The 288,358-nt window shown below is 42.9% G+C and overlaps 2 protein-coding genes across 7 annotated transcripts in view; one reads left to right on the plus strand and one right to left on the minus strand.

Annotated features, from left to right (window-relative positions):
* The first annotated feature begins 9,041 nt into the window (after positions 1-9,041).
* Positions 9,042-234,765, plus strand: SGCD (sarcoglycan delta). Of its 6 annotated transcripts, none has more exons than XM_072872319.1 (8): positions 9,042-9,184; positions 90,073-90,258; positions 146,428-146,529; positions 169,391-169,478; positions 171,791-171,910; positions 186,883-186,955; positions 223,895-224,018; positions 225,700-234,765. In XM_072872319.1, the coding sequence occupies exons 2-8, from the start codon at positions 90,073-90,075 to the stop codon at positions 225,871-225,873; spliced, it is 867 nt and encodes a 288-aa protein (XP_072728420.1). In that variant the 5' UTR covers positions 9,042-9,184; the 3' UTR covers positions 225,874-234,765. The 6 variants fall into 6 exon arrangements, with proteins under 6 accessions (XP_072728420.1, XP_072728416.1, XP_072728422.1 ...); XM_072872315.1 differs by lacking the exon at positions 9,042-9,184 and adding an exon at positions 79,830-80,012; XM_072872321.1 differs by lacking the exon at positions 9,042-9,184 and adding an exon at positions 79,830-80,012 and having other exon boundaries at positions 229,700-234,765.
* Positions 234,766-286,679: 51,914 nt separating this feature from the next.
* Positions 286,680-288,358, minus strand: part of LOC140656730 (uncharacterized) — a 12,864-nt gene continuing 11,185 nt past the window's right edge. The window contains exons 8-10 of the mRNA XM_072872800.1: positions 288,321-288,358; positions 287,815-287,841; positions 286,680-286,752 (exon numbers count right to left, since the gene is read on the minus strand). The exon at positions 288,321-288,358 is cut by the window's right edge and continues 51 nt beyond it. Coding sequence (XP_072728901.1) covers positions 286,680-286,752; positions 287,815-287,841; positions 288,321-288,358 — 138 coding nt within the window. The remainder of the gene's footprint in view (positions 286,753-287,814; positions 287,842-288,320) is intronic.

Below are 288,358 nucleotides of genomic sequence, written 5' to 3' on the forward strand. Positions count from 1 at the left end.
AGCCCACTGAAGTCAGTGAAGTTACACCAGCGATAAATTCAGGTCAATGAACTTTATTTTAGTGGCGTTCAAAATGTTTGCAGTGCTATGCAGATAGATAGCTGTAGGCTTTTTTGCAGTATCCGATTGTTTAAGGGTGAGCTGACTGAAAAAAACTTACCCTTGAGATGAATTTGTGCTAATTGACTTAAATACTTGCAGAACTGCAGTGTGGTTTTGACGATATTTTTATTCAGGGTTTTGGAAGGACTTTAAAAAGAGGCAAAGCACACTAAACTCTCAGGCATAATTTCTGTGGGATCGTATTTCCAAAGAGATTTTAATGGAACACAGTTACTTGCTGGCGTGATGAAGTGTGGGTGGAAGAGAGGGGATCCAACCACCCGATGGCACAGGCAGTTCTCTTGTAAGCACTGCTAACGCTACCTGTCAATGTGCGTCTGTAGAAGACGAAAATTTTTATCAGTGATAAGGCCAATTTCTGTCTCAAATGCTGCCCTGTTATGAATAGTTTTAATCTGTATTTCATTATTATACTTTGGCCACGTCTAGATTGAAATGGGGTTCAGGTACCTTGTATGGTTTCTTTGCCAACAGTGGCTAAATGAGTCTTTTCATCTCATGCCAAGCTCTGCCTGGACTTAGTGACGTATTTCTGGCTGGGGTCTACTAATCATGGACTTCAAATGGAGTCAGCAGTCTTGAGCTGTGTCTGAAGAGAATTCAGCGTATTTCGTAACAAGGTTATTCTAACTCCCTCACATTTGATAGTCTACTTTTAGCTGCTTTGGTTTTCAGCACGAATCAAAAGATTGCTCTGAGACTACGGAGCATCTAATGAGGTTGAAGGCAGTTCAGATACTTGCTGTTCAGGCTGGCTCTGCCGTGCAGCCTGCCGGGTGCTGTATTTCTGCTCCATTCGTTAGGATTTACAGCGCGCCAAGGAAGCCAGCCTTTACTGACTGAAGCAGTGTGACACTGTCTTATTTTATGGGTGAATGAGAGTATTTCAGATAGTTTGGTGACTTGTTGGAAAAGTCCATCTAACCTTCTCTCTCTGAGAGCAGACAGCAGGAGGTTTTTACATGGGTGAACTCAAGATCTTTCTCACATGGAGTCTGTGGCAGGGATGCCTTCTGCATCAATACTGGATTGCTCAGTGCTTTGCAGTCGTTATTGGCTGTTTTCTGTAGTTCAGCATGTAAGGCTAGGTGGCCTGGTCCAGAAAGCATAGACTGGAGCAGCGTCTGTGCTTGGAAAGGGGAGAAGACATAAAGGGAGCCTTGATTTGCAATTGCAAATGTGTTGATGGCTGTGTACCAAAAGGCCAACTTCTGGGGCTTGCAAGCGCTCCTGTTTCCTTATGGTCCTTTTTAACTTGCCTCAGCTTCTCCAAACTCCTGACGCCTCTCCCAGAAAGCTCGGGCATCCTCCTGCAGCCCCAGATCTGCTCTGGCAGCTTCCTGGCTCTCCAGCGCACTCACCCAGCCCTTACGGTTCTCATAAGCTGCTGCAGGCAGCCATCCACCCTTGTGTCCTCCCTGATGCTCTGCCAGACCTCTGCGTGCCCTCTTCTGTATCCTCCCGGCTCTGTCCTTTTTGTACCAGTGGCTGAAATTAAAGCACTTAAAGGCTCTAGAGATTTACCAGGCTTTTATGCTGGTTTCCATCTCAAGTTCTGTTTATTTTTCTTCAAATATATGGTCCACATAGGAAAAGCTACATTTCAGAAGTTGGGTTGGTGTTTTTCAAGTGTCAGTGAATTTGATATACTTTTCAGGCTAGTGTTTCAGATCTGGGCACTGAGTGAGGCTGCCTTTGTGCATCACTTATGGCCCTGCTTGACTCTTACCTTTCCCCTGGGTTGGAACAGTGTAAAACTACAGCCGTGGGTGGGACTTCAGAATGACAGCACATTGTATACCACTAATTTATCTGACAAAACTTTTCAAAGTTTGGAAAGTGATGAGAAACAATTTTTTTTTACTAATATAACTAAATTGGCTTAAAGCATCATAGGAGAATCACATTTTAGGGTCCCAGGAAATGCATCAGAGTTTGATGCTATGTGTGGCTTTTAAAATCAAAACAATGAGAATAATAATCTGAATTTATAATGGAAAACCCTGCTCAGATTCTGGCTTGACAACTGACTGACAGCTGTGTGTCCTCCAGGTGCTACAGAATCCAATATACTTGTATTTTCTCTAACATTTGGTATACCAGCTTATCCCAATATGTTCCACAGAGATAAACAATAAAGTTAGAGTTAAATAAATAACTTTAGAGATAAGCAACTTTAGCAAAGGACGAAAGGTTTGCTTAGCAATGACATTTAACAGTAGATGGAGATATGCATTTACTTATTCACTTTCCAACAGAAAAAAGGTTAGAAATGGCAGTAACACAAAGCAGAGTATCTCTGAAGAGTGACAGATCAGGGCAGCAAAGACAGTTGTTTCTTATGAGCAATCTCAATGCAAGCCAGTAATAAATCTCACCGATTCCAAAGAGAGCAGAGTGGGGCCAGTGCCAGAACTGTTGGGAAATCTCATCTGAAGTACTCAAAAGAGAGAGTCTCTGAACCAAAATTAAAAAGAATTAAAAAAATAAGGTAAAAGGAAGGTGAAAGCATGTCCGAAGGAGATACAGAGAAGTCAGTTTTGGGTGGCAAAATACAAATGCACTGAGTTCAAATGAGATTAAAGTTAATAGTGGTCAAGCTAATACCTTTGGTACAGCGAAAGAGAAGTACAGTATGTTTATAAAAAGCTTATGCTTTCATGTCCTGATCCTGTAATACGATCCACTTATGTGCTATCAGCTGTGGTAAAGAGAGCCAAAGGTACTTGAACCTTCTAGTAATAAACAGCATTCTTCATCCTGGAATGTACCTGAATTACAGAATATAGAAAATATATCCCAGAAGAGTCTCAGTGCACTAACTTTGCACGTGTAGAAGTTTTATCTTGGAATGGATCAAAAAATAATGTTTTTCCCCAGTTAACATAATTTATTCTGCATTGTTGCCTATATTGACAAATTTAAAGGCTCGCAGTTTAGCTGTGATACTAAGATGAGTGACACGATGGTTTTCTAGTTACATTACCATTTTAAGTTAAAGTAAGAAGAAATCCAGTTAGATACTGCCATATAAGCAAAGGTTGTATCACACAGCTGCCTCTGGTATAAACCTGTCAGCTCTTGTTGGAAAAACTGGGTTTATTTCATTACTCAATTATTTTGAAGATCTGACCAGTTAAGTGCAAGCTGTTTGATACTCATTTTCTCCTAAATCCAGGAAATCAGTTAAGCATTGCTTTTTTTCCACAAATGTGCTTCCAACCCTTTGAAAGCATCGTTTGACAAGGACATATGCATTGCTGTAACTTTATCATCGCTTTCAGTTGAACTGACAGAAGAAACAATAATCTCATGAAAGAGCTTCAGTACAAGGGCAGATGTAAAAGTCTGAATCTAAGGAGCCTGAAAGATCTTATTTTATAGTGTAACCAGACTGTAGTAGTAGCAGTAGTAATAATAATAAAAAAATTTAATAGTATAATGCAGTTTAGCAGCTAGACAATTAGACAGTAACCCGCAACTTAATGCATTTGAACTTGAGAAGCAGCCTTCGTTAATGTAAGTGCCTTTCTTCAGAATGCATGTTTTATTTCAGATTGGAAGGATTTCCAGTGAACTTCTTGGATTCCACTTTCAGAAATTATTTACTCGTACGCGGCAGCAGCAAGACTTGTGCAGTGTCTTAGCATTTTCTAACACGGCAAGATATTAATCATACTTTTGAACCTCGTAATGTAACATTAATATGATTATAATGGGAATAGTTCATACAACAAGCATGGTTAACCACTGCTTGCTCTTCCTTTTTCCTGGGTACCCTTAGTTTGCACTTGGATGACAAAAAGCAATGCTGACGTTCAGCAACATCACAGTATTCCATTATATTCATCTTAGTCAATGTATTCTTCATTTTATTATTGCCTGCATTCTTTAATTGAGTTAATTTCCCAAGGAACTCCGTCACACCACCAGCCTCTACCCAATTTCCTACTCGCGGACATAATCACTTGAATTGCAGTTCTGCTATTTTGCTATTTGTTTTGTTGGCAGGGAAGGAAAAAAAAAAAGCCTCAGAGCAGCTGAGTGCCAGTAGTGCTGGCGACTTCTGTTTTATTTATGTTTTGTACTAAGCCATCGTGAATGACAAAGTATGTCTGGGACAGGGCTGTGGGCAATGCTCTAAGTGTTATAGTTGGAAAGGTGCCAAAGTTGCATTGCTACCGATTTTTTTTCCATTAGCCTCCTGGACGGAGGGATTCAAAGTCTCATTTTATTCTCCTCTTCACCAGTGTCACCTTTACATTAAATTAATGTGAGATCTTTACCAGAGATGGAGCTGACAGGATGAGTTGTTGATCCTACAGTTCCTTGACGCGGCAGGAGCAGAGGAACAAGTCCCATAAAACGTAGAAGCCGGCTTCTCTTCGGATTTGGGCTGTGAGGAGTCAGGAGCATCCTTTGAGATAACTGAATACCCTTGCTTTCGGTTGAAGCTAGTGTGGTGGGATTGCATCGAGCCGTGCTGTTCTGAAGCTCACTAGAAAGCAGTGAGCTCGATCCTGAGGATATGGCAAAATGCAGCAGCTGTTGCCTACTCAGCTGTATGGAGACTAATGTCCAAGGCTGTAATTAGAAGATATACCTGCTAATGAAGTGGTATAATCCCCTGCTGCGTTCAGAGTCTGCTGTGGGATCTTTTTTCCTGCATTTACAGAGGAGGTTGACCTTGTTAAATACTTAGCAATAAAAATGTGTTTTCCCTTGCCTGTTTCACAGCCTTATGTCTGGCTCTACCAGTGGAGCTCCTCTGTATTAGTCAAACATGTTTACCCAAGTTTAGCTATAGGGAAAGAGGGAGTTACGAGACTATATATGAACATGTTACATATACCTGAGTGGTGTACGTGTCTGGATGGGTGCACACATATGGAGTTTTGATTTCTTAATGGTCACACTAGCAGAAAAAATAAAAGAAATTTAATATTTAAGCAAGGAGATATGGTTTCAATTATTTTTAAGTCACCAGACTCTTTAAATATTTAATCTTTTCTATGCCCAACTAATTTCTTCAATTGCAGTTAGGTAGGTTGTAATTAATTTTTGATGAGACAAACTAATACTAATTTGAATATCTACTATACTGTAATATTTGCTTGCAAATATGTCGTTCAGCTTCTAGGTACCTCTTTTTGCCCTATCTAAAGTTGCAAATGCTCACCAATATTGTCATATCTAGCCACAAGGCCCAAGCTGCACCTTAACCTATATGACACCCAAATACAAGGATGACCGTGCTGGGTCAGATAAGGGTCCAGTCGGCTCCTGTCCTCGCCCTGACAGCGATCAATAGCTGATGCCTAAAGAAGAATATGAGAACAGGGCAAAGGTAGAGCAAGGCTTCCTGTGAGAGAGTCTCCCAGCCTTCATTGATTTGTGGTCTGGGAACATCTCAAGGTGTCTTCAGATTTAATATTTGATGTGATTTGTTACATCTAAAGTGTACAGTTATTTGGTATAATTCCTGCTTTCTATCAGTAAAGGACTGAGACTCCTCCAAGGGAAATACTCTCTTTTTATTGGAAAAATGTCTTGTCTGCCTTTTCTGATTAATGAGAACATCTATATGCCTGCTTTTGTGACTTGAAGACTGATCTGATACCACTTAACTATGTTAATTTAGGAATGCACCTGAATATTCAAGCCAGGGCTCCAGAAACTGAATGTAAAAAGCTGAAGTGGTGGGATAATGAAAGTAATTCGTAGTTTGTTGGCAGTTACCTCCACATGTCTGATCAAAGAAGAACGGGGGGAGCACAGAATTTTAGAACCAAAACTAACAGAAATTGTGGGTTTTCTGGTACATGGGGCATTTCTGTAAGTTCAGACTTGGTTTTGTTTCAGATAGGAGCAGTGCTAGCTCCTACAGCAGCTGCAGACTGAAATGAATGTTTTTTTTATCAGGGACGCTGGTGTCTGTCTCGCTCCGCAGCCATGGGACGATCCTGGGGCTCTGGGCTTGGGCAGGGGCTCCGGCAGACCACCACCAGCCTAGGCTTTTCCAGCCCTCTGGGTGACTCCTCACTAGAGCTGCCCAAAGTCAAGGAGGTCCGAGGAGCATCTCAGGAGCTGTGTGATGGGCTCTCCAGGTTCCTCGACTGTGAGAAGGAAACCTGTTGCCTGCTAGGACGCTGACCACCAAGTCAGCAGTGGCTCACTAAATGTGAAGGGGTTTTTCTGCAAAATTGTGCAGGAACTGGACTGGCATACATCCCCCCCCCACCCCCGGAAGGTTCTGAGCCAACACAAATTGTGGCTCATGAGGGTTTCCTTGCATTATTTTTTAGTAGCCTTTTACCTTACTATATTGCTGACTAGGAATGGTCCCTGGTCTGCCTGCCTCCCTCTGTATTTGTGTGATGCACATCATCAGAGTGTGGAGGAAGCATGTTGCATTCAGGCTGGAGCATCTGCACCTTGCTGCTCATGGGAATCCTGGCCACAGATTTCACTTCATTATGTTGCACCATGAGGGCAAGGGATGTCCGCAACGAGTGGCTGTATCAGAGGGATGGGAACGGTGCACAGTCGTTGCATTTTGTCATGATCACAGTTGTTTTCCCCTCCACGTCCATGTCCACACCTCCCGTTACTTCCTATCTGCCCGCGTTACCACATGCTCGTAGTACTCCACGCTTTCAGTCTGGGTCAGGCAACTGCTCAGCAGCAATGTTTTCCAGCTCGTTGCTCTGTGCTCTCGTTCCTGTAATGGTAGTGGTTAGGAGTGAGGGAAGCTTTTTTTTTTTTGTCTTCGCCAAGAGCTGGAAGTGCATGCTTCTGCCTGTACTGCAATTTACCCAGCAGTGCAGGAATTCAGATAGCACAGAAACTCTGTGCGCATGCATAGCAGCATATTAAGGCAACGTGCCAACGTCTTACCAAAGAGATTTGCTTCAGATGAGCATTGGCAAGCTGTACTAAATAGGAACTTTCAAAAACACATCTTTTCCAACCTGAGACCAGGCTCCTGCACTCAGCTTGCAATGATGATCTAGTCCTATTATTGTTACTTCTACTTCTCAACTCAGCTGATGCTATAGTAATGCACAAAAATGTCGCACTGATTTTCTTCGTGACTATTTTGCATTACAATTTACGAGCAAAAATGAAAAAGTAATTGTAACTGTGGTCTCCAGAGATAGAAATCCCTTAAAAGCAGTAGAATTGGGTCTTGCTGCTACCTGCAGATCAAACTACTGCAGCATCAGCCATTTCTATATCCATAAGTCATTCAGCAGCCATTTCAGTTGGCAGTGTGATTTTTCATGGTTAGTCTAGAAGAGGACAGGAACTGTGAAGGTCCACTTTTGTCCTTCATGTGTGAGTTCAAAAGAGGCAGAAGGCCTGTAAATGTGTGCCAGGAAATGCAGGGCTAGGCTCTGCCGCCCTGGCTCCTGTTGTGGGTATCTCACAAACTGTTCCACTTGCAGAGCCTTTAGGTGTGGTATGTAAGATAAACCACTTATACAAGGTCTAGTGAAGTAATTAGTGCTAAATAAAGTGAATAGATTTGATTATCCTGATCTGTGTGACCATGCTTGCTATGTGGACTTTTGGTAAAAATGAAAAAAAGAAAGCAGTATGATGCTAGCTTTCAGTACGGACAGTTTTACACGCTGATTACTGAAATCTTCCTTCTTGCAAGCCTGAAAGCTAATGGGTTTTCCTGATAGCTGTAACCTGTTCATGGGTTCAGGATTTTTTGTGAAGATGTAATGGGATTTTGTGGTATTTGGAGCTGCCACAGGCTTTCTCCTGTGTAGGAGACCTCTAAGAAATAAACATGTCTGCATGTCTTTTTTTTTTTTCTTTGCTCTTTTTGCATTTCTAGGCGAAGTTAGAGTACGTTCATGGCTTCTGTGTTGAGTTAACATTAGACAAAGTGTCTCTAAGCCTGGTTTAAGGATACACATGCACTAGGTGGTTTGCATCTGACCTAGAGAGGTTGGATCCAGCTCTTTGCTCAGTCCTCACCTGCTTTGTGCTGCTCTGCCTGATCTCGCTTTGCAGGCTGTGTTGTCTGGCTGTTGTGCTGTCTGTGGCAATGACAGCAACAAAGGTTTGAACTTCTCGGTGCTTCTCTAAGGTTTTTGGTTGCTGGCGGCGTTGCTGCCAGGCGGTTGTCTCCATCACTCTCTTCTCACTGGTGTCTGCAGTGGTGTCTGCAGTGAGGCTCCCATGTCCATGCTCAATGCCAGGGCCTGACCTCTGGGACACACCGAGCACATCGAGCAGCGATAGTGAACTAGAAAACGTGGCGATGCCGAGCCCCCACCCTTCCAGAAAGGCTCAGGCCATTTACCAGTCTCTGACAGGTGGTTTGGAGACTGAACTTCGGGAGCCCATTGCTGCGTGTTGGGCTGACAGGCACCGCTTCCCATCAGCTGTAAGGTCCTAACGCGATTGCCTGTTTAGGAGCTTTGAATTCCTTGAATAAGAGCCATTTTAACAGTCCAAAGTATTAAGACTGAGGCGATGTCTCTGCTTTTAATATGGAAGTCCTGTTATTCTGCAGAAATGCCATAATGAATTAAAATATTCCCTATGGAGAAGTGTGTATTACTTACTTTCTTATTACAATATCAGACTGGAATAAAAAGCAGCCGGGCTGGCATTCATTTCCTGGTGTAGGGACACTATTAAAGTACTGTAAAGCAAGAGTGGCTTTGCACCACAGTTCTTGAATTCAAAGATTGCCCTCCGAAGGTGCCACACATGATGGATTGTCACAGACTCTTTGTCCTGCCTTGACATTTCATTCCTATCCGATATTGTCTTACGTTCTGCTCTGAATCTGCCAAACAACTGACCCTAGAATTTAATGCCACACCTTCTTCTCTTTCCTTTTTCTGAACAGCATCTTTTGCAGCTGAGGCTCTGAAATACTGGTGGACACTGCATCTTCCTCAGGGACGCGGACAAGGGGGAGCTGGAGCCTCTGGGGAGCTCAGAAAGGAATTGCGGTTGGTGGTCACCTGAGGAACTTACCTTCACACCAATGTTGCTCTGAAACGAGTTGTGTCCAACATTCAGGTTTGGTAAGGTATGTAATTCTTCCCCTGCTCTTGTCTTTTTGCTCTCTTCTCAATATCTACATATGGGGAAAATAGAAAATTAGCAGCCTTCGTGTTTATTGCCATATACGTGCCATGCTCATATTGCCTCCATAAACAACCTTTGCTCTCCCTGAATTTGGAGAGCGTTCATCAAGAGTGAAGTGTGTTTAAAGTCTTGGGCTTGGGGGGGTGCGTGTTTATATCAAGTGCTTTATTGAACAAAATGCTCGCTGATGGTTGTGTTTTGCTGTTGGTGACGTATACTCGGTGATAGACATCCACATTTTGAAAGTCCTACTTGTTGTGTTTCACTAATGTCTGCAGTTCAGAGGGTCAGAGACGAAAAAAATAAATGATGCTGAAGTAGCTCATTTGCAATACAGCCCTGTGCTTTCCTTTGGGCTTTGTATATTCTCATTGTTTGCCAAGGGCAGAAATAATAGCAATTTCTTGCCTAATCATATGTGCACCCTTTGTCGTGTAGCACTTAAAATTTTTGCATGTGTGGAGGTTCTCATATCCTCACAAACATTGCCTTGGTTATGCTGTAACTGTAGCAAGGCAATATGCAACATATCTTTTAACAAGAAATTGAGGGCCAGGACTTGAGGAATGTATTGTGGACAAAGCTATAGAAGCATTTAGGGTAATATAGCCTCTGATAATACAACTGCTTTTATCTATGCCAAGTTATTTCTGTGGAGGCAAAGTTTACTGATAAAAAACCCAAAATTTAAAGTATTGGTTTCCAGACCTCAGTTAGAATGGTATCAGATGATGCTATATCCTTTTTCATTTAACACATGGGTATTGACTTCTCTTTCGTGACTGAACCAGCAGTAGAGTCTTATTGAGAAAAGTACAGCAGCAATGTAACACCCGTACTTGGTGTTAGTGGAAGGAGAAAAAAAAAAAAAAAAAGAAATAAAAAGTCAAGACTTTCTTAAAAGTCTCTAAGAAAACAGGAGGCATCCAGGTGAGTGTGCATTCATTCTTCTGCTTTTGATATGGTTGCACCAGTAGCGTTACCTCTGGAAACTGTAGGCTCAAACTCTCACACTTCAGCAGAGCTCTGCTGGTCTGGAGACTGCCTGTCTTGAGTGATTGCAGAAAAGGTTGGTGGGAATAGCTTAAATTACGTGCTTAACTTTTACATGTTGAGGATCAAGAAAGGTCTGTTCCAACCACAGCATATGCTGTTAATTTGTACAGACGTTTCAAGAACACAACGCTGATGTCAGGGAGGAGAGGTTCCCGTCATTAAAACCGCTGCAGTGCTTGCTCCGTTTGTCTGTCTGCTCCGATGGCACCTGGTTTCTAGAAGAGGAGGTTGTTAAACATTGCTCATGCTTTTGTTATCATCTTCACTTTTGTTTATTTCCAAGCTGCTGCTCTTGTGATTATAATACCTACAAGGGGAAAACCGTAGGAGAGGTATTTCATAATCAAGAGGGCTTCTCGACTCTTGCGGAGAAATATCTTGCACTATTATAATGTAGAAGTCACAGCAGTTTGTTTATTCCCTGTTTCTGTGTGAGATTTGTAGGTGAAAGCGTGTAAATCTTCCTTGCAATGAATGTGTGTGTTTTGCTGGGTACGCAGGGTGCCCCAGGGTGTGTGAGGATCCGCACCAGAGCGGTTGGTAGCTGGTCTGACCGTGATGCTGACCCTGCCTTGGGCAGGATGGTGGTGAGACGAGCTCCCCAGGTCCTTCCCACCCAAGTCAGTCCAACTCTCAGTCTAAGGTTCATGTTCCAGGCTGCAGCATGAGTAGTACTCCAGTGCAGAGATTGTGCAGGACTTTGCAGAACCGCACCGTTTCTGAGGACAAAGAGCATTTTCCATACAATTGACTTATGCAAAACTATTATTTAGGCATTAAACTCTAGGTTGGACTTTGGTTATACTTTTGCATTTTACTTTGAGACTCTCAGATCTAAAAACTTGGTTCTTATTTAAGGAAAGCTCACATTTATGGCAACTTGATCTTTAAGAACATTGCAGATTAAGAAGATTGTGCTAAAGTTTAAAGAGTTGGCAACTCTGCTGCTGTTCATTCAAGTAGCTGAGACCCTTTTTTATCCTTTCTCTTTATCTTGGGGGCTCATGCGAACTTACCAGAGTAATTGATTACCATCACCTTTATCTGTTCCCATGGTAAGACAGAAGTGGTACTTATCCCTATTTTACAGATGGTGAATATGGAACAGAGTCACTTCTAGGTCACTTTTAAGCAGTAAACATCTGTCTCTGATTTGCATGCAGTCACAAGTGCAATAGGTGCATCTGATACCCACAGCTGGAGGCACGAAGATAGCCTTGGCTGAGCAGCTGAGTCTATGGGGCAAAGCATGAGATTTGGATGTGGGTCTGTTTGAGGTCACGACTCTGATCTCAGCCAGTTTCTTCCATGTGTCCTGCTCTCCCAAGTAGAGGGGGTTTTAACTAAGTGATTACAGTAACACCAAATGACATCAGGACCCATATTTGCTCCGTATCTCTGCTGGAAATGGCAACATATATCCAAATAATGTTGGCTGAACTCATTCATCTTTGCAGCAGAATGTTGTTTGCTCATGTGAGACAAGCAGATTCCCTTTTAGCAGCATTTACACAATTGTGGTGATGGCAATCTTACATAGTAAGGAATTATTTTAAATGCATCTGTAGGTAACATGCAGAGTAATATTTTTTTCCTTAAATTGCTCATTTTTTAGATTAGTAGAATCCGGTTAGTAAAATGCTCTATTCTGCTGAAAAAGCACATTTAATAAATATGTAAGAGAAAAATTTTAAGTAGCCATTAAACATATTTAATAAATTTTATCTTGCAAGTAGAACTGGAAAAAATCCTGTTCATTTAATGTGCTTTATGGATCTCGTCGCAATTAATTGTCTTCATTACATGGATATAAATCCTCAATGTAATTCACCTTTTTCAGATGAATTGATTTGGAACTTTTCCCTTTTCTTTGTTTAGGCTGTAATATTATTTCTCTTTTTTAAAAGCTGAATCTCAACATCACATTTTTTACCATTCCCAAATGTTCTGTAAATCAGTTCAGGTTAATAAAATCTCTTTGCGTTACAGGACAGTGCCAGAGGTAGTGTTGCAGCTGTGATGGTCTGACACAGGTGAAGGAGAGAGCTTGCATATTCAAGTTCTTCTTGACCTATAGCAGAGCAGTGGGCAGGTGTCCTTTTCTTACTCCCTATATTATGTGGTCTGATTAAAAAGTTATTATTTCTCCAAATCTATCTTGCTTCTTACGTGATTTCATTTATGAAATCAGAAACAGACATTGATTTTATGTGCCTCTAGGTTTGAATGTCAAAATAAGACCTTAATGCAACTTGCCAATGGCTTGATGAGGGGTACAGGTCTACTGGCTGTGGGTGAAAATGTGTCAGTAAAATCGTCTGCCTACATTATTGAAGGACAAGTTCAGTTGGAGCATCACGGGATGTCTGCTTGAATTCCCAAAGTTAAATTCAAAGCTTTATTTTGAATAAAGTCTCTTATTCTTCTTGACTGAATTTTGCACACCAAATAGGAAAACAGGACAGCATGTAGGATCGCTTTTTACATATGTTTCTTATCAGTGAGCATGCTGAGCTTGTTTGTATGACTAATATTTATGAAAATATTTCCTAGTGTTTCTCTGAACTATTTTGCTAGGGTGAGGAAATGAAATGGCTATTATGTTTGCATGTTTTGTTGCAAGATCCGCAGACTGGCTGTTAACGTATCAATTCCCTTGATGACACCACTTCTGCAGCCCTATTCACTCAGCTTCTCCTGACAGGGCTTTTATTGAATCCATCAACCTGACACATATCAAAGCACAATTTCTGATAACAAATATCTTGGTGTAAAATGAATTAAAACGCAGATATCAGCAGCAGAACTGAGTTGAATTTCTGAAAGAAAATAAGAAACTCTAAAACTAACATGAGATTCTTAAGATACCAGTCACAGAATAGTAATATAATAGTCCTTTACCTGTACTCTTGAAGTACTGAGAAGTCAATGGGTCTGCCCAAAGTCATACAAATGGGCTTGTTCCTGGGCTGTCAGCCTGTGGCTCTGCCTTCTGGACTCTGGATTTTGTAGTGCTGCTTCAGAGAGCATGATGTAGTAGTGGTTTATTTTCTTCTGGAGACCTTTCTCCTGTGAGGACCAATGACCTCCTTGTAATTACTTTGCACTCTGGTCTTTGAGAAATTTGGAGACTGAGTGGTGGAAAATGCTAACCAAGATCTGAATGGAGTAAAGCTTCTTTCTCTCAGAAGATGAAGCAGTTTGGAGCCCCTTGTCTTCTGCAGAGCTGCTGCTTAGCAGCTCATGGGCCATGTCTTGGGCAGAGTCCAACTGGGGTGGAAAAGGGCGTGTGTTTCTTTGGGCTGCAGATGTTTTGAAATTACCTGGCTCAAAACTTTCTTCTGAGAACACGTTTCCATATCTGCTTGCAGCCTTCTCCCATCTATCTTGCTCTCCCCATCCTGCTTTTCCGTCCCCTTCATTTTTGTGTCTCTTAGATGATAGCAGCTTCAGGCAGGGCTGCCTTTGCACTAGTACTGCTCTCACTGTGCCCAGGCTCGCATACCTATTATTTTTGGCTAGCACACACTATAGAGTATTAGCTAATAATAATCACGCTTTTTGCTCTGTGGCATGTCTGCTCTTTGGATAAGTATCCACTGGCAGTTTGCAGCCTAGCAGAGAGGAAGAGGAGGGGAGCCAACAGTTGGTGTGGAAAATTAATTATGAACTACCATCCTCCTGCCACGTGGTTAAGGCACTTCTGCTTTCCAAGCTTTACATCCAACCTCACAGAAACAAGGATGAGAATACCGCATTTCCTTCCTCGAATAGTGGGAATGTTGCCAGAACAAAGCTTGGTGGAGAACATCACGTGTGAGACTGATCATTCAGGATGCTCTAGAGCCTTTACTGCTCTGCCTGCAGCTCTGACACCACCCAGACAGTCATTTTTACCTTTCATTGGACAAATGTTAGCTTAATTGCGAATCTGTGTTGATAAAGGCCTGTGTGTGTGATGGGAAGTCACCCGTGTCCCATATGCAGTCAGGGTGCAACATTTTGTGTTTCTTTATAGTGGTGACTTGGTAACGTTCAGGTTCAGATAAGCTGCAGCTTGTTATATTTTCATCCTTCAGGATGACATATTTATTTCATAATGATCCGCAAAAACTGGCCTGTGATGTAGAGAGGGGAGAGTTTGACAGGCACTGTGTAGCCCTGGGAATGTAATTACCTAAAGGAGCAGTTCTGTTCCTGAACAACCTCTGTCTTAAGGATCACAGAAGTAATTGCTAGAAGCCCTGCACTGTGTGGACTTCAGGAGCTGTTCTGGTCTCATAATTGCATGCTGGGTCCTGCTAGCTCAAGTTGAGCACTGCAGAACCAGCACAGCACAATTTAAGTGCCAAAGATGCTCTTCCTTAGATAGTTCTGTAGGATGCATGAAAGAGCCTGAAAGAGTTAGGATTTTGGAAAGCCCAGACAACTTTTATAAGTGACTATTTGGGGCTTAGCTAAAGAAATGAGCGTTTGTTGTAACTTTTCTCAATGAAGCCTTTGCTTAGTATAAAGGATATTGAAGTGTGCAATGGAAACAGCCTTGCAAAGCCACAATAGTAACTGCTGTGAAGTGGTACGGAGATACTTTGCTGTATTAAATGTCCCTTTAGACCAGAAAAATCCTTTAGGCTGTTCAGGTTTTCAGTTAAGGTACCAGAAGTCTCCACTTGACACATTTTTATCACGAAAAATGCTCACAGCTCCTGACTACTTTGATGGTTAACGGAGGGGTGATGCTCTTAAATACCTAGGATTTTGTAAAGAGCCAAATTGCTGCCTGGTGGAAGTCACTGACTCAAATCATGATGGTGTGGATTCCAGTTTCCTCTTCCTGATCAACGCAAATCTCTTTCTAGTGTTGTCATGCTGAGGTTTTGCAGTCAAGAGCCTGTATTTGGAAGCACAGACCTGTTGTACAAGTTCTTTAGATGTGCTGCAAATAATTATGAATATGTTTAATGAAGGGAAGCTGAAACATACTGAAAACATTTGGAAATAAGAGAGAATGTGTGCAGCCAAGCATTAGCTCTGAATGGAGAGTTCTTGTTGGCATCGTTTAATGGGAACTTTCCAGCTTGTAGTTTCTGGAGTGAATATGTAGAAAACAGCAAAAACTGGAAAGGCAGGGTAGCTGAGGTGAATGGGAGGAGAAATGGCTGCTTTTCACCTCTGGGAGAAAAGGGACAATGAAGTGAGCAGCATTTCTGTTGGTGGGCTAATGGCCTCAGCAGTTTCTGCCTCCCAGTTACTGGGAAGGGGCCAGCAGAGACGTTCCTGGCACTGGCACTCTCTAAGCAAGGTAGCGTCTTATTCCTTCACCACAGCAAACGCTGGCTGTTGTTTTCTCCTGACTAGTCAGTTGATAACAGGGAGATTTTTTTAATCCCCCCCCCCCCCCCCGGTGGGGTAAGTAGCTCCATTTATATCTCACCAGACACGCTTGGTGCCTTTTGACATTAGTGGCCATATGCCTTTTCCCCCACCTTGGGAACTGGCCCCTGTTCTTTTTGGACACTCCCCCGTTCTTTTCTTCCCAATGCTGTTGTGCTTTCCAGTCTTAATGTTGCGTGAGAAGGAACTGTTTAGTTTTGGATCAGATGTCGCATAAAGACTTGGGATGGGGGACCAACAAGTTGATGCGCACTCAAGCTGTGTTGTGATGATGCCATAACCTGCGCAGATGGAGAAGCTGAGAACCAAACCATTTGGAGTAAAGACTGTAAAAGGCAACATGAGGCTTAGGAGCATGCCATTAGCCTGGCAGACCTCATGCCTCTGTCAGGTACTGGAGGCTCTCAGCTTCTCTCCTTCTGCCCAGCAATATTCTGGAAGGTCTGCACCAGCATGCTGGGATAGAGGAAGTATAAATAAAATAAAGGGAATTCAGGAAGTTTTTTACAGATCCCTTTGTGTTTTATTTATGAAATTGGGTGGGAGAAGCGGTGCCAACAGCCACTGCAGCCCAGGGGACCTTCCCAAACGTTACTGAGTTTGTGGCTGAAGTAGGGAGATTGTAAGTCCTTCTCTGCAGAGTTGTGCTGTCCCACGATGACACCAAAACACAGAGGACCACCGTGTTGTGCCTGTGCTTGCATCCCATTCTTTGATGGCTTCTCTCCTGGGATTTTGACTGCCTTTTGTTCTCCGTACCAATGTGGCCCACTGCCCTGTAACTGATGACCACCACTGCAGAGGAAGGCCACTGGGCTGCTCTCCAGCTGGACAAGTCCCAGTGGCCATGGTGGCACCTACCCTGAATTAACTGGTGGGACAGCCCAAGCGGTGGATGCTCAGTTGCATAGTCTGGTATACTAGAACCTGGTGCCACCATTTGGAATGAGTCCCAGTATGAAAGATTGGCAGCAGGAGCAGGCTGGGCACACCGAGTAGCAGTCGCTGTGCCTTGGGCAAGCACCATGCATTTGCTGGGTTGGAGAGCAAGCGTGCTGTGCACTGGGCTGGCCTTTCTTGAGAAGGGGGACCAATTTTGTGTGTATTGCTGGGAATAAGGAAGCACCTTAGCCCCCTCCAAATTGGGATTTGTGTTCGTGTGTGACCCCACATGGTCATACTGTACCACCATCCCTTCTTCCGTGAAGGCCGTGTGCTCCTGTTGGCTGTTCTGGAGCTGACTGGGGAGGGTGGCCAGGGAGGTAGGAGGACATTTAGCCATACATGCACTGCAGTTTGCTGAGACTAATGTGTCTCTCCTCTTTTTAGGTCCACTGAAAGTTTCCCCTGCAATGCTCTTAAAGGAAGCGGGGTGAAACAACAACAAACCAAGTCTTTCTCATTAGGAAGGCTTGTAGGCACCTCTCCTTGGCTCAGGAGCAAGGGAAGGGGGGGGTGGGCAGCCCTGCACACTGCTCGCTTTCTGTCTGGGAGGAATTTCTAGTCGTTAATGATTAATTCAAACGTTTCTTGTCATGAGTACAGTGTGCACAGAGTGATAAATCTGTGGTGGGTTAGAGGTTGAGGTTGCTCAGTGCTGACAATTAGTTTGAGCCACAGGCTTTGCTTTCATTGGCATTTTCACAGCATTAACCCAGACCTTGTCAATTAAAATCCAGACACATTTTGATGAGGGACATCTTCTTCTAATGATAATTGTAATAATATCACTTTTATTCATTTAAAACCTGTCAGACAGGCCATGTTTCCTGGAAAATAACTGCCCAAGTTTCACATTGCCTAAATAACTAGGAAGTATCTTTCAGTTTTTTGAGCTGACGTTTCATCAAAAATAACTAAAAGCAAATGAGGCCATAGCTGTTCATCTTTGAACACTTACCAACTTCAATCAAGGTAATTTGACTTTATCTGCTAAAATAAGCAGGTTTATTAGCCTTCACTTTGGAGGCAAATAAGCAGGTTTATTAGCCTTCACTTTGGAGGCTAATAAACATTTGATAATTGCCTAAAGTCGATGATGGGGATTTATACTATTTATTATTGGCTTTTTTAACCATTTGACAGCATAGCTCCAGAGCATGTCCTAGGCAGTGATCCATTTATGCAGCTCACCTGTTTGTTCATTAGATGGAGGAGGAAGCCTGGGTGTAAGGGTTGATTAAGGAACTTGTCCGAGTTGCACAAGAAGTCTGCAGTAGAATAAAACCAGAAATCCTGTCTCTGTTCTAGTACGTTAACTGCAGTGGTTTTTTATGTGTTTATGTGTCTGTAAAGATTATATTTAGAATCTCTGTCAGGCCATAAAAATGAGTATTTAATAGTTGGAATGGGAGTGATATATCAGATATCAATTGAAAATCCATTGTGGTTTTATTTTAGCATGGCATGAAAAATAACAAAGTGAAAATAATGTTTAGTTTTTCATGGAAAAATATTCATTTTTCTGAGAGGTGGTTCATAAGTGAAATCCTTTACGAAAAGCTAGGGTAGGGGAGCAGAAAGCTGTATCAAGTAAGACTGTATCTGGATCTTGCAATGTGTTCTGTCTGTGCTTGTTCATACGGGTGGAAGGTGCTGCACTTCTTTTTATTTAGGCATTCCGTTGTTTCTTTGCTAAGAAGTGGATCACTGGCCTTTAGCCAGATCACATATATTTATTTCCTTTATTTGTCATCTCATTCCTTTAAAATCTATGTTCTTCAAATAGTCAGCACTTGTGTATTTAAAAACCTCATCAGTATTATAAATGGGCTTCTTCTCTGGTCCTCTGAAAGGTGTAGAAGAAGGAACTCTGATTAATTAAAAGCACCTCTAGGTGATGCCATAATATAAATAACCTGCCTTATTTCTATAGCATAATATAAATAACCTGCCTTATTTCTATAGCAACTGGAATAATGCCACCAGTTGTTAGTAGTTCAAAATTCAAGGCATAGCATGGACTCTGAGTAGGAAATCCAGGCACAAAAAATTGCATTGGAAAAAGGTTGAGGAGTAATAACTGAGAAGTAAATGGACTTGTGCTGCTGTGACTGTATTCTGGAAGTTAATAGTTGCGCTTTTAGTAAATACAAATCCTAATCCACCTCTGCTCTGGTAGGGCTCTTTTTTTCCCTTTCCAGTATGAACTGGCAAGCCTGTAATCTGCATTCTGGTGCGTACAGAGATGGCGCTGACAACAGCATAGCTTGAAGGCTGTAAATATTATCACATGTTTTTCCAGTGAGCCTTTAGCAGCATTAGAGGTGATCAATAAAACCTGACCTACCTTTGCAAGTTAAATAGGCCTGATTTGAAACTACCAGGTTTAAAGAGATTCAGATTTGCTAACAGTGATTTAAGAGCAAGCGAGGTCCATTTACATGCTATTTTTTTTCCACTTTTGAGGTTTGAATTGCATTGGAAAATCTGTCACATTGCACGTTTGAGCATGGAAGTTGCAGCTAATGCTTTACTGAGCGTGCATTTATGTAGCAGCTGCCTTCTTACCTTGCAATTCACTATATCTTACTGAAAAAGTAATAGAATTAATAGATATGGAACACACCTGACTGTGCAGAGTGAAGTCTCCATGAACTTTCACTCTAAGCAGTATTTTCCATCAGTCACTTTTGGTCTTTGGGAGATGCCCAAGGGGGGAAAAAAGAATGTACAGTTTTAAAAAAGACACAAAATAGTCATAAAAAATCCAAAGACTTTGAGAAGAACTGAATCCTAGCTATAAAGATGTATGTTCATGATGTTCCTGGCACAAAGATATAAAATGCTCAATGACAGATTTTTTGTTGTTGTTATGAGGGTGGAGTTATTTTGAAGACTTAGTCTATAGAGACCTCACTGAAAATATTAGTATGTTAAACAGTGTTCAGTATAGGCTTTTGAAAGGGAGACATCTCTTCACAGCACCCAACTGTTCAGCTGGTTGGGTCCCCGCTGCCACTGAGAGCAGCTTTGGAGGGCAGCTCAGTGCTGTGATTTCTCCGGTCTGTCCCACCTGGCTGTACGCACTGCACTGGGGTGCTGCAACCCTTTAAAGGCAACCCTTTACCATTTACTGCTAATTTTCTAGTAGCTAAGTTTGTTGTTTAACCCTTTGATGGCAGTGTGGAAGTGGAGGCTGGTAGGGCAGCGTTCCCCTGGAAATAAAACCTTCCAGCAAGAATGTTGTATCCTGCAGATGTCATCTCTGTTACGGAAAACTGTTTTAGGATGTTTTAAATATTTTTATGGGGCTTGTTTGTCCTAGCCATCCAGCTATCTGTTGGACTAGTCTTTATTATTGTTGTACGTAATGCGGTGCCTCTGGAGGTTGCAGCTGAGGTTGGACATAATACATGCATTTACTGCGAGTGTGTCTCAGTTTCACAAGATAATTTTGTGCCAGCCACTCCTCCTCTCCTCTGCATGGTTCAGACTTAGAGCAAGAGGTGTGTGGACTAAGTAAAAGCCATCAGAAGGCACTATTACTCAAATATTGATGGATGCCAAAACCCTTTACATGGGTTTTGTGTGTGTTCATTTCGACTTTAGACTTGTGTGCATGCATGCTTATAGTCTGTTGGAGTAGTTATTAATAAACGTTATTCTTAAGGAGCCATTTTGTTCATAAATGGTTTTATCTGTCTCTATGACCGGTTTGAGCCCTACTATGCTCGGTGCTGGAGAGCGAGGTCGTACGTGACAGTCCTTGGCCCGAAGAATTTTTGTGTTAAAAAACAAAGTATACTGAGTGAACGAGACACGTTTGCCAGCAAGCATGGAGGCAACAGATGGAGCACAGCGGCGAAGATGAAGGATGTGCAGAGCTCCGTGTGTTGTGGGGCATCGATGATCAAAACTCCTCTTTGTTGTGGTGCCTGTACGAGGCTCACGGCAATCAGGGATTTGGTTTGCTGAGACTAACTCCTGCCTTGTTAACTACTACTTCTTGATTATTTCTGTCTATATCCATCTGCTGCCTTTTTTCTGTTAGGGCTGCAAATTCCTTAGGGTTCAGACAGCTTTTTATTTTTGTGTTTGTGCAGTACCGAATTCAGTGGAGTCCTGGCCCAGGGTTAACGCTAGTAGCTGTTAGCAGTGGCATTTATAAATGAAAATAAGACATTGGGAAAACAATTATTTTCACGTTCTGATTATCTTTATTTGCATTCCAACATCCACTGTATCTGTGAAACTGAAAAATTATTTAAATAAATGATACATGATTAAAATGATTATTATAATGTTCTGTACCACAAATAGTTCCATGCAGGAAATGCAGTTTTTTTAATGTGGTTGTTTATATATACATCTGTATTTGTCTGGCAAATAGATTTTATCCTACAGCCCGCTGGCTGTCACTTTCCTAGGTGCTTATTCCTATTTAATATAGCTCTCCTATGTATTTGCATACATAAATAAACACTTGTTTTTAACACCTGTTGGCATCCTTTAATTATATATTGACCCTGAGGCTGTTGGCTTTGAGGTCTGTGCAGCGGCAGATAGCTGTGTGTTATGTATTGTTCTTCTTTCCCAAGACCTGAGCCCGCTCCGCGCTGACCTGCCAGCTGAAGTTTACCCTTCTGGCACAACGCCACAGCTAAGTGCCTTTCAGCGAGTTCTCGGCTATAATCCTGAGCTGATTTCTGGGATGCAATTCACTGCTACGGTTATCATATCAAAAGGGGAGTGATTTATATTTCCTGCACGTCTCCGTGTTGCCAGCCTCAGAGGACGCTGCAGAGAGAAAGTTAACACAATTTGATAAAATAATGGAAATGAGCCTATTTACAGTCTTGCATCTTAAGCTGTGGAGGAATTTGATGCAGACACAAAGTTGGCACTAAGTACAAATTTAGGCTGTGCACAGAGATTAATTTTGGGGCTTTTTTTGGCTCCTGGGAAAAAATAGGAAGGTTGTCCTTAAAGACTGAATGTGTGGAGAGCTGCATTGTTTGCCTTTGTGCGCCTTTCCTCTTTCTCTTGATTTCTTATTGTGGTGCCCCTTAAAGTCTCTCTGTTCTCTAGATACTCATCCAGAGTAGTGTCCGCATAACACATTATCTTTGTTTTTATCTGACTCCCTCAACCCTCTGCACTTCCCTCTCTGAAAAGGCATTGAGCAGTCACGCCAACATCATTTGTACAAAGTGAAACACTTTACGTTGAGATATTTTAAGCACGTCCATACTGGAAATGCCACAGGAATGGCAGGGCTGCAGCGTTTGATGCTGATTCGCATTCAGCTGCCTGTATTTGTATGCAGAAGCAGACTCGGTGGCGGCCTCGCATTCATTTCCTGTGTATCAATTACTTATCAGTGACACACAAGCCCAATTAAGGAACTGGAGAGAGGTTGTCGTGCTGAGAGCATGGCTGTGCCTCCCCTGTCCGAAGGGCCAAAGTGCTGGGACGTGAGTTGACAGGTCCCTTTTTAGAGTTCGCATGGGTGAGACTGCACACGGTTGAGTTTGGAGAGGCAGAGGATTTATCCGGTGTAGGGGACTGAACTGGTGACGTTACTCGTCTCTGAGCCAGATTCCTGCAGTCTGGTCTAACTTTGGCTTTTTATCTTATTTTTTATGAGCACCTGTCTTGGACATATTCACCGTGCTGCAATGAGGGGCTGTGTGAAAGAGGCACTCAATGAAAACATAGTGGGCAAAGCGCGCTCAAATTTACAGCACCTTGTCTTTCTCATTTGAGGTTTTGATGTGTACTTGCAGCTGCAAATGTAAAAATCTGTACCGATATTGTAAGCCTTCCACGACTGGCAACAGCTCCTCTGCAGGGTTTGTAGTCCCAGGTCGGAGTTCTTTTAGGCATTAGTGAATAGAGATCACCACAATTCACCTCTAGGCTGTTCTGGACAGGGTATTCTTTCCCTCCCATTCCACTTTGCTTTTCTTCCCTGCATCTCAGCAAAGAAATACCTTTGTTCACAATATCTTTGTCTACGTTTTACCCAGCTTTAAAAGATTTGAAGCTTTGCTTAGTTCTCCTTTAACTTTAGCAAATCCTTTAAAGGCAAGCAGACCATAGATGTTGACCGCAGCAGGAAAATACCACTGTGCCACCTTGATTAGTTTGTGTGCCTGGCCTCCTCTTCCTCCTAACTTTGACTACTGCTTCTTGTCATCTTGTATTTCATCTTTTTCTTTTCTGTTTTTCCCCCCTTTTCCTTTACTGTCTATGAAGATTTGCACTGCCTGATACTATCACCTCACCATGCTGTTTGACTCTTAATGCAAGTGCCCTGGGAAGAGATTACACTCACCCTTCAAACTGATACATCTCTTTTAATGTAGGATGTCCAAAGAGAAGACTATTTCTAATTCTGGATCCTGGAAATTAGAACCAACATGTGGACATATTGCTTTATCCAGAATGTAAACTTCAGTGGAAATAAAACCACAGTGTGGGTACTTGGCTAGCATACAGCTAGTCAGGGCACTTTTCTGCATACCTCATCCCTGATAAAAAGGGATGCTCTGCATCTTTCTGTCGCCCTCACTTTTTTTTTTCCCTATTCTGTTTTTTTAAGAACTGATTTCCTTAGGGAGTTGTTAATGTTCAGGGCTTTTTTCCCTGACGTTTTGGACAATGATGTGACAACACAAGTGCATCTATTACTCTTCCGCTGGAAGCTGACTAAAGCAAAGGACTTGATGGATAATGGCCACATTTTCCAGCAGCGCCTGATGTACACGTGAGAAGAATGACTGAGTGACCTGCATATAAAACTAAACTATATCAGGCACGAAGTCGGAGCAGAGAACGAGGTAGCCTTTCGTCATGAATTCCCTATTTTGCTCCCCTTCTCTCTGGTGCTGGGAATTTGGTGCTTTCCGTGTTGCGGCAGTGCAGGTTGTGGTGTGGGAATCTATAATCTCCTTCATGGGAAGGGAAGGCAAAAGGCAGCAGGCTTGTATGGCACGGGGAGCTTTGAGAAAAGGAGTTGTACAAGTGAAAAGAGGGCACCACTTCACCTTTGGCTGCTAAAGCAAGCTGGTTCTCCTTTGCCTTGAGTAGTCAATTTACACCTATGCAAACTGAATGTAAAATAGCAGTGGCTGGAGTTTGCATTTGGTGCTGCTGTGGGTGCCTACAGCCTTCAGGGAGAAGGGGAGAGAGCTGGAAGCTATTGGGGCTGGCCGGGGCTCTGGGCCTGGGAGTCAGATGGCCATTTCAGCATCAAGTTCCACCAGGGCTCCTTGCCCTGGCAGGTGAGACATGCTGGCGGGACGCCGTGCGTTTGGTGCTTTGCTGGGTGCTTCACCTTTGCTGAAGCTGATACTGCTCTACTTTATATTTCTCAGCGTAGACATGCTGAAGTTGATTTTGAACTTGTGTGGCTGGGAGGGCGTGGGGAGGAAGGGGGGTTACAGTGGGGAAGGGATGGGGTGCTCTCCCCTCCCTGTCCCCCAGCACATCGCTTAGGCACAATCCCCCTGACCGCTAAATCGCATCTCCTTCCATTTTCTCTCTCAGCAAGACCACTGTGAGAAATGATTAAGGATTCAAATAGCTTTCATGGAACTGGAGAAGGAAAAGTGTAAGAGTGCTTTTACCAAAAGCATAAGAAAGAGGTAAGACCAGCTGCATTTTGTACCCTGAGCACCAGGGCGCAGGGAGGGGATGGATGGCAGTTCTGCCCTCAGCCCTATCATTCTCATGAGCAGCACATCAGGAGTCTGTGGCAGGGTGGGAATCCCCAAACTTTCGCTTTGCTGAACTGCTCTGGAATATAATGAAAATACATATTTTTTTAATGACTGATTATTAGATGGGCTTTTAGGCTCAGGGAGTAACTGACAGGTGAGATTTCTGTGACATAGTGAAGTCCATTTCATTCTTGATGTTGTAGCAGCCCAAGCTGCTGTCTTTGCATCGGGAGAAGAAGGTGCGCCAAGCAGACCTTGAATGTTCAGTTTCCACAGAGGACACACTCATAAATGTTTGTGAACAAATAGGAAATGGCAGTGTGCCAACAGAAGAAAATAACAGAATGGGAAAACAGAGCCCAGGTTGAGTACCCATTTCTGGAACAAATTTTCTGTGAATAATTCAGCTGGCTTCTCCAAGCTTCAGATTGTCCATCTTTCCGCAGGTGCTCCCTCACCCTTACCTGGGATTTTGGGAAGATGAGTAATTTGCCAGATGTGAGGTAGTCAGGGGCCACACCGGAGAGACCAAAGAACATCCCTACATCAGGCACGGGCGTACCAGAGAAATCAAAGTGCCCTCTGTTGCACTGCCTGCTGTCGTACTTGTTCTTCAGTTTGTATAAGGCATCAATGCCTGCAAAACTTTCTTTCCTCTACCTAATGTAGATTATAACTGTAATAATGTTTACTTCAAGTGAAATAGGGTGCTGTAGCTGTGATTGACATCTGCAAATCTGCAAGTAATTCCTTGCACGGTTTCAACCAAAAAAAAAAGTAAGTCATGAAAATATTCCGCAAAGAAATGATGATATCCCCTGTGCCTTATTATAGAACATTTTGCCAAGAAGCTTGTGGCTGTAACAAGGAGGTTGATATACTTCCCCACTGTCACAGCATTAAAACCTAATTGCCCCCAAGTTTCTTGATTATCTCCAACACAGCTGTCACCTTGCCCCTTTGAAAAAAATGAACTGACATCACATGCACAAACTTCAAAAGACCTTTTTCTGGAAACAGGCAAAATTATTATCAAGCAGTCTCTGGTGTGTTTACTGAACTTGTTGGAATATCGCGCTGAATTGGGCCCCTGTTGCTTCTATATCACAAGATAAGTGATTATTCAGGTTTCCCGTCACACTTGTGCATTACCACGCTATGGCTCCTGCCAATATTTTGTACTTGCTGCCTACATATGTAATATTTAATACTTGTGGCTGGCATAGGGGTTGTGTGTTCCCAGGACGTGTTCCTCTCTCTCGCTGCAGGAAAGGTGTCCTCAGAGCCCTTGCTGCCTCCTGTTGTGTCCCCTGTAAAATGGGAGCGGTAATGCTGTCCTTTTCGTATTGCATGTGCTGAGTGCTTCACCCTGGAACAATGTGTTGCCGCTGTTCAAAATGGGTCCATTTTCCAAGAAAAAGAAAAAAGTAATGTAAGAATAGTGAAAATAGCTCATTTTCTGAGCTTCTAACAAGTATGAACTCTCTTCCCAAATAAATGAATATAGTTTTCCCTTTAATTGGAGATATTTCCAGCCTATCTTGTTCCTTAGAATAGCCCCTGATTGATAAGGAGGATTTTCAAAACAGTAATCACCCGGCTCCCTGTGGCTTTTGGTAGGAGTTTAGCAGCTGATTTCCCTTTGTGACTTTACTATTAATCTCCCATGGACCTAATCTCCCAAGCAGATACATGTGCTACACATGCAGACCCCCCTGGTTCCAGCGTGGTGGCCATGTGAGCTCCTGTGTAGCCCTAGCCATGGCACCAACACTGTTTTATGACTCGATGAACCATGCTGGGCTGAGCAGGAATGCTATGTTTGAGGTTTTTTTAGTGGCTCAGGGGGGGAAATGGCTCTATTTTAGGTTCCAGCTGTCATTCTGTGCTCCTGCGAGGGTTAAAAAGAGATTTTACAATGTTCAAAATGGATGTGAAAGAGAAAGAACACTTCGGAACTTTGGAGAAGCTTCAAAAAGCCATGTATTTGGTCAAATACTTTCTGGACTATCGTGCTCCTTAGCATGTAGGAGGTGTGGTGGTCGGGAGTGAGTTCAGGGCAGGGTTGGGGTTAGTGTCTTTGCAGGACTTTGGCCTCATAGTCTGGTCCAGGGCTGGTGGAGATGAGGGGATGGACAGAGAGACCAAGGATGCTTTCTCACCAAGACCTGTGGTCGCCCAGTTTCTGGAGCCTGCTGAACATGGCCCGAGCCTCTCTCACCCTGGTGCAGTGGAAGATCGCAGATGGCAAGGATTTGGAGAGATTGGTTTAGTTTGAAAACAAGTCCTTCCCTCTCCCCCAAATACTTTATTTTTGAAGGGGGAAAAGCAATCAGCCAGCTAAAAACAGCAGAGCGATGACAAGTTAGTGATGCCTAGCCTCTTCCAGAAGGCTTTGTTGTGCATAGCACTAAGTGTTTTTGTTTGTACAAATGAATTACTAAAAAAGAAAAGAAGCTCATAGCCTTTTGGAAGCCATGCTGAGACTGAAACGGCCAAGGAGGGAGGGAGGAAAATACCCCAAAACCCATGAGCATGGAAATAGCAGTGAGGTGAAAAGTGAGAGAAGAGTTTTGCAGGGCAGTAACTGTAATTCATAGTTATAGGGAGATAAAGGGAGACTCAAGTGATTGGGCCACTGGAACTGGCCACTTGAATTTTGTAGGAAACGCATTGTTCCTTGCCTTGTTTTAAGCCTGAGTTTTACAGCTGCGCAGGTTTGAGGGGAGCAGTTGCCATCTCCCTTCTCAAAACCCTGCGGGGATCCTCGTTGCTGGAAAATTTGCAAAGGGCCTGATTAGAGCTAGATGGCCAACGACGCGCACGAGACTCATTTCCCCTCTTTATGTGGCAAGATTGCCGCGGGCTGAGACGGCGCGTGGTATCACCGGGCGGGAATCAGTCGCCTGCGTGGATCAGCAAGGAGCTGCAAGCTCCACGCAGGAGAGGGGTTTGCTTGGGGCTCGGAGCTGGGATGAGGGCATGCGGTCTTCAACCAACTAACCCACCTGTACTGCAGCTCGAAGGCGGACGGAGGTTTTTTTTATCTTTTCTGAAGGTAGAGAGGGAATTAGTCACTGCTGGAATGAACTAACAACCCCCCGCATGTGTCATGCAGGTGCATGTGCAGGGGGAGAGGGAGGCACTGCTGCGAGCATAAAATGCAGCAGGACGACAGCTGGCAGACGTGCATTAGCATGATGATAATCCTGTAAATGGAAATGCTTGCAAGTGAGAAAAGATGAAAGTGTGTATGTGCTTGTAGGATCCTTGTTATCATGTTATCTGGGATCTTTAGGGACAAAATAGCCACTCATGCATGGAGAGTAAACAGACACGCAGTATGTATAAATAATGTGTGGAAGAGGAGCTTCTGAATGCAATTTCCATCTTTATTTAAAAACCTCCTACTTAGGCAAATTATTATAATTCCAGTGACACTAACTAATCCGTCAGTAATTAGGATGGGAAATGGGAATATATTCCACGGAAATGATCTTGATATTTCACCAGTCCAGTTGTACAGCAGTATTCTTGAAGAATAAGCTGTCATTTACCCAGAGTTTTTTGGAAGGCTGTAATTTAGCTGATTAAAAAAAAAAAAAAAATCAAGAAAATTCCCCTGGAGACCTCCATGTTGGGTTGAGAACACTAAATTTAGAATAATATAATTACTAGTGCTTTCACTGCTTTTACTGTATCTTGTCTTAGCGTTGCTGATTATGTAAATAGCTATAATAATTCCATCTTTTCTCAGCATCAGTGGCATCCCGTGAGCTCAGCCCTTCTCCAGCCTCAATGAAGCCACATGGCCGCTGATTTACCATAGATGCTTTTGGTGCTCCCTTTGGAGAGCTCTTCTCTAGCATGGCGTAGGCACGCCATTCCTGGATTTAAAAGAGAGACTATTTATCAGATGGTTTTCAAGAGTCTAAACTGCAGATGAACTTCTGTGTGCTTGTGGTTATAGCTTTGGTAAATGAAACATGTTGGAGAAATATACTGTTTTTAGAGGGGGAAAAAAAAAAAGTGAATGTTTGTCTAACAAGTCAAACATTTGTCTAACAAGTGCTGGCAACACACTTACCATTGTTTAGGTAATTAAAAATGATACTTAAGCAGTAACTCCACTTATTTCTCATCAAAATAGCCCTTTTGGCCTTATGCTCTTGAGCACGGTGGAACAACTTTAGGGAAGTGCTTTAAATTGCACTTGTGAAAACACTGAGGAGCTGCGGCTTTGGTGTCAAGTCTCCTCTGGCATCCAGCACTGGGTGCACCCCACATAGCCCAGAATACCTGCCTTTAAGTATATACAATTTCCCAGAATAACAATGAAGGAGTGCTAGGAGAAACGGTTCAGAGACAGCCAGCACAACCACGAGAGACGAGGAGTTCCTGATGCTGGGAGCATTAAACCTTGCCCCTTCTGATCTACCAACCCTGTAGCTGTGACTGCTAATTTCTTATCTACTCCTATACATGCTGTAGGGATCAGCTCCTCTGTTCAGGAAAACGTGCTTCGTAATGCCAGGTTCAGTATTTTGCACAGAACATGGTAATCAAGTGAGTTTGTTCCTTGGCTTTGCTCTCTATGGGGAGTAGATTAAGATCACCAGACACATTTCACTCACAGCCCAAAGCAGGTTTAAATATCTGTTTTGGAGGAGTAAGGCAAATACAATTCCTACCTTACATCATGTGCCCCTATTGAAGCAGGTCATTGTCAATGAAAAATTCTCTCACTAACCTTTAAAAATGGGTTTTTCTGTAATTCTAGTTCTGCTGAAGGGTAAAGCTGTATACAGTAATTGAATCAGTGGTGCATGCAGACTGAAATTTTGCAGGATGAAATTATGGGGCTATAATGGATTGTCTCTGTTTTCCTCTCTCTGTTCCCTCTCTTGTATCTTCTTTCTCTTTGCTTTTCCTTCTTCTCTTATTTCTTGGTGTTGGAATGGGTATCTGAAAAAGTTGAGTGGTTTAGTGAGGAAAGCTGAAATTGCAATTAAGGAAAACCCAAAGTTTTGATCTGTTTTGAGCTCTTCACCTCCTAGTGCCCTGGTCATCTCTGCTGGCTAAACTAGGATGAAGCAAGCATCTTGCTTAAAAAAAAATTAAAATTTAAAATAGTAAATGTAAATCCCCAGTAGAGTAGGGCACCTCGTACAGGCGCTGCCAGGGAGCCCCTTAAACATAGGGGGGTGATCCTCAGATCCCGCTGTCATGGGAGGAGAAGGGAGCGCTGGGATGCTGGGGGCCATTCAGATCCCTGGGACGACGGTGCTGAGCTGAAAGGGCTTCTTTTTCAGCAGGCCAGAAATACAGCGCACTCAAACAGCAACACACCTTCACTGGGAGTTAAAGAGAAATCCTAAGGTATCTGCACGTAAATCAGACGCAAGCGTATGGCTGTGCCTGCGGTGCACGCTGCCGACCGGCGTCCCCTCACCCAGGCCAGGGAGTCACGAGTGGCGGTGTCTGCAGCAAGGACAAATTCCCTGTTTGAAAATCAGGAGTGAGAACGTGCACAGCTGCCTCTTCCTCCTCAGATTTCAAAACCATATTGTTTTTTTACCTGCTGTATCGTACAGGTTGTTCGGTCTCTCGTTTTAGGATGTGCTCCTTCCTGATAACATGCCTGATTACAACACATCTCTCAGCAGCCAAAATTGCTTGACAGTTTTAGCTTTAATTCGGGGAAGTTTGCTGGAGCATCCAAGTTGGGCCGGTAGCAGATGTTGTCTCAGTCAGGTTTCCCTTACCCCAGACTATAGGAATGTCTCCCACATCTTTTCAGCTTTAACATGAATTATTTCAAATGAGCTATTCCCCTTGCTAGGATATCAGGGAAATGTAGCATTGAACAAAGCTGTTCTTTCATTTTTATTTTGGTTGTTCTCTCCTTTTTATTTTGGTGGTTCTCTCCTTTTTATTTTGGTTGTTCTCTCATTTTTCTAAAGTTGCAAGCCAAAAGCTCACCTTAGCAGTGCCATACTAGACCTAGGCTGGCACTGCTAGACCTAGACCTAGACCCAGCCCAGAATTAAATACCCATTTATTTACCAACTTCTAAAACAACAGAAACTGCTTTCCAAATGCCGGATCAATTGTGGATGGTGGAACAATAAATTGAGTTTCATCAGGGTTTGTCTGGGTGAAATAGGAACCATGTCTCAGACAACGTGGTGCCTCAAACAGAGCACAGCCCTGTGAGAAAGCCCCCAGGAGACTATTTTTGGCAGAGCTGTGGCCAGAGAGCATGGCTTATGATTGCAAGCAAAGCAACAAGTTTCTGATTAATATTCTTTTTTCGATTTTTGGGGAAAAAAAGTATGCTATGATTAATATTGGAGGGAGAGGTGGCTACACCAACAAATACAACGCCGTGATCAAATTCTCTTAGTACAGTAAATAACCCAGAAAAGCTCTGAATACTGACTAGTCACGTGAAAGAAGAGAGAAAACAATCGCAATTGTTTGTTCCCTACTGATACTCGCTGAACTGCATCTCTCCTGACGCTTTGACTTCTCAAAACCTTCACTTTGCACCTCTCTGAAATCTGTCATCTCCATGCTCTGAGGGATGTCCTGCATCAGTCCTTTTTGCCATCAGTCCACTTGCCATTGCACTACATTGAACCAACCTTTCCAGGGTTCTCCTTTGCTGCCACTAGTAATAAAACCCAGTGTATTGACCAGAAAGGCTTACACAGGGCCTAAATTCAATTCCGTTATGAAAAGCAAATTCAACCATGAAATTTTTTATTTTTTGTTTCCCCCCAGTATGTGCTGGGAGACTGCATTAGGATTTAGAAGTAGGGCTGAAAGTTTTAGATCCAGGCGAGTGGCTCTCCTTTCATTAGCAAATGCCTTTTATTTTAAAATAAATAAATAAATAACAAATCCCTCCTTTTGGTGTTTCTGCCTCATATGCCTGTGTTACAGCCTTTTTTCCTTATAATTAATCAACCCATATCTCTCATGCAGCTCTGCTTGTCAGCAGGGATTAAAGCCTGACAGTACTTAATCATCTTGTATTTCAAGAAGACTAACAATCTCCCTTTGCTTTCTCTTCCCTCCTTTCCCTTTCATTTCCTTGTCGTTGCTGGGTATGTAGCAGAGTGTCTGCTCTGACTGTCTGAAGTTTTTATACAGGGATTGACAGGTATAAAATTCCTTTCTTGGCTTTTTTCTTCTGTGACCCATGTAATTCCCTCATGAGATCATTTGCTGTGACATTTTGGGTGTACCGTGACCTACCCTGTTAGCACAGAGGTCCACCAGACGCTGAGCCTGTAGGAGTATGTATTGAATCATATTTTACCATGACTTTTTTTTCCCCAGCAAATACACTAAAGCTGGCAGCCAAGTGGATTGAATAACTAGGCCAATTGTTATTTCATGTTCTGGGGCTATTTAGCAGTTTAAGTTGTTTTGAATATATGTGACTAACTTGGACACCGACTTGGATTCATTTTATTAATTTAGATATCTCCTGAAATTATGGATCTCAACATTTGACCGACTCGCAGAGATCCCCTTCATAATCAAGGGATGGAAACAGATCCTTCCTTTAGGCACAATACTTCTATTTTAAGGTACACATTTCAGTGGATCAGATGACTCATATCCTAGAAGGGCTTGTCTCCATTGACTGTAAAGGATATTTACATAACTTGTCCAAATAGAGATGTCTTCATTATAGATATAGAGTGAGATGAACCGCATGATGGGTCTTCAGTCATTGCCACATCCAGGGGATGGCTGTCCATTTCTGACCCACTGTGGTGTGGCATGGGAGACCAACAAATGAGCCCTGCACGGTCCCACCCTCCTGGATCTGGAGGAGCTCCAAGAGACCCGCAGCTGAGTGCTATGAAACACAGGTATGAACCTGAAGGGTCGGCTCTCTGCGGGGGAAATGCTTCGTCGTCTTTCATTGTCGTTTTCCCAGAGTATGGATTGCTAATTCTTCAGACTTAAGTCAAAACAGTCACTATCTTAATTTAATTAGACACCCTTTATAGCATGGGTGATGTCAGATATTATAAGGTCTGTAGATTGAATGGATTGAATGTATTCCATTTTCATTTGAATTTGTAGGTTAAGTAGTGTTGACCTCGGCTAGCTTTGATATGGGAGATTGCCAAGAAGTCCTAGGTACTATCAATGCAAACGGTGTTTTGCTCACTATGTACCAAATATCATGCCACTGAAATGCTTTTTCTTTCTCCTGCTTTGCTGCCATGGCTGTACTGATGGATGAAAATTGGAGGAGGAAAGGAAAGGGAGAGGGGAAGAGACTTAAAACAATTTTTTAAAAAAAGGCAAATTATTTTCACATTCTAGATAAATGTTTTCTTCCTGCAGAAGAAAGCCCTATTTATTAACAGGGTTGCAGTGCTGAGAGAGGTCGAAGGAGGTAGCTGTGTAAAAACTTTGGTGGATGCTGTTGAACCCTAGATTATTGTTTTTCCCCATTCAGTTAAGAAGGCTTAACCTTCACTAATTCTTGCTGTAGGAGACGGCTTATTGTCTTTGGCCTCTTTTAAAATCAGATGCTGGATGAAACGTTTGGTTACAGTTTTGGTAACAAAAGTAAAAAAAAAAAATCACAATCATTGGTGAAAACTAGATGTTTTTCTTGGTTGACTTTAAAGTAGTACAGTAGGGCAGGGATAACGAAAAGAACAAACAGATCAAAAGACAGTGAAGAACGTAATATTTGCTGGTTTCTTTTAATTCTAATATGGACAACTTCAGGTCAGCAGACTGAAAATCTATACCTAAAAGCAACCAAGTAGCTCTTAAATGGAATTAGCACATGCAGGAATCCCAGGGACAAATGTTTGTTTTGTGTTGTATGGGCTGTCAAACTAATGATCAGAATAGTACTTTTTGGCCTCAAATCAAACCTTTTTGATCAATACAGTATGCTTCATTTTCCTTCCAGAGCTGAACCGAATGCATGTTTATATTTTATGGGAAATAGCAAAACCAGCAGGTTAAGGTAAAAGCTAACTACGGTACCAGAAGTTGGTGCTTTTTTAAGGGGAGGATTTATGATGTTTAAACCTCAGTTTATAAAATAAAGAGTACGAGCAGTGGTTTTTAAGCATATTTGCCAATAAAAAAGAGCTAGAAAGATGTAAAATAAAAATTAGGAAATGATAAATGGAGACATCACTTAATTAAGAAAATGAATTCTACAAGCAGAGCGATACAGAAAGGAAACATCCGTTACCGAGGAAGGGGCATTGAGGCAAAGGACGTTTGTCATCTCAAGTGACAATTAGATGAGTTTCCAAACACAGCAGGGCAAAGAAGGTAAAAATACGCGAGAGAAGAACACGAGGCAAGAAGAATTGCAGGAATACAGAGCAGGCTTTTGCAGCTCTATTGGCCTGATTTATGCTTTCACGCCCTTCTTAGCATGCAAACATCCCTGAAATGAAGAGCCTGTTTTGCTCTCATTATTGTACAGTCCTGTGAGCACCATGTCAGGTAAATCTGCTCAGCAGGAGAACCTGAAACCAGCTGTGGGACTGGGCAGAAGGTGGTTCAGGGGCCAAAAGGTGAACCACATCAGATATGCGTGCTCCCTGCACGCTTTCCAAAGGGCTGTGGAGGAGGCGGCAGCAGCCGAGCGAGCGGTTTGCTCTGCTCTGAGCTCAGGGTCATGCTCAAATCCATGGTCTGCAGAGTGAAACCGCTTGCAAAGGCTCAAGAACGCAGCGGTCTTGCCCATAGCTCCCCCCGATCCATTTGCCATGACGTGCCCTAAAAAATCAGCCTCCATTTCCTTATGTAGACACCTGAATGCAGATAAGATGCTAGGGCCGATTCCTCTTCCCAAGTTATGTCCTCTCTACTCTGAAGTAATGCGTCTGGAAAACACGAGACCTGCCCTACACCCCATGGGTGTCATTTCCACAGGGGTCTCAGGGCGTTGGGTGCTATAGTTTAGCTTCTGGCTAAATATTCATGTTTAGAGAAAAAGAGCTTTGTTTTTTTGCTCTAATAGTTTACAGTGACATAAGGAATTGGCAGAGTGGTTTGAAATAAGAAATTCTGACAAAATGTGCAAGTTGTCTGTTGTTGATGCAATTCAGATGGTCTTGCTGGCTTCCATCATCGAAGGGCTCTTACAAGCTCCCGCTTCCCATGTGCTTCAGATAAGTATCTCCTGTGTTAACTGCCAGGTCACTTCCATTTCCAGAGCCCTTTTGGACCCATTTCTCTATGGCTAGAAGGCAAAGAGCAACCCACAGCAGAAACTTCCAGCAGTCCCTTTGCACAGAGCTCCTATCCTGGGGATCTTCTCATTTTTGTTCAGGAAGAGTAATTCAAACCCAAGTTTGGTAGGAGGACAGGAGGTGTCAGCCAGGCTCACGTTTCAGCGTGGCTCAGCTCTCTTGGAAGAGCATCTGACTGGTGATCAAACCTGGAACAGGTACTGGGACATGGGGGTTAAGCTGTGTGTGTCACCAGGGGGGATGTCAGTGCTCCCCAGGTGTGCACTCATGCCTTGGGTTACCCCCGTTCCTCAATAGCTACCTGTACCTGAAAATAAGTCTTTAGATACTCTATGGAAAATCAGGCAAGGGCAGCACCCCATCAGGCTGTTTCAGTTTCTAGAAACTTAGTCTGTTTTGAAGATTTTGTTAAGATTTATAAGCAGAAGCAAATTCATTCAAGATTAATGTCAGCTGTTTGGGCGTATTTGGTAGAGCTTGCTTCTTGTTTTTGGTGGTTTTGGGGTGGTTTTTTAAGTGTTGTATGAGTAAACTGTTAATGGTGCATTTGTTTCTAACACCCTTTCACCTGGCAAAGTTTGGCAGAAGTCGAATGTTCTGCAGGACATGAGGCTGTTCAGGCACGGGTCAAGTAGGATTTTAAGCTCCAAAAGCTGAGTGATCTTGTATCAAACACTGTGGCTGTGGTTTTGATCTAGCTTCTAGCAGCTCTGCACCTGTGATTAGTGCAATAAGAGAGACAAGAAATTCAAAACTTTTGTAGTTTTACAAAAAGTCAAATTTGGCCCAACTCAACACAGTTCAGTTACAGCCCTTGGGGCTGGACTCTTACAAACCTTATAAACTTTTCAGGACTGCAAGCCATGGACTTTCCCCTTCTTTTGGGATTAATATACTTATGATTTTTACTTGTGAAATGCTAGAAAACTTAAGTTATTTAAGATTTAGTTCTTTGTCCTTTTCTGTTATTCTACATTATTAAAAAATAACAAAAAAAACCCCAAACAAACCACAGAAACCCCAACAAAACCAGTTGCTTTAGGCATATAAAACAGTAGGATGTGTTCAGTCTTGAAGTCAGCAACTGCAAACTGTGATTGCATTGTATAGAAGGGTTACAGGGAAGACTTGTGTGGTGATGTTAGGCAGGACAGTTTCCATTTTTATGGCATGTGACAACTTCAGGGTCTCTTCTCTGTCTAACAACTCTAATTAAATTAAATTAAATTAAAAAAAACCAAAACAAAACAAAACCTTTTTTAGCTGTTAGGCTGGAGTTGGTCTCCTCTCTGTGATACACACCATAGGTAAAGATTTTATGGTCTGCGGCTCTGCTGTTTCAGTCATGTTTATACATCATTTATTTCAAATTACTGAGACTTAGCAGGAGTCCAGAAATTTGCATCTGCTCCAGCATCAGGGCCAACACAGGTGAAAATGGAGCAAAAGCACAAGGACTACTAAGAATCCAGATGGTATCGGTTAAATGACATTACTGCATTCAGGGAATACCTTTAACTCCTCTTTTCTGTTAACCATACCAACTGTATGGTAAGACATACAGTAAGAGTGTGTTAACATGGAAGCTACCTTAATTTGGGGCAGTACGGAGAGTATGTTCAGCTGCTGTGGGTTATTGTAGCTGCCTGGAGCTGTGCGAGGTTACACCGCCTGGTGATCTGCTTACTGGCATTCTGTGTCATGCCAGGAGCTGCCTGAACAATACGTTAATTATGCGTTCCTGTGCATTTCTGATTCAGATTAACACGCTAGTTTAATCTTTCAGTTTGGTTATGAAATTTGCTAGATAATATATCGCTTGCATTCTTTCTGTTAATGAAAACCCACACATAATCCCCGTGTCCTAAATATCTGTCCTGATTATCTACCACATTCGTAAGCGCTACTTGCAGAATTATTTTGCCTAGTTAAAGTTTAGGGTTGTATTTATTCTAATTGCCAGTGTTGCTATTTTAAAAGTTGCTAGCCCACTGGTGGATATTCTGTTTTAATCCTTTTTGCCATTCCCTAGAAAGTGCCAGGTCGCCTCTTTTACAAACCCATTATGAGTTTCTGTACAGACACAACTGTTCAGTGGGGATGGCCCGTGCTTCCATATGGTGCACATTAATCACAATTTAGCTATGTAAACAAGAACTGGTATTTTATGCTGCATACGGTTGCCCAGCTTAGGTTGAATGAAAGATTTCGTTTTGGTAAGTCGTATAAACACACCTGAGACTCTGAAAACAATGTAACGTGACTCTCCGTTCTATGGAATACATCAGTTTGCTAATTAAAAGTCTGCTCTTATGGTTGGTGATCATTACTTTTTATAAAGCCCTGGCATGCTATTAAGCAGGTCTGGAATGGTGGTGTGTGGTTTATTGTTTTTTTAAATTGTTTCTTGCCTATTTTGTCTGTGATTTCATTGTGTTGAAGAGTCACTCTTTGCTTTTCAGTTATGGTTTTCATAGAGTAAATCTGCATGCATTGTTTAGAGTTGAAATGTTCTCAGTTGTATATTTTTTGAACAGCTTGGATTTAATAGCTGGTTTATGTTTGGAATAAACAAGTAAAAAAAGTTAAGTAAAGGGCCATGAATCAACAAAAGGAAAATACAAACAAAGTCCTTAGAGAAATAAGTAACAAAACTGTATACCTTCTAACCCAGAAAATTTGTCACTCCTTTTGTCCATGTGTGTGCTCCTGTTATTATTTTGCTTTGATTCACGTGTACTTCAGGGACTCTGTCATGCTTACTCTAGGAAGGAGCTATCAATAGAGCTATTACAACAAGACGGAAGAAACACTGTCTCAAGTATTCAACTGCCTTTTTTTCTGCAGTATTGCAAATAGATAAGCTGTAGCATGTTACTTGGGCATGAAGTTATCCAGATTTAAGAAAAGCTGGGTATTAGTATAGATTAAAAGAACATTGAGGGTTACAAAAGCAAAGACTTAATACTTGCATAGCAACCAAGAAAATTGAAAAGGATAGTAATATTCCCTTTCTAGAGAATTACGTAGTCTTTAACACTGGAAGTTAGGAAGACGCGTTCCCAGGGAATTGGTTACCTGATGCCTTCAGCATTTCCTCCTCCATCTTCTGTGCCACGTGGCTTACATTGTTAGCCAAGGTGGTAATGCCCTTGCTTGGTCAAGCACAACTGCAACCTTCAGTGTACAATCTGCTGTTGTTGAAACACATGTATTGGCCAAACTCTTGGCTCTAAAGTCAGAGAAAAAATAGATTAAACTCAGTGCCGTCCTTCTGGATTAATAATGTTATGAGAGCTCAAGGTGCCCTCAGTTATTACAGAAGCTGGTGGTGCAGTGGTAGCGCGTAGAGGTCCATCCCATGACATGAGGCAGCAAGGAGAGTCCAAACATGCCATAGATAACAGGAATGTGTGGTTGCAAGGAAGGGAGAGTACCATATGTCAATATGTCTCTTACAGATAATTATGAATGAAGAACAGCTTAAGAATTCTATGTATATGAACACATGACAGCTGACGTGTCTTTCTATACTGGTATCTTTTATACAATTTGCTGTGACTAAGGGAGACTCCTTTCTACTGTATTCTCAACCTTTCCCCCTCCCCTCTGCCCCAGTCACTTTTAGCAATTCTTAAGTGCAGGCACACAAAAAACATTGTTTTGATCAATAGTTTTTATGGCAAAAGCCATAAAACAAAACAGTCCCTTTATACAACTCGGAACAAATAATTTAGACTATAAGCCCTGACATAACTTCTGTTTAAGCTTGGCTGGAGGATGATACTCTAACATGCAAAGCGGAATTGTCTCACATTGACATTTAAATATAATCATAGGAGTAGATGGTTGAGAGCCCAAAATGAGACGAGAGCCACAAGCGACTGAGTAAGTTGCTGGCAGAAGAGCTGGTGGGAAGGACTGCAGTGATTGCAAATGAGGCCTGTCCAGGAGGTAATGTGATGAATGTTTTCTAAGAGCAAAGTATGTTGCAGAAATCAAATGAAGCCTGGAGGGAGGTGATGGTGGTGGGGAATCCCATAATTCCCCCAGTTTTATCTAATAAGAGCTTTATCATTTTCAGTTGTGGGGTTTTTTTCCAGCCTTATGCTGGGGGTGTTTGAGAGTTGTTATGAGATTTGAAAGAATGCTGAGTTTTTGATCTTGTCACGACTGAAAGTACTTTATAAATGTCAGAGTTGGTGCGTGAAAATCTGGGACGCCGCTCGGCTGCTTCGCTTGCGAGAGCTCGGCTAATGAGGCCACAAGAGAGCAGGCTGCTGAGCAGCCCGGTGCGGTGGCCCTGCCTCGGCGAGCCCCACGCTTCAGTGCGCCTTCCAGAAAGGGAGGAGGTGCCTCGTGTAATGGCAAACAAATTGCCAACCTTAAATAATAATAATTTTTTGCATTCCTGTCATACTTGGGAGTGTTTACGCAGGTGAAGGTTTTCGTGGTGTGTAGCAGAGTTGTGGTTACCCCTCTCTGTCCTGGTTCTCAGGACATGGGGCAGACGTGTTGTGGGCTTGTTGGACTAAGGTGGTATGTTGGACTTGGTGGTATGACCTATCTGCTGCATCCAGACTTCATCAGAGCAGGGCAAGATAACGAGAGCAAGGCATCTGGAAGGGCCACGTGGGGTTTGCAGCTGTGGCAAAAGGTTTGTTAGCTTTGTGAAGGTTTTTAATCCAAGATAAGCCAAGTAAGCAATGTTACGTGGGGAACATCTCACATCAGCAGACACTGAAAAGGTCAAGTGTCTAAAGTTAGATGAGACGTGGTAAGTTTTTCTGGACAACGTTTTTGAAGTTTCATAAACGTGCAACTTTTTAAATGCTTACTAAGGAGTGTGCTTTTTTAAGAACACTGATTAAAAATTTCCACAGTCTATTTAAGAGGAACGGGAGAGTCGTTACAGGAGATCCCACCAGCTACCATTCACATATCTGAATAACTGATTTGTACTGGAGTCTGGCAAAACTATTTAGTTGAAGGTATTGAGCAAGGATAGTAACTTTTTCCTGGTATACCACAGACGTATATTGATGACTGGTTTCTTCCTTCCAACCTACAACTTTGAAAGTGGCAAGCAGTGTCCTGGTTCAACAGCATACAGAAGCCCAATTCTTAACTTGGCACACAAATAATGTCCCTGAGTTGAAGAAAACTTCACATGTGGTTAATTTATCTGCTTAAAAGGTTTTGGACTGAGTTGTGATCAATGATGACACCAATGTTGGGCAGACAGGGTGCTGTCTGAACCGCTGTGTTGCATTCCTCTGCCAACATCTGTCTCTACTGATCTTGAGAAGCTCAGAAGAAAAAGCCTGTGCTTGAAGGGAGAATAAAGGGACCTACAATAACACGATTCAGATGTACAGATTAGGATACGATTTTTCTAACGCACCCAGAATGCCACTTTTTCCTGCCTAGAAATTGGGTGCTCAAGTTCCTCAGGGTTTTTGAAAATGGCAGGTGTCAAACAGAAACTGTACTGATGGTATAGCAGAAGAAACTCTGCTACTAAACTGTATTTTCCCCAAGAGAAAACAGGACTTTCCAAAGTGCTTGCTGTGCAAGATGTAGGTATGTTTTAGACAGGAGGTTTGCTCTAGGAAATGGCAACACAAACGGTTTTGTGTCTCACAAGCATGAGCTTTGAACATGACAGTGGCCATGTAACTTTTTGGTAGATCCATTAAAATGTTTGCGGATCACATGGCAAGACAAGAATGTGTAAATACCAGTGAACTGCATATAAAATAGCAAGAATATTTTTAATAACTAAATAATCAGGCATGCCCCCTCACTTTGCCCTGGCCTGCTTGATCTGTACTCTCTTACATCAGGAAAGTTAGCTTGATCTGAACTACGTAAGAAGGACTTCCTAGATTCTGTCTTATGTTGTACAGTTGAGTTTCTGGCTGGTCGATTAATTAAATGGTGGCGCATGGCTTTGTTGAGGTCGTCATTTCATGACAGTTGGTTTGGGGCACTTTAACACAACATCCATTTTAGGTAGAACTTAATGTAGTAGCTGCTGAGAGAGAATTCAGGCGTCACTCAGGATCTTGTCTGCTGGTCTTTGCTGGGCAAATTTGTTGAGTTTGGGTTCTGATGACTGGAAATGAAAGCCATGGTAGTTAGACAACAGCAGCCCTATTAAACCATTGCAATCTGACCTTGCTGCTCTGGAATCCCTAGAGGACCAGGAATTTGGGGAAATGAATGGGACTCAATCACTCTGTCTCTTATGTCTCTCATAGTAAAGGAGCACGTACACAATGATTTGGAATTTATTTTTACTACAAAATGGATCTTTGATCCCAAGGCAATAAACAGTAAAAGAGCAAGCAGCAAAGAATCAAATATTACAGGAGCTCAAGTTAAAACAAAACCTGAGATTTCTATTGGGAATTTTGTATGGCTTTTCCGAAGCAGGATCTCAGATGCATCAAACACTTGCAGTGTGATATTTTTAACAATTACAAGTCCAAATATGTGCAATTACCAACAGGAGGACTTTTGTCAGGAATGACTGCACCAAGTTTAATTTAATGTACTCAGCCTTGTAATTGTTTTTTTTTAATCTTGCTGTGCCAATTACAGCATTTTTTTCTTCATAGGTTTTATGTTTTATATCCTCCACAAATCACACATTTAAGACAGTTTTGTTTTGCAACATCTCTGAAATGCTGGCTTATTAGCAAGCCAGTCCACGCAAGATTATTTTAATATTGATAGACTGTATCAACAGTTGAGATACAGATGCGTTCCTTGTGCTGTTTTGTTAAGGTTTGGTGGGACTAAATCACAACACATTGCTTTGCTTGGAAATTGAATCGAAAAGATCCATCTCTGGTAAGATTACTTGTTTAGAGAAAGCTGCTCTTGCATTCTGAAGATTTGGGTGGTTTTCATTCGCAGTTTGGGTGCCCGAACAATACCAGGCAAACTTGAAGCACCTCAGTGCTCTGCTGAACTGGGATCTTGCTTTTAAAGGATATTTTCATCTTTGCTTCCCAAAGCTTTGTTTTTGTCATAAACAGGAGATAGGAAAGCAAACTTGAATTTAGAGTTATATATAACATTAATTTTCTGTACAATATAACCAAGAGCTACGAGACCTGCTGGTGACAAATGACGCTGGCGCCTACTTGTTCTTACTCGTTCTTTTCAGGCTGCACATGATTGCAAGGGCTAGTCCTGCGGAGAAGGGTTTTTTCTTTTTCTTGTTTTCACTTGCTTTGCACTGAAACACTTGCATGTGCATTCAGGATATTACTTATTTCATTCTGGCACTTCTAATATGAAACTTGCCAGATTTTTATCCTGGGCTTGATAAATGGTTACCTATGGGTTGTGAAGAGACAGCGTGCCATGTTTCTGTCTGGTGTTGAAAGTGCCTTTCAGCCTCTTGCACCTGGACCTCCAGCAGCTTATGCTCGCTTATAGGGGATTACAGAAAGAAAGTAGTAAAAACAAGGCTTCTGTCAAGATTTTGAAATACAATCCTGTGGTCTGCACTTTCTTTGGAAGAATTTTGTAGGGTTCTGTCAGGCAAATCAGGTTGATCACTACTGACTGTGACTTCTTTTGTAGAACAGATTATTGGGTATTTCAGCGTGTAGCATGTTACAGTGCTTGAAGTTAGCTGACTAACGATCTGCATAATCTTATATGTATGCCTTTAGCAAAGACAACTATACACCTTTAGCTTGAATTACTCTCTATATAAGTGTCTCTGTATTCTCAGTCTCTTAAAAAAAAAAAGTTAAATTCACTGTGATAAAAAATTCAATAACTCCTTCTGGAGTCTGGAATAAGAAGAAATATTGTTGGACATACCTTGTAGGCTGTGTTTCAGAATTTAGGAAAAGTCTGGCTCATTGTCTTTCATGCTATATGTCAGGCCTCTGACATTATTCCTTTATGTCTCCTGGCAAGTATTTCACATTCAAGAAGGCTTATATGCCTAGGGAAAAGAAAAGAAAGAACAAGAAAAAAAGACAATTGCAGTGACACAGGTTAAACTAATAGAGGCTATGGTTTAGAGAAGGTGTGGAAGTGTATTTACACTTCCCGTGTGCTAGTGATTGTTGCCTGGACCGTGGCCAGTTGGATCGATATTGCTGGTTTTCAGCAGGTTTCCCGGGTGCCACCCCTGGATGTGTGCCTGCTGCCTGCACGCCCAAGCGCTGGATTCCTGTGCACATCACTCGTGACTGGGACAGCTCAAGAACTTTATACTTCTGGATGGAAACAGAAAACCCAGTATGTCCGCTTCTGCAAAATGATGGGCAAAAACGTGCCTGTCCTTGCCTGTGAAGAACTTGAGCCTTGCCCCTCTCATCCTCTTGCCGGTTCATTTTTAAACACTTGAGGTTTTTCTACCGTAACCCACTGGAGTAATTTTCTGTGCTCCCTATTTTTCCTTTACAGCAGACAGGGAAACGTGCTTCCTTGGATCACAGGCACTGAAGTTATCCGCTCTCCTTGATCTAGTAACTGCTCACAGTAGGTCTTGTTTATGGATGGAGGAATTCACATCTGCACAGAGGAATACAAATTAATGTGTTTGTTCCATGGCTGGAGATGTATTCAGAAGACTGATCTTAAACACCAGGACCTGTTATGTGTAGGTATGCTGACATGATAGTGGGAGGTGCTTTGTTGAATCTTTAGGAGATGGTTTGCCCAGCTGGGCTTTTAAAAATTGTTTTCCTTTATTTTTGGCAAAAGAAAAACGTTTTTGTCAAAGAAAAATGAGTCTCATGGTCCCGTTTTGAGTCCTAAAACACAAGTATTGATTTCATAACTATAGACAGTGTCCAATTTAAGTAACTTCTTCAATGTATGTTGACTTTATTCCTCGGTTGTTAATGGACAGAATTTTTTAAAGCAAAGTGAGATTGTGTGTTTTGACGGATTATATCCAGTAGTGGTATTTGCTTTCAGGAGGCAGGAAGAAATTCCCAAACCATTTGATATTCTGGTACCGGTTAGTATTTAGCTGTTACCAGTTAGTTACTGAGTGTCATTGGCAGAAGAGTGCAAGACCCTCAGTCTTTAACACCTGGTTATAAAAGTCTCCAAGAAACACATACTGCACTTTTTCTAAGCTGTAGGTCGATCGCCCCAGTGAGTATTTTTGTGTGGATTATAATTGAAGCCTAGGAACTGGCCAGTGCTTTGATACCTTCTGTTGACAGCTTTCGGCTTTTTCAGAAATATTTTAGGTTCATGCATACCGTAGCTGTCGGCGTGATTCAGAGCCTTTGGAAGGAGAGCTTCCTCTTGTATTTGTTATTTGCTTAGCAAAGCTTTGACTTTATGGCTATGTATTTCAGAATCTTTTATGCCAGGCAATCATTTATATTTCAGAGATACAGGAAGACACCTTGGAGCTTGCTACAAGTCTTGATTGTTTTTTAACCTTAGCCCAGTGTGATATTCTCTGTAAAGAATATTCTCACGTAATCCTGCGGGGAAGAATAAAGGTAACACAGTTGCCTGGCATTAATACTGTAAATCAGAAGTACATAATGACAAGTCTGAGAAACGTACTAAAAATAATAATAAGACAGGCTTGTTTCTGAACAGTAAACGCTATTAAGCTTTGCTTTGAATTCTGACATCGATCTGAAATCTGTACCCACTACCCACAGTTATGTGTCGAGGGGCTGTTTGCTTGTTTTGTACTTCAGAGAAACCGACTTAACTTTAGGTACTGGTCCAGATACAGTTCTCCCTGGAGGAATTCCTTGGTCAGGCTGTAGGAAGATGTTTCTGAGAACCCAAAGAGAAATAATGTGAAAAACATGGCCAGCTCTGTCCAGGGGCATTCCTCTCCCTGGAAGAAAAGCAAGGACCGGGGAGGGAAGATGGCCCATTTTGTATGACTGCCAACAGGAGGGTGAAATTTTTCTCAAGCAGGAAAGCTTGAAGCAGCCTGAGCTCCTTCTCAAGCCCAGCTTACATGGGACGAGCGTGGCTGTGAAGTGATTACAGTGAGGATTTCTGGAGGAAGGCTTAGCAGTGGGGCTTTCTCAAGGATTTTGGAAGCCCTCTGTACAGTTCCTCCGGCTGGTTTCCTTCTGGAGGTCTTTCTCAGAGTCTGTATCACCTTGCTGGGTACAAAGATATTTCAGAGGTACAGTATGCCCTTCCCCATCCAGGCCAGGCTGCTCATCTGAGCCTACGCAGGGCAATTATGGTGGGAACTGTGTGTGGCCTTCTCCCCTGGATGCTGGAGAGTGGGGCAGGGAGAATTCCCCAGGGATGAGGGCATCACGGATGCCAGTTGTAGGGATTTGGACGGCACATTCCATTATAGCTTAAGGTAGTGCCATTTGCCTAGTGGGAGGGGACGTAAATGCCTAATTTATGACTGCGTTCATGGTGCTTGATTCACGTTTCCATTCACAGGCTCTGAGGAGAAAATATTTGCATTTAAATCTTTTTTAAAAATTGGAATTAGAGATATGCGAAATTGCCTAAGAATCCCTTAAGACATAAGGGCAAATCATACATTAAAATAAAGGTCCTGCAATTGCTGAAATGGTGACTAGACGTTCGATTCAAGGCACCGTGGCTTTCTTCTCCTGACCCTGCTGTGCAATGCAAAACCAGCCCAAAGCAATATATTCACTGGCAGCTCTGATAAAGATTACACATGGTCCTGCTGTATTGCAGTGGCCCCAAGAAAACATGAGGCACAGATTCAGAACTTGGTATGGGCAGTGGATGGTGGTTGCCTCGGGGCTTCTGGCAGTCAGAAAGGTAGAGAGGTGGGGACAACATCTGCTTCAAAACCATGTAAAAAATATGTCTACTTTGGATGAAGCTGTGTGGGCAGACTGAACCTGATGAGGGGGTTCAGTCGGAATAGATGTGGTTTGTGTCTAGAAAGCTGCCTCGGAGTGATCACATGAAGCGTCTCAGTGTCAGGTGGGAAGTTGCACGCATGTGTGTGTGTATATCTATCTACCTATATAGAAAAAAATCATCTTGCTTTTTTCCTCTTTGACATGAGTGTTGAAGCGTTGTAAGTCCATGGCCATTCTGAGACGAGAAAGCAAGAAAATGATCAAAGCAGATGCTGGAAATGACAATAACATAGTATGGTCCTGACAAATCAACGCTAAATAAAGTGATAAGCTTCAGACTGCTCTGGGAGGAGAGCTGCCCCAGCCACCCTCAAAGGCAGCCTGCCTAATTTAACCATGAGCCTAATCAACTGGCTCTTTCTAATTACCATGCAAGGAGTGACTGTCTAAAAACTGCTTCTTAAGTATGTATCTATCTCTTTTGGCACCTGGTCTCTGGGGCCTGGTGGACTAAAACCTGGAGGCAAGGTTGGCTCATTGGGACAGCCCAGGCAAACCTCTGACCTGTATGTGCTTCATTTCCATGTGAACATTATGAGAAGGTGGATGCGAACAATGGATTGCATGAATTCCTCTAGGAAATTGGGTAGAAAATGCCAAGTATTGAGCAGCTTCCACCCATGCTGCAGGAGAGGGGCTTGCTGACAGAGCAGCTCATGGCGTAGAGGTTTTAATTGCCATCCAGAGCTGATGATTCACAGATTTCTCTCTTTCCATTCCCTTTTCCTCAGCAGATCCTGGATGTCCTGTTGACAACTGAAGCCCAACAGCTCAAACCCCGAACTCTTTATCTGCCCTTCAAAATCCTCCCGGCCTCCTCCTCTTCCCGTTAATGTTGACAGCTCCGCCGCCGCCCCGTGTCCCACAGACTCACAACACTGGTGTCACTTCTCGCTCCTCCCCCATCTCCCAGGTTTTGTGAAATGCTTCTGCTTTTCTGTTGCAGCATCTGTTGAATGTATCTTCTCTCCTTCGCTTCTGCCACTGACACTAACTATAGCATCCATCTCTGTGGCTTTTCTGATTTTTTTGCATCGTCTCTCCATACGTAAACTCAGGAGGATCTACTACAACCTGCATTTCCCTCCCCTTTCCACACTCTTGCCCACACCATCATTCACCATGGACTGGTGCTGGGTGGGGGGAGAAACAAGCAGTAAGGAAATAGGGAACTGATTTTCATTTCAGAGGACCACAATACTCTCATTGTTATGCTCAGAGGAACGCAGGCTTTTGTATTAATCCAAATGTGAGATTTCTTGGGTTCTTCATGCTTTTGCTTCACTTCAGTGATAGATACTGCTAAGTTTTGGGGGTTTTTTAGCAGAATATAGGTGATAGTGAAATGTGAGTTGCTTTTAGTTTGTCTGAACTTCACAAACAGACATTGCTGCCTGCTGGGGGGGCTTGAAAGGTTTCTGTAAATGAACCAATCTTTGAGATATTTAAGTAAAAAAAAAAAAGCAACTACGAGTATTTCTGCCCTCAATTACACATATAAAATATATTCAAATAGCCATAGCATATTCAAATCCCACCCTATGCCTTCAGCCTTAGGCCACCATATTTATGTCAAGGATTTCCTGGAGAGAAATATGCAGTTGTGCTCAGTGTAATGTATGCAGAGGAAATGCAGTGCTTCTGGGGTGCGTTTAATTGCAACTCTTGGTCAACCATAACTTGCATAATGACAACCATATTACACTCTTGCATGGGTTTTCATTAGATAGCAGGTGTTGTGTATTTAGAAGTATCTAAATACAATTTTTTCATATGAAAGAGAGGCAAAGAAATGAGCTTTTTGTGTTTCATAGGGTTGCCAGGGTAGCGGTAGCAAAATATAGCAAATCAACTGAGGGAACTGCAAGAATGAATACAGACCATGCCCAGAGGCTATGGAAGGCAGCAAGACATATTTCAGGCTTTATCAGGAATGAGGCAAACATTTGCACAGCCCTGAAAGAGCTACTGGCTTTGCAATGAACTGCCATAAAATGGCATAATTAAAAGTTACATTCTGTTTGAGCCTTTTCTAACACTCAGTAATCAAACACCATAATCACAACAAATTATTGCATTTGTATTCTGCCATCCACTGAAAAAGATGCATTGCTTGGCTTATAGCCTTATCTTGATTTATTAGGTCTAACTTCAGAGACTGGCACAAAAAGTGAGTCAGATTCCCGAGGGACCTGTTGCATATATGCAGTGGTACCTTTAAGATGCATGTGCTTTTTTTGTATGCTTCCAGTTGTTTAGAACAAACTTCCAGGTTGTTTTTTAAATCCGATTGGAGTGCACAGACAAGACGAAGGTTAAGCCGAGGAAGGGTTGATCAGGACATAGATATGCACACTTCACTGAGGTTGGCAGCTTCACCTCTGATGTGACCTTCAGGTGCTATGAATGAAACCACAGGATTAGTAACAAGGCACATGCTGAGCCGCCAAGTCTCTTGTAACAAGACAGCGAAGTGGAAACAGCATTTCTATTCAGGGTATCAAAATCAACCCTCGAAGCATAACATTGCGAGTTGATTGCAAATAATGGAGCCGCAGAATGATTTCTGCACAGGAACATACTGTTTGGCTGTGTTGCAAACTACTTTCCGTACCCATTTCAACATACAGCTGGGATGTGATGACCATGAATTATTTAGTTTGGTATAGGTAGAAGTTTTCTGCAAAATAGGAAAACAGAAATAGAAATACAAAGCAAACATTCTGATGTAAAAATTATGCTTATAAGAAAAAGAAAAAGTAAGTTGTGCTTAGTCCAGCGAACTTTTAGGGTATCTGGTAAGGCATCAGTCCAACTCTGTCCTTTCTGAAGGACACACTGTGGCATGCACTGGCGTTCATCCGTATCCAGAAATTACCAGGAAGATGTAGACAGTAGTCTGTTTCCATGTGCTTTTCAATAGTTGTGTGACATTCAAATTAAAATAAACCATTCAAAAAAGTGGAAAATGTGCTGCGACTGTTGGAAATGCATGGGAGTAGTAGTCTACAGCAGGCCATACAAACAGCTGGCAAAATAAACTTCGTGTCGGGCTGTGGCTGATGATGTGTGGCATGATTGACAGTTGCCGGTTGTTTGAACAAAGGTCACTTTCCCATCAAAGTCTGCCAGACCTTTGGGGAGGGCTTTCTTACTTAGTTCTGAATCTTCTATTCAGCCTGATTTCTATTCAAAGCAGTCTGGAAAGCTACATTCATACATCAAAACCTAAAACCGTAGGTCAGATCCAAAGAGCTGGGACCCCAGTAGAGAGGAGGGAGTTTCTGAAGAGGACTGAGAGCTTTCTATGGGTTGTCTTTCTCCATCATCCACCCTCACACCAAACCACGACCTCCATTTTCAGCTCCATGCTGTGGCTTGTGCATCTGTAGCTCCCTCTCCGATCAGATTAGCACAGGTTAAGGATCTCCAGCATCTCAACACAGGCAACTGCCTGACTTTTGGTGATGCCAGCTGTTTAGCTGGTGCCACTCTTTTCTTTTGTTCCTTGTCACCTTACCCCACCTGGTTTGGCAAGCTGAAGCCATGTGAGCCATTTTGAGGAGGTACAGAGTAAACTTGTTGGATGCTCTGCCCCAGGGGGGCAGAATGTATTTTCAATAAATGAATTTATTTGCCCCCAAGTGTTTATTACATGGAAAATTGCCTAGCTCTTCTCACCGTGTACAATGCCTGTGTACTTAGTCTCCTGCCAACAGTTCAAACGCTGGGACTTGGCAAGCGCACCCAGCCTCTTAAAATGTAGGCCTTAGAGGCAAAAGTTTTTTGAAACTAACAGGTGCCTCGTAACTTTGATTTAAACTCGTAACTGTCACCTGGGTTTTGACAGATGGGTAATGAAAGATCAAGACAAATGCTGGTAGGAGTCTTTTGAGATGTGCTGCTATTAGCATTTGCTCTGAGCACATTTTAAAGAGAACATAAGACTAACAATTTAATGTCTGTTAGTCATCTCACACTGGAAAACTCCTGCCAGAGGAGGTGAAATGTCTAACTCAAAATTCATGAGACAGGGGATTGGTAATAAGGAAGAAGCAAAGGGAGGCACCAAAAGACGAGCTATAGCTCTGAACCAGGAGAAGAATAGAAATGAAGAGGCAGATCAAGTCAGAGTTCTCAGATGTGGGGCTACATCGGTCAAAGCTGCGTTTCCCGGGGTATGGGCTAGGATATGTAATGAAGTCTGTAATGAAGTCTAGGACCTGTAATGAAGTCTGTGCTGGGTGTGGTATTGGCTACAGATGCATGGGACATGGTGGAGGAAATAAGATGTTTCTCAGAGTGACTGTTAAAGTTGTCAGTGGAGAGTGGTACAGAATAATGCAGATAAGCTTCTTAAGTCACCCCTGGATGGCAGCTTAGTTGCACCTCTGCTTACCCTGGATCTGGCTTTTACATATTCTTTAACACTTTTACAAGGGCTCAGAGTGTGATATTTTAACATGCTCCGGTAGCCTCATATTCCATAAGTAATGAAGTGCCAGTGAAGTCAGAGGGATTGTCTTTTGAGGAGGGAGTAGCTCCACAAAACCGGCTTTTCTCTTCTGTTGAATTTCATTGCATTTACCTTCCGTAGCACTGAGATGTCTCGCAAGCTGCTAAACTCTGGCCCTAAACAAGCCAAGTAATTTCTCTTTGTGCCAACCTGTGTGTATCACCGATAACATAAATCTGCATGTGCCACAGTGATCTGTGCCCAGGTGTGCGAGAGGGAACAAGCCAAGAGATTTATACCGTTTCGTACTCTCCTTTTTCCCCTTGAAAAACCCGCGCTGCCCCATTTTTGCAGAGAACGGAAAGGAAGGCGCTGTCTTGGACAGAGGGACTGTGCTAAATTGTGTGCATCTCCTCTCCAAAACCTGCCAGAGGCCTGTCGGAAAACCCTTGGGAAGAGAAGGCTGCTCAAAGCGACGCCGACTCGTGCTGCCGGCTGCGTGGTCGTCCTTCCCACGTGGCTCCGCCGGCCGTGCCGGTCCTGCAGCACGTGGCACCACCGGTGCCTCTCGTGCCGCTGGCCTGGGCTCTAGCGCAGGCTGGGGCAGGGGCAAAGCAACTCGGAGTGGCTGGGGTCAGGAAATACAGAAGTCACGGGGGTTTTTTAGTTCCAGCTCTGATCCTGGATGACCAGCAGGGTCCTCAGTCCCCAGGAGAGCACACGTGCTCCTCCACTGAATCCCCCTTTTTCCCCTCAATGAGCTTTTGTGCCTTTAAGAGGATCCAAAGCGAGAACAATTTTAGCTACAATAATTTTGCCAAAGATATAGGCTTTTCAGGTCACTTCTCCCTCAGTGTTTCCTGATAGTTATCAGTGTATTTTCTAACAGCGTGTCTGTCATAAAATAATAGATAAGTGTGTGAAAACCTTCAGACCCTGGGAGGAGTGTTGGAGGTCACAGGGTCACCTCTTCGGGACTATCAGCATAATTCAGAGCCAGTGACATCCACAGATTAATTGCCCTTTTATTGATTCTAAATTGACTTCTTTAATTAAGGAGAGTGCCACTTGGTTGCATGATTGGTTTTGCCATTTTCAAATTATTTAAACAAAAGCTTGGAAGTAAAATCCTTTGCTGTGTATAGGCCCTTCCTTGGAAAAAGTTCTGATGCATTTAACAGACTTCCCTGCCTACAGTTTAAATTTACCTACACAGTTTAGATTAATTGGTAGGATAATTTCAGTATAAAATGCAGTGAGGACCAAGGACTTGCAGCATCTGGGGCTATAGAGGCAGCGAGGGGCCCCGTCTGTATGTGATATTGTGATAGAGGTGCTTTCCTCGGAGGAACCAAAATAACTGGCAACTTGGAGAAAAATGTTCCCTATTCACATGGCTTGTCAATATGTTAAGTGCTCTGGAGACAGTGCTTTTGTGCTTCTGCAGACATTAAATCCTGTACGTTTCATGGGCTGTGACAGTCCTGTTTTCAAATGTTTTAAGCATTGATTGTACTCGGGATGATGTATCCGGTGGTAGAAACGCGGCTAAAGGAATAATACTGATGCTAGAAAGAAGAGGGAGAAGCATTTTCCTGGAGTACCAGCCTTCAGTCCGTCCCTCAGGCTGTTCTTTGCACGGATGCTTAGACCATAAGGGAACCCAGAGATTTGGGAAGGGAAGATAAAATCTGTAGTTAAAAATTTAAAAATTCCAACATAATTTCTCCCAGATCTTCCCACATGAAATTTGAGGTGGTGGCAGTTTGGGGTGATTCTCATACAGGATTTTCCTCTCCTTTCCCACCTGACCAAGTGCACAAGGAAAGAGATGATGTTGAAGTGAATGCTGTTAATCCTTAGGCTGCAAGGCTGATGGGGATTTTGTTCCTTTGAAAGTCTTTGACCAAACTGGAGGGGGAAAGATGGGAATATTCCTCAGACTGCTCTCATTTACTGACTTCCCCCATGCAACAATAGCAGTGTCAACAAAATTGCTGTTCTGGCAGGGTGAAGCGGGAGTTTCTTGGGTCGAAGTTGAGGTCTGGGGCAAATGTGGCACTCTGCGAAGCTGTTCTTCAGGGAAGCAACAGCCTGATGGGAAAACCAAGAAAAAAAGCTGTGATTGCATATCCCCTCCTGGCATTTCTGAGCACACAGTTCCCCCAGGACCTCCAACTCATGTGGAATAAAACTTTCTTTTGCTCCCCTTCCTTCTTCACCCTGCTGCTGTTGGGCATCCACCTGCTTCTTGTGTTGGATCTTGCATGTGCTCCAACTGCTCAGTACAAATAATTGGTATTGCAAAAACACCGTGCAGGATAAAGCTGTCCAGGGTCACCTTCCGATATATTGTAGTTGCCTTAGAGACTGTAACTAAGGAGAGTAACTTGCGGTTCCATACTCATCCTAAGGCACTGCCTACACTGAATGTAGGACAACATAGGGCAAGTTGGACATACTAGTTAACAGGAAACTTGTAGGAGAGCCATCACTGCAGGTGATGTGAAATTGGGTGCATTTTTTGCCCTTCCCATCTGCAGGATTTAACGTCAGAACAGTGATTTACTCTCTAGGGACATATCAGGTGCAATCCCTGCTGCTTACTCTTAGTCAGAAGCAAAGCACACCGTTCCCACCACTGACCCTGCTTTTAAAATAAAAAGTATCCTGCAAATGTATTATTCATCTTTTTGGAGATAAATGTTGGAGCTAAAGAAATAATTGTATTCCAAAGAGTTACAAATATATTTCTGTACATAATAGCTTTCTGAGTGTGTGTGTATATATATTCCACAGTAAATACATATTCCATTTAAAATTAATTTGCATAGTTAAAATGAGGCTATCGTGATGCTTCTTTAATGGTTTGAGTTCTAGTAGGGTAAGAAAACCATGGGTTTGATCTTCACTGGGTGCAAATCAGTGTAGCCCTATTGAACCCCAAACTGAGGATCCAGTTCAGCTGGTATCTGTTATTCTTTTCTGTCATGTATTATGTAGTTGAATGCAATTGTCCAGCCTTCCCTACCTAAAAACAGAACTTAAAACTGCAAAGACGACAGTAGTCTGAGGTCAGCAGCTTAACTATAGCTGTTCAGGTTGCCTTTTTTCCAGCTTCCTCCAGCAAATTTCATTTGATCAGCAGAAATCTAAAATGGGCACTCTTCTAACTGTAAGCATTGGTTGGAAATGCTCGGGGGTGCTGCGGGGAGCTGCCCTTCAAGCATCACGTGCTGCCCTTGTCTGAGCTGGGAGGCTCCCCCAGCGCTGCATCTTCACAGCGTGGTTCTGCTCCCCATCCTGCTGAGCATGCCGGGAGATGCCCTCAGGTGGAGATGCCAGGATTGTCACCATCCTAAACTTGATAGTGCAGTATGAATGTGATGGCAAAACAGCATAAAGAGTGTGTATTGAGCCAGAGAGGGAACAGGTCAGGTCACCCTCCCTGGCTTTTGTCACTCATTGGGTAGGTTCAGGAAGGCTGGGGCTGGATGCCCAGGGGTAACTGGCATTTAACACAGTTTGAGGAGGAAGAGAGCTGCAGAAAAATGCCCAGTGGCTGCAGTCACCTTCAGTAGCATCTCAAAATTGCAGCCATGATTCAAATAAGCCTGGTTCTACTTTTTGCTTTTTGAGGCTCCTCTGTCCCCCGTTAAGAATTCGGCTATAGACTTGTCAAAAATCCTTGCTGAAATGTTTTGTTCTCTGAAGATATCTTGGAGCAAACAGAGTACAATCCGCATGTGCTGCAAAAATTCCTTGAGGTTGTACTGCATTGATGGCATGGTCCATCCCTGTGCAGCATCTTCCAAGCCCAGTCTGTGTTTGAGATAGATATACGCAGAGAAAACCACAGAGAAATGCAACTGGATCAAGAATCCTCAAGAGGGAAACAAATCCCAGCTGAAGACAGACAGTGTAGCTGGCTGTTAAAGAGACTCTCTTCTCCATATTTATAGCTTTTCACAAACTTATCTGTATCAAACACAGGTGAAGGTCATTACTTGGTTGAAGCTGTAAGGAAAGAAATTGTATGCACCTATCAGGTATAACACAATGAGAATGTGTCTTTTTCCTTCCGTGGTGGCTGAGCTATAAAAGGTGATAAGCCTTTTACAGCTGCTAGCCAAAGATGATGCCTTTAGTTAAACAAGAGAAACTCTCGCTTTTAGGCTTCAGTTCCATAAATTATTGAGTTTGCTTCGATAAATCCATGTGAATTCAGTAAGGCACTTAAGTACAACTTTGCCATTAGGCACATTAATGAGCCTTAAGCATGCATCTCATAAAGCAGATGTGGATTTACGAGTCCGGGTTAAAGGGTCTTCTCCCTCTTCTCCCATTAGGACGGTGCAAAGCGTCTCACAGGCAGATATCTCTTCTCAGACACTTGATGTGGATGTGCCGGGTTGTTGGCACATCCGGATGCAGCGCTCTCGCCCATCCCGGCTGCTGTTTGGCTCTACGGAGCACCCACTATCTTGCTCTGCTCACGGAGGGGCTATTCCTGGAGGTCCTGGATTATGAAATATATAAGAACCATCGCACCTTTCTGGATCAAGTACAAAACATTTTTTCTTCATCTGTCACTGGTAGTGGATGCTGAAATACGAGCAGTAAACAGGATGGATGAAGTGATCTATCCCAGGTCATATGCTCCTAGTTTCTGGCAGTTTGTAGTTTGCAAGGACTTTCTGAGCCAGCAATTGTATTTAGACCACTATGGACCTGCCCTCTAAAAATGTGTTTAACTCCCTTTGAAAACCATTTAAACTTTTTAGTAGTTCATGGGCTTGGAAAATATCCACTAGGATGATGGCTTTGCTAATTACAGTAGTTGCTGGTTATATATTTTAAACTGACAGTTTGCTTTTGTAGTCAGCCAGAGATTTGAGGCTGAAAGCAGGTAGGAAAAATGCAGGATTTTGCCATGTGCTTATACTGAAGTCCATTGTTTTCAGTAAGTGGCCATCCATTGCATTAATTGTCCCTTGTTGTAGGCACAATACCTAACAGTATTGGCGTACATTTTTTTGCTAATAGAAAATGTCATAGTGTAAGTACCATGTTCTAACTGCATTAGCCGATTTCCATCACAAGCATTAATTTATCATAATACTGTTTGGAAATCTCAATGAATTGCTGACGTGATATTTGCCAGCTTCTGGATGTACTGCAATTTGCCTCATGTCATGTACTGGTGTTACTCTGTTGTTCAAGTAGGAGCAGTACAAGGGCTGAATCGAAGCAGTGTGTCTAAGCATTTAAAAATAGCAAACATTATTTTTATAAGTGGAGCCAGGGCGGGAAGAAGCATTGCCAATTTGCGTTGGGAAAGAGAGTGGAAGAGGGTTTTTTGAACTTTCTTCCAAAGTTGCACCAGTTTTAGTGTAAGCTAACACTAGTTTTAGTGTAAGCCATGCAAACTCCAGCAGATCTGGTATGTTCCACTCTAACATCAAATGTGGCAGAGCTACATGAAAGGAGAGGATGATTTATATTCGAACAACAGCAATTAAACTAGGGGTACAAATTACTCTATAACGAGACTGAGCCAAGGCCGCATGTCAGTGCATTAGACTTCTAGTTCACGTGTAATCATAAATCTTCAGTATGAAGGTTATAAAACTCTTTTCACCAATATTTGTCTGCCTGAAAAAATCTATGAAGCATTAGCAGCAGCTTGAAGCTCTGAAGAGGAACCACTCAGCTTAATTTACATGTAAAATATATACAGTACAAGCCACAAAAAAGATCTCTTGATGTTTTCCCATGATATAAATATTTGATGTTGTTTAGATTTCTTTCCTGTTCTTTTATGGAGAGTTTTCTACTCAATTAGAGTTGGGTGGAAACACATTTTCTGCCCAGTTTTGTACCAGAATCATGGAGACTGATCAAAATGAACAGATTTAAAAATTAAATTTATTATTGAAAATGAGATTTATAGATATTTTCTCTTTGGGGGATATGCTGCTTTATTCATTTCTTCAAAATAAAAAATTCTGATATGGACTATTAGAAGCTGTAAGTTGGTGAATACAATTCCTGGCAATATTATTATTCCAACACTCTGAAAAGAATTTGTTCAGCTAATTCTTGTTCTTGCGGATAGGAAGTAAACATGAAAGCCTCTGTACACTGATGGGGAGAATTGACCTCTTCATTCCTTATACCATAACAGTACAGACTGTACAAAATACTCTCTTCAGAAAATTTTTTACATGGAAAAGCAATCTTGGTTTCACCTGATTCTTAGGCACTGAAGAGCAGCCTTGCTGGGTCCAACAGTCTGACTGTCCTTAAACTTCTGTAGAAACATAGTTGATGCGACATTTCAGGACCCAGTCCTGAGCTGTGCAGACATATCTCCAGTAAGACTATACCTGATTTTACTTCATATGGGAGTCAGTCAAGAGACATTTTCTGAGAGTAGATGTATGAAACTCATGTGAACTTGATCACAGTATAGTTTACCATGACATTTGGTTGAAAAAGAACCAGAGAAATAGGGTTGTAGGGTGAAATCCTCCTCACGTGGCTCATGAGGGAAATATAGAAGTATTTATGTAACTTGAGTGAGTAAATTTGACCTGCTTATTCCAATACCAAGTACTACCATTGAGCTGGAGTACTTGTAATTTGTTTCTTTTAATGGAGGTAGAATGACATAGTTATTGCCTGATGGAAATCCCTGCTTTCCCTGCTCATGGTCATAACTCAATGATTATTATTTTTTTTATATACCATATTTATGCAATGCACAGAAGAGAGAAATTCCTGGATGTGTGGTACAGTCAAAATCAGCTGTGCAACAGTGCAATTCAAGTTCATAAGTTTCTGCATGTCCTTGTAATATTCCAGTAGACTCCAGAAAAAATCCCATTGCAAGGAAATGCAAATAAAAACAAGAAGACGTGGAAATCACTGATACCTACCACTTACATCTAAATAATAATGATTCTAGTAACAAACATATAACTATATTTCTGGCACCAGCATTTTCACTACAGCAAAGCAGCATTTAAACAGCATTCCTAATCACCATATGCAACAAAACAGAAACTCAGCTCAGTGCTACTTAACTTGATGGGTTGTTTTTTTTTTTTCATACAGTGTTTCATAAATAACTTTAGGAAGTGCATCTGATGATGATAATAATTATACTACTGCTGTATGCAGCTAAAGACTTCTTCCAGAATAACAAATAACCTGCTAGAAAATCTCTAAGAGCTCCCCATGCCTGCCTACACTAATAATACAGTAGTGCTTTGTGTGTACATAGCCTTTTTAAAGGCACTTTCATGTTAATTATCTAATTAAGCCTTACAATTCTCGTTGAAAGTAAGTAAGTATTATACCTATTTTATGGAGGTGGAAACTGAAAAATAAAGACTTGATGTCATTTCATCTTACGTAATACATCTTGCTGGAGGGTTTAGGTGGGAGCACAGGCACCAAAAATTCCCCTTTAGGTAGCAGAGAGAACCAGGACTCTCCGCAGGCTGATTTAACCCACCTGCGCTCTGCCTGACTTCTGCTGAGAGCTGCCCTGGGATCGGCTGGTGGGAGCACTGGTAAGTTAGGTCTGAGCTCACTGTCGCTAGTGCTTTACTGCCTAAAATTTGGGGGGGAGGAGAAAAAAACCCCAAAGCCAAATCAGTAAAGCTCCCAAACTTGTTTATAGCAGTGATCCACTGCCCAAGTTGTCTTTAGCATCTTTCTCAGTTGGAAAAGGTCCCAACACTTACAGGGTCCACTCGCGTTGCGGGTGGCCTGCAGGGTCTTAGAAATGAAGCCATTAACACCCAAAGCTTTTTCGAAGGCCTGTGACAGAGGTCTACATTTGCCTGCCACGTTGTGGGATTGCACTTTGAGTCCTTAGGTGTAGAGAGAATGAGGAGATGGGAAGAGAGGATTCTCTTGCTCTTCGCGAGAGGAGTACCTAAATTTCCATGCCTGTCAGCGGGGATCTGGCTGTGAGCAGCAAAGGAGCCCTATGGGAGCCATAGGGCTTGTTCATACTGCAGTCCCTAGGCTAGCTTCAGCACATGTGGAGCTAATTTTCAGCTAGATATCTCAGGCAGTGCTATGGTATGTATTTGGTGGCACAAAATTTGGCAGGGAGAAGTATCTCTAACCTTCCTCCTGCCTGGCAAGCAGCATCCGCCCTAGCTAGCTTGCTGCACTGTTTGCAGTGTTTTGAAACAACTTGTGTAAGCATCTGTGAAAGTGTTATATGTATAGTCACTGATGAAGTTTCCAAATGAGTGAAAAAAACCCTTAAGAACAGAGGTGCTTAACATAAGAAAGGAAATATGTTTTGTAGATGATAGTTTATAGTGATGTCTCTTTGACGGAGCGGCCTGCAACGTTTCATGGGCCACAGCTGCAGTACTGAAGGAGCAGCACACTACGGGCAGCGCCAGTCTCTCCCCTTCTTACTCTTCTGGTGGAAACTTCTTGATTTCCCATGGCTGCGGGCAGCACTGGAAGATCCTCCAGGCAAAGTACTGCTCTTAAGCCACAGGTTGTGGGCTACTGCTTTAATAGCTATATTTCCTCTGACTTTCCTGTGCAAATTCAATAAATAATTCATTAAGTGATTGGAGCTGATAGAGCTTTCTTCTGTGCTTGCTGTGATTCAGACATCACTTTTATCTTTCCTAAGTCCTAATGCGTAGTTAGTGAGTGACTTCACTTGTTCATCAGAAGCCATAGCGCTGGAAATTTAAGGCTTGGATGCTTAAACAAAAATTATAACCAGCCTAATCGGGGTGTGGTTGGCCCGAGAACGTGCAGTGATGGAGGAGATGCGGGGAGTCAGGTCCATGCATGACCACTGTAACTGGGAGCAATTCCCTTGGCATGGAGGAGTCAGGCTATGAACAGTGGAGACCCCATCCACAGAGATGTCCCCAACAGGGTGTCTGTCCCCTCCGGCAGTAGTGATTTCAGCTGCAACTGCTAAATCTACCTGTGATGAATCGGTGCCCTTCGTTACAGTCGCCGCCATCGTGGCCGTGCCACCAAGAGAAGCATGCCATTGTCGGCCGTGAGGAAAGTCGCTCGTTAAAACTGCGCATTACATCAGGAAATGGGCCATTGAACCTGCCAAGAATCTTTTTTTTAATCCACATTGAACTGTTTCCAATGAAGAGACAGAGGATATTATAATGCTCTTATTTTTCAGAAACGCAGGCGAGTCTGAGAGGAGGAGCCTGTTGCAGGGGTTATTAGTATTTGCCGTTCCTCTGAAGACTTCAAGGGAAGTATGTGCAAAGCTGAAAAGATAGCAGAGCTTTTTTGTTTCCTTTCAACTGCTTGCTGCAGGGGAAACCACAAGGACTTTCTTCTTATGTTGACTGCTGTAATGATGTGCTGTACTATTGAGCTTCCAGGTCTAACTGACATGGATCAATTATTTGAGTTTGATGGGCCACCTGCTCGGGAAACTTCTGTAGTATTTATAAAAGACCTGGCAGTGCTTTCCTGGCAGGAGATACTTTTATATTTCCTCCTGTGGAAGTGCTGTCCAGGTTGCATTATAAAATGAATCATTGCCATGCTGGCAATGGGATGTTATTTGGGTTTTCAAGTACCACAGTATGACTTCCTCAGTGTGTAGTACTGGATAGATAATTAGCTTAAAGTATGTGCCGAAACTTGAGACCAAAATTATACTTTGCACAGAAAGGCTCCTTTGTTTAGAAACACTCTGTATGTGTCATACAGGGTAACACGTATAGATTATTGCAGGGTATCATCTAGAGCTCCTATGGGTGGTAGCGTCAGTTGTAAGAGTTGTATTTTTGCAACAACTCAGCCAGCTTTTATCAACATGCTTCCCATGTGAAATATCATCCCTGCTTCTCAGCAGCAAACCGCTCTGCTGTTCACATGCAATGGGGGAAGGACCCTGCTTCTGCAGATACCTGGCTGCATGTACTGCTCCTTTACAGGTATTTCCTTACCAGTCGTTGGGTGCAGAAAGGGAACGTGCAGTACGCTTCTTTCGTAAAAGAGGAGACGGTTTTGTTGCTCTTTAGTTATACTTTCTGTGTGGTCAATGAGATGAGCAAGAGTATAAAGTGTGGAATTAGGAATGTGGCAAATTGTTCTTACCCGTGTTTTTGTAAGATTGTGTTTAATTGCTGGGGCAGAGTTTGTTATAGTTCCCCAACATATGAGACATCTACAGTTTCTCCCGGCACTGAAATTCTTCAGCACTTTTCTTGCTATGAAAAGGGTTTGATTGCCATCCTTTTCCCACAGAGTTTTACTGACAACAGCATGCAGATATTTTAAGTATTTTCTTCGGAAACATCTGGTTACTTTAACCGAAAGAGACATCCCTTTTGGATTCTTTTGATTAATTTAAATAACCAATATTAATTATTTTTTTTTTCTGGCTAAGAAAATAGTCTTAAAATATACAGTCATCTTTTCTGAATGTTCCTGCTCTGTGCTTTCTGTCCTTTCAACATTCAATCATGTAAAAGATTGTTTTGATTCCTCTGAGCAACCTTATGGCTGGAAGACTCCCTTTGCAGGGTATCTTTCTGCGCAAGGCACAGTGGCAGGTGTGGAAAAAATCCCTGAATACTTCAGTTGTCTCATTAAATGGGATATTTGTACTCTTGAAGTTGCAGCATGTGGAGATCAGACTCCTTTCAAACACAGAAGTGGAAATATTTATGGGTTTAGGTGATCTTTTAGCTTGTTCAGCTTCACTTCAAAGAAAGTGAAGAAGTGTATATAATGTATATATTGCTGGTTACGTGTTATTTTCTTGGGGAAAACAACAGTGTGACCAGATTCCATTTTGGCTGCGCAATGTTAAATCAGTGCAGACCTGAAACCACGTTAGTATTCCTGACATTTCATCAAAGCGCTGATTTGGCAGCTCTTGACATTTGGATCAGTGACTAAACTTGTTTTCCTGTTGATAGCAAGTCATCTGCAGTTAGAGCAAAACATGGCTCCTAGACCTGACAGATCTTCCTTTGCGTTCAAAATAAATCCTAACATTACAAGGTCATTTGAGAGCTGTCACTGGGAAAAAGATTTTGTTCTTAACCCTTATCTGGGTCAGTACTTCTTTACATTTCTATGGTCTTCACTTGGGGATCTAAAAGTGCTTTATAAATATTAGATAGTATTAGATAATCTCTCTGCCGAGTTTGGTAAAACAGTATTTCCTTCATTCTGTACTTTGGACTCAGCTGAGTAACTTGCCCGAAGTAGTCTATGGTAGAGCTCTGGATAAAATTTATGCTGCTACCACGTTGGCCTTTGGTACTGTGGTATTTATTAAAAGGCTGCATTAACTGGTTCTACTGATTCCAGGTTGAAATAAGTTATAATTATACTTTATAAACAAGCTCAGGAACTGACAGGAGGGAGAGAGAATTAGTATTTGAGGACAGTACATAATTTTTTCCAGGATAAAGCAGAAAGGGTTAAGACTGTCCAGCTGCTCCCCATGCCACCCTAACACTGGGGACTGAACGCAGGCGTGACCAGGGTCCAGTTTAGTTATGGCCATTAAGGGGTGTTATAATCCCTGTCTGCAACACCAAGTGGCGTAGTCCTAACCCGGGCACCTATCTCAGATGTTTTTGGAGAGGTTGAAGAATGACATTTCATGGTTACACTACTAAAATCCTTTTTTCGTACAGAGGCAGAAAAAGATCCTGAAAAGGCTGACTTTATTAATCGTGTGATTCTAATCTCACATACAATTGTCTGCATAATAGTTGTATTATATGTACTCTGTTCTTCTGGCTTCACCTTAATCAGCCTCCTTATTGATGCTTGATTGGCAATTTTGCGATGTGGGATGGAATTCAGTTCAGCTCGGGATCGTGGACCTGGAGTGAATGGTTCCTCTCAGCATGAACGTATTTTTCTGTAATATATCACTTTCACATCAGTGATTCTCTACATGACCTCCTTGCTTTTGCTATTTGCAATATCAGCTTTTTCAGACAAAATCAATGATGAGCAGTATAATTAATTTTTACGTGTTTTAATTAAGTTTTCAGATGCTCTGTTGCGGATGGAGTGATGCACTTCACTCGTAAGAGAGAAGCAGAAACATACTTTAGTGATATAAAACAGTGAGTTAACAAGGTTCAATGGAAAAAGCCACAGTGGTTTAACAAGATTCAATGGCAAGGCACACTTGATTATTTACTGCATAGAGGACAGGGTCAGACAAAACTGTCAGGAAGACCCTTCCGTTGAGTCATGAGGTTCAGAAAAGGACCCCCTTGCTTTCTAAACTCCTTCTCAGTGAGGAGTCTAGGTGTGGCTGGATCCAGTCCTAGTCCCAACTGAGTCAACAGTTTATGTCTAAAGGATTATATTTGCGCAATCAATCCTTTATATCACTTAGCTAAGATTTCAAAGTTTAGCATGCTATTAGTCACTTACCGAGGATCTGTTGCAGCAAGGAATCTCTCAACCTGGAGGAGTAACCTTGAGAGGCGTCCCTGCTCAAGGGGAGATCCTGGTGTGCAGCCTGCTGCCGTGCAGGAGAGCTCAAAGGGCTCTTGGGCTGCTCACTATTTATGGGGATAAGATGATTGACTCAGTCATATTTGCATACCAACCACAGATTTTAGTTTTTTCACTGCGGTTAGGTGGGCACATTGCACAATAACCCTTGGCTATTGTGTTGTTATCTGTCTCCCGAATCCACTTTGAGCCTGATGCAGCCATCATGACCAGACCCATCCATCACTGGTGGTTATCTTCTGAGCAGGGTTATGGGAGATAAAGGTCGGGGAGAGGGAGGAAACACACTGTCACATGCTCCAATACTTTTAATTATCTTAGCGTGATCTCTTGCTGCAACCGAACACTACACTGAAAAACCTGTTGATTAAATAAAATACTATTTTAAAAGTCCCCTGCAAGTTGTTAAACTAATTAAAGTTCAGTGATGCAAAGTGAAGATACTAGATACTGCACAAAGAAATGTCAGGTAGAGCGAGGTGTTTGGAAGGTCTCGGGAGCCTACAACAGCTTGGGTCAGATTCTGTCATTCCTACAATGGTTTGTGTGTCATCTCATCATCCTTCTGATAATCTGATGCCATTTTCGAATAGCTGTAAGGCAGTGTAGTGGGCGCCTTGGTGGGATCTGCGATCCCCAAGATGCTTCTGCAGGTCTATGCAAAGGTGCACACTGAGAGTGTGCCAGAGGGACGGGAGAGCACTGTGGGAGGAAGAGGGAGCTCAAGCTGGTTGAATCTTTCTGGGACATTTCCTTGGGGCAATTCTGTTTCGTGGCTCCGGGAGCCGATGCTGGGTAGTGGGATGCGTCACTGCTCCGTGTCCAGCATGACCGGTGCTGGTTGGTTCCCAGTGCAGGGTAGCAAACACCATTTTCATGGGACACCAAACTGGAACTTGCCTGGTAGAAGATACTGTTATCCTGGTCATGAGGCTGAATGACACACTGATGTATTCACAAGCTGAATTTGCAGGTTGAACTGAGATCACCAATATTAATATGGGATAATACACAAAGCTTTGAGTTCTTGGCAACTTTTGAAACTCTGCATTGCAGAAAAATACAATATTTAACCTGCTGCTAGATAGGAAAAAAATTGATGGTGCCTTGATTCTGCTAGGGTTTTTTTTAGAGGAACTCATCTTACTCTATTTCACTGGTAAATTAATCTGTTCATTGGGTTCTTGGGTAGAAGACAGACATTGCTTAGCTGTTGCCTGCTTAATTATATCCTGTAATTTTGATTGACAGTGGAACGTGCATTGAAAAGTAGCTGGAAATGTCTGTCAACTAGTTTAGAAACTGGTGAGGAATCTCTGTCTCCTGCAGCAGCTGCTTGCGGTGCTGAACCTAGCCCAAGTGAGAGATTGGTAGATGGGTGGAGGGGGGAAGCAAGCAGCCTTCACCCTGTCTTGAACGGTCAGAAATGAAATGTCTAGACTGTGCCGCAGCTACTTTCAACAAACACTGGGTTCCCACTCCAAATCTGAGGGTTAAGCATGAAGAGCTTGTGTTTCTGTGTGAGGCATTAATTGGGATTCCTGTCTGCCAGAGTGCATGTAAGGATGCTTTTATTGTGTTAACTCAAGATTCTTAAAGTACGATTGGCTTTTATGTGTGGTTTTTATAACTGATGCTCCGTATTTCAGTGAATTGTGCAAGACTCCAAATCATGAAGGTAAAGGCACTTTCAGTGACTTCTGCAGGGAAAAAAAAAGTAACAATGAACACATTAAGTTGAAAATTGTGAGCTGTAAAAAGAAAAAATATTTAACATTAATGACACTATGTGAAGTTAGAGAAGCCATTAAAAATGGCCAGAAGACAGTTTGTGCAGAGACAAGCTGGTGCTTTCAAGGCCACCAGGAGCACCATGGTATTTGCCTTTTCTTCATCCCCCATCTTCTTTGTCGACGATGTTCTGCTGTTGCACTGCTGTTCTTGCTCTGTCTCCTCTTGATCATACTGGTGTCATGGTGGAGAAAGAGAACGAAAAGACCAGGTTCTGTCAAAACTATAATCTTTTTGCCAGCAGTCGCTATTTCCTTGCTCTGGAAGTTTCATCCCAGGAGAATCTTCCCAGTGGTGAAAACAGGACATTTTTGCAGTTTTCCATATTTGCTGAGGAGCCATGAGCCAGAGACTGGTGAGTGAATACCAGAGGCTGATGGACGTGAAAACCTGGGGAGAGGGTTAGTGAACGTCACCAGCTCAGCAGACTTGCCCTGGTCTAGGTAATACAAGTAATCATCCCTTCTTTGGACAGCAGTACTCCAAGGATTGTTGCCACAAGGGAACAGAAGAGGGGGTGTATGTCCGTTTGCTGGGATGCTGCCGTCAAGTCTGGTGCAGGACTGAAAGGAGAATGTGAGCTATGGGGAGAACACCGAGGCCACTGCCATGATGTGCTGTTTGTAGCCAAATTACAGCTCTAGCTTTGACTGCAGCTCTTCTTTTCAAAACTTTTAAATGGGCATAAAGTGCCATACAAAATAAGCAGGATTCTTCATTCAAAACAAGGAGTGTACCTTACAAAGTGATTTAAATAACTGTCCTTTCAGAAATGTCTGTGCAACATGACTTGGGTCATTTACCTTATAATGGCTCAAAGCCAAGAGCATAATGAAATTGTGAGCAGAAAAAATTACTCTAGTGCTTTTTCCCTTTTGTTATCTGCTGATTTATTGGAAATGTCTTTCCTTCAAATAATTGTCTTATTAACCCATGTGCTGCCAGCATCCTGGGAAAGAAAAGGAAGGCAAAAGAGAAGCAGTGAATGTTGTTCTGTAAGAGAGAGGATTTTTGCAATGGCATGTCTCCACCCTTCCGACATGTGCTGTTTAAACCCTAGACTTATATTGCAATAATAATGAGATATTAATCCCCAGTATTGACTCTCTGCCCAGTTTGGGACTGCCTGTGCATCCTCTCTTTGCAGTTCAGGAACATGGGTTTGAATCTTCATGACTAAATTTCATGAGTGCCTACATCCTTTTTAGTACGGCCTACAGACTTTTTAATGGGGCCAGTAGTGATAGGACAAGGGGTAATGGTTTTGAACTAAAAGAGGGTAGATTCAGACTGGCTATAAGGAAGACATTTTTTATGATGAGGGTGGTGAGGCACTGGAACAGGTTGCCCAGAGAGGTGGTAGATGTCCCATCCCTGGAAACATTCAAGGTCAGGTTGGATGGGGCTCTGAGCAACCTGATCTGGTTGAAGATGTCCCTGCTTATAGCAGGGGGGTTGGACTAGGTGACCTGTAAAGGTCCCTTCCAACCCAAAGCATTCTATGATTCTATGATCCTGCTAGTGCCATACAAGCACTTACAGTAGTAGAGATGAGACGAAATACAGGGAACTAGTACCATATTAATGTGGCTCTTGTGGTGCCTTATGGCTATTAGCTCACAGACAGCAAAGGGCAGAAGGAGGAGGGGAACTCAGACCTGGCAGGGAGGCTTTGCTGTAACACGCTTGCTTCCAGCTCCCGATACAAAAGCCTGGCTGCCTGCAATCCTTTTTGTAAGAGACAGAAAATAAATTGCCGCTGTTGAACATTTTATTTGCACTTGCAGAATATTCATCCAAGGAGCAAAGGAAGCACCAGAGGAGTGTGACGAGGGCTCGTTTTTTCTTAACAAGCCAGTAGGAAATAATGCCAGGATCAGACACAGCGGAAGATTTTTGACAACATGGAAATTCCTCTTTGTGCGTTGCCAACTAACTCCAGCTCAGTGCGATTCCTCTCACCTTGAATCAACAGCATCTCCTAGCACTGCTGCAATTTCTTAATCAGCGGCTATTCAGTACAGCTTCATCATTTGAACCTTTCCATCATAGAGACAGACTAAGTGTGGCGGCTAAATAGCTCTTGTTTCTGTCCTCTGGGAGATCAGAAAGAGAGAAATACTGGCAGAATTTCTGGATAGTGTCTTTATTAGTTGGTATGTGTAAATTCTTCTGGAATGCTTCTTTAAAGCAATTTTTTTTTTTTTTTTTAGGAAAGAAAAAGGTAAAGTTGATGCAAAGAGGTGTTGTTGATCTGAATACATTTATACAGAAAATTGGATTTCTTTCTAGCTGTCAGAGTTTCTGGAATATTTTCCTAAAGAGATATTAGGAACTAAAAGTCTAACATATTTTGTTAGTTTTGGGTAAGTTTATGTACTGGAAGAAATGAGGTTGTGTCTGAAATAACAGGCACATAGATAGATGATGTTCCTGTTGAAATGGAAGTGTTCTCTCAAAATGGTTCAGGTCCACATCATGCTCTGCTGGTTTCAGATATTGCTTTGTCCATCTCCCACTTTCTGAGCGTGTATGTGTCTGCATCAGCAGATGGAGACCATGTCCATGGCAGAGCAGTGGCAGATTTTGCAGCTGCATCTATTTCTCACTGTCTTGAGACTGAGCAGGCACCTGCTATTTATTTCTGGTGGATGTCCAAAAGGAAAGTTGAAGGATACTAGAAACAACCTAGCTTCGGGTTTTGAAAAGTACGTAGGCTAAAGACAGGGTCATGGCCACTGTTTCTTGTCTCAATTACACAAGTTTTAGGGTCCTGTACTGCTTATAGACTTGTGCTGCAAAATTATTCCTATGTTTTTTCTGTATTTTGGCCTTTGTTATGCCCAGGCTACAGCACAAATAGAATTTCATGCATGTGAAGTCCCACTGATTTCATGGGTTTCTGCTTCTATGTGAAGGGTGAGTGTTTAAGAATGCACAAAAATCTACAGAAAACAAGTCTCAAAACATGAGCCGAAGCCTTCACAAGTAGAGTCAAAATAGTATTCCAAGAGGCTGTGAACTTTGCAAAAGGAAATGAATCCTGAGACAACAGCTGGTGATTGCAGGAAAGAATTCAGACCATGTCTAAAAACTTACTAGCAGGAGTTAAGGAATGATCTGAAGGTAGACCTAAAGTGAGGGTTGGATCAGCAATTGTAGAAGGTTTAGCCACAGAAGTGGTCCAGCTGCAAGAGTCTTTGTAGTTGCGAGACTAAGGCAGAGTGTGACTCGTGGCCTGACTGCCTTGGCTTGCTAACGAAGGTGAACTGCCAGGGGAAGGGCACAGAGAAAGAAGTCAGAGCATCACTGGCCATGCAAGTTGGCTGTCTTGATGTGGCAGGATTCAGTAAAAGTTTTCCATCCCATCTGCAGTCTCCAAAAGATGAGAATACACAGATGTTCTTGGTTCTCTAAAATAACACAGAAACACTCTTGATGCTGCCTTTGGGGCTCATTTGTTTCAGCTTTCTGTCTTAGCACAAAAGGCATGGCTGAGAAGACAGAAGGGAGGAGGAGCTCTAGGAGGAGGCAACTCAAGGAGCTCATCTTCAATGGTGGTGGAAATCTTTCTCCTGGAAAAGCGACTGCATTGTTAAGGTTTGTCACAAGTCCTTGACGTGTGTTTTGGAGCTGGCTATAAATCTGGGGCCACTTGGGACAAGAAGACAAGTAGTGACCCCTTTACAGTTATCAGGCAATCCTTGGAAACTGGTCTCCACATACAGATAAGGGCTGTGATTAAGTTGACAGTGTAGCCACTTGCAAAGCTCACTGAGCTGGGGCTCACGGATCAAGATAGTCAAGGCAGGTTGAAGAGGCCGTGAGACAATGTGGAATTTGACATGAAATAAGGTTTTTTTCCTTGCATAAGAGAGTGGCAGCTTGCAGGAGAAGAATAATGATAGTTCAAAGTCACATAAACATATGTTGTGCCTCAAAGTTGTGTTGGAAGGGGAATTAAAAAGTTTTTTCCGCAACCTTGCCAATTAGAAGAAGTGATAAATATCTGCATTCACGGATGCCCTGAAATCCTTGCTCTGATAAAAAAGGAAAGACAGAACAAGATTTTGAATTTGATACTTGTTAAAAAAAAAGACTTGAGGCTGTGCACCATTTCTTACTTAATCTTTGTTGTAGTTGCTGTTTCATTTGACTTTTTTCTGCTAGTTCCACTGATGTCTGGTAGATGGCATTAGTGTATAATAAATTTCTTAAGTCCTTTTCTTATTGGAGGGGTTTTATTTTTCATCCATTTTACAGATAATAATGCTGTCTTATTCAGGCTAAGCAGTTTTAAACCGTTTTTTTTCCTCGGTGTTTCAGTTATGATGTTTTGACTAAATGCTTATATCGTTCAACATGCCTTTTTTCCTCCTCCTTGTGCCATATAATTATTATTTCTTCTAGAGGGCATCAATCACTGAGAAAGAAAACAAACTTGGTATCTTTGTCTGACTCTGAATTTAGAAGCTCTGTTATATTGTGCATTGTTTATATGCAGTACCATATTTATTTCATATTCTTCAGGCTTACAAACAGGGACAGTACTCTGAAGGAAGAAGAAAAATTTCTCACACAGAGAGAAAAGAAGATCAGATACTCGGAGTAGTAAATAGAGGTGCTTATATATGGGGTTGAAGACATATTGGACTGCTCCGTAGAGACGGCAGAAAGGAGCTCCATAAATATATTTTGTCTTTTTTAGTACACATAAGCATTTTTATCTAATTTTGTGCACTCCCAGGAAAATTAATAGGACTTCCGTGACACAAGGGGCATTTTGCATAGGAAAACAGCAATTGTTTATCACTTCCTAGGAATTTTCTTTATCTGGACCAGCAGATGGAAGTTTCATCCACAGGTAAACAATGCCAATAGGGTTTATGAGTCTACCAGTAGCTTTAGCTTCATCAGTGCACCCTAGGTAAGACATCTTCTGTGCTGAGATGTACGTATTCATTCTTGCTTTTAGCTTCAAGAAGCAGCTAGCGTTTTGAGCAAACATTTTGGTTAAATGCTGGTTGAAAGACATTTGGAGCAGTGAGCCACAAGATTACTGCTTTTTTTTTTTCCCCACATTCTTCCCACCATGGAAACAAGAGTTCTTATTTTCTTCATAAATAACCAGGCTTCCAACAAAAATCACCAGTTCCATAATTGGTTTCTTCTCAGAACAAGCCAAAGCCCATAATTCTCCAAGCTTTGCATAACAGTAGCAGAAGGGAACACCGGAGTGCTAGGGAACTGTTTTGTGGGCAAAGTAATGATTTTAAATAATCCTCCAGAGGTATCTGTTTATGAAGACCATCCTTGCCAGATCAGATGTGCTTGATAGCAAAGGACTAAAAAATGATAGAGATATCTTTGAGATTAATTTCGTATAAAGAGTATACAGATGCAAAACATGCTAAGCACCAGGTTTTATTGAATCTATCTAATTATGAGCAAATGATCAGCATAATTTTCTTGCATTTTCAACCACATTTTCTTGAGAGCGAAGTAGTTAAGATAATTATAAAGAAATGCCAGCACATAATTGTGACAAATTATATATTTAAGGAATCCTTGGGTTTGTCTTTATATAGAAATGCAAATAATTTAGGATAGACAGGGCTAAACTCTCTCTGGGCCCTGGTGTAAGAGGCATTATCATGGTGCAGACCTGCCACCCCTTACTCTCCAGCCATGCTCCCAGCCTTCGTGCCTGGACCGACTGTTTGCACCTCTGCTCCCCTTGTGCAGAGGGTGCCGTGTCCTCCAGCTAGAGAGTTTGTCCCTCGCTCTCACAGCTTTAAGGTTGGGTAACCTGGCTTAGTTTTCAAAGTAGATAAAAGACATGGAGAAAGCATAAGGCTGATGGGCTTCTGGTGCTCATTTAAAGAAGTCACTAAAGCAGGTGGTTTGCGAAATATTTTATTCATGGGTTACTCCAGTTGTCTGTGGATAGAATTGCATGGAATTTGAGTTATGTCAAATGCTCATGGAAGCATCTATTATAGAAAGTACTTAAAACACGACTTGTGCTCCGGTGCTTTGCTTGCGTGGGGGCTGCAGCCTGCTGGGTGCATCCACTGACCCAGGAGCCTCCGGTTACACCGTCAGCAGCGCCGTGCAGCTGTGGACCCCAACCAGAGCTGCGCTGACGTTGCGCCGGCTGATGTGGTCATCTGCTCCTTGGCAAGAGTCAAGTATTACTCAACCTTTGTAAGACTGGTGTGGCAAATGCCTTTACCCCAGTGCTGAAGCAAGTTCAGGGTTCACTGCACAACCAAAGAACTGATGGGGCCTGATTTTTGCCCAGTGACAATCTCTCGTCATAAGGTGCTTAGAAATCCTTTACTGAGATGTGTGAGACTTAAGCATCACTTAAAGGTTTGCTGTTCACTGCATTGCAGTGGATGAAGAAGTGCAACGCAGGTATTCTGGTAGCCAGCTTTTTTTTTTTTTTCTTTAAATAGTTTCTAAAACATGTTGGTTTAGAGAGCATGTGTCTGAGAGATGTCTCAGTGCCTGCAAGCATTCCTTGTTGCAAAATACATGGACAGCTTGAGTGTACAGTGGATGAGGAAAGTGTGTGGGTGTATTTCTGTCCTTTTGCCTGCAACAACCTGTAACTTTCGGCATAAAGGTGTCATTACTCTTAGGAAGACAGCAGTGGGGCTTTCTGAAACCTATCAAAGAAAGATTGACTAATTTCACATGGGGTTCACCATCTGTCTGAAACGCGTGCCGACCTGCTGTAGCACAACAACATTTACTTGGTTTCTAAGGCTAGCAGATGGAGGTGCCCTTGCTAGAGTTTCTCTGAATCTCCCTGGTTTGTTATTTCCTCTCCCTCTCCCCTTCCATCTTTATGGTGGTCTTCTATTATTATTTGCAGGCGGGTTGTCTTACAACTGTTATTGCACCTTTCCTTGGCCTCTGTCATATCTTACACAGTTACCGAAATAGTGCTGATTGTGGACGGCTATACGGTATAAAAATAGCACGTTGTTGTAATCTAGAGCATTAAAATTCATAGACTGTAGCCGGGCTGTTTCTTGCGCTTTCTGGACAGGCCTGTTAACCTTTGAGAGATTTGCCATGGAGTTCCAGCTGTAGAATAATAAAAACAGGTAAGTGAAAAGGAGCCCTACTGGGAGAAAGTTTATGTGTTGGGATGATAAACCCATAAAACTCTGGGACTGTTCCAGACCCTGCAAGCACATGCATTCCCCCCCCCTGCTCGCCTTTAAAGCCTAACTACCTAGGTGATTTAGGTTAAAAGAAACGCACCGGCTTTGCTGTTGCATTGCAGGGAGATTGGTTTAACCTCTGTGTGGCAGTAGGGATGGAGACTTCTGTAACGCCGTGCTAAATTGCTCCCGATTTTCTATGATGATGATAAATAGCTGAAGGGGTGAAAGGAGGAGGCTTTGCTCAGCAGCGCTAATGCGATCGCAGGGCAGTGCTGCTTCGTACGAGGGGCAGATGCTCACTTGCTAGAGCAGCGCGTTGAGAAACACTTAACCTCCGGCCTTCTCAGATAGGAGCTGTTGCTGCAGAATTCACATCTAACCCCACTGTAACAATACATTACTCGTTACTTAAATATCACTCTACTTAAATATACATATATGTTTTCACACACAATTGAGAGTAAATGCTCTGCATTGATTTCTCTCATGCTGATCTTCTGTAGGGCAGGGGGGTTACAAAAACACTAAGCCGTTCATTAGGTCATCTTTGCATTTGGAAACAGGCTTTGTGGGAAAAGGATTTAATTTTTCACTTTGCATACTTCCTGCTGCAGTGGAGGGAGAGTTTACTTACGTTACTCCAGCTTGAGTACGGCCCTAACCCACAGAAACTGAGAAGACAGGACGTTTCTGAACAATGAGAATAAGCCACGTGGGCACTTGGAAAAAAGACAAAATCAAATAAGCTGTTTTTTAATTACCAGTTAGCGATTTCATAGATTTAAACTATAATTGTAAATATATCTCTGAGTGAGGGATAGCATGAAAGCTGCTACTCTTTGAGAAGCATCCACAGAAACTTTTGTCTGTCATTTTGGGAGAAAAGTGGGCACGTAAAGTCCCTCACATTTTAGAAGGGAACAGCTCTCTCACCTTCCTGACAGCTACTTTGCCCAAAAAGTAAGTCTGGGTGCAAGACACAAAGCCTCTCTCTCTTTTTCTCTCTTTGCCCTCACTCCCTTTGTGATTCTCATTGGACAATATCAGGAAATCCAGGAGGATATTTTTAGCCTGAAAGAATGGAGAATTTAGGACAGAAATGATGTTAACATTAATCACAGCAATGATGAAATTTCATTCCAAAATATACGAATGAGACAAGATTTTCCCTGTGTCCTACTAATGAAAAAAAGATGCTGTTGCTGCCAAACTGTAGGGTCACTGTGCTCACAGGTAATCCAAGACTGTCATTATAAGGTTATAGGACAAAAAGATGGGCCCAAGAACCGAGTTGTATGTTGACTCTCAACTCTGCAGAGGAAGGGACAGGACGTTAGTTTCTCTCTTCCATACTCTTACGGGACCAAACATTTTTACGCTCGTCCTTAGTGTGAGTCTTTTGGCTCACACAGAGATTTGGAAGCATCAGGAGCCCTCGCTGATACTGGAGTGAGGGCTAAGCCACTGTTACCAGCTGGGGAATTAGATAAATATTTGGAAGAGGACAGCAGACCAAATGCAAATGGTCTCGTCAACTTTCTTGGACATTGCAGCCCTTATGGCTGCTGTTGAACATCCAGGAAAAACCCCTAACCCAGGCTCCAAGAAACTGGTTAGGTATGGGAAAGCACAAGGAATCCTCTCAGAAATGGAGAGGTAACAGCTACAGCAATAAAGGGATTTCCCAATTAAATGGCTTTTTACCCTTTGCGACATCCTGCCAATAACTGAAGCAGAGATGCTGAGATTGAGAGGCCATTGGGTAGATCTCTGTAGATAAATCTGAGTCTGGAATTTTTGCACAATGGCCTTTTCATGGTCCTTGGAGAAAATATCCTCACAGATATGCCTCTACCATATTGAGTTCTTTGGCAAAGGTCAGGCGTGATTACTGACATACAAACATGCATTTATTTCTCAGGCCATTACATCTTTTTTCCTTCCCTCTGGCTCACACATTCTACACAATCTCAGTGTGGCGTAATGTTCCTATCAATTTGCTTTTTAAACCTTCCCCCTCATTCTCTGTTGAAACTCAAAATATGTGAGTATATGTACATGTGTGCATTTATTTATATATAAGCATAATCATTCTTTACTCTGCTACATTTCCAAGTATCTGCATACTGTCATGAGCTACTTTATGAACAGTATGTATCTTATCACCTCTTGCAGAATATAAGCAGGGAGAAAGAATTTGCAGAATTTGGCCAAAGATTGCTCATCATTTTGATTACCAAAACTGCTGTCTCCTTGCTTCTTATTCTAGAGTGGATGTTTCACATCAGGTTTTAGCCTGATGGTGAGTGACTAATATTGTCATGGGAAGAGGAGGGCAAGAGTTCTCCTTTGGATCAGATATTATGTATGATGGTCACTGCTGCTCATCTCAGGAGGCTCACATGATCATGGAAAAGTCTTAGTGTCCTTGTTGTCTGCCTTGTTGGTGTTCTGCAAGAGTCCTGGTAATTGCTTTGTAAAAATACAGATATGCTGCCTATGAAAATTGTTCTGTAGAGCCAAATTTGGGTGCATCGGGTGGTGTTAAACTTTGTGATATAGTAGGATATCTAAGCGTAGAGAACAACTGTGCCTTGAACCTGATTTCTGAAAGAACAAAGGGTGAGGCTGCTCAGATAAGAGTAATAAATTTGGATACTGTTAAGACTTTAATAGAAGAACAATTATTGGCCTGGCCAACTGAATATTTGCTCTTATATCTGTATGAAATTAATCTTCACAGCTATTTTTTCTTTCTTGCATTTCTTATGCCAGAGGGGTAGAAGCGCCAGGGAAGTGGCACACCTTTGCATGGTGATACCCATCCTGCTTCCTTGTCATGCTGCAAGTGAAGAGGCTCTATTGTTTGTAAATGAAAACCTTTCCCATTATTGATAAATGACTTCTGGATGGGGAGTATGACACATGCTGGCTGGAAGAACAAGGCTCTGTAATAGTAATATTGCCTTGAACTTACAGCCCACATAGTTTGAGAATGATTCAGGATAATTACATTAATGTTGCTGGAGAAATGAAAAGGAACACTTTCCCTTTTACCTATTAACAAGCTCTACTGGCCTTAAATTATTTCTGAGAAGAGCCTGCAAATGGCTGAAATCATCAGAATAATTACAAAGCAGTGGTTGGGGCGGGGGGGAGAGCTGGACGTGGTCCTGGCTGTGGCTCTTTGGCTGACAGGTAAACACTACCGCTGCTTTTGTGGAAAAAGGAGCATGGCACAGAGCTTTCTGATTAGGCACACTGCAGTCTGCAAATGGGCTCAGGGAGTCTGCAGGTCTTGGACCCTAAGGAGAAGATCGCCATTGGGAGCAGGTTGCTCTCAGTGCAGGTGTTACACATCAACCTGCGCAACGTTAAGCATGAGCCTGCTGTTCTTCTGGCACACTGGATACTTGAATTTCCATCCTCTGCCCTCCCTTTTCTACAGCTCTCCTGAGCCTGTGCAGTGGAAGATCTCTGCTTTTGTTGATGACTTTTTGCCACTTCGATCCTTGTCTCGTAGCAGCAACAGAGATGCTGATGTTTCTAAACTCCATACCCTGAGCAGCAGCTGTCTGGGTCTGGCCTCTCGTAAAAAGCTCAGTCCTTCGCCCCCTTGAGCCCTTCACCTGAGCTCATGTTGTGTTTTCAGCCTTGTGCAAGCGACACCAACTGCTGCCCTGACCTCCCGTTCCCCAGCTCACCTGTAAAATTACTATGAAACCGGGACTTTTTGTTGTGTTTCCCTTGGTTTGTTTACACTGTCATACTGTTTGCTAACTCCAGATGAATAGAAGGGGCAACATTTAATAGTCGGATCTAAATAACTCAGTGTCATGTGAAGCAAGGTCTCCACTTCAGGGTCACCTCTGCCGTTACTGGAGTTTCTCATCTGTGTGAAATTCAGAGCATCCTTCGATGCCTGTCTGCAAGAGCAGGGCCACAGTGGAGTTAGCTCTGCCCCTCTTTGTCTTTAGTTTCCGAGAATTAGAAGATCTTGCATCTCATAACCAGTCCTATATTTATAGCTTTGTGCTAAAATGTAGCCGTATTTATCTCCTCTGAAGAAACTAGAGCAGTGGGTGAGGATGTAGGCACTGCCAGTCTGGCTGCTTCCAGCGCATGGTTGCATGCACAGACAATCGGTTGCTCTCCAGGCACGGTCGCAACAGGCTCCTTACAGCCGAACACACACACACACACACACGAGTGCTTTTTCATTTTCTCCCATTTCCTTTCCACTTGTCCAACAGGCCCATCTCAGCCCTGCGTGTGATTACCTGATGACCTGTGTGCCTTCATTCATTCACAGCTGCAGCACTTAAATAGGATTTTGCTCCCTACCATCCAATCAGACCTTCGCTCCCTGCACGCGCGCGCACACACACACACACACACACACAGAGGGATGGGTTTTCTTCCTCCAGTGGAGCATTCCTCTCCAACAACTACTGCCATTAGCTAAACAAATTTGGGGAACCCCCTCCTCCCCTCCCTTTCTCATTACATTGCCCTCCATCCTCTCTGGATGCTCAGGGCTGGGCAAATCTGTCGCGAATGCCAATAGTTGCCTTCCCATGGCTTGCTGGTCCTGACCCAAAAGAGTTAATTTTCTAATCCATCAGCTACCTTAATTCTGCATTTAAGGAGGTGGAGCTCAAATGAGCCTTGGCTTCTGCCTTTACACACACGTAAGCAAGAGACCTGTTACAAGAGTCCCAGGCTGAGGGTGATTTAAAATAATAATAATTGGGCAGATGATTTCTTTCAGTTGAGAGTTTAAAAATATTTGAACATTTATATTTATTCTGTTGTGATATTTCAAGAGATTTAATGGATAAAAAAAGAGTCGTTTGGAGGGAAACCTCGAACAAGGGTTTGTTTATTATCTCATTCAGATCTTAAAAAATTTCATTTTGACTTCTTCCTCCACTCCAGGTGCACACACACCTGCATTTACATGCTGATTCTGCATATTTTTTTTCCCCTGATTTTCATAGGAAGGTTTTGGGAATGTTTCAGCGAGTCCTTGGAAATCTGCACAGTATAAAAAACCTATGAGTTTTGTTTTGGATGCAAATAGATATTACCAGTTAAACAGAATTAGGTATGAATATTGCTGAGTCAACAGTAAATACTAAATCATTTTCAGCTGCTTCTAGAAAATGCTGGACGCCAAAATGCAGGACAGGTATAAATGGTGGAGAAGAAACTTTCCTTCCTACCTTTTGTAGGTCTCATGTATTTCCTGGTGTAAAAATTCATGGATCCAGGTGGAGTGGATCTCCTGCACAAAATGGAAGTCCCTACATGTTGCAATCTCCAGCTACAAAGATATTGGAGCTTTGAGGGGGGTTAATTTGTTTTTATCTTCCCAAAGAGCTCTAGCAGGTTTTTTTAATCCTCATAACTCTGCCAGTACTGAGAAATAATAGCAGTTACGCAGATAGTTATGTCGACATCAACTTAAGTTTTACGCCTGCAAGGTTCATATATTTTTGGTAGCACTGGCAGTAATACAAATGATACCTCAATAACAGAAAAACAGAACAGTCCCTGAGCCACAGTTCTGATGCTTGAAGCATCTTTAAACCCTGTACCCAAATGAGAAAGAGATAAAAACAACCTAGTCAAAGTGGCTTAGCTTGAAGGAGCATTTTATGTGTTAGTTGATGACAAAATAGTTAGGCATTAATGCAGTTTACAGTAAGACACCCTTAAGTTATCACTGAGGTTGGTGTGATGCCTGACAGATTTAATGTAAATATTTATAGACTTGGCCTACTAATTATGCCAATGGAAAAAATGCAGTATTAATGCTGTCACCTCCCCATGTCTCTACCTGCCAGCACGCTGCCAGCTCGCGTAAATATTCTGAAGATAGAAAGTATGGCACATAAATAGAAGAGATCATTTACATTTTTAATAAGGGATTAAGTTATCTCCAGCAGTAGTTTCCAGCCTGTGGTCCACAGGCATATGGGAGGCCTGTGGACTATTCTCAAGGGAACTGTGAAAAATGACAGAAAAAGAGAGTTTTGTGTAGGGTACATAGAAATCTCTCTCTGTGAAATTATTAAAGGGGTATGCACCTCCTTTGGCAAATATTTGGGGGTCCACACACGGAGAAAAATTTGCAAACCACTGATTTAACGTGTTTGTGTAAAGAACTCAATAATTTCAAAGTACCATACTGCCATGTGGTAAATGATTTGACTATTGGTCCTGCCGGAGCCAGGCTGCCATAAGAAGTCCTGGACCACAAAGCACTGAAGCATGTGCTTAACTCAAAACACACGTCGATCCATTGAAGTTACTGCCTGTCACCATACGTAACTGGTTTGCTGAATAAAGACCATGGGGAAATTTAAGACAGAAGGCAAGGACTACTATCATCTTGCAAACAGCTCTGCAGATGCCTGATTGTCTTGTACAACTGAAAATCTAATTATGTGAATCTGCAGTTCATATTTTTTCTGTTTCAGTTTATTTATACTAAGAGACTCCAAAGGTTTTAGGTGCCGTTGGTTTCAGCCGTTACTGGTTGCCAGCCCAAAGAGTATTATCATTGCTGTTGCAGCCAGTTTAGGAGACCCTCTTTTAGCTGCATCGATGGCTCTCCTGATTTGCGATCCAAAAGTCTGTGGTTTCTGTTCTGACACAAACTGACTCCTCACAAGCTGTGCAAATAAATCTGGAAAGCTGTCACCAGTGGTTGTACGTGTGTGGCTTGTGTGCGTGCCTTTTGCTTGGCTTATAGTCTTGAAAACTGAGGCAGAATGACCGGGTGGTTTCATATTGTCTTCTGCAAAATAGCATCTCATACCGCATACATCCCCACTGAAGTCAGTGCAGTCGGGGTGCTGGTCCAGGTTGCCAGAATCTGGCCTGTGCGCATTGCCAGGGCGTGTGGGCAATATTGCTGGCCAACGTGCGGCGCTCTGCAGGAGTTAAGAAAAGGGCATTTTTGGTAGCAGGGCAAGGTGCAGGTGAAAGCCACGCATGGTGTTACCACAGCAGCTCTCAAAACAGGTTGGATGGATGAAGTACTGCAGGCTTTCCCTACAGGCAACCCGTGTGGGTTTTGTACGATCTCATTGCCGGTGCGTGAAAGGCAGATCTCGCCTTCCTGCGGATGAGTCCTTGCTATGGACCTAATCCACAGCCCATGGAAGGCAACAGGCTTCCTACTGCCTTCAATGAGCTCTGGATCAGACCATACGTAAGGGTCTCAATTATTTCCAATCCCCAGCTGCATTTGTCTCTTGTAAACACTTCATCTGGCCGCCGCACCTCTGTACAATCACAGAACAGAATAACCCGATGGAAGTGGAGTGCATGGTTTTGAAAAGGAACATTAAGAGGGAAAAAATATAACTCTCTCTCTTTAAACTGTCTCTTTTCTATATTGTTACCTTGACAACTCTGCTGCTGTGTTTCATCTTTGGTGGGACTTAGCCGTGGTGGAATAAGGGGGACATCCATGTGCGTTTCCACATCTACTCCGGCTCCGCTTCACAGGCACATGCCAGGCGCAGGGCATCTCGAGCTCCAGAGCCTGCGTTCGCTGCCTTGACCCATGGTGCTGTCTGGAAATGATTACGGATATTAAGAACTGGGACCCATTCTGATTAAAGGTATAACATTATGTCTTCTATTTCTTTTCCTTAAGCCAACCCCAGAGCAATGTTAATGCTCTTTAAAAAGAGATGCAAGGTGCTTAAAATAATTGTAAGGGTTAGGACAGCTGGAAAGCGGAGAGGGATGAAAGTGCTCAAAAATAGTTGTATTATTTTTAGTATAAGCAGATACAGGAGTATGTGTCAAGATTAGGATACAGTTCTGATGTGCTGAACTGAGTCTGGAGATGCTAAAAATATGCTTTCTGTTCTCACAATTTTTGGAAGAGACAGAGGCAAAGGTAAGAGGAGAGTAGTGGTGAACTGGAATTTTAATTCCTGTGCTTCCTTGCTTGTTGGGGTTTGGCAAAGCTGTCTGTTAACCTGGGCGCCTGTGACCTGCTGATACTAGCAAAACATACGAGGCAGGGCAAGGTGTTATCCGTGGGAATGGGATCCCTCCCACCCCCTTTTTCTTCTTCCCAAAGAAAATCCCCACCAACGTAATCCTTTTATTCTTTTTAACCAAAATGGCTAGCTTTATAGCTGCAAAGGCAAGACATGCAGGCTCCAGGGCTGGGCGCAGACGGGGGTGTCTGTGTCTGAATGTGTGTGCGGGGAAGGGGGCTTTTAATGCAAAACACATGTGTTTTCAATTGCTATCTGGAGCCAGCCCAGTAGCTGTAACTTGGCCTGACAAAGCCTTATTGAAGTACAGACAGTGCGGTTTCAAAGCAGTTAGAAAAAGAACGAGAGTGCTGTTCAGGAAATTCTTCAGGCATGGGCAGGGACTTGGCTGCAATTCTGCTGTTGGAAAATCTGACAGGGGCAGCTCATGAGCACCGGCCAGGCCTCGTGCTGCTCTGCAAGCCGCGCTGCATCTTCCCCCCAGCCTCCAGCACCCCTCGGGGTTCTCATCTGCCCGCCGAGGGGTAGGTAAGAGCTGCCTTGCTCCCTCCCGCTGCAGCCGGGGTGGTTTGCCGTTCTTTTGTGCTCGTGCAAAGAGGCTTCTTGCTTTCAGACTGTTGTTTAGAGAAGAAAAGTCGAGAATGGGAAGTCGTGGCATATGTGCGAAGGGATGGGAGTCGTTTGAGGGTGGGTGGTGGTTGCTGGCTAACTTTGCTTCGGTAGTAATTCTGCAGGCAAAGCAACTCCTGCGCTGCGTCTCTGGCTGCATGAACACTGTAACCAAATAATTCTCAACTTTTTCATTTGGGGGAATAAGTAAGTATATAACCTGAAGCCACCGAAAAGTTGGCTCTGTACCATGTGTCACTTACCGATTTTGATGAAAAATGTGATTCAGTCGTAATAAATACATTTATATGCACATTGTATTATATAGTTGTTTAATGAGTTGAAAGCATGTTTGTCTGGGGGGTGTTTGGCAATTCCTGGTACAGCTAGCTTGTGAAGAGCGGCAGTAATTCAGTAATAATCAATGCCTTGTGATTTCTCTGCATATTTTTTTCTGTATTTTATAAAGCCTGAGCAAACTGCAACAGACAGCACAGTCAGAAACCATGTAGAGCAGATTAAAAGGAAAAACATTAATTTAGGGGCTGTTCTATCTGCAACTTCTCTTCTGATTTGCGTTTCTTTCCCCAAATAACTTAAGAAACATTTATGATAAAAAGCTCGCTCTCTCTTTAGGAGCCTGCCAGATTTAGGCAATGCTCTCTCATCCTTTTAGTTGCAGCATTAAAGCTTCTCTTGCCTTTGCAGAGATATCAGCACCTTATATGGTAGGCTTGTGTTTGGGAGTTAGGGTACGGCGCGTTCGTCAAGGCGGATGGAGGTGTCAGGAGGCGTCCGCCTCGCGCAGCTTCAGAAACTTCCTTGCCTCTGCCAGTGCCTCTTCCTTGGATTTTCACAGCAATGTTATTTGACATGTTGAAAATGCTTTTTAGCCGTGTTTTATGGCAGTGGTGTTTTTTTTTTTGCTTTCCACAAGGAATGAATTAAGGATATTAAATTATACAGTGGGACAGCGCTAAGCGTTTCTGGCTGGTTCATGGGAGTAGACCCACAGTTTGCCTGCATCCAGCAGGACTGCACATACAGGGCTCAAACAGTCTTTCATCTTGGAAATCCAGAAAATTCAGTGACAAGGTGAGGTTTGCCACCAAAGTGCATCAGATCCTGTATGTGACAGGGCCAGAGCTTTCTCCCAGTAATGCTGGTGAAGCGGGTACGTAGGCAACTCCAAAGGATAACGGCAGGCTCAGGCACACAGCAAACCCTACCTGGAAAGAGTGGTATTCAGTGGATTTGGATCTTTAATGGGAATATTATCTGGTCCAATGCAAAAAGATTCTACGTGACGGAAGGGAAAAAAGAAGGGTGTTCAGGAGCATCTTCTCCTTGCCACTGTATCTTTTTTTTCCTGTGAAAAGTGATGGTAAGCTGAAATGGGTTGGTTTGGGCCAAGTGAGGACTTTGCTGGTTTGGGGTGCAGGAAGGGCATCCCCCAAGAGCCGTGGATGTACGGTAGCTTCCTGGAGGCTGATGGGGGCGAAGGGAATGAGAGGAAGGACAGAGATGAGCTGTGGAAAAGGGAGGCGTGTGATGAAAATGACGAGACTTGATAAGCGCAAAGTTTGCTTTGCAGAAAATATACCTGCGGTGAAAATGCTGTGTTAAATGAAGGTCTCATATGATCTGGACTGTTTGAGCCTTTGCAGGCTGCCATCTTACCCTGCAGACTTGGAGCTCTATTGCTTTTCTCAGCAGCTGTTAATTTAGGCACCCAGTCAGCCTATTATCTTCTTCACTGCTAGTTATAAGCTTATTTAAAAAAAAAAAAAAAAATTTCATGTTCCTGCCTCTGATCATGCAGCATCCCACCTCCCAAATCTGATCATCAGCGGTGAAGAGACAGAGAGACAAAGAAACCGGAATATGTCTGTCTTAGCAGGAAGCAGCCAGGGCTGCGCTGCCGTACCTGGCTTTAGGGGTGCTCCTGCCCCACGTCTGGGTGAGATGAGCGGTGCAGGTTTTTCATCAGGTATGGTATCAGTCTGGATCATAGGATGTCCCAAGTGCACAGCTGGCTGTTTGCCGTACCCATTCTTGACGGGACCCTAGTGGAGACACTGGTGCCTGGGTGTGAGTCCGGGCAGCGCAGGGCAGGGGAGGCTCTTTGCAACGGCATGGGCTGGATTTGATTGAGGGAGGTGGTGGTTTCCTCCCTAACTCTGGCAGCTGCTCCTGAGCCTCCCCCTGCCAGAGGTGACCTTTCTGCAGCTCCACCTGGGTCAAGTATTCAAACTTTGCTTTGTATCCAAAAGGACTGAAGAGTGTGTGCTTGTGGACAGAATGTTAGGCATCTAAAGTGAAATTGGAGGGTGTCTTGGTCTTGGAAGCACACAGATAAGAGAGCCATTAGCACACCCTAATACGTGTATTCCTTCTTCTGGTCCTTCCCAAGAGCAAATTAGAAAGCAAGTGTGTCTGTGCAAATGAGCAAATGGATAAGCACAGTAAGCACATCGTGTGGAGGGAAGATGCAGCAGAAAAGTTTTAAGTTGTGAGAGCAGGATCACAGCAGAGACTGTACTCTGGATCTTGGCACATGCTCAAGCCCACAGTTATCAATTTGTGCCATGCCGGCTGGATTCCAGCTGTATAAATACATATTACGATCCTGCTTTGCACATTCCGACAAGCCATATCTTTTTTCTTGGTACTGTGGGGTGAGTGTGTTGGGGCAGAAGTCTGCAAAGTATCACCTCCTGTAGCTTGCTTTCTGATTTGAGCTCAGTTGATTATATCCCTCTTGCTGTTCCCACAGCCTCCTGGAGTCAAACCTGCTGCTGGGTATTTTAGTGTAGTTCTCATATTTGTTCATCCTGCTTTGAGATACTCCAGTGGGAAAGAGCGTTTATAAACTTGGCACCGATGGACATAGGCTTATGATTGCTTCACATCATCTGAGTGGTGCAAAGGAACCAGCGTGTGAATGCAGCAAAGCCGGTATGATGTTTGCATGCAGCGTGAATGTATCGCTACAAATTGTGGGGCATTTTGTGAAAGACATTCTTTGTTGACTAGCTTGATACATAAGAGAACTCACTGCAGGAACTTTTTCTTCCTTGTTAACTTTCCTTTCCATTTTCTCCTTAATTCTGAAAAAGAAAAATATCGAGACAAAGTAACTATCAAGAAAAAAGTCTCAAAGTTAGAAGAAACACTCAAGAAAACAGACATGTTTCTCGTCTCAGAGAAGAGAAGCAATAGTAGCATCACATTGCTCACAGTCTCTTGCAGCATCATAATAAAATACCACTTTTGTTTCAGGAGATGCTGTTCAGAGATGGAGTTGCCTGTTGCTTTGTTTTGTTCTGGCAAACTCTAATATGTTTAGAGTTTTACAGTAAGTGCTCCGTGAATGCAGAGCAGTGACGGAGCAGGGCAGAAGTCCCGTGTTCAGCTTTTCATTCAATCCGTCTGCTCAAAGATACTGGTTTATAAACTGAGGCTTTTGCAGTGCCCTTATCCTCAAGCATGTTTATTGTCAAAATGCTGTCAGTCCTAGCAACTGGGGCAATTACATGAGCTCTCAAGATGTTAGAGGTAAGGGGTAGCCTGGAGCATTGAGGGATGTGGATTAGAGATGCTTTGCCAGGAGATGAATCCCCAAGGTCTCCCCAGCTGCCTGTGCTGAGTGAGTCCAACTTCCTCACGATATAAGAGGTGGGGATGGGAAAAGAAGTATTTCCTAGTGTACCGGGCAGAGCATGCACCGATGGACTGTGCAGACCAGGAAGAGCTTGTAGATGTGCTTATGTTTGCCAGAATCAGGTGAGATATTTGAAGAACGCTACATGTGACGTGCCCCACTGATAGAAACTAGTCAGAAAAGAAGAAAACATTCCTTAGGTTGTTTCCTTCCCCTTTTTGTCTTTCTGGCCATGTATCACATTGCGGTAATACCCGACAAGCGGGCACTGAGTGGTGATGGTCTTTCCAACTTGTGGAATAGCTGCTCCCCATGTGGAGGGATGGGAACGGTTGACAGAAGCAGAGGGACAAGCAGAGAGGGAAGATTTCAGCTTTGGGGACACCAACGGCAGCGACAGAGGCCACACTGGCACAACCATCGGGGTGGAAGAGCCCGAGTTCATGGCTTCGATGGTGCTGGAGAAAAGTGCTGTGAGATTTAACTACCCCAGCAAGTATTTCATCCTTTGGGCTGTTCCCCAGTGCTCTGCCCTTGCTGGCCAAGCTGCAAGTGAGAAGTCATTTTCCAGAGCCGGATCCTTTTATGGAGGCCCAGGCTGTGGTCTGACACGTGTGCGGGGCCATAAATCACTTCTGGGTCATGGTGCTGGTGGATTAACAGGCCTGGGAGTGTCAAGCTTGAGAGAGAGTTTTATGGGGAGCGGAGAGGCAAAAGGTCTTGTTGATAGATGGCTCAAAACACCCTTCTTCGTGCCAAATTTTGTTCTCAGTCACACTCCAGAAATGTCTGTTCTTTTGAACCTGGTGGATAGTGTGCACTTAAAAGACAGAGAAATTAAAGAGGATGAATCTGCAGAGCATTTACAGCTAGTGAATACAAGTGCATTGCCTTCCAGTGATATGGCAGAGAGCACCTCTGGAGGTTTTTTAGTTCGGTTTTTTTTTCCCCCTCATTTCAGCCCAAAAGAAAAGGTTTCTGTTTCAAAAAACAAAGAGAAAGAGAAGAGGATGTCGGTGATACAGACACAAAGAGAAGGCAGATGTGGGAGATGTAGGTCCAAGGCCCGAGGGAATTTGAACCCCTCTCTCATCTCTAGGAATGTCTTCCCATCACCATGCTACGGGTTAGCCCGGGGTCAGATGCTCTTCGTTTTTCTGATGAAGTTGTTACACCTCAGTTATATGCAGGCAGGCAGGGAGGAGAGGTGCCGTGTCGGCTGCACAAGGCTTAGGGGCTTTTGGTCCATGCTGTAGTGAGCAGTTTCGATGAGCTCTAGGGAATTTTCGGCAGCAAATTTCAAGTGGGCCCCTAAGAGAGAAGCTGCCTTCCCAGACTGCATCCCCTTTCAGCTTAAAATTGTTCTGTTACTAAACATACATCATTTAAGCGCTGATCAAAGAAACCCCCGTGGCACAGAAACATTATTGATTCCTCTTGTTATGCCTCACCCTGTTCATAGCCCTCATTGAGCCTACAAAGCCAGCATGGCCAGGGCATGTTACAGCTCCGGTTTTAGCAAGGAAAAGGTGTTTATCCATCCTTGTGCATATAAAACACTTCTGCCTGATGAATCGTTAATCTGGGTTGCACGCCCTGAATGAGAAGCTTTGTGCCAGGGCAGGAGGGATACCGTGGAAGGGAGAGAGGCATGCAATAAAGATTTGCCATAACTGGTGGGGTCTGATGTGATTTTTTGGAAACTCAGTGCCAGTTCTGATTTGTGATGCCTTTCAGCTGAGTCTGGTTTCAGCTTTACTGAAGAAGGAAAGTGCTGAAGGTTCTTTGCCAGAAGTACTCGGTGAGCAGCCTGTGCAGATCAGGGAATGTAGTGGCATGACTCTTCCAGTGGTCTTAAAAAAACAAATAAATCTTTCTTGTCATGGACCATATCTCTAAGGTATGCTAAAGTGAAAGGATGAATAGCTTTTCTAAACAGACTGGATTTTGTATCAGGCCCTGTTTGCAGTGTTCATATATAAGGACTCAGCGTACAGCTCTTGTGCAAAAACTTATTACCCATTTTTCTGCAGCAGCAAGAATTCCTTGGAGAATTACGCGGGTTCCAGGCTATACTTTTGTAGTCATGGTAATGTTGTCTTTGGCTAAACTGCAAAGATTTGGCATGCTGCATTTTTTGTATTGTAAATGGGATTGCACATGTGCTAATGGTGGTCCAATGCTGTGCACGTGTGTCTTCAAGCCCTCTCATGGCAGGCAGATACTTTCAGATTTGCCTTTTGGAAGGAGCGCTTCTCTTTCCAATTTCTATATTTGTTTCAGTATTATTTTTTCACCACTATTATGAAATTAGGTGGTTGTTCCTAATGTTTTCCTGAAAAAAAAAAGAAAATCCCATTAAGCAACTGGCAGCCTTTCCCTTTGGCTCAGTAATTGAAGGGGGGGGGGGGTCCCTTGCAAATGCAACCACTGGATGTCCTTTCACAGCAATACTTTTTTTTCTGGTGCCTTAGTTCTTTTTAATGTTTGAGTCGGGAGAAGTTGCCAAAATGTAAATTATGACTAGCATACTTTTCCCGCCCACACAGAGCAGAGTATTGATAGTGGATATAGCTTGTTCCTTGTGTAGTTGCCTTGCAGGCTGCTTTATTCTACTTGTTTGTTTAACACACCTCAGCACTCTCTGTCCATCATTCTGTCTTCTCTTCCTGGAGGACTACAGACATGAGCATTTTCCTTTGGTATTCAGAATTCAGGGGGGAAATGCTAGCTAGAAATCATATATAGCTTTAAATGTAGCTGTGTGAGAGTTTGTGTAGAAAGAACATGCTACCTACGATTCCCGTGTTATTTTCTTGTTATAAGTTTATGCTGTATTACTAAGTCATGCTCATCATGCGTGTTGTACTACTTTAGTTGGTCTATCTCTGTTAGGGCAGCTGTGAGCGAAATATTTTATCAGCACCAGAGAAATTCTCAAAATCAGGCTGCTGTCTGGATGCAAGTTGCTCTTTGTGGTTATGTTCTGTTCCTATAAATTCTTTTGAGGTCTGCAAAGTTTTGCCCCGGCTGGATATGCCATTTTCTCCATCCTAGAGATTGCAAGTGAAGAAAAAAGAAAAAAGGAGAGAGAGAGAGAGAGAAGGAAAGAGATGAAGAGAATAAACAAGTTTTGCAATAAAGAGATATTTTGAGCTGGGTATTTCATATTGTTTCTTATTGGTCAAACCTTTTCCATGATTTGAGAGAGTTAGAGATGCAATTTATTCATTTTCTCCGAGGGAGAGGCTGCATTTAATATGTGCTCTCCAGGATCCCCTGTTAAAATATTAGGCAATAAAATCCTTGACTGTACAGTAGTTGTGGTTATAATTTCCCCTAGGTAGTGGAAACTCTGTAATTTATTGTTGTTTAAGTTTTCCCTTTGCACAGATCAGAGTGGTTGTAGCAGTGTAAAAAGAACTGTTTTTCTCCAAGTGCGTGTATTTGTTGGTGACCCAGCTCCTCTCTCTGATGAGCTCTGTGCTGCAAAGCCCTCCACATTGCTGACATGGCATCTGTGAGCAAAAACACTGGTGAAGACTGAGCTGGATCTGTTGTAAGCAACTTACTTTGCTCCTCCTTGGTAAAAGCTACAGGTCTGCCTGGGCTTCGGGTGCTTTTGCGGTGTAGAGATAGATAACCCAGTTGGTCTGAGCAGCAGAAGTGATTTATGGTGAGCCCACTTACAGTGTTGAAAACTGCTCTTCAGTACACACACACCTTTCTTTGGTGATGTACTTTTAACGCACGTTGGCTAAACTGGCTGAGCCAACCCGAATTAAGAACAGGCTTATTTGCTGTGAGCTGTTGGCTCCTCCCGACGCAGTATGACCGTCTGCGCTAATTGACGTTGCAGATCTTCACGGCATTAGCTGGGGCTGGGGTAGTCTGAGGTTGTAAATGAGGCATGGTTTGTGGGGGGATGCGAGATCCTTTTTTTAGACCAGCTGAGAAAGCTGGAAAAAGCAGGCGGGCTTGGAGGCGTGGATGGGCTGGCTGAAGCTCGCCTCGTTCCAGTTTTAGCTTAGCGAGCACAGGCAGCACCTTCGTTCGAAAGGAGGGAGCTCAGCCTGGCAGCTGCCTGCAGTGGGCAGCGGCGGTGCCCTGGGTCTCCTCTTGCGGGGGTCCTTTGCAGCACCTCACTGTTGCACAAGTCTGACCCGCTTTTTCTCCTGGGTGAACTGTAGCCCTCAGGTCTGTAAGAGGAAAAAATGCTTAAAAATGCGATGGTTCAGAAAGCTGAGAGCAAAATGATAGGAGCACCTCATTTGGTGTTATTTTTTAAAATCTTATGGTTTTCAGCCACTGTTGTGAATTTTGAATGTGGGGGGTTAACACGGCTGCTGACATTAGAGGAGGTGGAGATGGGCATCTCCGCCCTCCGGAGGAGCATCGCTGTTGGGAATGAGGGCAGGGGTGCGAGCACACCAGCCTCCCCGGGCTAAACACAGCCTTCCTGAATATGCCGCTAAGTCAGCTTTGCTTTATAGGTCCAGATCGGGAGAGGGTCTGAAAGGAATTTAGTGCCTGAATGGATTTATTTAGCACCTGAGACACTGTTTCAGCCTGGGTGAGGGGTGAAGGCTTGTGGAGGAAGGGAGAGGTGGATGATCCCCTGTGCCGTAGGTGACAACACCAGGCAGCGTTAGAAAACACAGGTCTTAGTGACTTCTGGAGCAGTGAAAGGTAAAAAAAAGGTAACTGGTTCTTCAGGCAGCCCTTGCGTCAAACGTGTGGGCTTCAGCACTGGAGCAGCAAAGGGAAAGTGTTAACTTCATCCCTGGTGCAATGCTGTTGGAACAAAAGTTATGCCATGAAGAAACTCACCTTGCATCAGCCTGCAATGGGCTCTACACCACTGCCGACTGCATGCTGTATTTTATTAGATGCTGGAGTATGAAGCTATTAGCAAAAAAGTAAGGAAAAAACCAGGAAACTAATGGTAAACAAGCATAAGCTGCTATGAATGAGCATCTGATTTCTTCCATTGTCTCATTCTGCCCTTGTGGATCACACTCCCACAGAGAGGAACTCGCATTGTTTCCTCCTGTTATGTGAATTTTGTAATTCACTGAATACAAACATCGATGCCAGATACCCTGAGGAAGAAGCCTGTGGTGTTGAATCAGTAGTGCAAGAACGTGTTTGGTGGTGGTTTATTTGTCTAGAGTCTAAAATGCAAAACATTCAGCAAACTGTGTTATTAGAGATTATATGATATCATCAGTCTGTGCGTCAAAAAAGTCTGAAAACATAAGAAACTGATCCCTGGGGGAAGCCCATGAAAGTGGCTTTCCGCACCCCGAATGTGAAGGACGAGAACATGAATACTTTCATTTGTGCGTCACGAAATACCTCCACGATCACAACCCATGCACACGCAGCCGTTCACACGCACCGTTGTGCGGCGGCTGTGCTCCGGACCCCGATCCCAGCAGGTTGCAATGCTGTTTAACAGCACCCGTCTCTTTCCATCCACGGTGGGGACAGCCAGATCCCTGACTGCCGGGAGCCAGCCGGGTACCGGGGTGCAGGAGGGGGACGGTGCTCGCCACAGGGGACTGTAAAGCGAATTCTTCCTGGGGATGCTGCCGCGCTGCTTTCCTCAGCACCGGCTTTCCTTCCTTCCTTTTTTCCCTGGTTTTGGCTCCCGGTGTTGTCCTAGCGTGCTGTGCCCACCCGAGGTATCAGTATCCTTGTTAAAGCAGCATAGATATTTGGGGATAATTTGTTAGGGATGTGGGAGCTGTGCTTCAGGTTTACTTGGCTAAGAAGGATTGGGGTGCGGGAAGGGAGAAGGGCAAACATTTCCCCTTTGCCTCTTTTCTTTGGCTGGAAGGAATGATTTTTTGAGATTTCCTTTTTTTTTTTTTTTTAAATTAAAGCCTCTGAGAAGTAATATTGCATCTTCAAAACAAACTGCTGAACTCAACTGCTTTTACCAAACGCATGCAAAATTTTCCCCTCAGGATCCTTAGAGGCCCTGGAGTGCCTGCCTTGCAAAACCTGGGGCGGTGAAGAGAGTTACTCGAGAGTGATCTCCATAGGATACCTTTAGACAGTGTGCTTACGTGTATTTATAAATATATATATACGTGTAACACCTAAAATACTCTTTCGGTATGTTACTGCATACAGTAAGGAGAAAGAAAAATAATGCAGAATGAAGATACCGAAAGAGACGCTGCCCAGCTGGTAAACTCTGAAAAAGAAAAAACAAAACCCTCTAAGAGGCACAGACACAAGCAGTTTTTATCATCGGCTTTCTCTTGCCGCTTAATACACGTGGTTATTTCTTTGTGATCATTTCAGATGCCTCAGGAACAGTACGCACACCGGAGCACCATGCAGACCTCGGAAGGACCCCAGGTATACAAAGTGGGGATTTATGGCTGGAGGAAGAGATGCCTCTATTTCTTTGTGCTGCTCCTAATGATTTTAATCCTGGTGAACCTTGCTATGACCATCTGGATTCTGAAGGTTATGAACTTCACAATTGTAAGTAGGGGTTACCCTGAAAGGTCTGGGGAAGTTGGGGGAGGGTGATGGTCTTTCCTCTGAGCATGAATTCAGATACAGCTTCGATAACGGGGTGTTTTAGTTGCCATGGATAGCCGTTATTACAGGGAGGAACAAATTTACCCAATGATCCTCTTTTTCTGCTGGAGGTGTCTGCAGAGGAATCAGCTCAGCATTGCAAATCATGTTCCTCCTACCTGCTATATATATACATGTATATATGTAAACAATATATACCACATCACCCCCCAATTTTGAATTATAAAGTGTTTTAAAATTAATTAAATAGGTTATTTTGAACTTGGGTGTGGGAATGGGTTTGAGCCTTTCTCTTACACTTTTTCTGCTTTTCTCCATGACTGGGAAGTTGAGAAACTTGATTTGCCTTTTTCTTAGGGAAAATTCATGTTGTTCCATAATGATGTGGTTCCAGAAGCTTCATGAAGAAAAATAAAATTTCCAGAGGGGCTCTCTGGGTGTGGTATTTAGGTGGAGCATATCTCTGTCCTCGTTGTGCTGTGGCTGGTGCATGTCAGTCCTGCCAACAGCACTCCCTTGCTGCACAGACCCCTGGCCAGGGTTAGCTTTCCAGAAGCCCCTAGAAAAATGTTGGGCAGCTGTACTGGGAGGTAGATTGCCCTGGGGCAGATGGTGCCTTCTGGGCATGGAGTGCTCTGTGCATCACTTGAACTCTGTTCAAACTCTTTTTGAGATCTTAAGGGATGCCTTGACCTTGAATTGCCTTTTTACAGGGCGAGCTTCACCTCTCCTGCTCAAACACGCTGAAAGTCAGGACATGATGAAGCAGGCACACCCCACTTCCAGGGCTAGTGAGCCTTTATATATGGCAGGTCCTAGTTTTTCAGTAGATAATTTGGCCAAGCAGAGTGAAAATGAAATGATTGGTCCTCTCTTCTTCAAAGCAGTCATTGCCACCTTGGTCAGATGGAGTTATTTTAAGATGATTTGAGTCTTCAGGAGAAACTAAGTTTGAGGCTTTAATCCTGGATTTACTTCATGACAGAGCTGTAAGGCTACATTCCCCTAGACCACTTTCAAGGACTTTCCCAGCCAGGCTCTGATGTGAGCAGCGTGTTTGAAGTCTCCCGGCATTTCTTTCTCTGCTTTGGTCTTGTGAAGCCCTGAACAGCTGTGTCCAACATTATGTCATTAATGGGCCATGAGAAGTTGAGTAAACAATCTCTGACTTACTGTATCCAGCAGACAAAATGCTGTGTCAGGGGAACACGTAGCATTCATTTTCTCTAACCAGGATGCTGTCAAGGTGTGCAGAAGATTGCAGTGCATGTGTGCTCAGGGAGCAAGCAATTACAAAGCAGTAATCCACAAAAAATCCTGTGAGTGGGTGAAGAGTGAGCCAAACTGGAGCAATTAATGCTTAACCAGACGAGTCATTTAATCTTGGGAAACTGCTGCCATCTTGACACATATTTTGTGCTGAATTGTGGTCTTTAGATGAATGTAGTTGAAAAGTAGATATTTCTGAGGTGATGGAAGACTTGGTCATATGCTGATCATATACAGGCAGTGGTATGGGTGTCAGCCCAAGCACAAAATAATAGGATTTGAGATTCCCACTTTTCAGGAATGCAACTTTATTTCTTTAGAATAACATAACCTTGATATGTCAGTCCCATGCTTTCTGCTATTTGGTTGTGGTCAATCTACTCTCTCCAAGCGGCTTGGGAAGCCAGGTGAACTTCTCTGCTCCTTTCTCCCTCACAGCCTGCTCCACAAAAACGCATTGCATTTTGCAGGCTATCTGCAGAAGGGTCATCTCCTAGGGATACTTCCAGCAGCTATCTCCGCCCCACTAGGATATACACTGGCTTTTTTGGGGATGCGCTGATCTTCAAGCTCTTGTCTGATTCAGTTTCCTTAAATAGTCACTTACCCTCTGTGACTCTCTGGGGATTAGTCCAGGGTGGAGGATATTTGTATATGGTTTTAGTTAATTCTTATCTTCTAATGTTAGCAGACGATGAACAGATAGCTTTTGGTGATAAAAACCAAAAGATAGCTTTTGGTGATAAAAACACAGACAGTAGCAATGAATCCTGCAGTGAAAACTGCTTTATGGTTATAGGCATGGCCACACTAGTCAGGGTGTGTGTCTCTGACACAGCCAGTTGGAAATAAATATAAGAACAGAGCATGTAAAATGTGATCCTTGCCCCAGTATGCACCCATTCATCTCCTGATCTCCTGCTGCTCCTGCAGCCTCGCCAGCTGCTTTGGATCCTGCTCTGCAATCCCTCCTGCATCATTCCCTGAGGCTGAGAAAACCACTTTGCTAAGTGAATTTTTAGAGGCAGACTTTTATCTTTAAATAACAAATGTAGGAAAATTCTCAAATGAGGAGATGCAAATACAGAAAATCTTTAATTTGTTCCTGTTCTGATAAGAGGAGCTGAGAGTCCTTCTGGGGCGGGGGAATGATTTGAGTACTCAGTAAGCAATAGCTGCTGCTTAGCAGGTCTGAGTTACCCCAGTGCTTGCAGAACAAAAAAGGAGGGGAAAGTTTGTAGTTCTGTTCTTGTGGAAAATGCAGTATTTCCAATATCCTCCCACCCCTGAGCTCTCCTCCCAGAACCTGAGTCTGTTCAGCTCCACAGGACAGTCCTGGCACTTACAGAATTTAATGAGTGCTCATTATAGCCAATAAGTGCTCACAGTATTTTAATGAGCACAGCAAACCTGCTCAAGAAAACTCGGGGGTGTTTTAAATGCTGATAATGGGGAGTGGAGAAGGGAGGAGGAGATGAAGCAAGACAATCTCAGGGAAAAAAACCCCACCTTCTCATGCATGTTGTAGCAGTACCCATCCGCTCCACTTCCACGTCAAGCCCCGAACTCCCTGCCTCTCCCATCTGCATGCCCCACTGGCTCATGCTCCAGGAAACAACTCCTGTAAAATCAAACCGTAAGCTTCCAATCCATGGCTTTTAATAAAGAAGGCATCACTAATTTATTCTAGGTTTTGCTTTTATCTGAATGTTCAAGGCTTAAACAAATTTACGCGTGGCTATTGCTTTTTTACACGGGGCTGTCAAAGCAGTGTCACGTTCACCTGGGGCCAGTTGGTCACTGTCTAGTCTATCCTCTGGCACAGTCATTCAGTTCTCATGTAGTATTTGATCCTCGATTTGTTTTAAATGCCTCTAGCAGGCACAGGCTGTATGAAAAACAGGCCTGGAGGGGACCTCAAATATCATCTGCCTGTCCTACAGCTGGTTCCCATAGCCAGGTGCGTTTACCCAGTCCATTTACATCAGCGCTGCACTGCTCTGGGACTGTGGGAAGCTCTGTGAAGGTTGCTACCTCTAAACCATACTTTGATTTTTAAGCCAAACCACGGAATGAATCTGGACCAAAGCCACCAATTTGGGTTGAAACCCAAATGCACCCTGAAGGTGGCCTAACCTAATTGAGGTAGAAACCACCATCCAGCACTCAACTTTCCAGTGATGTATAGGTAAAGAGAACTCCATTCAGATCTTGGACAAGCCTAGTAGAAGTGCGTGGTTTGCACATATGTGCTTTGGGGAGGAAAAAACCAAAGGCCTGCGGGCTGTGTACGTGACTCAGCCGCTCAGTCTGCAGGTCCAGCGCAGGCTTGGGCTGCGTCCTGCTGTCACGCCTGCATGGTGGAGGGCTCAACCCCGAGCTGTGCAGAGCTCAGCTGCGGCCCCCGCAAGGGTTCGTACATGCCAATCTAATTACAAGGCTGGAACCAGAGCTCTTAACGACCTTCCTCTTTATGGTCCACCTGCATTAGCATCCAGTGATGTAGCTCTTTAGCAGGAGGATTGCCCATGACTGTGTATGTAAGCACATGCGTCTTTTACGCTGTATGCCTAGGATGTGCTGGGGATCTCTGCTTCAGCGATTACTAGTGAGCTTAAACCATTTTTTAAAAACTTACTGTTGTATTACTTTCTGAATATTACAACAAAAGATGTGCTTACATAAACACAGCAAACCAATATCCTTATTTTAAACAGTACAAGGCTCGGAAGGCTCAGGTAATGGGTAATGACAGTGCATTGACCTCTTTCCACAAGGTTAACATACAATGCCTTGTATTTTAAACAGTGTTAGGAGTCTAAAGCATTAGCCATTAGTACCCCTTTATTGCTTCTTAGGCAGCAGGAAGACCTCTAATCAGGAGAGGCAAGAACTGTGTCCTGTTGTGGGTGCATTTAAATGGTAAACATCCACCTACTTGTCTGCCCATCAAACCCCTGAGGACTCTTTGCTTTTCCTTTGCCCTTCCCTGGTGTTTATATCCATAGCTGCCTGTTCACAGTTTTGGATTGTATGCTCTTTGGGACAGAAGCTGTTTGCATATGGCACCCTGTAGTCCTATATATTGGCAGGGTCTACTAGACTGTAAACAATAATAAATGGGAAAATAATATTTTTCCCCTAGTCAGCTTGCAAGGCTTGACATTCCTAGAGAACTGTCTTCTAAGAATCATCCAAAGCAAAGGCTCCAGAATAGTCTTTGTAAGGACTATTTCTGCAACTTTGGTGTTCAGGAGACCCTTCACGAGCCAAAGTTAACATCTTCCTCCGAGCTGGGAGAGCATGTGCTGCTTCCAGATCTGTACAAATCCATGCAGACTGCATGTGCCATCTATGTGTGCTCCTTTGAGGAAATGCAATGTAGAAACGGGCAGGCAATGACCCGTCTGATTCCATCTTCCTTAGGATGCAGAGAAGGGGGACCTTCCCTCCCTGGCCTGGTCAGGCTGAGGTTGGGGTGCTCCCTCACCACAGCACATGCAAACTCTGTTCTTCCAGAATCATGCAAGGTTTTTCGAAGATGTGGGTCCTTTAGCATGAGGTTCAAGCATATTTAATGATTTCACTTGAACAGGAACAAATGACTGTGATTGTTCAGATTTTTCCTGTTTTGCTGCAGGCTGCATCATAGCTGAAGAGGTATGTTATAGCATCGTTGAATGAAATGTTAGCAATTTAGAGAGACAAAATGCTGCTGTAGGTGGCACAAATGCTAAATATCATTATCTTGCTTGCTTTATTAAAAGTTGATAAGAAAAATGAGCTTTTAAAATTCGGTTATGAACAGATATTTCCAATACAATTACTCCCTCTTGTGTGTAAACTACCTGCCACATTTTAATTACAGGAAAACAGTAGGGTAATAACACAGCTGTAAAGATGGATTAGAGTCAGGAAAGCTCATTGCCCTAACAGGCAGGATTCTTTTATTAATGATTTAAGGGAATAGACTTTGTTCTAAATTTTTTTTAAATTAAAAATTGCCTTAGAATAAAATGACTGTGCAGTTTATAGTCGCTTTTCATGATTTCTCTGGGGTCTCTTTAGGTGCAATGGTAAGGCCAACATGGGAAAGAAATCTGGTCTGCTTTTCAGCTTCTGCTTTGTAGTGCAACTGTAATCAGTCAGCTGAAATTGTTTAGAGTTAGAATTAATGTTACTATATCCTAATGGAGGACAGAGTAAAGGGGTTTTTTTCCTCTCTCTCCCTCACACACACATGCATACAAAATTGTGTGCTTTTCCATCCTAATTCATGTTGCTCTTTTTATAAAACAAGTAATTGTTTTGAGACTGCTTGCACGACCCGAGAGCTTTGCGTATTTCCCTTCTTTCCTCATTCACGTGGACTGCATCTTCTGATATAAAGATGTTAATCTTGTAGAGGTCTGACAACACCAGCAGTACTGTGAGTGACTGTACTATTAAGTGAAGAAGTTTCTACGGGTGAAATCCTTACCCCCTGGAATTTAGTAGGAATCTTGGCATTGACATCACTGGATCAACCCCTTCACCGTAACAGCTTTTATTTGCAGGTTTTTTACAATAAATTCTAGTTTCCTTCCTCCTGGATTGAGGAAAAAATGTGTTATTCTTTTCTTTTACTCTTTTTCGAGATCTGAATTTCATTCCTAGGGAGTTTCTGTTCCTGTATGAAAAGCAATTGGGATTACTTATCTTTTTTAAATATATGTATAGTACTTTTTTGCCTTCACTCCTTTGGAATTCAGAATAATATAGTCAGTTTTAATAGGATATTGCACGATGTTATTACAAGTTTGACCCCTTTATTGTTGACACTTGACACTCCAGAGTGTCAAGCATTTGGTACTGATGACTTGCGGAGTTATAATGCACCAGTTTCTTCTAGTGCTACACCTTTGAAAACTCAGTCTCTGATAATATTTCATTTTTATTATCCCAATACCACATTTTCTCAGCCAGCATAAGCACATAAGGCTTTCATCGTCCTTGTTACCAAAAAGTGCTGAAAGGACCCCATATTTTTACCTCACCGTCTCTGCTCTCTGCTGAACCATTGAGTTTTTCAGAATCCTGCCATGACATTGGATATGCTTACAGATATATCATGGGACCAAAGGAAGCAGTGAATAGTAAGTCTTCCAGTAGTACCCCTAAACCAAGCTGGATATGCTGCACTGCAATCATTTAGGGGGTTTTTTGACTATTGCACAAGGCAGCCTGTGGTGTACAGTGTTGCGACGGCAGATGGCCCTTTTCCCTCAAATATTTTGGGTTGGGTTTCGTGAAGAACTGAGGCTTACATGATTGTGCTTCCATCTTGATGGAAAGGCTTCCAGCTCTCACTTCTCAATTGTTTCTAAGTCACTGTTCATAGTCAAGCCATCTGAACAGAAGTATGTGTCCAGGAGACAGGAATATCTCAAACATATTTAGTTTCTGTATTTTTCAGAGACAGAAGAAAGCAATCTTATTTATTAGTATCCCTACTGTGGAAGAAGCTGCTGCATAAGCTCTGTACTTACTACTCACCAGGAGTGAGAGGTATTATAAATCTCCCCATACCAGAAAAAGCTTTTATTGGTGCTGTTTTCCTACCGGACACACAGGAATTTAGCCCTGAAATCCAGATAACCAGCATCTTCTGGTTAGTACTACTACTGATTTGAAGGAAGCTGTCAGAAACTCAGCAACACTCCTCTCCTCATACTTGCAGTTCCAGTGCATGCATGCAGGCAAAACATCATCTGGCAGATTTGCTGTATGGGCCACGCTGTCGAGCCTCAATAGCCAGTCTCCTGCATATCTCCACAGCAGGAAAATATATCGCTGCATTAAAAATACATTATGGCATTGTTTGACCCCTCCAAGTACAGAGGGACCAAAATAGATGGAGTAGGGAGGAGAGTGGCAGGGATTTGGGTGGTTTGTGATGTGAGGTTGAGCATTTGGTCTCTGGCGAAACACTTCATTTCCAGGCGTTTCTGCGTGTGAACAGCGTCCCATCTGCTGGTGCCCCGAATCCCCGCTGTGCTGCGGGGGGTGCCATGGGAAGCGTGATCAGACCGGGAGGAGCTGCTCCACGGTGCAAGAGCAGCAGGACCCGGCGAACAGCGAGGAGGGCATAGGTGGGCTGTGCGAGGGGGTGAGTCACAAACTCTTGATCCCAGATCCCGCCTTCTGCCACCTCCCTCCAGGGGGGATTGTTCTCAGCTTCTCTCTTTCATCTGAAGAAATAAGATATTTCACATTAGCATTCGTCTCAGTGCCAACAAAAGATCTTCAGACCAGCAGTTCTGAAGCAGAGAGAGATTTGTCTCTTAGAGAACATGTAAAAGGTATTATTATAAATGTGCGAAAGAACAAAAACAAGCTCGCTGCTAAAATGCCAATTATCAGTTAGTCCTCTGAATAGCTTACAATCTGATCCCTCCCCATATTCTCACAGTACAGTAGGAGAAATGATTTAATTTGGGAATCCACACAGAAATGACGTGCCAAGCTGAGCTGTAGAGTAAGTTTTCCACTGCTTCTTCTCTTGTTCCTTGCGCTTTTTTTTCCCTTCTGAGCTTCCTGACATCCCCCCTGAACTCTCTGCACAGCAGAGAGCAATGACCTTCTCAGCTTTGAAAACCTAGCAGCCTTTGCTATAACAAAAATATAATTCTTCTGAAGCACCTCTTCTGCATGGTTGCCTGAAGGCTGAAGTGCTGCTCGGAGTAGCCTCCATGCCTCTTTCAACTAGTCCTGGAACTGCAAAGCCATTAGCTTTTCAGAAGGCTGCTTCTTAAAACGTTTCTTGGCATTTGGTCCCGAATCCCTCCTGTTTTGCATCTTGGGTTGTAGCATAATCCGTGGAAAGGGGACGGAGGCAGCTCTCTCTTACACTGTAAATGACTGCAAAATGCGAAGTACTGAGGAGGAGAAGCCTTCACCTTCTTTGGGTGAAGCCCCAGCTTGCGGGCTAACTGCTGCCCATTGGCTATGATAAGCTTGTACTTGGCTAAACAAAAGGAGTGGCAAAAAAGTGACATATTGGCATATTCTCTCTGCGGTTGTATGCATTTACTTTATTTACCTTCTGTAATTGTCAGAACCTGCTCTAAAGGCTGACAGTTTTGCGGACAGAATTACAGACTTGTGGTTGTGTGGAGTCTGTCTTTCCCCTCCCCTCCCGCAGACGCTGTATTCTCTCTTCTCTGCTTATATGCTACTATACCTGATTTGATAGATCTGCTATGGAGATGAATATACCATTTGAATTCATCATAGCTTGCATTTTAGTTCTGGTCATTTCCACTTCAATTACATCTTCCCCATTACCCATCCTGCCTTCGCTGCTGTGGTCAACGGTAAGATGGACTGAGGTAATTATTTGTATTGAGGTCTGAGTTTCTATGGGACTACACTCCAGTGCACTGGCATGAAGGACAGCCTGTTAACACTGAAATGATGTGGTTGCAGACAGATTTATAGAAGAGGAATAGATTTACACAGGTAATTCAGCCTTGACCTCTTGAGTTCTCATTACTTCGTGTCCGCCCAGCACTACTGCCCACCTCTTTCCTTTTTAAATGAGATCCAGTAACTAATAGTGAAATTATGGCAATCTGCTATATGAAATTTGTGATTATTTGCATTTAATTAAAGGCTTCTCTTGAGAAAATGAAGGGCGGCTTAACCTCATAGAAGCCTCTGCATCTCCAGTAATTGCTTCTAATTGAAGTCTTCAGAGTTTCCACCCCACCACAGGAAGAGGAAAAAAAAAACCCCAAACCTGAAAATTTTACTCCCACACACGGGGTCCCTGAAAATTATTTTATCCTTATGCAATTAAGGTGACTGAGGGTCCTCATAAATGATTCTTCAGTGCGACTTAACCAGCTAAAATTAAAGTTTAATTACTCAAAAGCCCGGCTTGTGGTGTGTTTATGAGAAGTCCAAGGGCACGGTCCATCCTCCCAAACTGGCCGTGTTGTGTGACACTGTCCCCCGCAGATGGGCACAGCGGGTGCAGGTGCACGTGTCTTGCCTAAGTCCTCCTGGTGGTTTCATTTCCATCACGTGTTTCTGGTTTCTTACAGTTCTTGTTGACTTCCAGTGGTATTTTGGTTATTCTAGAAAAAAATTACAAGCCTTTTGACTTAGTATGTCCTGCGAAGCACAGGAGGAGGGTCTGTGCCAGCTCGAGGTGTGTGGGGCTGAGCACAGGCACTGCCTCTGGGATGGGGAACATCTCGGACATCTCCCTGCTCCTGCACCTCTACAGGGCTCCAAGGCCACAGGCTTAGTCTTTGTTGCTGCAAGAAGTGGATCTTTCTCATGACAAACTGTTTATAGTTTGGCAGTTGGTGTCGACATGGGAGAATGGGCTTGGTCAGCCTTTTATAGGATGCTTGCGGCGCCTTGCCCCGGTAATCCTGGTGCATGGAGTGTGCCCCTAAAGCAGGCACGGCATTTGATAAACCACCCATCTGTGGCACGGGTGTTAGGAACCGGTCCTGCTCTCTCGCCGCGGTGCCCGTTTGGTGCAGAGGTGAGCTGTGGCCGGAGGGGTCTGACGGGAGCCTGCGGGTGCCGTGTCTGGGGAGGAGCACAGCGCCGCGCGTTAAAGCCACCATCTCCGGCTCAAGCGTGCGGCACTTCAATTACACATTCTGCCTAATTACGACTATCAGCGTTTCTGTGCACTTCTGGCAGCACAGTTGCTCTGATTGCACCCTTTGGCTCTATTAAAATCCCTCCTCGTATTATGGATCTGAAAACAGGCATGACAAAAATAAAAGTGTATGTTGTAGCAGCAGACATGGCCATTTTCTACTGTTTATTCTCTCCGCTGAAGATACCGATGTTGAAAAACATGAGAGCGTTCTGCTTTCCTGTGTTCTTGCATTGTTCATTACTGCCTTGTATCACACAAGTCAGCAGGAATACGCATCTGATTTCTGCTTTTTATTATCTTGAAGGTTCTCTTTAATGTACGCTGAAACACATAAAATGTCTAGATGGACTGAAATCTTTCAGAGTGACCTCTCAGAGGGCTACAGATGAGTCAGAAATAGAAATGTCATTGTTCGTCAGCAGTAGATTTGTCATTTTTTTTGAAGTTGCAGCTACAGTTAAATACATGAAAACATGTGTGACCTGCCTCTGTTATTTCTTAGCAAGCAAACATGCTTGGCAAAGTGCACCTCTTCATTTTAGGAAAAAGAAAAAAAAAAGTGCTTTAGTTCTGTATGCCGAGCCCTGAAATACTTGTCTTTCGTGTAGGTGCAAGTCATATAGACGTGTGTAGGTGCTGATTTTGATTCAGATTATTTAGTAGGGTGGTATTGTTTCTGACAACAAATATTTAATCTTTCAAAACAAGACATTAAAGAATTTTGTTCTGGGAAACTAGGAAATCAAATGCCTTTTACAGTCTTCACTTCCCCTGCACACTAGAAAGGGAATTCCTGCTAATTATATATATGTGCACACAAACCACTTCTGAATGAAGCACTTATTTACAGAGAAAGGTCATTAACAGCGACTGACAGAAGGTTTGCAGGAAAGCCTTGGATCTTATGAAGGGGAGGAACACTAGCCGGAGCAGCTGATGGCTGGGTTATAGGAAGATTGGGTGGATCTCAGCAATTCTGCTGTGGTTCTACAGAAAACTGCATTGTCTAGAAGGGAGAATGATTCAGTTCACCGGCAGGTATAGATTATAAGGCAAATTTCATCTTTATTTGAAGTTACTTGTCGAGATCTATTGACCAAAGATATTTGTCTTTGTTAGTACTATAAATGATTCAGTCTCATACGTTGCCCAAGAAAAACCCTGTATGTTAGGAGGCAGATGTGTTTAATTCCTTTCTTCCCAGTGGAGCTACATTTATTGCCATTGCACCTTTCTTCTAATAGGAAGCTTTTCTGCCAAACAGTTTGCCTTGTCAGTCCTCTTTTCTTTGAGCTGAGAATGAGGAGTTTTTACATATTCAGGGCTGAAATAACAGTTCTCTCTATGGGGAGACTGAGGCCAGTAAGAAGCGCCGGTGCCACTGGTGTGCTTGCGATGTCAGGAGCCCTGCGAGGCAGCGGGAGCTGGGGCATCCTCTGCTTCATCACCCATGGAAGCAGTGCTGTGGTTGTGTTTCCCATCCTCTTAGGTACCAGCCGGAGCAACTCGCTGTAACTCCTAAGAAATTCGCACTCACCAAAGTGGAAGGCGTTAAAATACTCCCTATACAGGAGCAGTCTGCAGGAAGGAATGGCTTTACTCTTTGGGGGAAAATCTTTTCTGCAGGTGAGGTCAGAGCCTGGGACTGGGAAGGCAGTTAATTCCCTTTTCCCTGGAGAGTACGCTAAATAAACATGGAGTAGCCAGGCATTTGATGGATGACTCGGTTCTCCTTCTACAGGGGTGTAAAGCCATGGTATCGCTTCTGGGTTGCACAGGTATAAGTGAGAGAAGAACAGGCTGGCAGCCTACGGCTCCAGAAAGCAGGCTGCGAAGGAAAGGGTTTTAAACTTTGAAGTATAGACGGTATCTGGGCAATTGGAAAGAAGACTGTGTCCTGGTTTGGGGTTTTTGGTTGGTTGGTTGGTTGGTTTTTTCCCTCATAGGGAAAAAAAGAGACTGTTGCTTTGGGTTGATAATAATCTAGAGGGTGACACGTTAAATGGATTTCACTCACCTATTGTCAGTTTAAAACAAATACATAGATGTTGTGAGAATTTAGACAGTACAAAACACAGACAAGGACCCAAGAGAGCTCTGTGGACAGAAATAGCTGGCAACAACTACAAATCTGTGCTCTGAAGTCTTACAGAAGCAGGTTCCCAGCTTTGGAAACATAGCACAGGAGCCCGAAATGGTGGACAATTATATGTCAACCCCAGTAAATGAGAGTAAACTAATCTGTTGTATTCATTTCTTTCTTTCCTTTTCCTCGTTTCATGTTTCTGTTCTTAAAATTAATCCATTCAATAAGAAATGTGAAGTTAAATGGCTAAATTCACTGCTCAGTCACAACTATCACTGATGTTCATATTGGATGAGCTGGCTGAAATGCTTACCGAAAACAAGTGTAGAGAGATGATGAGATTCATGGTGGGGAAATGACCACCATTCATCCAAAATGTTTTCAGAAACAGCACCGGGAAGGGAATACACTGGTGCAATCTGTAGTTCTTGGTTTTGTTTTAAAGGTCTCTAATGAGCCATGTGTGCAATGCATTTCACCCTGGGAAATCCCACTGAAATCTGGCACTTGGATTTCATTTCTTGTGCTGCTATATTTAGAGCAGAAAGCAGATCTCCCAGCGTGACTCCTTCTGGCTTATAGAAGCCCTGTGAATTGTCTTAGTAATATACACTAATCGGTTACCAAAGCTGCCGGCCCCCTGTGAAAATCCTTTAAAACGATAAAAAGTGGAAGCAGAGCAGTTGCCCATCCTTTCAGGCTGCAGTCACGTGGCAGTAGCCAGTCGTCGTGTCTGTGCCATGGGGATGAGGGACGGATGACCTTCATGGATGTGGTGTGGTCTTCATCACTGTGGCCTGTTGGTTGATCACTATTTTTCTGCACCTTCTTTTTAATCCTATGGATAAGGAGTCCGATCAGAGGTGTCTCCATTGAGTTTTAATGAGTAAATTAGAGTTTTAAAAAATTTGTAGTCGATGGTATTCTCAGAGCGTGCACAGTCCTTCCTCATTGTCCATCCGTGTTCGCTAGTAAAAGTAACAGGCGGTCTGGTGTATTTATTATTAATAAATCCCCATCTTTCTTGACCTTAGTTCCATTAAAAATCATTCACAGCCATGCCAAGTCAGGCACTGAACATCATCTTGCTATAATCAAAGGAATGAACCTTCCTTTTCAGTACAATATTTTTCCTGTGCTGACGCCTGCCAGCCCAGCTGTACCCAGATTTCTGCAGTCGAAGCGCCAGGATGGTCCATGCCTTGTGTTAAAGAAATGTTGCAGCATGGATGTTTAAATTACAGGGCGGGGGGGGGAAGAGGTAATACACATCACTGTTTGCAGTGTAATGTGAGAAAATGGCATTTTTATATTCAGGTATTTTGAGATGTATTTCAGGTATTTCATTCCATTTCTGTGCTTGTCTGTATAGGAAAAAAATCTTTAAAACTTAAGAGCAATGAAATCCCTATGGCTCGGTAGAAATGACGTTCAAAATCTACTAAATTAAGCAGAGAACATGTCCATCCTAGCAGCTTTTTGTTATCCTTCACAGTTCTTTGATAGGGATGTAATTTTCTGTAATCACTCAGAAAGATGGCTGGATATTTTTTCTATTACATTTTGAAGGACTTAAACCTTTTCTGGCTTACCTTTGCTATTTTTCATGTTTATATACAACAGTATAATGCATCAGCATTTTTATATGTTTCCTATATAAAAATGAGCCATGCTTATAAAGGCTGTCAGACTTTCTATTCCACAGAATAACTGGAGCATCACTGTAAGTTGACACCAGCCTAAAAATCACATATAGATGCTGAAATGTCTTATTTTATGGCCCTGTTGCTATTTAATAGCTAAGCTGTGCCCTTTTCTTAATTTACTGTCGCTATCCAGAAGTACATTAGTGTTGGGGGATGCTGCCGCAGCGGTCCCAGGGTAGCTCTGCTGCTTTCGTGGGTGCCCTGAAGTCAGCGAAGCTGCATGTTGGCTAAGGAACCGGCCAAGCTGCGATAATTAACTGGTGAGTTAGAAATGGTAAGGAGCCCAGTCTACAGTGCTTTAACCTTCTTTCAGCAGGTTTTTCCTACCAGGGATTGGAATATAAAATGATTACTTTTTGCTCTCTCCTCTGTATTTAGCCTCAGGAGGTTTCTGATAGGTTTTGGCTATTAAAGACAGCAGTAAATGCCTAGCTGGAAGCTATCTGGCATTCATAACCTTAAGCTATTTAGGAAATCAGAAAAGCTGAATGGATTTTTTTTCCTTTTTTTTTTCTTTCCTTTTTTTTTTTTTTTTTAAAGAGAAGAGCTACAAGAGCAGAAGGCGCTGCCTGCCTTTCAGGTGAATTCCACTCAGGATGATAAATGATGTCTGAACCGAACCAAAATGTTCCTAATGGCCCTAGTCAAAAGGCCTATTACAGGATGTCTAACTCACTTAAATTCCTTTCTGCTTTAAATCGTTAATGATTAAGTATTGTAGGGCTAAAGCAATATGCACTTAAAGGGCACTTTGCTTTAAGGTTAGCCAAACTTAAAAATGAACACCTGAATGGAGGTATACAGACTCACTCGAGTGACCTTCTGCTGGTGGTGGAATCAGGATATTGTCTCTACAGGTGGGTAATTTTGTGGGGATATTTGCAGGACGCCAGGAAGGCTTATGGAAGAAGAAGTGGAGGAACATTTTTGGAGCAGAGAGAACCAGCAGCTTTGGCTTGCCCTTGTGGTTTTTAAATCACACTCCTGATGTTGCAGAGAAAGTTTATTTGTCTTTTGCTACGACATTTGGAGAAGTAAACCATATGGTGACATAAAGGACATTTTCCCAAAGGAGCGGCTGGTACATTGTAAGGCACCAGTCCTGTACTGACTTCTGCAGTTACTTGCTTTTAAGCATGGTTTTGCAGCAATGAAGGTGCTAAATCTGTCTAGTAATCACAAAAATTTGGACTCCTGTCCAGTTCTGTGCTGCCGCCTGCCCTGCTGCTGACCAGTGAGCAATGCCACATGCTTATCTGTAAGGGTGTGGAAATATGTAGTAGATACCTGTTCAGCTTCATCAGCTATAGGAACTTCTCAGTTTCTTAGATTTGTAACGTCTCCTGACAGTGAATCACAGAAAATTCCAAGTCACTTCACATAGTATTGGCACTTACAGAACCTGTGTACTCTGAGCAGCTGTGCTCATGTGGGTATTAATGCCTGCAGGTCCAGTTTTGCTTTCATTAGGCTCATGGATGAGTTTATTGGACTTGAGGTTTGCCTTCTCATCCTTTTCCATGAGTGTCATCAGTATGCTGATTCAGCGATTACACACACTGTCTTCTGCTCAAGGAAAATCAGGTGTGACCTTAAGATCCAGTATCTGTGATCAGACTCACACACATCTTCCTCCAGTCAGGGCATTGATTCAGGGCAGCGAGCAGCACACACACGAGCAGACACTGAGCAGAAATATCAGGATTGGCCCCGTAAGAAAACTTACGTGCATGCCTGATGTATGCACATAGAAGTGGGTAAGCTTGCAGAGAAAGCTCCAAGAGCATGTTTTCCAAAATATCTAAATTGCTCCTGGTGGTGTACAGACAGATTCCAGGCATCTAGGACCGTAACACTGCCATCTTCTGTCATTTTTATTGCAGAATAAAGGATGTATTCTTTACCAATTTCAAAATACCCATTTTCCTTTGTTTTTTCCCCTCTTGGTGATGCAGCTCCTCAGCGGGGATTTTAAGCAAACATTGTTCCCAGCTTGTTTGGGATGCTGTTAAAGTGAGTTCCTGGCCCAGTGCACTGCAAACGTCTGGCTCCTTCAGAATATTTCTGTTTCCCACTGTGTGGCTTCCCCTTTGATATCTGATGAGTCAGCAGGTCTTTAATTGCTGTTCCTCTTAGCTGGGAGTGCTCTCGTTCAATACGTTAAATATTTGATTGCCCCAGCTTTCCAGATAGAGCAGGGCACACATTGGGATGAACAAACTCCCGATGCAAAACCTGTTGCCCCTCCAGACGGCAAGCTTGGGAGCTCAGCCCGAGGCCATGTCTGGGAAGTGTCGCCCGGAGCTGTGGGGGCTGTGGGGAGCCGTGCAGGCCAGCTGGCTCGGGCTGCTGGGAGGCAATTCTGGATGGCAGCAGCTGTGCTCAGGAAGACTGGCTGCGGGAGGTTCTGCAAGTCACCTGGGAGGCCCGTGCGTGGCCAGGAGGCAAGCGAGTGTGGAAGTGCGCTGTGCTCTCGGCTGCTCCCAGGACTCCTTTTTGCTCTTTTTGAAAGAAGCAATGTAGACATACCCGCTGGGATACTCCTGTGCTTGGTGGATTGTGGAGTGTGCCTTCAGGGACTCAGTAAGATGGGATATTATAGCCAATAAAATTATCTTCTTGTAACTTTCCTGAATATTATGCATGTGTTTCATACTCAGTGAGCTGAAATAAGGGCATTTTTTATAGCACCTTCCAAGTATTTTAAATGCATGCGTTATGTAGGGACAATCTCTTGTGTCTTGCATAAGAAAGCCTGGCTTCCAGGTAAGGCTGTTATTGGCAGTGCCACTGGGCAGAGTTGGGTCTTCAGCCTTACGAGTGGCTCCCTGAGAGGAGAAATCCAGTTCAGCATGCACAAGCATGCAGTACCTGCCCACAGAAAGCTGGGACTTGCTGGCTGTAAATGCCTCCGCACTTTGGGGAGGTATCTCTCCGCACGATGCTGTGTAGGAGCATGCAGACTCTCACATCATGGCAAAGCATGAACGTCCCGAGGATCATCAGCAGTGTAGGTTTGAGGCAGTAGCTGCAATGCAGTCTGTGGAGGAGAATATCCCAAATGTACCTCTCTGCATCTGCCTGCGGGCTTCATATTCCTCTGAAGTCTCACTGCCTCTGCGTTCCCAGTGGAGCATGAAGTCGTATTAGGAGTAGTATATAGAGGAACACAGAGGGCAGTGTGCGCTTAGCACACACATTCAGTCGCTTCGCTTGTGGGTGGCACTGGGGAGAAGAAAGAGCTTGATCAGAATAATGGGGAAAGGAAGAGCCCTACAGCCTCACTTTGTTAATCTTATTAGCCTGGTCCTGATGTAAGAGAAGCTGCTGCAATGCACACACTCAAGCAATGGCATGAAAAAAATCACAGAAGTTTCCCTCCCACTGAGTCAAAGAGAAGCAATCTCACTCCCACCGAAAGGATGAAATAAATGTAGCTGCTATTAGAGCAGAGCAGTGAACACTGGAACTATCATTTTGTAGAACAGATCTCTTAAACGGACCTTTAGATTAAGAAAAATAGGTGCAGAATAAAATTCTGTCCTGAAGTGAACTTGGCAGTACCACGGCAGTGAGCTGGAGGAACCCTATGAATAGGTAAGTGGTGTTTTCCCACATTATTCAAAGTGCCCACTTGCTGAACAAGTGGAGCAGAAAGTTCTCAGTGGATGGGGAATGGGGAGAGAACCATCCATCCGCGTGGAGCCTTGGTTTCCGCCAGGCCATTAATATCAAGGATGTTTATGACCTTCCAGTCAAGCAAGGGAGAATAACTCATCAGCAGTCAGGTTCAATCCAGCTAATGTTTCCAAGATTAAATGCATACTTGCAGACCAGATCTGATTGCCAATTTTATGGTGAACCCTTTCTGTTATAACTTTCCGTGTTTGGGCTGCTGCAGGTTTTGAGCTCCCTAACATAAGTTATGGTGCTATATGCAAAGAGAAAGCTGGCAAGAAATGTGGGAGAGCTTGAAAGTCTTCCTTTGCTCTGAACAATACAGACAATTCATGCTACGATGCCTTGGGAAAGCCGTCCTTCGTTTCAGTGTCTGCATTCAGCAGATGCCCTCAACATGAGACAGTCGCCCTGGTGTCCCTTCAGCCACGTACAGCTCTCCAGGAGCTCAAAGCCAGTGGCCCTGCCTGGTCTATGTTACACGACTGGTGGGGCAGCTGATGAGTGAAGAAGACCCTACGTGGCCTTTAGGGATAAGATTGGCCATTGTTGCCCCGTGGCACTGCAAGGCTTTATTTTTTGAAGTAGGCCACTTACAGATTTGGCCAGTATCTTCATGAATGGAAACCAGTTGGTGGTCCAGTCCTGTCCAAGGTAACCGAGCACACAGGGAAAGCTTAGTGACTGCCAGCTTTAAGCACAGGCCAAAGCTACAGGCTTTTACAACAGTAATATATACTGTGTTCTAGATTGGAAAATCAGGGAAAGAGCTTGCCACTGTACACTCTCAAGAGTGGATTTGTAATGGAGGTGGGCTTCCAGTCACCTACTCAGTGCCCATGTCGGGGAAGATTTCCATAGAGCCAGTTTACCTGTCTCCTGTTGATAAAAATAATTGGAATTATTGGACCTTCAAAGCCATGGAGAAAGTAATGGATGACCAGCTGCACTTCAAATGAAAAAGTAATCTGTGGAATAATTACTGCCAGTCAACCCAAGCCCAGCTGTGAAATATTAATGGGTTGCTTGATCAGTCTATACAGAGCTTGCAATCATCCTCCTAGAGAGCACCACAAACCCAGCAAATGGAATTGTAGTCAGCCAAATTATTGACAGGGGTAGAATAAGATGCTCTAATGTGGCGTTTGCTATAAGCAAATAACAGTTATTGGGTCCTAATGGAAAACTTTTTCTTAATATTTATAAGTTTGGAGATGATCTGTCTTTCGCCTCTCCAAGCACCCACCATCTCGTGGTGGACAAGCAGCGGCAGCCTTGCGCTCTGCAGATCAGTGCACAGCACTGCTGTAAAACTCTGCAGCGTGTGACAGTCTCAGAGAAAAAAGAACTCAACAGAGGGCTTTCTATATTTAACACTAACCCGTGTGCCTTAGAAAATGTTTGAACAGAACGTATAGAGCTCAAAAAGACTGACAAGAAGTGAGCTGCCACCCTGATCCAGCAAAGGACTGCACTTCAGGCGTGTGAACAGTCCCGTTTGCTTCAGAGAGACTTTGCATAAGCTTAAACACTTTGTGAGATTGAAGTCTACTGAGTAGGAATTCATAAATAAAAAGAGAAAGCTCTGCACCAGATTTCTCTTCCTGAGCCCTTGAACTTAAGGGAAGTTCAGCTTCAAAATGTGGAGCCAACCAGGGAACGAACACAGGCAGCTTTGATTAGAAATGCTGCAAAGTTTTGATCGTGCCATGAGATATGGGCCTCATGCTGCATTTGTTAATGGGAACGATCGTTTCTTTGGTGTCTCTTCCCTGTCTGCCTCCTCCTGGTCCCGGCAGAGCTGTGCATCTCAGTCTCCATCCTCCCAAGTTGCCTGGATGTGGGAACAGGACAGTGCCAAACCTCGGAGAAAAGTCTGGTTTGTCTCTGAAGGGGATTTCAAGTTTGTGATGGGGGTCTGCCTTCACTATATGTTGCAGAAAAGGAGGCAAATCTGAGCAAGAAACAGGATGTGCAGGAAATCTAGCAGGTGTGCAGGAATTTGTGCGAAGGTCAAGTAGCAAATGGAGGAAGTCGACCAAAACCATGACATGTCCTCCTTTGTTTCTGTCTGCCCTACAGAGTCAGGGAGAAAACGTCCCCTGCCTAATGTGAAGGACTGTGACTGATTGGCCTTCGTGGGCACAGACTGTTCTTTCTTTGGACAGTGCCAGAGTAGGATATACGTCTTTAATAAATGAACACTGAGCAGAGACAAGAAGGCATCGAAACCTCTCTGTGTCCCCGAGATGGGTGTGGGGAGCTGTTTCTGTTATAGATATATTTTGATGTCTAATTGCAAGGAGGAGGGGAGTTCCTTAGTGTCTTCTGAATAGCCAAGAGAGAGAATTAGGAGCCTTCAGAAAATAATTCAAGGCACCGAAGTTATGCTTCTGCACTGAATGGCACTTGAAGGAATGTCTCTAGCCACCTAATTTAAGCACATGTTAGATCCTAAATTTAGTTAGTGTGAATATTCCCAGTGCATCAACTTCAGAAACTTCTTTTTAAAACTAGGAAATTCTAAGCTCAAAACTGACTCTTTTCACTGCAAGAGCTGAAAGACCTGGATGTCTGTAGTAACCCTGTACAGCTTTGAATTTGGATGATTTTTGACTCCCTGAGAAGAAAGTGGCCCAGCCATCACACAGGATAGCACTGGGGTTCCCCTTCTCCCTGCAGCTCTACAGCTGGCCTTCTCTGTAACCTCACATCATTTCTCTGGCCCTTTTTTCTCCCTCCTAATCCCTTGCAGATTGCCATGATGAGGTTTTTTTTGGAAGGGACAGCTTTTGTATAATAATGTGCAGCATTATTATTATTATTATTATCATCATCATTATTAGGTTTGTAATTCTTATCTTTATATATATCAATCATAGCAAACCTAGGCTCAGATTTCAGTATTAACCAGTAGTCTCCAGCCTCACTAGTCCATTTGGTTGAACATGGAGCAAGTAGTACAATACAGACAACTTTGCTGTTCTGGGCAACGTGGGCTAGAGAAGCAGAATTTTCCAGTGTCTGCAGGCAATGTCAGAAAGCCTGTTGAGCCACATGTTTGAGATGACTGCTCTAGGTATTATTGCATTATAAATAGCAGCTAATAATAGTAGCATAACAGCAAGGTTCTCAGCTGATGTAAATTGGAAACTATAATTCCGTAGAAGTTAATGGAGCTCAACTGATTTACACTAGTTGGCTGTCTGGCCCCTAGCAAATGATTCTAAATCTGATAAAATTAAATGAGATTCAAAGCTCCCTCATATAAGAGAGTATTAAACCCTATCTTTGCTGTCAGACTTTTGCACGGCTGTCAGGCTTTGTAGCTGGGGCTTTAAGATCCTGTTTTAAGTTCTTGATTTTATTATTTGATATTTTTTCGCTTCTCTCTCTTTTATTTTGTTTAGTTAGTTAAATCTTTACTTCCCAAAAAGAAGAATTAGAAAAATTACCCATTTTGGTGGATCGTTAGGTGCCATTTGTTAGTATTCACAAGTTGTTGGCAGAGATCTTAAAGCTATTGAGATTTGTGCCCTTTAATTTCAGTTCAAAATGCAAATAGACATTGAAAACATCTGTTCAGCATCCATGTTGGAGAGGTCTGCAGCCTCAGAGTTTTTCCCTTGTTCTCAGTAAAGTACTGTAAATTTTATTTAATATGCCTGCCTCCAGCCTGTAAATTAAAAAAAAAACAGGTCTTCAAACCTGGTGAAGGTAAAAACTGAGCATTGAATTAGTTTATAAGCTCTCTTTACTGTTGCCCAGCTTGGATATATTACAAGCTGTGGGCTGATTAGTAGCTTGGATCAACAAGGTGGCTGGTCCCAGGGAGGGTTACGCAGTGGTTGGGAGTGCCGAGCTGGTTTAGGAGAGGTTCAGCCGTTGAAGATTTCTTGTTTGTCTCAGGTCTACTGGCAAAAATGCACAAATTGACGTTCCTTCTCTCGGGTCTGTCGCAAAGACCCAAACTGGCTTAAACACTTTCAATAGCAGGTTTTAGAAATCCAAACTGGTTTGACAGAACTGGGTCGAGGAATAGCTGGGTGTGCTGTGCCCTGCGTGGGGGTGGATCGAGGAGCGGCTGAGCGTGGGTGTACGGTGGCGACTTCGCAATCGCTCAGCTTTGTGCAGAACAGCACTTCTGACCGCAGCGTCTGTTCGGAGGAATATATTTAGATTTGCTGGTTTTGAAACAGAAACCTAATCTAGCGATTGCCCCTTGAGTCACTGTTGCACTCGTACCTGTATGCCTGAATTGGAGCAAAGTCACTTGAAATGAAAAAGCTTCAATGCAAAACTTCCCTAAGAATTAGGACGACTGGAAACAGCCACAGGCAGGATCTCTAAACAAGTCCCAGGACTGAGATGGGTGAAAAGTGCCTCTCACTTGAGGCCATGCTGCTGTGAATAGTTTCAGGCAGCTTCCACAGATGTTGATGTGAGATAAAACACTAGAAGTTTGTTTGGGAACAAGTGTAAAGCTCAAACCATAGATTTGGGTTTTTTTCTACATCGCTGCGTGCTGAAGTCTCCACTAAAGCAGAAGGTAAATGGAATCATCAAGAAGATCTCTGCTGAATTTGATTAAAAATGTCATTATATGTTTAAAAATTCATGGCACAGACCCACAGTTGTTCATGCACACATGCAGGGTATGATCATACAGCCTATGTTTGTTGTACAAAACCAGCATTAAAAGTTGCATCCATCCTTGTTTGAGTTAGAAGGTCTTGGTGCAATTCTTTTTATCCAAAAACTTTCTCCCTGAATCAATTTATCTGGTCAGTCCATCGTACAAACTGCTTCCCATTGTATCATTTCTATTTGATTCATTCATAAAGCTGAAATCCCAGGATAGATTTGAAAGAGTAAAAAAACCAGAGTCTGATTCATATATATTTTTTCCTGATTCTGGTAGTGAGCTCAGAAAATCTGCATTCTTTGAAAATACAGAGCGTTGGATTTCCCCAGGCATAAAAACATCCCTAGTGTGTCTTGCTGTAAATCAGAAATGGCATCCTTGTGCCAGCGTGGCTCCTTCACGGCATGGAGCAGACTCCACGCTTTGGGTCCAAGCAGCAGTTGGAAGGACTGTGTTTCTCTTAAGACCCTCCTAATGCTGTAGTTTGTTGGTGAGCAAAGTTAGTAATTGCTGCAAGTAAATTTAGAGTAAACAGCAATAAAATATGTACATATAAAAGAAAATATCATGTGCAAGTCTAATGGAAAATGAACCCTGCACGGGTCCCTAGAAATTATACGTTACTGGTTTTTGTAAGACTGAGCGAAAATGCAGTGGCACTTTGTGCTATGATCGTTGAATTACTTTGTGTGAATAAGGGTAACAAGATTTGGACAACACTAGGAGGGAGACAGGGAAATTAATTTTCTTGGTGTGCTGCCTGTAACTTTCAAACAATTCTGGGAGACTCCTGATAAGGGCCGATGAGACTTGTTCTGGAAACAAAATGATGTTAACCAATCTGCGAGTAAACTCCGGCTCGCACTCCACTTGTCATTATTCAATCTGTCCTGACGAATAACACAGATAAAAGGATACTCTAGTCCCATGATGCAGAGGACTGATACGCACAGTGAATCATAATCAAGCCGGGGACTCATTTTTTCCTTTTTTTTATTTTTCAGGTAAGAGAAGCAGTTACCAGCTTTTGAATGGCATCATAAATTATTTGTTCTCTTTTGGCAAAAGTGCTTAGTTGCATCTCATAAAAGAAATCATCTGGGCTTTTGAGAAATTATTTAAGACTCGTTTTAGCGTGCCTTGTTATTTTTTGTTTAGCCAAGCTCGGGGCCAAGTGTAATTTACTTGATCTTAATTAGTCCAGAGCTGTGAAATGGGCATACAGAGCCAAACTGCTTTTGTGCTGTATTACCGAGTTTTTAAAAATGAATCTACAAATCCCCAAATCTCTCTCTCATCCTGTACTTCAGATCAATGCAAGTCTGAAGTTTTGCTTTGTAAGATGTAATTTCCTTATTGCTAAATATACGAAATATATTCCTAAGTTAGACATTGCCTCTAGTTCTTGCATAAATTTTAAGAAATTTTTTTTTAGATTTGTGTATAATAAAGGTATTACAAAGAATGCTTTTAGGACTTGTAATGTGTCTCCAAAGACAGGAGAAACACATTTCCTCTTATTCCAACTGCAGTACAAGGGCTCCTCTACTGTCTTCCTGAAGCAAAGGAGTAAGAAGAGAAGTCAAAGCACAGCCCCTAGAAATCTGAGTACATTTCCTTAAGTATATTGCTGAGTAATTTTTCACGGAGCATCAGTTAATTGTGCAGTCTCCATGAACAGGCAACAGTTGGCATCCTTATGTGCTGGTGGTATTCACCAACTAGCTTTGGCTATCAGCTCTTGCTGCTCCTTTCCCTCCGGCCATTGCCTTGAACCCTACCGTGCAGCCCTCAGCTCTTCTGGGCTGACCCTAGAGAAATAAGATACTCCATTAAGGCATGCATTAAGGAAGACATTGCCTTCTTTTTCCTGTGATAGAGAAATTGTATATTAATTTGTCTAGACCAAAGACATAAATATTGGATTTTCTTGGAGTCATCGTATTAACAAAAAGTATGCAGAGTTCACTTTTGTTTCATTAGTTAAAATAAGCTGAGGCAATTTCAGTTCATAAACACAGGTTTTGATTCTATTGGCACAGCTTTAAAATGTATTTAAAATCTTGTTACTTGAGGTCTGTAAACAAAATACAGTTCTTTTATCTAATTTATGTTGTCAAGAGCAAAGTAATTTACATAAGAGGTTTGATAGACTATCAGGAACAGCTATGCTTTCAGAGAGAAAAGCCTATTAGATCTTAATCCATCTGATAAGCATATTACTTCCTCCAAAGCCAAACTGCTTTCGTATTCTGTATAAATAATTCCATTTAGTGTAATTGATGATTTTACAGCAGGAACCAAGATAGATATTGTTGGAGGAGAATCAGCCTATTAGTCTTGTTTTGGAGGTTGTTCTGGAGAAGATGGATTTCGATAAGCTCAAGCTAGTCTGAGCGATTTGCAGAGCAGATCACTAGCCAAGTTGTCATTCTGCAGCTTCTGTTCGCTCTCAAATATCGGCTGAGCTATTGTAGGTCGGTACAAGATAATAGCAGTAGCTGCACGCAGAAACCAACTTCAAAGTGATGTAGCGAGCTGTCATCGTGCCTTGGTCTGGAACTGTATTATACCTTTGGAAATTGTTAGGCAATCGATGCAGAAAAGCTGCAAAAAGCAAGGTTCGTTTTGTTTCTGCAAAAGCGTGATTTATAGGTACTGCAGATTCCAGAATATGTCAGGAATATTTGGTCCCCGGTCTGTGGATACTTGGTGGCTTCTCCAGCAGCCGGCTGCTCACCTGTGGTAAGGTGGGATGCCTCAGCAGTGTTTTGAGAAGAGCTGTCCAGGGCGGATGTGAGTTGAAATGGCCTTGCTACAGTGCAGCAAAACTTCTTTTATGTAATTTTTTTTAGTGTAATGAAAAGGTTAGCATGAAACTACTTTGTCTATCTGTTTTGCTGTGCTCGTTCCTTCTTGTCCCTGCTTCCCCCCCCCCAGCTGTGTATTACTTTTTTCCTAGCTGCATGATTACACGTTCGCCTTTTGTTTATTGCATTCCCGCACCAAATGGAATCACACAGTTCTCGGTGAAATGTGTTACTGCCAAAGAGCACGAAGCCGTGCTTGTGTGTGAGGACTTCTAAAGGTTCTGTTTAAAAGAGCAGGCTGTGTTTAAGCGTAAGTATAATCCATGTGTGGTGACATTTCAAGGTTATGGAAATCCAGAATTGGTTTTCACACTCAATATTTAAACTTCAGCAATGGGAACAAGTGTTGTCTTTATCGTGGTGGGCTGCTGCAGCAGGTTAATGCACCTTTAACAGAAAATAATTGGAAAGGGTGGTTCCTTGAGGGAATGCTAAACGTGTTTTTAATTGTGGTATAAATATGTCATTGCCTTTCTAATTCAAGTTACATATGCATGGGAGGTTACAGGATGCCAAAGGGCTCTCCATCATGATATATTGCCCCTCAAAGCAGCCCTAAAATACAGATGTAGCCCTGCTGAAGTTGTAAAAGCTCTTTACTAACTCTCCTTAAGCAGATGAAGAATTAGAATTTGATGCATAATACTTCTTTATAAAAGTAGTTTATTTATTTGCATAAACTCCAAATGGCTTCCAGAGCAGAATGAAAGTAAATGTAATAGTTCAAGATGACATAAGGAAAGAAAAAGAATACAATGTGGCTGAAGGTTTTGAAATAGGATTTTTTTCTTATTCATGGTAGTGCTGGGGGTTGTGCTGCCCACAGGCTAAGCAATGCTTGAGACTCAAGTTTATATTTCAGCTAGGTTCAGTTATTGGAAAGACATTCAATGAGCTTCCACTGCAACTGTGGCAGCAGCTCAGACCTTTCTAATGAGCAAAAAGTGGTTCTGGAGAAACACTCCAAAGTGACATTTGGAAACACTTATTTGAATACTAACCCAGGGGTTGTCTCATGAGCAGCCCATGGGCTGTTTGCAGAACATCTTGTCAAACCATTAGCAATGCCAATTAAAAAAAAAAAAAAGAGCAAATTGTTCTCATGTTTCTAGGAGTGAGTTTGTCCCATCTCCCCCTGTACACAGCATGCTGCAGAACATGTTTTGCCATTTGAAATCACGGCATACACTGAATTGTGATGAGCTGGGTTGTTCTCCACCAGAGCCGAATTGCGTGGCTACCTTCCCAGAGACCCTGGTTCATGCTCAAACCTGAACTGTAAAGGTGAATCTCATTGCTGAATTCATTCTACTCACCCCTCTTCTGTCTCTGAAAATGCATTTCTTTCTTTATTTGTATATTTTGTAAATGGAGCAAGTAAAACATCAGGTGTAAAAAAGATGTATGAGTTCTGATCTTCAGCTAGTGAAATGGAAATGAAGTTTGATTAATTTGTATCAGAAAAATGCTTGAATGAAGACACAGTCGAGACTTTTTTTGGAGAGACCTTTTTATATTACAGCCAAAATATGAAAATATACTTTATGGAAAATTGCTAAGAAAGAAGACAAAATTAATCTGTGGGTAGGGTGTTGTGTATGATCTGTCCTTTGTGTAGTCCCATGTAAGGCCAGCACTGGGTTTACTTGTTCCTTAGATTTTGAACTGGGACTTTCAAGGGTGGGGGGGTAAGTTTCCCTCATCTACAGCTGTCCTGGTTTCAGCTGAGATAGAGTTAATTTTCTTTATAGTGGCTCGTATGGGGCTATGGCTTGGATTTGTGCTGAAAATAGTGTTGATAATACAGGGATGTTTTAGTTGTTGCTGCACTGGTCAAGGACTTTTCAGCTTCCCATGCTCTTACAGGTGCAGAAGAAGCTGGGAGGGGACACAGCCAGGACAGCTGACCCAAACTGGCCAAAGGGCTATTCCATACCATATGGTGTCATGCTCGGTATATAAAGCTGGGGGAAGAAGGAAGGGGGGGACAGTCGGAGCAATGGCGTTTGTCTTCCCAAGTCACCGTTAGGCATGATGGAGCCCTGCTTTCCTGGAGATGGCTGAACCCCTGCCTGCCCATGGGAAGGAGTGAATGAATCCCTTGTTTAGCTTTGCTTGTGTTCGTGGTTTTCCTTTCCCTATTAAACTGTCTTTATCTCAACCCAGGAGTTTTCTCACTTTTACTCTTCTGATTCTCTCCCCCATCCCACCGGGGGGGAGTGAGCGAGCGGCTCTGTGGGGCTTATTTGCCGGCTGGGGTTAAACCACGACAACAGCCAAGCGTGCAAATATAACAGCTCCAATTACAGATGCAGCTGTGTACAGATATTGTCATTTTTGTAGTGAAATCCTTCAAACAAACTTCATGCAAAAATAAAGGGAAACCTGATGTGGTGTCGGTCGGTGTAGTACCTGGCTGGTGGCATCCCATAGAGCTACAGTGACTTTTCCTTGACAGGCTTTTGTGCTCCATCCTGCAGGGAAGGGAAAACGTGATAAAATGAATCTGATAAGCAGCCATTGCTTTATATCAGAACACCTGGCTGAATTTGATTGGGATGAATAGGGAATCAGAAATCAATTAATGACTGATTATTGTTTCTTCTGCAATTGATTTCAGATTTTGGCAGCCTTTAGGAAATGTTCTGCCAGGTTCAGTGAGCTTACAATGTTAAAAACCAGGCAAGAATATGTATCACTTAATTAGCCCTCATCTTTTGGTATAGTCTTAAATACCTGAAGTAGAAACAGGAGAACAAATCACGCCTTTGCCATCTCGTGCCCATTTTCACTTCCTTTTTTATTTTCAATCTTAATAATCTTTTCTTTCTAATTGTTTGTTAAAATGTGCGATATGGGTTTGGATGTGGATCTTTCTCCTTTTATACAATACATGTGGTTGCTATGTTTAAGTGCTCATCTCTCCGTGTGAATTACAAAAGGGTTCATTATCAGATTCCAAAAACATGTGCGACTTTATTATACAACCCAACATCGTGTTGAGGAATTGTTAGTCCCATGAATTGCCTGATGTCTCTGACTATTGTGGGGAGGACAAAAGCGAGAAGCTTGAATTGCAGCCAGGAGGAACAGGCGAGCCGCGAGGCGAGAGTCGGGTGTGCTTAGGTGCTGAATGCCTTCTGCAAACTTTGAGCCTTCCTGCAATTCAGGGTAAATTGAAAATATTCTGTATAGCTGAAGATGAGATCTTTTATACCCAGAGAAATGAATACACTAAATTCTAAAGGGATTAATGACTCCAACGTGCTTATAAAGAAAGAAAGTAAAAATATTTACTTTTGAAAGTATGGGAACTTAGGAGTAGTGTTAGTAGGGAAGGAGAGTTCACCAGAGGAGCTCAGTGAGAGCTGAGAACATGTAAATATTATCCAGCAGCTCTATAAACGAGGGAAGTTAAACATGCCTTTGGAGATTGATAATTGTTAAATACTCTAAACTGCTTTATGAAAACTACGGAAGGTTTTTCTTTCAGGAGGGAAGAAAGGGAGACTTCTTCGTAAAGTTGCCTAAAAGCAAGAACTGCAGTCTCATGTGCAACACTGTGCCCTTTATGTGGCCTAGGAAGTCTTCTTTTGCATGACATTAGCCAAAATCTAACCCAGCAGAACTTTATTCTAAATAAATATGTTTATGGCTGAACTGAGTAAGGTCTCAAAATTTTGAACTGTAGAATATGTTGAGCACATAAGCAGAAACACGAATTCATTTTTATAATACGTACCAATTTCACCATATATAAAAAGCCAAAGCATTTGCTTGTGCTTACACATTTGGTGAGTTTTGAAATAAGCCTTTTGGCCATGTGGGGCCCTCAGCAAGGCAACGGTGCCCGTGTACACCCTGCCCCAAACCGCCTGCCCCACGCTCTGCTTGCAGGGTCGCTGCATCCCTCCCCAGCGCATGCAGAGTCACAGAGGTTGCGTTAAGAGTGCCCAGGCATATTCAGGGCTACCTAGTCATCAGTTGTGCTTAGACTGAGGATTGTGCATCAATCATTAAAAGTGTGGTGTTGCAATCCTTTTTGTGGGTTTTGTCATGCCGGGTGGGTTATCACTGCTGCCCTGTGTGCAAGTGCTGAAGCAAAACATAACTATTACTGTTGCTCATCAAGACCAACTGTAAATATGGAAACATTTCTGTAGTGTACAGCATAAAAGCAAGTAAATTCTGAAGTGAAAAGATTTTGGTTGGTTGTGAAAACAGAGGAAAAATGGGCGTATTTACAAAGGGCACATAGCGTCCTCCTCTACTTGTCAGAGGTGGGACGTGGGTGAATGAGTCTGTTCCCAGCCTCGGTGAATTGTGGTGAACTAGCGATAGGGTGAGGGTGATTCTTTCTTTAGGTGCCCCGCTGCTGGTCAAGCCCACCTGAGACGCAGTCTCCAGGCCTGGATGTGCCTCAGCAAAGCCTTCAGATGTATTTTCAAGAATTACCGTGTGCTAGCAAAGCCCAAAGAACAGGCTGTGCAGCTGAATACAGCTTGTCTGCCGCAAATGCAAGATAATTCATGTTAGCTTAACCCTGTTTAACTGCAGAATCTCTGTAGTTACCTAACTTTTACCACAAGTTACAGATACGAACAGGCATGATAAAATGGCTCGGTAGACCCTCACCAGTGCGTTTGGCTGTGCTGATTTACCCGTGTGCCTAAGTCTTTATTGCACAGATTTAGGCATGGGTTTACCTGGCTGCAAACACCCAGCACTGAGGCATCCAGTCTGATTTTCTCTCAAAAATTTTACACTGCAGCCTTTGAAAGGGGACAGTCAGAACTATCAATTACTTGATAAAGATAATAGCCTTTTTGGGACAGGGATAATAATGAAAGTAATTACTAATGGGGTTTTGGCAGATTAAATGGACTTTGCAGATGATGTGAGATACAGTTCTTCCCTGTGTCGGTATGGGTAGTGAAATATTTGGACGTGTTTTTCAACGATATCTGTCAGGCTCTCCTTTTTATTTTCTGTGTAGCCATTCACCTCAAGCAGTCCATGAATAAGAAAGAAAGAAAAAAAATAGTATCTAATTTAAAAGGCTGGACTATATTCTTGCACTGTCCTCAAGGTTTTGATAACACCTTTAAGGCCCAACTCCTCTTACTTAATAAATTCTGGATGTAAAACTTCACTTACTTACATCATATTAAAAAAAGTTTGGAACATTAACTTTAAGGAGAGTCACTTCTGCAAGCTCATTTTTCACTAACTTTCCTTGCTGTAGAAACATACATTACGTAAGCGTGGAATGAAAGTTTTTGCCCTGTGGCAACGGGATATTACTTTTACTACTCTAACTTCAGAAGTGAGGCTATAATGTGGGGAAAAATGAATATCAATGTCACAGAACAGCCAAAATAATACAGAAGTGCTTTTTTAGCACTACATTTCTGATACACGCTTTGATACAAGGAAGCCAGCACCTCAGCCGTGCACATGGGGTTGTTCCCTGTCGATCTTAAGCTCGGTTGCTTGTCGGCTATGAGCACGTAGAATAAGGCTTTCTGTTCGGTGGGTGGCACCGCCAGAAATGGGGTGTGCTGGAGTGCTCGGCTCTGTTAGGGATGTAAGGGATATTCTGCTAAAGGCCATTGGAGAAAGAAGAGTAATGATTTTTGTGTGCTCAGAAGGAGCATGGATGTGAGGGAAAGCTGTGTTAAATGCAATGACGGTATTGTATTTGCAGCAGTGCATGTAATATTTAAGCTATGAGTTCCTTTTCATATTAAGTGTGTTCATGTGACCTTTTTTGCCTTCTGTTCTTCCTGAGCATATTTGAATGAAGATGACATTGAGCCCCATCAAGAGCATGGAGAAATCCTGCACCTCTTGTAGTGTTCACGGCTGAGCCGGGCTGCCTGGGGCCCTTTTGTGCTGCTGCTCCCTTCTTTTCTCTGCTTTGCATTTTTCAGTAAATACCCTTTGGCCAGGCTGGACTGGAGCAGCGGTGACATCGGTCTGAGCCGCGTTCAGTTGGGCACAGGCAGCTCCAGAGTGACTTTGAGGGACACGTTGTCCCAGGCCAAGATTTGGCTGTGCTGGCACAGCCGTGTCACACCGATGGCTTAAATCCCCCTGGGCTGCCAGAGCAGGGCCAAGAGGATACAGCACCCAGTGAGTCCTGACCCAAGTTTTTAACGATGCTTCCCTTCATTATGCATTGCATTTCTTCTTGACTTATGCCCCATGTTATATATTATATCGATCTCTTTTCTTGACTTCTCTGAGCGTATAGTGATTTGTCTTCTCTTGCTTTCCTGACCACTCACAGAGCATGTCATTATTAGCTCCTTGTCTCCCCTTTTTTTTCTTTTCATGTTGCTGTCCTTCCTTTTTTCTCTTAATGTTGTCTCATTCAATAACTCTCTTCCCAGTGGCCTGACTTGCCAAATACAAGATGATAGAACAATCCTTTTGCAATACATAGTGATGGAATTAATTTATTCTGTTTCACAACTAACTTGGATAAGCTACTTTTTATACAGAATTGATTTTTCTCTTTATAGTGACTGATGCTAGAGTCTCATCTTTTCCCAGTTTTAAAATTTAGATGTACATCAGGGAGTATTTAATAAAAAAGGTTTTTCCCCATTTTCAATGAATATTTTAAGAGATGCAGCATCCATATTTCCTCTTGAGAGATTTGCATAAAATCTCACCGAAGCTACCGTATACTTTCATCAAATTTTGGAGAATACTTCATTGCCCAACAAAATTTATGTGGTGCATTATACGGTAGTTCTAGGATATTACCAGCTGAAAATGCAGCCTGTAACACATAAACTGTATCTTCAGCCAACCTCACCCAGCCACCTCCTTGTCTGTCATCTCATCTGTCCAGAAAATGTTCAGCCAAGTTCCCACTGAGATCAGCAACAAAGTTCTAGACTACCTCAGATCACTTTGAATTAACAGCGTAATGAATTTAATTAAAATCTATTAATGTCCACATTGGGCTTTTAGCCATGATTTTAAGAAATCATGGGGGAATCAAACTGCCAAAATTTCTCAAAGTATGTCTCAGATAAGTCTAAAAATGTAATGAAAAGTAATTAGAAGTACAAGCAGAAAATGCAGTGGTGTTAACACTGCTGAGATAGGAATCAAGAATATTACACATCTGATGTGAAATTTCCTTTGCCAAGTTTCAGGTATCCAAAAAGAGAGTTGTTTTAGCACATCCCACAGTAGGCATCTGACTTGGGCAGGATGAATCACTCTCCGGTGACTGCTTTCTATTTTCGTTGGCTACGGAGTTAACCCGAGCACCTTGCTGAGATTGTGCACCTAATGCTTAGGTGACTCATGTTTTATGAAGGTAATCTGGTTCTGATTTGGAAAGGGCAAGAGCACAGGGAACAAAATGTATCTTCCAGACTAAGGGCAAAATGCCATCCAACTTATTTGGACTGTGAGTATCTTATCCCTTGCCCAGGTAAAGAGAAAAGTATAAGAAAGAAAGTATAAGAAAACCTGACCTGCTGCTGATTTCTAAGCTGAAATGTCACTGTTATTAAAATGCTGGTGTCCTCTCTGCTCTGTGCATTCAGATTGCTTCATGGTGCTAAGGTTTTTGTTTCAAATGGTCCTAAATTTTCAGATCGTTATCTTCACCAAATTTTTGCAAACTTCAGTGCTATTTGAGTGTTTGGTTTTACCTCATTATGGACACACAGAAAAGCCAAATTCCAATCCAGGCTGCTTTGCACCTTCAGCATGGTGTTGCCTGTGACTTTACTTTGATCACACAGATTCTGTAATTTCAAAGATTAAGAGAGTTAGATTTACAAGGTGTGAGTTGTCAACTTGCATTCGATGGGCTCTTTTGAAAATCGCAGAGGTGGCTACTGTTGGCCATTTACACCGCTGGGAATATCCTATATGAGCTTCCTCAGATATTAACTCCAGACTAAATAGTTCACACCTGATACTGGAAGAAAGCTACCAGCGTGTAACGAACCAGCCCGTTCACTGTGAACCATCAATGCGCAGCACTGGGAAATGAAATACGGTATTGCCAGTTGTAATTTCAGAGCTCGGGAGAAGCAAACTGAGAGCAGTTATATGAATATTATGATCCAGGAACTCCGTTATCTACTAGGTGCATCCATATCGATAAGTGGTTATTATTCTGTTCTAGCTGGCTGACATTTATGGTTTTCAGGATTTAGACTGGGGTTTTCAGTTCAGTTAAATCAGATGTCTGCAAATAAGCATCTGTTATGTTTAAGTTTCCCAGAGCCTTTCTTTCAAACCTGTGATTTTCCCTGAATCAAATGCTTAGTTCAGCAGAGCCTGAAAATGAAAACAAACTCCAAATGGTCTCCACAGGATATTTTGGGGAAAAAAATCTCTTTGAAAAGATAAGAACAAACGATGACTGGGATAAAACGCATGTACCAATATTTATTATTTATCCAGAGCTTTCTAAAAAATCATTAATAGAAAAAAAGTAGTTATGGTCTGCTAAACTATACTGCAGAGGTCTTGAATTTTAGTTCAGGTTCTTTGGTAGTCAGGAGGATAAATGGTGTGAGGGAAGGCCATGGTATCATGCTTTCCCATCTCCAGATTTCTTGCACGTTGGGCTGGGGTTCCCGTCTGCTGCGGGTGGGGGGTGTCCATCGGGCTGCCTCTGCCTCACCTCCCTGGCCCTAGGTGCCGGGGGCTCTTGGCCGTGCCAGGGGAACCCTCCCTGCTTGCTGGAGCATCCTGTCCGCTATATTCAAGGATGGTCTTGAAAAAAGATGCTCTAACCTTTCTGCCTCAGTTCTCTCTCATTCAGTTACTGGGAACTGGGAAAAAAAATACTCTGTGGTGATGCTGAAAAAAATCAAAAGTACCTTTAATAAAAATCCTCGGAGGCACTCTCTCACCCCATACAGACGCTGGATTTTCTATAATGCCATACATAAAATAAGATGAAAGTTTCTTAATATTTTGAAGGGTTTCTAGAAGAGGATAGAGGAAGAGATATTTTCATTGAAGAATGACATTTAATGATGCAAGACTTTGGAGTCTCTGATAGTGAAAGAACAAAGCAGGTGAAAGCAAAAAAAAAAGCTGGAGAGTTTGTGATAAATATTGTTCTATAGCAGCTTCACTGGCACAGGTTTTCCAGGGCCTCACATACCAAATTTACAGTGCAGACTTCAATAATTGTCACCACTGATTTGAGCTGTAGATCTTCCCTGAGCTTATTCAGTAAAAATTTTATTTTAGTCACATTTTTACCTCTGCATTAGATGGAATCTGAACTGATGGCTGATGAGAGCAATCCCAGCAGGTTCATTGAGTTGTGGACACTCAGTCACTGTTTTAGATAGTTTTTAATATAATGAATTTAAAATTTATTTAATTTTCTTTTGAAATTTATTTGAATTTATTTATTTAGTATTTTAGAGGTGGATGGGGGTTGTTTGTATGAGAAGCCGGTCAGGAAAGAAGCAACATGATATCACCATGCAAATAATTGATACTAGTCGCAGTATTATCAGGGTCTATCATATTGTCTTCAAGGGCCTTCTCTAATTGTCTCTGCAAACTGAATTAGCAAGATGGTTTCACTAACTTTTTGTTTTAGTGGCAGCTGCCTACCCAATTATATATATTCATTAGCTCTGGTATGATTTCATTAACTGATGTACATTAAGTGCCTATTAAGCAACTTGTGCTTATGTTCCTAGACAAGCAATGATGATCTTCTGGTGAGTGTACTTATTAGCTCATTAGTCTGGATAAACTGGTTTTTATTTATATTTTCAATTTGTCATTGTGAACTGTACCAGCTGAAAGATGAATGTAAAAAGGTAATTAAGCTGGTTAGGTTTAATTATTTTTTGTTTCGACTGTCTCTCAGAACCACAAACCTGGCCAGTCAGGCAAATGAGCACTAATGAATGAAGCCACATGATTAAAACATCTGTCACTGTCCTACCGGGTCGATTGAAAGCTTGGATTGGCTGCGCACTCCAAGTGCGACGACTGCTATGGAAAGCCAAATAAGCCAGAGTTAATGTTCTCCTAATCCTTCGCCTGTTGACAGTGATGGGTAGCAAACATGCACCAATGAGCAGTAATGAAGTCACTTTTAGATTGGTTCAGCACAGGTTTTTCAGGCTAATTAGGTAGACAAAAATGTTAATTTAATCAAAGGAGCATGTATTCATTAAAGAAGGTGTGTAAGATAACTGAAGTAGAGAATTAGCTCAGTCAAGAGGTAGACTATAGCTCCTGACTAAATCGTCCAGATTATAAAAAGAATGATGTATTTATGTACAATTTATTTCTTTCTTTTTTTGGGGGGGGGGGGGGGGGAGGGGAGGTACAAATCCCTGCTTTTGTCTCTGGGAGTCAGTGGATTTACATCAGGAGTCAAAACTGTCTCCCCGTAGTCATGTATATTAGCTGGGGGGGGGTTAGGACTCAGAGAAAGCAGAGAGTGAACGAGATGTTCATTCTGCATTCCAGATGGCATAAACCACATTACCACATTATTGCTCAAATGAGCTCATTAGCTTCTTACTTCATGGGACTTTATTTAGCAGCGGTGTAGCATGGCTGTGTTTGTCTGATTTTGCTTGGTCTTCCTTGGGACATGACTAATGTGCAAGTTACAAATAGAAGAATTTTGTTCGTACTGTAACCCTGATGAAGATGTGTTGAGTGTTCTTTGGGGACAGATCAGGAAAAAGCAGGAAATAAAGATTTTCAACCGTTAAGAAGTAAAAGAGAGTGCAGAGTGTCTTACTTCATCTGATTGTATCTCACCTAAACCCGATAAAAAGGAAGGATGACTCTCTAAGATTGCTTGGCTATTGCAGCACAGAAAATAATTAAAACATTGTATTGGAGTTTTGTAATAATTTTAACCTTCCCCCTCCTCCTCCATCACCTTATGCACAATTTAGATTTTGGATTTATACAAGAAACCGAGTCTTCTTTTTTTGTGAATGAGAGTTTATGTTAGGGGATTTTGACCTTTTTGGTGCATTCTGAATATGGCCCTTAGCCTGAAACCCACTGCCTGCTTTAAGGTCTCTCCGTCCCACCACGCACAGAAGCTAATGCTGATTGATGCAGCATTTCCCAGAACATGATAGTGCCTGTAATTGTACAAACACACATGGTGACCCATGAGAAAAACATCTGGGAACGACAGACACAGATGCAGTCTCAGTGTTTCACATAGCCAGTTCTGAGGTTTTGGCCAGATCAAATATTATTTATATATTTAAAACATAAATATTTTGAATAATGATATTATATCTAATTAACTGTGTAGTGCTTTAAGTGAAAGAATAATTATCACCTTTTACTGTGGTATATTTGTGGTATTTCTTTTAATGCCTAGGAGTTTTTTGTCTTATTCGTTCTGGGAGGATGGAGAGTGTTCAGGGGGTGTTATAGGTCAATTATCTATTTCTATCTAGGATGTCTGGTTGGTTGGTTGGTTGGTTGGGAAGACGGCTGGAGAGGAGGAATACTGGCATGTGCTGGCATACATGGATTAGTTTGCTTTATAACATAATTTTCAGTGTAATGGTTAATGGGACTATTTTAATTCTTTTAATGTTTGTTGTGTTGTGAAGCAAAGTTAACAATTATCCTTTTTATTGTTTGTTTGTTTGTTTAGTCCATGGTTTCTGGGATGGGTCTGGTAGGGGAGCAGATGGTAGAAAGGAGATTGAGGTAGACATTAAGGTTTCTTGTTATAACTAACAGTTTTTGTGGTTTGTAATAGAGGTTTCATTTCTGTGGTTAAACAGTGTAAACAGTTTTCATTAGCATCTAAATTTAACATAATTTTCAGGAAGGCGCAAGTTCTGGTAACTGAAGACGATTGATATTGATCTAACAATGAAGGAAGGAAATTAAAATGCTGAAAGTTAAATTTGGGAGAAAGAGATGAAGAGGAAGCTTTTTAATTTGGGGTAAATGAATCAGCAGTGTGCGTGACTTTGTTTGGAAATGTAAAATTTTCTTTAAAATGCTTATGAATAAATTATCATGCAGCTGTACCGTGAGGTGTTAACAGAGCCCATGTAAATGGGACATGTGGGCAAAGCAGTCCTGGAGAGATGTCTGAAGGAACCCAGATGGGGTTCTTGCTTCCTGTAGTGAAATATATAGATGTTTCAAACCAATTGTGGTATGCAGTCCTTTTACTTTTGCTTGATCAAGCTCAGCCATTTTATGAAGGCCTGGTTTGCAAATGGTGGGTATTAGTGTGTTCTAAAAAATCCAGATCCTCTGGATTTTTTGAGTTTGCAGCCTCCACATTTGAAGTGCCAAGTCCTAGTCATCTTTGAAAATCTTTTCAGACTAATAAGAAATGTATCATTTTGAGAAAGGGAATATTTAACTAATTGCTTGAGTTTTAGCTAAAGGCGCCTAAATAATTTTGTAAATTTGTCTGTAGCTCCTGATGCTTTGCCAGTTGATCTACATGCTATATGTTGCATGCGGGAGCTGAATCTGCGGTATTGGGACAACCCCCTGTGCCTCACTTTGGGGAAGTTAATGGAAGTTTTTCCCCACAGGAACTGCACGGTGAGGTCTTCTACGCTGGGGAAAAAATGTGTTCTGCATGGCTTTTGGGCTCTGACAGAGGGGATTGGTTTTTCCTTTCTTTTTTATGGGATCAGAGACATTGAAAAGATTTTCAGAAGGCAAGTGTCATTTAGCACCTGCTTCCCCAAGGTGCTGACATGGAGCGGAGGGGGTGCTCATTGGCCATGTACAGTTTGGACATTTTTCCCTTCTATTATGCTGATATTAGAGGTTGGCAAGAGCTGATCCTGATGGGAGTCTTGTGTGAAATTCACTGCGAGTTGCTGTCGCTTTTTGGCTGCTTTAAGAGTGCTAACCATATGCTATGCAGCTCAGCACAGCCCTGTTGTGGCCTCTCCTTGGCTTGGCTTTTCCACTTGGCATCGGAGGTGCCATAATTCATTACTGTACCAGGGAGGAGGAACGGGGGAAGAAAGTATGTTGGCTTTAAAGGAGTCCTAGGATCAATGGCATCAGGAAGTCAGCAGGTGTAAGGGATAAAACATGGGCTTGATGACTGATGCTCATCCCAGCCCTCTGAGTCAGGACTTCTCCAGCCCCTGGAGCTCAGTGCAGCGGCTCTGTGTGCTCACTGCGTAGCAATGCCCTGCAAGGGAGGCAGCAACTGGTAGGGGCTGGAGTCCCTTCTGCAGTGTCGTATCTCTGGTCTCAGTGTCTTCATCCCGTTGCTGTAGCCCTGCCGCTCTTCTCTATAGCTTTCTGCAATGTGGCCCAGGAAAGGGAAGAGCCGTGTAGCATTTGTGATTTTTGTCGCCCCGGTGAGTGTAAGCAGATAGTTGCTTTTTGTGCGGTTTAATGAGTGTTAACAGAGCAACTGGTCTTCTGATTCTATGATTCAAAACAAAGAAATCTGCTGGTACTGTTATATACGTTTTGTTTTAAATATACTCCTAGCAAAACTGCCTATTCTACTGCTTTCTTTATCCTCCACTTGTTTTCCGTCTCTTCCGTTCCCGTTGCCCATCAGGCAACCATTGCGATGCAGAGGTGCATTCAGAGCTGATCGTGCCACCTCTGCTTATTTCCCAGTAACACAGAGGAGACCAAAACCAGGATGGTTTTCTTTCTCGGATTGACAAGTAGCATAACCAGGAGCCCTGCAGGCTGCTCTGGCAGAACTCAGGTAGGCTTCCGCACATACACATCCAAAACCCAATTTCTTTTTTTTTTTAGAAGTTTAGAACTTTAACAAGTTGCAGAATTTGCAAAGCTTCTCTCTTGGCATGGACTAAAGAATATTAGGAGCAAATGGGTGGTTGTGATATCTTTGCTTTGTTGACGGTACGATAAAATTCTCCTCTGGGGCAAAGAGCTTTTCACGGGGTGATTGCTAGATGGGGAGCTGCTGGGGTGGGATTCCCTCCTCACATCCCCATCTCATATCAGGAGAAGCTTTAGAGTGCTGGTTGGATATAACAAGTTTACGAGTTCCCAGTTATCCTTTGTTCATCTGATGTAAGTGCCCAGGAGGGGCTCCATTAGTTTCAGGAGGACATATTGAATAGAAATATATTCAAATAGAAATATAAATTCTATTCAATTGAATAGAATATATTCAAATATATTCACCAGTTTTAAAAACATTTATTGCTACAGCTTCGTCTTTGGTCTTACATCTAATTCTTTTTTTCTTACCTTTAATGTGGGGGCTATGTTAAATTAAAACAAATAATTTTACATTAGTTCTTTTTTTATGAAGTTGCAGCCCAAGGTTATTGCCTTAACTTCTGTCTTCTTTTTAAATACTGTGAAGGTATTGATCACTTTAATTTTTTTAAATACATTTCAATGTTGCAGAGGGATGCCAGTGTATTACTTGTTCACTGCTGTGCTTTACTACAAAAAAAGCTTTAGTTTCTTGCTGTGGTGATGGAGATCTTTTGTCAATTGTTCCTAGCTATTGTTTATCAGAATTGCTGTAGTTTGTGAAAAGAAAGGCTTTGGCTATGCTGTCTTTCTGTTAGCAGGAGCCAAAAAATCAAAACATATGAAATGGTAAGGTACCTTTTTGAAATTTCTACAAAAAGACTGTGGAAAAATCTTAAAAACGTTTGAAAATGAAGAGAAAGAACCCTAAAATTTACAAAACATCTGCTGTCATATGAATGTCATTCGGAGATACTCAGGTCAAATATGTGCTGTTCTTTCCATCTAAACAAATGGGTTATATAAAAAAATGATGGCAGGAAACATCTTTGGCCAAGTGCGGTAATAATAATATTATTGCAAGTGTGCTTTATTGCAAGGAAGAAATGTTATCACTCCAATTACCTATATAGGATATTTGAAAAAATCCTAATAGGAAACAATTTAAGCATAACTGTGAAGTTATTATTTCAAAACTAGATGCAATCAGTTATCAACAATACCCAGTATGGCTTAATTAACGGTTGAAGTACATGAAATCTCTAGGGGGTCTGTCTGCACTAGTGTTTAGGGACATACTATAACTCAAGGTAATTGAATAGCAATTAACTTGAGTTAATGAACGTGCATTCTTGGGAAGACACACAAGGGTTAATGGATCAGCCCGGAATGAACCACAATTAAGCACACACCCATTCATTTTGCTGAACAAGCATCTACTGAATGTCCACACTAGAATATATAAGGCCATTAATTAACTTGAATTAATGGGCATTCATCTCTACTCCCATTCCAACTGAAAGACACTCTGTAGATAATCCTAGGACAGCTGTTGATGTTTCATGGCTAAGGCAATTAAAGATATTACCTCTATTAACCATGGCACAAGCTTTTGTTAACTACGGGTCTTTAAAACAATGTGAGCAATAAACAGGAGTTTGAAGTATATGAAGTGGAATTCATGTTACATTAGTGAACTAACTGAACTAATGTGGAGACTGGCTTTCATCAAAATTTCAGACAATCCAGAGGAGAAAGCCCATTTCAGCAATGCCATGCACACGCTCCCCTTTTGCATGGTGTCAGCTCGTTGCAGAGGTGAATACCTGCGCACATGTGGCCATTAACCAGTGAGTCAGGGTCTGCATTTATCAGCTGAAAGAGAACCTCATTGTCAAATGTCTTCCGTTTGTTCAGAAAAGAAAAGGCAGTTTTATGCCAAAATTCCTTGAGTGATTGTAGGGACAGATAAGATGTTTCTTGGAACTTGAAGAACATGAATATTTGAACACAGTCCCAAATACAGCTAGGAGCCAAAACATGGAGAGCTTACGGATTCAAGTGACTTCTTTTGAAAGATTTATAGTGAGCTCAACAAGACACTAATAATGTACAAAGTCAATAGCCAGAGGAGAATTTAAAAAGCCAATGTATAAATAAGTTGTTTGCATTATCCAAAAGTTAAGTAAACAGAATTGTATTTTTCAGTGATTTAGGAATTTCTGCCTTACTCTAACAAACAAGAAATTCTTTAGGAAAAAAACAGCATAAGATTCAGCAGAAAAAGGAATCGTTAAAAATTAGTTGCTATGCAGGCAAAGCAATTACTTTTAACGATATAGCAAAGCAGAGTTCAGTTCATTCAGTGTAAATGAGAAACTGCTGCAAGATTCCTCTAAAAGTTTGGTACACCCACAGACCTGACTTGTTTGTTCAACTACGGCTACATTTATTCTTCATAGCACTTTTTAAGTAAAATGTAGCTTCACTGGAAAAGGACGGCGTGTAATGAAACGATGACAAGAGACCTGTGGGAAATGAAATAGCTGAAGGCTCATATGGGCAAATTTGTACAGCACGATGCAGTTTTGTGTAGGGAGCCACAAGGTCGCTTATTTAGAGCTCAGTGAAGTGTTGCACTAATGGCGTTTTAGTGCTGCCAGGTTTGGAGATGCTGAGCACTGTCGAGCTCAGGGTACACCTCGGAGCATCAGTGTCACCCTTCCCACCCATTGCCCGGCCCCAGCCCTCCCGCCAGTGCCCTTTGCCCAGGCCCTTGGGACATGTCCTCCGAAACTGTCCTGGAGAGCCTGAGCCCTCTGCAGCCATGGGGCAAGTTTGTCTGTGGTCCATGAGAGGACCAGCTTGGGCACACACCATTCGATGCCTCTGCAAAAGCTTCTGTGGACCATTTCAGCCAAAAGACACTTGGGCTCTGATCATCTCAAGCCATGAATTATGCTGAAAAAAAATATATATTAGCAGAGGATCCTCTTTCATGTCACAGTAAACAAAGCTAAAGAAATATTAGCAGAGGTCCTCTTTCATGTCACAGTAAACCCATACTTTCATGTATGGGTGACAGAGAGTTCTGCTGAAGGTGACTTGGCTCCTCTTTGGCACACCCTTGGTACTTTAAACTGCTTAAAATGGGCAAAGGTGGAGGCTCTGAACTAAATTCTGTGAACGCAATTAATGTGTTTTGTTTCAGTTACCTGCACGTCATTCAGGGAGCTGTCTTGAAAGAGACAAATTAATGACTATTAAGAATTTTATACCCTGCTATCTTCTCTATTTACTGATGTTACTTTCCATCGCTTCTCCAGAAATACTTAGTCTGATGTTTAACAGCGAAGCTATTATTATCTTAACTTACATAAGATTTTCTTCCCCCATGATAGCGACTGAGAAAGGAAAAAAAAAAAACCAAACCACAAACCTTTAGCAGGGCTTTTACAAACTCATTGCACAGTTTAATAGTAGATGTGTGATATACCTATGTTGTAGAAGCAATGCGGAGCTGCCGAGGAATAGAAAGAGGTGACCAATCTGAGATAAAACAAAAATGTTGAGATCAGAGAAATGCTGAATGAGAGATGGGTTTGAGCCGGAGAGATTTTATTTTTGGCTTTCCATAGCTTTACTATAATTTTCAATATTTCTGTTGAAATATTGGCCCTAGACATATCAGTCAGCTTTGAAAATACAGGTTGTTAATGAGCTTGCAACTGAATCCCAATTTTCTTTCTGTTTATTTTTTTGAGTAGCAGAAATACTCCCTGTGTCTATATAATTAGTGTTTTAATGTTTGTTTTCCTTCAGTTGAGTCTGCCTTTTGAGATACTCCCGTAGTTCTTTCATCATTTCACAGAAATTAAAGTTCTGCCCAAAATAACTCGAACTATCCTTATGATACATACAAAGGATTTTCAGCTCCCAAACAGATCTTTTCAAGCTTAGTCTTAAATAAGGTCTTTAAAGGTACAAAGACTTCCACAGCCACTTCTTAAGAACTGTGGGGTTTTTCTTTTTTATTTTGGAACAGCTATTGTTGACCACTAGCAAATATTTAAATATTTTTTCATTTAATAGAAATATCCTGTACTTGGGCAATGTCTTGTATTTTAACAAATTCTAGGACTTCTCACAAAGTCTTGCAGCGTTTTGATCTGCAGCATTTGCTGCTTGCATTTGGTAACAAATGTTGTAAATAAACATTATGACATAATCTTTGAGCATTTGAGAATAAACATGGTTTTCTAAGGAATGACTCCTACAGACTACAGAAGTTTGGAACACTAATTAAAGTAAGAAATTTTTGTCAGACATTTCATAATTTAGAAATGGTTTGATTAAGCAGCAAACATCCCATAGGAGTGTCATCTTGTGAGCTGGTCCCATTCCCCATGTTAAGGAATTTTAGATATTTTTCGAGGATTTCCTGGAAATATGCAGTGTATTGCACTGATTGCCAAGACTGCTAAAGTCTTTAAGGCCCCATTAAGAACTGAAAGGAAAAGAAATATTTTTTTAATAAACCTTGAGTGAGAAAATAGCAATGATATGTAGCCATATAGCTATAAACTATACATTTCTTATAGTGTCAATAAAGACAGATGTGAAATAACCAATAATAGAATAATAAACTATAACACTTGTATTAATACCTCTCCATTGATAACAAGATCACTGGCCACACTTACTATAGTTACTCTCATTAATAGTCCCATTCAAGAAAGACATTTATAGGTACAGGGTTTTACCCAGGTATATAAGGACTTCACGAGGTATCCGACAGCTGGCATTGACTAATACCTTCAAAAGCATATCTCCAGTAATCCATCTCAATTCCTTGTTCATTACTTTTGCAAGTTTCTAGCAGCTTTGTCAATAAGATATTGCTTCTAGCAGTGTGACTTTATTCTTATATTAATATCCCAAATTTATCATAAGGTTCTAAATTTCCTCCGGTCACCAAAATGTCCCGTTGAGCCATTTAAGCTCCCTGAAACTACATTCTTTATCTGTAGCCTGGGAAAAATATTTTTTGCCCTATATCCCTGAGTGTTTTGAGATTAAATTCACTAAAGTTGTCAAGTAGGTCAGTGATGCAAGCCAAAACAAGAGAGAGGAATCTTGTTTAGGGTTTAGGTGGATGGGAAGGGGAGGAGGTAAACGGTGGTGCAGAGCTCCTACCCCGTTGTCACAGCCATGTCCCAGGCAAAGATGCTGACGTGCAGCCTCCGCGCAGAGAGCGAAAGAAATCTCGTGGCTTCAGGCGGTCCGAAGACAGGCTGTGGATGCTCAGCCGAAGGAGAGCCAAAAGGAAATACAAATGTTTGCCTCGGCATTTTTTGCTCTATGCTTTGTGTTCTTTTAAGGGATAAAAATTCCTTCTCGAGCATTTTTGGTCCCTAACCAAAGGCAGTGGTTAGCGATTATGTGTCATTATCCCCCGGGGGTTCTGCTTTTGGAAAGAAAAGTCTTATCCAGGCACTAACAAGCACAGGCTGCCAAAATGCCCAAAAAGCTTTTAGAAAAGTCTCGGTTGCCCTGTCTGGACCGTGATGGAGAACTGAGCTCTCTTGCTGCCTCTGAGCCAGCCTGACTCTGCCCGCGAAAAGCTGCGTGGAGGAGCTTACCGGTGCGCTTCCAGCCAGCGGCGCTTGCTGATCGAAAACATTTCACTGAGTTCATTATTTCAACATTATTTTAACGTAGCCTGATCCTGTCTGCCATCTCCCACGTGCTGCGATCTGCACACAAGCGTGCCAAGTGCCAGTCAGGGCTGCCCCGGGGGACTAGGCAGCTGCTCCGGCGAGAGCTGCAGCCTCCTCCTGCGACTCGTTTGTTTATTTTCTCTGAAAAGTTCCTAGGGAGCATAACCAGGGGCTTCTGCAAAACCTTGCAGCCAGCCACTGGAGAATATAGTGTGTTTAAATTGATGGCATCACGCGCTCTGCTCGCCCTTTCTCCTTCTGCCAGGCTGGAGGGAGCGGGCATCGCTTCTTACTCATGCTGGTGTTGCTCCAAAACTGTGCCCCAGAGCAGCTCACGTCCAAAATGCATGTGGCCTGGCAGAGGGTTCAAAGGTGTTTCATGATAAAGGAAATCCAGATCTGAGACACTTAGTGTTTATTCTGAAAGATTTCATTATTCAGATGATCTTGATGCTAGTGAAAAAAATGAAAAAAGCTGAGGTGAGGTTACACACAGCAGATAAAGAAATAAATAAGTATGCAGATTGTGAGTCACTTAATTTGTTCCTGCTGGTGCCATGTTTTAAAAAGGAGCAGAAGAAGGAAGAAATACTAATATCCCCAAATAAGGCGTATTTCTCTAATGAAGTGACACACAGAGCTATGTTCTCTAAAGGCCAAAGCGCGGTAGGAGCAATCACTTTCCTGTGACTTTAAGACTCTCTGTTTAAAAAAGTATTTTAAAAAAGGTGCTGTGTCTTGGTCTGTTGTAGTTTGCCGATGCCAGTTGTATGTTTTTGCATGCGATTCTTGGCTATTTCACATAACCGCCTGATTTTCACATGCATAATATTGTACTCCTGACTTCCAAGAAAACCTCTTTGCGTCTGGCAAAAGTCCCATATGACTCAGTAAGCACCCACTCAATAAATAATCTGAAATTAAAAACACCCCACGCATGAGTTCTGGATATGAGAAAATGCCATTTTGCTTTTATTTTCCTCAAAAAGTAAATAGTAGGAAAATTATCTCAATGTTTTTCAGTTACTTCGCAGCTCAAGAACTATAAACTACCATGATGATAATTTTGGAAATTGTATCAGGAAGCACCGTCTTGCAGGATGCTTCTGGACTTGGGTTGATGACTAGCAAGCTCCTAGTTCGCTTGCTGTGTAATGATCATTATTTTTATTCTAGTAAACACACTTGAATGTGCACTAAAAAGCTGTGAAGAAGACAGGGCGTTAAGCATAATGCATCTTCTGGCAAGGAGGCAGAGGAATGCACACCACAGGGAGAAGAGAGAGTATCTGAAGTCTGAATTGTTGGCATGTGAAAGTTGCTAAAATTAATCGGTTGTTTCTTAGGAGCAGGATATAGATATAGTTTCTTAGCTGCAGTGCTGTGACACAACAAGGTGCTGGAGAGAAACCTTGGGAGCTCTTCCTTTAACGCAGCTTTCTCATGTGACTGTCGGTGGATGCCTGACTATGTGCCTCAGTTTCCCCTAAGAGGGTGTTCATGTGTGTAAGCATGCATGCAGTATAGCGTATGCCATGCGCAGATGTGACAGCACGTATAAGGTGTGTTAGATGGCTGGAAGTTAGTTCTGATGCTCAATACTTCGGGGCTGGCGGTTTGGGGAGGAGTAAATGATGGTAAGTAATTAAACTGCTGCTTATCCTCTGGTCCCCCGTAGCTGCTCCTGGGCAGTTGCAGCCCATCACGGAGCGTTAGGGCAAGCCGTGGTGGCTTGGTTGCTTTTGGCTGTGCATCCATCTCCCCCAACAAGGCGCAGTGGGTGCGTGCCAGGGTTTCCTTCACATGCCACGACCTGCAGCGGCTGCAGCACGCTGCCTGAATGACTGCCACCGCAGCCTAACAGCCACAGGCGTTTTGCAAAAGCCCTTCATTTCCTACCTCTTTGCTCTGGTCCCAGATGCTGGGTGGGTGTAAATTGGTGGAGCTATTTGAAATCGGTAGGTGCACTCCACAGGTCTGATCTCATTCTTTGCCCACCATTTGTGGTGGCGAGGGACCCTAAACATACCCATGTATTTTCCTCTATGAATAATTATTTGCTGGCAATTGTTCAAAAAACAATAGAAGCAATATACTTATTTCAGCCTCTTTGGGAGAAGCGCTTTCAGTTCTCATTTCTTTGCTGTCTCCACAGCCTCCCTTGCTAACAACAATGTCATATACACACTGTAGATAAGTCTGGAAGACAGTTTAAATTATTTTTCAGTATATTCTGATAGTGGAAGAGCAAAATCATATATTTTTGTGACAAATACAGCTATAAAAATTCTGTGGTGGTTCGTTAGCCATGAGGGCAGCTTCTTAACAAGGGGACTATGGATTCCTCTTACCACAGAGAATTTGATTTTAAAGCAAATTTCTTTTTACCTACCTGTGCAAATAAATTGAATGTGCCCAATCTCCTATCTCACATTGAAAATATGAGTCTTGATTAAAAAAAAAAAAGAAATCATTAAAATAATCCCTGAAGCTACTCTACGTCGGTATAGTTGGAATCACATTTTTGAAGTATATTTTATTTCATGATATCTGTTTATTGTTTTGCCTGGCAACCCATTTATTTTCTGTTTGAATCCTGTTGCACACTACTGAGGTCTAGGTTTATCCCAGCTGTCTATAGGCATCCAGAAAAGATGCCTAAGTCACCTTGGAGGAGCTGCACAGCAGCTGGAAGAAGCACTTCCAGGGAGTGATTTGGGTGGACTCCGTTGCCATTTTCTCTCCCCCGACTGCAGAGGTAGCATGGGGTGATTATCTTCCAAATGCAGGCTCATCAGTTAAATGCCCAATATTAGCGGAATCCAGGCTCAGAAGTGATTAATTGTGGTGCATTGAAAATATTCCTCCCCATCCACCCTGTTTTCTCCTGGCTTTTGGAAATAGAGGAGATAATAGTAGCGTAAATGAAGCAACTGAAAATATGGGTTCGCATTGTGATTATTCTACCTTCGGAGGCTGATGTTGCTATAGCAGCAAGTATATAATGCAGGTGCAGTGGTTTTTGAGAAGGTCAGTGCCTCCTCCAAGTGCCTCCTCCAAGTATTCCCGTAGCCTGTAGATCAGTCTGCTGAGATGGAATCCTCAAATGTGCCTTATAGACGAGACTTGCGAGAGTGGCCACGGCCCTGCTCGGTCTCTTTCCACCTATGCTTTTATTTTTGGTATCTTGAGTGTTGGTGTGGATCTTGAACAGGGGTTTGAAACCAGAGCATGTTTGCGCAAGCCTTATTTCTTTGAACAGACCTGGTATTATGCTCTAATTAGTGCCCCGAGTTGTTTTGGCATGTTCACATCAGACAAAAATGACCCAGTAATTGGCCCCATTTTCAAGAGTTCACCTTCAGAAACACTGCGTGAGACCTGGTACTTTCCTTTTCACACTGTCAGGCTTTAATCTGCCAGCTTCATTGCTGGTCAGGGGGAATTGCTGAATACTGGATTAGTCAAAAAATCTTACTTCAGAGTGTAAGTACAGAACACAAAAAGGATCCACTAAGATAATGAAATGAAAAAATCCTCCTTCTCCTTGGAAACTTCTTCCAACAATATAAAGATGAGAGTTCAATTCAGCCTTGGTTTAACTTGGAGGAGCAATGCCACAGAGGATGTTGTGTCCAAGATCTTTATAGTTTAAAAAAAAGAAGTGTTTATTCTATCCTTCATTCAGTGATTGACAGACTATCACGATTCAGGAGTATTAGACCATGATTTATAAAACCTGTTTGTGCAACCCCTTGAACTGTACAGTAAATTTTCATGCTCATTTTATTAATAAATTGCTGCGTTATAAGACTACTTGCTCCTACGAGTATAAGAATCTTTTTTTCCCACTTCTGAGTGCGCACAAATTTCTGCAGGATGGACTTTTCCCTTCTAGTTAGCATAATTATGGTAATAAGCTAGTCTAAAAAACATGGAGAATTCAAAGGACACATTTGGAATATATGTTGATGATAAGATGTGAAACCTTACTATTTGTGTTGGAGCAAAAAAGCGGAAAAACGGTTAAGAGAACATGGCTCACTTTATAATGCTTCAGTGCCAAAGTGCTCCATAACAGGGAGCTGGGAGGCGTGAAAGGCAAATTTTGATCTCTTCCCTGCCTTACCAATGGAAAGGGAAATTATTACCCGAGAGGGGAATTCTGCATATGATGGTTGTGTTGTAGTAACAATGATGGGGTTCATAATCGTTTCCCCAAAAGGTCTGCTAATCTTTTTCCCTGAAAAAAAGTACTCTCAGATGGAGTGCCTTATTTCATAGAAATCCTGGTTTTGTTGTGCCACACATGATCATACTTTGAGTTAACTCACCAGCAGTTTGCTTTGAAAAGAAATACTTCCTGCCCAAAGTAGTTCCAGCAATATGCAGTAAATCCTGAGCTGAGCTTTCTTCAAGCTTGGGCTGAACAATTTGTTTAGAAATTATTCCAGCACTAGTTTGGAACTGTTTCAAGGGATGGGATTTAGTTGCTTTGGTCAGTTGTAACTTATTTGAAACAGTAATTGGAAAACCACATTTGATCCTGTTCTTCCTGCTTCTTAAGGCTTTTCTCCTTAACTTCCACTAAAGCCGATGCGTAAGTTTCTTTTGCTTTCAATGACGGCTTCATAGGGCTCTTCGAGTAATCTTCATAATAAATGGCATTGGTTCTGGTGAGCACTCGGTCAGTGTGGAAGGAACAGATAGAGAGGAAAGGTGCCATGGGAATGTGCACGTGGAAGACGTCCCTAACGTCATCGTGGCATGTGTGTCTGGCGGGAATGAAGTCAAGATTTTCTGCATCGCAGCTCATTGCCATAACTGTGAGAAACCGTGAGATGTACTCTTGGTTCTTGTGCTCTCCTCATTTATCCCCTCTTCTCATCTTCTGCCTCTTTTCCTGCAGTCATGCAGAGGAACTCACAAAAAAGGAGTTCCCACTGGAAAAGAAGGGCTCTGAGCTTTGCATAGGCTTGGTTTGGGCTGAATTTTACATTAACCATAATAGTCTGCAGGCAATTTCCTCCACTTGTACATAATTCCTTGGTAAGTTAGCAGCCACCTGGCTTTCCTGTAGCTATCACAAATGACCACACCTGTGGAAGGAACCAGAAGTGCCTACATAGCTCGTACAACTTTAACAGCAGCTTCTAGAGGTCATTTTCTAGTGGGTGACTCCCACAGCTGGTCTTTGCTCATTCAACTCCGTGTCTCCCTGTGACTGATTACTGCAGCACCACAGATTATATAGAGGTGTCTTCTCACAGACTGTCACGAGCTTCTGGAGGGAGCCTTCTGTGAGTTAGCTGCTTGCTAGTCTTGCAATTTATAATGTTGTTTTAGTGCACCAATTTGCTGCAAAGATCTTAGCTGTGCTTCATCTGTGTCTTCCTCCTTCCCTAGAGAGGGCATATATGCTGTCTCGCAGTGATGCAAGGTGCTTGGGTCACCTTCCTTCACCCCCTGGTGTCTCAGCACAGGTATCCTACACTATGCCCATCACCTTTAAATGAAAACACTACCTGTAGGACATCTGACAGGGACGTCTGAGGTCAACAAGCAGGCAGAAGAAGAGGGAGAAGGATGCCAGTTGTGGACATGAGACCTTGCAGTGCAATTCAAAGCATAAGCATGTATCCATGCATACAGGGATATAATCATATATGCTGTGTAACACTGCGTTGGCTTGGTTTTCTCTGCTGTCCACACAAACCTGAGTCCATAGGTGAGGTCTCGAAACAAGGTCTTCTGTCAGAGGTAGAAGCTGTCACACATTGTCTCCTTACCTTGGAGTGTATGTCGCTCTCGACTGTGCTGTGTAACCAGCTTGAACTTGATAGGACTGGTGTTACTGGTGGGTGTTGAGGCTCTCCTGGCTTCCATAGGAAAATATTGCTGCTGATCCACAGCTGGATACTGGAATCTTTATTGAGATGACAAATTAACTGAAGAAAATGAGGAGAAGGAGGGAGGGCAGATCCTATTAGGGCAAGTAGGTGTTTGAGGCTGTGAAGAACTGACACTGATGTGTATCTGTACAGAACTTCCTTAAATCTGTGGAATCTGGAAACATTTAATTGTCAAGTCAGACGTAGAAGACCAGCACAGAAATCTTCCCAGTAGGGGAAGAAAAAAACAGGTCACTTGCATTTGCTTTTTTTTTTTTCCCCCTAACTTTGGATGTATTGAGCTGTGTAATAACTTGCACATATCTGGAAGCAATGCAGAGTGCAGCAATCAATAATACAAGCAACGATAATCAGGTGTTTCAGCCACCTGACATGAGCAGTCTCCAAAGATAATTCTTTCCCACAGGACATTGCCAAACATAACTTCAGTTTATTCATAGTAAAAAAGGTAAATGCTTACCTGCCGTGCAGAGACAAACCTTGCCAACGGTTTTTCTCCTGAAAACTGAAAAGGGATGGAGGTGCAGGAAAAAGCATGGGGAGACACCCACCGGTGCCAGTGGTGGCCAGCAGACAGCTGGAGCTCTCTGTGTTCCCCATGACCAGTGTCCCTAAAATCCTTAGAAAGACCTCAATAAACAGCAAATTTGCCTCTGTGTTCAGAAATGGCAGGAGAGCAGAGGAAGCGCAGAGGAGTGTGAGGCTGAATTTATTGTTTGTAAAGAACAAAGCATCGTGGCACGAAGGGCCACAGTGAATACATGTTATCACTGCCTTGGTTCTTGACTAGGTTAAGCTGTGGCACGAGCCCAGCCTGATATAATAAAGCTGCCCATGGATGGCAGACACCACTGAAAATTACCCCTGTTCCTATGTGTGAGCAGTCCAGATTGGTGTGGCTATGTCACTTCCAGGTATTTACCACAGCAATTGCGTGTCTCTGGTTGGGTTGGCTGATTTTTCTTATTCTGTTAACTGAATCTCCCTGCTACCAGCCATGCAATTTAGAAAAAAAAAATTAAAGTAACCCACAACTGTCAAAAAGGAAAACAAAAAACCATGTGGGCTTTACCCACATATGCAGCCACAGTGCTAAGGACGAGGCAGAGAGTGATCACATAGGTGATCACATAGCAGCAATGCTGGGCTCTCCCCCAACACTAACACCATCGTTTGTAATTGGTTGTTAAACTGAGTTGCTTCTCAAGCTAATAAAAAAAAAAAATCCTTCCTCATTCAATATAACCGAAATGACATTTATGTTATTCAGGACATTACCATCGCTCTCCCCTTTCAACACAGAACAGTCAGCAACAGCACCTAATTTTTTACACCTGTACGTTACAAGGCATTGCATGAAAAGAGAGGTGGCGTAGATGATAAAATTGATGTGAAAGTTTTCACCGTGCCCTACCAAAAAGCCAAATAATTCAAAGCTGGTGATAATGGAAAGTTTCTGACTCTGTGCCTCCTGTTTGGAGCTTGCCTCCTGGAAGCTCCCACAAAGCTGGTTAGTGCCTGCACAACAAAGTCATTCACTCTCTGCTGAGGAGTCTACTAATAAAAAGGGGAGAAACAAAGATTGTCAGATGTCAGTATATCAAATAATCAATACTTTTTTTTTTCCCCTTATTCACAAGCAATAGAGTGGCAGATAAGGATATATACCAATCACAAACAAAATGTTTAATAAAATCTCATGGTCTCTGTCACTCTGTCCAGCTTTCTGCTACATTTTATAGGTCACGGTCCATGAAATTTCATAGAAACTTTCATATATATTCTCTGTAGCAGAGTATAGCATTTATTTGTTACTAAACCATATAATTTAGGGAGGATGAAGATGCTTTATCCAAAACAACATGCGAGGTAGTCTTTCATACAATGATTTCTCTCTAGTGTATTTGTATTTTGGGATCTCTATATAATTCTGCAAGGTGCTTATTTTTTTTCTAATGGAAAATAATATATAAATATGATTTAATAATGATTGTACTATAAGAGGCCAGGATGCCCGTTAACTTTAAACTCAGATTACAACCTTTGCTTGTTTTTTGACCTACTGACCCAGATTGTCACTACAAAAAGCTGTCATCTTTAATCATGAGAAACATGAGCAGAGCAGCAGGGAGTTAATCATGGTAAGAGTCAGTGCTGAGCATTGCATCCCGATCCCAAACACCAGGGAAGTCAAGAGATAATGTCTGGTGGGTGCAGCTTTTATTAGTTTTGGCAGCCCCAGGAGGAGAGAAAGGTGAGTGCAGCTCAGAGGTTGAGAAGGATCAAACATTGAGAAGAATAACATGGGGAAGTGTCTCCTTTTCTCCAGCCCAGTGGTTTTGTAAGAGAATACACCTGCTTATGTGATATAAATCAAATATGTTCTTGATGTTTTGGTTGTAGTACATTGTCCCATAGGCCTGATACCTCCTTTGGGATGTATAGGACCTGCTAGCTGTGAGCTAAATGTCCCATATGTGTGTTTTTCATATATAAAAATCCTGTGTGGGACACTTGGGAGACAGAGAGAGAAAGGAAGAGAAACACACAAGAGAAGAGCGGAGTGGAATGCTGGATCTGTATTGCTAATCAGGATAGAATATAGGTGTGAGCCATGAATTTTGCTGGTTTGCCACAGCTTCAGTGGTGACTTGGCAAGTCCCTTTATCCATTGGTCCATGTTCCTGGTAAAATATTGCCCCACTTCAGCTCAGGAGAGAGCCCTGGAAGTGGTCAGCACTGTGTATCCACAGAGGTGGTCATCCTTGCAGCTATATGTGGCATATACCAGCTCGCATGACCTGCAACTTCTCTTAATGAAACTGGAGAAGAGCCTGCAATGTGAAAGCCCTCAGGGTTTGTAACCTTACTGAAATACCTATTTGGGAAGAAAATTTGTAGAGTTTTTTTAGCAGCACAAAATGCGTGAGGGTCTGCAGATAGCTGTAATAATTCCTGCTCACTCAAATCACAAAACATACCACTATCAAAATTTAATCTGGGCTCTTTGGAGCATAATCATATTTCACTCATTTTCCTTCATCCTTTTGCTTGAGATAAATGAACCCCTTCTGTGCCACCACCAACCCAGAATTCATAAGCCAATATTTTACACCCAGGACAAGGAATGTAGCAAGTGACACTTTATGACCCATCTCTCATCCCCTCCCTTCAACAATCAACAGCATTTTCAGGATATGTCTCTATTTAAAGTTCACTTACAGCTTTCATTTCAAAATGAGACCACAGCAGTCATTTTATTGCCCAGCACTCCTGAGCCTGCCTTTGTTCATAAGACACCACGCTCTGGCAAAAACGATCTTTACTTGGCAGGGTACACCCTGGGAGCGATACTTCTTGGAACAGGAGAACCTCTGGCAAGTGACCACTATCACTGCTGAGCTGTGCTCTGTCTTTGATTTTTATCCCTCCAAATTCATGCCTTTTGGCCATAGTTCATTCAGATCTGGTTTGGTTAGCCATTCATCTTTAGTGACAGTGTTTCCTGTTGCGGTGCTGGAGGTGCACATGCAATGAGAGGAAGAGAAAGTAGACAGATGTGTTTTATTTTTTGCAGCTGGATTAGGAAATGTGCAAGACGTATATCCAAATACATGTGGTTTTCCTGGATTTTCCTGGTCTTCTCTTGATCTTCTTAGAGTTTCTACCCAAGTACATACCTCTTTCCTCTAAAATCCCTGAAACAGCTGCAAGTTAGGTGCTGAGGTGGCTCTTCTGATTTGGACTTCGGTGTTTAAGGACATGCCTAGCAGCAATTGAGAAGAAGGCAGCTCAGTCCCTCTCAATGAGTCCCTAAATTGCATGATGAGATGCTATGGAGTCAGTATGGTACATCCATATTTATAGATCAGTAATTCCTCCAAATTACTACTCCTGCCATCCTGTGGCCTGCATGGTTTCAATATCTCTCTCACTGTAACATGAATCCTGTTGCTGTAAGTGCTGATGTGTGTGTCCCTCATTGCAATGTCCTCCCCACGCTGAGCTCCAGATATTGTAGGTTTTGTGATTATTGTGTCCTGCCTTACCTTGGAGGCCTGAGGCATCATACAGTATCATCCTCCTGCTTCTCTAGCCTGGAAAAATGGAAAAAAAAAAAAACAGGCGGAAAGACTCCTTAAGGGGTATGTTTGAGGATTGTCGTGCCTGTTCTTGACTACCCAACTCTTGGTCATTTCCCAATCTTAATTTATACATGTGGAGACATAGCTTTTGCTAGCATCAGTCTCAAATCCTAGTGATGTCGGTCAAATTTATGCTAAAAGGTATTCTTCAGACCATCTTTTTCTCAGAAAAAAACCTCGACTTACCTCAATCCTTGCAGACTTTGACAATCACCCTGAATCTTAGAAATAATACCTTGTGTTTGATGTGGTTTTGATTATACATTTACTTTTGCAATTCCCTCCCCACACCATGTTTCTTACACACACACACCTTCTAAGCAATTATAGCCTAAGTGAACTTAAATCCCTTGTCTTAGTAAAAGTTACAACTTTCACAAGTTAAGGGTGAAATATAGTTTGGTCCAATTCTGCTCTGCACCAATGTATCCGTATACCTGTCTTATTGCATAAAAACCATAAGAAAAACTCGTATAAAAATTTGACATATATTTTGTTTGCTATTATGGTTTGTCAGATGTTTCATTACATCTTGGATACACATAACTAAACAATTTCTAAAGAAAATGAACTATTTGCAGTCATCTGCTGGAGGCCTGCAGCCAACACTTAACGCCATTTGTCAAGAACATTTTTGCCATGGAAGCGCAGGGAACGGTGGGGACTGGGGGAGTCTGGTGCAGGGCTGGGGAGAGGGCGAGGACTGATAGCTGCAACTGTGAAATCCAAATGAGGAGAGGACAGAAATGCACGTTATAGCAGTCACTTCATGCCTCGCCAGTGGACTTTGCAATGGTTGTTTGAAGGGCAGGAGAATGACTCAGGAGACTCAAATATTTGGACAAAGAGGTTCAGTTTGCTGGGATGTGCTTGGGCTGTGCAAAGAGCAGAGCGAGGGCTCCAGTCCTGAGCTGATCATTGTGGGAGAGAAAAGTCGGGAGTTAGCCCAAGACAGGAGAGCAGTCTGTTGGAAAGATACTTCTGTTGTGTAGTTGCTTCTCCCAGAGTAAATATTTGCATAAATGTATATTCCAATAAAGCTGTGTAGCATCTTAACAATATTGAAAGCCCAGGAAAGACTGTGAGACTTGAAACTAATCAACAGGTTTCCACATCTTTTTGCTGTAAGGGCTGATAGCCCTAAAGAAACCCCACCAAAGAGTCCATGTTTTGCAGAGATTTCCCCAAATAACAGGGGTCAAGTTCCCTACCACATTTTATTACGATACTCCTACGTAGCCAAACCTAATTTTGTCGATTCAGTGGAGTTAATCACATATTCTCTATATGGAGTTCAGTAGAATTCCATAGTCTTTATATGGATTTGGTATGAATGAGAAGGTATATTAATATACAGGCAGGCAGTGAATATTACAGTGAATAGTTTCCTGTTAACACAGAGCATCGCTGCGTCTCTTTGAGTAGAGGTGACTAGCTTAAAAGAACATCTTTCATCTGTGTAAATGGTTTACTGGGGGGCATTGCAGATCGCTCTGAATAGAAATTTTTTTCACAGAAATAGAACTAAAAGGATAACACAAGTAATTGCATTCTCTAGTGCCTCCCAGTGTTTTACATGTTCTCATCTATGGGGAAAAAAAATCAGCTATTGGCAGCCTGGTGAATTTAGTAATTGTAACTAATGGGGTTGTTTCTTTTTGTCTGTGTTTTAGGATGGAATGGGGAACCTGAGAATCACGGAGAAGGGTCTAAAGCTTGAAGGAGATTCAGAATTCTTGAAACCTCTCTACGCCAAAGAAATCCGGTCCAGACCAGTAAGTTATTGGGAGAGGAATAAGCACGTTTCTGTAGCTCTAACTGTAAGAAACCATGAAGTGGCAGGGTGGCATGGTTATCAGATAAATTACTTTGGCCACTCTATACAAATGTAATTTGGGGAGTGAGACAGTGGGTGTCCTTTGAGTACCTCATTCGAATACTATATCCTCTGGGCAGTTGCAAGGTTGATACATGCGAGTTTAGTTTGTAGTTAAAAAACTTCCAGGACTTCTGAGATTTCACACTTTTTGTCTCCTTTTGAGTTAAATCATAAACAACTGAGAGACCTAATGTTTCCGAGGTAGAGGCACGGCAGGCAGTTTTGAAATCCACCTCGCGTTTAACTAGTTACTCCTTTTCTGCAGAGAGCAGAGAGGTGATGCCTTGGCACAAGGGCCTGATCTGTTGTTAGCTGGCACAATAAACCCGTATTATGTGCTCAGTCCTATTTCATGTTGTGTTTTAAAATTATGGCAGTTAAAATTCAGTGCTGCTAGGTGAGACTGCTTGACAAAAGTGGCAAGGATGTTAACAACTGAAAATGAGAAAGCACCCAAGTGTGATTGAAATAGCATTTTCATAGCAGCACTTCATTGACTGTCAGTGACTTTTGCTCTTTCTAATGCAATCCTGTTTGTCCGAGCAGCTTTAAAATAACTGAAACTATTATAGAGAGTTTCCAGGATCCTTCTCAGAAGATGTCATCTATCTTGTTTCCTGATCCAAAGTGTTAATTTGAGTCAGATACCAACCTTCCATTTTGATAACAATGGCAGATAGCTAATTAAATAAAGTTAACATCCCTTTATCTCAGCATTTCAGTGGTCTTGTAGGAATTGGAACTTGTAGCATAATCAACACAACATCCAATACAATATCCGATTTAATTATTGGAGGTTGTAACCTCTGTATGATGGCTAGGAATTGATTTGAACAAGCATAATCATTTAGGAAGAAAAGTTAATGAGAAAACGTTCATATCTATAAATGTTTTCATCCCTGAATTAAAACAGAACTGCAGAACCTTACGTGTCATACACTTTGTAATGTAAAATGTGTGGAAAAGGTGCAGCACTCGGTTTGATAAATAGACTGACAAATTGCTACTTACATTTCTGTTTCTCTAGTTAGATTGCTGGAAATAATATTTGATTACTAAGAGAACTGAGAATCACTTCTTGCTAGTGGGGAGTTTACTGTTTACATATTATCATATTGATCTACATTTTAATACGGCAGGGGGGACAAAAGGTGTCCCCTTCTTGAGGTTATGAAACTCGTTTCCACACCATTGACAGCGTAATGAATGCAAGGAGCAAGAAATATAAAGTAAGGCCTTTGTGTGTGCTCCTTGCATTATCCCGCCTCCAGGACTGTTTTTGCTGTTAGCCAGAGAAGGATCTAGTTGCAAGCCAGAAGGTCTGATCTACAGCCTAGTGAGTTGGAGCATCCCTGCTGCCTTCAGTAGATGAGTCCTGGAAACTGTATTAACTATGTAGTTACATAAACCATGAGCATAGTTTCTCTGACTTCTCAGTGGAGTTAAACTGGAATAGCCTGTGCTGGCTTTCAGGTTGCTCGTGATAATGCTGGAATTACTGTTGGGCTGGGGCCAACAGGGGCAATCCTATTGATTTCAATCAACTTCTGCTTTCTTGTGCTATGTGTGAATTTGGCCTCTTGTAAGCAAATGAAAGAGTTGCAGTCAATCAGAGGGTGATAGTTACAGAATATTTAAAAATATTATTAAATAATCAATGCTATTTTTTTTTAAAGAAGAGTAGTATGACCCAGTATTCCCTTGGAGGGAAGCGTACTAGCAATTCCTGAACTTGATGAATATTGCTAAAATAAAGTGCCAGACTCAGCGCTCAGTAGTACAGATGAACATCCATACTAATTCCATAGTAATCTTCTCTGGGTTTTCAGAAGTGCATAATGCAGCTTTAAATATGCAAAGTGTAACAGAAACAATATGACAAATAACAGTAAAGTAAGGAGCATCCGAGAAATAAGCTGACATATAATATTTTTCATATGTTTAATTAAACAACCTAAGACTTGTGTACAGTAGTAGATAATGGTTTTATATAAAGCTCAAAAGACTTTCAGATGCTGGTTATTTATAGAAGACTTTCATTTAAAAAAAAAAATTAATTTCACTATCATTCTGTGTAGTAGATGAAGGGGCGTTGGTGCTGCTGGAAATGGCAGGGGAAGAATTGCTTTTTGTGTAAGTGGCTGCAGTCCCGTGACCTCCGTGGAGTGGGTTTTCCCACTTCTGTGTCTCTGCAGTGCTGCTTCCCACACTGCCCTGCTGTGGGCAGAGCTGGGCAATCCCCGCCAAAATATCTCCAAAACATGAATTGTAATAATTCTGGAAAGGCTGAATTTGTCACTGGTGCCTCTTCCCTACTGCATCTCTTAAGTCCCAGGAAGGTGGTAATTAAAAGTACACACAGAGTTGCTTTCCTAGGAGCTGTGCCTTCTGGTTTAAAGATAGTTTTGGATTTCCACTTAAAAGTGGATTTCTTTTTCAAATGAATTTGGCAAGAAGGGAAGACCAAGGGTTAGAGAGGAGGAAGAGCCCTCAAATGTCATCCCAAGAGACTGGCTGTGTGGGAACCTCTGAGCTTCTGTAATTTGTGCTTAAAGAGCTCTAGGAGGTCCTGCCCCCTTCATCACCTTCTGGACAGAGTTGTGGCATTTGGCTGTACTCCTGTTGGAAGGTAACTCATTGCAACTGAAATTACAACCAAGAAGAACTGAATCTGTTGTACTGTGGCATGCAATTGATGACAACCCAACAAAGGCATCTTTCTGGGAGTCCCTTCAAAAATGTTAGCAGAAGGATTGGACCGCAGTGGTTCGGTCCCATGCCAGAGAAGTGGCTGTTAAAATCACTGATGTGAACTGGCTTCTTAAAGCTGCTTCCAGCCAGTTTCTTTCTGCATCACCGCTGCCTCCTGTCTCGGGAATGACACCATGCAGGCTCGCTTTCCTTTTCCCTCACCCATTCAAGAGTGAACCCCCAAATCCCTCTCTCTTCATATAACGAGGGTCTCTGTGCCTGTTGTTTCCCCATCCTAGTCCTGGCTCAGTAATACTCAGTCTGTAGTGCCTCCTGGATTAGGAGCCTATTTCTAAGCATCAGAGCTTGCAAATAAACATAACCTTGTTACTGCATGAGCCTAAAGTTTATCTGGAGATTAATGAATAGTAACTGATAGTAGCAGTGTTTGCACCCTTGTAGTCTTGTTTTAAAGAAATGAGATAGATGCATTCCCTTTTCCAGGAGTGATCAGAGCATCTTAAACTCCCAGCTGAACATATTGCACACTAAACAGTATTTTCCATGCCACTTGCATGGAACATGAGCATCTTGCTGCCTTTAATTAAGAAGTTAACTGGACCATGAAGTATTGCCTATGTAAATAAAAGTGATTTGTACTTAGTCAAGAAGGTGCATTAGGAATCCTCACATTTCTTTACTTGCACATAAATTATGGAGATTATTAAAAATTGGAAGGGTCATCTATAAACCCATCTGTAGCTCAGCTGCACTGTCACTCTCAAAATGTAGCTGTCTTTCTAACTGTTGTAATTTATTGTGGACTATCATGTGAACCATCTGCTTGCTTATAAATCAGACAAACTTTGACTGAAAGTTGCACACAGCAGCATGAATTGTTAATTTTATGTGCTGGAAAGCAATGGCAACAATTTTGTGGTCTTCAGTCCTCATTGCCTTAATTTGAATAGAAATTTAAAACTGGAAATTTTCCTGCCGTTGTTGAGAAGAGCTCCTAACAAGCAGGTTGCTTGAAACTTACAGTAAGCACAGATTTAGCTTTCTTAGTGCAGTTGGGGTGTTTTGAAGTTTGCTGCGTCCAGGGCTGTAAGTAACTTAAAAGGGGCAAGACAGAGGACAGGCTATGTGCATTTTCCATTCCAGTAACAACAGAAATAAAATCCTGTGCTGTGACTATACAGGAAAATCAAGTGGATTACTTCTCTCAGGAGCTGTGTGACAACCAATGAGATGATAATCTCAGCTTTAGGAAGCAGAGAAAGACATTGCCATAATAGCATTAGGATGGTTTTGCCCTTTCAATGTTCATTTCAAGTGCATAGATAGTAAAAATAAACCTCAGTTTGCAAATTTACACCTGGGCTTAAATTTTCTTTCCCTGAATCCATTTAAAGACAAGAGTATGGATTTGCCTGACAAATGTTTTTTGCAGTATAAAGCTCTTGACTGAGGTCCTGCCCGTTCAGCTCTCTTGCAGACGCTCCTACCGATGGGTGGGTCTGGGAACACGGACCTAAATGTGGGCACCAACCCTTCTTCTCTGTCCTCTGCTGCCGGGAGGAGCTCCAAGCCATTCTGTTGTTGTACAGGTATAAGTGATGGCAAAATTCACTGAACAGATTTTGAGGAGATTTTAAATGTCTTTTAAAGGAGATCTCTTAGTGTATTCAGCCGGTTTCCTGTTGAAGGTCTGCTTCCCATTATTTTTAATCAACTAAAAAAAGATTTTAAAAGAAGAATCTTGTACATCAAAGAAAAAAGCCTGAGGCGAAGTACAGCATCTTTTCTTTATTTTCCTTTCTTTGGGTGATGTTAGAGGTCCGTATCCTGCTCCCCGTGGCAGTGAGTGTCTCACTGAGAGCAGCGTGCTCGCTCAGAGCGTTGGACCAAACCTGGTCTCATTTGAAGCCGTACAAAATAACTAGTGACTACAGTGGAAGAAGGACTGGGCCTGTCATTAACACTTGGATGTGGCTCTGCAAGGGCTTCTGTTTGGCCTAAAAAATTCACAGTTTTGAATTGGGGCTGATAACTGCTATTCCCTTTACTGGTGTTTAGTAAGTTCTCATCAGCATAAAAGCTAGACTAAAATATGCTCGTCTGTACTTTACATTTTCCCCAGCCAGTATTTGAATGATAGAAATTTTAAAGGAAGCTTTTAAGAGTGATAAATAATTATTTTGCCAATGTACTTGTCTCACTATGTTGAGATCTGGAAGAAGAGTGGTATAATTTTGAAGCACAGAAGCAGCTCTGTAATGGATGTATTCTTTTGTATTATTTGCTCTGCAGGTCTGCCTGCCTCAAAGCTAAAAATACGCACTGAAAAACAATAAACCATGTATTTGGATTAAACAATGACATACCTGCCTCATAGCCATAAATACATATTTATAAACAATATAACATACTAATTTGGATTAAAAGGCAACATTCACCCATGAGGAAAGGCAATGCAGATGGCAAGATAATTGCAACTTTGTATGATGCTCAAACTGTGTAAAAGAAATCTAGCTTTCAGTAAAAGCTTAGATAGATAGCATGAAAGAAGGCTGCTATTTTTTGAGGAAGGAGACAGAATAATTCCTTTTCTTCCTTTGTCAGAGTTTACAGAGCAATAAAAGGATATTGAATTAGTTCCTGATGATTTGGTCTAGCAAAGTGCTTAAGGATTTCAGCACGCTCACTGAAACCATCACAGGGTGGAAATGAAGTTTGTCTCACCATGCTGCCATCACTTAGCAGTCCCTGCGCACTCCTACCACCTCTTTGGCCATTACTCCTCCCAGTGTTTAGCTATTCCTTTAGTGACCGGTTCTCTTCAAAGAAGAGAAGAATCTTGGTTTTTGCACATTCGGATACGAATGAGCCTGTAAGAGCTCCTGGCAGCTCATGGAGCTGTTGGTCTCCTTCCTCTGGAGCAGTTCAGCTGCCGCTGTGGCTTCAGGTAGAAAAACCTCACACTGTCCAAGGTCGACTTCTGAGGCACGATGCTTCCTCTAACTGCATCTTCATAGCTTACTGCTTCTTGGTTGATTTTGGGGAGCAGATGTTAAAATATTGTTTAAAAGCCCTAATAATTTAAAAAAAGAACAAGGTTGCTCGTGATGGCACAGCCAACAACAGAAAGCTTCTTGCAGCTGCGCCTGGCCATCTCGTATTCTCCCTATAGGGTTTGTTAAGCATTGGCTGTGGCACCACTCTGGAGACCTTGTCATCAGTTCTGTGCCAGTGTGGTTTTGCTATAAATGTCTCTCTCAGTTTGGTCAGTTTGAGTCTTGCTTGCCCAACAGCTATCAACAGAGAGGAGAGCTGGCAGTCAGTGGCACAAACAGTAAAAATAAACAGAAGCGGCAGAGGCGTCATTTTGGCAGAAGCTCCCTCACCTGATGCACAGATATTGTTGCCATCGCCATCCAAAGCAGATTTGAGTCCACATGCAGCAGTAGGCTGTGAGCGTCCAATGGGATTTCTGAAATTGATACGCTCTCCTCTTAATAAATTTCGTTCTTAAGCAATAAAATCCAGAGAGCCTACTTCAGACTGAACCTTGGTTGCCCCAGTGCTTTGGGGGCAGTTAGTGGCTCTGTGATATTTCCACTGTGCTGAAAAGGTGGAAGTTTAAGTAAATTGTACAGCAACTATGAAAACATTTCCCTCTAGCTTCACAGTACAATTGGCCAGAAGGCTCTCCACTTTGAATTCTGAAGGATATTTTGTAGGCTGGCTGAAGGGGTACTCCCAATAACACCAGAATTAAATCTTGCTTTGTCTGTTCCCCGTTGTTTGTCTAACGAGCTGGTGTTACGTGCCACACACTGAGAACACGACAGGGAACTGAAGTATCCCACCAGCTGCAAAACCAGAGTATCCCAAAGAAGAGCAAGAGAGGAAGCTCTGAAGTAAACAAACTTTTTGAAATAACTCCACAAGTTGCATTTCAAAGCAAAATCTCGTGGAGGCTGCCTATGGCATTTTGAAAAGGATTTCATTAAATGTTGCTAACTTGTCATAAGCTCTCTTAAATGGAAGGGTAATGGCTCATAACATTTGTAAGCTTTTTAATTTCATGCAATATGAGCAGTGTAATCAACACCTATTAAAGTCAATCAGCTGTGCCAAGTGGGCTACCTACCTCGGCTTTTGTCTATATTTTCATCATGGGTACACCTCTGAACTAACTCTGGCAACAACATGTTTGTACTTTCTTATCCTAACATCAGTGGAGATTTTGTGTCCAGAAAACCCGATATGGTCATTGCAGCAGTATCTGAACCCATAAGCTAAATAAGCACTTTATAGTCAGTGGTTTTCACCTTCTGGGGAGAGAGTTTGGGCCACGGAGTTGATGCGGACTAGTTAACAGCTCCGGAGCTAAACATGAAGGAGATGGAGAATTTCCCAAACAATCTCCCAATGTGTTTGACTTTTCCCTTTGACAGGTGAAATTTCTCTGCTTGAGCTGGTTGTGCAAGGAGAGGGTAGCTGTTCAGATCATGTGTTTGTTTTGCTGTTCTGATCTGATTCCCATCACCTCTTCATTTTAAACATTTGCAGCTGGACTCTGCGGTCCTAAAAACAAGTGATGTGCATCACAGCTCCAAGTGAGCCGCTGCGTTAAGGCTGGGTGCTCTGTGGTCTCTAAGTTTTTACGTTGCATTTTTGCCATGATCCCAGAAATTGCTTGCATTTCAGCTGTGAAAAGGAGGACAGTGGGGCTGAGTTTTGTGGTGGGGCCATATTTCCGTGGAAATGTTGCAAATCTGCTAACATCGTGTTTTTCAACTGAGTCACAAGCCTTGAGACAGGAGTGCAGGCACTAGAAGCTAAAAGAATAGAATAAACATTTGATATATTTTATTCCCCCAAAAGGAAAAAGAAAAGACATGGAATTATTGATTTTAAAGTTGAAAGAAAAAATGGCTGAGCTGAGTTAATTTGGCAGGCAGTTTCTTGCGTTCCTTGAACAAGCACCACTCTTCCAGTGTCTGTTATTTCAGCTTTGGTTTGGCATTTTGAATTTGTATGCTGCCTCTATGACTGGGAAGTCATACTGCTACCTCTAACTGGGAAGCTGCTGTGAAGCTCATTTTTCCTAATTAGACATTTATTATGGCCTCTCAGTATTCCTACAGGCTTCTACACCTTCAGGAGCTGTATATCGTCCTTATATTTCTATGTTTAATCTTATATTTAAAAAAAAAAAAAAGCACAGGGGGTTTACTGGGGGATTCATGAGTGCAGGACCCATCAGTCACACCTACTGATTATGGGATTTCTGTTGCTGGCTTGTATTGCCGGACAGGCATTACTGTTAAAAGAGAAGCTCTGCTGGTAGTTGACTACAGCTGACCTGAACCAGCCCGTGGGTTTGAATGCATTTGTAGAGCAGCCTTGAATTCTCAGTCCAAAACTTGATCCAAATTTCATCTTAATAAGCTGTAGCCTCAGAAAGAAGTAAGCCTTACAAAGCATCTGAAACTGCTCGGGGAAGAACACGTGCAATCGTGTACTGCTGCATTTCTCTCTCTCAAGGGCAAAGGCCTTGAGTTTAAGGATTTACTGTGTCTAGACATTGCTGCTGACAGTCAGGATTCTGGCTGCTTTGGAAAGGCTGAAGTATAAAAACAACTTCTTAATACTAAAAATGAAAAAGGAATAAAACTGTCTACAGTATGGGTAGAGAGAAGATAGAGACAAATAGACAAAGGAAACACTAAAAGACAAATAGCAAGATCCAATTATAAAGAAAAAGAATGTTTTTCTGATATTTCCAAGAAGCCTCAAGAGCAGAGCTTTGTGTCTTCTTACCACAGGACAGCAAACACTTTGCAACTCTTCTGCTGATCAAAACTATTTCAGCAGCAAAGTTATGTATTTTGTAAGGCAAGCGTTACTTGAGAAGACAAGCTGTGCTGTCATTAGGAGGTGCAGGCACACACAACTGGTTTTACAGACAGTTCAGTTTCTGTGTTCTTTGATTTGCAACAGGAAAGGAAAGCCAGACCTTCCAGGTTTCATTTACCAGTTGCTATGCCAGTAATAAGAGTTTCTGTGATTGTTCTGTTTCTAAATGACAAATGCTGGATTTGGAGAAAGAAGAATGCAGGGTAAAACAAGAACAACTCTAAATTTGCTCCTGTTCTTTTAGGGCAAATTTGTTGAGGCTCTTGGGAAAACTGAGTTGCTTCTTTTGAAAGAAAAAGTGAGATTTCTTTGACTGTTAACATTTCCCTGACTGGGACATCTCTATTTTTGATCTCTGTTTGTCTGAGGCTGTGCCTGGCCATCTACTCCCATGTACACCAGTGTTTTCAGGAAGGGACAGTCCCACGCCAGCATTCGTGGCACAGTGTTGGAGTGCAGGACACTACTGTACGTGTGTGATAAAAATGGCTATAAATCTAGTCACAGAGCTAGGCTTTCTGACTTGTCAGTGAATCATTGATCTAGGCTTCAGTCCAACCAGATATTTAATTATGTGCATATTTACAGACATAAGTAATTTCATTGACATCAGTAAGGCTATTGACATGCATAAAGTCAGGTGTACGTTGTGTTCATTGCTGGATTATGCCCTGTAATTTCTACATATACTGCATGCGTGTGGCAGAGCAAAGCCACCAGCAGGAGTCCATCCTGCTGGTCTCCGTACAAACATGGAGACAGACGCAGCCCTTTCCTCCAAAAGGTTTTACACTGTCAATAGGTAGGTGAAGAGTGGGACAGGAGATGGGGATGAGAGTGAGCAAAGCGGCTTGCTCATTCGCTCCTACAGCAGATGAGGATTGGTGTGAGGAGTCCTCTGTCCATGTGCGTCCTCATTTTAGTAGATCACATGCCCCAAGTGTAAAGGAGTGTGGTGATAGAGCTGGCAGATATTTTCAAATAAAAGCCTATGTGGTAAAAAATTGTCCTTCTTGGGGGGGTGAAGGAAAGCAGTTTCTGTGATGCCCTTTTTTGTTTGTTTGTTTCTTTTTTCATTTTATTGCTGCAGGCTTTCAGTATAAAATGTCACATGTCCATTGATTTCCTCTTGATTTGCTGTGATTCTGAGTCCAATGAACTTTTTACGTTTGCCTCCAGCCTGGCCTTAAAAGGTGGGATAATTTTCTGAGGCAGGTTGTATGAAGTACTAGCAGGGAGTCTGCTCCTCATTTCTCTCTGAAAGGGAATAATCTTTGGAACAGAAAGAAAATTCAAGGTGTTTCACCTCACAGTATTTCTTCCTTGTTCATCCATCAGGGCACGATCCTTGTTTGCCATCCTTCCATGGAAGAGCAGGGGATTCCTCACTTTCAAACCTTAAATTTTCCCTGAGCAGGAGCAGAGCAGAAGCATCCATGGCTTTTGTCTTCTCACTGATGAAGTTCCCCACAGAAAGCATCAACTGTACAGTGCTGCTGTCATCCAACTTCCCCCAGAAGCATCCCTTCTAAGGATAGAGAGCTGTCTTCCTGTGGAAAGTCCTTCCTTATTGTCTACAAGGGAAGATTTTATTTAAGGTTTATTTCAAATGCAGCAGTGCTAAAATTTGATTTGTAAATCACTGTCTGGTTATGAAAATGGTGACTATGAAATGGTGAGCATGCCAAGATTTGCACGGTATCTTAGTCAGTGCAGGATACTTTGTTTGATTCTTAATTTGTAGTCTAAAACTATGCGGTGAAATTGCTTTTATGACCTAGGCTTTTTCCTTTCTGTTTCTTTCCAGCTACAGCTTGATGTTCTGCTTCTAGTTCTTTTTCTCCTTGAGCAAAACAATATACCATTCCATTGTCTCTCTCTTGATTTAGACAAGGGATGGATTTGTCATGGGGCATTTAATAAATAAAAGTGGTTAACATCTGAGTTCTGCTTCTCTGCTAAGAAGCCAGCAGCAGCTGCAAAAGATTGCCCGTGGCACCATGAATGGGTGGCTACTGATTTGGAGAGAAGCGTGCTGTTCACTGAATCATCCATATCACTCTTCACAGTGCCTGGAAAGTCTTTTTTTCCAAGTACTAATGCAAGCTGAGCCTTCCTCTTGGATGCAGTCTGACAGGACTGCAGCCTAAGGCAGCACAGCTGAAGAGTAAGATGTGTTTTTTCCAATGAGAAGCTTTGTTAGACATCAATATTTAAAAGCAGAGAAATAAATAAAATTACAGACAATCTTGTTGATTGAGGGGAGAAGAGAGGTCATTTGTCTGACGGAACAAGCATATCTCTCCAGCAAGGCTTTCAGTTCTTTAGCCAAAAGTTGTTGTCTTTCTTTTGAGTACTTTGATCTGGAAGAGTGCGAACAACTCATTGTTTTTCTTAAAATCATTGTTTTTTTAGGTATATTTTGCAGGTTAGAAGTACAAAGTGGGCATAGCTGTTCACCACCTTAGGGCAGTTGATATTTCCTGTTAAGCAGATTCACTGAAGCCACACAATGAATGGCCAAATAATCCATAATCCAAACGCACACTAATTGCTGTAAAAGGTCAAGAATAAGTGATTAACCTGAGCTGATTTAGTGACTTGGTTTCCAAAGAGCCATGGCTGGAAGACAGTGGATTGATGGGATGAACCTGAACATGTTTCCTCTGATGCTTCCTGTGGTTGAGTGTTCAGAGCCAGTGTCCTCCAGGTTTTTGCAGAACCTCCTTCACTGTTTAAATGAAATAAAGGCCACGCAGGGCAATGGCACATATGTTGTCAATGCTGCTGGCTTGAGAAACACCTTTTATTGCATGTTTACTGTTGCTTCAAGCCAAAATATTTCATCTGTATTCTGCTACCTCATGAAATCCCCAGCTCCTACTGCAAACTGACTTTTGCTGTATATGTTTCCTTAAGATTCCAACTGTTATTTATAAATGATGAACGTTGATGTTGGTACACAGCTGGGAGAGCAGCAGGCTTTTTGTTTCTCTCTGCAACGTTATCTATTATGCAGCATTCTGGGAAGCGTAGCTTAGCTGATGTAGAAGAAACGGGAACACGCAGGCAGGACCCTTCCTGCGCCCTTTCCGTGTGGGAACCACTGGTCGGGTGCCTTCACTGATCAGTTTTGTTCTTCCAGAGTTTTGAAAGAACTTCAGGAATAAAAACATCGTGAGGCAAATGCCTTCTGTTTAAAAGTGGAGACAACCAGACAGGCTGAGCCCCCCCTGCTGATTGCCCAAAGAGTAATTCGGGGTCCTTGGCTTTTATATGCCTCCCTGTGCTCTATTTTACATTCACAAATCCTAATCTCTTTGGCTGCTTTGCCATTACTCACCATTTCCCCGAACAACATTCCTGTCTTCTTCCAGGCATGGAAAAAGCATCTGCTGCTCTTTCTGCGAGCCTGACGTCTCTTGAAATACCACTCCCCAGCTCCCCCATGGTGTTGGTTAGGGATGTATTTTTGCTCATCGGCCCTGTACCATGGCAATACCCTGTGTTCCTCTCCTCTCTTCACCCTGAAGCGGATAGTTAGGAGTGTCTGTTGAATGGCAGCCGCAAGATTCAGTGAAATCCCAACAAAAGCACCATACTCCTGCTCATGCAATCATCCCACGGATCAGACCTTTGCTGTCGTGCTCTCTGTAGGTACATGTGTTCTGTGTAGCAACGTCCAGCATGATTTAGCATCTTTCCTCCAGATCAATCCAATTTCATGTCACATGCTTAGCTGCATCTGTCATTTTACCTTTTCAAGCGTTTCAAGCCTTGGCTGTTAGACGTTCAGCCTCTCCGAGACGGATGGAGATTTGCAATTCTTCCTCTCTGGGATGGTTCCTGTCTGACACTAACTCACACGTGAACTGTTACGGCACTGCAGGTCAGAGTTTGGCCCCTGTGTTTACTCCTGTGGAGAAGTCTCTGTCTAGTCATGTAGACCGACAGACCATCCTTCTTAAAGCCGAGTATTGATCATTTCAACAGAAGAAACAAAGTGGTTAGATAAAAGCAATTCAAAAACAGTCTGTGCAAATGTTTCTGTGACCCCATAACCCTGTATCATAATTAAAGCAGATCAAATTACTTTGGTATCAGAGGTACAGTCGTGGGCCCAGCCTTTCTCTTCTGTCCTTCCCATTTTCCTAGATATGCCCACACAGAGTTAACTGAGTATATTTCTACAATAAATATTCCCACAACAAGGCCAAAATATGGTTTTCATCAATCATTTTATAGCTGCTTCAAACCTGTCACACCAGTGTATGTGCTTACGGCAGCTTGGGGAGAAAAAAATGCAGACAAACCACAAATAAAAGCAAGAATTTGAATAGAAAACCTGAATTTTCTATCACCAGGAATGGTCAGATGATCTTTCTTTGTGTCTTGTACAGTGGCAAGTGCACAGTTTCCAATGAATAAATAATTGCAGATCCAGGAAATGAGATTATTACTCCCATGAAGCTGTTGAAAAGGAGAGCACACCGAGCCCTTCAAACCCGTTTCCTGATGCACAGACCCGCATCTGCCTATGGAGCACAGCAAACCTGAAGGACAGGTCTCGTAAAGAAGAGCCTTATAATTGCAATAAAAGCCCAGAAACAGAAATGCTTTGATTGCAAGAACATGTCGGGGCTGAACTTTGTGATTTCACAGGCCAGATGCATTGGAGAGAACTCCACTGGGTAATCACAGAAGTGAGGATGGCCTTCTGCGTCCTGCCTTCCAGCCGTAACCGTGCTGTAATATAGTTGCTTTTGCAGTGTAATTGCTTTCTCTGCAGGGCTTCTTCCTATTGATTCTGCTTGTGTGGATTTAAATTGTTTGCAGGTTGGAACTAGACTCAAGTTGGTCCGCATCTCCACTTTTCTGTGCTAGGCAGCTCACGTGACAGTTCTATCTAAGAGGCTTTAATGATGTCTAGATAGCATCACTCCCTGGCCTGCGTGTATGTATTTGATTTGAGGAGAGAGGCTGGATCAGATAAGTTCAGAACATCAATAAATACGTGTATTTTGTTTGGTGACACTTGTTCAATTTGAATCTTTTTCCCAAGAAGCAGCTTGTGTTGTGTCATTTTTTCAGCGTGCTGTGTAAATGCTCTGCATCTGCAACTGTCGAGGATGGTGCCATCCCATAGCAATGCCATCTGCTCGTTCACAAAGTGCTTTTTGCGTAGATAAAAAATGTGAGGTGTTACTCATAATTAGGCAAATCACATGCTGTGATCTGTGATTGATTTGATTTCTGTTGCTGGCTACCTCGCATATGTCTGTGTGTCCATAAGTATTGTCTACATATAAGCATATGGATGCAGATGAATCAGAGACTCGTGAATTCTTTTTCCCAATCCAGACAGATGGAAATGTTTTCCCTTCTTATTAGCAGCAGCTGAATTTCAGTGACACCAGGGGCCTCTGCTAGGATCTTGCCTGTGTTTTGTGCTGTACGTGCATACGTAAGTTGGCATGGCCATTTATAATCTAATACAAGAAGTAAGCGATCCATGACATGCAGCAAAGGAAAGTTATAATTTCAAAGCAATGTTCAGGGATAGCCACATTATTAGCCTTCTTAGAGAAGAATATCTGGATATATAACTTGGTGTTATGCACTGCAGTAACAAAATGCCTAAAAGGTGCTGTGAGCATCGCAGAACCCAAGTGTCTCTGCTGAATCAGACTTTTGGAAAATACTACTGTGCCTTTATTAGTGCTAACCGTAGGTACTCTTTAATGTGTATTCACCTCACTAACTGAGTGAGATCCTAATTGTTTCTGGTTGTGCTATGGTCCAAGTAACGCTGATAGGAAGAGAAAGTAACTTAGAAATTACTAGTTCTATATAATTTTAATATTTTCTTCAAATGCCTTTTATAGATAGAGTGAGGTATGATTTACCAGCAGTTTTAAAAGATGTTTAAGGCAGGCAGTAGGCATACCAGAAAGGCCATAAAAATGAAAACACATGAACAGAGGTCTGCACGCTTGTCTGGAGTAAAAGTTACGAGCAGTGGAGTAGCTATATAGTTGGATGATTTAGAATATTTTAAACCTCAGCAGAGCTCTCTTCCTTTCTCTCCCTCTCTCCTATGGTCCTGTGCCTATCTACAGTGTGTTCACTTCAGCAGGAGATCTGTCACCACTGGAGTCTGACCATAACTAGGATAGCCCGGGGCAGAAAATAGGCTATAACTTAGCACAAATCCATAGTCCTGCTGCTACACCATCTCCTATAGACAAGGATCAGATCGGTGCAAGCTGCTGCTGAGCAGCTGCTGTGGTTAGGTATTTCTGCAGAAGAATTCAAGTCAATTTAAAAGTTTACTGAATACTTGGTTGATTTTTACTGGAAGTGGTGATCAATGTGCTGAGAACCTAGGACCGCTGTTCTCCTGTTTAAGAGCATTACAGTTTCTCAAGTCCTGCTTAGTTTGTATGAGGGAGAGCCATTCCCTAGGATGCAAAGTTAATCATCAGCACACATTTGATCAGCTCTGGTATAACACCTTTGGGTGAACTCTGCAGTGAAGTGCTTGAAGCATTTTCAGAATTATTTGGTCATTTTACAAGTTGTGCTGCTCTCTTCATTTCACATGTCGTCTAAGGGTGTCTTGCCACAGGACCCCTGGTGCTGAGCACGCTTAATGCATCAGATTTTTTCCAAAGCCAGTAATGCTCGGTACAGTCCTACCAATACAGAAAGTTTTGTGAATGTGCAGCAGCCTTCAGACATTACAAATCCAAATTTCTCACCCCCATGGATACTGAATAGAAATCCAACATGCATGGTTGCATTTTATTTTGATGTGTATGTCTATCAGTTTCATCATGTCATCTGTGGTTTTCCTCATTATAAGTCAATGGAGTAAAAAAGAAAAAAGAATGGCAAAGAAGTCGAGGCAGATGTAACATCTTGGAGATTTTTTCGGTGTTGTTTTTAATGTCAGCAGACAAAGTATAATTTAATTTTCAGAAGAATCTCAGCTGCAAAGCAGCTGATTAGGCATCTTGAAGAAGCAGCCACTCTCTCGAAGCACTGTGTTAATGAGATTATTACAGGTATTCTTCTAAAGAGAGAAACCCCTAGACTGCCAGAAATAAATCACTTTGAAGGATACAAACCCCCTTGGGTAGCCATCCAAAAGCAGAACCCAGTCATTTAGATCTCACATCATAGACCTGCCTTCATTGCACTTTAAAAAGAAGTCAGAGATGTAATTGCTTTAATGTAGCTGTGGGAAATTTATCTTTTGTTTCTATTGTTATTAAAATGAACTTCAAGAAATGCCATAAAAGAGGGGGGTTTGTGGTGTTGGACGTAAAACTCCAACATGGACACTATCTATGCCATTAAAATGTGTCAAGTTGGGTGGGACCACAGTATTTTCTGAGCTTCGTGGTACTGTAAAACGTATCTTTCTGCAAACGTGACTGTACCTTTTTTGCATAGAAGAAGGGACTTGAATTTTTTGGTTTTAAGCATTTGAATACTTAATAAAATGTTGAAGTTGGAACACAGCACATTGAGTAAGCTCATGATACTACATTTATGTCTTTGAGTACCAGTTGCAGGTCAGGGATGTATCAGCTCCGTTACTGATCCAGGTTACGTGACGCGGGCGCATTACACTTGTGAAAAGTTTGTTTCCCGGAAGAAGAGGATGCAGACTACATTTTGTTATCTCTGCACTGGACATATTGCCTCCTTCCTGAAAGCAATCATCTTTAGACACAAATATAGCACATACTGGGGCGTTTTGTGGCATTTGTTTTAATCTGTTTGTTACCAATTCCATTCACGGTTTGCTTTCATTCCACTATGAAAAGCTTACACTGTCAAATCAGAAGTTTTACTAAAAAAGGGATTTAGTTACATGAACATTATATTCAACTGTTTGAAGGACAAAGTCAAGATCAAAAGAGAGCCAGTGATTAAACAACAAAAAGTACATTCAAATCATATTAAGGGATGTTTTCAATCTAGCACCTAGGGATTTAGCCACATGACTTAAATTTTTGTGCCAGAAGTGCAAAATCCTGTTCTTCCTGTGGGCAACTAGATCAGAAACAGGAGGAAGAGCTATTGGGTTTACTTTTGAAATAGAAACAGTAATGGTTGGCTTGCAAGTCTAGCCTGAAGTCTAGATTTTCTGTTGACGTAGATGAAGGCCAGGCTGCTGTTCCAAGCGGGATCTTAGGGACAGGGTTCACTAGATACTCCCAAGTTTGTCTTCTTCACAGCCAAAGATAGATGCTGTCCAGTGTTTCGTCTGTTTGCTTTTCAGGAGGTGCACGATGTCTGTACAATATTCTGGTGAGGTTTGTGTGATTCACGGCAGTGCCAGTTGCTTGATCTCTGCAGCATCTGTTACCAATTCTGAAGGTTTTTTACTCATTTGTTTCCTCCCAACTCTCTGTTTTATGGGGGCAGCTCTGAGCTTTTCCAGCGTCAGACACTGACATTCCCCGAAGGAGTTTCTGTTCTCAAGGCAGGAGTGGGGGAAAGAAATGCACACTCGGGGTCAGGTCTGGTTTTTTTGACTGTGTGCTCACAGCACGTTCTGGAGATCTTTGTGGTTAGGAAACTCTGCGTTTAGGGTCATGCAGTGAGGGTATTACTGGTGCTTCCCTTTGAAGGGTGAGCAAGTCATACGGAAACATGCGAAACTGGGTCAGGGATACTAATTTAAGCACATCTGTGTCAAGCGACCAAAAATGACAGAGTAAGGGTTAAAAAGTCAGCTTTCCCGGTAGGTCTCAGGACATGCCTGACAACTGCAAAAATGAATTCTCAGGCAGTGCTGTGCTGCTGGGTCTGCTTACATGAGGAGGTACAGCAGAGGTGATGTTTTTGTGAGTTTTCGTTAGCAAGGTTTGCCATTCTTGGTGAAGGACGTCTTGCCCCTTGAAATGATTGCTTTGTGTCTCAGTTAACAGGCAATGAATACTTGCCACGACAAAACAGACAAAACTGTGAAACGTTGCCTCGTGCAGCTATGAGTTGTCCCTACCAATGGAAAATGCAATGCAGGAGAGTAAGTAGCATTGCTGTTATTACTATTATCACCTTTAGCTGCTAGTATAGTAGGACTGATTGGCCTTCAGGAAAGGAATATATTTGTTATAACCCACATGAATACTTCCCCTCTATCAGCAGCTCCTTAAAACAGCACTCAAGGGTGCAGGCAAGTGAATGTGCTGCTTGTGGCTGTAGGCCAGGTGAAGGAGAGCTTTTGCTCTCATAGTGGGCTGGCTGCTTGCTTTACAGAAAACAAGCTTTTGCCTTCTGACAGTCCAGCTGTGTATAGAGCAGTGTTTGCCTTCTGTAATGTCAGTGACAGGTACAGTTGAGCAGGAGAATTGTGCTCTCAGTGGCTTCTCCATAGACTGCTCCTTGCCAGCCTGGATTATGCTGTAATATTGTAATTTTTCCCATTACTTTGTCAAGCCTGCAAGAAATTCACCATTTCCATTATTTCCACAAGCTTCACTTGCACTTACTGTGTGAAGTCTTTGAATCCACAGGATCAAATCGAAGCTACTCCTTTTGACCATCCAAATTACAAACACACTGACTGTGATGCATTATTTTAAAATTGCCTGTTAAAATTTAAAAGGATTTCCAAATATTTTTAATAATTCCCTAAAACAGTCTAAGGACATCTGGTAAAGTATTGAATTTCCTTAAAGACAGCACTGGTCGGGATTGCTTCAGCTGCAAATTAGGGTTGTCAGTCAAAGTGCTTTTTCTGTTTTAGTCTCTGGTCTAGGAGTTTTTAGCATCTCTTCTAAAGTGAGCCAAAGAAAGACAGCTAGTGAACTGTTAGGGCTTGTTTTGCCATGTGTTAACCTAGCAAACAATCAGTCGATACCTTTTGCAGTCTTCTGTGTTTTACTGCATACCTCACTGCTTAGTGAGGAAACAAGCTATACTGTTTTGATGTATTTTTGTACTTTTCACATGCTTTATTCTGCAGCATGCATCCAGCGTTTTAATATATTGAGTAGTTGTGGCTATTTCTTTTGCGTATCTACAGACGCTTGCATTATTGTTAAGCCGTTGGGTCTGCTAATGAGGGGCTGGAGTGAGAGGCAGAATGATGTATGTTCTATGTAGGATTTTCTGCAGGGGTGAATAGTAGATTCATGGTGGGCTGGAAGTAGATAACCAGCCCAAAGAGTCCTTGAAAGATCCCAGCCTCACCTGCCCCCAGAAATGGAGGTGCAGCCCAGAGCAGGGTGGGATCCTCCATCAGTGTCCTGCGAGGGAAATGCTTGAAATAAATCAGAAGCAAACAGGAAAACATGCAGAAGGGAAAGAAATGAATCCTACTCCCATCAATGTCTCTACCTCGGTTTCTCCAGCCAAATGATCAAAGGAACCACTGGAAAGAAACAATAAGGTAAAATAGCGTCGGAAAGGAGGTGACCCCTGGTTGAATTTGCTGAGTTGCATAGGAAGTTAAGTCAAAGGCTGTAGTTCAGTGCAGTGCAATGGATGGCTAAGTTGGACGTGAACTGGGACTCTGCTAAGACAACACAGTGAACAGAGCGTTGTTGGAAAGAGGTTAAAGTCCTAACAGCTGAGTCTGGGCATAAAGAGCAAGTCAGGGACAGCACGTGGGCTGGGAGCAGCGCCTGCTCTTGCAAAGGGAGGTGCGAGGAAACCTTGTTGTCGTGTTTGTGATGAGAGGAAGAAGAACAAATGACAGAGGAAGAGATTTCTCAGCACATCAGATAGCATGCAGGCAGTGAAATATGTTGGGTTATTGTGTGATCGGCGATATCAGATGTATTTTATCTCAAATGTGCTTTTCTGAAGAATTGGGTGGAATCTTTTGGAGAGAAAAAGGTAGACAAAGAGAAGAAGATTATTTTCTCTACTTTTCTGAACCCAGAAGAATACCTAATCTAGTTTTCCATTCACTTCAGTTTCCTTTGCATCAAGTCCAAGAGTAAAATATATTTATTTCTTTCATATTATTTATCTGGAAAGATTCAGAACTCGATTGTTGCATATCATACTTCAGAAATGTGGTGTGTCTCATACTTCCAGAGTTATAATTAGAGTCAGACTTGCTTATTTATTGCATGCTGATAGTCTAACTCTAGGTCTATCAAGTGTTATGACAGTTTGTGAGAATATTACTTCACTACATTAATTATTTTTATGGTGGTGATGACGCCATATTGATCTAGATTTCCATTTTCTCCTGTGCATCAGAATACTTAATTTTGTGTCATGATAACATGAAAGTGTAAGAGAAGTGAAGGGTTTCACCTTTTCAGTCACAATTTCTAACTGTTTTAAGAATTTTTTAATGCTTTAATTATTTTTGTTCTGTGTGATTGAAGGAAGCTGGCGTCATCACCAAGCTTGCAACAGAGGAAACAATTTTTAAATGTTGAGTGTGTAAAAGATGTCAGTGTTGTTACCTTTGTAAACAGAAGATGATGGACAGAAAATCTGCAGAATTTTCAGCAAAAGGGAATAATTTTTTCAGCTCTTTTTCATTTCTTAATGGAAGAAGAATTATGGAAATGAGAGCGGGCATTGCATTAAGTGCTTGAAATGTTCCTTCCCTGCAGACCAATAAAAACATAACTCTTCCATTAGGGAAATTTAGATTTTTGAGGGCTGCATGAATCTGAGCTCTGAATCAGTGAATGAGATGACTATGCTGGGGTAAGCGTTTCAAGGTCTGATTATGTATTTTAAGTCTTTCGTAGGTGGATACCAGCTCTTAGCTTGTCTTGTAAGACTTCTTTGGAGCAACTTTTTCTGTGACTCTTTTTGTATTAACCACTTGGCTTATCTTGTAGTACTTCTGTAGTGCAATCTCCTGTTATGCAGATCAGTAACAGAGTTTCAAAGCCATGGGGATTGAATGATTTTTTCTACCTGAATTTGGACTAGAAGGTTTCCTGGCCTTTTCAAAACACTCTAGCTACTTGCATAACTCCATAAACAAAAGACAAATAGTGAGAGTCAAAAATGTGACCTTTCTGTGCTTGGTATGGCATGCTTGTACTGGTTATAGTCTCACCTATGACTATAGATTATGCAGATTGTAGCTATCTGCCTTTAAAAATATCCTTCATCTGTAAGTGTGAAATGAAAATGTAGCAGTAAACTGCTGTCACTGGGGGTGTTCAAATTAGGTCCCTGATCAGGGCTGCGGAGAATTAATACCAGAGCAAGTGGGTAATCAAGTGTAGCCATCTTTTTTCTGTGCTATTAACCATAAAATAGTAATCAACATTAATTTCTAGGTTCTAGAGAACACAAAAATGAGTAAAAAAGAGCAAAATCATCACCAGTCGTTATCATTGCCCCTTACTTCTAACTTACTAATCATATTTCAGTTTCAGAAACTATATTACTTAAGCTGTCAAACACATCACAGAGGTATATAAGGATGATTTGTCCTCATTTAGTGTATGAGGAGACAGAGACACCAAGACCTTCTGAAACTTGTCCAAGGTCTGGAAATTATTAAGGGGAATTGTTTCTTTTTATTATTTTTATTTAGTTGTAAATAGTCTGAATGTAGCCATAATGGTCTAGTTATAATTGATCAAACAAATCTCATTTCCCCCTTTTTTGCTGAAGGGCTGATCCCATGGGTGCATGCAGCACAAATAGTTAAGGCACCAAATGTAATTATTGTGAATATTTGTTCACATGTGCAGCTGGTTTTGGTTTAGTTTTTTGAGGTTTGTTTTCTGCAAACACTGCTGGGAATTGTTTACCCATCACTAGAAGTGTTCCTTGAAGCTCCAGTCAATCACAGGACTCCCATGAGTGCATTCCTGTGCTCCTGTTACATTTTATATGCAGACAACCTAGTCCTTCTACCGTGATCCAGAAAAATGGCGTCAATGCAAATATTAGTTACGTTCCTTACAAATTCAAGAGGCAAGGAGAACATGCCTGACCTACACAATCTCCATTCCCATCCTGATTATTCATTCCTAATGGAAAGATTTTGAAACACTGGAAAGAGACTTTGGTGTAGGAAGCACATGGACATAAAATTTTCAACTCCTTGCTGATTTTCTTGCTGTTTTATCCCCTCTACCAATCCTAATGGCTTAGTCAGTTGATTAATTTAATCAGCTGCCTGCTTTAGACATTATAAAGATACTGGCAGTGAATTTCCACCTCGCACATTAGATTTTTGGCTGACTTAAGTTGGGGTCACCCTGTGCAAGTGCCTTAGGTGGCTAATAGCCCCTGAGAAACCAACTGTGTGGACTGGGGCTGCCTGTAGAAAACACGAGTTCCCGGGTGTCTTGGATGCGTTTGCACGCAGAAGGGGCCAGATGCTTTTCTCTGTGGGTTTTCTTTGGCTTCTCTCTGCGGGAGAAATACCTGAGATGGATGCTGCCAGGTAGCTGTGTGGCTCCCGTGTGTTAACAGCTGCTCTAACTCTTCTCTCAGAGGTATATTTAAAGGATAAAAATTAAAAATGGGCAGAAATCTGTGTGGTCAAGTGGGGAGTGGGGAAGACTTCATGTCTTGTGTATCTCCAGAACCGATGGGATGGGTCTGGTCCCAAGCTGGCATCCCAAACCGGAATGTGATGGTGGTACGTGCCGGATGGTTCATACGTGCTTTGAGATCAGAGGCACTTTCTACATGTTAATAAGGTTTTCTCTTTCACAGCCCTTGGGCACGGCTTGCTCACGTGGCCGTTTGGTACACAGACACGGTCTGATTGGAGTCAGCTGAAGCTGTGTGCAGTATTACAGATTTGACTCTGAAATGCACTGCTGCAGTCAGCCACGCTCCCAAAACACCATGACCTTTGGGAAGCTTAGGTCGGGTCCCATATCACCTGCACATTTTAAAATAAGAGGTTAGTTGGCTTATACTGGCAAAAAAAGCTAACCATCCCTAAAACAAGGCTGGTGTCTGGGACGTTATCTGGGCCAGAGGTGTGGACTATGATTTTATCCCGGACAATAAAAATGAATGCAGGGTAGCCTGCACCTCAACCACACGCCCAGCCTTGGGGCCATTAACAGCAGCCCAGCAGCGTTAGGCAAAGCTCCAGGTGTCTCAAGCAGGCTGGGCTCGGGCAGCCGTCTCCATCTCATGTGCTTGCTCTCATGGTTTCGTTCCAGGGCAACCCACTGTACTTCCAGTCTGCCAGAAATGTGACAGTGAACATCCTCAATGAGAAGACTAAAGTCCTTACTCGCCTTGTAACAGGTAAGGAGGGGGAAAGGCTGCATGGAAGAATTAAGGAGGGATGAAAGCGGGTGTGTTGTGGGATGCCGCATTGGCTTTAGCACGCAGGAGGGGAGCCCAGGTGTCTTGTGAAATACAAATGAAAACTTCGCTCCACTTTGTAGAAACAAAGCTAGAGACATGAAAGCCGTGCTGGAGAGGCAGCTGGCTGGTGCTTTCTGATAATGAAGCAGACCATCGTTTTCATTTGAAAGCCAGTCCAGAGACAGAAAGGTTAGTTGTACAACTTCAGGGTCAAGAAGAACATATGCAGGGTGACATTTCTGTTGTAACCGGCACAGGCTTTTCCTGAGACACTTTTAACTTGCCTGAGATCTTGGGAACTCTGCTGATCAACTGTGGCTGGGTTGGGACAGTTTTTTGCTTTGCAATTTAGAGCTCTCTGTGCCCTTCTGCTGATGAAGAACGCTCTCGTGCTCCCAAGCATGAGTGTGTTTGATGGGGAAATGGGTGTTCCGTAAATCCCCAGTGCACAGCAGCCTATGAGTGAATGCATGTGTAATTTGGGTTGAAAGAGCGTAATGCATTATATATTCTAATATATAATATATAATATATATAGGATATAGGACATAGGATATAGGATAGGTATTTATTTATTGAGATTCATCTAGTGAGTGGGAGAAGTATTGCTGTGTGGCAGAGCCAGTAATCCATAAACATGTTGTTTCTACATGAGATTGGGTTGTTTGGTTTGCTTATATAACATCTTGGCCTCTAGTCACAGTATTAAATAATTAAATATGCAGCTTCAGTAAGCAATGATTTAAGCAGCACGCATGAAAATTGCCTGGAGGAAGGAAATAAATTCAACCCCAAGCTCCCTGATTCTCACATTCAGAATGAACGTGTTTAGTTCGTTGGCTCTCCATATATTTTCAAGAGGGTATTTGGTTCAGTTAAGCATCTCCATTTCACAAGAGCTTGGGAGGACGCAGTCAGTGACATCTCCCAGTGTGGTCTTCTGGTTATTGAGCTCGTTTCTGTGTTCAGCAGCAGCTTTGGTTTCAGAGCAAAGCGAAGACGGGGTCCCATGTAGTGCGTGCTGCAGTGATGAGTAGGGAGGCAGTTAATTAGCAAGACACAAATCAAACTTAAAGCTCGAAAGTACTGGATTTTCTCAGAAAGGCTGCAAGACTTTTAAGTGTTTCCAGGGATCTTGGCATAGCCTCACTTTTCTGTAGTGCGAACCATGCACACGATTCTTCATGTTCCCTAATGCCAATACAGGTGACCTATGCAGGGAAACGCTGGGTATAGATTAAGTTTGAACCTGCCTATAGGAAAATACTGGCTTTCAGATCTTATTTCTCTTGTCTTTTGAGAAATGGGAGTAGTCAGGAAGATGGCCAGAAGTAACGCAAAGTCCGATCACCTGCCTTGTGCAGTAGCGTATTCCAGGGAGGCTGTGGCTTGGACCGGGTTGCGCAGGGCTGTTAGATGCTCATTTGTCCGAAGTTTAGCCTAGGTCGGGTAATAGAGGGGCCTGCTCTTTGTAGCCTTTGAGCCACAGATCTGCACAGAATTGCTGTTCAGGCAGCTGATGTTTATCAGGCTCCACAACAAAAGGCATTGCCAGAGGCTTTCCAGCACTGCTGTGCACAGCTGCCCGCAGGAGAAGCAGCAGAATTGAAATAAGATCTACGAAGGAAAGTTTTACTCGTCTAAAAACTTTCTGAAATGTGGGAGACTGCCGTCCATCTTGGCCTGCACATAGTTGAAATGGTCTAAAAGAAAACATTTGCTGCTGTGGTGGTGTTTGTCTTTTTTTTTTCTTTTTCAAATTGGACTGTGCATGCCACTGATGCCATTTTAATCCAGGTATATTTAACAGGCGGAAAACTAGGATCTTTTACACTGCAGCATCAGTCCAAGCAAAATGTACTCAGGAACTCGATGCCTCTTACAGCTGCACCAATACTCTCAAAGCATGGCTGGATATATTCATTGCTATTTCACATGTGGATCTGTCTTTGTAAAAATTTCCCAGCTATGCCAAGTTTAATGCTGATTTTATGACATACGTAAGCATTAAGAAAAACATAAGTAGAAATAGTTGAGGGGTTATTATTTGGGTAGAAAACTAACTTTCCTAATGAGAGGTCACCCTCTGAAAAGCACAGACCTCCCTGTTTGATGTGTCAGATGCAGGTTGTGTCTGCAGAGCTATTAGGATAATCTCAGCAGATGGGCTCATTAAATGTATGAAGCTACTATGTGATTTTCTTACACTTTTCACTAAAAGGTTGTGCTAAATCTCTTCTTCCCGCCAGGTCCCCAAGCAGTGGAAGCACACAGCCAAAAATTTGAGGTGAAAACCCTCTCTGGAAAATTGCTGTTTTCTGCAGATGACAACGAAGTGGTGGTTGGAGCAGAGAGATTGAGAGTTTTAGGTAAAAGATCATTCACTAAATGACTGTTTTAATAAGCACCTCTTGAAATTTTAGAATAGTTTTGCCTAACTTCCCTTCATGCTTGGGGAAAGCTTCTTTTGGAGATAAAGCCTTTTGCTGTCTTTATTGCTTTAAATCTTCCCCAAGCAGATAACGGCCAGGAGTTTCTATCTGAGGGGTTTCTTAACTTGCACAATGTGTTATTTCCCCTGCAGAAAAAAATTCCCCTGGAAGTGGTTTGTCTGGCTCAGTGAAGCAGCTTTAAAACCAGCTTTGGAAAGTGAACAACTTTATCTCTTGGTCTGGGTTGAAGGACAGTGAGGGATCGCTGTAAGGATGCTGCCATGGCTGCAGTCACTGTGCCTGGGGAAACCTCAGGCTTCATATTTTTGATCGCACCACTTTCACCAGCTCCTCCTTCATCCTAAAGTGAACACCAAGGAGGAGACTTGCAGTGAAAAAGTCAGCATGAATTAGGTTCTCATATCAATTCTCTGAATAGTTTGGTGTCCGTTACATTAGTTCTCTTTCCTTAGCCACTGTGCATGAGCACACTTTCCTTAGCCACATGCGAGAGCACACTGTGCATCTCTGCGCCGTCTTCAGCTGTGCTGTGGGTGGGTTAAGTGCCCCATGCACGGGAGCAGAGGCCAACCTTACCAATGCCACCGCTTCCCCAGCTGCCTTGCGAGACAGAGAGGGCAGCTTGAGCTCTCCTTTTGCCTGTGCAGGATCTGCCCCCCCAGCTGTCCTGCCTGCTAGGCTGCATCCGTAGTTCCTAATAAAAACTGGGGATGCACTTGGGGGGGGGGGGGGAGTTGTTTATTGGTTGTTTTGATTTTTTTTTAAATTAGAGAAAAGAAACAGTTATGGTAATTGTAAAATTCTAATATGTATTTGATAGTTATATGAAATTACCTCTTAGGAACTTGAATTCTCTCTGTCTGCAGTTCAACCCATGCTCTTTGGTTAGTCTAAGATTTGCTCGTGGATGTTTTCATGTAGGACCAGAGTGGGTAGCTCAATATTGCTAGCAGTTAGTCACATAGCAGTGCCACTGCTCTCTGTGGATGCACTGATACCTGTTTTCTAATGGCTTGATTTGGATGCCTCTCTTCACTCCAAATTGTTCCTTACTTCTCTAGTAAGCTCCTAAAAACAGAGAGATCAATGAAGGAGCTTAGAATGATATAGTATTTTTAATTATTATTACTTCTACATATTACATAGCATATTATTAGTATATTATGTATAATCTAAAGGAGCTTAAAATGAGCACCTCAGAGTCTAACCATCATGAATGGGACTTTGTATCCAACCCTTAACATTTTTTGCTACCTGATGTTGTGCTGTTCTCGATGGTTCCTGTTTGTAGACAGGCCAGGCGTAGCTCTTTGCAGGTCACTGTTGTTATATACTGGACTAGTTCCATCACCGGCTATAGACAGTTAGGTGAGTTTTACAGGACAAATGTTGAACTTCACAAAATTAGCAGTATCTTTTTTAGCTTAAAACTTTGAAAAGGGCCATTCAAAATTCTTGCAGTGATACAGAGCCGGGGAACATTTGTCACAATCCATGTTCTACCACAAATCTCCCTTCCCACCGCACTCTTCAGAGCTAATTAATTGTACAGTCTTTGCGCAGGGTAGATGAACTCAGGAAGCAACAGTTTTTAAGTGTTTTCTTGGGCACCTTAAAATGAGAGAGATTTATATCATTGGTTCTTCAAAAAAACCACAAAATCTTTTCCTTACAAGTTGCAAGTACTCCTTTTCAGATTACATACGTACAAAAATATTGCTTTTTATTTACTTTATACTTTGGAGAAACCAGCAATTATTTTTGATAGTTATTTTGAGTTTCTGCCTTGTTTTAGTCTCCAGAATAAACACCATCAAAAATATTGCTAACCACTGTAGTGCACTTCCATTTTTATCTGCAATTGAGTGTTTCTTGGGATTTATTTGGCTTATGCAGATCTATCAGAAAAGAAAAGGTAGAATGATACCACTGGTGATGTTACATGGCAAGTATTTCAATGACCTTGAGCTGAAATGCTTTCAGAGTTCATGTTTGGCTTTGTTTTTCTCCAGCTTTGCTTCCCCAATCTAATTTTATCTCCAGAAATGTTTGCCATGGCTGTTTGCCATGCTGGGAAGCGTTGTACCATATGTTCGTATTTCTTCCAGTGTTTTTGTCTGCACTTGAGGCTGGTCCAACTTGTAGTACACAGACAAATTCCTTTGATCATTTTTCTGGTGTTTGGGATCTCAGGTACTGTCGGTATGTGTCTGCTGACACCTATTTACGCTATGTAAATAATCTCAACTTGTTCTTGTTATTGCTGAACACATACTTGTTATAGAAGGAAGTGTCTGCAATCTGGCATGAAAGTCATCTCACTGAGGTTAGAGCAGCAGTTATTGGGCTTGTGGCTAGCTTTTAATCTTGTTAATGATAATTACTTTTTTTCTCTGTACGCTCTTCAAAGTTGATTCTGAAAAAGTTTGTTCTACAAACTAATGCTGAAGCCTTGTCATGAGAGAAGAGGTACTTTCCTTTTCTGAAATGGACTCTGCTCTGGGTAGCTAAAGTATTTTTCAACATTAGCAAGGCATTGAAAAGGGAGGAATACACAGAATTACGGATTAAAAAAATGCAAGTAGGACATGCGCTGCATTTGATGATGCTTCAAACAATTGCACAGCATGGGTAGTGCAGATTACAAATGAAAGTGCTTTTTGTTTTAATTGTATTTTGGGGGGTTATTTCTGATTTTTAACCATTAGACACAGAAAGACAGAGTTGGTCCCCTCTGCTTTTCATTCATGATGTAGTTTAGAGTACTTCAATGATTTTATTTGACTTAGTGAATCCAGTCAAACCTGTCATCATAGGAGAGACTGGAGGATAACGGGAACTTCTGTTTGAGGACAAGGGCAGCTCTCTGAGCGCTTTGGCCATGGTCAGCTCTGATAACATCTACACCACCTTTTCCAGACACAAGCACGAATTCCCTCTGCCTTCCTCAAAGCCAGCCGGGAGCTCAGCAGCTGCATGGGTCCAGATGACTCGGAAGGAGCTCATGTTTGCCTACAAAAAGTCACGTAGAAACTGAGCCTTATGCCAAATCTGGTCTGCCCTTTCTCTTCCAAGCTCATCTGCCAGTGCCTGCAATTGCCCAGCCATCTCCTCCACTCTTGTGGTGGGATTGGATGGCAGCACATCCTCACTGTTAGCACCGCTTTCTTTTACAAGCTTCACTCCTGTAGTATTTGAGCACCTCATGGTCTTTTAAAAGATACTACAGCAAACCTCGGAGCTGTTCTCATTCCTCAGAACCGCAACTCTGGTTTTGCAAGGCTTAGATTTTGAAGGCAAAATCTGCCGCTTCTGCCCGCTCAACGGCACCACGGAGCTGTTCCTGGGGTTGTGCGTGGCATAAAGCGCAAAACCTTCTCTGCGCTGGCCATTGCCACGGTCAGCAGTGCACTTTGGCAAACACCACATAGGTGCAAACTGATGCCTTGCTGGATGTCCCCCACGGGCTCATAAACACATACGGTCTGTGTTATGGGAGATGAATGAGCTGGTCCTAAATGAATCCATATGTGGTACATCATACAGCGGTTCTCCTTCCCCTCTCCGTAAGAAATACTGTTTAGTTAAAAGAGCATTAAAAAATAACTTTGATATATATTAATTACAAATTTCATTTAGTAGCATATTGAACATTATAGCATTTATAAACAAAAGACAATCATAAAGCATTATTCTGACTGTTAATTAGCTCTATTTATTCTCCAGATTAGTTTTTGAATATGCCCTCTAGATGCCACTTGATACTAATTAACAGAGTTACATTATTATCTCTATAGAAAAGCATTTTTAATTAAATCTAAAGTAATTTAAATTAGCATGAGTTTTTACAGAAATTAAACTCTGGTCAGATGCTTAATTTAGCCTTATAAGACAACATCTGATGACATGCCAGTGTCAGTTCTCCCAAGGGCCTTGACATCTTTTTTGGAGATTATTTTCTGAAGTTTGTTTTCAGGGAAACTTGCCAGTATACTCCAGTGTTTAATATTTATGATGGATTTAACCAGGTTTTTTAAGCCTAAATATTGATGGGAATCCACATGCATTGCAGTGAGCTGACATAAAAACTCAAAAGACTTAAAACCTTCAGCTTTCGCAGTCCCAGGTTTTGAGTGGTGGAGGAAGGTTTGTGCGGGAGGTAGGATTGCATGGGCTGGCTGCTGTCCCGTTACAAAGCAACACTTTTTAACTACTCTTAAGATTACCATTTTGCTTTGCAATAAGCATAGGATTGATCATAAAACCACAAGGTCCCTTTTCTGTAATAGAAGCATACAGGGATTGCTCCCAAATTGCTCCCACTCTGGGTCCCTGGAAAATGTGCCTCTCACTTAGACATTTATACTACCATAGCGTAAGCTGTTCTTCTGATAGAGCCTGATGATAAAAATTTGGCTAAAGCCTTTCCCTCTGGCAAACCCTAACTAAAATAGCTGTATTTAGAGTGGGGTAGGATGCCTTTCATCTGCCAGTATAAAGACTGCAGGAGCTTCTCTGCAGGAGACGTGTGACCGGCCCGCCACACATTGCAGTCCTCCCCAGCACCGTGGCTGGTGGAAACGGCCCTTTGATCTCGCCATCCCCTTGCGTGCCCTCCCTTCAAATAATTAGCCAGTAGCTCTATTTCTACCTTGTAGCTTTTTTCCACTGTAGCATATTCCCTCTGGGCAATGAACCGTATGGAGCATGCAAATGCTGACCACAGGTTAGGCTTTCAGGAATGTCAGTTTGGGAGCATTTTTTGTGCTAGTTTCTCTCCAGGTGCCTGGGAATGCACCTGAAAAGAGGAGTCAGCTGTTGAAATGTTATTGCAAATTTATTAATAAGTTTGGAGTAATTAATTCCAAGGTAGATTTCCAGCATTTTATTTAAGAGCCGTATATTAAGGACTTTAGAGGTTTTAGTGGAGGAACACCAACGATAAAAGCAGCATAGCCCAAGCTTATAGTCAATGAGATCATTGCATGATTGTCTCATAGAAAGCTCTTTTAAATGGGAGGGTTTGGGTTGGGACTTTCTGCTGCGGGCAGAGGGCATAACCTGCTCTGTATTTGCAGAATACAAAGTGCTGGGTTTCATTACCCATGAAGGGTTAAAAAAGCATTTTCAGTGTCCTTCACTTTGGACAAGAGAAGAAGACGATTTAGTTTGAGTGTGGTGAGCTAATATGTCTGTGTAAGCTGGCTCAGCTGCCTCTAAAGCTTCACATCTACAAACATTTTCAGGGAGCCTTGTATTATCTTGATCTGGGAGGAACCCTGCAGAACTGTGGCTGCAATGCCAGCCTGGTTAAAGGACTCTGCCCACATTTCTTCAATATTACAATTTTAGTAGCTTCTTGGCATGTCCTTTCTAGCTTATGTTTGCTGCCATATTTACAGCAGAGTAACTTTAATGAGTTCAAGAGTAGTTATATTTCATTAAAATAATCCACAAAGCTATTTGACTGGTACCAGTCATTTCAGAGGGTGGTGTAAGCTAGAAATTTAACAACTTCCAGGAATTACCACCCATTTTTGCTGGATGCACCCTTCTTCAGAGGCGATTATTTGTGGGTCAGGACATGCACAGTTGCCCTTTACAGCATCCATTATGATTTCAAAATGACATTCTGTTGATTTGTTTGTGGCAGAGGGAACAGCTTTTGTAGCCAAGTGTTGAAATCAGACCTGATCCAGAGGAGCTTTCTGGCCTCACCATTGAGTCTGCTGCAACTTTACGCCTGAGGATAAATGCCAAGCTCGAATCTTTGTATTGTGGATTTTGTATGTTTTCCTGAAAAACGTGTCCCTAACACAGCCTGGGGTCAGAGGCCTTTCCCAGTTCATCCAGTTGCAAATGAGCTCCTGCTTGCTCAGGCTGCTTCAAAGGCATCTGGAGGTAGCAGTTGCTCCAGAGCTCCCTTCTGTGCTCTCAGCAAGAGAAAAGAGCTTGCCACAACCGCACTGCTCACGAGGCTTGGACAGGCATTTGACCTTTTGCTGAAGATGTATGAACTTCTTTAGGAAGCAGCTACGAATATTCACTATGCACTCCCTGTGGGTAATTAAGCAGTAATACTAATGCAGTCCCGAAGCAATTGCCAAGCTGTCATGTAGTCATTGGTCCTGCCGAAAAGAGACAGAGAATAAAATGAGGAAAGTAGGGAAATACACTGACAAATGAAGATACCAGGGTTTAGCACTGGCACTAGCAAGACTGGAAACAGCCTCCGCTGTCTGTAGCATTCAGTCATGGCAACAGAGTTTCATCAAATTTCTTTGCACTCATTGCAGAGCTGTGGTGCTGGAAAAAAAATAGGTTTAGCAAAATTACGGAACAACGGAGGGAAAAAAAAAGTTTCCTATCAGTGCTTAAAGCCACAAGAAAATTATTTTTTGCTCTGTTAGGAATTGTGCTATTGCCCTATCAACCTAAAAGTCAGGTGTGAAAAAGTGATTTAATCTGTAATCAGCAGTGACAAAGAATTAAAAAACTGTATAGAAAAAAATTATTTGGTTGAATTGGGTGGGGGGTTTTTTCCTCAGAGGCTGGGGTGGGATTTCTGGATGCTTTCTTCCAAATAAGGGGTTTTTTCCCATTGTATAAGGGAAGAAATTAAAATGACCAGATCTTCAGCAAACATACCGTTCTTGAATGAATAGTTCTGATTGCTTTGCTGCCTTGAGGGCAATAGGCATAGACACTGTTGTCCATTCCTTTTAATGCCGAATTCAAATAACATTGCCCTCCTTTTTCAAAATCCACTCACCTAGATTGTAAACTTGTCTTTTGTTGGAGGGAACAATGTGTGTTGGGAGGGAGATATCCTGAGATGTTTTCCTTGTGTTTGCTTTTGCTTCAAAGTACATTCCAGGCAAAAAGGATAGCATTTATGTAAAGTGTATAGGCTTCTAGTCCAAGCTGAAATGTGTGTTCAGATTGTGTTACATTAATCCTGTTTAAGGAAAAAGAAGAATCATCCACCATCAGATTAATATTGATTAAATGTCACAAGGATTATGAAAGAAACATACTGTACACTTACCAAACACTGAAATCAAGTTTAAAAGTGTGGCAGATTTATATTTTATTTCCTAAGTGCCTTCCACAGCCTTCACAACCTGATCTATTTGAAGCTCACATAATATTCTCCTTGATAAATTTGCACTGTGTATTCCTACTTCAGGTACTCTCCTGAATTTCTTTGCAACTTTGCACAAGAATGCCAAGAAGACCTTCAAAGGAATTCAGTGATGACATTGCTATTGTTGAGCTGCAGAAAAAGTGTTGAAGGACCCCAAAACTAGTCAAGAAGGAAATATCTAGAGGTCAGCATAAGTTGTAGCAACCTTTCTTCGTATGTCTTTTCTCAATTTGGATGCAAGCCCTTCTGTTCTTTTCTGTTATTCCCTTTATATTTCTCAAACACTCAACCACTGAAGCTAGACTGTTGAAGATCAACGGGAATCTACAGACACATATATCACTAATGATCCACATGCTCATCTTAGAGCTTGCGGCTCATCTTATTGTTTGCAAGTTTTCTAGCTTGAAACCAGGCTCCATTTATTTCTTGGGACTATGAGTCCGATAACAGCTTCTCCTCCACCCAGCAGAGCTGGTGGTGCTGGAGTCACAAGGGGTTTCCATCTGGCCTGACTCAACCACAGCCCAGTGCCTAAGGGTTGACTCACACCCCATGTGCATACATTGCCAAGACCATAATCCAAAAGATTCTAAGTAAATTATATTACATTTTTATTATAAACACCTTTGTTGATGCTGCACATGATTTCATTACATAGATTGCCCTTAAAAGAACAACTCCCCAACACTTTGACAACGAAGGCAGGCAGGCAGACAGACAGACCTCTGCAATGAACTATTTTAATAGTATCCTAGCAAGAAACATGAATGAAGCTTTATGGCTTTTGTTCAGTGCACTGGCTTAACCTAGCCATGCTATTATTGTTGGGCCCTGAAATGGAGCTCTTATTGATTTCAGATTTGATGGGATTCAAGGGGAGCAACAGCAATTACTATGTTCATCCATTTAAAAACATAAATTAAGGATGAATAAGGCTTTTAAAGCTAGGAATTAAAAGAAGCGGGCACAAATCCTTTCTACCTATATTGCATTGGATTTACTGCCTGGACATCTGTTGGCACACACACACCCTTCTGAGACTGTCACATATTACCCTGATGAGACCTCCAGAGGGGAGAACCTTGTCAGCCAGGTGTTTTCATGAACAAATTGCTGAATGTGTCCTGATCAATAATAGCGGGAATAGAGGTAGTTTATGGAGATCACCAGCAAGCTATACATTGCCTCTTGACTTTAGCTAGAAAAAAATCATAGCAAATCCTTCTCCTTCTCCCCTCATTTGCACAGTGCTCCATTAAGGCAGAGCGCTAAAGAGAAGATACACTTAAGTCAACTTGATCACCAAGTTTGTCACAGGGCTCTGAGAACCCAATTTCATTATAAAGCAGTGATATACAACACTAAAGGTGTACCGTGGGTCTGGAATTATTACCAAAAGAATACACAGAGTGGGAAAGAAATGTGTTGTCTAGAAAGAAAAGAAAAAGGAAAGTGGGGAATAGCTAACCAGGTGCATCTGCACCTGAGCAGAAACCTGATTTCTCTGCTTTGCATTCTGTTCACCTCCAAGTGCTGTGCAGCTGATTGCCACCTACCCTTGACAGCAGGAGCATCAATCATTAGTCTAAAAATACCTCTCATCGCATTGCATTTGAGCTCTTCTTCTCTCCCTTCCAGCTGATAGCAGTAGAAGCCTAGAGCAACTTTTGTGCAGAGGGAGCGGTATGTGATCAGTGTCTTGCCACAATGGCTGGAGCCCAGTTCTGGCCGGAGGGAGCGTGGATGGTCCTTGCCTTTGCACCAGGGAAGGTGCCAGGACAGTGTCATGCAGCTCAGGGACTTTTGCAGCACACAGAGAAAGCAAGAGGCAGCTTGGAAAGCTGAACTGTTTATGCCCACTTTCCTCTGGTTGGATTTGTTGCTGGTTAAGAAGATGCACGTTCCAGCTGAGATTTGCTTCCTTCTTGGGGCATTTGTAACTCCTCTCTCCCCTACGGAGCTGTTGGCATCCAGCCAGCGTTGAGCTCACACCAGAGCCTTTGCCTTGGTGGGGTGTTAGTTATCTCCTGGTCTTTTCTCACAAAGCTCATGAGATTGATCAACCAACTCCACATTTGGATGAAGAGGGCTAATGCTTCAAAAGGCACTCTTCAACAGGAGACTGGCAGACCAACATGCACATACAGAACATGATGCTTCTGCTTTGTTTCAATGCGAAACTGGAATAAAAAAACCGCCTTGTTTTATGCTATGTCTTGGATTCATGTTGTAGAGCAAGGTGATTGCCAAAAGCCCAGCCCACTGGCTCTTTTTGTTGCTTCCATGTTAGAAAGAGTGAGGGCAGATTGCTGTGCCAGGCACGTGCTCTGCGGCAAGAAAGGACAGTGTCTTCCTGTGCAAGGGCTGGAGCTGTTCGGAAGATGCAACAGCCCAGTGGCACTGGAGGCTCCTATGGGTGCAGCATGGGAAGAGGGAGGTGAGAGGAGGTCCAGAAGCTGGATGTCACTCCAGCAACTCACTTGCAGTGGTCCAAACTGCAACCAGGCTTGTCTCCTGAATGCGGCAGTAGGCTACTAAGAAGCCACTAGTGCCAGAGAAAATGCAAACTCTTATTTGGCAGACCTGGTCTCATGCAGTCTTTCTTCTGAGTCTCAAAGGAAAGGTGAGAAAGAAACAAACAAAAAAAAAAATCCCCAAACCCTGAAATTAAACCATAAATATTCCCTTGCCATAGCACTCTCGATTTTTGTTCTTTCATGAATTGAACACATATAGGGGTCTTTGACATTTGTGCCCCCACACCTTATGCACTAGAAGGGAAAAAAAAATGCCACTCTTTGAGTGAACCTTTATGGGGATTCTAAACACTTTAGGAAGATCCTGTCATATGCTTTATAAGTTCCTGACTGATTGTGTGGAATTAAGTTATTGGGCAGAGAACCAGCTAATGGAAACACACTGATGAAATCATTTTTGAGGGACGTTAAATGGAACTTAAAATAAAGCTGAAATGGTTTTATGGATTTTTCAGTCTAACTGTTTATGAACATTTATCGGTGGTAAATTACACGGTGTCAGAAGAGGGAATCAGTAGGTATGGCTTTTAGTAGAAGTCGCTCTGATATAATACTGTGAGAAAGAATAATTTATTGCCTAGGGATGTACAGTATAGTATGTTTAAATACAAATTATACGATTGTTTTCTCCTAACTGTCTTTGGCTGTTTGCAGGTAAGTTACCCTTAGCAGCAGCAGAGAGTCTCATAAGATTAAAAAAAAATGTTTTCAGTACTTTGCAATGAAATAGAAATTTTGTATTATGCATTTTTCATGGTAGATAGTAAATGTTTTAATAACACATAATTCAGAAAGCAGAAGCTGTGTTGTACAATAATAGATTTAATTTACATTTGCTTTATATTCAGTAAAGGGAGAAGAGGGATATAGTAGCTTTGATTGAGAAGGGAGATTGTAGCAGCTACTTCTTGAACTGTCGGAGCTGTGCATTAATACCATTTGCCAAAACCCATCATTTCTCAGGTAGAGGACAGTGAAGATAAGACTAGGGGAGTGCTAGACTAGAAGGGACTTTCTGGTCCTGCAAATCTTGTCCCCTGGTTTTGAGACGCCATGTCTTATAGTCATGAATTTGTCAAATCTGTTACATTGTCTGTCCCATCTAACTGAAAAGCTGCTCCCATTTTTGCTCCTCTTTTGGCTAGAAAACAAGTGCTTTTCTTCCCAGATATATTTGGGACCAGTTTCTTGCCACTTGCTCTCATGCCAAGATTGGCCTAGAGCCAGTAGTTCTTTTTCCTTCATGTTATTTATCTTCCTAATGTATTTATACACAGCATTCATATCCTTCCTTAGCCATCATGCTGCTAAGCTAAAAAGTCAAGTCCTTCCAGTCTTCTTTTGTAGGATAGACTTTTTCTGTTCGCGCAGTCATGACAGTATTTCCTCTCTGTACACTTTCCTCACGGGGGGTGAGCGGCGGGGCTACATAATAGTTCAAGGATTCACTGATGATTCATAAAATAATGTGATTTTTCTCATGTTCCTGTTAGACTTGCCTCTTGCTTTTCAGTTTAATGTCATGTTTGCTTTCCCTTTGGCCCTGTCCCGCTGCCATGAATCATGAGTAGCCCTCAGCCTTTATCCAGGGACGTTCCCATCCTGGAAGCATCCAACATGGAGAATAAATTTTTACTACTTTCTAAGCACATGACCTTGGACTTCATATTTTTAAATTTCACCCTCTCTCTCTTCTTCCACTCCCTGAGGTCAAACATTTGTTTCTCCATGACATCCCAGTGCTCCTCTGCAGAGCCAGAATAGCCCAATTCAGTGTCAACAGCACATTTCCCTCAAACTTTCCTTCTTGTTTTGCCAAAGCCTTTAGTAAAACCACTAAATGAGGTCACTTCCTCCAGCCTAATGCCTTCACTTTCAATGCTATCCGACGCTGATGCTATCACAGCCTGGCTAGAGACTTCTATAGTGGCCAAGAGCCAGACTTTGACACAAATGTCGAGTGTAGTTGAATCTGTCCAAGGCAGTTGTTTCCATTGGGAGGCATTGCAGGAGCTGCTGATCCCCCAGGCACAAACCGAGACTCTTCCACGTAGAAAAGAGAGGCTGGTGGGAGTGGGCACATTTGAGGTCTATAAAATTTCCAGTAGCACAAAAAGAAGAGGATGGTTATTTACTGTTCTTCACAGTCCAAGGCAGAACAAGCATCCAGTGACATCATCAGGCAGCTGGTTGAAACCAAAGGAAAAACTTCTCCAGAGTACTTAATTCATCTGTGAACCCCTTGCTACAGAAATGGGAACACTTAAAATGATAATTAGGTGAGGTGAGGAAAGCTTATCAGTGTCTCTCCAGTAGCTGGATGACACGGCCAGCTCAAGGAGTCCCTCAGTTGCTGACAGCCGGAGTCAGGGGAGGGATGTCTCAGTCCTGGTCCCTAGGCATCCCCTCGTGGCTGATGTCCTACTCAGTGACAGGGACAGGTGGCCCTTTGGGAGATCTTGCGTTCTTAGAATAATAAGAAATGATATTGTCAAGGCAGGAAGCCTTATCAAGGCAGGTAGCGTTCACTTCTAATTCACATCAAAGGAGAGAAACAGAAGGATTTGGAAATCTCATTCCTTTTCCCAGTGCATAAGGGACTCTTCCATGGATCTGGGAATAAAGAAGACAGGAAAAGAGGGTTTAAGAACTGTGTATAGGGAAAGGAAAACAAGGAGATGGAGGAAAGGAATAGCAGGCTTTTTTATTTTCAGCCTTCCTGAAATGACTGCATTGGAGTCTTTGCTGGTTTTGTTTCAAAAGTTGCTTCCTGTATTTAAATTAAATAATGAAAGTCTGGAAAACCACAAGTCATTAGAAATATCGTAAAGTTTCTCCTTATTCTGCAGGCATTTCTGGTTACGTGCAGATCGTTATTTTGGGCTTTGCATAACTTAAGTAGCTGACTTAAAGTGTGTAAAAATGAATTAAAATTACCAGCATAAAGTCACCATTTAAGCAATACAGGTGGAAAGGATACAAGAATATCTATGTGCACCTCTCCAGCTGCACTTCCTCATCTTCCTCTCCTCGAAAATCGTTGTTTTATTATGCAGATATGTGCAGGCTGTTTCTTTTGCTAAGTTTCATTGCAAGGCTAATAGCCAAGGCAATTGTGTGGATAAGCAGAGACTTAAATCATTTGGAAACTGTTGAGAGAGGACAGATCTGATAATAATAACCTTCATGGCTGGCAAGTTACAGCTGCTTTTGACAACTTGTAACGATGAAGGCTTATAGTAAAGTTAAGAGCTAAATATCTGTATTGTGCCATAGGATCAATTTCAATTCCCTAGTATAAAGCTTCAAACTTTAGATTTCTTTTATCATCTTTGAGATTACTTTGTTTTTCTCTAGGTTAAAAAGGAATTGGTTGGGTTTTTTTTTTTATAAATGTTGGCGTGCTTATTTGCATTCTGATTTTTCTTCTTTAACACAGTGGGACAGCTTAGTTAATTTATTTCAGTGCAAAGCAAGTGTAGTCTTATTGAAGCCGCAGGTGTTTCTGACTTATAGCAGAAGTTACAGAAGGATGTTGTGTTAGCATGTTTTGCATCATCTCAGAACATTTTTTATTCTATAGTGGTGACTTCCAGACTGCACATAGGTAACAATTATAATAGCACATGTTAAGAGACATCTCAAACAGTATATGTAAAAGGTCTCATCAGGATCTGTAGTTTGCACCAATAGCTTTATCAAAGAAAAAATTAAGGAAATAAAAAATGCCACTCATGCCGTTTGCATGCTGACACTGAAATTGCTGTGATGAATACAGATAATGAATGACTAATTGTTCACAATGCGTCTGAACACCAGACCACAGGTGTAGGTTTAGGAATATAGGTCATACTTGCTTACTGGGTGGGCAGCTATATGTCAGAGACCATGAACATTAATTTCTAGTGTACTGCTGTGTGTAAGGCAGTTAATACCGTTCTTGGCTGTGTTTTAACTGGAAGTTTCAACGGGAGCGAGAAAGTGACATTCTGCAGCACAGAGCATCAGTGACAGCACCTGGGGACTCCTGTGCCCCAACAGAGTATTTTAAAAGTGGAGTGGGTTGAGAAAAGAGCAATGAGAAGTCCAGAAAATCTGCTTTGCAGTGAATGATTCAGAAGGCTGTAACTTTTCAGAGAATAAAAGAGAAGGTTGGGGTGGTTGGGTCACCGTTGGTAACTACCTACAGAAGGTGGAGGGTCTGCTCATGCAGGGCCGATTGCCTGGCACACGAGGACACGAGAAGATTTAGTGGCTGAAAGCTAAAGTGAGACCAATTCAGATTAGATGCACATTTTTAAAGTAGAACAATTAGCAGAAGGGCTTACCAGAGGACGGCATGGGCTGCCCTTGGCTTAAAACAATGAAACTGGGAGAGCACGTCTTTCTAGAGAGACACAGCATGGCTCGGTCACAAATACGGCCCCCATGCAGGGCTGGCTGGGTGAAACAGCCCAACCTGGGCTATGCAGGTGATCAGATAAGAGGATTGCAGTGGCCTGAAACTTAGGAAAGCTGTTCATATTGCCTAGCAGTTTACAGCTCACAATGTAAAAACACTCAACAAATGGGGATAGAGCTGCCTTCCCCACCACCTCTAAGAGAAGGGGGAAATGAGCAGAAGTTAAATGACTTTTGGGTCACACATCAAACCGGTGGCTGGGCTGGGACTAGAGCAGAGCCTGCTGCCTGCTGGTACTGCATTTCATCGGGTGGACACCTCCCTCCTTTTCCCCAGGCAGGAGCACAGCCTGACCTGAGAGACGTTTGCAGTGATCAACCCAAGATTTGGTTTTCTCCTTTGAGTATCTCTCAGAGCCCAGCAGAAGAAGTAATTTCATAACATGCATCCAGGTTCATTAGTGAGGAATGTAGCTGGATTAGATGCCTGGTTACCAAGGAGGTATCTTTTCCAAGCTCCCTGCATCAGTTGGGTCAGCAAACACTTTCCACAGTCAGGGCGCAAGCAGCTGCTTTTACAGCCAGAAGTGCAGTTTACAGGCAAATCCCAGTTGTAATCAAGGCAACCAATTTCAAATGATCAAGGTCTGGCTTTTCCTGGGGACAGAAGGGATGTGTGCAAGAGAGAAATGGGGTCAGGCGACGGGTTAAATTGCACCTAGGTATGATTTGACAATCACTCCCCTGATAACAGCTTATAATGTTTACAATTTGTCTTCTGTTTTGTTTTGTGATTTCAGGAGCAGAAGGCACAGTGTTCCCTAAATCTATAGAAACTCCCAATGTCAGGGCAGACCCCTTCAAGGAACTAAGGTAAACTTTGGAATATGGTTTAACGGTAACTCAGTGGCACCTTGTTGGAGTTGTGCGTACCGCTGGGCATCATTGCTGCTTTTGCATAAGAGCTTGGGGGTGCGCTTTGGAAGGCATCACCGAGGGGATGCCATGGAAGAGAAGGGACCTGCCGTGTTTACGTGCCATATGACTGAGCTAAAGGCAATCATGGGTCATAAGAGCATAGTCTGTCCTCTGTAACATGCTCTGCTTACCCCGGGCTCAGCCTTTGAAGAGAAATAGAGAAAACTTTTCCTGGTTGTGCAGGGAGGTACTGGAGTCCTTGCTGAATCACAGGGAGTAGCAGCAGGCAAAGCATAAAGCTCTTCACCATTATCTGCCTTGCAGAAATGCAAACCCTCCCTGACCCACACAGGGTCTGGCTGTGCATGCATGTAACTGCTGACACTCGCAGAGATGCCACTGGCTGACAGCAATGTATCAGGAGGCAATAAACAGCACAGCTCCTGAGAACCAGCTTTGCCCTTAAGCTAATGCTGGGCATTATATTTATTTCATATTAAAAAAAAAAAAAAAAAGTGTGGCACTACAGGTTAGTTTGGATGACTATTCTCTGAAAATAGACCAATCATATGGCCTAATAAATATTGACTGAATCTCCTGATATCTTCTGACCAAGAGGGCTGTTGGGGTTTGCCATCAATGCTCTAATTATCCTTCCTTAGAAAAAGAGAGGGAAAAGGTGAAAAAATCTCCAGAAGGACATCTTGTCCTTAGGTCTTGGGTTGCAAACTCTCCTTTCCTGAAAACTGCTGGGGGTGAAGCAATCTTCAGACAGCTGAAGTTGTGCAGCAGCGCTGCAGATTTATTGTGGATGCACCGACATGGGAGAGGACCTCTCATTAACTCTCTCTGCTCTGATGCCAGGGATAGGTATGGCCCAGCTAGATTACCGTGGAAGATGAAGAATATCCTGGCTGCCTTCCTGTGGGTCTATCGCTATCTTTCAGTTGCTGTCTGGAAACACTCTAATTGTTCCCGTTTTGCACTCTGGGGATCGTATGTCAGACAAGCAGTGCAGTGGTGTGTGATTCAGTTTGTTATGAAAGTTTGTTCTCTTTCTCCATGCAGTGACTTTAACCCTGCCTTGTGGTTTTCCCAGTCTTGGTATACTTCCTTTTAAAAAAGAGGAAAGAGGGTCTTTGCTCAGCCTGACATGCAACTGCCAGGGCAGGTCCAGGGTCTGCTGTGGAGGACGAGCCCCGGGAGGGCAGAGTGCGGTGGTGCAGAGCACGTGTACCCTCCGTTTCTCTGGGCAGAGCAAGCAAACGAAGCGGTCAGCGGGTGGGTGGGTTGTAGGGGAGGTTCAGGTGACAAAGGCTTTCTGGCACAGCCCATGTTTGCTGACATTTTCAGAAAAAAAAAAAAACAAAAAACCAAGATCACAGTTAAAGTATCTAATAGCATCTAAGTAACTTACAAAACCAGGTCCCATTTTCAGCACTGCAAAAGAGATACAAGATTTAGGTCCAAGTTTGTGGTTACTTAGGACTTTTCTAAACATGCGAGGGGATTTTAATCCAAATAAGTGTAGGGTGTCATATTAGAGGGGACAAATGTGAATTAAAATGGCCTTAATCTGATTGAGTATGCTTCTGTTCCAAAGAGAATTAAGCTAAATGAAATTGAAATTAATTAATGGCAGTATCCATGCGAGGGGTTGATTCAGTATATTTGATCTGCTTTAAATTCAAGTTGTTATTTCACTTGTTTTATGTAGAGAGCTGTTAGATAACTGACTTCCTTTGAAATTAGTGGACTGGATGAAAAAAATCCTGTAAAAATCTGTTGGGGGTTTTTTCTTTTTCTTTTCTTTTTTTTTTTTAAGGGAAAATCATTGAATAGGATTTACTTTGAAAAAAAAAGTCCCACAGGGTCCTAAAACATTTTATGTGCTTCTGAAAATTTCATCTTGGCAAAATAAATGTTTTTTCCACCACCCTGAGAAGAAAAGAGCCAGTGGTAGCACTGTGTAGAGAAAGCAAGGTTTCCCAAGAGCAAATGCTCTATTCCTCCCCAAACCGAGAACCATCCATCTCTCTCTTTCTACATGTTGGAGCACTGGCGGCTTCTTAGGTAAAATGGTGCCTTTTGGGTGCAGTACAGAGTTAATAGCAAAAATAATCTTACTCTGGGGGGACATTTTTTGGTACCTTCCTATTTTGATAGCAGAGTGTGTGCATAAGGTGTCCTTTTGGCCTATTTAAAAAGATGCTGCAGTGAAATGGGACTGAATGAGATGGCAGCGTATGGGTCCCGAGCTGTCATACGTTGCTAGGAAAGCAGCATTGTAAACACGCACTCAGTAGGTGGCTTGACTCAAAAAGACCTTTTTCTGTAATAAATAGTGCAAACTTTCTTTCCTCCCTAGGCTGAAGTTCTCAGGGTGGGAAAGTGCACATTCAGCTAACGCAGGCTGTCACCAGGCACCACCAACCTCCATCATTCTTCCTAGACCAAATGGTTACGATTAGTTACATGATTTATCCATTTGCTCTTTTCAGTACCATACTGACTCCCACTTTTTCGTTAGGAGACTTCAAAATAAGGTGACAGCGACTGTCGCTATCGGAAGGAGAGGAGACCAACTGCTCCTGTCACCACCAGGAGTCAGACCATCTGTATGTCTTCTTTCCCTTCCTCCTCTCCTTAACAGACAGACTGATTTCCCGTACAAGATAGGCAGGACGCCATCGTGCCAGTCATCTCTGTTGCTTTCCTTCTTTTCCTCCCATCTCCCAAAGGCCTTCGGTCATGTCCATGTGTCACGAAGACTGACACGCTCCAAGTGACAGCACACACGTTCTCAACAGTCTTTCTGTCCCCCTTTAGCTGACAATTGGTCTTCAGTTCATATAACCTAATTCACGTATTAGTAACTGCCTGCTCTACAAGGTGGTCACAGTCGTGGAGAAGAAAGAAGGTGCGGTCCTCTTTTCTGAGTACCCTTTTTAAAACACTTTTGTCTGCAGTGATTTAGATGGAGCAAACTCACGTGGCAATATGTGCGTAGCTTTTTCCTTACATGCTGAGCCCATCACAAGGCTGGACGAATTGGTTTGGTGCTTGTTTGAACCAGGTCTGGACTTAGCTGCTAAGTCTTCTCAGGGGGTGCTCTCCCATGCTGCAGACAGACTCTTGTGTCCTAGACCAGTCCTGTTCAGTATCAGTTGTACTAGGAATGCCAGAGCTCATAAATGTCTTGTTTAGCACAGGGTGTTATTAAGGGTTCTCGTTTCCTATTTGGGATCTAGAATATTCTTTAATAATGACCTGAGAACTAGAGATGGTTGAAAAACTATTTGATACACTTCTGTGAACATTCCCATGTTTTTACTTATTTAAAGCAATTTTAGACTCTTGAGAGTTTTGGTAGTTGTTCATTGGGTTCTAAACTGGTCAAAAACAGTAAAAAGGAAAGCAAACAAATTCAAATTATTTTCAAATTCTTGGAATGTTTAACATTGCCATTCAGTATCATCCCAAAATAGTTTAGGGGGAGGGGTTTGGAGATTTGTTTGGACATTGAAATATTTGTACTCATCTGCATTGACTCTTTTTAATGCAGGTTGGTGTCTTTGACATATGGTAATGTGATTGCCTATGTATAAAAGTTGAATTCAAGATGACTTTTTCTCACTGAATTGTTTTAGTAGCACCCAGGTAGTCTGGTAAGAGCCTGTCTTGAGAGCCTCTCCTTGACACTGGCAGGAATCACCTGCCTTCCTCTATTTATCTTCTTCCAAAAGGCAAATATATGCCAAGGAGGCTAACAAGATCAGCGCTTTCATTGCCACTGACACATCCTCCAGGGCGAGGGGTAAGGGCTAGACAAGCCAATGACTAAGGAGGAAGAAGGAAAATATTCTAGGGGGAGAGGATTAAAAAGTAGGTGATCTGATATAAGTAGAATTATCAGGAGGATGTTGTTAAACTGCTAAGTGCTGGAAGCTGGGAGGGTGTACGCTGGATGGGTGCTGTGTATTAGTATCGATCCTGGGCTCCTGGTGGGAGCAGGTCCCGGGGCTCAGAACTAGTGTAGGTGCCTCCCGGATGGGCAGGTCATGCTGGGCAGAGGCACCCAGAGTGAGGAAACCTGGCTTAGGGCATTTCTAGAGTTCCCAGAGTTAAATAAGAAGAAATCAGGCAGCATGAAATTCACTCCATGAGGGGCAAGCACACACCTGCAATTCATCCACAATTATTGTAGGTTAAAAATGCAGTAAACCACTCATCCAAGGCCAGGAAACCAATGGATTACTGTTTTTCCTGTAATGCACAAATATAGTTAAGGGAGAATTAATCCCTTGGGCTTGAAGGGGTAATTTTTGACCAAAGTTAATTATGAAGCAGTGAAAGTACCAAATGGCAGATGAAATGTACTTGCAGCTTGATTTTATTAGTGCAATTCTACCTTACCATGTACTGTACTGAACTATCCAAATAGTCCTAATGAGACCTATTGTAACAAAAAGCAATTTAAATACAGTGCTCAGCTAATGTAACAATACTCGTTTTGCAAAACAATAATTCTTATGGAATTAAGGTTTCTCTCATCTGTGTTTCACAAAGCAGCAGAGACATTTTCAATAAATACAAACACAAATAATGTTTCTGTCTGAAACCCATTATATTAATAAAGATTAAGAGAACAAAAATTAGAGGAAATGCAAAAAATGAATGGTATGAAAGAGGAAGTAATTGGTGGGAAAGGGAAGTCATTCATGAAGACTAATGTGTGATACTGAAACACTGTTTAGTTTACAGTAAATGCTTGGGGTTTCCTCAGAGGATTCAGCAAGGAAAAAATGGTCAATATAGCCTTGTATCTAGCTGGTGTTATTTTCCAACTGATTTACCAGAAAGGATGCAATTCTTTTCTCTCTTATATCAGTGCAGTCCCAATAATATTGGTAGTCCTACCAGCCTAAAAGACAACAGACTTTTGCCTTCGGATGAGCTTTACTTTCCACATTGTAACAAATATAACTATTTTCATATGACACAGATGGGTTGTATTTATATGACTATCTATCTCCACTAAAGTCAACACATACCTATTAGCATATAACTAAAATGAGAGAACTTCAAGCTAATTTAAGTGGACTCTGATGAGTTTCTTTTGAATGGCAGAGGTCCTCATCACTCTCCATTTTCTAATCTAGGAAACCAGATCTGATCTAACAATTTTTCCATGACAGCTAAGGCTTCCTGAAATGTTTGCTGTTGGATGAGACCTTCTCAGAGCAGCATTCACACTGATTTCACAGCTGTGGCCACTTTGCTTTAGCCTTTTCTCCTGCTGACATCCCTTCAAAGCTGCTGCCTGTTCATCTATTACAGAAGACAAGCCACAGCCCTCCCAAATCAAAGGTAGTCTTTCCATAGGCTCCTTGTGGGCAGTGTATTAAGATCTCTTTATACCATTGGATATAAGGCTTGGAGTTAAGGAGGCAGTTGATTGTTGGGGCTTTCCATCTGTTAAAGTATTTCTATTGCAAAGAAGGGGGGGGGGGGGGTTTGCTGTTCCCTTTCCTTACCCCAGCAAATGTTCTCTTAATGGCCTTCACCCCTTTCACACCCAGCACCAGAAAGAGAGGATTTAACTCTTGGTGTCCTTTCCTTCCCTGTTTTTAGCAGGTGAAGCCTAGATATAGATCAGGTGCTCAGGAGGCACATGCCTGGGAAATGGCGGAGGCGTTGACAGTTATCCTGGCTGGATGAATCATGGCCCTGCCCTGTTCACAGTGCTGCTAATAGGATCTGTCCATAGACAGGCAGATCCTCTTCAAAGAGGGGTAATGGATGGTGAAAGCAGGCTTGGCAGGAAGGGGAGCTTGGCATCAAAGTGTTTCGAACACAGTATATTGCTGAAGTAAAAAATGTGATAAGCTCAAGCTAGGGAAAAAAGAAAAAGCAGTTGGAATTTGTGGTTGAGCAGCCTGCAGTGGGGTGCGTGGCTCTTCCCAGATGCACTCGTGTCCCCTGTGCTGCAGGAACGCGTGGGTGCAAGAGCGTGCATATTCCACCAGAGCTAAGTGGCACTTCAAGTGAAAACAGAGGAGTGGGAACAGGGAGGTAAGGAGGCAGATTTCTAAATGAAATTACTGCCAAATGGCATAGCCTACGGGATAGAGAGCAGTGGAAATATCCCTCTCATTTGGTGGTTGGTGGGAGGATACACAAGACTCCTCTTCTTCTGCATATAATTAAGCAGCATAATCGCAACTGGAGCAATGGCTTCAGACAGAGACCAGTCTAACTTTTCCTGGGCCCTGAATAAAATACAACAGCCTGGTTCATTATTCTCTCTCTGCATTTATTCTGTAGGGATTTCCTAATGCAAACAAAGCCTTTTTCTGGGAGATATTAATCATCAATCCTGACTGTTATCTCAGATTGAATATCTTTCTTGTATACACAATCTGTATCCTGCCTAGGTGTGTTGCACCCAGGATTGTCATTAGCTTTCAACAGCAGAATGTCACTTGCTCCATAATCAGAGCATTCATCTAACCTTCGAGTAGCGTTCACAAAGGTGTACGAGCCAGAAGTCCTCTGGGACTTGAGAGAAACCCTATCGATGTGACCAATCTGTACAGTCAGACATGCACATATATCCATTTGAATAACAAAAATGTGAGCTTTTTTTGCCTTTTTTAACTCCGTGCAGCATACCACTAACCTTGAGTAGAAAATAGATGCTAATAAATGCAAGGTCTTAAAAATGTGAATTATAGCCATTTCACACTCCATGGCAGACTCACACTGGTGAAATGGCTTAATACTTAATTACAATGCTTGTCCTTCTCTCAAGTGCAGATGACATTCCTCAGATAGATTTTGCAATGACATCTGTGGAAATAAGTTGCGAAACTAATTAGTTATTCATATAATACAGAATATTGACTATGCACTGATTAAAAGGTTGTGGTGACACATCTAACATGATGTATCTGTCTAGTAGGTTAGTCTGCTCCCTGAGGTGGTATTTTTTGGAAGGTCTTACAGAAAATGATGAAAATACCCTTTAGCCTCTAGAATGCAGATGTTTATAGAAAATGTTGCCTTTTATTTACATTTTGATAATGATTAAGGAAGGCTACCATGTTCCAGAGTACCTTACTGCTTGTGCCCTGGGAGGAATACCTGGTCTGCAGGCTCTAAGGACCGTTTTTGGGGTGTCAACTGTAAAAGGATCTGCAGGTTATTGACCAACTGCAGCCGTAAGTGTCCTAAAAGCAATCATTAGACAACTACCCAGAGAGAAGGGCAGGCAAACCAGTGTTTGTTTCAGTGCAAGTCGGGCAACATGTTCGCCTTGCAGCAGAGTCTGGCTAGTGCTGCTGTTACGCAGGGTGTTGGGAGATGCTGCACCGTGAATCAGTTGGTGTGCTGGTCTAGGATGCGGCATTTGTAATGCTCTGGGAGGGGCTCAATAACTATTGTTTTATCATAACATTTGTACTTCAGATAGAGCTATTTGTACCAAGGATATTGAGCATGAAGTACAGAAGTAAATAGAAAAGGAAAGCACCTTACCTACCTATCACTGTGATCCCAATCCTTTGCAAATACTGTGATATTTAGGATGTAATCGTGTTCAAAATGACTGAATAGCTCAGGAGAGAAGGAGATTTTCCTTTGAACACTATCTTAAAGAAATGAGAGAAATGTAATCCACTGAGCATGATGTTTGCTTTTGGGTAGAAAAATACATGGTTTTCTTTAATATTTTGCTCTATCCCTTTATACTTCTCTCCAGCTGTGTATCTCACATTTCTAAAACCCGAAGTGAAGAGCAAAGCAGGCAAAATAAAAATCTTTGCCTTACTCGGCACTCAGTACTTGCTTTTAAGGAAGGACTGTCTCCCCACTGAGACCGCACACAAGCCTGGGAGCCCTCTGGCCAGCAGAGCTCCCTGCACCCGCAGCCGTGCAGAGCCCACCACAGGAACCGCAGCTGGGGTTTCGCCTGCTGAAGGGCAGCAGTTAACGAACCAGCTTCCTTAAAACCGAGCGTTTAACAGAGACTTCTCATTAACCTGGTACCAAATAGGGAAGGACAGTTGAGACGCTTTCTCGCCCAAGTGAGGAGTTCCTCAGAGTTTTGTTTCCTACTGCAGCCTGCTGATGCTGGAGGGTTTGGCTGTATCAAGGCAATAATACTTATTATTTAGTGTGAGTGAGGTACTTTGAGCTATACAAGTCCACTGTGATTAAAAAGGACTTTTACAAATACACTAATTGTACTTCAGACTGTAGTCAGAAATCAATAGCTGTTGCATAATCCTATTAAAGAGAGGAGAAAAATGTGTCCGTAACTATAATGGGATCCTCTCTTTTGAAAGCAGTATTTTGTCTACTTATTAAGAGAAATCATAAATATTCACTGTGCCTACAGAATCTTTATTCTGAATTTATGTTTCATGTGGAATACAGTTGTTTTCTCTAGGCCAAACAGGAGTAGCTATGTCATTTCCTCATGACTTGAATTGATTTTATCTTTTCAGTGTGTGGTGGCTGCTGCTGCTGCTCTACTCCTCGTGCATTTTGCAGTATGGATTTATCCCATGGGTTATTTTGGCACCTCTAGCTCTTTTGAATAGTAATAATTTCCAACCAAATAGCGCTGCTGAGTTCATACTAAAGGAATGTCACTCCCTGCTTTCAAATGGTGTTTGGACTCAGCGCTGCCTCTTGGCATGGAGGCAGCACGTGGCTAATGAGAACCCCTTTCTAAATATGGCTTGGCAGTCAAACCTGCATCCCTCTTTGGGGACCCCTGCACCACCCATAGGTGCTCCCCTCGTCTCTACTTCATCTAGAAGGATAATAATATATTACTAGCGTGTGAGCGTTAGCTGCATGCTGCCGTGCACTGTCTGGGCTCAGCAGTGAGTTGGCTCAGCAACGTTGGACTGGAGATGGTCAATGACCCATCTTGCAGTTTGCATACTCATGTCCCATGAAGGGAGGAAATGGAAATGCAGAAGCTGCTTGTGCCAGCAGTGCAGGCAGAAACTGGCAGGTGGTTCCTCTTTCTTTTCTCCATCTTAGTAAAGCTGAGAGCCTGTGGACTTCGCCGCCTCATTTCCAGATTCTGCTGACGCTTCTGAAGCTGGCAGTCCCCTGCTCTGGTTCCCAGCTGAGTTGGGAGTGACTCACTGAAAAAAGCAGCATTTTTTTTAAGCCAAACATGTGAAAGCACCATATTAAAGGTGGAGCATTGCTGGTTTGAAAGGCAAAGTGGCAGCCGCCATTTCATCCATCAGCAGAGGTAGCTGCTATAAATACATACCTCAGTACATACACACGTCTTTGCTGGCAGGTGAAGTAATGCCGTGTTTCACTTCAGCTGCACAAGGACATTGTGTCCTTGGATAGAAGAAGCCAAACTCATAAGCATGTGTTTTCACACAGTATCGTGTGGCTTCGGGGCCACGCAGGAGATGAGGAAGCAGAAATGTGATTTCAACCCAGTAATAGCCAAAAAGCAGGTGAGTGGCTCCAAGAAAGTCTGAAAAAAACACGTTCAGAAATGCAGCTTGGTTCTCTAGAGAAGAGGAGCAAATCTCCCCGGCGTGGGCAGTAGCTGCAGAAGGAGAGGAGCTTTCCCCCATGTTAGGGTAACACGAACGGGTGTTGGGCTCTTGGGACCCTCCTGGCAGCTGTTTTGCCAGCTGAAACTCAGCTGCAATTCTGTGTTTCACATGTTGTGTTGACCTCGGTTCATGAGTTATCCCTTGCTTTTCACAATACAAAAAGAAAACCACATTCTCTCCCTCTTTGCCTGGGTTCATGTCATTAAGGGAAAGTTGTGGGAAGGCTGGCTGAGGACATGTTATAAAGTGGCACAGGGGAATGAAGCAAGAAAGTAAACCCCCAAAAAACCCCAAACTTAGGCCATCAAGGATCATAAAAGAGGTTGTAAAGCAGAGGGGAAATGGCCTCCTGCTGAGTTTGAGAACAGCTGAGAGGGCTGGATAATGAGGGGATGTGCTGCTGTAAGGAGATGTTCCCTGCCAGTGAACTCAGTGAAAATCTGCTTATATTTGATATAATAGGGGCCAAAAACAAGACATAAAGGGTTTATGCTGCTAGTGCTGAACTGTGTGGCAGTGGTAAAAATATGTGATGTCCTGTCTACTTCCTTAAGTATTAACATTTTAAAAGACAGAGAAAGAAGTAAAGTAAAATGTGAATTTAATTTTTTTTATTAAGGATTTGGTATCTTAACTGTAATGAAGGAGTAATAAATATAAATGCATATTAATGGAAGGTTATTAGAGCTGTTCATTTTGATAGAAAATATGCAGTATATTCTCGTGCAATGCCAGAGGTTAAAGATTATTATTGCTTCCTAAGGTTTCCAAAATTAAATTCTCTCTCTTATGACCCACAAGGTATGATTGAAAATGTGTGCATGTGAAATGGTTTGTAATAAATTCATATTGCAATAAAAGTCTCTTTAGAAAAACAGGATATCTTACAAGAATCAGCTGAGGAGCTCTGTCTAAAAATGCAAGCTGTTTTATAAGCCTGAAGAATTTTATTTTGGGAACTCAAGTGCTGCCAGAAGGATCACCTGGGAAGCACAGAGAAACTTGTGTAAAGGTCCTGAGCTTTCAGCCAGAGGTTGAAACCCAGAGTTCCCAGGGTTAAAAACTACTTGACTTCAACAGGCTTTTATCTGGTTTATACACTTCTAATTAATTACAAATTACATTTTTGACAGAGCCTTTTAGGGTACAAAAATTAAGTCCTTCGTAATTGCTGTTCATTTCTATCTAAAGCCTCCAAACCTCTCAGTACCAGATAATCAATTCTTGTTCCCACGGGGCAGAAGGAAATGTGCTGGGAGCACAGTGGAAAAAGCCAGTCCCAACTGTATGGTGCCAGGAGATTTGGACAATGCATTTCTGCTCCTCGCCAGATCCAAACCTTTCAGTGTATATCATACTGCAGGCATTGGCTTAATTCACTAACACTTTTTGAAGTACAGAAACTTTGGTAATGTGGGATTACCAATGTGGTTTTGATGTTAGTATTAACAGGCTAAATCCTGTAGGCAATGCTTTGCCTGTATTCAAAAAAAAGTTCCCATGAAGTCATGAGGTAATGGTGCCCTTCCATGGCACGTTATGTCCCTTGATCACTTCTGTATAGTTCGTTTCGAGTTAATGAGGTCTTCTTGTAAACACACTGTGTGCGTTTCTGCATGAGCTGCACATCTGGAAACAACCCAGTTCCTGAATTCAGCCCTGGGATCTGGTAGCTGCCTTAGCGTAGGACTTGGTCCAGCTCTGCCCTGCATACTTCCATAAATGCTCAGGTTTTGCTATATGGGATCAAATTAAATCTATCAAGAAGAGAGTAATTTGTCATTTGCTTAGGCTCAGTTCCTCATTCCCACCATCGGTTCATGCCTAATTCTTTGCAAAAAAAAAGCCTTACTGAAAACATCAAGGGCAATACAGCTAAAGAGAGTGGAAAATGGAACACTAAATCTCTCCTAGTCCTTTCCTGCTCTTTCGCACTTAGCATGTGACAAATTTTCTAAAACACCCGCTAAATATGTTGATTTTATGAGTTCCCAGTTGAGCACCGGGGTATCATTTAATGTCTCCATCCATCGGCATTGTTCTGAACAGTGAGAGAGGACCAAGCAATGACTTTGTCAGAACATTTTGTCAAGCTCTGAGGTGCATGGCATTCAAGCAACGTCACACCAGGAGTCTAAATCTATGAGTCTAGAGGTTAGTTACAGATAGATAGAATAAATCAAGCAATAAAGGATGCCTATAAAAAAGGATGCTGCCTCTTAAATGAAGACACTTTAGAGTTCATCATAAACCTCTGGCATATATTCAGTCACTCTGCCAGCTGTCACAGTCTGAAATATATTTCAAGGTGCCTGCATATTTTATGCTGTAACCTCTAATAAATACATGCACATTTTCAATGATGTTGCATCATACCTTGTGAACTGATGTGACTTGAAAGGGGAAGCAGTGTCAATGTAATGGGAGTTCTGCTGGCAAAGGTGCTCAGATACACATTAAAAGTGTTTCTCTGACTCATGCAGTATGTTAAAATGTCTGTGTGATACCAAAGTGAGGGCTGGTTTCATCATCATCTCTGAGGAAGCTTTCCTCTAGCTAGATGCCAGTTCTGGTTCTGAGTAAAGCAAAGTGCATACTATGTCCTTAATGTGGCTTTCCTAGTCCAGGCTATGATAGGTTACAGCAGTGGCTAACCTGCCAGTGTGACTGAACTATTCCACAACAAGTTAAATGTTTTTTTAGATTTGAACTTCCAGAAAAAAAAATGATATAAACAGAAGAAACATCTTTGGCTGTGCTTTTACATATTAGCTTCCAAGAGCTAGGCTGACATTTTGACGGAGCCACCAAATACTAGCATATAATGGTTCTCTTGCTCCCAAGTGGAGATTATGGCTCTTTTGAAAGAATGATTACAAGAGTTTTGTAGGACCAATCCTTAAAATTGACCATCCCTTAATTTGTAGTAGCTGTCAGGAATTAACAGTGTGGCATTGATTTATGGAGCTATCCAGGCCACTTCTGCAGAGCTTCCTTCTTTTCGGAGATGAGTATTCTGGGAAGCTGCTAGTATATGTGTTATCCATCAGGACCTGTCAGCCACTCTCCATATGGTTTGCTGTAGTCAGAAAAATGCAAAATTCTTCTTAAAAGTGTCATTTTCTACAGTTCAAGAAGTGCACTTTCTGAAAGAGAGATTAACAGTGAAGCAGAGCAGGCAATAATTATTATTAGTCAGTATTTCCGAAAGTAACTTAAGACATTTGAGCTCCTAATTTTACAGATTCATTTTTTATAGTGCTTGATTTTTCAGAGCATGATGGTCCATACTGTATAAATATCAGGGGGTCACAAGCTGGTCATTTTAAAAAAGAATGATGGACAATTCTGGCATTTTCTGCTTGGTTTAAAAAAAAAAAAAAAAAAAAAAAAAAGAAGAGGAACTAGACTTAGAAAAAAAAATAGCTGATGCTTTAAGTGCTTGTGGCCACTATAAGAATGTGCAGACTTTGCAAATCTGACTCAACTACTTGAAAAATTATGGGATCTACTTTCAGTGAAAGGCTAGAGACATAGAGAAGAGACCGGGATGATCAGTTATCGCATGAAAATAGTCCAGTGTGTCCCTGTGGGGTTCCACTAAACTTCTTCTCATAAAAGACCATGTAATCTTGACTTCAAAACATGTCAGAGTGTTTTTTTAACAGACCTATGCATATATGTAAAAGTGCTGTATGTAGTGAGGGAGAAGTGATGCCTTGTACTTCTTTTATTGGCTTATCTGCTTTGTTTTCGCATTAAAGTTACCACAATACCTAAGTCTGAAGAGTTTAATATATGTGAATTGGAGACTTTGGGTAGTGTACAAAGTGTATAGACAGGTAGATTCAGTGTTACTTTCCATCTGAATAATTACTGCTTTATCCTGGATGGCAGAACAGCTATTTTCCATTTCAAACCTTAATATACTCATGGAGACGGTGAGGCTCTTGTGTTTTTTTCAGGGTTATAACCTTGAGTGATCTATGGGTGATGCGAGATTTGACCATGTGTAAATTCCATTCTTCTGTGATGTGTGAGGCCCTGATCGCCAGGGAGTTAATGAAGCTGCGTGTGGATGGGTGGCCAGTGAGCACACCACGCCGTACTATTGAGCAAGTCACTCAGAAACACTCCGGCAGCTTTGCCATTAGCACAGCTCTGCTTTTCCTGCTGTGCACTCTGCTAATATAAATATTCCTGAGCTGCTTTTATATATACTCAGGCCACCAGCATGTGTCTCTACTTTTTTCCTGAAACCCTACTATTTCTTATATTGAAATAGGAGAGTTCAGAGTTATTTGAATTCTAGTTTTGTGTTCACGGCACAGAGCACAGTGAGAGTGAGAGCTGGATGTCACATCGCAGGACAAGCTGCGTTCCTCTCCCCACGTGCATCTACCAGGTCCTTGCCCTTTTGGAGTGGGATGCCAAAGGTCTCCCTTTTCCACACCAAACCCTGTGACAGCCCTCGGTGCACAATGCAGAGCACTACAGAAGTAACCACACTGGCTTTGGCACTGGAAGAGGGACAGCCTAGGTACCTGGCAGCTTCGCCTGGGATGATTAGACCTCTGATGTTGTGTGTTGCTCCATGTAGAAATGTTCTCCGTGCAACAGCCGTGCCTGCTCTGCGGGTCTAACTGAGCTCTGCTCTGCAGGTCTAACTGAGATCAAGGGCTGATGCTCCTGTTCCTCAGCAGTAAGTGTGCACAGCACAAACGTGACAGGCCCCGCTAGTAGCTTTGACGTCTCCAGCAGCAGAAAGGACTGGTAAATTTGCCTCAGAAGAGCTCACGGTCTCATTTGGCAAGCCCAGTGCCTATAGTGTAGCCTAGTTCACCCTCTCAGTGGAAAGCAAATAGAAAAATCATTTTCACAGTGCCCAGCAATGTTTATCTTCCAGGTTGACTGGCCTGCAGTGACATTAGTGTCCCCAGAGCTTCTGAACTTAATCATTTCCAGTTGCTGCTTGCCTGCTTGAAGCAGTCCTAGTCCACCCTCCAGTGTGTTCTTCCTGCCAGTCACTATGGGAACAGCAATCAAAGCTCATATTTATGGCTCTGTAGATGTCCAAGGTCACAGAGCACAGGTCTAGTGGGAACAATTAAAACAGGCCTGTCCAGTTATATCTCTTTAAGCTCTCCCCACATTATACCTCTAACTAGAGCAGTAAAGTTAAAGCAGCATGACTGCCAGGATGTGACTGCTTTATAAAAGATATCCTTTAGAAGAGATAAAGATACTCTGTATACTGTCATCTGTAGAAGCATACTGGGAGTGTAGTCAGCATCGCCGGATAAAAACTGCCCCCGGGTCTGGCTGCATCCCTGCTGCCAGAGCTGCACCCTGCCAGACCCGGCCGTGCCCTGCAGCCCCAGGCGGGCATTCCCGCTGGAGCAGCTCGGCTCTGTCGGCTGCAGGAAAGCCAGTCTTCCCTCGTCCGCCACGAATGCTGCTGGGATGGAGTTGTTTGAATCCTTTTGAAGTGGCAGAGTATGTTTATACTGGTTTGGGGGGTTGTGGCTTCAGTGGTTTTGCCCTGGATACTCTGTTATTGTCATCAGCTATAAACTAAAAATTGCAAATGTTCGTTTTTAGGGTAACAGCAAATGTTGTTTATACCTGGTGACTTGCCCTATAGCAGTACACAGGAAAAAGGAGGACTGTGGGAGTCATTGGAGTAAGATGGAGGGAAGAACTGCAGTGAACTTAATATCTGAGGGACAGAAAAGTAATTCTCTGGCAATTTCCAAGTTTTTTAAGAGGCAGCCGTTTCCTGTTTCCCTCTCCCCTTCTGTTTATGCCAGAGTCGGGTTCTATTGAGAGACCTGTGTGATGGGACTCATGATCCTATTGTCCATGTTTTATTGAGTCTGGGGATGAAATAGGTTCCTTCCCTTGAGCGTTAATGTGGTATGTTATGTCAGAATGAAAATCGTTTAGACCAGAAGATCCAGCAGCAGATACTGCATTGAAGATAAGATACAGTTACCTCCTTCACATGCAATGGGCACAGAAGGATGCAACACCAGAATTTTAAAAACAGGCCAGCAGGCATGTAAACGTCTTTACAAATCTCCAATCTTTTTTAATGGTCTTGTCATTTTAAATATATTCCCTTCCAATTCACAGCTAATTGAATTTGGGTAACCAGAGCATGTTTGGCTAATATTTTCTTACATAGGATTAGTTCCTAAATGCTGTAGATGGAACGAGTTCTTACTGTGCATAGTGCTGTGTAGACAGTCAAAGAGATAGTTCTTGCATCTAACGGTGTCCCAAGCAAACAAGAAAAGATAAAAAGAGACCGGGCACGGCACTGAAACGACCTCTCTGGTGGTGTGCAGCAGTGCAGGGGCTGAGGCAGGAGAAAACCCAGGCCACTGCCTCTCCACCACTTCTAATTTCCTTTGAAAAACAAATATTCACTGCCACAATAAACTGGGATGCTGGGATGTTGCATGAACAGGAGAATGTGTTTTAGAACAGCAGCTCAAAAAACACCAAAGTTTCCATTTTGAAGCATGGGGCTCACAGTATTAAACATTTCGCCGGCATGTTGATGTACAGCCATGGGTTGGGGGTTGTTGGTTCTTCACCTTCCTAAATGGCAACCAAGTCTTGGTGAACGTTTGGATCCAACTTGAAAAGTTGCATTTTGATATCTGAGCAACCTTGAAGTCTGATTGTGAAAAATGAAAGGAAACATTGGAAAAATCTGTGTCATTAATGTTGGGAACGTTCCTTATCCGTCTTGGAAAGGGGGGGACAGGAGGTAACCAGCTTCGAGTGCCTCCTCCCTACTGAGGAAATTTCTCTGAACGAAATTTTCTTCTGTATTTCTCTGATACAGATATGTAGATTTCTCTGAGCTCTATACGGCAGGCTTGATATTCAGTGTCAAAACAAGTGATCTGTTAGGTTGACTCATTCCAGTGTTTTATCCCAGCAGTGATGCTGGGTAACATTAGCAAGTGGGTAGTGGTACTGGTTTGGACTGGAAGATCCAGTGTTGAAGGTGGCTCCTCAGGGTGGTGCGTGGACATGACACAAATGTCCTCATTTCCTTGGGGCCACAACGTGAGGACTGGATTCATTATTCTGGAACTGGAATTAACCGCTCCTTGCTGCCGGAACATGGGAGTGTTACAAGGAATGCTGAATTTTGGTGTTCCCCGTGCTAGGGGTGTGACGGGCCAGCCTTAGCTCGTAGCACTTCTCTGTCTATGGGGAGCAGGTGACATTTGGAAACCTGTCAGAGTGGCAGCTTCGAATGGTAGAAATCAAGACATCTCTCATACCTTTTGCTTCAAAGAACAGAAACACACCAGCATTTTAAAGAGAAGGGAAGAAACACCCTAACTTCTGCCCTGCCTGGCTCGGTGGTGGCTTTGGTTACCAACAGAGATGAAGACCACTGTAGTAATTTTCACTGGCAAGGTTTTAGCAGTGGTGCCACCCACAGAAAATTGTCCAGATTCCATGTGCACTGGAGGAACCTAAACAGAGTTAAGTTCTTGCCTGTTTTATTTTCCCTCCTGCTACCTACCAAGCAGACAATCAATATATAGTGTTAACGTGACTGCTGAGAGATACCATGAGGGTGGTATTCAAGGAAAGCAAGGAATTCCAGGAAAAAAAAAATTATACCTTGCAGCTTTGATTGTTGTTGGTTTCAAAAACTGTAAAATAACCACTTTTTTTTTTTTTTTTCTCTTGCAATGTTTATTCATTATTATTTTGTTTGGCCATGCAAAGGAAGAATTAAGGTTGATTTTAAAGTCCAATTTCCTTTCCCATGTTATGTTTCCAAGGTAACTCTATTGCCTTCTTTTAAAGGCAGTGCTTGGGAAGTCAGTGGGGTTACCTCTGTGTATCTGGGGTACACAGCTGAAGTTCCTTGTGGAGGTAATGACTCAGGGCCATGCTCTGCAGCGCAGGTGGCAATCTGCTATGGGAAAGTTTTCATAGAAGAAGAAGAGCATCTTCGGTCATAGGCTTGCCAAGCTGGTGAAGAGGGCTTTAAACTAAAGTTGCTGGGGGAGAGGAGCCTCAACCCATCCCACTTCTGCCAGTTTGATGCCAGTGCCAGCAATAGCTGCCCAGAGCCTGGAGAAGGATCACAGGTCAGCAGGAGAGCACCTGAAGAGCAGCACAAAGGAATTCCAGCCACTCCAGCCAGTAAGTCAGCTTCATTGGAGGCCCAACTTAAATGCCTCTATGCAAACACACATAGCATGGGGAATAAACAAGAGGAGTTAGAGATGTGCACACGCCTGTGGGGCTATGATCTTATTGGCATCACAGAGACGTGGTGGGCTGGCTCCTATGACTGGAGTGTTGAAATTGAAGGATACAGGCTGTTTAGGAAGGACAGGAAGGGGAGACAAGGAGGGGGTGTCACCATCTATGTCAATGACCAGCTGGAGTGCATGGAGCTCCATCTGGGAACAGATGGGGAGCCGACCGAGAGCTTATGGGTCAGGATTAAAGGGACGGCAGGGACAGGTGACATTATAGTGGGGGTCTGCTACAGGCCACCTGACCAGGAAGACCAAGCGGATAAGGCCCTCCACTTAGACAGGTAGGAGCAGCCTCACGTTCACAAGCCCTGGTCCTCATGGAGGACTTCAACCACCCCGATATCTGTTGGAGGGACAACACAGCAGGGCATAAGCAATCCGGGAGGCTCCTGGAATGCATTGATGATAACTTCTTTCTCCAAGCGATAGAGGAGCCAACAAGGAGAGGTGCTATGCTGGACCTTGTTCTCACCAACAAGGAGGGGCTGGTGGGGAACGTGAAGCTCAAGGGCAGCCTTGGCTGCAGTGACCGTGAAATGGTGGAGTTCAAGATCCTTAAAGTACCAAGGGGGGTGCACAGCAAGCTCACTACCCTGGACTTCAGGAGAGCAGACTTTGGCCTCTTCAGGGATCTGCTTGGTAAAGTACCATGGGATAAAGCCCTGGAGGGAAGAGGGGCCCAAGAAAGCTGGTTAACATTCAGGGATCACTTCCTCCAAGTTCAGGAGCGATGCATCCCAACAAAGAGGAAGTCATGCAGAGGAAGCCATGCCAGGAGGCCTGCATGGATGAACAAGGAGCTCCTGGACAAACTTGAACACAACAAGGAAGCCTACAGAGGGTGGAAGCAAGGGCAGGTAGCCTGGCAGGAATACAGAGAAATTGTCTGAGCAGCCAGGGATCAGGTTAGGAAACCTAAAGCCCTGATAGAATTAAATCTGTCTAGGGACATCAAGGGCAACAAGGAAAGCTTCTACAGGTACTTCAGTGATAAAAGGAAGACTAGGGAAAAATGTGGGCCCTCTCCAGAAGGAAACAGGAGACCTGGTTACCTGGGATATGGAGAAGGCTGAGGTACTCAATGACATTTTTGCTTCAGTCTTCACCGGCAAGTGCTCAAGCCACACCGCCCAAGTCACAGAAGGCAAAGTCAGGGACTGGGAGAATGAATAACCACGCACTGTAGGAGAAGATCAGGTTCATAGAATCATAAAATCATAGAATCATGTAGGTTGGAAAAGACCTTTAAGATTATCAAGTCCAACCGTTAACCTAGCACTGCCAAGTCCACCACTAAACCATGTCCCTAAGCACCGCATCTACACGTCTTTTAAATACCTCCAGGGATGGTGACTCCACCACTTCCCTGGACAGCCTGTTCCAATGCTTGACAACCCTTTTGGTGAAAAAATTTTTCTTAATATCCAATCTAAACCTCCCCTGGCGCAACTTGAGGCCATTTCCTCTTGTCCTATCACTTGTTACTTGGGAGAAGAGACTGACACCCACCTCGCTACAACCTTCTTTCAGGTAGTTATAGAGAGCGATAAGGTCTCCCCTCAGCCTCCTTTTCTCCAGGCTAAACAACCCCAGTTCCCTCAGCCGCTCCTCATCAGACTTGTGCTCCAGCCCCTTCACCAGCTTCGTTGCCCTTCTCTGGACACGCTCCAGCACCTCAATGTCTTTCCTGTAGTGAGGGGCCCAAAACTGAACATGGTATTCAAGGTGCGGCCTCACCAGTGCTGAGTACAGGGAGACAATCACTTCCCTAGTCCTGCTGGCCATGCTATTTCTGATACAAGCCAGGATGCTATTGGCCTCCTTGGCCACCTGGGCACACTGCTGGCTCATATTCAGCTGGCTGTCAGCCAACACCCCCAGGTCCTTTTCCACTGGGCAGCTTTCCAGCCACTCTTCCCCAGCCTGCAGTGTTGCATGGGGTTGCTGTGGCCCAAGTGCAGGACCAGGCACTTGGCCTTTTTGAACCTCATACAGTTGGCCTCAGCCCATCAATCCAGCCTGTCCAGATCCCTCTGGAGAGCCTTCCTACCCTCAAGCAGATCAACACTCCCGCCCAACTTGGTGTCATCTGCAAACTTACTGAGGGTGCACTTGATCTCCTCATCCAGATCATTGATAAAGATATTAAACAGAACTGGCCCCAGTACTGAGCCCTGGGGAACACCACTTGTGACTGGCCGCCAACTGGATTTAACTCCATTCACCACAACTCCTTGGGCCCGGCCATCCAGCCAGTTCTTTACCCAGAGAAGAGTACAACCATCCAAGCCATAAGCAGCCAGTTTCTCCAGGAGAATGCTGTGGGAAACGGTGTCAAAGGCTTTACTAAAGTCTAGGTAGACAACATCCACAGCTTTTCCCTCATCCACTAAGCTGGTCAACTTGTCATAGGAGGAGATCAGGTTAGTCAAGCAGGACCTGCCTTTCATAAGCCCATGCTGACTGGGCCTGATCACCTGGTTGTCCTGTACATGCCATGTGATGGCACTCAAGATGATCTGCTCCATAACCTTCCCCAACACCAAGGTCAGGCTGACAGGCCTGTAGTTCCCCGCATCCTCCTTCCGGCCCTTCTTGTAGATGGGCATCACATTTGCTAACCTCCAGTCAACTGGGACCTCCCCGGTTAGCCAGGACTGCTGATAAAGGGTTGAAAGCAGCTTGGTGAGCACTTCCACCAGCTCCATCAGTACTCTTGGGTGGATCCCATGCAGCCCCATAGATTTGTGTGTGTCTAGGTGGTGTAGCAGGTTGCTAACCATTTCCCCTTGGATTGTGGGGGCTTCATTCTGCTCCCCATCCCTGTCTTCCAGCTCAGGGGGCTGGGTACCCCGAGAACAACTGGTCTTACTATTAAAGACTGAGGCAAAGAAGGCATTAAGTGCCTCAGCCTTTTCCTCATCCTTTGTTGCTGTTTCCCCCCGTGTCCAATAAAGGATGGAGATTCTCCTTAGCCTTCCTTTTGTTGATAATGTATTTATTGAAACATTTTTAATTGTCTTTTACAGCAGCAGCCAGATTAAGTTCTAGTTGGGCTTTGGCCCTTCTAATTTTCTCCCTGCATAACCTCACGACATCTTTGTAGTCCTCCTAAGTTGCCTGCCCCTTCCTCCAAAGGTCATAAACTCTCCTTTTTTTCCTGAGTTCCAGCCAAAGCTCCCTGTTCAGCCAGGCCAGTCTTCTTCCCCGCCAGCTCATCTTTTCAGCACATGGGGGTAGCCTGCTCCTGCACCTTTAGGATTTCCTTCTTGAAGAATGTCCAGCCTTCCTGGACTCCTTTGCCCCTCAGGACTGCTTCCCAAGGCCTCTGTCAACCAGTCTCCTAAGCAAGCCAGAGTCTGCGCTCTGGAAGTCCAAGATAGCAGTTCTGCTGACCCCCCTCCATACTTCTCCAAGAATGAAAAACTCTATCATTTTGTGATTGCTATACCCAAGACAGCCTCCAACCATCACATCACCCACGAGTCCTTCTCTGTTCGTGAACAAGAGGTCCAGCAGGGCACCTTCCCCAGTTGGCTCACTCACCAGCTGTGTCAGGAAGTCATCTTCCACACACTCCAGGAACCTCCTAGACTGTTTCCTCTCTGCTGTATTGTATTTCCAGCAGACATCTGGTAAGTTGAAGTCCCCCACAAGAACAAGGGCTAGCAAGACTTTGCTAGCCGAGACTTGTGAGACTTCTCCCAGCTGCTTATAGAGTAATTAATCTGCCTCTTCATCTTGGTTGGGTGATCTATAACCGACTCTCACCGTAATATCTGCCTTGTTGGCCTTCCCCCTGATTCTTACCCATAAACACTCAACCCTATCATTACCATTATGAAGCTCTAGACAATCAAAACACTCCCTAACATACAGAGCTACCCCACTGCCTCTCCTGCCTTGTCTATCCCTTCTGAAGAGTTTATAGCCATCCATGGCAGCACTCCAGTTGTGCAAGTCATCCCACCATGTTTCTGTGATGGAAACTATATCATAGTTCTGCTGCACAATGGCTACCAGCTCCTCCTGCATCGCCCATGCTGCGTGCGTTGGTTTAAATGCACTTCAGTTGGGCTATTGATCCTGTCACCTTTTTGGGGGGAGAAGCCCTAATTCCTCCATGACCATTCTCTTCAAGACCATCTAAGGAAACTGAAGGTGCACAAGTCCATGGGACCTGGTGAGATGCATCCGCAGATCCTGAGGGAAACTGAGGGAACTGGCAGATGAAGTTGCTAAGCCACTATCCATCATGTTTGAGAAGTCATGGCAGTCCGGTGAAATTCCCATTGACTGGAAAACGGGAAACGTAACCCCCATTTTTATAAAGGGAAAAAAGGAAGATCTGGAGACCTACAGGCCAGTCAGTCTCACCTCTGTGCCCAGCAAGATCATGGAGCAGATCCTCCTGGAAACTATGCTAAGGCACACGGAAAATAAGGAGGTGATTGGTGACAGCCAGCATGTCTTCACTAAGGGCAAATCGTGCCTGACAAATTTGGTGGCCTTCTACAACAGGGTTACAGCGTTGGTGGATAAGGGTAGAGCAGCTGACATCGTCCACCTGGCCTTGTGCAAAGCATTTGACTCTGTCCCGCATGACATCCTTGTCTCTAAATTGGAGAGACATGGATTTGACGGATGGGCCACTTGGTGGATAAGGAATTGGCTGGATGGTCGCTGTCAAAGAGTTGCAGTCAATGGCTCGATGTCCAAGTGGAGACCAGTGACGAGTGGCATTCCTCAGGGGTCGGTATTGGGACTGGCACTGTTTAACATCTTTGTCAGCGACATGGACAGTGGGATTGAGTGCACCCTCAGCAAGTTTGCTGATGACACCAAGCTGTGTGGTGTGGTCGACACGCTGGAGAGAAGGGATGCCATCCAGAGGGACCTTGACAGGCTTGAGAGGTGGGCCCATGTGAACCTCGTGAGGTTCAACAAGGCCAAGTGCAAGGTCCTGCACATGGGTCAGGGCAATCCCAAGCACAAATACAGGCTGGGCAGAGAATGGATTTAGAGCGGCCCTGAAGAGGACTTGGAGGTGTTGGTTGATGAGAAGCTCAACGTGACCCAGCAATGTGTGCTTGCAACCCAGAAAGCCAACTGTATCCTGGGCTGCATCAAAAGAAGCGTGACCAGCAGGTCGAGCGAGGTAGGTGATTCTCCCCCTCTACTCCGCTCTCGTGAGACCCCACCTGGAGCACTGTGTTCAGCTCTGGGGCACCCAACATAAGAAGGACGTGGACCTACTGGAGCGAGTCCAGAGGAGGGCCACAAAGATGATTAGAGGGCTGCAGCACCTCTCCTGTGAAGACAGGCTGAGACAGTTGGGGTTGTTCAGCCTGGAGTAGAGAAGGCTGCAGGGATACCTTATAGCAGCATTCCAGTACCTAAAGGGGGCCTACAAGAAAGCTAGAGAGAGACTTTTTACAAGGGCATGTAGTGATAGGACAAGGGGTAATGGCTTTAAACAGAAAGAGGGTAGATTTAGATTAGATATAAGGAAGAACTTCTTCACTATGAGGGTGGTGAGGCATTGGAACAGGTTGCCCAGAGAAGTTGTGGATTCGCCATCCCTGGAAGTATTCAAGGCCAGGTTGGGTGGGGCTTTCAGCAACCTGATCTAGTGGAAGGTGTCCCTGCCGATGGCAGGGGGGCGGGGGGGTTGGAACTAGATGATCTTTAAGGTCCCTTCCAACCCAAACCATTCTATGATTCTATGATTCTATGATTCTATGATTCTATGATATGAGTTGGCTTGGGTACTAGGAGAAATCAGCGGCAAAGAGTTGCCTGTATCACTTTGCTGTGTTGGGGAGAATTACTGCTCCTGCGCTGTGCTGAGCCATCCCCACCACCGCTATACTGCAGGGAGCACTGAATGCACTCACACATGGTCACAAAGGCAGTTCATCACAGGACTGGAAATTGAATTTCAGTGCTTCAACCACAAAGCCAGTCCTCCTACCTGCCTGCCTCTCTTTTTAAAATCATAATAAAATAGAGTAAAATGAAATGAAATTCCCAGCTAAAAACCTGTTCTAGGAAGTGATTATGCCACTGAGTGGTATGGAGGCCTTTCTGACATCAGTTCATATTTTTTTTAATCCATTCCATTTCACCTCCATTTGACCTCTTCCATTAGCAGCTGTAATTGTCTCTTTGTTATCTGCTAAAAAGTCCTATAAGGGAGGTTATTACAGTCAAAATGCAGACTTGCCCAAGGAAAGATGGACAGAACCTCATGGAAGTCAAGAAAAGCTGAACTTTTTCTCACTTTTGCTGTGGTCGACCCAAAGAGCTGGAGAACAGATTTCTATACCTTAAAACAAACAAGGTCAACAACCTACAGCATGAATGACAGTGGTAGCACAGGGGCACATGTCAAATAGCATAAGCAGAGCCAAGAGAAGGGATCACAGCTTCTTGAGACAAGCACCTGTGAGCAGCAGTGCTTCATAGCTCCCAGTTCCCACCAGTTCCATGTGGAGCAGGACAGGGATGTTGCTGCCCTACATAGGGGTGGGTTCATGCCAATATGGTCATCTCCCAGCACACGGTGAGTTGCCATCACCAGGCTCAGCCTCTCTTTTAGTTAAGAAAAATATCATCTAGCATATCTGTCTTGACAGATTGCCAAACCTTACCTTAAAACGTATGTTTTACTCACGAGTGATTATATGCAAAAGATAAACAGAAAACAGTTTCATTTTTAGTTGAAGATAAATTGACGCTAAGAATTTGCAAAACATCCTATTCCCAGAATTAAAATAGTCCCTTTAGAGACATCTCTCTATTCTCTTTTTCAGCAAGTTGGGGGTTTTTTGTTTTGTTTTCTGATCTCCTTCTCTCTCTGCTCCATTCCTCCCTCCACCCACCCACACAAACCCTGTATTTTCTTCTCTGCACCGTTTCCCAACCTGTTTTCCTTTGCATATTTGAAAGCAAGAAATTAGCTGGAAATCTCAAATTTTCTAGACTATCAAAGTCTAGACTCTAGACTATCAAAGAGCTTTGAGACTATTTCTTCAAATACTCCCCATCCCTCCTGTTGCCCTGCCAAACTCCTCGGTGCCGAAATGGCAACCGGTCACACGAAGGAGCACTGGGCCTCTCTCTCAGTCTCTGTCCTCAGCGGTCTTGCGCGTTCCTTGGCTTTGTCTTAGCGTTTCTCCAGAGAAGATGTGTTCATTTTTCACTTATTTGTATTCTCTACTGCACATTGTTAAGTTGTACACAGGAAAATTTTCCAAATTGTCAAAATAGGTTACGAAGCAGTGCTGTAACGGAGGGATGTAGAGGAATCCTACATCAGTGGATACTTATTAAAAATCGGCTGTCTTGTTAAAAGGCAGGTTTCAGTTCAGCTAGGTTTGACCCAGGAATGAACAACTGAATTCCAGGCTGGTTTATGCCAGAAATCAGAGTAGACACTGGTTATTGCCCTGTCCAGTGGTAGTATCCTGACCTAGACAGCATCTTTTGTCATCCCTCTTTGCTATCCCAGCTTTAGCAAGTAGTAATCAGTGTGGGAAAAGTTAGTTCAAATTTAGTGATTGCCAGTGGTTTTGACCCTGTAAAAGGTATTTCTTCTCACTGGAGCCAAGTCCTACATCTCTGTGCATGGTCATGGTTGCTTGTACAAGGAATTGTGTGCACACTTGTGATCAAGTGAGGCTGCTTTTTGTCTGCCAGGCAGCAGAGCAGGGAATTGCAGCTAGAAATAGGAATTGTGCCTCTAATCAGGGAGCAAGACTGTGAACGAGTGGTCTGGAGGGTAGAACACCTCCCTAACTCTGAGCGGGAGCCCAGCACATTTGAAAAGAGGATGGTGCGGTATTGTTGCATCATAATGGGCTGGATTTGAGGAGTTTGGATCATTTCCGTGGCCTTATGCATGCAGACGTACAACTGTATTGCTGGTGTAAATTGTGACTGTGAAAGAGGCCAGAACTTTGGCATATGCATCCTTTTAGATTTACAATTTATGCATATTTACCATTTTGTGAAGTATACTGGGGACAGCAAATGGTACATCTTCTGCATAAAAATGAAAAGTAACTGAAAACCTGTTACATGCTCTATATAGCTCTGATCAGAGGGGGAAAAATGACTACAGATTTGTGGTTGACAAGCTTCAGAAAAGGTTCAACAGAGTGTGAAAATTGACGTTTAGCAAATAGCAATTCAGCCTTCATTCTTTGTGAAGCTGCTTGAAATAAACTGCAGGTTTTAAACAAAATGTTTGGTCAGTTGTTATATTGGATGTTGCTTGTCTCATTACTGCAGTTAATTAAAAGGGGGGACAAAAAGTCAAAGCCAGAGTCAATAAGTTTGTTAATAAAGATTTAATTTGGTGGAATCATTATAAATTGACTGTACAATGAATGGATATGCCACAGGAGTATGAGTGACTGAAGGTCTATAAATGGGTTTTCAGAAATAGCCATCAGGTTGTAGCCAATTTGTCATGCTAAATAAGCTCTTCAAGTCCACTTAGGGAAGTGTGTACGTTTCCAAAGGATGTCACCACCAAGTATATGATGCATACAGACACATCTTTTTTTCAGCAGTTTTTTTATTCTACCATTTCAAATCCTTTTTAGTTTTGTTATCTCTGTATTTCTCATTGTAAGTGATTTACTATTAAGTTCAACCTTTTTAGAAGGAATAGAATAAATCATTGGAGAAGAGAAAAAGTAAATCACTGCAGAAAGCACTGTGGGCTGAACCTGTGTGCTATCCACATGAAATTTTAATCTACCTGACCCTTTTCCTTTACGTCTGACCAAATGGCAGGTAAAAATCCCATGACAGATTGACTTCAAAAAGAATTCAAAAATGGAAATCTAGATCAACATTTCTTCTCTTTGTAAAGCAGTTCTGATGTAGAAGGCTGCATACAAAGTACTGATGGTAATGACTGCAATATTTGCATAGCACTGCACCCCTGCCAGTAATCCTCTCATTTGAGTATGTTGGGTTATCACAAGAAAGTGATTTCTCTGTCAGTGATGACATGCTGGTCTGCTCAGCAGGATTATTTAACACCCTGAAAAACAGGAGAATAAGATAAAAATTTTGCATCATGCTGCCTTCTTCCGAAGTAGGGCAGAAGAGCAAACCATGAAAGTAGTGGACAGTTGGCCCAGATTGACCCAGTGGTCAACCACTGACTGCAAATGAAAGTCACCCCAAAGTAGAGCACTGTATCATGTCTATGTTAACAAATATTTTATGGGTTAATCTAGCAAGTTTTAGCTGACTCAAGTCCATCTTTCCCTCAGGTTTTATAATTTTAGGCCAACTCAGGTGGCTTTTGTCCTCCTGCCACCATCCAGAAGCCAGTATAAACTTCAGGAAAAAGCCCATTTAAGCCTCAGCTGCTACCTCCAGGCTACAACATAGCTCTCCCTCTCCCTGCTCCCATGGCTCAGGGTTGCTACGAAATTCGGTGGCCCCACAGACCTACTTTGTGATGGGTTCATCTCCTCCGTGTTCCCGATGGCTGCACTTTGTTAGACATTAGGTAGCAAGCGGTGTCAGTGGCCGGGATGAAGAGCTGCAACACTTTGTTTCGATTTCTTTTTCTCCTCCCTGGCTTGGTGACAGTACGTCAAGATAATACCCAAGCTGAGCAGCCTCTTCTGTAATTCTGGTTGAAAGGGTTTCTTCCAATTTATGCCTTTTAATTAGAAGCTTTCAACCTGTAATTAGAAACTTACACCAGCCCAACCTTTGTTTCTGAAAAATGCATTTGTGGTTTAGGCAATTATGGTAGCATAAAAAGTAATTATTTTTCTCCATGTGTGAAATGAGCATGCTCATTAATGCACCCAACAGGTGGAGGATTTTATTTTGTTTCGATTTGTTTTATTTTATTGCAATAAGTTACATAACAAGGTGTCTCAGACAAGCAAAAAAAAAGGTGGTTTAGGTAGTAGACCCAGCATATCTCACTACCGAGTCTGTTACTTTGCCACGCTGGGAGCGCAGAGAAGCTGTGGTCAGCGGGAGCAGAGGCATGGCCACGCTGCAGCTCCAAGCCCTCTGGTTAGCACACACAGCCGTGAAGGAATTTCCAGACCATTACTTGACCAGTTTTGACCCAGACTACGTAACTAGTGATGAGAGACAGTTGGTGGTGAGTTTTCTGTGACAGAAATAATTACAGGCTCTTAAGCTCCAGCTAGTGGCATCAGTAGCAGCACTATGGCTTAGAGCTCAACCTGCTCTGTGATAATGTCATTTACTGTCCCACTTCTGATCATGCCAGGAGAGGGGACATCTGTCCTTTGATTTCCCTCCAGCCAGAGCTGACTCTCTGCTCCTGTATTTCATAGTGTCTCATATGGCTGGTTGCTGGCAGAGATTATGTTAACATACAGGGTTATACTGTACGGGCTGAATCTTCTCAGTCCCACCTACAGCTACTGTGGTTTTATTAATCACGCCCGTGCTCTCAGCTGATAACACCTCTGCCGAGCAGTGCGAGGTGGCTCTGTACCTGCTCAGGATGCGGCCCCTGGCCACTCAGCATCTTCTGGCCGCAGCCAGGCCCTGTTACGTGGAGGTTTCCCACCACGTGGCACACTGACTCTGGATACTCCAGCTTATCGGTTAAGGCTGAAAGATTGAGCACAGCAGGACGGAGGTAACCCTGCAGACGGCTCTCCGCTCGGGTCTGTCAAGCACAGTAGGGATTCGGAGCAAGACCAATCTGCTCACAACCCACCGGGTGAGAAGAGTCAAGTTGCAGTCATCTCTACACTTAAAATAGGAATAATTCATTTTGCATCCCCGAACCCCTTCCCTGGCCACTTAAACACATCATCTTCTTAAACCACATCTGTATTTACCACACATCATTTTTTACTATCTCCCAATTTCTATGATAATTTCCTTCCTTGATTTATAAGCAACAGAATTTCTTAATTATCCAGATGATTTTAATTTTCTCAGCCATACCTCCACTTCGTTAAACATTAATCTCGTACTTTTTTCTTTGACAATCTCTACCCTTCACCGCTTCTCCAGTTCATAATGAAAGTAGATCTCAGTAGTATTACACAGTACATTTTTCTCCCTAGATTAATTTGATATCTTCTGTTTGAGCTCTGCTTTTGTCTTCTAAATACTATATTTGGCTTCTTGTAAACCATTCCAGAGATTCCTTTAGAAGTCCAAAAAAAACCCCAAACCCTAAAACATTTAGGACAACTTTGTATAATTACATCTCCTTCAGCAATTCCCATGCTGTAGCATGGTAGGCAATCACAAAGAATTTACAATTGTATTTTGATTCGTCCATGTTTTTCTGGTTTTACTGCTTTTTAGTGCTCTGAATAAGCCTCAGCTAGTGCAAAGTGTACTGGAAGACTACAACAGGGGATTTGCAGTGTGCTGGGAGGAACTGCAGGCTCTAACTTTTCCTCTTGCTGAGGAATGACATTTTTTTCAGAGGAAAATGAAAACTGGTTCTCACCTGCTTAGTGCTGTAAGCCAGTACCGTATCTACAAACTCCTCTGGTTCCTCATTTGTCTAGACCCACTCAAATCTTCTTTGAATATTAGCTGAGCGTCTTCCTAATGCTGGCTTTGACCTGCTTCATAATAGTTTCAAACCATTCCCGTTACTCAATTAGTCCTCATCCTGGAGTTGTAGTCTCTGAAGAGATACTAAGATATTTCCATTACATTGTCAGGAGAGTATTGTTTTAGCATGGATGCTGTTTAGGAAAAGTTCACTAAACACAGTACCTGCAGCTCAAACTAGTGAAAAATATATAAACTAGTTTGTTTGGCGCTAAGCTGAACTTAGCAAAACCAGCAGCAGATTTATTACGCTTCTTGTGATTAAGCACTTCTTTGTGTGCTGCAGCTCTAAGACTTCTATTTAAAAAAAAAAAAAAAGAGAAAAGGAAAGTTGTAAAATGAGATTTAAGGCATTAGCCTGAGATTGAATGAGCAGAGCTGAAGCAGGGAGAGATGATCAGGACTTGATAGACGCAGCGCACCGGGAGGGGAGGATGGAGCAGGCACACAGGTACCCACAGACACCCCCACACTCCCGCTCGTTCATTCATCCCTCAGGGACTGCAGCCCTTGGGAGTCCAAGCAGGACAATTCATGCAGCATATTCACTAAGTTCCCTATCCAAGGAAATACTATGACTAGTTTAAGCTTATGAATAGTTTGAAGCACAAGGGTAATTCATAGTATTTTTTCAATTCCTTTTTCCTTCTTTTGACTCAGCTTTGTACAAAATCTCTTCAGCATCTGTGTTGCCCAAATACAGAGAAGCAAAGCTGTTGCACCCCTGGCCATTTGAACCAGGCTTATCTCTGGCTCAATTAGAAAACTGTAATTTCCAATAAAGCATCATTGACCTCTGCTCCTGTCAGGTCTGACAGATTTAACTGGATTTTCCTTAGGAATTAACCATGGTTTGTGGATGATAGCTGAAAGAATTTTCATTCATTGTCCGTTAGATCATATTAGGAATTACATGAGGCTTTGGACCACCAGCCATAAAAATCTGTTTCCGAGTATGGCTGCACTGGAATTTTCACTTATTAGATTTGCAGCATAAACACTGGAAACTGTATGGTGATACATGCTCTCAAACTAAACAGTATTTACAGCGATAGGCAGGATTTACAATTGGATGACATGATAATAATATATCCTTGTTTACTTCTGTAATTAATGCTCCTAAAGAAAATACCCTGGAAACCTTCCATAAGCAAGATTTATTTCTGTTGATTGAGACTGTAATCAGATGTCCCCACTCAAACAGTAATTGGTGTGCTTCATTAAAGTGTAATTGAAACCAAGATTTATGTCAATGCTAGGCAATAAATAACGGGGATACATATTTTCTTATTAGTGGTGATCTCTTCTGTAGGCTTTCAGGGTACTTGCTGCTTTTGTACTGTGCTGTGTTATGTCATATTTTGTCAAAATCATGATATCTTGGAAAAAGACATTGTGCATTTTCCCCTTTTGATTTTAACCTCTCACTCTGATATACCGCGGCCAGCTCCCTTTTTTGCTCTTTTCTGTTTTATATTAGGCTCGCTGTTGTTGCCATATTTTAGCTTATTTTGTTCTCATGAAATGGCAGTACCTTCCAGTAGGAAGGAAATCTAGTGACGAAGAGTAGAGCTCAGGGCAGAGCCTTTTGCTCTTTGGGAGATTACAAGACTTTGCTTGAAGTCATGGTCAGTTGAGGTTTTCACCAGGTGAGTCCAGACCCAACCCGTTGTTCCTCCTCCCAAACTTTTTCTGTTCCAATACAAGCAAAGGTAAGACAAATAAAAAAATGTTTAAAAGCATTCTAGAAATAGAAACTAAGCATGGTTTCAGTAAAAGCTAATTAACTTCCAGTTAATAGGGAGAAAAGTATTGTGTTTTCTTCTATGAATAGATATGTGTAAGATAACACACAAATAATGGAGTCAGAAGTATAAGTCACTGCGAATGGGTAATCCCATTGATTTCATTGAAACAAGGGAGTTAAAACTAAAAACAAATTTCAGCCTGAGATACTGGTTCATTACCGGCAAATTGATGGAGCTCTACGTTTACTTGCTAGCATAATTTACCAATTGTATGAGATGTAAGCAGGCACAGTGGTAACACTGGCTAATTTTATGCTCAGTGTGAAATCTTATAGCTGGTCAGATGGATACCATAAGAAATAATTAGAGTCATTAGAAATAATGGGCTACAGCTGCAGTAATATATGCTCTATTCTCAGTCCAGAGGTTTCTAAGCAAAATTAAATCAACTCATGTTACCACACTGCTGCATCATATGCTCCTCACCTCCTGAGAGTAAAACTCTCTTTCCATTTCCATACTGCAAGGAAAGTTTGTGCCCCACACAGAAAAATCCCCTGTTGAGGACAAGAAATTCTGAAGCTTGGGGCCATTCCTTGTAAAAAAATGAAAAAAATAAAAAAGTGGCAGCAATAGCTCCCCAGCTCACATTAACTCCTTTCACATGTTGAAGTTCATCCCTCTACTGCGCTGCAGCCTTTGGCACCAGCCCTTCCCCGCAGAGGTGCAGATAACATCGCTTCCCTCCCAGTCCTTCTCTGCGGGCTGATGGGCTCCAAGGAATCAGCCTGTATTTGCCCAGTCCAGTTTGCATTAATGCTGGACCTGGGCAAGTATTTTTCCCCTGAACTATTCACATTAAACTTTATTTTTTTAAGGAAATAATGTCCACTTTATTGGAAGCACGTCAGCAACCCCTAGCTGCTGGTGGTACTGCCTTTGCATCTGTAATATCCTCTCTTCTCAAATTCAAAAGGCTGTTCACAGTAGTAAGGAAAATGATGCATTATCCTGGAGGGGGTGAGGAGAGGAGAGAGACAAGAAGGAAATATAATCCATGCTGCTCAAGTGATTAATCTGACTGTTTATGATGAAGGAAATGAAAACTAGAATTCTGGGTAAGTAATGATCTTTCCAAGAGAATGACTTTCACTGGAACCACAATACAAACTCATGTGCTGACCTCCTTTAAATTATTGCTGAAGTTTTCAAAGCAAAGCAGGGATGGCACTGAAAATTTTGCTCTCTTCTTGATTCCTAGGAGCACAGAATTTCTAGCAATAGCGGGAGAGGGGTTCACTGCGAGATGCACACATGCCATCACCTCTCTTTAAAATGTGAGATGCTTCGATGATAGGTTTGAGTAAAAGAGCTTAAGAGGCACATTTAACAGTGTCCTTTAAGCATGGTGAGCTGGAGAAAGGCTTCTCCTGCATACATCATCTCGCACATTGATATGCAGGCTGAGTGTGCTCAGTGGGAGGAACAAGACTAACAGTATTTTTGATGAAGGTAAGAGCCTAATATCGCAGCTTTGGAAAGATCAGTTATCCATCTGCCAGCCATCTATCTTTGGCTATGGTACTTACCTGGCCTCAGTTATTACAGTATGTAACCGCTTCACAACCACTAATATATTTATCTTTTCATCCTCCCTGTGGAGTTGGGAAGTGCTATTACCTCTGTTGCAGAACTACGAACTGAGATTAAGGGTCAGATTTGTTATAGCATTTAGGTGCTCAATGGGATTTTCAAAAGTACCTAACACCCTTTGTAATATGTGGAACCTGGGTACTTTGATAGTTCTGAAAATCCTATTACTTATGTCTCTTTTAAAATGTTGGGCTTACATGACACACTGAGATCCATAGGAGAGGTTCCCATGTTGTGGGTAGTCACCCAGACAGGAGACTGTCTCTTCATCCACCTACTAGGAGACTGTAGGTGGGACAGGAGCAATTTTATGGCAGTGGGAGGAAGTAGCTTATCTCAGTTCTGAATTCAGCAAGCTGTAACTCTGTGGATAGCGGTGAATTTACCCCCCTTGCATAGCTCTGTGAGAGAGGTCAGAATCTGGTCCTGGAAATACTGGAGCAAAAATAAGCAGCACTCATGGTCAATGAAAAGGGCTTATGTGCCAATTGCTGGGATGGAAAAATTCGAGAGCAGGAGCAAATAATGAAACAATCTATATTCATGCAGCCGCCTTTCCAGCCTGCTGCTGTAAGTACGGGCTTACACCTAACCGGGAGATGTGAATCTTACCGAAAGCTCCAGAGTATCACACTGGAAAACAAATGTTGATTTTGAACAAATTATCTGTTCATCGCTAAATCATTTTCTTTCATTATTAGTCTCCAAATTGGTTCTTCTCTGGAAGACAGAATTAGGTTTAAAAGTAGAGTGTCTCTTAAACACTTGCTTCAAATGAAAGTATTCAGTAAACATTACTCAAACCCTCTAGAGCATAAACTCCTCAACTGCTTTCTCTGGCTTTGCATAGATTTTTCAGCTCCTGGTTTAAAGACAGGTGTCTCACGGATTCATTCAGGATATCAGAAAATAATCAAATTAAATCCCTTACAATCATATGCCCCTCAAATGCCAAGGAAAATTTTATTAAGACCTTTCTGTCCTCGTTTACAGTAGCATAAATTGGGACAAAAGTCCCATGCAAACAGACGGAGTTACACCAATATCAAACATGTAAGAGAAGAGTCAGGCTCCAAACCCACGGCACAAGTACAAAACCATGTGGGCTGCAAGCCCATTTCTCATCATTGGAAGAGCTACACTTTGCTGTTATAGTACTTGCACTCATTTCCATAGTTTTAAGGTTCTAAAAAAAACCAAAACCCTGGGCTTCAAAATGATATTTTTAACTTTAAAGGGATGGGGTTTAGTTAATTCAGCAAGTCAGCAAGATTGCAGCTGTCTGAGATAGTGATTTAGGATGACAGAGTGGGGGTCAGCTCAGCTAATATAAAACCCACATGGTGCTGCAGGGAGCGGGGTGGGTTACGGAGCAGCAGCAAAGCCCCAGCGTTCTGTGCTTGTCCCACATTACACCATGGACTGTCGGGATGTGCTCGAGAGGGTCATTTGTGAGGCAAGAAGCTCTGTAGGGATTAGGATGTGTCTAATTGCATGGGTTTTCATCAGTGCCTGTAAGATGCTGTTATCCTGCCTGTAGGTTTTCTTTGGGTGGAGGAGGGAGAACAGCTCATTCACTTTGTTAGATATGAAAAGAGAACAAAACTTTGGGACAATGTTATCTAACAGACTCCCAGGTACTTGGTAGCTTGTTCAAAGCATGAATTTAACTCGGTTTGGTGTTATGGGGACCTGTGTGCACAGGGGAAGATACGCAAGGAGAAGGTCCCTCTTGATCCCCCCCACCATGGGAAGACATTCATCGATTTCCCAGCTCTCCTCACTCTCCAGTAAAGCACTGGTGTGGGACTGGGAGGCTGCTCCAGTACAGGGCAGGAATTGAGAGCTGCTGCTGCTGCAAATGCGCGCATTTGCACTGTGGTGTCTGAACACTGTTTTGCACTTACAAGATTTATTTCTCAGTGGGCAGAAGAGCTACAAGATTAACAGATGAACAAATATATTGAGACAGCCAAGACATCAAAGAAATTGAAGAGTCACTAAGATGTTGGACAGCTGAAGAGTCACCTGGCCGTTCTTAGGAATTATTTTATCCTCAAATTAGCTCAGCTGTCTTGGGGTTTGGACACATCCTCTGGTGAATTTAGCTACAGTGACTTACAACATTACTGGCCTTAGCACTCTGCTTCTCCTCCGGAGGATCCTGCCTCTGGAGCAGAGGCGGCAGGAGGGAATATATGCCTGCATCCAGCCACTGCAGCTCAGATCCTGGGGGCTTAGTGTGAGCAGAGTGTCCTTCATTTTTCAGAGTAGATACCAGCTTGTGAGCTGCACCACCAAGGATGAGAACATACTGTATCCCTGGGCAGAAATCTCTAGGGAAAATGTGGGGCAGACAGCGTGTTAAGCCACCATAATGAAAGCCACCAGAGTACATGTGCCAGAGCCCTAAGGCTGTGTGCTGTGGCTATTTTTACCGTAAAAAAATTCTAACAGATATTGGAAAGGCAGTTATTGCAATTGGAAGGTCAGAGGGAATCATATCCCAGGTAGCACTATTTAATGTCAATCATTCTTTGCAAGCTTTTTCTCCTCCATGCAATCTGCAATCTGCAATTCAGGGGCTGGGGGAAAGTGAGTTGCAGCAGTCTTAACCTGAGGTTCCTCGTGCAGGAACCAGCCAAGGGGTGATACCAGTGGAGAGATCAGGAGAAGGTTTATGTAAGATGTAGCTTCCCTGCAGAGAGCAAACAAAAAGTAGCTCAGAAGGATTGTGCAGAGGCTGCTAACCATGAGACCATGCTCATTCCTTGGGCTGCATATGCTTCGGTTCTTCCCTGAAATGTAGATTTAGTTGAGTCAGCCAGGAAATTACGGATGAGTTTGGGGTCTTGAGGGAAAGGTGTTTGAAAAGCAGCAATATGAAGACACCAACAAGAGGGAAAGTCGTAACTTGAAAAGTGCCACACAGAGGGAACTGTGCCTTTGCTTTATTGAACTGTTGGCTGCAATAAATACAGCCAAATTCCCTCAGTCTCCCGTAATGTTGTCTCAGTACCAGCAGGAGTCCATTTAAGAGTACACTTACTTGCACAAATGATTATATATGAAGAGTAGAGAAACAGCTGAAGTGCCACTGCAGTAATGCAAGCAAATCCTAAAAGCTGCCCAAGTAAGCTCGTGGTTGTGTGCTGCCCTTGTGCTTCGCTTTTGTCAGTGCTGCCTGCCCAAAGCAGTCGAAGCAGAGGAGTTTCTGTTCCAGTCTACCTGCCTGCTTCACCTGGGGAGATCATAGTCTAGATTTTGTGATGGTACAGTAAATAAATGGTGATAAAATCAACTAAGAGGATATTCCCAAAGAGGGAGAACTGGGTTTTATTATCATTTTCAATACAGAAAGTAATAAGACACTGTCTTAAAAAGAAGAGACAAGTATAATACAAGACCTATGAATGGATAATCAGCAAGGAAGACTGAACCTTGCGCTTCTACATCCTACAGCATTAACCCCAATTGCCTGAACTAAAAGGTTTGGTTGTGTTAGCCAGTGCTGTAGCAGGGGTGTCAGATCCCTGCGTGGTGTATCCACGGTTAGGAGGGGTCAAAGCACTGCACAGGGGGGCCTAGCTGTAAGCAGTGGGATGTGAGAGCAGGAGTGGAGACCAGGAATTTTGGGGTCTTCAGCCTTTTTTTTTCATTGATTTCTTTATGCCCTTAAACTCTTCCAAACCTCACATCTTGCTTATGAGCATGCTGATCATGGGGGGAGCTCTTGCACCTTGCGTCTTGTCCCAGCATTTACAGCGTAGCAAAGTTGATGTGAAATGTTAGCAGATTGGATTTGTGATGTGTTTTACCACACTGTGCATGAATTTTTTCCACTGAATAAACCAGGCGTGGATCTGAACGTCAGCAGGTCCTAGGGTGCCGTGCAATGGGCAGTCGCGCTGCGCAAGAGGACAGCCTGAGTTTAAGCATGGATATTCAGCCCACCGAGTTCTGTAACTCCTCTTTCTGTTACAGACTGGAGTCACCTACGCGCGCGCTGGTGATGGAGGCTCCAAAGGGCATTGAGATCAATGCCGAGGCCGGCAGCTTGAAAGCCACGTGCAGGACAGAGCTCAGGCTGGAAGCCAAAGATGGAGAGGTAAGTGAAGGACATCAGGCCCTGCAGGAAAAACAAACCAAGCCACAGATCTCCTGCAGATTTGTAGCCTTCTGAGTCACTGAGCCGCTCCATTTGAAACACTGGTGTGAAGGCACTGGTGAAGCAGACCTTCCTAGCTTAGTTTCTGCTAGCAGTGATTGAACATATCATATGCAAACAAGCCTCACTCTGTGGTAAAGACCGATTCATTATTTTTAAAGTGCTTGGATAATAGCATCTGTTGTTCAAGCAGATTTATGTGGCTGTAAAATATACGGTGCTCCTAAATTCTTTGTTTCCTTGTCACTTTAAAACAAGATTTACTTGGCCAACATAATTAAATCTTTTATCATACATTTTTCTATAAGAAGAGATTAATTCACCGTTATTGATCTGAAAAGCTTTTGTAGCTGATGTTTTCATTTTGGAAAGAAAGGGAACATTAGGAGACACAGGTTGTTGCACTGGGGAAACTTCCAAAGAGGAAGAGAGAATAACTAAAACTGATAACAAAGAACAAAAGTAAAACAGGTGTTGAGTTAAGCCTTTTCTGGTGTCTCAAAAATACACTAGCACATGGTTCTCATCCCCTCCTCCTGCCACAATGATGGAAGACACCGAAGGATGTGGCTGAGGAGCTCTCTCTGGGGAACCTACCAAGAGCCTCGGCAGGAGGAGCTTCCCATTGAATGCAAACCTGCCAGCAATAGGGCTCCAACATAAGCTAATGTTTTCCTATCTTAGTGTCAGGTGTAATAAATAGAAGGGGATTTTTATTGCAATTCCTGTTATTTCTAAACATTTGCATTTTAAGGCTTTCCAAACCCAGACCAGGGGTGTTAAAAAAAAAAAAAAAAACAACAAAAAAAACCCCTACCTAATATACTACAATTGAAATCCAAGGCATTTCACTACTGCAAGCAGTTGCCTTAATGTTTTAAACACTAATCTGCTTTTAAAATGCATATATTGACCTGTCTCATTCAGGAGATGAGATGGTTGGATTCTAAAACTGAAGTGGAGACTCTTACTGTAATAGCAAAATAAGAGCAAATACTGTCAGTCGCCCTGTAATATTCTGGTGTGCAGGTTATCTTACTGTGCTCTTCTTGGTAATGGTAGAGGCCCCGTAGCTGCCATGTGTCTAAGAGCTGCCACATGTTTGTTTTTATGTTCTGTTTTATAAGGAGAAATTCAGGTCTGTTGCAGCATTTAAGTTATTTTTAATATACATAAAAGTGTTACACGTATACATAAAATATACATAAAAGTTAGTGCTGTGAGCCTGTAAGTGTAACTAGCAATGGGATCACTGCCAGAAGTCCCAGTGGAGGAGCAGAGTCGTTGCGTAAACGTGAACCATACACGCTCCCCACCTAGCAGTGGGGTACCTCTGGTTGGGTTAACCCAAACACGGAGGTGCCCCAGGAAGCTACAAGCCAAGAAAACATGGTGGGTAGATTAGCAGACACAAACTGGAGGTCTTAGGTAGCTCGTGGTAAAGGCAGATCATATGCTCACCCAGATTTGTATCAGACTTTCCCATCTTGATACGCTTGCGTACCCAGCTTTTGTAGCAGCCGAGTTGTCTGAAGGAAGCTTCTTTAAACACAAGATCAAAAATAACGTCTCTCTACTAATTCTCTCTCTCTTTCTCTCTCTTCCCCGCCTCCGACTTCAGATAACGTTGAATTCTGCAAAAATCAAACTACCTAACTTGCCTCAAGGATCTTCCTCTTCTGCAGGGTCCAGGCAAAAAATCTACGAGCTCTGTGTGTGTCCCAATGGGAGGTTGTTTCTGTCTCAGGCAGGCAGTAGCTCGACCTGCCAGATAAATACAAGCGTCTGCCTTTGAGAGACGATTTGCAGTGGGGCATCACAGGCAGCACAAAAGCCAGTTCTGGTCTCACAGATTGCAGCTGCCAACTATTTTTACTAGAACACAGAAAGCCTATCAAAGACTTTTTTTGTGTGTGCGCGCGCGTGTGTGTGAATATATATATAAATATATATATATAAAATATATATATCCTCTGTGTAAAATGATGTTTCAGTACAAGGAATCCCAGGGTGACCCTGTTACATTTGTGTAGCATTTCTCTTTCCCACACCAAAATTTACTGGTACAATCTGCTGAATTGGACTTGATGATCCCCTGGACCCTTCCGTATTAATATAGTCTAATGATCACCCCTCGTTTTTGATCATGTTCTCAGAGCAATGGGATTGCTGGCTGGGCAAGACCCTGGAACCGATGTACACCCACCAACATACAAAGGGAAGAGAAGCATCTCTGATTATTTTTACACCATTAAATCAGTGGCATGAAAAAAAAAAAAAAAACCCACAACAAAATAGCCAGATGTGCTATACTGATCTCCTAGAGTGATCCAAGATACCTGAGATTAAATTACACTCTTTTAATTTTCACCTGAAGCATGGCTCCCTGTTGGGAGGCATGGGTTGCACTTTGCCAGTAGAAAAGTCCAGCTCTTGCTGGAATAATCATGTATTTTTCTAAAGGGGTTTGAGACTTGCCTGTGCATGGCCAAGGATGCCTTGTGCTATTCAGATGTGATGCATCAGCTCTAACCCTAACCTAAAATCATCTCTGTGCTAACAAAACTGGTGTTGCATGTAGTTCTTGGAAGGAAAAAAATTGTGCAAGTTGGACAAAATAGAAAAATCCTGAACCTCCTTAGTTAATAGGTGTCCTGGATCACCCTACACACTCTCCATTAGCACCTTTAATTTTGAAAAGATTTAAGATACCATGTGAAGGTGTAAAGATTTAAGATTCGGACGTTACCTGTCAATACCTATAGAAATGGAGAAAATTACCTATTCTACCCATAGACACAGAGAAATTCATACAAATTAGATGTGTATCATCAATGCTATGCCAGAATTTTTGTCATCTTTCTTTTCAGAATATGCAGTCCAAGGTCACTTAGATTTGGTGGAGACTGCAAATATCAGATATGCTGACAATGAAACAGACTTTTTTAAATTATTTATAAAGATTGTGACAAAGTCAGATTACTGGAAAGCAAGGGCTTTGGGTGCTGGTTCCTCTAGAATTTGAGCCCCAAAAATTCTGTGGTTGAATCTCTTCATGGGTGCATTTTTCTTTATTTAAGTCCAGGAGTCACTTATGGGCAGGATAAAACATGAAATCTGATCTGGTAACATTAATTCCACAGTTCAAGTCTTGAAAAATAATGAGAAGAGCCCAGATCATTGAATTCTGACCCATAATTGCATCCACATGCATGTAAAAATCCTGGAAAAACAAATGTACTAATTACTGCAAAAGTGTCCAAGTCGCAGTAAATCTCACGAGGACAGCAAGGTTTCTAAGCCACTGAGATGCTTTTGAAAATATTACCTCATGTGCAAATATGACAGATCTGTGCCCATCCCTAGTGATATCTAAGCAAAGCTGGTATTCTTCAAGCGATCTTCAAGAAAAAAATGTAGCTGACAGAAATATTTAGAAATAATTTAGCCCATTCCTTTTTTACAGATTTCCATGTATTTTCTTGTGGTCTGGAGAGTACCAGGGTTTGATTTATTTTTTTTAAATGAACAATTCTGGCTTAATCCAAAACTAGCTGGACTCAAAGGAAAGATTTCTATGAAGTTTAGATTAGATGTATTGCTGCCTAACAAAGCAACACTCCCATAAAATTTATTCCTGAAAGAGGATGGAATGATCTACTTTTATTTCAGTAAAGTTTTCCGATTAATTAACGAATTCAAACTATTTGTTAATGAATGATTCCTGTAATTATTATGTCTTGAGTCAACGTTTGAATGCAAAGGGTCACCCAGGATAACAATTGTATTGGGACACAGGACTATACCATCTCTGTTCAAAGAGGGGAATTGTGCCTATGCCTTAAGTCAATGCACTCAGCAAGGAGAAGCACATCATACTTATCTTGTTATTAAAACTAGTTTATTTGGGGGGAGGGACAGAAGGGTGTCTTGGGAACTGGTTGTGCAACTTAGATATTAATGAAATGCATTAAGACTGTAGGGGCACCTAGAGTGATACAGACTTTTTTTTTTACCATGTTAAATATAGCAAAATACTGTGTATGTTACCTCTGGGACCACAACTGAAGTCCCATTCATAGTCCTACATTTACTGTAGAGTTTTTTTCCCTGTTTCATTTAATACTGATCACAAACCTTATAGCAAGCACGGCCCCATTCATAAACAAATCCCATGTGAGCAGTCGCGAAGACGTGCTGCAGGAGGAGTACCCTGTACAGAAACCGAGTTGCATTAACCTCCCCGTCCCTGAGAGTATTAATGGTGGTGAGAAAGGCAGGGCTGGACGCAGGGACTGACCCAGCAGGCATGCTGCATCCCGATTCCCATGCTCCGCTCCCGCGAGGCTGGTGGCTCAGCCCTCATCTCCATGCACCCTCTGGCTGCTCTGCTGAGGATTTCCATCCCCACAAATTAATTTTGAGTGGCTGGTCTTCTCAGCTGGGCTCTTGGATGAGGTTGTCACCTTCTCGTATCACGAAGGCCATGAAACTGCTTAAGGACATTCAGCCGTTTATTTTGGTATGAATTTCTATGGGGGAGCTGTTAGGGAATGACCTTACGCATCTGTGCCATCACTGCAGACGCTTCTCCAAGGTGAACAAAGGGTACCTTAATTATGTCTATGTAAAGGAATTCTAGTTGCTTCAGTATATTTTACAATCATGTTTCCATCTTAAAAAGCATAAAATGATATGCTGTGTTGAAAGATGAGGAATTGTTGCTAGAGAGATTGACCCCGCATAGAGACTTGTAAATCATTTGAGCCCCACTTGAGTTTTAAGACAGCGGTTTAGGCGATGCTGCCTGCGCTTGTGCTGGCCACATGATGAGTCCCCTGCTGTTCAGTGAGTGGCAAACCAGAGCAAACGGGACTGCGTGTCTGAGACCCCAGGGGAAAAACGGGCATTTTGTTTAAAAAGCAGCATGCGAACCCATCCAGCTATCTCACGCTTCATAGTTTGTTGTTGGGGTCTGCTGTGGAGCGACTGACTCACCTCTTGGATGAGGCAAATGCACAAGAGTCCCTTTTCCTCCTGCCTTGCCCAGAAATCCCTCACCGTTGCTGTACCTGTATGGGTTGGTTTTCCCTCAGTCCATTTAAACTAGAGCCTCCCTGGCTGGAATTTCATCTGTGTGCCTCTACCTGCCGTCGATAAAATGCCAAAAACAAACAAGGGTTTGTGTATTTCTTTATGAATCGGGCCTGCAGTTCAGTTCAATTGAGCATTTGCTATTTGGGGAGGTGACATTTATCTCAAACCGGAGTTTAGTTTTACCTCCCAACGCTAAGGCAAGGCTGGGGTGGGTGGTGAATTTGTTTCTACTGAGCTTGATGGAAGAGATGCTGACAACTTTGTGGCCTGAGCTAGGAGAGGAGCTGGACAGGTGAAAATTGAGGGCGCTGATGGCAGTGGAAACACTGCCAGCCCTTGGGGTGGCTGTGGGACCGAACCCCAATTCATCACTGTGTGCAAGTCTGCATTGGAGCTGTGAGCATTAAAACCCCAACGAAATGCTAATCAAGGGACTGTGATACTAATGTCGATATACCTTAGGCAACCTGAATACTGCAGTTAAAGATAAATGTGTTTATGTATTGTAACTCTTACCTTTATAGGGCTTCGGGACATTGTTAAATTTGCTTTAAAGGTGACAGTTCAGTAAGCAGTCAGGAGGATGACTGTCAGTGCTCACCTGTACACCGGTACCTTATCCATATGTAGTGTATGGCCCTTCTGCTGTTACAGGTGAGTTAGGATGGTTTTTCTAAAGCAAAAGGCTTTGCCATTAGCAAAAGCAGAGATGCTAATACTGATTATACAACTGTATCCATTCTCCAGGTTTCTTTGTGTGTTTTGTTTGTTTGGTTGGTTTTTTTTACACTTTTTGAAGTATATTACCCAGTAGTCAGTGAAATGGGTAGCTTAAGAGAACAAAGAAATGTTAATACTAAAGGAAGTAATGGGACGGGGAAGACAGTAACTACTAAAATATGTATAAGGCCTCTCCTAGGTACACTTTTTTCTTAAAAACAAGCATGCATGAGAATGATTTGTATTTGGTTCTCTCAGTCATGTGCTGTCAAACAGCTGTATTTTGAGAGGGGTTTGTTTTTTCCTTTAATCAGAAATATCACATATATGCACAAACAAAAAAGTTTAAGGCATAAACCTAAAAATACCATCTGCAATATACAGTATAGCAAAATAATGTCTAAATAAAAAAAACCCTCCCTAGAAATTTCTCCAAGCTTAAAGAGAGATTCCTATGGAACTTGTGAAGTCGTCAGGTTAGTTCACATCACACCTAGTCTGCAAATACAGATGTTCTTAAAGGAAATTAGCTTTTGTTGTCATAAGATGTGCGCGCGCACACACACACGTATATGTACACGCACGCTCACATACACTTGTTTAGAACAAAAGCCAATTTTCTTTATATTTGTTGTTATGGCTTTAAGTTTCACATTGCAAAAGAGAGAGAGACAAAGACCAAAGACTTACAGAAATTCATCCCTTCTCTGGTTGCCCTCACATCTGAAATGCATTAACTTTAATGGTGCTTTTTCAAACTGGGCAGGAAAAATACAGGTTTCTCACCAAGCTGCATTTGAGAGTAAAGTGGCAAGAAAACTCTAACTTTGTTAATCGGGAGAAAAGGAAATAATGTGAAAAATTTTTAAATGTGTGCAGAGGGCAAGGTTACCTGAAATTTGAAATGTGAAGAAATAACCCAGAACGCTAAAAGACATCATCCTGGGCTGAAAGTATAAATAAACTGAGTAAATGGTACTGGCTGTTCACTTACCTGCACTCGAGCATTAGCAGATCAGGAACTCCAGTAGCTGCTCGGTGAAGAAGAGTAACTGCTGTAATGATTTCATTTTAAAAGTGCATACAGTAAAAACAAAAAAAGTTAGAGGCTGTGTTCTTTTTTCTTTTTTTTTTTTTATGGCTGACATTTTAAATTTTGAAATGTCATCATCCAGAATTCACCCCAGCAAATGCAGGGCACGTTCCTGTGAAGCTTTGCCAAGCGCTGGATTGGCGCTTTTCAAATGCGAAAATACCAGCCTTTTTATTGCCATTGCTGTTGAGGAACACAACCCCGGCAATATTTCCGTTTTCCCCATTTTAACCTTTTTCCTCAGTTCTGAAATTGCTGTGTAATATTTGGGTGGCCGGTGTCCTGCCATACATGGGGCTGCATGCAGGTGGCCAGCAGCCCCCGAGCCCCCATCGTGTTGCTTCTTGATCTTGCATACCCCCAAAAACCAAAACGTGCGTGTAGCAGTGGCACTAAGGTGAAATTTGGGACTTTTAGGGAAATTCTGCGCTGCAATTGCAGTGTTTTCACAGCTGATGTAGTGGAGTTTACGGCTGTGAGTGGAGAAGGGTTAAACACCGATGTGGCGCTGATGAGATTATTCAAGCAAGAGTGCAGTGAATTAAACAAGGCAGGTAGGAGGGAGGGGGAAGAAATGGCGAGAGACATCAACCTAATCACTGTAAGGCAGCAAACTTCTCTGTCTGTTTACACTATTATACTTCAGATTAATAACATCCATTTTACTAAATACGGTAGCAATTATGCTTGATCTTTCATGGTGCACAGTAGAATTACTCACTGAAACCACTTAGAGCTTGGGTTCAAGATTGCTAGGGTGATGTTTCCGTCCACAATAACCACAGTGGCTTGGGGCTTAGATGGAAATTACAGTGAATAGCTTGTACTTAGAAAGCTTTTAAGTCTGCTGTGGTTGAGAAGTCCATGGTTATGCACATACAGCCCTGAGGCTTTATCACTTCAGACTCTCTTGTCCCACCATTTGAATTGTATTGTGCCCTTGTGAAAAGCAACACACTTTCTTTATACAGGAAAAGATGGATATTTAAAGCTGCAGTATTTTTATCCGAAGTGAAGAAGAAAATATAATCATAGCGCACCACCGAGATTTCCCATCCAAGTCACTTTAAACTAGAGGTGCAAGTCCCTTAAAAATTAATTTGCTACAAGTGTAATTCCTGGGGGAATCCTGTAAATCCCAGGAAATGTCTCACCTTATTACAGCTCAAAGCCACACGGTAGCTGGGATTTTCTGCCACCAGTCGGTACCGACAGGCTGCCTGTTCAGAGGAAGCCAGATTTCCTTTAAGGCAACTCATCTCCATGGATTGAGTTTTTGTTAGTTTTTGACCAGTATTAAAAAATAGGAAGGATATGTCCACTGTGAAGCAACATGTAGTTGTATGCTCGTCTAGCATTTAGTTGGTTTATTCTTTCTGCCAGCAAGAGAAAATATCCAAAGGAGAAATTTGTGCAGAAGTGTTATATTTACATTGTGCCCTGCTACCAAATGCTTTAGATAAAAACATGCAGCCTTAGTTAAACAGTCTTTTCTTCTAAGATTAGAAGGACTCTTTGGAGCCTTCATCATGTTCTACCCAAATGGAAAGTCTCACCATTTCTAACATATTTACCGTTATAGGAATAGGCCCATTGCAAAGCATAGGTCATGTGCATCTTTGTATGTAACAGGAATTTTAAATTGCATTGTACTCTCACATTTTTGCCCCATTCAAAAGGCTTAACCACCGATAGGAGATAAAGTATTCTGAAGCCTGCTACTGCTAAATGCATTATCACTTTCTAAAGCAATGCGGTTTCTTTGGTCTTTTAAAAATTTCCTCATAACGGAGTCCTTGAAACATCTTGAGGCAGGCTCACGCTGGAGAGCAAAAGAATAATTATTTGTGGGCGGTTCTATTTTTATCGAAGGCTGTATTGTAGATGAAAAAATGTTGCTGTTAGAATTTCTCCCACACTTACTTAGCTGCAAACACCACCACCCCCCAACACTTCGGCTAGATTTCTCTAGGGTAGCTGCCTGTAGAGCAAGGAGTTAGCTCCTTCGCTAAGCCAGAGCCTGATAATTTTGTCTTCATCTGGGCCGTCCTCTGGGCTTGTGCACTCGGTATCAGTGCTATTATTGATGTAGCGGATAATGAAACACTTCGGCAGTATTAATGATTTTACAGCTGATAGGTATCTACAGTCTAAGTGGTATAAATAATGCTGGTAGTTGCTGGCTGCTGTTCTAACAAGCCTTGGACCACCTCGAAGGCAGCAGCAGTAACTCCAGAAGGTGCAGCTGAGCAGCTCTTAAAGCCACCACTTTGTCCTGGTAATACCTGTACAGCATCCGAGGGGATGCCGTGGGAGGGTATCCCGGTACGCTGCCTCCACTCAGGAAGCCTGTGAGGTGGGGGAGGCTGGTGGGTTGCTTTGGCCTTTCTCGTTTATCTCCATCCCATTGCCAGGTCCTCTGCACTGGCAATAGCAGCGAGGCGTGATGCCTGCCTTGGGAGACTGGGCTGGAGCGGTGTAACAGGGACACTCACAGCGCAGGGATTTGACTCTGCAGCTGGTGTAAATCAGGATTTGCCTCCATTTAACTCACCGGTAACCTACAGCACCTGAGGGTTTGGCCCTAAATGTTTAGCACCTTTTGTGAAATCAAAACGAAGAGTTTGGCTGCCCTGTCTAAACCACAGCCTGGGTGCTCCTGCGGGCAGCATGGGACATGAGACTCCTCCTGCCTCCGGGGTTTCCCTGTCACGTAGGTGCAGATAAAGAGCTCAAGCCGCTGCCTGAAAATGGAGGCATGTTCATCCAGCTTGGCTCCTTGTCACCACCGCGAACCATGCTGGAGTTCAGCTGGAGATCCGGCGGGCAATGCGGAAGGAGGGGCTCTCGCCAGGCAGGCACCAGGGGTCTGCGGGTCCCGCTGGTGGCCGGGCAGGGCTGCGCTCTTTGCAGAGCGGCTTTCACAGGGCAGGCGCTGCTGGAGGAATTCACTTTCTCGTCCCCTTTTGTGGGTTATCAGAGAGAGCCGAGAAGTTGAGATGAACAGATCCTGCCCTTGCTCAGCAGAGTAAGAGCATGCCAGAAACCTCATAAAGAGCAGATCTGAGCAATTATATACTATGTTGATTGAAGGAGGGCTCAGTTGACAGCATTCACACCTGGATTTCTCCCTAGATCAGAGGTTTTCCTGAGCTGTGACCCAGATCTCGGTCTGGATCTGCACTATGCAGTAGTTTGGGAGCAGGGGAGGGATTGACCTGCTGGATCTGACTCAGATCCCTTTGGGGTTTGGGTTTGGGGTTTTTTTTGCCCACCCCTTGTTTGAATTAGTTTCCTTGTGCACGAATGCCAGTAGAGTTGTCGATATTAACGCAACAAATGCTCCATGTAGGTAGACCCAACAGCAAAACAACATTCAGTGCAAGTCAAAGCAAAACCCCATTCATCTACAGCAGTAGCATAAAAGGCATGACCCATATGCTATAGCACTTTTCATCTGTGATGGTAAAATACCTTGTCTGACCTCTACTCTGATAACCACCGATGACCTTGATCGTGTAAACAGGACAAAATGAATTTAAAGTCTTATCACAGTTCTCATTAAGAAATTCAGATTTGTTTGGCTTTTTTCTTTTTAATTTATGTATGTGTGTGGTTGTGTGGGAAAATATAAAGCTTTTTTTGTATCAAATAACATCAATCCTTGCACACTCTATGCAAAATTTTGTAAGCATTGCAATAATGCTATGAATTACACAAGGAACTATTTTAACTTTATTACACTTTCTGTATAAAAAAAATTTGTATTTAAATGATTTCAACTGCAATCTTGTAAAATATATTAATAAAATAATGATTGTTAAGAAGGAAGGAGGTGTTGAGGTTTTTTTGTTTGTTTGTTTGAGCATGGCAAACTTTTGTATGTCTGTAGGCTGCAGATAGGATATGTCTGTAGGATATGTCTGTATGTCTGTAGGAGAAGCCAGATTGGATCACAGTAGTGATCCATTTCACAGCATCAAGTCCCTGGATATATTCATGCCAAAAATGCTGTAGAGGACGGAATGAGAATCTCTGCGGATGGCTGTCGGAAGAAAACCGGTTGTCAGCAAAACAAAAAATCTTCCCTTTGGGGAAAATTGAGTTACTGTCTTGCTTACAGTTTTGTTGAACTTCTCACCCTTGTCCTAGCTTGAGAGTCTCACAGCCAGGAAGTGTTGCAGGCATTGAGGTTCTGCCTGAGCATCAGAAACCTCTCAGAGAGGATCAGTACCTCTCTCGGTAGAGGGGATCTGGTGCTGCTTGTGCTCCAAACCAGCAGGAACTCGAGGTTTTCCAAGGGGGACCGGAGGTGGGTGCATGCGTCCGGGAATGAGCCCCTACCTGTGCACAGCGTGGGGAGCACGAGCACAAGCCTGCCTGCAAAAAAATAAATAAATAAATAAATAAATTAAAAAAAAACAGCAGCCTGGACCAACTCACAGAAAGCCTCTTGAAAACCTCTGGCTGCTTTAAAAATCCATCAGTTTTATTTTAATTGGCTAACTAATCAGATGCTCATGGGTGACTCTGCACATGCCAGGCAATGATTTGTGAGGGCATTTTGCAGGAGCTGGGTTTTAAATATGAATTTGCTCACCCTGGATTTTGTCAGTAAATGAGAGCATTGATTGAGGCTCATTATCTGAACAAATAGCAAGAATTCAATCCAGCTGAAAAGATGTGCGTGCCTTCCAAGTGCACAGAGAGTACAAGCCCAGTCCTCGCAGCTGAGGCACTGCCAAAACCCAGGCTGTAGGGATACTTGTTTACCAGTTTGTAGGGGCTACTGTTTACCAGACTTCAAATAAGTTCACACAGTACTGTTCGGTGGGCATGCACAGTCTTTCTCTCGCTCGCTGGGTTTTGGACTGTTTGCACTTTTAAAAAAAGGAAAAAGCCACCTTTCAGCTGAATTTCAGCTGCAGTTCTTGGCCTGGATTTGGAATTTCTAGCAAACTGACAGTTAAATAATTCATGAATTAACCCCCGTTAAGAAGCATGTTGGCAGGAACTTCACAGCACCCGCAGGAGATGCAGCTCTACGTAGCTGCATGGGCAGCACCCGCAGGAGATGCAGCTCTACGTAGCTGCATGGGCAGCACCCAGCACTGCCATGGCAGGCAGCAGCCGGATCCTTCCCCAGTCCCATACAATTCCTCATCAGCTGCCTGGAGCTGTGTTGTGATTTAAGGAGTGGGCAGTTGTGAAATTCAGCCTTAACAGCAGCGTATTTGCAGTGCCCCATGCTAGAAATGCAAAGTGCAGTACTCAGTAGCAACAGTATGTTAACCATTTTTTAAAGCCTGGGAAGCCGTAGTTAAAAACAGGATTTGTCTTTCAAAATCGACTCCTGGGAAAATTATCAAATTGTAATTTCTTCCCAGGTATCTTGCCTTTCACTTTTTAAGAAATACTTCCCAATTTTTGCTTTCTTTCCTTTCTACCCCTATAGGTAATTCATGGTTTCATTTTTTTTCTTAAATAGCAAACAGAAAAGATGAACCAAACAAAAAAAGAATTACAAAACCAGAAAAGAATCGTAGAGATTAAATGAGTCCATTTCATACTCTGTAAAATGATAACAACTTCAACATTTTAAAATTTTATGTGCAGCCAGGTTTTTGTATTTTTCATCTAAGTCTAGTACAGACAAGTTGCTGCTGCTGAAGTTCAGGGTGATTATTTTTATTTTTATGAACAGTGTCCAGAAATCAGTGATGAGAAGTATCTGTTTTTAACAGTTTTTCTCCAGTGCTGTGACCTTGATTCTTCTCTCCTTAAACTGAACAGAAAAATCCTCCTGAATTTAGTGATGAAGGTTCAGACCTAAATAGCTCCAGTGCCAAATGTATCCCAGAGGAAAATTATATGGCCTCATTTAATAGAGAAAAGGCAAGAAGTCTGGCCAGCAGCTAGAACTTGTCTCTTTTCTGCAGTCATTTCAGAATAAAAAGCAGAGTGTAGGTAGTCTTTAAATATTTGATTAACACTATCAGGCTATTGTAATATAGATTACTGATATGATCTGCACTTTTTAAAATTGGGGTTGTGAATAGCCCTTCACATAACAGCTCTGCTTCAGGCCATCATACAACTAAGCTTGTGTAACATCAGCTGTGGTATTTTCCCTTTCACACCTACAGGGACATTTTTTTTTCCCTAATTCTAGGCTTTGTTTTCAGTCTTATAAGCAGCACAGCAGTGCAGGCAGAAAAAACCCACTGCCTCCTCGCTGAGGAATGCATGTGACCATCTGCTTCGCTCCATTCACTGGGTGCATGTAGGAAGGGGAAAAAAACACAAAACGCCTTTTAAATCTCTGAAATAACCTCATTTGGCTTGGTTTTCTGCTCCCCCCGCTGCAGCATGCAGCTGCAGAGGCAGAGGCAGAGTTGGCGGCAGCCCGGGCTCCTGCCGGGGCTGGACCATTCCTGGGGCTCCTGGTCCCACCTCTCCTTCCTCGACAGCCCTGTTGCCCTGCCACTGCCTGACTCAGGCTAGGAAACAGAAATATTTTAAATGACAGCATAACCCACAAGTAGGAAACAATAAGACCTCAGTGCTGCTCAGTGTTTCAGCACCTTGTCAACAAAAAATACATCTGCATTACCTGGCCTAAACTCTACCTACAGCTTGAGTTTAGTAGCTGAGAGCTCCCAGCCAGACAAAGGATGCTCAACATGACTGAGATGGGATTTTACTAGTTGAATGTGGGTTTTCCATCTGCTTTGCCAGATTGGGGAGATCTAAAAAACAAAATAAACACAAAAAAAAAACCACAAAAAAAGCCCCAGTACCTACACATGCCAAAAAGCGGTGCTGTATCTCTGTACGGCTGCCACTCTTAGCCTGAGCTTCCCTCCTTCATCCCACCAATGTGCCACATCTCTCGCCCTGGGGGAATGGGGTTTTGATGGAAGCTGCTGCAGCTGGAGTTGGCTGCACCATGCCCTGACGGCTGCAAACTGCTGCATCCCCAAGGCTTTCAAGACTGGGGCAGGGTGATGGGGAAATGTCCCGCTCCACCCAGCACGGCAGGACACAGCCGTGGAAGCACATGGGATGCTCCATAGCAAGACATTCCCTCCTGGCCATGGCAAGAAGTCTGTCAGGAGGAACGAGATACAGTTTTCACCCCAGTGTGTCCCACATGACATATTTATATGGGTTTCAGTGCTCTTATGGGAACAAACCAAGGAGGCCCCAGGGCTGAAATAAGCAGTGTAAGAGGTGATGTTTGTCCCGGAGAGGGCCACGTTTATCTTAATGCCCCTGCAAACACAACCTGCCTTTGCAAAGCAGCTGACTGCAAAATCCAGGGTGATGAAAAACTTCTAATTGCTTTCCAGTATCAGCAGGCTTAGGAATACTAACTGACTGGGAAATGTGAGAATGTGCGCGTGCGTGTGGGGATGGGGAAGACACATTTCTGAATAAAGTGTTATTTTTGAGGGGTTTGTAGCAACTCCCAAAAGTATTTGGGTATTTCAATAAACCCCAATCTCTAAACAGAGTTTTTGCAACACAATCATTTTGAACCATAGTAACCAAATTTGAAAATAACTATCGTCTGCTATAAAGACATTAAAACATCTATAGTGGAACCATCAGGCTGGGAATGTTATGGGAGCTCTGCACACATACACACACACACACAATTAACAAAGAAAAAAGAAAGGAGAAAAGCACTGTCACTTCCAAGAAAACCCACAACCCACCACCTACACAATGAACTTTTAAGCACAGAATGCAACATCCAATGAATTATTTATGAATTAATTTGCAATGAACAGTTTAGCAGTCAAAGGAAACATAAACTGGCAGCGCAGCCCTGCCTGGGGTGATGGCAGGGGACACGAGTGCGCTGTTCCTGTGACAAGAAGACATTTAGCAGTGTACGCAATGAGTTGCACACTAAGAAAGTTTTAAGACCAAATTCCAGTTCCTAGCAAACACCAGCCTGGTGCATTAATATCCCAGCGTACCCTGTGACCCCACTTGCACCCTGCACTGCACGTGCCATCGCTCAGCCAGTGCCAGGTGACAGACACGAGCGCTTTTTGATCTACGACATCTGTCGCTGTGACCACTCTAGCAGGAGTCGTCACCCGCTGCCTCGCACCTTTCCCCCACCACTCTGTTTTTATGCTAAGCTAAAACACAAGTACAGTGAGCTGCTGCTTAAAGGCTAATGACGGGAACAAAGAAATCAGGAGGTATAAAGGCCACATCCTGCTTTTAAATTAATTCTTTATAGCCAGGCTATAAAAGGGGCTGTCCCTGCCCAGTGTTGGAATGGGCTCTGCACTGAGGGTTCCACAACAGCAGTGGCCTTTAGCATGACATTAAAGTAATGCTTTTGTGCATCTTTTTTTCTCCTCCTCATCTGGGATCCCTGGTTTGACTGTGCAGCTGCAGCTGAGCCACAGTCCTGATGCTGGCCGTGCAGCTGCATGTCATGCTCTCAGGCTAGCCGGCTGCTGCGTGCCTTATTTCTCTAATGCAAACATGGATCATGGGCATAAACAAACCTGGCTGAGAACTGCATTCAATAGCTCCTGGGGCAGGGGTGATGTGGGACCTAGCAGGAGAACATAGGCAGGAGAAGCGTGGGAGAAACCAAAAGCAGAGCGGACAGGTTGGCCTGGACCAGGCTGTTCTGGGCTTGCTGCAGCTCCTGCAGCATCACCAGGTACAAGCCATGCTGGGTCACATTTACTTGGGCAAACAGAGCAGCAGGACACTTCCTGACATAGCTCCTGGCTTCTGTAGTTTGATCCTAGCAAATATAGTGGATAGTTTATAAGTGCTTTTGGATCTTTTTTTTAATTTATTTATGGAGCAACACCGGAGTCCTGCCTGGTTCCAGTGGGGTGGCTGAGATTGCTGCCCCCCCCTTAAAGCACGGTACCACTGAGCGTGGTTTAGGTCCCCTCCCACAATGACTTTTATAATGGTCACTTTTTAAAGATATATGCATCTCAGCTACCCTTAACCCTGGCTGTGCCTCTGTCCCCAAGCCCAGCGTGGTAGTGCACAGTCCTGCCAGCCACACGGGGCATGGGTTTTTTGGCAGTGCTGCGATGGAAACCCTGTGTCCAGACAGCCAGCGTTTCTCTGTTGGAAGAAGAGCAGCATCGCATTCCCCAGTAAGTCTGACTCCCACCTGTGTAGGCTCTGAATGATGAGGTGAAGCCATGACATTTCCAAAAGCAAGTGAGAAGCTGCCCCTTGTGTTGTTTTCCACCAGAAAGACTGAAGCTAAAAGCAGAAAGATGCTATGATATTTTAAAGAAGTTCACATCGTCTGACCTTAGGAACAAGGTGAAACATTTAAGATGCCTTCGCAGTTCAAACTCTGCTCAGACTGGCTGTTGGGAGGATGGTCAATGTTTCCCTTCCAAAGACAGCAGACCAGGCAGAACAGCTGAGAACAGCAGAGTCAGGAGATGATTTTCCAGTTTTTCTCCTTCTTCCTTTCTGCTTTCTCCATTGACTTCTGGACCTGAAGTCTCTTGCACATGGGCTTGCTGTCCATCAAATCAGATAGTTGGGTTGGACAAAACTGATAAGCACGATATGCCAAGGAAAGACCTGGTTTTTGGCAGTTTTGCAGGACGAGGACATAGCACATACAACTTGTACCACAGAGAGAGGGCAGAGCACGGTGGGGCAGATGGAAAGTGGTGGGGCCCATGTGTCCCAGGGGTGAGAAAGGTAGGTAGACACAGCCACCAGCTTCCAGCAGTGATTGATGCATCTTACTTGTCACTTTTGTCCCCTCTCACACATGGTGGGATCGGGGGGATGTCAACCAAACTTATGCCTCATTCATTTTCTTCTTAGTTTTCTCTCTCTGATTTGATCTTTGGATCTCTGTAGATGACCACTGTTAGGGAGCTCAGTAGAGACAAGACACCCCAACTCTCCCCCCACTGCCATTTTAAGACATACCCACTGCTTTGCTCTTTGCTTCTTCAAGAAGATGATGGGAGACAGCAAAAATGACAGCAGAAATATTGAAAGCTCTGCAACCCTAGAGCAAGTTCAAGCAGTTCCCACTGAAATCAGCAGGTGCTCTGTCTACGTATAGAGTGTCACTCCCATTTTTAAGAGATAGAACAGCCAGCTTAAAATGAAAGGGCCAAAGTTTGGCATGATGTGAATGACAGTTTGGATCCAGATTCATCCAAACCATAGGCTGATTTGGCTTAGGAGAGTTGATGTGGGCTACTCACTTCCTAAGAAATACAAGTCTAAAACAGCCACCAGGGCCAAAACAGGAAGGCTGAAAATAACTAAGTAATTAAATAATAATAATCTGGGGGCTACTGCCCTCAGAAGAATATTTCAGCCCTGCTTTGCATGAGAACTGCAAGGAGGACTTTAAAATAAGCCTTAGAAGGTGCAGGAATGGAGGCAGGCAATTCAGAGTAAACAATTAATTCAATAAATTACAATGAATTATTTGCAATTAAAAAACATTTATAAGCTGCTAAATTCCATTAACATTGCATGGCCTATATAAAGTGACCCCTAATTGCATATTAAAGAAGGACCTGTCTTTTTATGTTTTCATCTCACCACATAAAAAATAATTAGGTGAGGAGCGCATTGCCCAAACCGGCCCATCATACAGCAGGCGGTAGGCTGAAAGCTATAATGCACATATTATAGCCCTTTGGGCTGCAGCAGAAATCTGGATGCAACAGGAATAAATGCAGCATGCTTGGGACCACTGAGACACTGGGTTCCTCTATCAGATGCGGAGCTGATACAATGCTGTAATGGCTTTGGTGTCCTGTGCACCAGAAGTCACTGCCAGGTGGTTGTATAGTTACATGGACTCCAGAAAATAACTGCATCTGACCTGACCGCAATTACTCACTTAATTTATGTGAGCAGTTAGGACTTGGGGATATTGTTATTTTACTGTCGACAGAATGGAAAGAACAAGCTTCATTGCACATGCCTGACTTTTGCCTTAGGATGACCTAAAGAAAGACCAGAAATGTTAAATTCACCTCCTACCGTCCCAAAGAAATTGAGAATTACCAGTCACTGAGTCTGCATCAATCAAATACCCATCAGCCAGCTACCAGCCAGCCATGTTGTGCTGTGCGGGAGCCCAAGGTATGCGGCCATCTGTACCTGAATGACATAGTTAAAAGCCACCATGACAATGCGTAGGCTGCAAATCCAGAAACACTCTGGCAAATCTAGAAGCAATTGCTCTTTGGTCACATCTAGAAAAGAATACGCTCCACAGAGGACATTGCGACGGAGTGACGCTGGAACTGTCCTGGCTCATTTGGGTTTGCTCTATGCTGAGATTAAGTCATATATAGTGTTCTTGTAAAATACTCAGTTGGTTGCAGTTGGCTAAATGGCCAATTCTGAATGATCCTTGCTGAACTGCAAAATCGATTAGGCCGTGATTTCCCACCTTGGATTTTTCTACACCCCTCAATATTTCTTGCTCTTGGAATTTGTCACATCCACAAGAAATTAAACATGGTGCAATGCTCTAGCGGCAATTTCTCTGGCTTCCCTCAATCCCAGAAGCCAAGTGGAGTCTCCTGGGGTAGTTTGCTTACAGTGGAAAACACTTAAAAGCTGACAGTTTTCACTGAAAAAAAAGCCCAAACTTTGAATTAAGTTAAACATGGGATTCAGAGTCCTTTGCTTACACTAAACACACAGAAACCCATGACAGGAAAGGGAGTCATCCTCCACCAGAACAGCAGCAGACGAACTTCTTGCTGGGCACAAACCAGGCGATGATGTCGGGCGCGCGCATCCCCCAGCATCGCCCTGCAGCAGGCAGCAGCACCCGCTTCAGCACCCCTGGGCTGGTGCTGCACGGCACTGCCCAGCCATCCCTGCCCTGCTCTGCTCCTCGCTGGGATTAATGAGAGCTCGGAGCCAGAGTGGGGAACTACAAGTCTTTAACATAACAACAGGTCACCTAACAGGCATTAGAAGCTTGTTGGGACAAGAAAAACGCCTGTCTGCATTAGACTGCTAACAACGAGCTTTAACTTGCATTTTCCAGGGAATATTGTTTCCGTTTAAGCCTTTTAGGAAGCTGTCGACCTCAGCAAAAATCCCTTCAAACAGGAAGGTGCAAGCGAAAAGACAGCTGAAACAATTATTGATGAAAGCGTATTTCCTGATCCAGAAGTGCCGAGGCTAGGTCTGATTTCAGTGGGAACATTCACATACCTTCAGAAGCATATGCTTCTGAAGCAGCCACTGGCAGGCTGCAAAGTAGCTCCCTCGCGGGGGTGGACGCAGCCATGCCAGCATGAGCAGGATGGGTTTTCTGTTCATCAGCAGGAGACAGATTTGGAGGGGGATTTTGTACATGCTGCATGGAGAGGAATTTTGAGAGGAATTAAAGCTTTTTCTCTTCTGGCTCTGGAGCTGGTGTTCAGGACTTCACCCAGCATTCAGATAGGAGATTGTTCTGCCTGGAGTGAGAGTTTAAAAGCTTCAGAAGAAAAAGAAGGGACATTCAGCCATGTCAGTTATTTAAAAGCCCAGAGAGAAGGTGTTCTGAAGGAGCGGGGGGAGCATATGAAAGTCAGAGGTGAGACTGGAAAAGCCCTTTCTTCAACTTAGGTTCAAGACCACACTAAGACACTTCAGTTACTGGTTAGGGAAAGGCTGTACAAACCATGGAGGAGGTGCTGGCAGTTTGCTCGTTGGAGCACAAGCTCTGCCAATGGCATCATTTGGATATTTAAAGCCCTTGGCTTTAATTGCAGCATGGCCATGCTTGAATAAACAGTGCTAGGATTACAGTCATTGTGGAAAATGGGATGGATTATGTCCCAGTCTGCCTGAGAGGGGAACCTAGTTGTGGCTCAGCTGGGCGGTCGGAGCTGGCACAGAAAGCCTCTGACATCCTGACACCTCTCCGCAATGATTTCCCTCAAGATGAGAGGGCTGATTAGGTGCAAAGAGAGAGGCTAAAGCAGACTGAAACATCCCTTATGCAAATGCTCCATTTAAAGCCAACTGCATGCAGCCTAAGCTAATAGGCTTGCAGCCTCTTCAGCAGTCAGTTCTGCAGAGGGTGGGAAGTCAAGGGTGCCTGCTGTCCCCCCGCAGGGAGCAAGACTCCTGGGGACCATGAATAGTTCCCACTTGTGCAAAGAAATCCAGCCCTCAGTCAAATCCCAGGCTAGGAGTCTGGCTAGAGCAAGACTCTGCTGCCAAGACACTCAACTCTCACACAACTTCGCTCTCACCTTGTGGTATTCATTGTCTTAAATAATCCGTTTAGTGAACCCCAAGTAGATGGTTGAATATATAAGCTCCAACCTATAACAGGAAAAGCCACAGGCAGTGCTGGGAGGCCCAACCCTCTAGGTCTTTGTCTTTGTAGGTAAGCAAGTTTTGAATCTTTGGAAGAAATGCTCTGATTACTGTTAATTATTGATCACTGAAGCAAGCTTCTATGCCCTGGACATCTGCTGCTGCATGGCAGATGTGAAGACAGTGTCAAAATGGGACAACAGGGTTAGAAGACAAGCATATATCACTATTGTAATGAGAATTGGTATTTTGCATGGCTAGTCCGTCTTCTTTCATGCAAGGAAAGATAAATTGTATGGAATAGTGCCCTGGAAAGACAGTTCCTTCACTTCCTTATCAACACCGAGAGTCAAAAGTTAAACACAGACAAAACACATATAGGACTAATGCAATGTTGGAACAACATCAAACAAAAAGGGCCTCCATCTCTGGCTATCATTCCTCTTCCCTTTCTGGCCAGATGGAGCATTCCCTGTGCCATGTTTTGGGGAGAAGTGAGGAAGCAAGGAGCCTTCAACAACAGTACTATCCCAGAAATAACAATTACTTCTCAAGAAACAGGATTGCTGGAGTCCTCCAGCATTCAGACTCGGCTCATTTCAAAGGAAGGGAAATAACAACACAACTGAGCAGTAGTAGGAAAAGCCAGCTATTTTTAGTATGGTTCCTGGGGGGAACTGACCACAAGTTCGAGTTTAGCTCCTGTCTCCAAGAAACTTGGGACTTACCCCAGAAGAAAGATAACCTGCGGCAATGAGTCCAAAATCATGGGTGCAGACGATGCTCCATCCAAGACTGCTTTGTTCTGCCTTTCTTTTTGAAATGCTACTGTACGACCTCTGGTTTCTCCATGCTGCACCTCCTCAGATGGTCCTCTCAGCCTGATGCTGAGCAACAAACACAGTTGTGAATTGTACCCTAGGTAATGAGATGCCAGGCACATGGAAAACCTGATAGGCAACGTTCTCAAGTTCGCTGTTAATTATTACCAATGTTTGCTTAGCAAATAATAACTGTTAAAATGCCTCAGTGCGCTGACTTTTCCGGGACCATTTTGTTTTTCCCAGATGTTCAGCTGGCAAAAGACTGACAGATGCCTTCCTCTCATTATTTTCCCACTAACTGGCAGAAGTTTGGAAATGTTGATTTGACATTCCCTACGGTAGATTCTGCAGACATCAGGTCAGACACCTCTGAGATGCAAAAAGTTGCTTTCCAAAATGATAAAGGCATGCAAGTGACATGAATTTAATGTGGAAACAGCATTCTTCCACCCCCTGGCTAGACATGAAACCAACATGAGGAATAGCATAGGGTGATAACATCTGGTTGTACAGAGACTAACCCTGAGGCGGGTCTGAGTGAGTTCACCTAGCTCTGGCCCAAGAATTTAGAGAGATCTGAGTTACCTCCAAGGCAGAATTAACATTTGACATATAGTTAGGTAGGACAAAAGAGCTGAACTTCTCCATTCAGGGCCCTGAAACTTCTTGTTTATGCCAATACCTCTCACTCTATCAGAGCGGCCATTAGCTGGCACAGACTTGGAAACATCAGTATTCAGCGAGTGCTGAATCTTCTGGCTTCTAGCTGCAAAGTGAAACTCGGGCCAAATTTGTGAATTTTCAGTCTTATGATAAAATTAGAGCAAACTATTTGAGGAAGATTGACTTTGAGACTAATGCATGAGGCTAGGGTCCAGGAAACCTTGTGCTTAGAACAATTCCATATAATCCATTTAGTATCTCTGCCTGCAGCTCTATTCTGGGATTAATAAATTTCTTGGGAGATTCTTCTCTAACACATAGTGAAATAATTAGCACAAAGAAGCTTCAGATAACCTGAATACAGAACCCTTTCCTAGTCCTACCCCAGTATCTATCATAAGAGGAGAAATGCACACTTACAGCCCTCTTGCAGGGGTTAACACAGGACCCTTCTATTTGAAACATACCTGAGCATTACGTAATGCAGAAGCTGTTTGCCTAAAAGGCTTAGACAAAATCTGGGAAAAGCAGAAGTTGAGGAGGAGAAGAAATGAAACAGAGCCCACGTGACATCACTAGAAGATACCTGTAGCAGTTATGTTTCACTGAAGTCTTGCATTGAATGAGCTTTGAGACACTTAGGAAGAGACAATCTGCTTCCCACCACGTCTGATCTACAGGCTTTTATATTGGAGTCTGGCTGAAACTTATAAAAGAAACCTATATTTACCCAGAACAATTATAAAAGGACTGATTCCTGATACCATGGAAGTTGACCTTCTACTTTAAGCAGGAAGGGTGCCAGACCATATAATTTTCGCTGTCAGCTACAACCCATCAAGCAGTGACTTTAACTGTATGGAACACTGCTAAAAAGAAAAGGATAATCCCTCTTATAAACCTGAACTTTGATTTCTAAAAATTCATGCATGTTGCTTTTATGTATAGGTCAATGCTTCCATTTTCTGGATGAACATCAGTACTTCTGCACTGAATGAAGCTTTGATACACTATTCAGCTATATGAAGCCAAAACATTTCATTATTTCCTCTGGAGCTTCCTGAACAAAATTGGTTGAAGATCATCACAAGTCAGCACACTGTTGTATTTCAGTGCAAGTATGTTAATGGCAGAACAGCCCAACTGCCACTTACAAGCAATTGTAAGCAAATGCTCTCACAAGCATCAGTTTTGTAGGCTCTACTCTATAAAGTAACCTGTTAGTGAAAGATGCAAAACTTTGTCAAGGGTACATCTTGCTGAGTAAACATTAGTTGGAAGATACTAGTTCTGAGGGTAGGAAGGAAGGGAGGAGGTGGAGAAGCTGTTGTCCTAGATGGCTGAGCTACTTTTTTTCAGACGACACCAGTGCAGAAATCTTGAAGTCTGAGATGCAAATCAGGTCCCTTTAAACTGCCTAGAGAGATTCCCACAGACTGTTTGGGAATAGTGTCTAAGTCCCTCTCTGAGTGGATTATCTAGATCTTGGTAGGCATACAGTGACTGCCTTTACTGCATATAAACCACTTTGATTTCTTCTCTGGGCACGTAGGCCCAGTTCCCTCCCAGACACAGTAATTTACCTGAGATACAGTTCAGAGAATAAAGTTCATATCAACTTTGGCCTGTCATAGAATAATCACAAGTTTAATAATTTAAACTTCCTAATAGCTGGTTCCAGAAGTTTTGAGAAAACAAAAGAAAAGAAAAAATCATAGTTAAGAAGAGTTTTGTTAATCTTGTTTGAGTGTTAGCTGGGAAAAATATAAAAGGGAATTTTAAAAATCAATTTCTGTCCTCTGTAGTTAGTGCCTGGGGAACAGATCTTCAGCAAATATTCATAGCAATGAAACATTTATAGACATGCTGGTTAGATTTACCTACAGCTTTTCTAGCCATGTTTCAGAACTAGCATCCAGGTGTCATTAGCCTACTCTGAGAACTCATGACCTGCACATCTTTAAAAGTATAACATAGAAAATTCTTTCTAATCATATAGCAGATGTGGTAGAAATGTATATTGCCTAAATTTCCAGCAATAAATATGATTTCATAACCAGGATCACAATTTATAACTGCAAAATTTCTGTTGACTTCAAAGAAAACAGAATTTGGATTTCTGAAGCATTAGCACAGCAAACTTAAAATTCCTGGAAACGAACACCTCTGTAGGAGGAAGACTTCTAAAGCTATCTGTTTTTAGTGGCTGGTTCAAAAGAAAGCCACAGGTGAAAATCTTTCTGACTTTTAAAATACATTTAACTGATCTGATCTGTCATCTATGCATCCTGCTTTATCTAACCAATCTCTCTATTAGCACTCATCACCATGGTATCTGAACCTCTTCTGCTGGAGGTGTTATTCCAATTACTTTAGTGTAGTTGCTGACATGTAACTGAGAGCAAAATGTGAGCTTCTGTTAGGAAAATAATGCTCCAATTAGTTGCTCCCTCTTTGTCTAACAATGCAGAAAGTCACACTGTGAAGAATTATTTCCAGAGCTTGCTCTCTGTGGTAGTCTCTCCTCCTTTCTTTTTTATTGTTGCCACTGTGATGTTGACACAGAAGTTTGGCAGTCTCCCATCTGAATCATTGGAGCTCAAGCTATTTATGATAGTCAATACAAACCAAATACCTCCTATGTACATTAGCCACTGCTCAGCTGAATTTCTTGCTTCTCCTGTGCTGACCCAAATCCATGTAGGAGACAGAGAAAGCATTTTTCTTATGCATCCTGACTCCTAATTGAAATAGGAAAACTCCTGAGGAGGAGAGCTGTAAATATACAGCAAGTCTGAAGAAACTGCTGTTTTGTGATCATGTACAAACTGCTTCTTTCTCAGCAGTTCTCTGGGATTTAGAATAGATTTCATGACTGACAAAATATTTCACCCAGTCATAGCATAAGAAAGAATTATAAACAAGTTTGGAGGCTGTTCCCAAGCTAAATCTCGATGTATTGACCTTCTAGCTAAAAAATCAGATATCTTGCTTAAGGGTGGGATAATCAGCACTTCAAGCTTTTCACTGTGGACCCTTCTATCCCACCAGCAGCTGCAGTTATTTGTCAAGCTTGAAAGTAGAGGCTGGAAACCACCTCATTCCACCTCAGCTCTTGCTTTCCAGAAATGAACCAACGAGCAGGTAACAGGACTGAAGAGCAATGCCTCATGCAGCTGCAACCAGACTTTCTCCTTGACTTAATTCCCATCTGCTGGTGGACACACACTGCTGTCTTCCTCTTGCTCAAACAGCACCCAAATGCTCCATGTGAGGAGTGGATCTCCTCTGGGGAATGTAATTTGAGGCATCTTAAAAGAACCTGACTATGAAGACAAGAGAAAGGTGCTAAAGCTCTGTGTCAAGCCATCACCACCACTTACCAATCTTGGCTATACAAAAAAAGAATGAAGTTGTTAAATTACTTGAAGGAAGATGATACAGCAGAGCTCCTTAAACCATGGACTTCAAGCCCAGTTCAGCCCACAGGAACCTGGACATTGCTAAGGTGAGACACATGATTCCTGTAGGAGATCCAGTATTTCTCACTTTTATTTTTTTACCTTAGGAGGCTTCCAGTTGCAGGGCCCAGGGGTGGGGAAGTGTGCTGCACTTGTTAGACCTGAGAGCAGTGCCCTTTTGCTTGCTAAATGAGTTTTCATAAGCTTCTCCAGCAGGCACCACTTCATTTTTTATGGGGTCCTACAGTGAAATAATCTCTACTCTAAAAATGAATGCTCCCTCTGGGGGTTGGGGTGGTAAGGGGGTGTTGGAGTTTTGGGTGGCTTTTTTTTAATGAAAGGTTTTTCCTTCTCTCAGCAGGTTAAAATGCCCTGCCATGGCAAACCAGCACTTGGTGTATGTACGTGCACACAGACACACACAGACATTGGCAACATACCTCTAGGCCTGAGATCCATCTATGAGAAACCACTTGCACAGTTTTCCAGACTCTCAGCAGAACAGCAAATAAAAAAATCTGTTTATGCATAGGAGGTAGGACTCAGCCTGAGGACTGTGAGTTGTTTGGACAGTGTCAGGGAAGAGGACAATCACGCATCCTGCTGTGACAGAGCTAATTTGCAATCCATCTCTGACCATCCCACATCCAGGCTCCCAGTGCTCTCTTTGGGGCAGCACCTGTCAGCAGTCCCATGTCATAAACCCTCATATAACATAACATATAAGATGATAAAGAGGATCTTAGGAAAAGAAGAATTAATTCTGCTAACAGCATGAGCTCTGCTTGCAAAGCCTCGAGCCTTAACTGCAACCATACCCATGGGAACGCCTGCTCTGAGACCATGGCTCATGAGGGGAGACAGCAAACACCACTGATGTTCCATGGCTGTTACAGTTACGTCCCACTTCCTGCAGTTTCTCACTTAAACATGACTGCTTCTGCTGAGTGGTAAGGTATCTACAGCAGAACCAATTCTGTTTAATATACTATCTGAGCAAGAAACTGCTTTGAAGCTTTGTAGATCATCACAACCAGTAGAAAGGATTAGCTGATGATTTTGTGAATGAGATGGATTAGGGGATGTGCTGGAATACAGCTTCACTGGCTTACAACAGGCTGGTGCTTCAGAATCACCAATTTTTGCTTTCTCTTTTTTTTAAAAAAAAAAACCAACAAGCTCAGAACATGTAAGGGCTAAATCCTGATTCTGTCACAGGTAGCAGCAGACCTCCCTTCACCTTGACTCTCTCCTCGTATAGCAGAACCTGGCCTGTCCAGTGCAACACTGTGCTGATACTTACTTTGCTGATGATAACAGTATTAGTAATTAAAACTCATTGTGTGTTAAAGGAAATAGCAACCCCCTTGCTACAGTGAGATCCAGCCCAGAACCTCACAGCATACAAAGCTCTTGAGATATTTTGAGGTTAACTGAGACATTTTGATTCACTAATAACACCTCTCTTCAATGGCTGTCAGAAAAGTAGAAAGGTGAATAAACTGCCAAGTTTTTTATACCACTGACCTCATGGAGGTATTTCATCTCTATAGGCAGCTGTCTTAAACCATCTCCTGCAGCATAAGCAGAGGTATTGGGTATTGACCTCCAGAACCATGTTAATATTGATGAAAAGTCGTTTACTTCTCAAGCCTGATGAATAAATAGCATCTCTCCCAGGACAGTGGGGTTTTGCTGTCCAGGCTGTGATGTTTTTATACGTATGTCAGTCTAAGTTCAGCTTACTGAAGGAAGGTGCTTGTTCTACTTTTAACATACAAAGGTCAAATATCTCTCTGAGCATAGGCATGAAGCTTCTTAGATAAATAATGAGCAGGAAAAAGTGACACAGTCTTCTAAAAAGAACCTATGAAACCAAAGTGAAGCATCAAGGGTTTTGCTGATCAGAATCTTTTTCAAGAGCCTTCTTTTTGGCTAAAAATAAGTGCAACTGACCTTGAAACCCTTCTTAAGAAAGTCTCTCCTTTGAGAAGTCACCTTTAAATTGGCAAGTGCTGAAGCTTTAGTGTTCTGTAGTAACACCCCCGCCACCGCCTCCACTCCCCAAATGTAATTAAATTCAGATTAAAACTTTAAACAGCTGAAAGTAAAATCATATATTTTGGGTTATTTCTACAATTCCTTTGGCAGCTCTGAGCATGTGGGATGATTTAGTGTTTAAACTATTAAGATTTAACTTTTTCCCCAAATGGGGAGAAGTATGAATCCAACGGCATTACCTGCAAAGATTTCAGTGTCACCACAGGTCTGTGAATACAAGTGGAACAGGTACACTATCACTTCTATACATGCTTATCCTTTCAATTAGTTCAGCCTGAGAGAGTCTGTCAGGGCGAAACATTCTGGTAACTCTCCACAGACTGTTACCTGCCTTGTCCTGTGTCAAGTCCTACCATTGAGACAAGAAGTTCAAGCTGGCAAGCAGAAAAGGCTAATCAATGCCCACTGTAATGTTATATGTGCCTTACCTTACTCTGAGGTCTTGAGAGCAACTTCAGACAGGTGAGTTGTCCTCTGGCACTGCAGGAAAGGGTGATAACTACCTGGAAATGGCTAAAAAAAACCCCAAACCCCAAAATACCTCTTTAGCAAGAGGTATGAAGAAAGGGACTGTTAGCTGTGCCTCACTTCTCTTTATATCATTTATCTGGGTCATACTTTATTTTTCCATTTCCTTGTGCAGACTTCTTGGCTACCTTCACATCTTGTTTCACAGGGAGTAACGCTGAGCTCCTGTTTTCCATGGGCTGCATATTTCACTGCAACTGAATGAGCAGTGCTCCCAGCATAGCAGGCCAGCTCTTCCCATTAACAAGCACGAGACCCCAGACTCTGAATTCTTCTTTATTTTATGTCTAATGATACGCTACAGAAAGCAGACTTAGATGGAACCTGTCACTACCTCTTTCTTTTTTTTTTGTTGGGAACCAAGGAGATAAGAAACTTTTCTTTTGGGTAAGTTGTGGGTGTTTTTCTGACAGCCTCTGTGTCTTGTACACTTGTACCATACTTAATGTAGATAAAAGTACAAATATTTTGCATAATTACATGGATGTTAACATTCATAGTGCCTGTGGCATCAGTTCTAATTTAGTAAAGTGAATCAGTTCCTTTCCCTAACAATTCATCAGTGCTGTGCCAAACAGAAAGGCTGCATCGTGCTTGGCTGGTACCACACTTGAACATTAGCAATTCTAATTGCAAAATTTCCTTTAAGTGTTACTCTACTGGAAAAAATCAACTTTTTAAAAATATAGAAGTTTCTACTCAAATCTCAGCTTTGACATAATACAGGCAGAAATTGCAATAGCAGAATCAAGTTATAATCATTGGTGAAGTTGTAAGAGTTGCCATATTTTTCTCTCCACACCATTGCCCTGTCTCGTTGGTCTGTTTTACCTGGTCACAGATGGTATGTGCTGTTAATCTGGACACTATTAGCACAGCAAGGCCACGCTAGCAGAGCAGAAAGTGCCTTACAGAGTTTTCACCTTGAAAATGAATTGAGGCAGCAGAGCAAATGTCTAAAAAGTAGTGGGAAAATGCCAAGAAAGCAGTGGAGGAAATCCTTGAAAGCAGCAGGAAAATGCCTAGAAAGGAGCACGAAAATTCCTAGAAAGCACTGGGCAATTCCCTCAAAGCACCACCCAAATTTCTGGAGAGCAACTGATGAAGTCGTCCAACACAGCAGAAGATTCCTAGAAAGCAGTGGGGAAATTCTTAGAGAGATTGGTGTGAATTCCTAGAAATCTAAGGGTAAATGCCTGGAAAGCACCATGTAAATTCTTAGAAAGTGGTGGGAAAATTTCAAGAAGGCACCAGTAAAATTCCTAGAAAACAACATATTATTTTTAAATGAAATTAATTAGTTAATTTAATTTTCTGGAAAACAACCAAGTCAAAAAGTACCACTTGAATTCCTAGAAAGCAGTATGAAAACTCCTAAAAAGCAACAGGAAAATTCCTAGAAAAGAGCAGGAAAAATCCTAGAAAGCATGGGGAGTAGTCACAAAATTCTGAAAAGCAGCTGGAAAAAATCATAAGAAGTAGCAGGAAATTGCCTAGAAAGCACCAGGAAACTTCCTAGACAGATTCTAGCCCAAGGAATTGTTGGAAAACGTTATGTGAATTCCTAGGAGGATTCTAGATTGAGGAATTCCTGGAAAACCAGGGAAATTGCCCCAACCTCCTAATGCAAGGATTCCTGGAAAGCACCTGTTATATTCTTAGAAAGCCATGGGGATTTCCTAGAAAGGTTTTGGATTCCTGGAAAGCTGTGGGAAATTCCTAGAAAAGATCTAGATTAAGGCATTGCTGGAAATCCAGGAGAGGGTCTAGAGAGGGGGCCTGGATTGGGACGTTCCTCAGTAGCCATGGGAAATGCCTAGTCCATTTGCCTTGGAGATGTTTTTCTTTAGGCGTAGCACAACGTTATTCTCCCAGGATGTTATAGCCACCCAACCACTCTAGCGAGGAAGCAGCCACAGCAGAGTGTGCTGGTTCCCTGCGACACCGCAACAGCTCTGCTGGGTAAGCACAGCCGTCCGGGAGGAGTGCAGAGCAGCTGCAGCAGGCCCTGGTGGTATCTGCTAAAGCTTTGCAAATTTTGTGCTGAAAAACATAGGGTAGGACAGTGGAATCCTTATGAACAGCCATTTGGGGAAGGAGAGTGCAGAGCTGTCTGAGAGGCTTTTGTTGCTGCTTATATTAAATTAATTCAAGAAGCCCTTACAGTAGCTCAAGCAGAAGAGAAAAGACCCACTCATCAGGACTTATCCTTTATGGAGAGCTGGTCTTATTCCTAAGGAGGTTTCACTGTGTCATGCAGCTAAACAAATTCCAAAAAAGCCTTGGCAGAGGAGCAGTGAGCATGAGCTCCCACACCAGGGTGCCGATTAGCTGCATGACCTGATTATGCCAATAATTAAAAAGGCAGCACTGGGCACAGCTGGGTGTCCTGGGAGTTGGACAGGTTACTGTTCTGGGTGCAGAAAATTTTAATCTCTTCCCTCTCTTATTCTGCTCCTCTGTGTTTCTGTCTCTGTTCTTTCCTTTTTCTTTTTTTTTTCCTCCTTTCCTTTCATGGTCTTTTTTTTTTTTTTTTTTTCCCAAGCAAGCCAGAAATTTGGGGTGAAGTGCATGCATCACAGGGTGGTAAGACAGAGGGTGGTAAGGGTGGCTTTATGGCACCAGGTGTCTGAAGTCACACAGGATCGGACTTGAGCCTGGTGCAATTTAGAACAATCTTGAAGTAGTCTCTACAGCTCGTCTGGGAGCTGTTAGGAAACAGCTACGGTCTGGTCACACCAGCTTTGCCTTCGAATTGCCTTCTGTCACATCTGGCCATTACAGTCAACTCCTTAACCTTGATGATTTCTCTGATTCTAGCCGAACATCCAAGTTGCTCATGAAGAAAGTGTTAGACACTGCACAAAAAGACCAAAGATTTGTGCCTGTCAGGTCCTGAGCAAGGCTGATGCCTGCTACAGAGATGGGCATAGAGGGAGGGAGGAGATGAGTGCACCAAGCCAACAGGCAGTACCCACCCTCTGCCACCCTTTTTCCAGCTCAAGTGCCACACATTGCTTTGCTTTTATGCTTCCCATGTTATACCCTGTGGCTAGGTGTTTGGTTTATGCAGGGGGGAATCGTGTCTATATTCACATATAAATTGAAAATGTATTAAACCTGTCAGTTATCCTGTTTTATGTACATACTTTATTTCTGCTTCATATTCAGCTGTTTCACAGCCACAATATTTTGTGTTCTTTATATGAAAATTAATAAAAAAATCGGATCATCATGAAAAGACTTCATTTCCTTAAGCTAGCAGTGGTGAGAAAAAATTCCATCTGCTTTATGTCACCTCAGTTTCAGTCAGTTGAAAGTAAATTTCCATCAACTCAATCCATATACTTTTCCTCTCTGTTTACTCTTCCTGTACTGCATGGAATCAAGCTAACTGCAGGAAGATTTTTATGGGCTTTTTAGATTAGGGCTCATGGTGTTGCACACAGGCAAGGAATACATCTTGCTTGTACCCTCCCGTTACCTGCCCAGGGTAGCCACTGAATGGCATTTCACATGCCTTATTTCCCATTTGGATTTATGTAGCTTCTATTTACAGCCTTTGAAATTTATGTATACTCCTTCCCTTCGATTAAAAAACTATTCTGCCTGCTGTTGTTACTCACAGGCTGTGACTGGGTCACCTCTTAATTTTCCCTTGCATAAAAACCCTAAATATCTTAGCTTCTTCAGTCCCACACGTTTATGTCTCCAAGTTTTGTTGTTCTTTTTTAACCTGCTGTTGTGGTTTAACCTGGCAGGCAGCTAAACACCACACAGCTCACTCCCCCCTCAGTGGGATGGGGGAGACTGTCGGAAAAAAAAGTAAAATTTGTGGGTTGAGATAAAGATAGTTTAATAGGACAGAAAAGGAAGAGAAAATAATAATAATAATTATAAAAGAATATACAAAATAAGTAATGCACAATGCAATTGCTCACCACCTGCCGACCGATACCCAGCCAGTTCCCGAGCAGTGGTCGCTGCTCCCCGGCCAACTCCCCCAGTTTCTATACTGAGCATGATGCCATATGGTATGGATTAGCCCTTTGAGCTGTCCTGGCTGTGCCCCCTCCCAGCTTCTTGCTGGCAGAGCAGGGGAAGCTGAAAAGTCCTTGACTAGTGTAAACATTACTTAGCAACAACTAAAACATCAGTGTGTTATCAACATTATTCTCATCCTAAATCCAAAACACAGCACTATACCAGCTACTAGGAAGAAAATTAACTCTATCCCAGCTGAAGCTAGGATACCCACTATGATTTGATGGACTGTTTTGGGCAGCTGGACGGCAGAGCAGGCCCAAACACTATGTTCCCTCGCTGACTTATTTGGGATAGTGGGAAGAGGTCCCACTACCTCCCTCCTCCTACCTGAACACACCTGATAATTACATTTGCTCCACTAACTGCTACTGGCTTCCTCCCTCCCGCTACCCTAACACAGTTCACAAGGAAAAACAAATCTTCATCTGGATTTTAAGAAATGGAAGAAATTTGGCTGTCCAGATCCTGCCAGGGAAATCCAACCTTGACCATCCTATAGACATCACCCGTGTGATGGGTCCTGGGGATCTTCTGCGTCATACCCCCAGCACATCAGGCTGGAGGAGAGGAAGCATCGCCGTGGTGCTAAGAGGGAAAATTCTCATATGTCCTTAGGGAAGTTAGGACAAACCTGCTGGTATTCTGGGGGACTGGCGCTGTGGAGAGCTGCTCCACCAAGCCAGGGTGCAAAGGGTGAGCATTAAATGTGAATGCTCAGGGCTCCCCAGCACGGAGCCCTGAGTGCCAGACTGCTGCTGCTCAGCGTCAGCTGCGAGGCCAGTTGTGAAGTCCCAAGCCAGCTGAGCACACACCGTGTTTGTGCAAACACTGTGGAATTCATCTTCTTTTTCCGCCCAAAGCGCACTGTTTTTGCCAAAAAGACTTTTCTGATTCCTGTCCATGCCTCTCCTCCATAGCCATTACATGCAAGTTATTTGCTCTCAGTAATTGAGAAGGGATGGGCAGGGCAAGCAAGTCACTCACATTCTGTTCAAAATCCTTTTTGTGCCCTTCTGGTTTAGTTAAATTTGGTCAGGCTTTTCTGCTGCCCTTTGGACCATAGCAAATAACTCGCCACTTCAGATTTGGGATGGTTAAAAGAAAAGGAACAGTAGTGCCACCTGCAGCAGAAAGACTAAAATTTAGGTCTCCTCCAGCCTCAGGGATCCTGGTCTGCAGGTTGAGTCTCAAGCAGGAATTTTTATCTGGTCCACACATATATCTGACTTTTAGGGAAAACACCCTATGCAAAGATAGCAAGCTCAGTGCTTTTTAAACGTGGGGGTCTCCTCATTGCTATTTTCCTAAAACACTGGCTGAATGAAGGCAGACTATGACGCTTGCAGCAAATTCAAAGCGAGCTCCAGCCAGCCGTGTGCATGCAGATTTTGGACGGTGCCTGCCCAGAGCAGCGGTGGCATTGCCGGTGCCCGGCCGTGCTCAGACAGGCAGCACACCCCAGCCAGCTCAGCCCTGGCAGCCTGCAAGTGAGCAGAGTCACAGGGGCTTCAATCCCCACAGCTGGATCATCCCTTCTTCCAGCAGCTGTGGGGAAACGGTGGCCTCTCAGTGATACTGAGGAGACCATCACTTCTGAATAATTTCACAGTGGAGTGAAGATGAGCGTGACGATGAGCAGACCTTCCCACAATACTTTCCATTGGCAGCCCCCTGCTCGCTGAGGACCTCCACTGATCACATCTTTTTTTTTCACGTTGTCCCCTTAGGTCTTGGGTGGCTTTTTTCCATCAAGCTCTTCTCTTTGCCCAAACAGAGAAAGGCTAAGATTAAGACCCAGCACTGCTCCTCCCATACTGGCCTGTAGGACTGTAACTTCTGCCCAGGGCTTTCAGAAGAATAAGCAGTGATTGCACTTGGAGCTGCTACTGCCTTGAATCTCAGTTTAATATCAATTTGCTAATGTTAATCTTTCTAATTTAGTGAAAATAGACTTACACAGTAACACGTTAGTTATGTTTTCAATTAATCAGCAGGCAATTAATGGACAATCACCATTACACTCTGTAGTCATAAGTAGCACAGAAGAACAAGCACAACACAGCCACAGTGAGAAAAGATACCAGCCTGACCAGATTTTATGTACACACAAATATAGGCTTTTTTTCCCTTTTTTCTGAAGTATAACAGTGCAGAGCACTTCTAAGTTGCCAAACATGTCCCAGCCAGCCCATCTCTAACCCCAGGCTTTGCAACAAGACATGGTCAGAGAGAATTCAAATGTGCTATTACACAAGATTTCCACAAGCAGCCACTATGAAATAGTCCATGGGGTTCACCCCAGCTCCAGCAGGTGATCACGAACCTCCTGCACTGGTCCTCAGGGACAGCTTTCCACTTTCTACACCCAACTGATCTCTAAAGACACAACTCTCTGTTATTTACAGGCCAGCACAAATCCTGTTGCCCCATTTGGGAAAGATTGGGCAGCTCTCACAGAGCATCTCCATAGAGCAAAAAGCCCTGGGGATCCGGCATAGAGGGGTAGGCCAAGCAATGTCTTCTGGAAGGAAGATGCTCTGATCAAATCACGCAGGCAGGATTAAAGGCATATTCACAGAAAAGGTATGCCAATTAACTGCCAAAGAATGCCACAGTAAGTTTCTGTAAAACATCTCCTATCAGAAAAATCCCATTTCATTAAAGTTCAGATCTTCTGTGGACATTTGCGCACTAATGATTTTTCATTAAAGAAAAACAGGCCATCCCATAAACATCTTGGTAACATCTGTCTTCTATTCTGAAAATGTCAAGATGGAGCACTTCAACCGCTTCAGCAGCAGTGTGGTATAGCTCTTCATTCCAGTATTTATTTTGCATTATGGAAAAGATCAAATGTTTCAACTGACCAGACAAAAAAACATAATCCAAAAATATAGCTTTGTGGACATGAACCTTGCTCTATAAAGCTCATTTTGCAATAGGAATAAGTATTCCACAAACATATAATTTCCCAGGTTTAACAATCCCACCTTAGCCCACGCTACTAACAAGGGGAGCAAAACCATCTTACTGAAAGACAGGATCACTACATGAGGGAGGACACAAATCTTGTCTAACCACCAGTCTGGTTCAGGTTCATAAAAGAAAAGCCAAACAGACATAAGTCTTTGCAAACTCACTGAGGTCAATAATGCAATGCTTGCTTACCCTTATCTGGGAGATCAGGTCAGAAACAGGGAATCCAAGAGGACATCAAGCCCATTTTTTCTTTTACTGCAGGATCTAGTACACCAGCATTTGATGGGTGGTGGCATAACCTGCTGTCGAAAGCCTCCTTCAGTTTGTTCCAATGACCTTGTAGTTAGAAAGCTTTCCATGATAGTCAACCAAAAAACTACTGCAAATTAAGCTTTTTTTTCCTTTTTTTTTTTTCTTTTTTTTCCTGAAAGGATCAGAAGAACCCATCCAGATTATGGCCCTTTTTCACGTACTAGAGGACTCAAGGTATACAGCTGGGTCCCTAAGATGACCCTTTAAGTCTTTAACATGCCTTTCAAGTATGTGTATGGCTTTAAATGTGCCTTCCCCAGAAGCAATTCAAACAGAAAATTGCCTTGCCTACTTCACACAGATGCAGAAAGGAAGACAGCAAAAAAATACCTAAAGTGTTGCAAAAAAGTAAATACGAGTATGCCAACGGAATGAAAAACCAACACCAAAGTCATTGCAGATTAGTGGAGCATATCTGCAAAGCTGATTTTTCTCTGAAAACTTGTAAGCAAGCTTATGAATACCAGCTAGGCTGGAGCGGGCATGTGAATCCTGTTCCATGCTGGCTCCTCCCAGAGAGAAGCTGCTCAGCAGCAAGAGGATGAAGGCTGGTGGCTACTACAGCAAGTGCATTCACGGATCTTTTCATATTTCTTGTTCTTGGGTCATAGCATACAGATACTGCCATGGGAGCCTGTGAGAGACCCAATTCCCTTTGCCACACAACCAGAAATCTGGCATAAAAGAAAGCTGGTGTGCTCTTGTGTTTATGAACAGCATCATGAGTGGGAAGCACTTAGCAGATAAGCAAGTAGACATATTCCTAATCCTGTAAAGACAAAATATAACAATCTGCACTGGCTCCTCCAAGTCCAGTTCAATCACCCTGACTTCCCATTGAGCAGTACTTTACTCCAGCATCAATGACTCAGTTAAACCTGCAAAACGGACAGGATCTGGCTCTCAACAGGGAAAAGAAGTCAAAAAGGAACAGAAGCGTCAGAGTGCCCTCCCAGCAGAAATTAAATCTCTGTCCTTTGCTTCTTATCAAGTTTAATTATCTTGAAGGGGTGAAGAAGAAGAAACACTGCTATGGGTCTGGCAGCCTCCTGTTGGAGACTATCCTGTCCTCACTGAGTGTAAATTGCTGGAAGACCAATATTGTTTAGGTACACGTTGGAGGCCTGGGATGGGATACGGCACCCCATGCTCTGCGCTTCAGTAGTCTGAAGCTGATTGCAGCACTGAGCCCTGGCTGCTTCCTGAACTCATTAAAGAGGGTTCCTGGGCCCAAGCGTGCGCGTGAATTATCCAAGAAGATAGATGGGCTCCAGAGCAAACAAATAGAGGCATAAGTAAGTGACCTTGCGCAGAGGCACCCCATCACCTGGGGAGAGGTCATTGCAGGCTCTGTCCCCCTTACACCCGGATATTAAAAAGATTAAAAGGGAATATATAATGCCTTCCCCACCAGTCTCCTTCACTTCTTATGCTGACAGTTTTCCTCCCAGCAAGGTACACTGCAGAAAACAGGAGCTTTCCATTTGCTGATTGCAGCAACAACAAACAAAATCTTAGTCAGGAGCAAAAACCAGGGAGTTTTATATCTGCAATCTATAAGTGACTGGTTTTTAAAATCTAAAATATAGTCTTTAATTAGTACTAATCTAGTTACTTCCCTAGAACTAAGATGTAAGTTTGCTATAAATCTTTGAAATGCTCCTGAAAAAAATTAGTGCTACTGCTTTTTCCATGTAAGCCATCATTCTCAACTGAGTCATTATGATGTGGATGTAATCTGAGAAGCCAACGCTGCTCTTTCGAGGGATGGCCAAGCATGCATTTATCTTTTGTTATAGTTGTAGAAGACAGTGGAAAAGTAGGTGGAACAGATGTGCTTATACAGACTTCGCTGCCAGAAAATGGCAAACTCATCTCTCTGACTTTGGGGTTATTCTGCGCTGCTTTCAGAGTCTTTGTTTTGACCAAAGTCATTAGGCAGCTCAGTGGCACAGCCAGAAATATCAGCAAAATAACTCCCTGATTGTCCCTCTCTTTCTTGTTATTATTCACGTGTCTTTCTTGGACTCTTTCACCTTCCATGGTGCTGAAATGCCACCCTCTGCACAAATTAAATAGTTACACCCTGGAGCTGATGATTGAATTATCTCACAATACCTACGTAAAGAGGTTTAAATCAAGCAAAATATATTGGTGGTTATTATTCTGAACGCAAGGGAGCTGGTTCCTGAATTTTCAATCACATTAAATTGGAAAATCAAATTAATCAGGAATTGGATGAAGTGGAAGGTTCTTGATCAGAAATTTCTTGTAAAGTTCCCACATGAATTAAACCTGTAGACTGAGGAAACAGTTACACTTAGCTTACCCAAAGTAAAAGAGTTTGTGTCTGTCTGGTGTTGTCCACCTGCAGCGTTGGCTGTTGGAAATGTAGCAAAAGAGTGTCACCTAATGGCCAAACAAACCCTACATTTTCGAGGAGCTGCTCTGTCCCTCCTTTTTTACCCTATAATTTGTAGCATTCCCGTGTTATCCCCTATCCTGTTCTGCACGATACAAACCAAAGGACACTGCCTTTCCTTTCACAGATTCTTTTCTTTTTCTTCCCTGGCAGAGATAGCACCTATACATCTAAAATCAAAATGACCATTATCTTATTTTTGCCTCTGTCCTGCGTGTCACATAGTCTAAATGTACGCATAACACACAGCTCAGCTTTCCTCTGACCCAACCTGCGTGGCATTGCCAGTGCAGGCTGGCACATGCCACCTCTGGGAGATCTGAGACAAAGACTAAATCCTCCAAGGAGGATGGGTCTCCAGCCCATTTCTGGCTGTTATGGTTTAGTGCTTAAGGCACGAGCAAGACACTCCTGTGATCACTCAGTGGATTTTTCCTCCCTGTAATGTATTTGTGGCTGTTGTTGCATTAAAGTCTTCTGAACTGTGTGAGCCAACACAGCCTGTCAAGCAAGGGTGTGACAACAGCCAGATACTTCAAAGAAAGGTACAAAACCTCCTCAGTAGTCAATTGCTGGATAACCTGGTTCCAGGGAGGTTTCCTCCTAACCTCCCATAACTAAAAGTGATTTGTGCCCAGAAAGGCAAGACTTCATCCCTTCAGCACAGAAGAAGAGGAAAGGCAGAGCCAAACTTACCTTCACTATCCCAGCAACATGCACTGAATTGCCAGCTCTGCAATTGCAAAGTAAGATCTGAGAGGGTTCTGTTGCCTAATGTTCCTCAACCTGAATTGAAAGGGCGATGAAGGTACGCTGCAACAGAACGCTAATAATGTGCTCCCATTTCCTTGGTGCAGTTTTTGCTGCAGGTAGTTTTCACAGCAATCTAAATATTAAATGTTTCAGCAGCCCATTCCCAGGAGAAGGTCAGTTCCAGAGGGGAATGGAGACACTGAATTCATCCCATCAATGTTTTATAACAAATGAAAAATTTGCAAATATAAGTCCCATACATAGCTTCTGAAACTACGATGCCTTCATTCTTCTGTGTCCAGAAACTATGTCTTATTTTTGCAGAAAATGGCCTTAAACAGAAAGCAGTATTTTTTGTCCCTGCTTGGAGGTCACTTAAACCATGAAATTCACCCAGCTATACTAGCATAATTCAAGAATCTCCCAAATCTCCTATGATTTAAAGGCTAAATTATGCTGACTTTATTCAACAGGACTCTGCTCCTGTGACCAGCTTCTTATTTACCTAGCCTCCAGTACTGTTGTTTTGGACAAGCAAATGCACATAGGTTGGAAAAATCGCTGGGCAGAGATTGTCTTTTCATTTATATTCATTTGCAGACCTACAGAGCAACAGCATGATCAGGGCTTGTTAGCAACACAGTTAGCAACATCAGGAAGAGCGGGAGGAAAGAGGGAAGGGCAGGAAGCCAAAGAGCCAAGTAGGGACTATGAGGCACCTCTTTGGGTACCTACCTGCCTGTCTGCTGGGTCCCAGCACAGCCCTTCCCATCAGATGCTCCCAGTAACCCACTTCCTTCCCATTTCCACCCTTGCCAAGTGCTACACCTCAAGAACTTTCTATTTTAATCACTTAGTCCTGTTTTCCAGCATGTTTATCATCTCATTAAGAGTAAATGCCTTTATTAAGTTAAATATTAAATGCAGCACTAAGCTGTTCAAATGGGTTTTCAGGGGCATAGACATGTTTCCTTCTTCCCTCCTCCAATCTTGTAGCACTCATATTCAAATCCTTCTTGTACATATTCACGTAATTGGCTGGTCTCAATATTTAATTAACTGTATTTGTATGGAATCTCAGTTTGCTCATAAGAAAGTAATATTTGATGTAGTTTAATGTTCACCTGCCTTTTCATGAAGGAGATAGATGAAACAGCACCTGATTAATTGTATCCATTAGTTCTCTGCTAATTTGAATCATGGAGAGAGGAAATGTATTTAAATGTCCAATCCCTTCTCACAGTTCATCTATTTTGGGTTTCCAGAAAGTGGGCCAAGAACATAAATATTTTCTTTTTTGTGATCTCTGACCTGGACCCTGCTGGCCTGCCCTGACCCTTGTCAGGAAAGCTTGCCTTGCAGTAAGAGACCAAAGAGCTTCCGTTTATTTCATTTCACCAAGAGAAGGTTAAGAGGTCACTAAAGTATCCACATGATTTTCTATTAAGAAAGAGCTCTTTAATCTAGTAGACAGGGGCAGGATAAGACCCAATGGCTGGAAGCTGAAACTGGATCAATCCAAGCTAAGTATGGGGAGTCATTTTCTAATTTTTTTTTTGCAAACCAAAGAGAGTAATTAACCATGGGAACAGCTTCCATTAGCGCCTGATAGATTTTCTATCACAGGAAGTATTTGAACTAAAGACTGGGGATATATCCAGCTCAACCACACAGGAGCAAGCAGAAGGAAGAAGGTGAGGTTTACTCCCAACTGTGCCACTGGCGAGACAAACCCAGGATGTTGGTTTGACTCTGGTGCCGATGGCTTTTTTAAAAGCATATTAAAAAAAATTAACTAGCTGAAAAAAAGAAATACAAAACAATTTAAGATTTAGCAAAGTAAGAGGCTATGGGACATTTTAAAGGTCAAATCTGTTCGTCAAAAAAGTCAAAACCAGTCAGTATTGGAAATGAGCGTTTTCATAGGGAAGAAATACTGGTGCTGGGTGGAGAAAGGCACGGTAAGGAACTACAGCTGTGATTTGGATGCAATCAAACCAGAAACGAAACAAGGAGAGGTCTCCGACTAATCCTGGTAGAGTTCCCACGCACCTGATCAGTATCTCCAAAGCACAACTAACTGCATCTCTGGAAGACGGTTTAGTCAAGATCCCACTCTTCTCACAGGAAAACGGAGTCAAAGCTCATCTCACCGCAGCAGGGACGGGCACAGACCAGATGCCACCCACAACCCAGGAAGTAAGAACTGCTTTTGCTGGGCGATCAGCCCTGGTGCACCAACACTTGCATCACTCTCTGGGGGTGCAGCCCTTCTCGGATGAATGGGAGCCAAAGTCTGAACAGGGGTGGCAGAAATTGTCACACCAGATAATGGGACCTCATTTCCATTCTGGTTAGGGATACTATACGGCTGAGGCCCATGTGCTTGATAAGGTGCAAAATAAAAAAGGAATTAAAAATTCGAGGGCTTTTAGTCCTCCTAAAAATACTTCAGTGGATTATGTGCAAGACCTCTGTGTTCACATTATCAGTTGTAGGGAGCCCATAGAGGTGTTTCTGAGCAACACTTACTTCCAGCAGCCCAGCCTCTCCTAAACCCTGCCGTGATGCCTCGCCAACAGCAGACTCTTTTCTATCCAGCAGTGGGATGGGGCAGTTGTTGGTATAGTCAGGTTACTGAAGTCCTGGAGTTAAGGTATTGCCACGTTACCTCAAAACGTGCAAAACAGGGTGTGCTGGCCAAGCAAGGAACAAGTTACACAGCACAGTCCAGCTGTCTTGTTATTATTGTGAATCCAGAGGAAGTGAGAGGAATAGCTGCAATTTAGGGAACTCACAGGATTTTCTAATTGATGGAGAGAGATGCTAGAGGTATTACCGTTGTTGCTCAGGCAGTCCAGCAAAGGAAAATTATGAGAAATCCCAAGAGGAGACTGTTACTCTGCATCTGCTATGCATTTCAGGAAGGGCCATTTGGATGAGAGACACCCTGAAGGGATGCAGCTGAGACCAAGAAAGCAGCCTGCTGAGAGGGGTCACCATGCTGTGCTGCTTTGAGCATGGGGGATGATACAGCCCAGCTGTTACAAGTAGATTTGAAACTAAACAGCAGTGCTCTGCAGTCCCTTGCAACGCCACTTTTACAAGCCTGGGAACATCAATGAAAGGTTTCATCACCGCTGGGGCTGATACACGTTCTCTGACATTTTAAAATATTAAAAGCCCATCACAACCAAGGAAAGGCAGCAAGTGGGTCATGCCCACAGAGACGTGGAGCAGTTTCTCTTCAGAGGGACTGGTCATTGAGAAAGACAAGGGCTGTGCAAGCAGGCGGCTGGAGGCCAGGTCACTCCGCTGCGTCCATGTCTGTGCTAGCAATGCCAGCCCGTGTCTACACTCAGCCCGAGCAGGAGCACAGCACTCGGCTTGCTGTTCGCTGCAGCAACTTGCTCATCACTGGAAACCAAGAACCACTCTCTGGTTTCCTCCCATATTCTTAGAGACAAGTATCTGGGATGTGGTGGGCTTTGGGAAGAGAAAAGGCCTTCTATTTGTATTAAATTAACACCTAGGAACACCAACCAGGAAATCAGGTCTCACCCTCGCTTCCTTAGAGGGAGAGGAATCCCTGACTTTAAATGTTTAGTCAAAAGTATATAGATGAAGAGAGAAAATAGGCAGAAGTCTGGTCCTACCACACTGCGTCTGTGTGGCACTCAGTCTGGGTAGATATTCTCTTGTAAAGCTCCCTAAATATCCCGGGTACTTCACTCCAGTGGTTGAATGACAGCATAGAGGTATGTGATAGCAGAGGAGAGCTCTCTGCTCTCCATTTTTCTATGTGAATTCCCATGGGATGACACCATAGATGGGGTTTGTATCACGTGGAAAGTCAGAGGAGACAAAACCAATTCCTGATAACATTTTGCAGGTAGTAAAATAGAAAGAAAAGAGAAGGCACAAAAGAGTTAACTTTGGATTCAGGCAGAATATGACCAGCTAATGGACCAGTAGGATGTTGGTATTATTAAGAAAAAAATTAAGGTACTATCATTAAATAAACAGACAGAGAGGAGTGTCATGGTTTAGCCCCATTTGGCAACCAAGCACCACTCGCTCACTCTCCTCCCCTGGTGGGATGGGGGAGAGAACAGAAGAGCAAGAGTAAGAAAACTCGTGGGTTGAGATAAGAACAGTTTAATAATTGATATATAATAATAACAACAATAATAATAACAACAATAATAATAACAACAATAATAATAACAACAATAATAATAGTAATTGTAATTGTAATTGTAATGAAAAGGAAAAAAATGAGACAGATGGGAACAAAATCCAAGAAAAAAAAAAAAAGTGATGCAACCACTCACCACATGCCGACCGATGCCCAGCCAGTCCCTGAGCAGCGATCACTGCCCCCAGCCAACTCCCCCCAGTTTATATACTGAGCATGACGCCATATGGTATGGAATAGCCCTTTGGGCAGTTTGGCTGTTATCAATACTGTTATCAACAGTATTCTCATACTAAATCCAAAACACAGCACTATATCAGCTACTGGAAAGAAAATTAACTCTATCCCAGCCAAAACCAGGACAGGATCCACCCCTTATTCTATACCATCTACGTCATGCCCAGGTTCTACCCTTTCTACTACATTCCAGTTAATCACCACCACTTTCCCTGTCTTTTGATATACATACACAGATATCATTCCCTTGGTCAACGGGCATCCCTCTAAAATGTCAGTTGAGTTCATTTAGTCCATGACTTTGGGCTCCATCTGTCATAACAGTCCTTCAGGGCAGGAGAGACGGTGTGTGGTGTAGGACTCCATACAGCAGCTTTCTACCTCTGATGCTTTCCTACAATACGACAGGACCCATCAGTGAACAGGGCATATTGCTTCTCATTTTCTGGTAGTTTATTGTACAGTGGAGCCTCTTCAGCACTCGTCACCTCCTCTTCTGGCGATATTCAGAAATCTTTGCCTTCTGGCCAGTCCATGATCGCTTCCCAGATCCCTGGGCAATTGGGGTTTCCTGTTCGAGCCCATTGTGTGATCAGTGCAACCCACTTACTCCACGTAGCATCAGTTGCATGATGTGTACAGGGGACTCTTCCTTTGAACATTCAACCCAGCACCGGCAGCCGGGGTTCCAGGAGGAGCTGTGCTTCAGTACCAACCACTTCTGAAGCAGCTCAAACCCCTTCATATGCTGCCAGTATCTCTTTTTCAGTTGGAGTATAGCGGGCCTGGGATCCTCTGTATCCCTGACTCCAAAACCCTAGGGGTTGGCCTCGAGTCTCCCCTGGTGCTTTCTGCCAGAGGCTCCAGGTAGGGCCATTCTCCCCAGCTGCGGTGTAGAGCACATTTTTTACATCTTGCCCTGCCTGGACTGGCCCAAGGGCTACTGCATGAACTGCCTCCTGTTTAATTTGTTCAAAGGCTTGTCATTGCTCAGGGCCCCATTTGAAATCCTTCTTCTTCTGGGTCATTTGATAGAGAGGGCTTATGATCAGACTGTAATTCAGAATATGCATTCTCCAAAAACCCGCAAAGCCTAAGAAAGCTTGTGTTTCCTTTTTGCTAGTTGGAGGAGACATGGCTGTGATTTTGTTAATCACATCCATTGGGACCTGACGACATCCATCTTGCCATTTTATTCCTAAAACATGGATCTCCTGTGCAGGTCCCTTGACCTTACGTTGTTTCATGGCAAAACCGGCTTTCAGGAGGATTTGGACTATTTGCTTCCCTTTCTCAAAAACTTCTGCTGCTGTATTGCTCCACACAATGATGTAATCAATGTATTGCAGGTGTTCTGGAGCTTCACCCTGTTCCAGTGCCATCTGGATCAGTCCATGGCAAATGGTAGGGCTGTGTTTCCACCCCTGGGATAGTTGATTCCAGGTGTACTGGACACCCCTTCAAGTGAAAGCAAACTGTGGCCTGCACTCTGCTGCCAAAGGGATTGACAAAAACACATTAGCGATATCAATTGTAGCATACCATTTGGCTGCTTTTGACTCCAGTTTGCATTGAAGTTCCAGCATGTTCGGCATGGCAGCACTCAGCGGTGGCGTGACTTCATTCAGGCCACAACAGTCTACTGTTAGTCTCCACTCTCCACTAGACTTTTGCACTGGCCGTATAGGACTGTTAAAAGGTGAACGAGTCTTACTGATCACTCCTTGGCTCTCCAGTCGACAAATCAGTTTATGGATGGGAATCAGGGAGTCTCGGTTGGTGCGATATTGCCTCCGGTGCACCGTTGTGGTAGCAATCAGCACCTGTTGTTCTTCGACCCTCAGCAACCCCACAACAGAAGGGTCCTCCGAGAGACCAGGCAAGGTGGTCAGCTGTTTAGTTTCCTCCATCTCCAAGGCAGCTATACCAAAAGCCCACCATCACCCTTTTGGGTCCTTGAAATACCCTCTCCTGAGGTAGTCTCTGCCAAGGATGCACGGAGCCTCTGGCCAGTCACAATGGGGTGCTTTTGCCACTCACTCCCAGTTAGGCTCACTTCAGCCTCCAAGACAGTCAGCTGTTGGGATCCCCCTGTCACTCCACAAATACAGATGGGTTCTGCCCCTTTACAGCTTGATGGCATTAGGGTACACTGTGCACCGGTGTCTCCTAGAGCCTTATACTCCTGTGGGTCTGACGTGCCAGGCCATCGAATCCACACAGTCCAGTAAACCCTATTGTCCCTTTCCTCTACCTGGCTGGAGGCAGGGCCCTTCTAGTCCTGGTCATATTATTTGTTACCTACTTCTTGTAAATACGAGTCAGGAGTTCCTTCATTAAAATCAGGAGTAAGATCAGCCCTTCTACTCTGTCTGGGGAACTGTCCACTGGAAACCAGAGCAGCAATTTTCCTGGAAGAACCCCCTTTGGTGATTGTTTTTCCTTGCAACTCATGTACCCGTGCCTCTAGGCTCGAGGTAGGTTTTCCATCCCACTTCCTCACATCCTCTCCATGGTCACGCAGGTAAAACCATAGGGTGCCCCGTGGTGTGTACCCTCTATATCCTCTCTCTTGACCAGAGGAACACTGACTCCTAATAGCTGGGATACTGGTCCGTACAGGTGGAAAGTAGGACCTATCCTCTTTGAGTTGCTGGACCTCCCAGGACAGTTTCTCCACAGCCGAGACGAGGGAGGAAGAGATACTTTCTTCGTATTGCCGGAGTTGGCTAGCCACTTCATCCACTGTTGGACCCTCTCCGTCTTTCGAGGTCAGTATTGCCAATGAGTTGGCACGTGACAATGGTGCGTTCCGTACCAACTTCCGCCACGTGGATTGTGTGCACGGGACTTCGTCTGGATCTTTGGATAACTGCTCGTTGTCCAGGTCACCATAAATCACCTCCAGCACAGCTAATTCCCTCAGGTACTGGATACCTCTCTCCATGGTGGTCCATTTCCCAGGGTGATATATAACATCTTCCTTGAAGGGATATCTTTCCTTCATAGCTGACAGGAGTCGCCTCCAGAGGCTGAGGGCTGGTGCCCCTTTTCCAATCGCTTTGTCAATGCCCCCTTCCCTAGAAAGGGATCCCAGGTGTTTGGCTTCCTTACCCTCTAATTCCAGGCTACTGGCCCCGTTATCCCAGCATCGGAGCAGCCAGGTGACAATGCGCTCACCTCGATGACGGCTGAAATCTTTTTGCATATCTCACAGTTCACTCAGGGATAGGGATTGGGTAGTTTCCATCTCATTTACGAGTTCTTCCTCTTCCTCCTCCTCTCCTTGTGATGGCCCTGCTTTCATGTTCCCTTTCTAAACGAGCTGACTTTCATTTCCAAGATTTCTTCTTTTGTATAGGGGCGACTGATACCGGCATGGGTTGGCTCCCTGGTTCCTGTGCCTGTCACGGGGGTTGGAGTAACTGCTGTATCTGTTGCCGGGGTTGGAGTAGCAGCAGTGCCTGTTGTTTTGTTGTCAGATCCAGAGACCTTCTCTTCCCCTTGAGGGTACTGAATAGTGTTGAACAGGGCTTGGTAGGCGTGGGCCTTGCCCCAGAATGTTGCAACGATTTGTGTCTCCCTAGAATTGCCAGGGTGACAACATACTTTTTCCAAATATTCTACTAATTTTTCAGGATTCCGCAGTTGTTCAGGGGTGAAATTCCAAAACACTGGAGGTGCCCACCATCCTAGGCATTTTCCCATGCTATCCCACACACCCTGCCACTCATAACTATCCAGCCTTGGGGCAGTTCTCTGGGTGATATTCTTAAATTGCTTATTAACCTTAAACAAAACCGAAACAATATTCCCAAGAAATACCAATAGATGTATCTTAACTACCCAAGGATGTTCAAGAAACTGAAAAGTTATTGTAACAAAGGAGGAAACATTATAGAAGAAGGTAGCGAAGGTGCCATTCTGTATTTCCTCCATAAAAAACCTCTCAGAGGAAGAAGTATAATTGCTAATTGTCTCCATGAGGCGGTACCCAACACACAGTAATGGTTTCCATACGAAACTTAGATACCAACGTAAACCCAAGGTCGCTGTCTTAATAACAAATCTAGCAGGCAAAACATCACTATATCACTGCAGGGCACAGAAAACTGCAAAAACCAACACCAATCTTTAACATGTACAGCAAAGAAATGAGCATGGTGCAGATCAGGTAAACTAATATTGACAACAGATGAATCAATATCGTGACCCGCAACTTAACAGATCTAAACTCCTTAATACGTTCTGGTCAATCTGTTATTACCTCAAACCCTTCGTGCCCCACTTTGGGCACCAAAAAGGACTGTCATGGTTTAGCCCCATTCAGCAATTAAGAACCACACAGCTGCTCGCTCACCCTCCCCCCCCAGTGGGATGGGGGAGAGAATCAGAAGAGCAAAAGTAAGAAAACTGTGAGTTGACATCATTACAGTTTAATAATTGAAATAATAATAATAATAATAATAATAATAATAATAATAATAATAATAAAAAATTGTAATGAAAAGGAAAACAATGAGAGAGAGAGATGCGAACAAAGCCCAAGAAAAAAACAAGTGATACAACCGCTCACCACCCACCGACTGACGCCCAGACAGTCCCCAAGCAGTGATCACTGCCCCCGGCCAACTCAGTTTCTATACTGAGCATGACGCCATATGGTGTGGAATAGCCCTTTGGGCAGTTTGGCTGTGCCCCCTCCCAGCTTCTTGTGCACCTGGCAGAGCATGGGAAGCTGAAAAGTCCTTGACTAGTGTAAACATTACTTAGCAACAACTAAAACATCAGTGTGTTATCAACATTATTCTCATACTAAATCCAAAACACAGCACTATACTAGCTACTGGAAAGAAAATTAACTTTATCCCAGCTGAAACCAGGACAAGGAGTCAACCATGCTAACAGATGCCACCAAATACCAAAGAAAGTCAGGAGACAGCTAAATAATGTATTGCAATATTAGACACACACTGGTGACCCAATGCTGCAACATGAAATGGAAATGAATCAATACAAAGTAATGAGAGAGAATAATACGTGGATTACTGAGGACAGAGATGGATTTCTGATCTAGGATTTTCCCCAAAAGATAGCTATGTGCTCTAAGAACTATAAATCTTTAATCAGTTCATCAAGTAGCTCACTTGTTCCTGAGTGCATACACTCGAGACTGGATGAAAGTACCTTCTGCATCTGAAATTTAGGCATGGCAGTTTCTGGGGTTGAGTAAAGGTGCTTGGCTACTGGAGTCGATCCAGATCCTGGAGTGAAGGGCCTGGAAGGGGGGCATTGCACAGGGATTAGCAGCTGCCTTGGAAATGATCCAGCCAAAGCTGAACCATCCAGAGTGATGACCCACCTGCAATCTTCTTAACAGGCAAAAGGGGCACAGGATCTACATGGGTATAAGCTGCTTGCTAAGACATTCACAGAGAGGGAAAAAGGACTTTGTTCCTGGTCCAAAAGCTTATATATTTGGTTGAATGGGTGTTGAATGAAAAATGCAAAGCAATGGTGGGGTAGGGTCCAGAGCCCAGGTCTCCCTTTCACTGAATCCCGCTCCTTTCTGACAGTATTTTCTTTCTCTCTACCACCAGTGGGACCCAAATCTTTTTTTTTTTTTTTTTCCCCCCCCAGTATCCTAGCTCCAGAAGATGGAGGAAAGTGTCCCTACTCCAGAGCAGCCACTGGCTTGGCCACTCTCTTGGGAGAAGTGGGTTTAGACTCCCTCAGGAGAAGGGTGGAGATGAATTCCTGATTTCCAATGCATGAGCACACGCTGTAACTCACAGGTTACTTTATAAAGAAGAGATTTTTGCCCTCAGCAGCACCTCTCCTTCCTCTGGTCATGTCTTAGAAGAAAGCAGCAGCAATTACATTTTATAGGAAACTCATACTGAGGCATAGTATCACCCTAGGAGCAAGTCGCAGGCTGAGCCCCTTGGAGGTGACAGCCAGCTGCGTGCCTTATTTCTGGATCTTGGAGGGGTTCAAAGATGTTGCAGAAGGAGGAAAGCAGCTGAGTCTGTTAAGAATGTGGATTTTATTAACCCACAAGTAGAAATGCCGAGAAGTAAAACTTTCTGATGGTTAGGGGGATTTAATGTGGGAAAACAACACTGGTAGATTTTGGTATCAGGTGGCAGCTTGGGTGAGGAGGAGGCAGAGAAAACTTTGGACCTCAGTTTCTAGCTTGCTTTGACCCCACTTGTGCCTCAGATGAGGGTTTTTTAGAAAAGCTTTTTCAAGTCAGGAGATTTATATCTTATTTCCAAACAGAACAGACTTTGCTGAAAATGGCATGGATTTTACCAGGTCAATACAATTTATGAGTAAATAGGAGATGTTTAAATCTAGTTCTACATAAATAGCCCCAGCAGGAAAGTAGTGGAGCCTGCTAAAAAAAAGTAATCAATTTTTAATGGACCTCCATCAGAAAATGTAACATCAGCCAAGGAGATCTCAAATTCTTCCTGCAGAAGCTAGAAAAAGGAACCCACTGCACACACCAGCATACATAAGGGCAGACTCGCTGGCTGTACTTTTTCTAAAAAGATTCATAACAACCTTTCCTGAAGCGAGGTTCACATTCAGTGCCAATATTATACACAGTTAAGAGACCACAGTTGGGAAAGTGATCTTCCAAATTGTGAAGCAGCTGGGCAAATCTGTCAAGTGCAAATGCAGCAACCACTGCTTGCGAGGTAGCAGAAGGCGTGGGGTCAGGGCATCAGCCTGCTCTGCTGGGACCATGTCACAGTGTGCTGGACCCAAAATCCAGACTGCTAGAGGAGAGATATCAGATGCAATAGAAATTCAGGAAGTTTATACACATACATTTATAGAAATAGAGGAAATCAGTTACTCTAACAAGCATTTGGTCAAAGCCCATTTGGGCTGTTGCAGCAAGTGCCCTGCACTCGCTCTGCTCTCCGGCAGATGTTCCATCATTACCAAGTAGCTTTATGACCATCCCAAAACCCTCAGATCTCTATCCCTTGAACTTGCACCTCTTTCAAGAAATAAACAGGAAAGAAACTGGCTTGAAAGCTGGGCTTTACTACCCTGAGCCAAGAGTCCCATGATACTCACCTTTTAACAGCCTTTCCTTCCCTGGTTTTCAATTAACTGCTCTACACTCAAGATTGCAGTCTGTCAATTAATGCAAAGAGTAAATCCTTTCCTAGATCTTTTGAAACTATTATCTCAGGCTCCCTGACTGCAGAAGGCTTTGAACAAACTGTTTCCAGAGAGGAAAAGGAAAATCAAGTGAATTGGTTGTTGCAGTCAGCAGTATTTCTCCCAGGCTACCAGAGCTGCTGTTGTGCTCTGGAGAGGAGGAGCTGTCACATTACAGTGGACTACTTCCAGACAGAGTCATCAGTTTTGACTTCATATTTCTTTGTGGGCAGATGGAAATTTCTCGAGACTAAAAGCAGGAGGTAGGTAGGTAGGTGCCTTTCTATCACACACAATCTGAGAGAGGTGAGACTTTACAAGAAAATACTACAGAATTTTTCCAATTTGTTTCAGGGCAAAAAGATTCTGAAAGAGCGACGGGGAACTGAAATGCTTTTGTAAAATCTAATGCTCCTCATTTTTCAAGTGATGACCAAATGGAGGTGAGATTTGAAAAGGATGCCTGCTTTTCCAGGAAATTTTTTAAAAATTAGATGTTGCTATACTCCAGTAATTGAGACCTCCAAACAGTTGGTGAGAAATACAGGGTTTAAAGGGAATTCACAACTCTGGGAACATGAAATGAGCTAAAGCATATTAGAAACCTTCTAAAAATTGTAAAATTGGAGAAACTGTTAAAAGTGCACTCAGGTCGACTGAATTATGTTAGTAATTTGCAAGAGGGACCTGAAAGACAGCAGCTGGATATTGGGAAAAGTTTTTTGGTTTGGGTTTGGTTTTTTGGTTTTGGGTTTTTTTGGTTGTATTTTTAACTTTAAAAACTATATAGGTTTTATATATACATACATATATAGTACATGATCTTCCAGACATGACATTCCAGATTAATTTTTAATTCTCTCAGAAAGGGGCAAATAAGAATAGATAAATAATAGCTGAGGAAGCAAAACAAAGCACACCCAGAATTACTGTTGCCTGTGCAAAGAAACCCTGTATAGAATAAACTTCCAATCCCAAACCAAAAAAGCCAGGTTCATCATGGATCATAAGGCCTTGTGTCCTACACTCCAGCTTTCCATGCTGAATATCCCTTTAAGAACTCAAAGTAATAGCGTTCTCCTCTTGAATTTTGCAGTAGCATCACACGCAGCGCTCCAGAGGTTAGAAATACTGTCCTGGGGGCAAAATGTCGTGAAACAAGATCACGCTGCCAGACACAGCTTAAAAACAAGAAAATCTCAGTTCTCAGCAAAGCCTGGGATTTTTCAAAGCACCCATGGACACATGGGGAAGCCTACACACATTTGATGGTTTGCTCCTAGCAAGTCTTTTGCTAGAAAAGAAAATGCTGCAGCCATAGCACTATTCCCTGCATCCTTGCAGACACAACCCTGAAGACTGCTCAAAGGAAAACTACAATGTTAGAATCAGGTTTTCTTTCCATTTCTATTATTGTTTGCTTCCAGATAAGGAAAGGTACTACAAAGCCACTTTGGAAGTAGCCTTTAATGTACCTCAAAGACTTCTTGGAGTTTAACTGGTCGTTTTCTCTCTACGAGATGCTGCTCACAGCACCGCATTGGAGCAAGGCAGTCTGAGCACCCCTCCCATTGCAAATCAGCATTTGTTATTAATTTCCCCGTTAGAAATTTCTCTGAAAAAGAGGGAACAGAATAAGCAAGAGGAACTCATTGTCCCATCAGCACCAGCAGATGCCAAGGAGCAGGGACAGATATAGGTATGTGTATATATACACCTATATACTTTTATATATATATATGTATATATGTCCTCCCCTGAGGGGGGGACAAATTGTAGTAAAATAGTGAGATATATATATATGGTTTAGTTCAATTTGTCCCCTCCTCAGCACATTTCCCCTTCCAACAGGAGGGGCAGGAGGCCTCCCATCTCCCTCACTCCTCTGGCACCATGGCTCTAACCTGCCAAAAACTGTTTGCTGCATTTTACATAACTTCATTGGTCTCACTTTCCAACTGGTTAACAGCCCTTATCAGCAAATAAAAGCCTCCAGCAGCAGATGAGCAAAGTGATTGAGAAAGCCATAAAAACTGAAAGGAGAAAGCTGTCTGTAGTTAAAACAAGCCTCAGCTCCTGCTCCCCAGCAAACTCCCCCAGTAAATACAGAGAACTAGCAGGTTTATTACCCTCCCTTTGATTGTATGTCATTATTACAGCATTGTTTTCCCACATACCAATTCCTTCTTAGCTCCCACTTGCAATAAAAAACAGAGATTTGGGTTCTTTTTAAAGATTAGTAGACACAGCTGCCCTCATACTCTAAACTTGAGAAGTGGCTGAATATCACTCTTGAAATTCCAAATTCAAGGCCCTGATAGTTATCTGCTGTGGGGGGAAGTCAACTAAATTGTGGATTACAGTAGGGTTTCATGGAGGGAAATGGTTGGCAGTGGACTAGTAGCACTGTGGAGAAATGAGACCTATTGAAGGACAATTCTTCATAAAGAAACTCCAAAACTAGCAACCATTTTCGATGAAAACAAACAAACAACAAAAGTAAAAACAGTTTCCCTCAAAGTTTTTCAAACGAAAAATTAAATTTGGCACAGAATGCCTTGAGAGTAAGTTTGTCTGTGCTCTAGTTTGAAGACAAGTAGGAAGCACTGCCCAAAGCAAAGCATGAAATCATTGCTCAAACACAACAGTTCATTCAAGGTGCGAGCAAACCTTCCCTTGGGGTTTGGTTTGGAGGTGCACAGGCTGCAGTGCTGGGACATGCAGGGTGAGGGTGGGAAGCCACGTGCCCAGTGCTGCACACAGGTTGCACGGATCAGCACAGGAGGTGCAGGGATGGACCAGTTCCCAGCTAGAGGAGCCAAGGAGAAAAAAAAAAAGGGGGGGGGGGGGGCCTTTTGGTTGGAAAAAACAGAAACTTGGTTACTTTCTTTTGCTGGTGGGAGACGGTTTGCAAGCAAACCCTTGCAAGCAAGGGTTGACTTTTGTTTGGCTCTCCCATCCCCAGGGGGATTGGTGATTGCCCTTGACCCTCAATGAACCCATCATCCGTGTACAACATTCATGCAGAGACTTGCTGTGGAGCTGCAAGGTCCGCAGAGCTGCTCCCCAGCCCCCAGAGCCACCCCACAGCACTCCCTTGGCTGTCAGGCTAGACACAAGCTGACAGTTTAGAAAGAAAAATTACTCGCTATAGCAAGCCTTGCTGTTCACAAGGTTTAGGAGGGACAAGTGGGTAACCCTTTCAGCCCCAGGGTAACACAAAGGGGCTGGTAGGAAGGTCTGCCAGAGCAGAGCAGGGCACCCTTATGTCCCCAGAGCTGGTGTCCAGCTTCAATGCTGGCTGCGTGCTTGGGCAATTCCCAGGACAAGGCAAGCTGGGACTCCTTGCTGGCACCACTTTGGAGGGAGGGACAAGTGAAAGTAAGTCTAACATGACCTTCACTGCAAACCAGTGCGAGCTGTCAGGACACAAGAAACACACACCCATGGAGCAGCAGCAAGTCCACAGGCTCTAGGAGCACTCTTGCCAACACAGAAACGCTTCGTTTTAGCTCTAGTTATGATGTCTGCATTTAGTATTCATTGCCGTGTCACTGATCCTCATGAATTCCTCCCATGTGCATGTGCCTCTCTCATCCATTTCTATCAGCATCCCACTGTAATTTATTAGTAGTTAAGAATTAATAGACACTTGGAAGTATAATGTTACATTTTTCTCTTATCTTCTGGTGCTCAGAAGCATTTCATGCAGCAGATCAAGCATTAAATCTGTCATGTAAACACATTATTTTGTCATGTAATGCATTATGATCGCACACTACCAGGAAAATGAAAAGCACTTAATGGTTTGTGTTTGATGTGTACTGTCAACAAAACTCAGGAAGAATTTATAAGGTGGTGGAGTTTAATGAGTACCTGTTTAATAGGGTTTGCCGTATCATTCAGAAATGTGGCTTTACAGGAGACATGTGATACAATGAATTTCGATGTGAATTATAAAGCCCAATCTAGATCTCCAGGCTTCTACACAGCAAAGATAATAAGATCCAGGGAGCTGTTTATAAGCAATAAATCATGACCTTTTCTCGTTTTCTCTTAGAATATTCCACTCTCCTTCATCAGGTTTTATGAAGCTGCAGGCATCATGTCTGAAAGTGCCATCCAGTATCTTTGTATTATAAAATTAATTTCTTTTGTAGAATAACTCAGCTATAGACAGGAAATGAATGAACTAAAGAGGGAATAACAAGCTGATAAATATGAACCCTACCAAACACCGAGCCACTGACAAGCCTGGAAAAGTTTAAAGGAAAAGAAACAAACAAAGGCTTTGTTAACAGCTTGGGAAAGCTTCAGTGAGTGGATATCCAGGCGGAATCTCAACCCAGCAGACTCCTAACAAAAGCCCCCCACACCTGGCCAGAGGTATCACAACCACAGCACAAAAAAGGCAAAAATCTGAACACAGCTGGAATTACTTCTCCCTTTTCTCTCCAGGATGCTGCTGGGAGCACCTCCCACAAACCCAAACAAGATGCGATGTGATATGACAAACCCCAGAGAGAAGCCCGAAGACAAATCCCAGCCCCATCGTTACCCCACAGAAGAACCAGCCAAGCAGTGCTTATGCTGCAGGAAGGGAGGCCCTATAGCTTCCCAGCATCTTGCTTCCAGTATTAAAACTGGTTTAAACCATTATGGTGACAATGCTGTCACAGGACCTCCCCGGGCTTCATAATCCATGCGTCCACATTGGGCATCTCTCATCAAGCTTAACAAACCAGCTCCATTTCTCTTCAGCATTGGAGGGGTTTCATTCCCTGTGAAGTCTGTCTGAAGGAGGCAACCACAGCAGAGCAAGCTCCCAGGGTACTAGTAAACCACTCAGGAAGGATGAACACATTCCTCAGCTTTGTAAACTAATCAACCTAGAGAAAGAAGAAGGGATCAGGTTGCTCAGAAACAGCATTTAAATTCACAGTCAATGGCCTCTCATTCCAGTTTTATGACTGATTCATTTAACGGCCTTCTGCAAGTTTCAAATCCTCTGCAGGATAGTTCTCTGCCATCTCCTGTGTGCTGTGATACAGCCACCACAGAGCCTGTAGAGATGCTCAGACCAATGATGCTGACGGTGCCCAGAGCATGACCATTAACACTGGAGCCCCAATGTGGAACAAGGTTGCCAGAAGTGCTGGTAGACTGAGAAAACTGTCATAACTTAGCAGGTTGGTGACATCTTTGCCCACAGCTGATAAGCTAGCTTTCTGCAGAGACAACGTAATGCACTTTACTAGAGCTCTTTACTTGGTAGCCTAGTACATACTCTTAACTATTAACGATGCAACTGGGGAAAAAATTACTTTTAAAAAGCTAGAATGATGCAGATATGCTGTCCTAGAGAAGAAGATGGAGCCCTGATCCCACCTCAGGGACAATCCACTCTTATTAACTTCAGAGATAGTCACACTCCCCAGCTGACAAGACAATGAGATTTTATACACCCAGGATATTTTCCTCATGAACCAGGTACCAGGATAGTACCAGGATATTTTCCTTATGAACCTAACTGTACTGTCAAAGCCACACAGCAGACACAAAGCCTCATATTGTGAGTACACAGGTCCAGGGTCTTGCACATAGTTAGCAATGCCAAACTGAGTTTTGAAGCTCCCCCACAAAAGAGCATCCCCCACCTTCCCTTGGGTGGGCTGGGTCACCTTCTGGACCAGTCCCATTCTCCCTCCCTTGACTATGAGGGAACCAATGGTAACCACACACCAAGTGGATTCAAGTTAGAGCTCCCCTTGACCTCATGGTACACAGTTCACAGGACAGAGTCTTAAAAACCTCTCTTCAGAGGGCTTTGGTTAGAATTCATCCAGACCTGATCCAATTAAATGCTCTAAGTTATTAATATTAACAAGATTTACTGCTCCCCATTTACAAATTATTTGCATTTTTATGTATTCTTTTAGCATGGATCATCACTAATTTCTTTGGTATTCATGAGGTTGCAATTTGTGTATTTCCATAATTACCTCATCATATTCTCCATTAGATAATGGACCAAGGGCATAAAACACCATGCAGAATTCAAAAGCAGCATGGACTCACTGCTCCATTGAGAGATTGATTTCCCTTGTCCTTGAAGCAGAGCTCACAGGAAAGCCCTGGGAAAACTCTGCCCCAGCATGGGCTGAGGCTTGCAGGTTGAAATTAAAAAAAAAAAAAATCAGTGCTTGATCATTACAGTCTACGGGAGTTTCCCTACTCCCCATACTAAAGCCCATTGATAAGTTGTCTGCACAGCTCCCTTGGGCTTAAAAGGACTATACCATGTGCATTACAAGCTAAGAAATCACAATCATTTCAGTTCCACAGTTTTTAAAGTAGGGCACAACTCAGAGCTGAAGGGCTCACACAAACACCTTCTGCACGCCAACGGCTTGGACACACAGTCCCTCATGCCAGGATGCCGTCACTGCATCCCCTAAGGCAAAGCTTGCATCCAAAACTAACCCAACCCAAACTTCATGGATAATTCACTAGTGCACTGGAGGGAAAGGGTGGAAGAAGGAGAGATGAATTTCATGTACATAAAATCGTTTTTGTGTACTTAGGAATGGATATGAACAGATTTAAAATTAACTGGCTTAGTTCACTGCTGGGCAAGTGATCTAAAATGTCCAATAAATAATTCATCCAGCAACATACATCACTGTGCAGCCTGGTCTGTGACGCAGACCGGGGCGGGGGTGGTCTCACTTTGTGAAAGAGAGACAACTTAATTCAGTGCAAAGTGAATAATCCAGAATCCCATAAATGATTCATCACTGGATTAAAAGCTATAGATTTCTCCATAAAATTCTCTGCCCTGCATTAAATATGCAGATGATTGTGTGATGTTTATTAACTACTGGATGGCTTAGTTAAGAATGACACTAGCTCTGGTGCTTTAGAGCAACTTTGAAGCCATGAATCTTCATTAGATGTACATCTAAGCATGAAAAGGGATTAACTTCAAGGATTCAAGGTTCACTAACATTGATAGAACTACAGAGCATACACCAATACATGAGAGAGGAGAGCCAGGCCTTAGTATTTTTTGTTTTAGAAAACATAACTATAGACAGGACTTATTCCCTGGTTTGGATTACCTACCCTATGCCTCTTTTCCTAGGTATTAAAAAAAAAAACAACCAAAAAAACCCCACAAACCACACCCACAACCCTTTCCTTTTTTCTAGATATTAAAAAAAAAATCTGCATTTTGAAATAGCAGAACATACAGCTTCTTTCCTTCTTAGGAAAAAAAAAAGAAAACCATTTTGGGAAGCGGTGATTTCCCTTCCCCTTGGAGAAGGCTCAGTGCTTGAAAGACTAAAGAAAGTCAATGAACTTATACCAAAGATCATTTCCCAACACCCTCCTCCCCAATCCTTCCAATGGTTTTTGCACACTCCAGTTTGCATCCATCTTCCCAGTGTCCTTGTGGCCTCCTACTTCAGCTTCAAACCACTGTCAGCTCTTAAGCCAAGGTTACCATGCAGTAAGGAGATGAGCCTTCTTACTAAAGGGTTCTCTGCAGGAAGCCCCACTCTAATCTCAGTGTTTCTCTTAGTTCTGAGCACTCCCCAAAGTGATCATTTGGAGGGCCCCTTGCCAAGAACACCACCCTTTCTCATGAGCTTGATAGCAGGAGGGAGTGGATGCTGAGATGAGCTATGGGATGGTTAGAGGTTGACGTTTCTTTTGCCAGGTCACTGTTACCACAGTGTGATTGCAGGAGGTGCTGAGTCTTGGGTTTTATGTTTTAAATTAGCAAGAGGAACCAAAGCCACACTGCTCCCAGCTGGGGTTAGGCATCAGTGGGAAGAGGAAACCAAGAAGTGCATGGCCACCATGGCCTCAGGAGCACAAGAAAACCAGGGTGTTACTGAGACTTGCAGGAAATGGTGTCGTCAGAGGACACATAAGCCAGAGCTCAGGCCAAGCGTGCCAAAAGCATGCCTTGGAGCCAGCCAGGAGCTGAGCTCCTGCCCGGCACCTCCATCGCGACTGGAGGAGGCTGCATTTATTCTGCTTGGTGGCAGCAAATCTGCATCACCTTTACAGCCTCTTCTAATCTCTCCAGCTGTTTCTCTGCTCTGTCTCTGTAGCTCAATTTTGCCATCTGCTGTCATGTCTGCTGCAATACGTCCCATTTCCTCTTTCTACCAGGCTAAAATTTTCCACTTTTTCATGCATTCATCTCACACTGTGTGGTTATCTCTGTTCTTTCCCCAAGTCCCATGATGCTATTTATTCTTATTTCTAATTTCCTATGTACTCAGCCACATTCTTCCCTTCTGCTTGCTCTTTCTTAAGCTCCAATTAGATTCCACCTTTGGAACTCAGAGATTTATTTATATTAACCTTAAAAAATGCCTAGAAAAGCACATTAAGGATAAGAAACAAACCTGGAAACATAATGAAATGTGCTGCTGAGATGGAAAGGGACCATCAGAGCAGCCAGCTCCAATAAAGTCTATTAAGAGAGGTCTCATTAATCTCAAAATGATATTTAATTCATTCCTCTGGTTTCTCTTTAAAGGATTTGTATTCCTAACTCAGTGCTTGCCTTTTTTTTTCAGTATTTCCTCCTGTTTTCTCATTAGCCAATCCCATATCCCAAAATATTCAAATCTCCCTTTTTAATTGCTTTTCTGTACCTCCTCCATACTAATCGGGTAGTTCAGTCATTATCTCTTCACGTCAGACCTGCTTTACCCAATTTAATTGGTCATTTTGATGCAGACAATTGTCCACAAAGTACTGGGATCCAGTGAAAATTATTACTTGGACCAAAAGCTAAATCCTTCATTAATTAACCACCTTGCTCCGTGGAGCAGAGCCAGACTCCCCAGATACAACACCATTTAGGCTTGACACGGACTCTGAAGACATTAAAACCTGCTTCGCTCTAGCCACAGGCTCCCAGTGCAAGCCCATAAACACTGCAATAACTTCAGCAGCTCAGAGCACTGGGGAGAGGCGTTAAACCTGGATGATTTCAGGTCTTAGCGCTTGGCAGTTTGAGATGTGGTGGTAGGCAAGGTCTGGGGGGACTGGAGTTTTGGGGGAATGCACAGCAGTTTTAAAGAAAACAGCTTTGCTTGTTGGCAGCTCTCTGGGAGGTATGGGAGGCCAGCGAGGGCGGGATGAAGGTACATGTGGGCAGATTTGCAGGGAGACCTGCTTCAGCGAGTTCAATGGGCAGCAACAAGTTGTAGCAAAGCAACACTCAAGGAAACCTGCACCGCACAACACAACAGCTTGAGCCTCGCAGCACTGCCGGGGCCAGGCTGACTTTTGTCAAAGTTTTCCCAGTCTGCAGCACTGGCCTCTGTAGGGCTTTGCAGCTTATACCCTGTGTATTAAGCTGCTTACCAGACGGCTTTCTTGGCTGCGGTGCTTTATGCTTACTCAAGTGCACTTCTTCTTTGCCTTCCAAGGTAAAAGTCTTAAAAATAAAGACTAACATTTCCAGTTGCCAACAACATACTCTCTGACAGTCTTTTCTTTCTAAAAACCTGCTGCTTTCATACAGTTTTTCATCACTAGATGCAGAAACTGCATTCTGGCACTTCTGTTGCTTTTGGAAAACAGCATCTCTTTTTCCTCCAGCTACATTTTAAAAGACTCACTTTAACCTTTCACTGAACATACTGACAGCCAGGGTCAGTTCCTCAGAAATTACTTCAATGTATTTTCATTTAAATATAACCCTCCCAGATTCCTTGCTTCCAATTGCTACTCTAAACCCAAACCTCAGCCTCAGTAATTGGGGTGGATAAAAAGATAAATAAAAATGCTCAGTGACATAAGTTACACTTACAGCTTCCCTACAGCATTTCTGGGCTGCGTTTCCACATGGTTGATCAGATCAAACTCACTTTGTTGGCTCCTATTTCTTCTGTCCTTGTGCAGCTCCCCAAAGCAGGGCCTTCAAGTCCAGCCAGCACCATAGCAAATGTGCTAGAACCTTTCCCAGGAAGAGCCAGCCCTGCTCTAAAGAAGTCATTAGTGCAGAGCTAATTAATAAGAGCAAAAGGATTGGCCCAGCCCTGCCAATTGGAAGTTGCAATAAAGATATTGGTGGTTTAATGAGCAGGTTTACTTGGGCGGAGGGGGGGAAGGAAAAACAAATCAAACCAAAAAAGCGCTTTTATTTTTTTAAAAGGAGTACATCAAAACTGTTTGGGTTTTTTTTCCCCTTTTATTTCTTACAGATCTGTGTGGGATTCATGCCTAGAAGCAGTGTCGGGCGCCAGGCCCCAGGCTCAGCACGTGCTGTGTGTTGGGGTAGCAGCAGCCGCATTAACCAGCATGGGACAGACACTGGTCTCAGCTGAGCAAAGCCAACCTGGGCGCCTGCAGGCCACATCCGCTGTTCGGGGACTCTCTTCTGCCTCCCACAACACAGCTAAACCAGGGCATGCAGCAGGATGCTGAACCTGGGCGAGACTGAGAGAGACCCCAAAGAGGAACCTCCACTGCCTCCCTCTAACTCATGGCCTGTGAGAAGATGCTGTAGAGTCAAAAAGTCTCACCACAGCCCTGAGCATGACTAGTGGGGAAGTCCAGATCTGACACACAATGTTTTCTTCTGATTAAATGCTATTCCCACAATGTGCTCTTACTTCAAGTAGTCATCACCTGGAGTTGCCATAGCAGGGACTGGTGAACTCCAGGCAATGGAGATAAATGGTGTCATGGTTTTGAACCTTCTCCCATGCCGTTCCCATAGCCACTGCAGCAGAGTTGGTGAGGACCCCAATGACATACACAAAAGGCCTGCAGCGTATCCCATAGATGATTCCCCAGCCTCCATGGCCAGTCCCACTGCACTGATGCCCCCAGCCTGGTTACCAACTCAGTCTGTTCTTTAAAGCCTAAGTCTTAACCCAGCTGAAACACAAGCAAGAGCACCCTCAGAAAGGGTGTGATTAGCATGGTGAAATGATAGGCTTTGCTCTCCCATGCACTGCCGATCTGCCCCGCAGCCACCCGAAGGCTCTGGTTTTCCTAGCTGAGTAGAGGTAAGGTTAGTGCTGCAGAGCTATCATTATGGCCAAATGAGAGGCAGCATTTACAGGGCTTGAGGATAATGGGGACAGTTTTGGACTTCCCTGGACTGCTCTGTGCTGCCAGAGCCAGGCTGCCCATCTCTGCCAACCACACACATGCCCATGCAGCCCACAGTGTCCAAATCGTCCCCATCCTCAGAGTCAGCTCTAAGCACAACACAGGTATATGTCTGAGCAGCTAAACAGCCACAGCCCGCTTGCCAGCTCTGCCACACCAAAGTCCTGGGAACAGGGATGGCAGGTCCTGCTGGTGTCCCTGAGGACAGGGTAGGAGTGTGGGAGCAGCTTGTTGCAGACGACTGGGGACAATTGCTGTCCCTAGCAGCACAATGTTTTCCCCCTCAGCCCTTCTGCCCCACTAGAAGCAGCAGACGGTGAATGCACACTTCATCTCTTCTTCTTCACTGTTTTTAGTGTCCCCAGAGCCTTTCCATGGAGGTCACAGGATTTTTGCCTATGCTGCTCAGAAACACTGAGCTGGCTCCACCTCCCATGGGCACCTGAAGGGACAGCCAAGTTTCCAAGAGGTAGCTGTGCTCTGCGCTGTTCTTCTCACCTACAACTTCTCTAAAAGACAAACGGGCAGCGCTGGTGGGACTGGGCACCCCAGCCTCATCCATACGAAACCCAGCCAGATGGCACTATGCTACCCTGTGACTAGGTGCTGGGGCCCTAAATTAAGCACCCTGGGGCTGCGTGGTGCAGGTCTGCATTGCCAAGGAGACTCCACCATGAGAGCTGTTGGTTTTCACAGCTCGTTGTTATGAGGATCAAAAGGCAACTCCAAACAAATGACTGGGGATCCCCTATGCACATTGATGGGGGAGACATGGATTTACAAATGAGTGGTATGGGGAGTTGTTGTGGCAGGATAGAAAAATTTCCCTGTGGGTTGGTCTTCTGGGCATTTTCCCACCTCTGGAAATGCTGCAGTACTTCTTTGGAGAGCTGAGACAGCACACCAGTCATTTCAACACCTGGGGAATAACTAACTCCTGTTCAAATGCCTTAGGATGTGGCATAAAAAGTACAATTGCTAGCGGTAAATTACAAATTTTATTAAGATAGTCTCCAAGGGTCATTTAAACATGCTGAATCACAGGCACCGTTGGTACCCTTTAAGTCATCTGCATTTTTTATTTATACTCGCAGCATTCTTGTGGCTTAATTTTTCTCTTGATTATATGAAAGCAATAAGAACTGTATTTGCTGATTTTTTTCTTTCTTTTTTTTTTTTGGCAATTTGAAGTTAGGCAGCATTCCATGTTATTTCTTCTCTCTTCTGTTCCTCACAGCATAAGTTGTATTCAAGGAAGAACATTAGTAAAAATGGAGAAAAACAAATTAAATTCTGTAACATGGTATTAGTAAGAAGGCAGATACCAGAAACACCTATGAATAATGCATAAAGCACCTTCTGAAAGAAGCTTCTTTATGCAATGAGTTTTAAAGGTGACATGGCAAAATTTGCACAAAGATTTTAAATTTTCACAGTTGAACCTTTGGCCTTTGGTTTACACCCATTGATACATAAGCATCTCTCAATGCAGCATGAAACAGGCCCTCCGTATTTTCCATGGCATCTACAGAAGATGTGGGAGCTCTTCACAGGGAAAAAATGCTGTTTTCTCCTTCAGTGTCACTGAAAACTTTTTCAAGGTCTTCTGCTGGTCCAAGGCTGTAGTGAGAAGCATAGATCACTATGGATGGGGCAAAAGCACATTGCTGCTTCAGAGCATCCTTTCTTATTTGTAATGTGGGCAAATTCCCATTGAAACGGAGACCAGAAGCTACTGAGTCCATTGACTTCAATGGTGCAATGCCTACTTTTTACACCAGATAAGTATTTACCTTGGTAGCATTCTTCTAATGGATAGGAAAGCACTGTTCAGATCTTATAGAGACAGCTGTAGGGCAATCACCATGGGATTCAGAAAAGAGTCCCTCCTTGGCCCCTGATCCTTATGTCCTAGGTGGGGTATGCAGTGGGGGACCATCTACTATTGAAAATTATTGGTCTTTGGCAAAGGGATGATACTTCACTGTGGTTTGTCTAGAGAAAATCCTTTTTTCAAGATAAGCCAGAAGCCATGAGCTTACCAGTTACACCTGCACAGGGTGATTTATCATATATATTTCATATCTGCCTCAAAACGATCACCTCAATGATCACCTCAGATACTTCAGTGTGACCCAAGGAGCGTGTGAGGGGGTGCAGTGGCCCCATGAGAGCTGCAAGAGTTATCTAGTGGTGGAAGGCTTGGTTTGCCACGGTGCTGCAGTATGCCTTTCATGGGGCCCATTCTTTGTGTATTGGCATGAATTACCACTCCGTGGAGGACTGTCCATAAATCCCTGATCCCTTTCTGAGCAATCATTTTGCCAGTTGATCATCATAACCATTTATCTCTTAATTTCTTTAAAATAACCCCGCCAGGGGCATGCCCTGGTATTTGAACAAAGAATAAAGCAAGCTAGGTATTTCCTTAAGCTGGGGTCACTACATAACAGTAAGTACCAGTTGCTGAAGTTCTACAGTGCTCTGGATGTCTGTTCATTGCTACATAGAAGCAGTATCCAGGAACCACTGTTTGATTTTCTGGGGTGAAGTTATCTGAAGCTTGCTCATAGTCAGCACCACAAGCCAGTACTACACCCATTACAATCAGTAGCCAATACCTCCCTGCCTCTAAGAAAAATTACATTGGAACTTATAATAGGAAATTACAAAATGGATTACCTTTTTATTATAAACTTCTTTGTGTGTCTACCTAGAAGCAAAACAATATTAATGTCACAATAGGAAAAAGAAATCTATAACTCTAATGAATCCGTCAAACGAGTTCAGGAGCGAAGACAGCAAGTTGCAAAATTTCTGTGGGATAAGCAGGAAAGAAAGGATCTCATTCTGATTTAAGCTACGCCAATGTCTGTCAGGAGCAATTCCAGGAAACTACGGGACCACTTTACTATAAAGCAAGAGCCAACAAGATGAGCCAGACCTGCAACAAGTGCGTGAACAGGTTCTTTGCACAGGCTTCCTCCTGCTGCATCCCCACCAACTCATGCTCCCTGGTCTCCTCCTGGTGACACAGCCCTGGAGTAAGGACAGCAACCCCCATAAAATGAACAGAGTGCTGTCACAGGGGCCATGGCAGATCTACCAGAAGATTAACCAGAGATACAGAAGGACATCTGCACGAGGCTAGCATTAGAAACATTAAGCAATTATGTGCTTAGGGATACTTACGTTTCCAAAACAAGGACGAGAGCATCAATATGAA

The sequence above is a fragment of the Ciconia boyciana genome, chromosome 9, assembly GCF_034638445.1.
Source record: "Ciconia boyciana chromosome 9, ASM3463844v1, whole genome shotgun sequence".
Taxonomy (NCBI): Eukaryota; Metazoa; Chordata; class Aves; order Ciconiiformes; family Ciconiidae; genus Ciconia; species Ciconia boyciana.

Coding starts and splice junctions, on each gene's coding strand:
- SGCD (XM_072872319.1), top strand. CDS start 90,073: ATGCCTCAGGAACAGTACGCACACCGGAGCACCATGCAGACCTCGGAA. Junction 186,956..223,894: donor GACCCCTTCAAGGAACTAAG/GTAAACTTTGGA, acceptor TTTCTGTTACAG/ACTGGAGTCACCTACGCGCG. Junction 224,019..225,699: donor TGGAAGCCAAAGATGGAGAG/GTAAGTGAAGGA, acceptor CTCCGACTTCAG/ATAACGTTGAATTCTGCAAA.